Here is a 249868-nt window from a genome sequence, read left to right on the forward strand (position 1 = left end):
CCTCATAACTCAAGAAACAAAATTATGATTTTAAGGCCCTGTCAAAAAAAAAAGAAACTAAAATTAAATTTCGATGCTCTGGTTTGCTCTTAAACAGGTAGTTCATGCTTGAAAACTCCTTCACATCGATTTAAAAGACTCCTTGTCATTTCTCACAGTCGCCTGATGACAGTCGTTGATGAAATCAGGTATTAGGTTTGGGGGGCAAATATTTTCACATGGGGCCTGAATGTGTTTGACAGCTTTTGCCCAATTATGCATCTCTCTTCTCATTAGAGAGAAAGTTGTCAATTTTGATCAAACTAATTTGATAGTCTGAGCTGAAACATGTAAGCATGACAAAAAACATAAATCATAAATATTTAATAAGGGGCGAATAATTGTTCACAACTTTGCATATGGGACAGCTGACAGTGGATGTGTGAGAAGGAGTCTTTACGGGTCAGTACAGGTAACTTGGGACTCTAGTATTGCTTTCGAATAAATCAAGGTGGAACTTGAGTTACATCTGGATTTTAGAACAATTAATGAATTCACTTTCAGTGTGGGGACCCATGTATTTTTTTTTTTTTTTGCTGAAGTTACTTGAATTTTTGACAATGTGTTCATGCACATAAAGTGTGTTTGTGCAAACGTGCCACGGCAGGAGACAGGAGACCGGGGTGTGCGTGTGTGTGACGACGGTATACGGGGAGGAAGAGAAAGGGAGAGAGGGAGCGACGCGGATGACACGCACACACTCTCCCCGTTTCTCACATACGGAGGAGAGAAGGACACAGAGGGAGACAAGAGTGGAGAGACACGGAGCAGAGGGGAAAGCGCACGGAGAGATCAGCGGAGAAATGCCCGCTGGACGGATGGATTTTATTCTCCCTGAGCTGTACGAGCCTTTGTAAGACAACATGGGCTGCATTGGATCCCGGACGATCAGTAAGGACACCCCGCTTTCTGTTCTGCCATGTGGAGGGATGGATGGATGGGTGCGCTTAGAGAATGAAAAGACAAAGGAATTCATTGTTAAAGAAGTGAAATACACGTTTATTATATCCCCAGAGTTGGTTTGCAGTGAGTTGTTCCTACAGAAGAGGGTTTTTTTCCCCCTGTGTTCTCTGGGGTGCAGTGAATTTATAGTTTACTGTAGGAATTACTGTAGCACCTCGGTGTGCGTGTGTGTGTTTTGGGGTGTTTGTGAGGAGGGGAGAGGCTGGACAGACAGGCGGCAGGGATGTGAGCAGAATAAGATACCTCTTGACGTTTTTCCTCTCCACATGGATGACACCAGACATGCGGCCAAAGCGCGCTTCTCTGTGACAGACAAGGAGAAAGAGGGAGGGATGGAGAGAGACCTCTGCCTTGACACGCCGCTAAGGTCATTCCATGCTGGGTGTCTGAGAAAATTTCCCCTCCTTCCTCCCCTTCCTGTCTCCTCCTTCCATCTTCCACTTGTTCTCACCCCTTCTTTCCTTCCAGTCCTTCCTCCCTCCATTCTACTCTCCTTTCTCTCTACTGTGCGTCATGCAGCGACGTAATATATCTAAGATACAGGGTGCACGCTCCCCACAGACACACACACACGCACTCACTGACACTCCGGGTTATAAGAGGGAGGCTCGGTGATTGACTCTAACAGGATGACTCAGAACCTGGCTGGGTAAACTCAGGTGTGAGCCTTAAACCCTCTACGCATGTAGGTCAATTCTGCAAAGTCAAAGGTGGAAACTGCTCACACACTATTTTCTGCTACTGATTGAAGATCCTAGCTTTATACATTAACTTTATTTAACCGGCATTTGTCGGGTCATCTTTGCTGGGAAACATGGCAAACTGCAAGTTTTTTTTTTTGTCTTGGTTGTGTGTCTTTAGGTTGAGTTCTTGAGTCTTTTGAGTCACTGGTGGTTTCAGCTGCACACAGCTGATGAGGCTTGGATTTAGCATAGATTACTTGCACCTGAAACTTTCTATAAAATCAATTCAACTCACTTTACATATAGATTGCCACCTATAGCACAATGTTTCCTGGTCAGTGGTTCCATTTTCTTGTAAATGATTTTTTGATACCATTCTAAAGCAAGCTTCCATGTGCACATCCCTCTGGTGACATCACATGAGGAACCTTATTGAAGCTCTTTTGCATTTGAATGTTTTCAGTCACATTCCTCTTTAGCCTGGTAAAAACCAGTCCCTTGTTCTACGCTTAGCTTTGTACTGAAGGTCTGGATGCTCAGCTGTTCAAAAATGATTGCTTTCTGGATGCTGTTGAAGTTTTAAACAATTGGATCTAATATTATCCAATTGCTAACATTTGGCCATGATGTATTTAAGCTTGATTGTGAAGGAAGCTACACTATAATGTTCACCGGAAATTGGACCTTTGCCAAACCCCTTGGGGAGTAGGACTATGTGTCACATCTTTGCCAGCAATAAAATTTCTTAAGCATTCTTATCAATTGCTGAATATCTGGAAGTTTGTCCAATGCGGACTGAGTGTCTTCATTTACTTCCTCCTATGCTATTGCTAACTACCCACCCACCGCTTCTATCCAAATGATAAACTTGAATGGAACCCAGTGTTTAAAACTGGCTTAAAACAGTTTTAACTGTTTAAATGTTTTAACCCAACAGTTAAAACCACCATAAATGCACCTACAGTTCATCCTATTGTTCCATTATAACACCAGATGGAAAACAGATGGGAAAAGTCCCATAACCTGGCAGGTAGAAAGAGAGAAGGTGTGGGTTAAGGAAAAGCAGTGCAGGTTCAGACCTCATCCAGTGCTACTATTTAAGCTTAAATGCAACACAAATACTTTATGGTTTGTTTGTTATAAAGTTTACCAATGCCAGCTGAATACCTTATTTCTTGTGACTTTTGTAACAGCACTGACCGAAACACACACAAAGCAAACGTAGTAGTATTTGTGATCATCTCTCTCTCTCTTGAGGCCAAAGAAGTTGATGTTTGCTATTAAATAAAGTAGCCCATGTTACCTCTTAATGCACTTAAATGCTCATTGTTAAAATGGTACATAATGAGAAACTTCATGCAAGCTTTGGGAAGGGACAGTCTTCACCATGCAAGATTCTGGACGTTTTGCAGATATAAAATCTCCAGGGTTTGCAGACTGTATCCTGCAGACTTTCCCTACTTTCATATTTGCTCTGCTAAGCTGTTGGAGTCTTACACACTCATCAAGATCATAGTTTTGAGAGAGTTTCTCCTGCCAGGCTTTAAGCCATGTACTTTTATATGAGGCATAGCTGTTCGGAAGGTTCACTTGTGGCAAATGTTAATGTTGGAAAAAGAAAATAAATGATTAATTGCTCTCTCAGTTATGCGCTGTTTTCACCATCTGACTTTTTAAAAGCCAGATCAGGAAACCTTGGGACAACAGTGTGCTTTCAAGTTTTTTTGCCACACATCTACTTCTGCATAAACAATTTTTAGACCTCCCAACATAACATTTTGAATGTTGTAATAATGTGTGTCATTATGAATAAATCTGGCTGAAAAGCATACTGTCATGGCTAAACTGTATAATAGCTTCACTATTGAGCAGCATCTGCAATCTCAAGGAAATGAAAAGCTTTAAAACATTATTGAGTATACCTATTGAAAAATATGTATATATATATTTTTTAGAATCATATCCATTTGGAGCGGTTTTGAACCAAGAAAATGTCAGTCAGTTCTTCTGATCCTATCCTTATAGAGGTTTGTGCCACTGACTTTGTATATCACTAAGTACAGTATGCATTGGAACACAAACTGCTCCTGACAGTTTAGGCGCTAAAATCTGTGGAGAGAGCTAAAGATAAAGTTAAGGGAAGGAGGTCTTCTGATCTCAAAGACTTAGAGCTCATTTTAAAAGATCAGTTTTCAAAAATACTAGTGAAAACATCCAAAAAGCTATACAGATAATATAAAAACCTTAGTTGACTGAGTGTCCTTGCAAGGACAAAGCCTGAACATCAAAAAAATCTTAAGAACTGCAGAAAAATGAAAGTGTTCACATGTTTCAATTGTAAAATGTGTCCTCACAAAATATAAACTCATGATTTAGAGACCTTTTCACAACACACACCAAGATCCAACAGACTGACTTCAAACTGCTGTCAAAGTAAAGTGTGGTCGCCCCTTCAAATGTGTGTATTGTCAGTTTCCATTATGTGGAGCATGCAGCTGGAGTGTCCTGTCTTCACATGCTTATATATTCAGACACACACATTGTAGCAGTGGACGATCAACCCCCACCCAAAGCCTGCCTGTTAATGCACCATCAAAGCCTCATCAGGTTCTTTATGATAACAAATGGAGGCAGCTGGAGGATTTCAATAAATAAAAGGAAGGACAATGTGACCTTTGGTTGTCATTGAGCTGGCTGGATGGAGGACGTTGAGGATGGGGGAGGTGTATTAGTGATGACTGTTGTGGAATGACACAGAGGGCTTTTTGGGGATAGAGAGTTGAGGTGTGAAGATTCCAATACATGCTGATGTTTTTTTTTTCTTTTTTAGTTTCTAGTTTCATAAGTGGGTTTCCTCGTCTCCTCTGGCTCTCTCTCTATCTCTGCCCTGCTCTCGTCTCCCTATTTGCAGTGTTATGAGTAGATGAAATCATACTATATGAACAATGTGCTCAGTACCTTCTTTTTTTCATGTTTAAAAATTAAACTGAATGAGCAAAGAGAACGCGCTATTACAGGGTGACTTCATAGATGACATCTTTTACATCATATACCTGCCCAGAGATCTAATTGAACGTATTTAGTTTTTCATCCAAATTTTTGTTCCTGTGTATAAAATGCAAGGATTTGTTACTTTCCTGCACTGAGGGTACAAAACCTATTTTTACTGTACATTAAAAGAAATGTTTTATATGATGATTGAACTCATCACCATATATGTAAGTAATAAGTTAATTACATAAGTTATTTGATTCTGCTTTCAAACTGTTTGGAAATTGAGTAGATAAGGTTAGCTTGAACATAATATAAGAAGTTATCTAAAAGGAAAATGTAACAGAGAGCTGATGGAGATCATTTTGATGTTTTGCTATTTTGTACTTTTGTTATTTTGATCGTTTCATATCCAGATAGTTGTCTGCCTAAAGATGCAAATTTGTACTGCTCTGATCTAGAGTTTTCATGATAGTCAAAGTGTGAACTGGTTTGTAAAATATTACAGCTGGTAAACATTGGTATTGGCTACCAATGTATGTGTCTGATGGAAACATAAGCTTTTTACACAGATCACAAATTTTTAAATGAATGGTAAATGTTTGCATTTGTCCCTGTCCCTTTATGTGCATATTATCTATATTGGATTCAGGATAAGGTCAGAAACCATATTTAAAAAAATAAAAATATAAAAGTCAGATTTCTGTTTTTACATGACATTCCAGTTGATTTTTTAAAAATTTAACATAAAATGTCAGACTTCAAAATTCTAAGTGAACACACTGTTGTACAGATACCAGATTTCAAGAAATGAGAAATGATGTAAGGCATCATACTCTTCTAATTTGAATGATATACTGTATTCATATGCAAGAAGGTTCTATTGGGGAATAAAAAATTCTACTGGAAAGTTTTCTACCTTGTGCCAACAACTAAAAAACATATCAGTTTAGTGTGATTAAAGCTTTTTTCTTCATCTGTATTTTTTGTTGTAATATCTTAATATCTCTGATGCTGAGATATTACCAAAAATTAATGTCTGGTTGGTCCAATGTGAACAAATTAACTTAAAAGAATGTTCTGTATCTTCTATTGTTCATTTGAGGTATTCAGAATAAAATTTTAATGCATAACATATTTAGAGATGATTATTAAAACTATAATGAGATGCTGTTGTTTTGATACTCAAAATACGGCTGCAGCCATTTTGAAGAATGGAGACTCAGAATTTCTTATTGAGCACCGACACCCTCAACAAAACTGAAGATACTAGACTGTCTTCAGTCTTCAGTTACCTTCTTATGTTCAAACACCACAATATGGCAAAAGCCACAGATAGCATAAAAGTACTATTGAATAGAAGAAGAAATGTTGCAAGCCTCAGAGGTAACCAGCATGACAAAGCTTGTTAAAACAGTCCAAGTGACTAGACACCACCCCTTTCCTCCAGCTTACTGCCTGCAGAATAGCTCCTGCTGTGTTTCTTCTGAGCCACATCTATTCTAATATTATCCCTGAGAGCGAGCATCTGCCGCTAAAAATAGATCAGGGGTAAAAGAGGGAGGTCACTGAGAGACGGAGGGAGAAACATTACAGTAAATACTGGTCAACAGTTGACCCGACATTATTTGTGTCACTTTCACTTCCCAGACTCGCTTTGTCATGCGTCTCTTCCTCCTGGTACTCTGCAGAGAAGAATACAAGCGATTAGAAAAGCAAAGCCAATTGTGCTCTATCACAGTCTTTCCTGTTCTAGGTCTTTCCATTATCTCGTCAATGCTGCAATATCATTGTGGTTTGGTATTTTGGTACTCTATTGTTTCCCTCAGTTGTGTTTCCCGCAGAGTGCCAGTTAACTGAACTATCACTGCCTCTTATTACACTCGATTATCTTCCAGTTACAGTAAGGCTGATGTCTAGCTGTCATCACTCAGACAGCAAGACTTTCACTCAGAAAGGCTGTCAGGCAGAGAGTCACATTTCTGTCTCAGCACCTTCAGGTTGGGGTCTAACAGGCACTAATAGAAAGCATCACACAAAAGAGGGGGATTAAACCTCCTGATATGCTGAAAGACTCTGAACTATAACAGCATCCCAGCAGATATTAGACCAAAATTCCCCAAATTTGAAGTTCAAAAATAAGCCTCTTTTAATATCTTGTTTTCTCTACGTCAAAAGGTACGACCAGATCAGACATTCGAGGTCCCAAAAATCTCAAAATGTTTAGGCGCATAGTATTAACTTAGTTTTTTTTTGTCATTATACCCCAAGTAAGTAAAACACTTTGATGACTTTATCAAATACCTGCAACAAATCTCAAATACTCTGGAAGATGTGTCATTGTCCTTCCACCATCTATCCTGTGAACATGTAAATAAATTCACTGAGGTTTGTGATTGTAATATGAAAAAAAATGTTAACAGTTAAATATGAATACTTTAGCAAGGTGTTCTATGGAAACATCTATACATGATGCATACATTTGCTCTGTATAGTGTAGATCTAGCTGGCAGCATAAAGAAAGAGACAGAGATGCTTTGACCAAGTGAAAAAAACCCAAACATAAGAACTCACTGTTTGGCAGGCAGCAGCTTGAGTTCCACATAAATAAACAGAGGTTGGATAATTCAAGTCGCATCTGATGTGACACTCGGCCTGTGCGGTCATCTGCAAATGCAACAGGATCAGGGTCCTGCTGGTTTTATTTTTAGCTGTATTGATTCAGGTCAGTAATGGAAAATGAAGGTGACGCCTCCTTCGGGCTCTCCTTTTATTCTGAGTCTCTCCTCTCCTATTTTCTCCTCTGAACTTTTACTGCTGGGGCTCCAGCTACTCAGCAGGGAAACCTGAAGCCGCCTGATTAATTTTAAGATGCAAAGCAGTTTGAAACGAGACTAAAATGAGAAATTCTGAATGGTGTAAGAGCCTATGGAAAATTAGATCTTGGATTTATATCCTATGATTTAACATGAGAAGTCAGGTGATGATCACAGTAAATATTTAGACTTGCTCAACAAAGTCATTTTAACTTGCAACGGAAATATATTGCATTTCTAAATAGAAAAAATAGATATGTTACACATGAAAAACAGGACTCTGTTCAAGCTTCAGCAGCCAAACTGACCTTGGGCATTTACTGTTTCCACCCACTTCCCCTCTCCAAGGTTACAGAGAGGCTGGAGTCTGTCTCAGCGCATACTCTCCTCTCATAAAGGCAGCCATCAAAACAAATGCTAAAGCTTATCTATTGGCTCTCAACATACTTTGATAGTGAGGGCTGTCTAGCATTGTTATACAGTCTGGTGGGTTTATCACTCATTAACTCGGTTCAGCGTTGTTTTGAACTGACAATGAAGAATTCTGCGAGGTTTCCATTGATTTAATAAGCAAACACAGCTGTGGAAGGACCACATGTAGCATGCTCTGAAGCACAACACATGACATTCTGCCAGTGTGAAGCTGGCCTTTGTGCAGCCTTTGTATAGGTTGGATGAGAGACAATTTGAAGGGGCAACATTGTTTGCCTCAGGGCCCATGGCACCTTAATGGAGCCTTGCTTTGGGTCACTGCCAATGTCTGTCTCCTCTAAGCGGATCATTTTTCTTCTGGTAATTTTAGAAATGAATGGTGGAGCAGTCGCATTGTTGAATTGCAGCAAGTAAGTCTTGGGTTCAAATCCCAGCCTGGAGTCTTTCTGCATGTATGGGTTCTTATCAGGTGCGTAGGGTTCCTCCCACAGTCACATCAACCTCAGCATTGTCTAGCTTTACTGCGTGCTCTACATTGTCCGCATGTGTGAATGGTTGTTTGTTTTATGGGTCTCTAAGCCTGTAACAATAACACATTTTACTGGATGATAAATTGTCCCAGAAATTATTGTGATAAATAATTAATAATAATTTAAGTTCATCCTCTCAAAGACTGATTAACTTTAATTTAGTAAAGAACACTTAACACTGGAACTGAAAGATATTTTAAATATCGAAATTAAAACAACAACCAAAAGCAAGAAATAACAATAAAACAAAAACTAAAAACAAATTGATTATGAAGCCTTTTAATTTTGTAAGTGTTTAAAATATATAGCTTTTTGGTGATAACCTGCTTAGGAAATTCAGATTTATTGTTTTTTCCTGTTGTCATTTATTAATGGTGCAATTTTCAAAAAACAAATGCACCCTCGGTTAATTCAAAAAATGAATAAAATGAAATGAAAATGAAATACATGTACATGTATTTCCAAACTGAAAAAAGTGGAAGTATTTAGTTTTGATGCATTTCATTAAAATAATTTAAAGTGCAAGTAACCAATGTGTGCTAATCAAGGGCTAAATTGATCAATGACCAAATATTTCCATAATACTTAGAATTGCTTACTTTACAGTAGCTCACTGTTCATAAAGCCTGTTTAGTGTGAACTTAGTGAATTGTGACTTTGCTGGTTTCAAGAGTTATAAGCACTTTGTTCAGTTTTAGTCCCACTAAATATATTTTTCTTTGTGTCAAAGTCTTGATTCTTACTCAACCTGTGTTTCAGTAGCTGCTGCTCAAAGTTTACACCAAAAGCTAAGATCATTCTGCTCTCCATGGCTGTTAGCTTAATACTATCATTTGTCCATTCACTTATTGGATTTTCCATCTTATTGCTAATTCTAAATATCAGCCTGAACAGCACGTGATGCTTGATAAACAGCACCACATGCACATCCATTATCTAATTCTAGTCATTGAGTGAGAGGCAGGGTAGACCCTGGACAGGGTGCCAATCCATCATACGGAAACACAGAGACACACAACAATGCAACCACACACACACCTCAGGACAATTTAGAGAGAGCAATTAACTTATTAGTCTGGACTGTGAGAGGAAGCCATAGCATCAAAAAAGAACCCACATATGCAAACTCCATGTAGAAACACTACTGACTTGACCTTCTTGCTACAAGGTGACAGTGCTACTAACCGTGCCACAGTGCAGCCTGTGTGGAAGCAGAAAAGAGAAAACCTGTTTAAAAAGGCCATAAAATCCTTTCTTCTACTTGTCTTTATTATGAATTATTTTTGTGTGGTAGACATTCATGCTATTAAAAATCAACCTCATTATTGTCAGAATTCATGCTTAAAAAGTTATAAGCTAACATGTATTTAGACATTAGCCACAATAACAGACCTGCAAGAACTGTGCCCTTTGTTAGTACCATATTACCATATTCACATTTTCTTTCATCTTAAAATATAAGATGTTTTAAAGAATAGATAGTTTGTTGTTTTCATTTCTGACATTTTCTGACATCTGGTCACTTTACCCCACAACTATTTCTATTTCTGAACAACGTAACCAAGATGACATGCCATAAGTCACTCACTTTTTTACATCTGCCCATTCTCCCTCCATCAACAATGGTGACTACAAGAACTGACAGTTCACTGGCTGATTTGAACATCACAGGACTTGACATGCACCCATTGCTTCAAGGTAACATTTTCACTTCATTTTTTGAGGGAGTCTAAAATCTAACATATTCTGGAGGTATCCTCATCACATTTTGCACAACAAAATCATAATGAACCAATCAGAGCGTGAACATAAAGTCAAAAGAGGTGATAATTTGCATATCTGCATGAAATTGCGCTGATCTCAGCTGCTATTAAAGAGCAGAAGCTGTTTAACATCTGTTTTAGGTTTGCCCAGTCAGGTGTGGCATCAGCTCTCCCAGGGAAGCCTTTATGTCCTCGAGCCAAACTTAAATATTGACTTTGGTGCCTTTGGTGGGTGATGCAAAGAAGAATGCTCAGTGATCAACAACATTTCTTAATTGAAAGGTTTTGAAAACAATGATTAAAAAAAATCTTGACACAACTTTAATTAAGCAGGTTGGCAGCTGAAATCCTCCAATGTCAGCCCTGTTGTTCACTAGCTAAATGTATGCTAGTGACATTTTCCTGAACTCATGTCACACTGTTTTCCTCTGCTGTGTGTGGTGGGATGTTTAAAATGTATTTATATTGGCTTAAACTTAAAGAAAAGCACAATTTGTGAAACAAATCACACCTTTTTGTGTTGTGTACTGTATATTTTTGTGCAGTACACTGTTACATCATACCTAAAGATCTCCTGACAATCTCAAATTGAAAGTTATCTTCAGTGTCTTAAATTAACACAATCATTTTTAATAGAAGTAAAAGGAATCAGATTGTCCTGCTGTTGGAGCCACTTCAAGCCTTAGGCATTGAGAGGCAAGTGAATTTTCATCAGTGCAGACAAAGCATCTGCATAATGAAGGACAAGGATAGTTAATGGTACTTATTAAAGATGCTGTCTGAAACCTGCACATGTTTCTGCTAAAAAAAATTAATGACCATTTTATCCTATGCTTTTGTCTGAGTATTGTTTTTATTGTTTTCTCCATGATCACCACAAGCAGCCTGGCTGAGTTGTAGTTTATACTGCATATGATAAAGAAAAGATGTGTAAAATGGCACTGCTAAAGCATTTCTTTACTTTATTTACTCAAAGCAGAATATTTTCTCTCAAGATTAAAACACAACTATATAATTTGTATATATTGTAGTTAGTGCTGAGAATGATCTTTACGAACATTTTGTTTAATCCTGGAAATTGTTTTTGTGTGGAACCTGGGACTTCACTTCACTTGCTCTGTTGTTGTTGTTTATGTGAATGTTTAACATTATCTGTCTGGCTTACAGATAAAGGGCTCCTAACAGAGTCAGTCTGACACACCACTTAAATGTATCATCTGGTGTTTAATGTGCCCTGCTTAACACAAGCAGTGAAGACAGTTTATTTTCACATCTTAACCATATGGCTCATGTAAATACACACAGCTGTGTCATTCTAAATTGATGGCTAATGTCAACCTTATCAGGTATTTAAACCTTAAAACCTACTTAGAAAGAGTTCAAAGACAGCATATTATACCAAGGCTGAGAATATCCATTGTTTTTGGAGTAATGGCAGGATACTGTAGGCTTGCACCATCTTATAGAGGAGGTTAGATTGGAGGATACAAATACAAAATCATAGGAACATCCTTTGATCTCTGGTTCAAAAAGTTTAGTTGTGTTTCTAATCGGTGGATGTGAACATCTCAGTATTTTAGACTGCAGCTCTGATGGCTCCAACAATAGGCACAGCTCACTTCTTTAGTCATCATACACTTACTACACAAATTGAATAATATGCATTGTCTGAAAGTGATGGAAGGATGAAGTCCTGAACAAGCTCTAATTTCACAGTGTGTAGGGGTGATTCATGCAGGTCGGTGAAAAATGATATTTTTCTCAGTCAGTGTCATCAGAATTGACATCTATAATGTCATTAATCCTGTGGCAACTGCTTAGTGGAAATCATTGTTTCTGGATTTAATTAAAATTCTCTGAATAATTACAGAAAACTCCACTTTATTGTCAATCCTATTAAACATGTTCAAATACCTTAAAATACATTCATAATTAGTTTAGTTTTATATATATATATATATATATATATATATATATATATATATGTATATATATATATATATATATATATATATACATAGAAAATTGCCATGTTCATCATAATGTTTCAGTGAAATGTATTTTTAATGTAATCTTAAGCTTTTTAAAGTAGATCAGGGGCATTCATTTTCAGTAATTGTCCCTATTGCAAAAGGGACAATTTCATTGTCAAAAGGTAGCATTTCATCTTAGCTACCTTTTTTAATGTAGCTAACTGCTGTTCAAATTTAGCTCAAACATAAACAAAGAAAATATGGCTTGATTTACTCATCTGATTCTATTTAAATTACCTCTTGGTCAGATTCAGATATCAGCATCTTTGTCTAAAATCTATTCACCGTTTACTTTCAGCAACACTGACATGCTGGTAAGAAACAAGACAAAATCAAATTTGTAACTTTTTTTTAGCAAAATTTTACTTGGCAAGGTTTTCTTTGAACATTGAAGAAGGTAAGGTAAGGTTGTCTTGGTGAATTTAGATTACAACCCACAGACATAGAGAGATGCACTGAACAGGAAAGGAATGGCTGGATGAAGGTATTGCCCCATTGAGGCGTAGTGAGCAGGACTCCCCCAGTGTTTGGTGTCGGCTCAGAGCGTCCTCCACTGAAGCGGAGGTGAGTCAGACTTCACTTCGCTTTGGATCATTGTCACAAGCTGTGTGCGTCGCTTCACACACACAGGAGCACATGTGCGAAGACAGAAACATACACTGAGCTCCCACAGGGATGGCAGCCGACAGGCGAGGGTGTGCCACAGTGAGCTGTCAGGACCTATTGTTGCTGCATCCCACAATTCCACCCTTCCTCAGACATGCACTCAGCTGTTCCCTGTGTGTATACATCAGGCTACATGTACAGGTTCATGCATCAAGGGCCACACACTGCCTTCTCTGCACGCTCTACATTACCTCCATTCTTTTGATAATTTTTCCTAAGCTATTAATTCCTTTCCCTCCCAAATCTCCTATATTCTCTCATTCATTAATTCACCACCTAAATTCTGTTTCATCTTGCTTTTCCTTCCCTCTCCCACTGTTCCTGTGGACTAGACATTTAGCTGTATAGCTCCTCAGAGAGTGACTAAACTGAGCTGCACATTAAATGTTACAAGTTTTAACACAACATTGTCATTATTTTATTGCTCCAATCCTCTACTGTGCACTGAGTTCATAAAAATTATTTTAAAAAAGGAAATTTATATTTTCGCTTGTCACCTGTGTTGGTTTTGATTTTATTATTTGACTCATTGTTGAATAGTGATAATTCACCGTTTTTTACTTTGGTATATTGAACATTGTGTGACTTTACCAAAGTAAACTTGTACATTTGAAAAAAAAATTGCAATAATTATCACAGTTATATAAAATCACTTGAACAGAAATACAATTTACTATGACAGTAATGTCTCCTAAACCTGTTCAAGATGTATAGACTGCATGAATTCTGAATTTTTTTCTTAAATTTAATCATTTCAATATCTGATCGTCTTAATATTACCTTTTGTTAGACACAGTTTTATCATCATGGTAACTTCCAGTTAAAAATATATCCCAAAAACGAAAATGAGCATAATGCTTTATTAATGGTTGTTACAGTTTCTTAGACTTCTGGAGCACTAATACCTCGTTAAGACTTGGTACACTCTCAGATGACATTAAAATGAGTCTGCAGAAAGTATTCATACATGAGGTCTGTTTGAACTTAAATGTTGTTTTTGGAGAAGGATAAAGACAATAGTAAAGATTTTCAATGTGTTATGTTTCGAAATTAAGTGTTAGATGAAATGTAAAAAAAAAATAAAAAAAATTAGAAGTATCTGTCCAGTAGGGTGACTGAGGTAAAAAAAAAAAGAAAGAAAATATTTAGCTTTATGTAGGATTGAGATGTAAAGGGTCTTTTTGGCAGATTTTAACAGTTGTAGGATTTCTCTTTTGTCTTTGGTAAAAGACTACAAGTTATATCTCCCACTTGGGCTAGACTCGCATGTTTGGCTTGGTTGTATTTACCCGGAATGCCCTGCACTATAAATCACTTCCTGTTTTGGGAGCGGTCTTCAGTCCACTTGCATATGCATTTGAACCACACCAGAGTTCACTTTAACAAACCGAGACCTATAGGTTTTTAACCTATTAAAAATCAGTTTTTCAAAAATGAAAAATAGATTTCATTTTTTGGCCCACATTGGATTACATATTCACTCCTCCCCAAATGAACTGGATATTCTAGGCAAATGAGTTTGTGAGTTAAAGTGGACTAAACAGGGCTGGTGTGAATGCGCCAAGTCAAGGGAGTTCTTGAGGACCAGGTTGGGGGACCACCAGTTTATCGCAGCTGATTAGTAATTAACAATAAAAGAACAATCACAGTAACAAAAACCATGAACTTTTTGATATGAAAGGAAAACAACTGCCTGGAGGATTTATCAGTGGAAACATGTTTTCATAGATGTCCATAAATTAGATCTGAGGTCATACAGAAGGCACTCCGTTTCATATCAGCTGGGCTTTTGTTTTGGTGCAACTCCACTGCAGAGTGTCTGAATTTTTGCACAAACACTGCTGACCTTTCCCTCAAAGGTTAAAAGCCTCACACATAGTGTACCAAACCTCAGAAGCTCCAAGCTGCATGTTTACACACTAACAAGCAAAAATTACTCTGCAGTCCCAGAAAAAAACAAACTGTAATCACAATCAGACTGTGATTAATTACCAAGTTTTTGGTAAGTCTATAAAAAGAATTAGCATCAGTAACGCAGAAATTATTCCAACACTAAAAAATACAACACCTTTCTTGTATACATACATTTTAACTGTATGGACAACTGGAGTTAGAATATGATTTTATATATTAATAAAATACTAATATTTCCAAACTATGCCCTGCCCCAATGTCTAGAAAATGTCATTTTCTTACCCTTTTCCTTACTTTCTCACTGTTGCATTATTCCTTCCTTGTGTCTTTCCTTTCTCATAATGTTGAACAAAAATCCTTTTTTGTGCAAGAATGTTACAGTTGAATGACCCAACTTGCAACTTCTGTAAAGACAGAGGGAAGAAACTTTACTTAAAAACACAGGACACTTCAAAAGTATTTAGTCTGGAAAGACACATCTGACAGGGCAAGTGGCAGATGAGTTTAGACATGAAATGCAGGGTAAAACACATCTGAAGAGAGAAAAGCAACAGCAGAGATCTGAAAGTGAACAAAGGAATGCAAGAAGTCTACATGCACTGAGAAAATGAAACACAGAAGAGGTGAGATCAGGCCTAAAAAAGAGGTTGAAAAGAAGACTGAAGAAGGAGCAGCTTTACAAATTAACATTGAGCAATTTTTTAACACCCAGTGTAAGTAGATTTGATCTAAATATGAAACAAACACAATTTGAATGAAAAAAAATCAAAACAGAAAAGATAATTTGTTTTAGAGAATATCATTTGTATTCTCTAAATACAAATATTTATTTATTCTCTTTATTTATTCTGTTTTGCCTCTAACTTGTCTGCTGCAGTGCGTTCTGCTTGCCCTGTCAGTATCCCCAGCAGAGCTATACCTTTTGCCCTGCCATGAGTCTGGGTCAGCATTTCTACCCCAGGTTGCTTCCACACTATTCCCTGTTCTCTGTTTGTTGTTTGAAGACTTTCCCATTTTATCCACCCCACCTGCTCTTTCCCTCTCATCTCTCCTGTGGCTTTGGGAGGAAGCTCCACCATCTCAAGAGGGCCAGAGGTGCATGCATGGTGGAGTTACAGTATGTGTGTGTTTGTGTCTGTTTGAAAGTGGCTGAGTGCATGAGGGTATGTTGTGTGAAGTAAATGGCTTCAGGGATCCCCTGGGTTAGATATCAAATGTGCTCACAGAGAGCAGAGTCATGACTAAGACTGCATGCCTTTCATTAACACAGAGAGAGGCAGAGATGGAAAGATTCTGCGAATGGAGCTTGCAAAGTTGAACAAGTCAACCTAACTCATTGTTGTGACAGAAATGATATCCTTAAATGTTGCTATATTTTTAAGTTCTTCAGTCACTTCCCATGAACTGACGTTTGTGAAAGTCTGTGTTTATTGCTTGTCCCTTTTCATTGCTTCCAATTCAGTATCTGTTCTGCTCTGTTTTAAACAGCTGTTTGGATTTCTGTATAACTAGACACCTTTTGAGCTGCAACCCATCCTGTCCTTTGAATAATACAACTTTGTGTCCTGCAGTTTCTTTTTCAACTTCACCGTAAACTGTGCCAGCAACAAACCTGATGTTTTCTCTTGTAGAAAGCATTTTTAGGTTATAAAATCCTCAGTGTGTCTACATCCATTAAGATAACTGCATATTAGAGCGGAACAGCTGCTGCCTTCCATCTTAGTTTTGACAGCAGCTTCAGCTTCACAAATTTATTGAAAGTTTTTGCAAGCCAGGGTTTCTGCTGCCCGAAGTTGGCCCTGAAAAGATCTAACGCCATCCGACTGAGACGTGAAGAGACCGAATTGACACCTGGATTAAGGTGGTTACATGTCAGAAGATGCTGCTGCCGTTGTTGCCACTTTGCTAGGCCTGGTTGAAGTAGAGCATTTTTGTAATTTAGAATTATCGCTGGCCATTGTGCTGAAAAAACAAACAATTGTTTGTTAAGAAACAATCATTCTGCTGGTATGATGCTTAATAGGAGTGTGCAAATCTGGTTTTAAAGTTAGTTAAAGAAAGTTGGTTGGGAACCAAACCAGAGGTCTGTCTTAGTCGACAGGAAGTATGTGTCATCCTGCTTTCAATGCAATGTCAATTATCAACAAGAAGATGGTAGAATTTTAGAGTCTTCATATGACTTATAAGTTGCTGAATACTGAAGGCATTCCTGTGCTTTGGGGACTCTCATCTTAACATTTGGATATTGTCCAGGATTAATTCATGACTGCCCACCTCCCACCGCCTACAGTCTTCACCATGAATCGTTCTCCTGATACCTATTTGGATTGAAACGTTGTCCTCCAGTGCAGGAGGTATAAACCCTGGAGTATTTTAGGTGCCATCAACTGAATACACTCCCCTTCAGTGGGGTGGGACCTGGCAGAAAGCGTCAAATCAATGTAGACTGCATTGATGTAGATGTTCAGCCATTTGTTAGGGATACTATACCTATGATTTATTGGACCTTTGCGCAAGGTAGACTGGTAAGTGAGTCCAAGCTGCAGTATTGATTTTGACTCTTAAATCCACTTCACTAAGGATTTCATCAAAGGGTAGAGGCAAGAAGTTCAAAGGTTATTCTTAAATTTGTGTCAATTAAGTGTTTTAATGACAGGAGCTTGGAGCTCAGGGTTACTCCAACTTGAAACTGTCTGAGATTCATATTATACAACTTAAGCAATTTTGTACTTAAGCACCTTCCAACTGACCTCATCTGTTTTTATCAGACAGAACTTAATTTTGTAGCAAATGAAATTCAGTTCTTCAGCAGGGACCCAGTTATCACTGTAGGAGCAATTTCTTTCTCAGCTCTTTCCACCACTAGATATTATAGGTGTAGGTTATAATTTGTGTTAACAAGGGGGAAGCCTCTCCTTTCATTGCCACTTAAGTCTAATATCCTTCACCATCACGGGCATCAGTGACTCATGCAGGTTGAGGCCCCCTATGCCAAGGAATGGCATGGATAATTAATCTAATTTTAGAGCTGGCTCTAAGTGTTCGGCTGGCCAGATATTTCATTTTCACTCATCTTAATGCTGCAATAAAAAACAGCTCTTCCAAGAAAAAACATAATACTGAGATGACTGATTCACATGATCCACAGAATTCTGGGTAAATTTACATGTAATTCACCTTTGTACCTATGAATTACAGCCTGTTTTGGTGTTCATCCAGGATTTGATGAATTCATGTAAACACTTCAGCTGTAATATACTGTCAGAGATAGAGACTATGAGCTACCAAACATAAAATATATTCAACAATTCAGTCACATATAAAACCTGGACATGCATGTGTTCTAACAAAATGTCCTCAGTTTTGGAAACCGGGACCAAAGTGCGACTACTGTATGTCATAATAAATCACAGTCTAGAAGGTTGATGAGTCTTAACATAAATAAGAACTTGGAAAATGATAAAAAACGATTTCAGTATGATAAAACATTTGATAATTTTATTTGTTGTTTTGAGATTCAATAATGTTTAATGCTATTTGATTACAGTTTTCAATAAAAATCTTGAAAATGTATGTTAAAAATCAAGACAGTTAACTTTAGTAATTGTTTAATTTAAGTTATGTAAATACAGTACTTTCCTCCACATAGAACACAAAGAAACTAATACATTTCACTCATTTTTTGGTAAATCCAAGATGTCTGTCTGTCTGTCTGTGTCTATTTATCAACAGCAGGGTTGCAGCTTTGTTGGTTCTCTCTCCACGTACTCGAGATTTACTGTTACGTTAGCTGGTCACTCTAATACGCCTGTATTTATGAGTGTGTGGATGCACAGATCTTTGTCCTGTCTGTCTGTGTTTTACTGGGTGATGGATAGTCAGTCTTTCCTGAGTGTATCCTGCCTTTCTCCCAATAACTCCTGGAGACAGCCCCACCTGCAACCCTGCTAGGATGAGCTGGTGTAGACAAATAATGAATAGATTTAGTTTGCTGTGTATACATGAGACAGCTTTATGTTTTTATGGCTAACTTCTCATTCTCATCTTCACGGTGTAATGTGGGTAACATGTTGAATATAATCTCATGGCAATCTTTGGGCTCTGCCATAATACAGCAGTTAATGCTTTTATAAGAGGACTCCTAAATTATTAAAGTGGTTTTTCATTACTTTTTGTGAGATTCTTGGGAATAGCTCATCATCCTCATATATTTCTCGATCAACTCTAACCTTCATGATTCGCACTGGTTGTGCCCTCTGTGAGCTAAAGCTCAGCATGGATAATTAATCTAATTTTAGCCCGGTTTTGTGTGTGTGTGTGTGTGTGTGTGTGCGTGCCTAAGAGAGAAATACTGGACAATGTTGTCACTTTCCCTACTGATGATGCCAGAGGGTACATTGGTTCAACACGCTGTTATCTTCCTCGCTGCCGTTATTTCTGCCTTTCCCTCCCTCATCTGTCGCTATTGTGTCCAACTTACACAAAGTAATTCTGGGCTTATCTTGTCTGTTTTCTTGCATCTGTGTTTTCTACTCAGGACCTGACACCAGTAATGCTCCTGATAATGAATTATTCTTACATTCAATTTATTTTCTCTGTTTCTTTCTCTTCTTGTCTCTCCAGCAGCAGACGCGGTGCCGGTACGGAAAGATGGGGATCAGGTAAAATGCTTCTACCTTTACTTTCATGCCTCTGTTCTGCACAAATAAGTCTTCATTAAAATGTTTTGCTTTGTTTTTCAAAGCAGCTTTGACAAAATACAAAATAAATGGTTGTTGGTGTATTCATCTGTGGGAAAGTTGTTTATTCTCTGCTAGGGGTGAAAGAGAAGCATTTTTATCCACCCACAACTGTATCATAATGTTAAATTAAAGGTCCCTGCCTTGAAATGGTTGCCTGTATTTACGCTTTGAAAACAGCAACAATACCAGCAAGAAAGAACTACCTTGATAGAATGAAGTGTGTGTTTATTTTCTATGTCAGTATGTGTCATCCCTGAATCTTTTGTGCACCAGAGGGTTGAGGACAAAGCTTACAACAAGCCTCCCGTGATAAAACACAAAACTCACCTGACACATTCATTGTCTGCCCAACCTTCTTTTATATCTGACATTTTACATGAATACAGCTCACAGAACAAAATCATCCACTTCTGCTTAACTGTTTTGGTTACTAGATATCTGCTTAGACAGAAAAAAAATGAGTAATGCCAATTTCTACACCTTTTTGTACTCATGCATTACCATCTCATTCCAACCTACTTATGTTTCGTAACCATAGCAATCCATTTCATACTCTCCCATCACAAATCTGTGTATATTACTTGATGGTTAAGTATTTTGATTTTAGAGATAGATAATCATAAAAGTTATGTAATTGTAAATTATTTTCTGAAGATTTTCTTATTGCTCCTTCCTTCTGTTTTTTTGTTGTCATTTCTCATTATTGTAAAATATAACAGATTATGATCTGTGATCTGAGAATCACTATGACTGATCTTCTTATGATGGATATGCTTTATTTGTCACCAAAGTGACCAAATTTCCTTACTTTCCTTAGATTATAAGTTAAATTTTGAAAATCACTTTAAGTCATCTATTGTCAACGTGAAATAAAACTCCCTAATCAATGGATGAACTGACTCATTATCACATTCTGTTCCACTTTGCTAATAAGTATTAAAAAAACCCAGAGTGGGATTTGAACTGACAACCCACCAGTTACAGGGTGAATCCCTCCTGAACCGCTTTTGCCCCCCAGCCTTTGTCAGTTACCCTTTCTAACCTGTTAACCCTGTCCAGTTTTACACTATGGACAATTCTGAAGGAATAATTCCTCCAACTCTGAACAGACTACCTATTAACCCTCTCCAACAGCAGGAACTTGGAGTTAACATGTTGGAAATGATGACATTCTGCATTATCTAATACATAGTCATCCATTTTTAGGTCAGTGCACGCAAACATGAGTCTAACTTACAAGCAGCCAACATGTTTTTTGCCCTATCAGTGAAATGTTCTCAGCAGGCTGAGCCAGTTTCCTGACCTCAATTCAAATGATTATTCATATTACTAGTGATGAATAGGCTGAAGGCAGAGTAGCCTGGAAGTGTGTCTGCTGTGTGAATCTGGCGCTGTCACTAGGGATGTCTGTAAGGCACAGCAAACTTCAGAAAGTCAGTAAAACATTAAATATATTGGAATGTCCTGGCATACAACAGGTTAAAGGCACGTGCAGTAAAGCCACAGTGGCCCCATTTCAGTCTGTTGCATGAGATTTCCCTTATTTCAATGTCAGTCTTCATATTGTTGACTTCCTAGGAAAGGAAACTCCAAAATATGATGAAATAGCAGAAATTCTGAAGATGATGGCATTTATTGCCTATGATTTTCTCCAGAAAGTTTATTTATTTATTTTTAGCTTGAAACCTTCTACTGACGATTCCTGCTAAGTCAGAGCCTTTTTTTGGCTAGAGTTTGCATTTTATGTATCGTTTTAAGTTGTTGTGCTGTATATATTAAGTTTTGTTTTTACAAAATTAAAGTTTATTGGTCTTTGAGAGGGTAACTTTGCATTGTTATGCCATTATTAATATATCACTTGAAAATGGTCTCAAAACAACTATATCCATCCATCCATCCATCCATCCATCTTCTTCCGCTTATCCGAGGTTGGGTCGCGGGGGTAGCAGCTTCAGAAGGGAGGCCCAGACTTCCCTCTCCCCGGCCACTTCTTCCAGCTCTTCCGGGGGAATCCCGAGGCGTTCCCAGGCCAGCCGAGAGACATAGTCCCTCCAGCGTGTCCTGGGTCTTCCCCGGGGCCTCCTCCCGGTGGGACGTGCCCGGAACACCTCACCAGGGAGGCGTCCAGGAGGCATCCTGACCAGATGCCCGAGCCACCTCAACTGGCTCCTCTCGATGTGAAGGAGCAGCGGCTCTACTCTGAGTCCCTCCGGGATGACTGAGCTTCTCACCCTATCTCTAAGGGAGAGCCCAGCCACCCTACGGAGAAAACCCATTTCGGCCGCTTGTATCCGCGATCTCGTTCTTTCAGTCATGACCCAAAGCTCATGACCATAGATGAGGGTGGGAACGTAGATCGACCGGTAAATTGAGAGCTTCGCTTTTTGGCTCAGCTCTCTCTTCACCACGACGGACCGGTACAACGCCCGCTTAACGGCAGACGCTGCACCAATCCGCCTGTCGATCTCCCGCTCCCTTCTTCCCCCATTCGTGAACAAGATCCCGAGATACTTAAACTCCTCCACTTGGGGCAGGACACCCCCCCTGACCTGGAGAAGGCACTCTACCCTTTTCCGGCTCAAGACCATGGCCTCGGATTTGGAGGCACTGATCCCCATCCCGGCCGCTTCACACTCGGCTGTGAACCGCTCCAGCAAGAGCTGCAGATCACGATCTGATGAAGCCAAAAGGACCACATCGTCTGCAAAAAGCAGAGACGAGATCCTAAGGCCACCAAATTTATCGCAATAAGTACGTGAACAATATATCGTTTAGCAAAGTTTTTTTTATTGTGAGAGATCTAATTGTGATTTGCATTGATATCCTGAATGACAGATTTCTTTTTATGTGATGATCAACTTCTATGCTTCAACTAAAACCTTGCAGAATATTTTGGCTTCTCAGTGAAATAGATTCAAATTGTCAATAGATATGATCTGTTTCTCTTATTTAATCTTGTTGTTTTCCTCTGGTGCCTCACTGAAATGAAACAGGCTTCATATTATAATGTAGTACAGACATTTAGTGCAACAGTAATATAACTGTCCTGATGAAACACTGTTACAACTAAACAGCTCCCTTTCAAAAAGATAAAATGACAAAATCAAAGATTTTATGTCAGTGTTTTATTTCTAATAAGATTAGTTGTTAAAGGGCCTAAATGTTTGCTGTGTTTACACTTTCTTAAATATTAAATTAAAGCTTTAGAGCAGCATTAGGACTTAGCTTAATACTGCTGAGTCTCTGAATGTGTCTGCGTGAGGAAATGTGAAAAAAGGAGAAGAGTAAGGCTTGATAACACTTGCCTCACCCTGCAGACACCCGTATTAATCAAACCTGCGTGCTCTCCTGAGTGCATGACTGCTTTCTCGTGACTGGCTGTGCATGACTCATTGAGAAGGTGTGTCTTTGTTGATAGCCTCTTACCAAAGCCACAGAGCTGCTCTCCCTTGGGCCCAGACTATTACTGGGCCATGTATCACTTCTCAGCTGTGCACTCTGGAGAGAGACGGAGGACTAGGAAGAGTAAGACACTGGGAGGGGAGCAAACAGAAACATTTATATCAGTGCTTTTCATGAATGACTGCTGCTTTTTCTGACAAATTGCTTTCAGAGTAAGGGATTCAATTCTAAAATGCATTCAGAGCTTTACAATGCCTTACAAGGTATTTCGACTCTGTACACTTTTACAACTTTTGTTACCTTACAACCACAAACTTTCCTTATTTTGGGGGGATGTTTTAGGTAGACCAGCACAAAGTAATGCATAATTGCAAAGTCAAAGGAGAAAGATGCATTTATTTTTACAGCTGCAAGTCTTTCGGAGTTTTTCTCCATCCTCTTTGTACATAAAGACAGAAAGTCTTGTGGTTCTTCTTTGCAGAATGGCTCAAGCTCAGTTGGGCTCTCAACAAGATTTAGGATTTTAACTGGACTACTACTCATTTTGGCAATTAATATGTTGTGTAAATGTAAAATGTAAAATTTTGATCTTGGCAGAGAACTTTGCACTGGATTTTATTTAGGGGTATCATATTGAAATTGATATACATGATCCTTTTTAAATTGATACATGAAAAAAAGTATTTTATTTTTGTTTTACACAATCATTTTGATTGTGAAAATATACAATATTGTATAAAAATATAGTACTGGCTGTTAGACGGCAAAATGTGAAAGAAAATAAAAAGATACAAATATGTTTACAAGTCACTGCGTGACTAATATTTTTAAACTTCTGAAATTACCTTTGATCAATGACTGAATGGTGGTTTCTGTCTCCTTCCTTCCATTTAAACCTCCTGAAATAATAGAACCGCTGAAACACTATACATGTTTAAACTGTTGCTTCACTGTTGGCATTCTAGTGGCTTCAGGAGCAGGAAAATAAAACCATTTGATCGAGTGCCATTTGTCTCGAGGACTGATCTGAAAGCAGCCTTCAAGTCGTTTACTTCCACAAACATTTCTCCTGTGTGTAATTTATAGAACTGCAGAGAGAAAAAGGCCAGCAGGTGTTGTAGGGATTTGACAGAGTGAAACGCAGGCGATCAGAGACACAATTCAGACCCTGACAAGGCTGAGGATCAAGTGTGGGCAAACAAAACACTAGAGACTGACTGATAACATAAATTTAGTGCAAACAGGCTCAAAGACATTATTATGTGAAAAATAGCAACATGATACAAATTGGAAACATAAAAAATAACAATTCAAGATCACCCTCCTTACTGCCACCACTGTCGTTTTGTGTGTGCTTTGTTAGTAAAATAAAAGGATTAACCACTTCATTTTCTCTTTTACCTTGAAATGGATCATATTTTACATAATCCTATATTGATGATGACTTGTAACTTGAGTTTTATCCATTAGAATAATAAAGTACATATCTTAAAATATAAATCTGGATCAAATATTACATACATTTGATCCAGATTTAAGATCAAATTTTTAATATTTAAGAAATAATGTCTTAAATATTTAATTATGGTTTTGCAACCATAGCTATTTTCCATTAGAATAAACCTTTTCACACATTTGTCTGGTCTGGATGGCCAAGATATTTGCATTAGATACTATTAAAAATCTGTTTATCACAATAAGGAGATTTGCTCACAAAAGCTTCACATATCCTCATCACCTGTGCAAGGGCCTAAGCTTAACTTATTTTAATTTAGATGCCTTGTAAGTCATGAGTTAAAGCATGATAATGCCCTACTGGAGTCACATTGGCTTTTAAATGCTAAGAGGAAACTTGAAAGGAAACATCAGATGGTGGTTCATGTGATTCTTCTGAAAATCCAATTAATTGTGAATGTTTATGACTAAGAATAAATTCACAATAAAATGACACAAAGCTGAGTGGAGACTTACATTTTTTTCTGAATGTTGCTTTAGTTCATCAGAAAATTCTAAGATCTTCTTCATCGGTTTAGTGTGTTTACATTTCTTTTTTGAACTAGATCTAAAAATAAAAAGTTTAATACTTAAACCTTTTTAAATGCCCAGTATGCATAAGTAGACAGCTACCATACTTTGGCATCCCACTGGCAACCTTCATGAGGTGCAAGAAAGTCAGAAACGACCAAATACCCAGAGCTGAACAATAAGAGCATATTCTGTGCCAACGACACCTGTGCCAGCATTTAGTCTACAGCAGGGGTGTCAAACTCATTTTCATTTTGGACCATATCAAGATCATCAAGGTCATATCAGTCTCTTTGGGCACAAATACCACAACATCCACATTGAATTTAAGCATGTCATTCAGAGATGTACTGGCTGGTGTGTTTTGTCTTTCTTGCATAATCCAAGTGTGGGCACAAGGTCACAGGCTGAAGGCTGGACAGTCTCCTCTCAGATTTTCTGATAGAAAGCAGAATTCAGCCTCCACCATTTATAGAAAGTTGCCCAGGTCTTTTAACTGCAAAACAGCCTCACATCTTTCAAAACGGTTCATTTGTTGTTTCATCAGTCTACAGTAAATGTTCCCAAAAGACTTGGGTATTAGGAAGCTATTTTTCTGGAGAATGTTTTCCTGGATATTCTAGTTGTTCTTTTGGTCAGCAGTTTTTGCCCGTCTTATTTTTATTGTTGTATGATGGAAACAGGGACAAGTGAGTACTGCAGTGCTCTTACTGTGGTTAACCGGAGTCCCAAATGAACAGTGTAATGTTGTGATTACATGGTGAGCTGAAAAAATAATTTACTGGGAGGCTGGAAATGTTGTTGAATTTGAATGAAAGCAAGTTTTACCCACAGAGGCTTCTTTTTCCCTCATTGACTTAAGAAAAAACACTGTTAGCACTGCTGCAAGGTGAAGTTCGACTGTTATTTACTTGAGGGAGTCTGTGTGAAGAATGTACTTACACACATTTACAAAGCAGTCATGACACAGGACTTACTCTAATAGCTTAACACTGTGTTGAGTCAGATGTCCTTGTTGTGGGTAAAGACTACTGGATTCAGATATTATGATTAGAAATCATGGTTGAAACCTTTCCCTCTCTCTCACATACTTGTTAATTTCTTCAACCACAAAAACAGCACACTGACCTTGAACTGTGTGGGATTTGAATTATCAGAATAATTTCAAGGCTTATGGCTGCAGTTTTCTGTTCCATAGCCTGGAAAGGCAATAATTTATCGTCAGACGTTAACAGGGTAATTGATTATCACCAAGGACACTTTGACTACTAGACCAACATCAGAGATTTTAGGAATTCAAGGCTCATTCTGCTGCCTGTGGGACTTTTAATATTAAAGTCTAATATAAAGCAGACTTCTAGTGGGGATGTGATGACTCTAGTTCAGACAGAAGTTACTGGATGGATTGCCACAAAATGTGCTTCTGACATTTATGGATCTCAGACAATGAACTGCACTGACAGTTTTGATTTTTTGAGAGGATAACAGAATTGATAATTGATGAATTTCTGCCTGGATTGTCTAACAGATTAATGATCCTTTGGAAGAAGCATAAAAACCTTCTCTTAATTATTAAATCAGTCAGTTTTTAACAGTGTATCTTTATTTTAATGCCACAGTGTAACACAACCATCATAAAAAATGACTTTAATGTTTACTGTGTTTATAGTGATAAACTATTCCCCACATCTTTCCGAGATCCCATTAGTACACATGTGATTGTGAGGAACAAACCCCCACAGAGGTGACTTATGGCAGCTATTAGGCTTTGTTAAATCTCTTTCCATCTCAGGGGATGCTTTTTGTTAGAGATGGATTAATTCTTTTTCCTCATTGACTCACTATGAAAAACAAACATCTCTGACATGAATTTTACATTGAAGCGTCACGGAAAGCAAAGGGAACCTGCAGAAAGACAATTAATTCTGGGTTCCTCATTTCACTTGTCCTTGGATTCATTTTTGCCAAACATGCCCAGACTATGAGACCAGATAAAAATGTTAATCAGGGGAGCATGGCCTTAAAACAAGTTGAACCCAGTTTGACAATTATGCATGGCGGATATGAGGAGCTAGGGTGTCTTTGCCAAGCAGCTGCTGAGGAAAATCTTAAGATTTACAGAAACAAAAATGAGTTTCTCGATGGAGTTTAATCACTACAAGACAAAGTGGTCTCCAGAGGAAGGGGTCTAGTCCAAAACTTTAACTTTAGTTGCAGGTAAGGGATTGCTTTGGAAAGTAAAAACAACTAAAATCGAAATTTTTATATCAATGTGGTAAAAAGCTGTGTTAGCACCTTTGACCTGAAGTCATAAATAGTTTGAAATAAAGTTAAGGATATTTTACATTCTATTTGTCATATAGTTGATGATTTGCAGCCCTGAATGGACAAAATCTGTTAGTGAACCGGCCGTACCATTGGAGAAGCTCCTCAGTGCAAAATAAAAGGATCAGAAGATTAAGACCAACAGTATAAAAACACATCAGTTTTTGCTGCATCTGCTGAAATCCTCTAGTTTTTAATGTTCACAGGTTAAGGTGTTAGTCCTCTGTGCTTGTGCTGAATGCAAAGTGCTATAAAGTGATGACAGCTTGTGGATTTCTGTAAGTGTGTGTGTGTGTGTGTGTGTGTGTTCTTACTTTACATGTACCTGTGTGTAAATGTGGACAGAAAACAAATGGTTTCCATGTCGGGCCACACATCACATTTGCTGTTGCCCCTGGTGATGCAGTTACCAATCAGTGGTCTCCATTGGTTACCTTAACATTGTGGCCAGTGTGGAGAAAAAGAGAGACGGAGCGACATGGAAACACAGCACCTTACATCATTACACATTTTTCTGTCACTCCTGCTATTCTGCAAGATGCTTTTCCAACTATTGGGCTGTGACAAAGCATTTCTTCTGTTCTTGCCTTTTGTTACACTAATAAGTGTGAGCTCATTAGATTTTAATGTGACAAAAAATCTAAATAAATACAAAATGCAATTTTGATAGATTGATATATTTATAACCGGGAAAAGCTATCCAAACCAATCATTCCCTGAGTGAAAAAGTTATGTCACCCAAACCTATTCCTAGCCTTTTGCAGGCCATACCGCAACATTTCAATTGGATTAAGATCCAATTTTCATTTTGTTCTCATTCTTTTGCAACTATTCAGTGGTGCACCATTGCTGCACCTTTGAGCTTAAGGTCACAAGCCAATTACCAGCCATTCTCCTTCAGGATTTTCTGGTTGACAGCAGAATTCATGATTCCATCAACTAAGCCCTGAAGCAGCAAAACAGGCATTGACTATCACTATCACTATAATAGTTTACTGCTGACATATTTTCCTTTTTCATTGAAATTCTGTTAGTTTTTAGAAACTGGACTCATATTTTCCAAAAAGGTAAATAGTTTGTTTTATCAATCCACAGGATACTTTCTCTAAAGTCTTTGTGGTGCCCAAAAATGTTTGCTATTTTTTGGTTGACGTTAAACGAGGCTTTTTATGTTTCTGATGAGAGGAGGTTTTTGCCTTGGAACTCTTCCATTGATGTAATTTTTTGTCCAGTGTATTTCTTATTGCTGAATAATGAACATTAGTTGAAGTGAGCTCTTTGTTGATTCCGATGCTGTTTTTGGTTCTTTTACGGTCTTATGGAAGAGGCGCTGATTCACTCTTGGAGTAATTTTCTTACACTGTTCCACATTTTTTCCATTTGCTGATAATGGACTTTCAATAAATTTGAAATGGCTTTGTAAACCATTCTAGGCTAATGGATGTTGATGACTTAACTTCCAGTCAGTTTTTTATTGTTTTTTTTTTTTTAACATGAGCATGCTTATTGAGCTCCATTAAATGACTTCATGCAGGTTCTGTTTAGATATGTTTTTTAATTCTACAGGCTTGGCAGTATTCAAGCTTGTTCAATGAGCAGCATAACTTGTTAAACAAGTTTGCTAAACCAGTTTATTCATGGACTAACAAAGGGGGTGATTCGTTTTTTAAATCCTTGACAATAATTGAACCAAAGATGTATGTGACTATTGAAGATGGCCGTGTGTTTGGATCCAACAGAGAAACTACTTTTACTTTAATTGATGAAAAGGTTTCTGCTAATACTGATTGAGAGGCCACAGAAGAAACAATTCATAATGTGGTGCATGTGGTGAGATGTCATAAAATTAATCTGCATATTGCTTTATAATTTAAAACCCTGGCATAATTTCAAAAACATTCCATATTCAAGGTTCTTCAAGCATTATTCAAGCTTAGCATGTGAAAAATAGTTTTTTTCCATTAATGCATTTGTTGCAAAGCACAATAATAAAATGCCAATTTAATATTTTAAAAATACCTTCATATTCTATTCAGACTGCTGTAATTCCAAACAAAATTAATTTGTAAAATTCACTTTCCCTCTTTTAAAATCTTTGTCTTCCCTCCTTTGCTCATTGCACTTACGTTCTCCTTGTACTTTTCTCCTTCCTGTCCTTCATCCCCTCTTTCCTAGCATGGCCGTACCGAGTTTTCCTGGGAAGGAATCAATGTAAGTCTCCTAGTATAAATCTTCCCCCCCTTTTTTTTTAAAATCTCCTGTCATTTTGCCCTCCACCTCTCACCAACTACCTGGGTTTGAGCTGTACGAACATAAGTCGACAGCCTGCTTGTTTATCCGTCCACTCCTTCTTTGAGTTTGATGGATGAGTGATTGATGACTAATAGATTTTGATTTCCGGTCACAGGATGCCCCTCCCCCACCTTTCCCACCCCTCCCCCACCTTTCCAACCCCTCCCCCACCTTTCCCACCCCTCCCCCACCTTTCCCACCCCTCCCCCACACAGATCCGTTATTCCCACGCCTTCAGACCTGTATGATTTGTAAGAATAATACAAGTAAAGTATGGAAATTATGAGTTTTAAGAATAATACAATTAAAGTATGAAAAACAATGAAAGTGATAGATAATTGAGAATAATATAAAATATAGTATATTTAAATAGGATGTTGTAGTTACCTCTGGTTTTAAACGGAATATCCTCCTGAGACACTGCGGGAAACGGGGAAGGGCTCTGCGAGGCAGGTTAAAAAAAATCCTAGTTGGGTGATTCTCATGACCTTTGGGGTCAAAACACATGTTGTGCAAGGAAACTCTATGTCACCGACATCCTCTGGCAAAGAATCGATAACAATGATGGTCAGTCTCTGGTTTTAAAACGGAATATCTTCCTGATCGGGTCTGCTATCAGCTCTTGGAATCTGTATATGTCCCCACCCAGACCCCCCCTGCCATGGGTGCTTGTCTGTCTGTGTGTGTGTGTGTGTGTGTGTGTGTGTGTGCGTGTGTGCGCGCACCCATAAGACTGAACACATACCTCTACAGAAAGCCTAGAGTTTTAACTGTTTTACTGCTTTATTTTATGGTAGCACGAATAGCCAGTGCTGACTATGAGTTTGTGATTTCCTTCATCACTTAAATTTTAAACTCTTATAGATTTTTTGCTGTAACACTTGCTAGTGTGATACGTTTCAGTAAATGTTCCTCATTTGTACACGTACTTCTGAAGAACATGTGACAGACAGTAAACAGGCCTACGTGAGGCTGCTCAAATTTAACTTTTATCTTTCCGCAGTTAAAGAATTTGTCCAGACTTTTCCAGAATTTGGCCCGGTATCATTGTGAATGATTTTGTTCAGTTTTTTTTCTTGCTGTTGAATCAACACTGATCTTCCCACTACTTCATGTTTTCTCCAAAATAGTAAATCTTGGTTTAAATACATTTGAAACTCATAGATTTTTTTTTCTGTAACACTTGCTAGAGTAATACATTTCAGGAAATGTTCCTCATTTGTACTCGTACTTCTGAACAATATCTGTCAGGGACTAAACAGGCCTCGGTGAGGTTGCTCATATGTATCTTTCAGCTTTCCCTCCACCCATTATCTTACACACTTTAGTGTTCACTAACAAAATATAATACACCTCTATCTTTTTTTAATTTTTCACTATTAAAACTTTTAAATGATCAATGTGAACCATCAGTCTGTATTAAAATAATTAATATAATTCATATTATTTATTTAGATTTGATGTTTTAATGTGTGCCCTTGGATTTATATTGATTTATTGAATGTGTAAATATTTATCAAACTGAATAGCCATTCCGTTTTTTATATAGTATTTTTTTTCTTTTGGTGTTTTGTTGCACAAATTTAAATATATGCTGGCTATCAGCCAAAAATTCAATCAGTGAATTTGTGTTTTTTTTCTTAAATACTCCCTCTCACCGAGACTTACTTACATCTTCTGACAACTAGCCCCACTTATAATAACATTGACTAAGTCTGCTATTGGTACACTTTACCTAAAAATAAAAATTAAACATACTCACTACACAATCATGCTCCAAGAGTTGCTCATAACATGGTGAATTGTTTTGTTACCTTTAAAATGATCTGCAGCTTTTGTTCGTTGGTCCTAATGATGCTGTTCACTAATGTTCTCTAACAGACAGTACAACACCTCTTGTAATTGATAAGCTTATAAATGATCAATGCGAAACATCAGTATGCGCTAAAGAAGATCATATCAGTCAGATTAAGTAAAATATCATTATACTCAAAGCAATCAAAATTATATTTCTCTGAAAGGTCTTTTTTTTCAGGGAGTTTAGACTGTATGAAAGGAATCAGTGAAATATACTATGAAATATTTTATCTGCTGCATCCCCATAATAAAACTTCAATTGTGAATTGAATGATTACGTTGCATCTAGATACAAAAGAATCAACCGTTAATTAGTAATCATACTGACTAACAAGATCTGATCAAACAACAAACCTGACTACCTCAAGGGATTTCTCACATTGGAGAATAAACCGTCTGACTTTCTTTAGCCACTAAATTTAACCTTACCAAAGTTTTGCCTCGGAGCAAACAGGTACTGAGTTTGAAGCGGATCAGACGCCTTCAGCCATCTGCTAAAACTAGACTCCGGCCTTCCTCACTGTAAAATAAAACATTAGACTTAAACAAAAAGTTCAAGCGAACATCACTTAATTATCATCGACTTGTTGTTTGTACTCATCTTAAACAAGTGGCAGGAACGTTTGGATATATATATAAAAAAAAGCTTTATAAGTTAATCTATTTAAGTTGAGTCCGTGCAACAAGTAAAATAAAATAAAAAGCGAACTATTTGAAAGTAATGAGGATTTTGGCTGGTAAAAGTTGAACATTTTAACATGCCCAGACGCTACACCATTTCTGCTCAAGCAAACCAAAAGGTTTTGAACAGAACAACCATGTCAAATAATGAGACCGTGAATCTTTAATCTATGTAGCAAATATATTGCTGCTGCTGCTGTAAGCAGAAAATAAAAGAAGTTTTACGGAGAATAATATTTTGGATGAGTTGAAGAATATTGTTTGCCAAAATCACACGGTGTAACTACACTTGTCTTTTATATGTAGCAGTAATTGAATCTTTTTGAGGCAATTGGTTTGCATAAATTAAAGTAAATACGGTCTATTTTCCTGCTCCACATACTTAGTTAGCAATTTGTCAGTTAGCTTCCCAGTCTGAACTTCTGGGCAATGTCTTGATTCAGTCAAATTTTCTATCTTGTATCTCCTGAACTCTGATATTTTGCTTGCTGGTCTTCATCGTGCTCTGAATGCAGTATCGGGTTTCTCTTACTTTAACCCGCCCAACTTACACCTGATTGGCATGTTAGCGTTTTGATTCCCTCCCAGTGAGGCGATGCTTTACAAAGCAAACTGTTTGTCAAACTGTTGATCTGCCTGATGGCTGTTTTAGAAGATATGGTGACTGAGGTTTAGAGAGTACTAGCCAGCTCATGCAGCTTGTTTTTATTAGATGCCAGTCCTAAAAGTACATATCTTTAAAATTTGAATAAATACGTACAATTCCATAATTATTCGATCCAACCCTTATAGAAGTTTTGTAATAATGCAATTCAGGTATTTTACATTTTCTGGACTAAAGGAGGATTTCAGTTCAACACCTGTGGTTTCTTAATGTAAGTGTTTCTGCTACTGGACAAGAAACAGGGTTAAAAGAGGATTTAGAAAGCAAAATACAAAGATGATAGTTGTTTTTACCGAGAGCAAGGCTGTGACTAGTTATCAGGACAGAACGAGACCTGTAAAACTGTTGGGCATATATGACCAAGGAGGGAACCAGTCATCTGCTCCAATAATTTATTAATCTTTAGGAAATATTTTTGGACACAGCCATCCGCAGGAGCAAGATGAAGCAAGAACATCACAACATCAGATGTATTTTTTCATCCTTATATCCGTGATTTAAAACTATTTTTAATTTTGTGTCATCATTGTTCCCCTTTTCAAAGAGTCAATTATCTTTTTACCCATGGAAAAGTGTCATGTGTTTATTATGAGTAGGATTAACCAAGCTGAAGGAAAATAAAGAAAAAGGATAAATAAATATTCATTGATACAGAACCGAATCAGCAAATATGAACTTTTGAAACTATTGAAACCTTCAAGAATTTTATGTTGTGTAAGATATTTAAGAAACTAATATTGAATCTGCGCTCATGAATTTCTTTATTTGGTTGTTATCTCTAAAATACGTTTACCTTTTGTTTTGTTGAACACCAGACATCTCATCTCTTTTCCACAGTTTTTTTTCACTTAGTTCCACTACTGCAGTGGATTTTATAGTCAATGTTTAAAGCCAGCACAGAGTCTGAAGCGATGGAGGAAATGTACGTCAATATGGAACCTGTTGGAAAAACCGCATCTAATCACACAGGTAAGAACAAAGTTACAGAGAAATTTAGTATGTATTGAATTCAATTTTGCTAAGGTTGAGATTTTTGTTAAGGTTGGAGCAGCTCCAAAGGGAGGCTCTGCCTCCGTGCGGCTGTATGTTTGGGAATCCTGAATGTTTTACTTTTGGCTGAACTCATCGCCCTCAGCATACACAGTGAGTCTTGTTCTAGTCATCTTAAAGATGTAAAAAGACTAGATTTTATGTTTCTGTTATATTAAAAAGGCATTGAAATCAAACTGATCAAATAGCAAGGGTTTAAATAACAGAATAAAGCTTAGTGACTCAAAGTTTTGCAGAGAGGTGAAACATTACACTAAGACAAAACATTACACATGAGTTTGATTCATTTTCAACAATGGATGCATTTGCTGCCATTTAGGTTAGCGTGTCTTTAATATCTTTTCTTTTTTCAAACTATTTACCCAACGATTCGTTGTTCAGTGTTACCTCAGTTTAAATTCTACAGGCATAACCAAAATCATGAAACTATGTTATAAGTCTTAAGTGAAAATACGGTCTTGCCACTTCTTTTTGCAAACATGGTTGTTAATTTTTTTTTTTTCAGCTCATGACATGACAGCAGATTTTTCTGACATCAGCAACATTCTGACCGAGCAGAACAGCAGCAGCAAGTTTCCCTCCATGATCGCTAACTTCACTGAAACGGCTCCACGAGCTGAAGACACTTTAAGGTTGGTCAAAACTTTAAAAAAATTTGGATCTCGTTAAAAATTGAATTCTACTCTGAAATGTAGAGTATAACTAATAACTTTCCTTTTTGGTCTAAATGAATATAATGTAAATGAACAATCTTTATTTTAATTTATTAAGTGCTCTATCATTTGCGTGTGCTAAAAAACAACAGTGTAAAACAAACTATACTTTGATTTTTTTTCTCCTTAAAGGGAAATTGTGTCCTACAGAACGAACAAACATCAATTGTTCCTGTTCATCCAGGGGCTGCAGAAGAAGAGAAGAACAGATCCACTGGTGATGGATGATTAGGATCTGTGTTCACTGTGATATTATTCACCAACAATAATGTAGCTTACGGTGTTACATAAAATCCTAAAGATAAAATGTACACTCCCAACTGTTGTGACCTGCATCTAATAACACAACTATTTTACCGCTTGTACTCTGTGTTTTTCTTTCTTGTTAAAATTCTGACGTGATAAACAAACGTTAGAGGATGGTTTTGTGCGGAGGATCGGTTTAGCATGATGCTCTCTGAATGTGTCTTAATGTGACTTTTACTACGAGACTTTATGGAGTTCCAGTTGTGTCCGGTAATAGAGGATTAAATTCTATCTTGGTAGAATTATATTTCTACATTTCCAATTATTTACTATCATTTGTAATAAAGTGATGCCAACACCACGGATTCAACAGTGAGGAGTTTGTTCTAGTCATCTTAAAGATGGAAAGAGTCAATGTTGTGCTGATTCTGAGTAACTGAAGGATTAACTGAATGACTTTTTATTCATTTCAGAGTTCAATCAGCGAGGTTATTCATTTTGTGGTGATCCTAGTCTATGAAAGAAAGAAACAAAGAAGGAAAACAGTAAATGTACATGTTGGTTCCACCGGCTTCCCCCTGAAAATACGGATAAATTCAGTCATTGTAGGGTTAAAGTAATTTGAAGAAGGAGAAGCGTATAAACAAGTCAAGTCAATGACATGATGCATTCTGCATTTTTAACTCGGTTAACTTAACTTTTTTTTTTTTTTTCTTTTTACTGACTTTAATACATTTAAATTGCTGCGTTGTTTTATAAGTAGAATGGAAATGACTTTTTTGTAAACGGTCTTGTAAATTAGCATTTTATAAATCAACTGAATTGAATTAAGAAATTTGACCTTCGGATTGGACTGAAGAGAAATGATGAGCAATGTTTTATGGGTTTGGGTTTTATAAAGCAAAGATTGGTATTTTTAATTTTTAATTTTTTTTTTTTTTTGTAACATCAAAAGTTCATTTTATGGTAAACAGAAAATCCAGCTTATTATAGTTTACTGGGACTAACAACCCCTGGACAAATTTGGAAAAGAAATTCTGCAAAGTGGGTGGTGCTTTAAGGAACAATGAGACACAGCCTAGTGTGGGGCCACATGTAGAGGGGATAAGCAAGGCTGTAGTAAGCGCCGTTACCAACTTGGTACTTTGTGGTTATAGTTTTCTCCAAGTTGCGCTTAAGAAAGTATGAACATGGGCAAAACTGAGGAACTCTATCAATCAACCAACTGGATATTAAAGTATGTCACCGGAGATTTGTTCTCCTGTCCACGCGATGAATCCTTGGCCCACTGCATCAGTGAAGACTGTCGCATGGGAGCAGGCATAGCGGTGATGTTCAAGAAGTTTGGTCGAGTCTCAGAGTTAAAGGAGCAGAGTGAGTCAGACTAGTTACTAAAATCTTTGTTTTGGAAAAAATGTTTTATGTTTTTCCAGTTCATTCAAATGTATGATTTCAACAGCAAGTGCTAAATCATATCCTGTTTTGTATTTTTTTATGTATGTCCTAATAGAGAAGCTTCCAGGGCAGTGTGCTGTCCTGGCACATAATCAACGTTTCATCTACTATCTGGTAAACATACCACAATTATACTGCATAGGACCAAAACCTGTTTCATTATTCGATCTGGTAACTGTATCTTTCCTATTATGTGTCTCAGATCACAAAGAAAAAAGCCAGCCAGAAACCCACGTATGTCAACCTAAGACAGAGTCTGGAAGACATGAAATCTCACTGCTTAGAAAATGGTGTCAATAGGATATCAATACCTCGGTTTGTAGGAACTACTGTGAATAAATGACTATAATAAATACCCTTAAATCTTCTTCTTTATTGGGAATAATTAATCAATTTGATTGTCTCGTATCTCCCCCCTCAGAATTGGCTGTGGCCTGGACCAGCTGCAGTGGTCAAAGGTGTCAAAGATCCTGGAACAGATCTTTAAAGAGACAAATATCTCCATCACAGTGTACAGCCTGCCCTGCGTTGGGTCAAAGCTTCAAATGCATGACGTGTAGTACATTTTCATTGGGGGTTTTTTAGCTTTAAATCCTTTATAATCCCTTAAAATTTTGGATGAAATCAACACTCCTTAAACGGTTTTAAGGAAATAATAAATAAGGAAACAATAAAAACCTCCCCATAAGATGTTTAGATACAAGACTTTTAACATCCCGCTGATGTAAAAATGATGTTTCTTGCCATTAAAGATACAAAACTTATTCCAAACACTGATGTTGCACTCTGTCACTATCACACTACATGATGCTACTACTAAATCATGCTACACAAAATGATCCAACAAATCACCTGAGGCAGGTAAAATACAATAGTTATGCCTAAAATTTGTTTTTTTGTTTTTCTAAATCTATATAGTTGTTGAAAATGTAGCTTTTCCTGTGAATCTGTAAATCTAAATTGTGAAAGAGTTTGCTTCTCTAGCTTTATTTTCCTGACCCAAATTCAGGAGCAAGATTGTTGTCATAAGTTTTTTTTTGTCATGAGTTTATAATGATTTTGATGCTTGTTTCAGACTTTTTAGTATTTGTAACCTGTGAATGGTGTTGTACACGATATTATGACTTTCTTTGAAAATTGCTTTGTAAATAAAATTTAAGATCATGGTTTTTGACAACCTTTACCTGCTAAAACACCAGGCAACGGTATGTAGGAAAATGCAATTTGAAATTTTTAGAAATTTCTTAGTTTTGCCTCAAAAATGAACTTTTGATGTTACAAAAAAAAAAAAAAAATTAAAAATTAAAAATACCAATCTTTGCTTTATAAAACCCAAACCCATAAAACATTGCTCATCATTTCTCTTCAGTCCAATCCGAAGGTCAAATTTCTTAATTCAATTCAGTTGATTTATAAAACGCTAATTTACAAGACCGTTTACAAAAAAGTCATTTCCATTCTATTTATCAAACAACGCAGCAATTTAAATGTATTAAAGTCAGTAAAAAGAAAAAAAAAAAAAAAAGTTAAGTTAAGTTAACCGAGTTAAAAATGCAGAATGCATCATGTCATTGACTTGACTTGTTTATACGCTTCTCCTTCTTCAAATTACTTTAACCCTACAATGACTGAATTTATCCGTATTTTCAGGGGGAAGCCGGTGGAACCAACATGTACATTTACTGTTTTCCTTCTTTGTTTCTTTCTTTCATAGACTAGGATCACCACAAAATGAATAACCTCGCTGATTGAACTCTGAAATGAATAAAAAGTCATTCAGTTAATCCTTCAGTTACTCAGAATCAGCACAACATTGACTCTTTCCATCTTTAAGATGACTAGAACAAACTCCTCACTGTTGAATCCGTGGTGTTGGCATCACTTTATTACAAATGATAGTAAATAATTGGAAATGTAGAAATATAATTCTACCAAGATAGAATTTAATCCTCTATTACCGGACACAACTGGAACTCCATAAAGTCTCGTAGTAAAAGTCACATTAAGACACATTCAGAGAGCATCATGCTAAACCGATCCTCCGCACAAAACCATCCTCTAACGTTTGTTTATCACGTCAGAGTTTTAACAAGAAAGAAAAACACAGAGTACAAGCGGTAAAATAGTTATGTTATTAGATGCAGGTCACAACAGTTGGGAGTGTACATTTTATCTTTAGGATTTTATGTAACACCGTAAGCTACATTATTGTTGGTGAATAATATCACAGTGAACACAGATCCTAATCATCCATCACCAGTGGATCTGTTCTTCTCTTCTTCTGCAGCCCCTGGATGAACAGGAACAATTGATGTTTGTTCGTTCTGTAGGACACAATTTCCCTTTAAGGAGAAAAAAAATCAAAGTATAGTTTGTTTTACACTGTTGTTTTTTAGCACACGCAAATGATAGAGCACTTAATAAATTAAAATAAAGATTGTTCATTTACATTATATTCATTTAGACCAAAAAGGAAAGTTATTAGTTATACTCTACATTTCAGAGTAGAATTCAATTTTTAACGAGATCCAAATTTTTTTAAAGTTTTGACCAACCTTAAAGTGTCTTCAGCTCGTGGAGCCGTTTCAGTGAAGTTAGCGATCATGGAGGGAAACTTGCTGCTGCTGTTCTGCTCGGTCAGAATGTTGCTGATGTCAGAAAAATCTGCTGTCATGTCATGAGCTGAAAAAAAAAAAAATTAACAACCATGTTTGCAAAAAGAAGTGGCAAGACCGTATTTTCACTTAAGACTTATAACATAGTTTCATGATTTTGGTTATGCCTGTAGAATTTAAACTGAGGTAACACTGAACAACGAATCGTTGGGTAAATAGTTTGAAAAAAGAAAAGATATTAAAGACACGCTAACCTAAATGGCTGTAAATGCATCCATTGTTGAAAATGAATCAAACTCATGTGTAATGTTTTGTCTTAGTGTAATGTTTCACCTCTCTGCAAAACTTTGAGTCACTAAGCTTTATTCTGTTATTTAAGCCCTTGCTATTTGATCAGTTTGATTTCAATGCCTTTTTAATATAACAGAAACATAAAATCTAGTCTTTTTACATCTTTAAGATGACTAGAACAAGACTCACTGTGAACACTGAGGGCGATGAGTTCAGCCAAAAGTAAAACATTCAGGATTCCCAACCATACAGCCGCACGGAGGCAGAGCCTCCCTTTGGAGCTGCTCCAACCTTAACAAAAATCTCAGCCTTAGCAAAATTGAATTCAATACATACTAAATTTCTCTGTAACTTTGTTCTTACCTGTGTGATTAGATGCGGTTTTTCCAACAGGTTCCATATTGACGTACATTTCCTCCATCGCTTCAGACTCTGTGCTGGCTTTAAACATTGACTATAAAATCCACTGCAGTAGTGGAACTAAGTGAAAAAAAACTGTGGAAAAGAGATGAGATGTCTGGTGTTCAACAAAACAAAAGGTAAACGTATTTTAGAGATAACAACCAAATAAAGAAATTCATGAGCGCAGATTCAATATTAGTTTCTTAAATATCTTACACAACATAAAATTCTTGAAGGTTTCAATAGTTTCAAAAGTTCATATTTGCTGATTCGGTTCTGTATCAATGAATATTTATTTATCCTTTTTCTTTATTTTCCTTCAGCTTGGTTAATCCTACTCATAATAAACACATGACACTTTTCCATGGGTAAAAAGATAATTGACTCTTTGAAAAGGGGAACAATGATGACACAAAATTAAAAATAGTTTTAAATCACGGATATAAGGATGAAAAAATACATCTGATGTTGTGATGTTCTTGCTTCATCTTGCTCCTGCGGATGGCTGTGTCCAAAAATATTTTCTAAAGATTAATAAATTATTGGAGCAGATGACTGGTTCCCTCCTTGGTCATGTATGCCCAACAGTTTTACAGGTCTCGTTCTGTCCTGATAACTAGTCACAGCCTTGCTCTCGGTAAAAACAACTATCATCTTTGTATTTTGCTTTCTAAATCCTCTTTTAACCCTGTTTCTTGTCCAGTAGCAGAAACACTTACATTAAGAAACCACAGGTGTTGAACTGAAATCCTCCTTTAGTCCAGAAAATGTAAAATACCTGAATTGCATTATTACAAAACTTCTATAAGGGTTGGATCGAATAATTATGGAATTGTACGTATTTATTCAAATTTTAAAGATATGTACTTTTAGGACTGGCATCTAATAAAAACAAGCTGCATGAGCTGGCTAGTACTCTCTAAACCTCAGTCACCATATCTTCTAAAACAGCCATCAGGCAGATCAACAGTTTGACAAACAGTTTGCTTTGTAAAGCATCGCCTCACTGGGAGGGAATCAAAACGCTAACATGCCAATCAGGTGTAAGTTAGGCGGGTTAAAGTAAGAGAAACCCGATACTGCATTCAGAGCACGATGAAGACCAGCAAGCAAAATATCAGAGTTCAGGAGATACAAGATAGAAAATTTGACTGAATCAAGACATTGCCCAGAAGTTCAGACTGGGAAGCTAACTGACAAATTGCTAACTAAGTATGTGGAGCAGGAAAATAGACCGTATTTACTTTAATTTATGCAAACCAATTGCCTCAAAAAGATTCAATTACTGCTACATATAAAAGACAAGTGTAGTTACACCGTGTGATTTTGGCAAACAATATTCTTCAACTCATCCAAAATATTATTCTCCGTAAAACTTCTTTTATTTTCTGCTTACAGCAGCAGCAGCAATATATTTGCTACATAGATTAAAGATTCACGGTCTCATTATTTGACATGGTTGTTCTGTTCAAAACCTTTTGGTTTGCTTGAGCAGAAATGGTGTAGCGTCTGGGCATGTTAAAATGTTCAACTTTTACCAGCCAAAATCCTCATTACTTTCAAATAGTTCGCTTTTTATTTTATTTTACTTGTTGCACGGACTCAACTTAAATAGATTAACTTATAAAGCTTTTTTTTATATATATATCCAAACGTTCCTGCCACTTGTTTAAGATGAGTACAAACAACAAGTCGATGATAATTAAGTGATGTTCGCTTGAACTTTTTGTTTAAGTCTAATGTTTTATTTTACAGTGAGGAAGGCCGGAGTCTAGTTTTAGCAGATGGCTGAAGGCGTCTGATCCGCTTCAAACTCAGTACCTGTTTGCTCCGAGGCAAAACTTTGGTAAGGTTAAATTTAGTGGCTAAAGAAAGTCAGACGGTTTATTCTCCAATGTGAGAAATCCCTTGAGGTAGTCAGGTTTGTTGTTTGATCAGATCTTGTTAGTCAGTATGATTACTAATTAACGGTTGATTCTTTTGTATCTAGATGCAACGTAATCATTCAATTCACAATTGAAGTTTTATTATGGGGATGCAGCAGATAAAATATTTCATAGTATATTTCACTGATTCCTTTCATACAGTCTAAACTCCCTGAAAAAAAAGACCTTTCAGAGAAATATAATTTTGATTGCTTTGAGTATAATGATATTTTACTTAATCTGACTGATATGATCTTCTTTAGCGCATACTGATGTTTCGCATTGATCATTTATAAGCTTATCAATTACAAGAGGTGTTGTACTGTCTGTTAGAGAACATTAGTGAACAGCATCATTAGGACCAACGAACAAAAGCTGCAGATCATTTTAAAGGTAACAAAACAATTCACCATGTTATGAGCAACTCTTGGAGCATGATTGTGTAGTGAGTATGTTTAATTTTTATTTTTAGGTAAAGTGTACCAATAGCAGACTTAGTCAATGTTATTATAAGTGGGGCTAGTTGTCAGAAGATGTAAGTAAGTCTCGGTGAGAGGGAGTATTTAAGAAAAAAAACACAAATTCACTGATTGAATTTTTGGCTGATAGCCAGCATATATTTAAATTTGTGCAACAAAACACCAAAAGAAAAAAAATACTATATAAAAAACGGAATGGCTATTCAGTTTGATAAATATTTACACATTCAATAAATCAATATAAATCCAAGGGCACACATTAAAACATCAAATCTAAATAAATAATATGAATTATATTAATTATTTTAATACAGACTGATGGTTCACATTGATCATTTAAAAGTTTTAATAGTGAAAAATTAAAAAAAGATAGAGGTGTATTATATTTTGTTAGTGAACACTAAAGTGTGTAAGATAATGGGTGGAGGGAAAGCTGAAAGATACATATGAGCAACCTCACCGAGGCCTGTTTAGTCCCTGACAGATATTGTTCAGAAGTACGAGTACAAATGAGGAACATTTCCTGAAATGTATTACTCTAGCAAGTGTTACAGAAAAAAAAATCTATGAGTTTCAAATGTATTTAAACCAAGATTTACTATTTTGGAGAAAACATGAAGTAGTGGGAAGATCAGTGTTGATTCAACAGCAAGAAAAAAAACTGAACAAAATCATTCACAATGATACCGGGCCAAATTCTGGAAAAGTCTGGACAAATTCTTTAACTGCGGAAAGATAAAAGTTAAATTTGAGCAGCCTCACGTAGGCCTGTTTACTGTCTGTCACATGTTCTTCAGAAGTACGTGTACAAATGAGGAACATTTACTGAAACGTATCACACTAGCAAGTGTTACAGCAAAAAATCTATAAGAGTTTAAAATTTAAGTGATGAAGGAAATCACAAACTCATAGTCAGCACTGGCTATTCGTGCTACCATAAAATAAAGCAGTAAAACAGTTAAAACTCTAGGCTTTCTGTAGAGGTATGTGTTCAGTCTTATGGGTGCGCGCACACACGCACACACACACACACACACACAGACAGACAAGCACCCATGGCAGGGGGGGTCTGGGTGGGGACATATACAGATTCCAAGAGCTGATAGCAGACCCGATCAGGAAGATATTCCGTTTTAAAACCAGAGACTGACCATCATTGTTATCGATTCTTTGCCAGAGGATGTCGGTGACATAGAGTTTCCTTGCACAACATGTGTTTTGACCCCAAAGGTCATGAGAATCACCCAACTAGGATTTTTTTTAACCTGCCTCGCAGAGCCCTTCCCCGTTTCCCGCAGTGTCTCAGGAGGATATTCCGTTTAAAACCAGAGGTAACTACAACATCCTATTTAAATATACTATATTTTATATTATTCTCAATTATCTATCACTTTCATTGTTTTTCATACTTTAATTGTATTATTCTTAAAACTCATAATTTCCATACTTTACTTGTATTATTCTTACAAATCATACAGGTCTGAAGGCGTGGGAATAACGGATCTGTGTGGGGGAGGGGTGGGAAAGGTGGGGGAGGGGTGGGAAAGGTGGGGGAGGGGTGGGAAAGGTGGGGGAGGGGTGGGAAAGGTGGGGGAGGGGCATCCTGTGACCGGAAATCAAAATCTATTAGTCATCAATCACTCATCCATCAAACTCCGATTAAAATTTGACAGAAGGTGTCCCATATAGTCTCTCTGAGTTGAATGTCAGATTATCCATGTAGTAAAGAGATGATCAAATGAGATGTTACATACATAACAACATGCACCAGATATTTACAGTACATACGCTTTATCAAAGGACTTTTTCTTCTAAATGTCTGATATTAAATAAATTAAAAAAAAGAGAGTTCTTTTTCAAATTCAGGAGTTTGCTTATATTTACTTAATATTTGATAGATTTACCTTTTGATTTGTATGACCTGGGTCAAATGTTTTGGGTCATCTTAAAGCTTTCAATTGGACTGAGATCGGAGCTTTGTTATGGATGACCACTCCAGTTTGTAGCTAATTCAGTGGTATGCTTTGTGCCGTTGTCCACTTGGAGGACACAGTGGAGATGATCTTTTCTGTTGCCTGCCTTTTCCCTTCAAATGTAAGCATGGTCTCTATAATCAAACATTTTAACCTTAGAAATGGCAAAATGTTGTATTCTTTTCATTATTTTTGTGAAACAATTATTTATTCAGGCTCAATTTTTAAAGCATGTTACCAAACAGTTGGCAGCCCAGTCCTGTTGGCCAGAACCGCGATAAATGGGAACTATAGTAAATGGCCAGTACATTGATGGTTAATAAAAGCTTCAAGATAAACACAAAAAGAGCACTAAACTATGAATGAAAAGTAGCTAAAAATTGTAGCCATACCAAATGAATGCAGTATCTCAAGTCTTGCAGTTAAGTAAGTCGATTAGATCAGAAGATAATGTCTTTCGTCTGATTCTTCTTTTATTCAGTCATCCTGCTGTAGATTTGCTGCTGTGTTGTGAAAGATCAAGAGGCTGGCTCACTGTGCAGATGCAAAGCTGAATCTCAGACTAAGTTAGTCAGTCAGGTGATGTAAAACATGTGATTGAAGAATATAGCAGTATACATATACAGTAAGTCAATGCTAGATTTAAAGACTACAGGGTTGCAAGGTGACTGCCGAACAAACCCAATCATCAGTTCTTTTTCACAGTCCTTAACAGTTGAAAATGTTTACGGTAAATAAGATACTTTTTTCTTGTGATATTTACAGATAAGCAAAAGTTGGCAATTTCTTTCATAGCCGTTATCTTTTAATGTTCTGACAATAATACAAGCATTTCTTTTTTAATTTATGCAAGCAAAACATTTATTGGGATTTTTTCTTCTGGAAACACTGGCTTACACTAGTTACTGGGAAGCAGTCATCAAACCAAAAACCCTTTCTGGTATGATAAACTGTTGCAGATTCTTTTCAGAAATCAGTATTGACATTTTGTTAGTATGCTCATCCTCAGGGGTAGTAAAGTATCAAAATATGTGTTTTTATAGAAATGTTTAAAGAAAAAATATGTCACTACATTATGTTTAAAGATTACATCTTTTAGCAGCTAGGAAGAAAACAGTGACTTTGGCTTTCAGAAATAATGAACGAGATTAATCAATCTACCATAGCCAGAATTGTAATCGTTTACTTCTCTAATTTCTGTTTTTTAGTAAGTTTAGTTACAATTAACAGGTAGAATGTGTCATGTTTTATTAGTCACATTGACTTTTTTAATATTTTTATCTCATATTTTATCAACAATCTCCACATTTTTCTTCCAAAACGACATTTTTATTTGAGTTAAGTAACATTCAGTTTCATAGGCAACTTAACAGGTTTTGTTTTACTCTGAAATTGCAGTTGGTTACAATATCTGGTTCTACCCCGAAGAAGATCCATGGAAAAACAAGATCTAATGATACAAGATTTTATTATAAGTAAAGATGCAATGATCAGAATTTTGTGGTTAATTCTGGTCTAGTTTTGTATGCCGTTAGTTTACCTGAAGAATTTTTCCAACATTTCCAAATCTAGTATGTGTCATGAAAGAGAAGGCTTGAAAACTCGAAGGGCAAAGTAAAACAACTTTGCTGTGTTACCTTTGGCCTTCCTGTTATCTAGTTTAGATCCTACTCTCTTTTCCTGTCTGACAAGCTGATTGAAATAAAGTTGTTGATAAGAAAATATATTTGTTTTCTTTTTAAAATCTTCTTACTTCTTTGTGCATTTGCTGACTTTATTTTTAAATACCTCACTGAAAACTATACCTGATGATGCTGATGTATTTAATAATAATAATTTTTTTTTTTTTTTAAAAACATGAGATTTTTGAGTTTCCAAGCATTCAGGCTTAAAACTGGCTGGATCCAATCACCAGTCAATTCAGTCAATGATGCTGTGAATTTCTCCGTATTGTCCAAACATTTCCCACTAAACTGTTATTTCCCTATTTAGCATCTTTTAACAACTACTACCACCTCTTTAATAATATTCTATGCAGATAATTCTTCTTCAATTGGGGTTGTTGTACTTTAAATACAAAGTGTGTTCACTCAAACCTTTGCTGTATCACTTTTACATCGTTAGTGCTCCTTTAGCTATCATATGATTTTCTTCTTAAATCAAAGATGATAGTATTCAACTTACAATGTGCTAAAATAATTAACCCTCCTTTCTTATTCTTTTTCCAGTAACCTCTCTCCTCTGTTATTTCATCTCCTTCAAACAGTTCTCTGAATCTTCAATCACCTGGTCTTTTCATTTTTTTTTAAATCCTCTCTCTTATTCATCTTCCCTGTCTATTCTTATTCTGTCATTTTCCATGTCACATTGATTTTCCATCTCCTTATTTTATCACTGACATCTTTCACTACTCCTCACACTTTATCCCCCATTTTCACATCTTTGCTCACTAACATTTGAATTCAACCATACTTTACTCCTCCCTTCTTTCTTTAGTTGTCTATGGAGGATACTACTTCTATTCTGCCTCGACTCAAGAGGAAGTCCGCCGACGCCTACGGGATTGGTGCCCTGGCTAAGTCCTCTCTGACAGGTGTGTCAGGTGTGTGTCTGTGCTAGTAGGTGGTAAAACAGCCCCCATGTTGCCTCCACATGCTCCACAGTGGGTCAAGGGTGAAGTTGTTGTTGACTGATAAGGTCTGAGCTTTCATTTGTGTAAAAGATTATTCTTGTTTCTTGGTGTGTTACTCAAATGGTTATTGGTTTCTACCGTTAAATAATCATCTTACGATTGGATTTAACTGTAATCATTGATCAACATCACTGTGCTACTAGTTAGAATATGTATTATTCAAATTATTTAATGTTTATTTAGCACAATCTTACAATAAATCTTTGTTGTAGTTAGACTGTAATAAACTGTAATTAAATGTGTCAGTAAATTTATTCCAAACAAATAAACCTCATCTAATCTCAATTTAATTTTAATTATTTGTTTGCAATTACACCTTTGTGGAATGCTGATCGATGCATTGTCTTGGTTAATTAATAAAGTTACGTTTGGCTAAAAAGGTAATGAGAAAAATTTATACCATCACAAAAGAGGGAGAATGAGAAAAGCAAAAAAAGAGAGAAAAAGACAAAGCATAGAGGATATGGAAATTTAGCTGTAAATCTAGACCATAATTATGTTTCAACAATTAAATCCAGCACTTTGTTTCTTATGGCTTCATCAACATTTTTCGATTCTTGACTTGATGAAGATCTAAGTATGATTAAAATGTTGTTAAAAATATAACAATCAAGCCAGTGCCTTCCATTAACATATTTTTGGAAACATTTGCAGTCCTGCATCTTCAAATGCATGATGTCACTACTTTCCCTTTATGCCAAAAACAGCACCAAGACCACTGAACATAAGTTGTGTCTTTTTAGCTATAAGACTGCCCACCATTTGCAACATAATGCTGTAAAGAGTTAATGCAATACCACAGGTAATGATGCAAAACATAATTTCACAGAAAGTGTTTGCTTTTCTTCATGTTTCTTTCTTTGGCAGTAATAATTAACTGGTTTTGAATTAAGTTATTATTTTATTGGGAATTTGGGAATTCACAGTCCCTATTTTACATAATTCTCATTGTGTTATGTTTATTTGAAAGAACTTTGTGGGAGGCTAACGCTAAAACTTTGCTACTTAATGGGACATATCAAGAAAACATTTTCAACAAGTCTGCTCAATTTTAAATTTGTTAAGTAATATTTTGGAGGGTTTGAGACATTTTATGTTTTACTGAACTAAAAACAAAGTGTTTTACAAAAGAAAAACATATAAGGGACACATATAAGCTGTAATCAGTTCATATAGGTTTATCATACTGATGCCCAAAATTAACCTTAATGTAAAAAAGTATTTTTTTAGAGTGCTTGGTAGACCAAATAACCATCTGACACACACAAAGAAAGCACATAAATGATCTCTTAACCTTAGCAACAAATGTCAGATTTTGTAAATCCAGCCTTGCTTCAACAGACGACTTCATTCTTGACCAGGAGGAGGAAAAGGAGCTTGGAACCAACATGACCGCCCCTGTGGGTGCCCCTTCCTATATCACTTCCTACTTTTCTCCTCTCTCTCATTGATATCAACAGCTGACGTCAATGACACATGTCAGAGTCATTGACGGAAATCCAATCAGGTCTTTGATTTCAAAGAAACTAAAGTAAGTGATATAACTTACTTTAACTGCCTACTGAAGCATCACCACAGGCGTGTTGGGGAATGTAGTGTACTGTAATGTGGCAGTGCTGGTGCTGGTGTTAAATATATGTGAAGTCGCTGCAATGTTGTGACTACCAGTGGTTGGTTCTTCTTCTGTCACGTCTCTTGTGCTCTTTGCTTCCGACTGTAGTGCTCTGTGCTTGGCATTGTGTAGCATCTTAAAGTGTTTGTAACAAAAGAAAAGTGTTATGTCTAGTGTATTTAAAAGAAATGTGTTGGATTTGCTTAACAGTACATAGAATCATTTGAATTGCCAAGACCCCAACACCCTCCCTCATCCTTCATCCCCATTTACTCCACTCCTATTTCCATCCCCAATTAGGCTCCGCAGTAAGAGTTTGATTTTCAAATGAGATTGGCTCTTTTTGTCTTTGGGGACAATTGTGCCTATTTATAGCTCAGCCTGAAACTTGCCCCGTGGACCTGGGGAGTCATTTCCAAAGCTCTGTCTCTGTTTATTCATGCCTGCTTGATTTTAAATTACTTTTTTCTATCAATCAGCCATTCTGTACCCATTTGACTTAAAGAATATGCCGCTAGTTTGAATCCAGTATTTGCATCTTAATTGGACAAAGATTTAAGAAGGAACCATTATTCTCCTTAAGAAAGCAAAATATGGACCTAAAATTTAATAACAATATTTTCTGGGGGTTTGTTGGAATGATGAATTTATCACTACATTCAGAAATGTTGGAGCTGCACCAGGATTATTAAATAGGTCAAGTTACATTAAGGATAGTTACTATTCAGGTTATACATGGTTATATTTTATGTCAATCAGTGAACAGTGCACAATTTTTAAAAAACTGAAAGTCTATTTCATGGTAAAATGTTAGTAATTTTTGGGTTTCCACTGACAAAAGAAAGCACATGAATTCAGCAAATGCAATTGGTGTTCATCTTAATGCAGAAAAACGGATTTTAAACAAGTTCAACTCAGTTAAATTTATTTTGATTAAATTTATCTAAATGTAACTAAATTAATTTAGCTTAATTTAGTTTGACTGACTCAAATGAGTCTACATTAAAACTTCAAACTTTATTAAAAAAAACTAAACAAATGCAGAAAGCTTAATATCAGTTGTCCAATTTATTAACATTTTAATCATTTTGTTAAAAAAGTGAGATTCATAAAGAAATCCCGTAAAAAGAATCTTAGATCATGTGTATCCATTTCATCCTGAGAAAGCACAAGATGGCAGAGGACAGGAATGGCTCTCTTTAAAAAAGGAGAAGCCTCCACAACATCCAAGCTTTTATAAGCGGCCATATGCATTGGCAGAATTGAGTTTGCTAGTATGTTGTTAGTCAAGTTGCAGTATTACTCAAGCAATTCTCCATGTGACAGTCGCAGTGGCAGTGCATTTGAACAGGGCATTCAAGTCACAGTTGCTCCTGCCTTTTACTGAGCAGTTTTAACTTTTGTTGGCATTAAAAGGAAATTAATTAAGATAATTTACTTTTTTTAAAAACGAGGTGACTTACTGGTGCAGAGTGAGCGTATTTTTATTCTAAGCAAAGTAAGTGCTGGGTTTTACTGATCATCTCACACCTTGTCACTTGAGTTCATGCATTACAGTACATTTAATGCCTCACTGACATCTTCTGTCATAGTCTCTAGGATTAAAAAGATCCACTACATTATTGTTTCTCATCCTCATTCTACCTCCTCCCCGTGCCTCAGTTGGAGGTGTAGTTTTTGTTTTAGAGGGCCAGAAGATGTTTTGACAGTTTGTGTATGTGTGTGTGTGTGTGTCTGGTGTGTGTGTCTCTGTCTACGTGTGTCTGTTGCTGGCCTGCGACTCCTGCCACCCTCAAACTTGCTGTAGGTGTGACACGGTCAATGAAGGACAAAGTGACCAAGCCCACTGCCATGGCCCAGGGTCGGGTTGCCCACATGATCGAGTGGCAGAGCTGGGGCAAACCGTCGGCGGGGCCGTGCGGGGTCACAGGGCGTGCCAACCTGCAGCGGGAAAAGGAGAGGAGGATGGAAAACGATGCTTACAGCGACCTCAGTGATGGCGAGAAGGAGGCTCGCTTTGCAGCAGGTAAGGACCTTGACTTTTATTTATACAATACAATGTCTAGAAACAAGTGATTGTGTTATATTGACTATATTCAAGACCAGCTGTCTATATGTTACACAAATATACTGGTGAAATAAGTTATTCTGGTTGATTAAGCTTACATTTACTTGTTTTCAACAAATCTTGATTTCCCATTTGGAGTAAACACTCCCCTCTATATTCTCCGTCACTGCTCTAAAAGCTGACTGGTTCTCCATGTTAATGACTGTTGTTACCTCTGTTGCTTTAATTACAAATTAACACCTGTATGCACTAGCAAAGTAGGGTCTGAGATTCTCATTACGCACTGCAGCCCTAAGATAAGGCATCATACTGTTGCATGTTACACTTTTTAACATCAGCCCTAGTGCCTCTCAGCTTGTACTGATGGCTCTCTGTCCCCTCCTCAGGTATTATGCAGCAGTTTGCAATCTCTGAGGCGACTCTGTTTGGCTGGAACTCGATGGATGGAGACAGCATGGGAGCTGGCTCGAACCAGGGCAGCGTCGCTCACCTGAGCGAGGTCAACCAGGAGAGTATTACCAGCAGAGGTAAATGAGCTATAAAGCTCTGCGTGTTTCTTCTACCTAAGTGGTAATACCCAGTGATTTTTTTGGCAATAAGTTCATGATGTTTGCAAAATGTGCCATTTCAAAAACCTCTTGAATGTAATGCCACAAAGCCCCTCACCTAGCAACCCTAGCAGATCTGCAGGTTTGGTCTGCTGGTTTCTCCACTGTATGCACTGTACAATGGCTGCTGGAAAAGAAAAGTGTTTTGTAGTTGGCTAATCATCCAGAAATCACTTGCTGCATTCTTGTTGGTTGTACAAGAGGCTCCACTTCTGCTTTTTAAAGATGTGTGGTTGTGTAATTGCTCATCTGTTTATAGTACTTTTCACATGTGAGTGTAATGTTGACAAATTGTTTCTTCATGCAAAACGTTAAATATAATAATCAGACAATATCTTTAACATCAGTAGTTTTAGACTTAATAGAAGCTATTGGAAATACTAATGTGTGAAGAGAGAGTGTATTTAGTCAACAGGAGGATTCTTGGTCTAAAATGACAACAGGCTCATCAGTTGCTTTTAGTTTCCAAAGGCAGTCAGTTTGGAACTGTGTTCAAATGCAGCTGGTCTTAGAGTATAACATGATGAAGAGTCATTTGCTGCCTCTACCCATACAGCTGCTGACTGCATTGGAGCTCTTGGCCACAGGAACATTTCAGATGAAGTTCACAGGCAGTTTAAATCTTTGGCATTTAAGCCAGAGGCGAGCCATACCCGCTGTGTGGAAGGGAATTAACCATAGGCATGCCTTTGTTAAGTTTTCATCTTGGCAGTTTAACAGATCAAGATTAAGGTTTAAATTGTAGCAGGAGTCGATTTGCCCTATTTAATTACAGCTGTGTACTGTGCACTGCTACAAAGGCACCATCACAGTATGAATTTATTTAAGTTAACAGAAAAACCTGATGAGGTAATATATGATGTGTAACTTTTTGTAAAGAGTTCTTGATTCATCACAATTTGCTTATTCCAGTGAACAACATTTTTGGAAACAGAAACAGGTACTTTGTAAGATAGGCCATTTCCTGATAAGCAAATACATTTAATTATCCTAATACTATTATTACTGTTGAACATCAAGTCTGTGCTCCCCCAGATGCCTTATGTCTTTGTGATATTATTGCTACTAGCTTGACTTTTTGCTCATAATAATGCTTAAAATATGTTTGATACTGTTATAAGTAAGTGAGAAAGAACTATGTACTTTGTTGCTGTCAAAAAATGCCAACATAAAGGTTTGATTGGGTCCATCTTTTTTCATTTCTACTATTTGCATATTTAGATGAAATTATGTCAAATTTCTCAATTAAAGTCTACATTTAGAAAATCCCTGCAAGTCTTTATACTTAAGGCTGCTAGAATCTAAGCATCAACATAACAGATTTTATGCTCCTACACCGAGGAAAACAAAATGGTTTTAAATATCTCTTATTTAGTCATATGTCTTTGGTGTCATATTAAATTTCTGAATGTGAGTGTTAAAAACTAAAAAGTCAGTCACAGTTTTAGCCAAAAGTCAAGTACTTTTGGAGGTCAGCCACATTGCTGCACATTTCAGGTTTTGACTCCTGCAGGGCACTTAGTCAGGAACTTCCAAATGACAAATCCAGATGACAGCCTGTCATTTCTGAAACATCAGATGGGGTTTAACATGTGCTGTGTGAGAGAACTGACTTACAAATATAAAGGACAATGAGAATGACATAAATAATTGAAGAGCATTCTTTATACGCGTTTTTGAAACTAAAAACTGATGGGCTTAAGTTAAAAGGCACTGCTGTGATTTAGCTCCATCCTAAGGCATTAATAAAGTAGAAAAAAGTAGATGGTTTAGAAAACCCTGCATAATATCAAAGAAACTACTGTTCCATAACTGCAATAAAGGAGTTCTATGACAACTACCGCTGGTTCTAGCTATTCCAAAATAATCTGTAATGAATTTGCAACTCTAACCAGGACTTTTATGCCAAGTGCCACTGTGAAAGGAATACATTTCTTTTCTCACTGGTGTTTAGCAGTGTAGAACTTTGTCTAAGCCCTGCGGGACCTTGTAGGTTAGCACAAGGACTTAGCTCTGCAGCTTTGCTTTCATTAACGGCACCATATGGGGCTCTGCGAGGCTTCATTTAGCATAAAACAACAACACACGTGTACGGCACATAAACACAGCAACAATTACAACTTTATTGGACAGAGGAGATGGTTTTCCACAATGTCCACTTGTTTAATGTATAACAAACATGTTTATAGGTCAATAACACTCCTATTAAAGTCAATGTGAGTAAATCTCTTCAATAAATGAAATTGCTTCTCCCCTTCTGAACAATCTTTTTGTTTATACCTCACATCTCCATGTTTCTGTGCATATTTGAACAGACCAGGTGCTCCATCACTCCTCTGCAGATGTCTGGCCTCACACCTACGTCTCACAGGGCCTGTACTGCCTGTCTTCCTCTGATGCTTGGGACCCAATCACCAGCCAGCCCTCAGGCGTGGTTTCACCTGCCGCAGGCTCCTACATCATGGCTGCCGGTAAGGATTAATTACCCTCTTAAAACCTTTTGTACTAAATTAGTCTCCAAGCGCATGTATGATTGTGTGAGCACAAGATATTAGGCATTTTGTGGGTGTTGCAGGTGGTGGTAGTGGAGCAGGAGGTACCCCTGGAGATGGGTATGGGGGCACGGTTGGCAGTTACCTTCAGCAGCACCAGGCTCAACTTTCACTGCAGCAACAAAGTCAACTTCAGCATCTACAACAGCTTCATCACTACCAGCAGCAACAGTTCCTGCAGTACCAACAACAACAGGTATGCAGTGCACACTTTAATAAGATGACTAACATTTCTTTAAAATGCAAGGAACCACAAAAGCAAATTTGTACACATAAGAAAAATCCTGGAGTTATGGGTCAATTCAAACAAAACTTAATAGCATGATTTTATTGCTTTTATTTCTAACAGAAACAGCAAGTATTATTCTGATTATTCTTTTAGTTGTAGCCTGTTCTGCATCTCCAAAATCAGAACCAAACATGGGGTAGCAGAATTCAGCATAAAAATAACTGGAACAGTGATGATAAACTTGTTATATATTTGCGTGATGATTTTGATGAATGTCTACAGCTTGTTTCATAACTGGTCACTCTATTATGTTTTTATGAGGTAAATCACTTTGAACTACCTTATTGTGGAAATGTGCTATAGAAATAAAGTTAACTTGACTTTTGGTGTCTTCTGCTAGTCCCTTTACCTTTCGTTCGTTTCTCCAGTCTTTGGAGCACAGGCTACACAGTGGTTCCCCTTCCCTCCAAGCCACTCCTAACAGCACCATCCACAGCCTCGGTCCTCCCACTCACCCCCGGCTAGCGGACCTGTGGGGGGCTGCACAGGTAGAGGCCCATCAGGTATGTGTTTGCCTGCTGATTCAAAATGAACCGATTATATTTGCAAAATAGATTATGGTTTAATAAGGTTTGACAGAGAACAAGGACACACTGCATCAAAGGTAAAGAGAGTATGTATATAGTAAATTTTTTTTGTCTTATTGGTTTGGGTTTTTTATATCAGCAGGCCTATTTAGCAGACAACTGTAGTGCAGTGAGTGATGAACTGCCAGAGATGTCTTCCAGGTAGGAGACAGGATGAAGGTCTGCATGGCAAACTCCCAAAGATCTGCATGGCAACTTGAAGTGGATTTGATGAATTTTGTGGGACAGTCCTGGGTAAATCATCCTGGCTTCCATGATGGCATGTCTGAAAGTCTGCAAGGTTACGACTTGAGGCATTTGGATTCAGCATCTGCACCTCTTGCATCATCCACTAAAGTCTTGTTTATCCCTGATGCCCTGCATAGGAAATTCAAGCTGGGTTGTGACAGGAAACTGCTTGCCCCTCTTCCCTACTTACTCTGTTGCATATTCTTGCCTTTCTTTGGGGTTTTAAATTGAAGCATATACATACCTGTTAAACATGACAACTAAATTGTTACCACTTTGAAACAAAAAGTTGAAATTCAATGGAATCAGTAATCTCATCTGGTTTCAGGTGGAGATCGTTGGTCAGCTGAGTGGACAGATGCTTGACATGGTTGGAGGGGTTGTAGAGACGGTCGGGGAGGAACCAGAACCTGAATCTGAAGGGTTCCTGGAGCAACATGAAGAGGAAGAAGAACTGACAAGGGTTCGTTGAAACTTTTTCTTTCCTTAAAATCTTTAGTCAAAGGTTTTAGTGTCACAAGAGGAGCTAAAATGTTAATAAATTTAATTACATGGCATTATAAATTACCTTGATTACATTTTACAGGTAGAGGAGATAACGCTGACCTTAGAGCCAGAGCCATGCTCTTTAACACCATCCCCGCTGAGGGAGGAAGCCCCAACGACAAGAGGTTCAAGCCCAGGAACACCAGCGCAGCCTGCAGAGCCCATTCCAGAGAGGATACCTTTCGATGTCACCCCTTGCGTCGTCCAATCGCTCGAAGAGAAAGACGAGGAAGTGGAGGAGGGCTCCATTGTCGTCGTTGCAACAAACTGAGTCACACGGCCACAAAAAGACTAAGACTTCAATAATTAATCAAGCTACTACCCCATCTCTTCCTTCCTTCTCCCAAATATTTACCTTTCTAAACCTGAGTAAACGCTACTTCAGCTGGAAATGTTGGATGTAATGTATACAAACTAGATGCCATCAACCCCCAGCCTCCCAAGTTTAGCATCAAAAAAGTGGACCTTAACAAGACTATGAACAAGTAATATTAAAGGTCGGGAGGGACAAGAAATCTTACACTGCTGGAACACAAGAACTGAAGATATAATGAATTACTAATGTTTGGACCAACCGGACTGACGAGCCAGGACAGAAAACCAAATAGGGGATAAAAGGATGGATGCAAAACTCCCCAAAACAGAGAGACAAAACTGAGAGATGGATAAAAGGGCAAATAAAAATAAAAAAAAACCAAACATCTGTGCAATACAATAATTATGGATACAAAAATGGGTTGTTAAATAATTCAGAGTGCTTGGTTCCTGTTTCTTGGAGCAACAGAAGTCTCAGAGAGACTGTTGGAGAGCTGTTTGGTTTGCTAATTGATGCATTTGGGTTGGACTGCATTCCTGCTTAATGCAAAGTGGAGACTCAAACCTCAGAGCAATTTGGGGCGTGCACTTTGAGTTATTTGCAAACACACCATCTGACCACAACCAAAAAATGCATGCTTTTTAACAGTGACCTAGCCCTAACAGTATAACGCAGTATAAAAGTAATAATATAACAAATTGTTTTTTTACAATAAAAGGGAAAAAAAACAATAAACTGATATGTATCTGTATGAATGTAAGACTGTATGTATGTGTGTATGAATGTAGCTGCTTTGTGTGTAAAATATATATTCTGGGAAACAAACTCATATCAGCGCTGGTTATTTTAAGCATTTCAATGTATTTTAGATTTATATAATCTAATATTTCAGTTAGGTTATATGGTATCTAAGCTTCAGAGTAAAGCGGTAATAACAGCTTCATATCAGACTAAGGAAAAACAACAGGGATTTGTTTGTATCAGTAAAGTATTTCTTAACAGCCAACTACTTTTACTATAAAATAATCGCACACTGAAAAGTGACAAAATTTTAATAGTAATGCTAGTGCTGAATATTATGATGTAAATATTGATCACAACCTTTCTCTGGACTGGTTACTTTCATTATGACATCCTCTCCATTCCTTTGGGGCATAGCATCTTGGCTACTAAAAGTGCACACATGTGTCATATTCACATTGCAAGGATAACTGCAATATGATAAACTGCAACTCTAAAATCTATCAAACCTTATAGTATTCAGTAGTGATACTGTAAACAAAAGGATCATTTATTTTCTGACCAATTACATATTTTACCATCTTCACCAATCATCTCTGTTTGTAGAGATAATGCAAAATCTATGTTTTTTTTTTTGGTTTTGTCTGCTTTCTGATTAATTTCTGAGGAGTAAAATTAATAATAAAGCAGATCCATATTAGCGCCACAGAAAAAATCTGAAACTGTCCCACTCAGCACATTTGCCTCATTTATTAACCTAAATATTTTCTTGCTTTGTGAAAGCAGTAAAATCCTTGTCTGGTTGATAATTTTGAATGCTTTAGCTTTGCAAAATCCATATAGGTTCAGGCTAGAATATTTACTTAAAAATGGTTCCTGGATTTCTTTACATATGACAGAATTTACTTTAAAAGTATGGATCCATGAACTTTAACATATAGTGAAGAAAAAGCCAGAGCAACATGTGGCTTTCATTTTATCCTTACTCTCCAGTGATCAAGACCTTGAAGCCCCTAATTGCTCTTATAATCATCCACCGTCTTCTTGTCCTCATGTTTCTCTGAGATCTTATCCTGTGAGCTGCTCTAAAGCTCAAATACAGAAGTGACACTTAGATAATGATATGGAAATAGGGAATATAAAATGGTAAAATTCACCAACTCATTTCCAATAAAGTGAAAAATAAAAAGACTTGTAATAAGGAGAGATCTGGTATGTGGCACTTATAGTGACTCAGTCATAAATTGAAGAGCCTAGACAACCATTAGAAGCGTCCACAGAAAGAAATATATATTTTAAAATGTCATTAAAAAGGCCACTTAATGAATATGGGAGGAAATCCATTAATTCACATTGTGCTTATATAATTTTACTTTAGACTTTGTGGGGATTATGGTGATGCAGTAACTTGTCTAACATTTATTTTTGTTTTTCTGCAATAAACATTTTGAACTTGAACATTCACCTGCAGATTGCTACAAAGCAAATGGTATTTATAAAGGATACTAAAAAGGCACCAAATTTTCAACATACATTCTTCAACACTACTTCTTATTTATTTATTTGTCAAATTGATTCCAACAGTGAAGCTGCACAACTTCAACTGTTAAAAATCGTTTTTGTTGAAGTATGTAGTTCTTTACACTGGAGTCAGGGATAGCATGGAGTTGATAGTCCTCTGTATGAAACAAATATGTGGAAAGATTTTATGCGGTAAAAAGTGGTTACAGAGTTACTATGACAAGATATGCTGAGCTACAATATTAAAAATTAAATGCAATTGTGATGGTGGCTTCTATAATAACATTTGTGTTCACTTTTACATATTTGAGACTGGAGTTGTTTGAGGATATCAAAAACCTGACTTGGCCCCACTTTGATTAGCTGTTAGCTTAAGCATATGGGAGCTAACTAATCTCAAATCATACAAAATTAAGATACTAAATCAGTTATTATCTGTTCCTGGTTTTAAAATCGAACATCACTTCAAACAGCTGCAAAGAGCACTCACTTTCTGTTATAAGCAGTAACTCAAGGTGGCAAGAACAAGAAAAAAAATTTTTAAGTCAGGATATTTTATACATACAAGAACTTAGGTGCAGGCAATTAAAATTTAACATTCAGTGAGGGCAAAATAAATTCCAAATCTACTTTTAAATAAAGCTTTATTATTCTACCATTTTGCAGTTATATGAACATCTGGAAAACATTTGAATCTACAGAAACACCAAAAAATAAATAAGTTAGTAAATAAATATTATTACCCCAGATAAACAGATGATACAAGACTTATAGAGACTCACCACCTGTTTAAGATACAGATACATGTTTTATTTGAACATAAAAAGCTATTTTAAAAAAAACTGATAAATTTAAAGACTTAAAACAGCATCCGAGGACTAACTTTGGGTTAAGAGAACTTATTAGTGCAAGTGTACAAGATGAAATCTGGAAATGGTGCATCATAAGGACAGATGCATTTCTGTACTGAAATGCATGTATTTCAGTAAAAATTGCATTAGTTAGCAATTTTACTTAAGCTGCAGTGTGGTTTGATGTGTAAGTTTTCTCATGCTTTTTATAACATTATCTATGAATGAAATGACTTTACTCTATTAAGGAGTCCTCTAAGGCGCTAACTTGAGTTAGAACATGCACCCAGCTTCTAATTTCCAGATCAACAGTCTTTCAGTAACAGAAAACTGCAGATTTCAAATACATATCAGCATTTGAGAGGAGACATGCAATAAAACCTTCTATTCCTGATGCAAGACACATTTCTGTGCGACCCTTAACTTCCAGCCCCTGAATTAAGTCATACTGACTGTTCCTCCTTTAAATATTTTAATTAAATTTAAATACTAATTTATAAGATTCCCATCTGTCAGCCTTTGTCTGAATCTCTATCATGTGTAGAGGTTATACAACAAACTGTCAGCTGTCATAGATGCTAACCATCACTTTGCAAAAGGATGCCGTAGATTGGTATTTGTTCTGTCCGATTTGATTCTCATAAATATTCTCCGGTAAATTATTCAAAGAAGCTGTGAGTCATTCTGGGACGTGGCTTTGTAAAAAAAACCAAAAGGAATCTTTGTTAGAGAGGGTTTGGTGTTGTCAGTCGCCTTTAGCTGCTTCATTTGTCAACTTAGCCATGGAGAAATGAGCTCTGAGGCTGCTTCCACAAGGTCAGCACAGAGGTCGTTGTGGGGCTTTGGCCAGTCTTCCATGGTGGACTGAGCAGCTTCATTACTGCGCTGCTATCCAAAAGGTTTGTGCCAAATTAGCTTCACCTGTTCTGATATCATTTTAAAAAGTAAGACATGAACAATCAGGTAATATGGCACCTACAGGAACCTTTCTCTGGAGCCCCGGCAGATATTGCCAGGCAATATTTTGCTTATTTTTCAACAGAGTTGGTAAAAATAAATAGATAAAAAATGCAGACTGAGTTTGGTTGGGAAACAGTTATTAAACAGAAATAATCAAATTAACTAATAAAAATCGGAAAGCAGCATGGGATGCATTTACTTATTGTTTCTTGTTTTCTATGGAATTCTTGATGAAAATCTAAACATTTCCAACAAGCAGATTATTGTGAAAGTTATGTCAAAATACTCTATGCTGCTTTGGCTCTAAAACAATCATAAACAAAATTTTAAGTTTCATTTCCTATTTTCAACCAATGCAATATTCTACAGGTTCTGGTTAAGCTTGTGTAAAGGAGGTATGTAAATTGAAAGTAAAAGGGGGAAAGGATTGATCCCTGAGGTACAACACCACTGCATTGTGTTTAGAAGTGATGGCGAAGGTTTTGCTGGAGAATTAGATGACTAACGAAAATTACATCTCTAAACTACAAAGAATTTGTAGCGGTGTGATAAAGAGAGGTACATAAAGTGCCCAAATACCAGAACGATAAGTTAAGAATGGAAAAGAAAATATCTTTAAATACAAATTTCCGGTATAAAAAAATATTCTTTGTTTGTAAGCTAAACCATTGGCTCATCATCACTGTCTTCTACCACCTGAAGGAGTCTCTGTGAAGGTCTCAGGGTGGAGAGAGAGATGGAGGAAGAAGGAGATGAAGGAGGGGTTGTGGAAGGAGGAGCAGGAGGAGGAGTGGAAGGTGGAGGGAGGGTGAAGTTGCTGTTGTAGCTGCAACTTCTACTTGTTGAAGTACTGCTGCAGCGGATGCTATTGCTACAGTCCTCTACTTCCCTCGATACACCCTCAATCCATACCTCTGTTTCATGCTCGTGGTGATTATGATGATTATTATTATGGTGTTGGTTGTGGTCAGCGGTTAAAGAGAGGGGAGGCTCTGGGATAATTTCAGACAACGGTGGAGAGGTTGAAATGGGAGATGAAGAAGGACTAGAAGAAGAGGGTGGAGGTTTAGGGACAGATTTGTGTTTGCTGATGTCACGAAAGCTGGCCAAAGGGGGCCGGAGCCGGACACCGGAGCGCGTGGAGCCTTCGATGGCCTTCTGGAGCTGAGGAAGCAAAGAAAGGGAAACATAATTGGAAATAAAGAAAAAGACTTAGGTCAAAGAATGAAGAAAATAGGATTTATAAGACGATACAAAAGAAAAGATGACATTTCAGTACAAGTTTCTCAGACTCTTAGAAAATTATGGAGATCAAAGCCAGCCATTAACAAACACAATACTATTAAAGCCAATAATTTTAGACAATTTCAGAGACTTTTAAATCTAAAGCAATCAGAAAAACCATTTGCATTTTGGCTTCATAGTCGAAGAGATGCAACAGAACAACTTAAAGCTAGTCTAAAAGGTATCAGCTTGAACACTTTGTCAACATTTAAACACATAGCAAAAATATAAATATTGTAGCATGAAAGAGTACAGGCTTTATACACAGTCCAGGTTCACATGCAAATGATGTACTGTGCATATACTGATTTAATCAAAAATATAAATTTAAATCACGGGCCAAAAAACTGTCATTAGACAATGCATGAGTTCTTTCTTTTCTGACCATCTCCACTGCCACCCATACCTCCCAGTAACACTCTTACCTGCTTCTAATAATAATTTACCATGACAGAAATGCTAGGAAAGATGTTTTTATGCTTTTACAAATTACAATAGGATACAGTTGGTATCAAAATGATTGGCCAAATTGGAAATTGACCACAAATGTGTTCAGCATCTATACTCATTGTTTTGTTTATCTATCAAAGTGTCAGTTATATGAACAAAATCCTGAGATTTGATGTCATATGTAGCGTAATGGCAGGACAGAGAAGCAGAAACAGTGACTTTTCTAGTTATTTAAGGGAAAAAGTAACTTTTCTAACTTAAGTTTCTTACCTCTTTTAAAGCCACCACCCCCACAAGTTTTCCAATGCTGGTCACATAAGCATGACTTAGTCCAAGCAGGGAGAATAATGTGTGAGTCTGCAGAGACAAGGTGAAAAGGTAACTCAGCCAACTGTCAGAAAATACTGCTTCTAAAAGGACATTTCTTTTTATCTGTCTGTGACTTCAGACGATTTACAAGCCCAGTGCTTTTCTGTCTGCTCCGTCTAGACACAAAGAGAACAAAGTGGCTTCAGACTCAACACAAAGGGAAAGTCTTTGAGCATACTTTGAATACACAAACTATATTTTTCATACAGCAGCTGAGCTCCCACTGTGGGGAGCTCTTTGTATGCATCAGTACATCTCAATCACAAGGACTCTTTTGCACATGAATGAGCACGGTATTCTGTGTATTACCATGGAAATGAAATCACAAAAAAGAATAAGGCTTAGATGGTGTTTATTCGCTTCTGCCTCCTGAAAATGACAGTAAATCCTGGATCCACTAAGATTTATAACAATGGGAATTCAATCCCGTGGTACCAACTGCTGAATACATGAAAAAAGCAGAAGTCTAATGAGTGTGTGAAAGCATTACCAAAAAGCAGATTTACATAATGTTACAAAATTTGCCAGCAAAAGAGATTTCTGGAATGTTTATATCTTCTTTCACACTGCTATTTAAATGCAAACTGAAAAGATTGATAGTCATCTTAAGCAACGAAGTAGTAAAATAATTTGTTTTGAAATCATAATGACTAACAAATAAAAAAATGAAACAATTTAACAAAAAATTGCGTTTGAAGTTCTAAGAGAAGTCTCAAAATGTATCAATTAGCAAAGAGTCAGCACACCTGGGAAATTCTACACAGCAAGGTTTTCTGCAACAGGGGATGGCCGTTTTTGTCAAAATTAGCTGCTTGCTCGTAGAAAAACAAAACTACCAGCAACCAACAATTAAACAATATCTGTGCAAACACTTATGCTTTGGATTATCAAATTTATTTTATAAAATACTTGCATTGTTGTCTCACAACAAGATGAATTAATACGTGTTTTATAATGTCTTTATTTTACTTAATAATAAGGATGATGAATAATCACCTTGGTCATGTAGGGAATAGTATTGGTTTTATAGAGAAAAAAAGTTTCATAGAAAGTCCTCTTTTTTACACCTTGCATAGGTCACCAGTCTTTTACACACAGCTATGAATATGCAAGTACAATTTAGTATGATGAAGGGTCAGTAGGTATCTCATTGATTTTTATCGGCTTGACCAACCGGAATTAATCAACCATGTTTTTGACTGTCTGGCGTATCCAAGTAATACTCATGAATGCATAAGAGGACATGGAAACTACAAACTAAAACTTAGATTCAAACTCTGCCCTTATTGCTGTGTAATAACTGCCTTTCTAAACATGAATGCCAATGCATTAGATTTTTTTTGCATATTTTATTTTAGCATAAATATGAAAATCAGTGCTTTATTTTTATTCCCGATCCACCGTCAACATGCCTGCAGCTCTCTTTGCAGGTACAGATGTGAGAAATCATGGTTTGAATATAAGACACTGATTAATGCATGAACATTTCTTATTTCAGAGAGGGGAGAAATCTGGTCCATATGTGGACAACGAGGTCACATAACAATAATTGAAATAAGATTAGAAAATCAACAGATGGGTTATTTAGATTAGATTATACATTTCCAATTATGCGCAACATTTCTGAAGGATGTCCAGGGTGTTAAGATTCGACATACTGCTTTTGGGGGAATGAAATTAGAGCAGAACAGCTGTTTAACAAGGATTCAGTGAGAAGTCTTCCTCCACCAACCTTGTGCAATGAAGTTCTCTCCACCAGCTGGAAAGGTGAAGGGTCAATTCGTATCTCATCGATTTCCATCGGCTTATCCATCTCTGCCTCTTCCCACGCTTTGATCTGCAGCAGCAAATAAACATCAAGGTCACAGGGATGAATCAGCCGACTGAGATTCAGACCAGGGGGAAACAAAGTTATTTTATTCAGAAGTATGACTTTAGCCAGAGGGAAGCATCAAGATTTGTTTTTCTGAGGAGTCATAAAACATATGAACAAATTTTTCAGGCAATAAAAATAGCCGTTATATAATTTATAAACAGTGAGATGTCAGAATGGGTAAAAAATATTTATGTCTGTAAACAGTATTTTTAGCTACAGAGAGGAGAATGCCGTTCTTTAACGATAAGAAGGGCGTTGAAAAACCTGGAAACCTTGTGTTTTGTCCTTGCATGTCCTGCTTTTACCCTGAGATTTAGAGGGTGTGACACCTTTTAGCCTCTTTTTGGATTTTACCGATGAGACTTGGCCTCTTGTGACAGGATGTTTTTTTTTACAGGATGGTGTTGTGGAGAATTTTGGGAAGGCGTCAGGAAGAGTAGAAGCAGGTTGGCAGATAGAAAAACACCAGAGGGAACAATGGTGTTTTGGTGCATTAGCACAGAAATACTTCTGTACTTTGAATCTCCAATGCAGCAAATGTGCAACACTATTAAGTCACATTTCATTGGTGATATTTCTATGATTAAACAACTTTTAAGCAGCGTTCTGTATCAGAATGTGGACTCCTTGAATATGTCTCTTTGAGATAGAATTTTAAAAAAATTAACATTGGAGAAAAATGATTTCATGTTGCATGCAGTAACAGTATTTTCCAAGGACACAGATATGTTTCCTTGCTTTAAAATTACTTCAAGGTCATCACAGTGCACATGTTCAGCTTTTCTGTGGTCAAATTGCAGCAGATTTTGCTGTTTGTTGCTCATCAATGTTCAGATGACACACTTTGTTCAAATGAAAATAGTATTTGTATCGGTGGGATTCTCTCATCAACAATTAGCAGAATAGGATGGAAAATGACGGCTTTAAAAAAAATCAAGGACTCAAAACCGCTTTGATACTTTATTGTGAAAATAAATAGATTTAAGACTGTGGTAAATTAACCATAGTGTTTAGAAAAGAAATACAAAAGAACCTGAAAACAATCTAGAAAATATTTTTGATATTCCTCATTTGTCATTGACCTACCTCGTCTGAAGTCATAGTGTCTGATAGAGGAGGAGGACAGGGCTCCTTGAGATAAAACAATAAAAGACAAAATAAAATGAGATTAGTTTCTGAATCGGAAGTTTGTCTAATAAGTTAATAAAACAATCTTATTTGGGGTGACTGCAAGTGAAATGAAAATGTTACTTTAACAGTAATGGTAAGCATTTGCCTTGGCTCTAAAAATTACATCTAAAAGCTGGAATTTTTGTTTAATGAGGCTGTATTTTATATGGATTATTTTATTTTTGGCCTGTAGTTTCTCTGCAATTTGCACAGCACATCCAGCAGAAGAGGCCTGAATGGATGCAGCCATTGAAACTCAGGGCAACACCTGCTGTGACTTATTTTGTAGCAGTATGGCCTGTCCTGCATGCATTGACTTCATGCCTTGCTAAGTTTGTCCTCCAAGTGACAGTAACAACATAATCTTACTCCAATGAAATGCTGTGTCTGTTTATTTAAATAAGAAGAAAACAAGGGGAGTGGTTTTTTATACTTTCAGCCAATATCGCTAAAGCTTTTATATTCCCGTACTTACAAAATGGCTTAGATTGTGGGTAAAAATAGTGGTGTAAACAGTAAATTACTACCTCCAACAACATTTTGGAAGTATGCTGGTGGAAAATGTCCCCTGTCTGCTTGATATTCTGCGTAATAGATGTTTGTTTGATGTGAAAACATTCCCCTTGGAGGGAATTTATAATCAGCTCGACAATACAAAAACCTGAGTAGTGGGCAGAACAGAAATCACTTTCTGAACCCTCCAGCTTGCAACCACACACTTCTGTATGGTGTGATTTTCCAACCTGCAGGTGACGAGCTTTGTTTCCCTCTGTGAGTCAGACTGCAGAGCTGAATATAAGAACTTCCCAGATGAGAGAAGATTGGAAAGAAACGCCTGATTTTGGAGAGGTTTTTCTGAAGCAGGTTGTTATTCTAAAATCTCTGTCGATCAATGAATAGAGGTCAAATGCTAACAAATTCACCTACCAGTACCCGTGCATGAATGTGGTTCTGGCATTAGGCTATGTCTAAGGGATGAAGAGCTATTTGCATTTCAACAGTTCATAACATTTCATTACTGAGTCACATTTAAATTGAAGGAAAAAGGAACAAATTACCAACCAAAAAATAACATGCAGAGCAGCAAAAAACAGAGGAACTATATTGTTAATGGAGCACATTCAGAAATTGAGTGATGCTCAACAAAAGCTGCATTCACAGACACACCTGCAGTTCCTTCTCTGACTGTCTGCTTTTAGAGGTGAAGAGATTTCTGAGCGTTCTCCTCACCGACTGCAGGGGACCTTTTTCTGAAAGAAGAGAGGCGGAAACAAGACGAGAGTCAATGAATTATACAAACACACCTTCAAAGAAAGTAACTCAACTGCAAATGGAATGTCAAGATTCTGCAGGAACCAAAGAAACCTTTTTATTGTGGTTGCCTAGATACCTCTTTACTTGGAGGCTGCAAATTGTTGAGTTTGATAAGCTACTGTGCAACAACTCACACACACATCCACACACACCATCTGCCTCCTCCCTGCAAACATTCAGCCAAGTCATTGCTGTTCGCAATACAAAGCTACAGTACACTGTCTGGTTGTTTGACATCTGTTGAGTGCAGAGGAACAAACGTGTGAATCTGTTTAATGAAAAGCTGACGTTAATGAAATGAATCTTCTTAAGTTTGACACATTGGGCTTTTGTGAAGCCACAATATCCAGGTGATGCATTGTTCTTGCATGTTGCTTGTTTTTTTTTTTTTTATTGGAATTTTGTTTGATAGATCAATAAAAATAATGCATAACTGTGAAGTGGGAAAAAAAGGTTTACTCAATTTTCTGTTTTTAAAAACCTGTTTGTTTGGGTATGTATGTCAGCTTTTCATTTCAGGAAAGGAAGGAAGTATAGTCACACCAAGCAGATATTAATTTACATCAGTGTAGTGATTGAACTTGTATAAAGGAATCAATATTTCTCTGAAAGGCTCTCAGAATGTAGTGGAATATTATACATTGACTTTGTCTCCTCCACAAACTGGTTATTTATGTAGTAATTAACTTCCAACAGAAGCTTTATCTTTGGGCTACAAGGTAGGAAATTGCAAATTCTTTTTGTTCAACTGCAGTGAAATTATGTTTCATACGTTTTCAGAGGTGAATAAATGATGCAAAAATGTGTTGACCTTTGAACTCACCAGTTGCAGGTGCAGTGTGGTTGGAGGAGGGGTCCTGCGGTTTCGGAGGGGGTACAGGACCATTTCTTTCCTCCTGAAGAGGGCTGCCCTGAAAACAACAAGACACAGCTCTGGAAGTCTAAGCTGATGCTCCAAATCGGACAGCATATGTACTTTATCATTCATATTGGCTATTATAATGGGATTGTTGTCTTTCATTTGCAACACTATACCACTGTTAGCTTTAATTGACAGTTATGGGGATGCTCTATTTAGCTAATTATGCTCTTAGGGAATAGAATTATATTCTACTTTTAGGGTTTTCTTTTAATTGCTTGGTGTAAATTATGCAGGTAAAATTGTTAAAACACAAGCAACTATTATGGTTTGAAACATAATGATACATCGTTTTAATAAACAGATGTAATCAGGAATAAAAAATAAAGCAAATTGTTGGCTCACCTTGTCTCTTTCTTCATCTTCTTCATCATCTACAAAGGCGAATGACTCCCAACTGCTTTTTGGACACGGATTCTTCTCCTGTAGGCTCGGACCCTGAGCTCACAATCAGAGAAACATTTTAAAGCAAATCGATATTTTGTATGAATAAATAAACATCTATATTTTCACATTTGACATGGTATATAATCCACATAGATAGATAGAATGTGATGGTCAGGTCATTAGGAAATAGTAAAGGGTTACATACTTTAGCTCAGGGGTGGCCAAGTCCAGTCCTCAAGAGCAACTATCCTGCTAATTTTAATCGCATTCCTTCTCCTACAAACCTGAATCACATGGCTGAATTCTCTTATCAGAATGTCGTCTAGCTATGCAGAGTCCTGGTAGGGAGCCAATTATTTGATTCAGGTGTCTTGGAGAAGGAATGCATGTAAAAGCTGAAGGATAGAAGCTTCTCAGAGCTGGACTTGGGCATCCCTGAAATCTTCTTTTAATTCGGTGTTATACATAGGAAGGCTGCTGACTTAAATTTGTCCAGGAGACGGTCAATAAGACCCTAAACAAGAGGGTTAAGCCACAAAAGTAAATTACTAAAGAAACTGGCCTCTAACATAGTCTGTGTCTAAGTACATTAATAAAAAAGTCTGGTAGCAAAACATGCACCAGTAAAGTTATACTGTAACTGCGATAAGAAACATTTTTATATAAAAAAAAAAAAAATCTTTGGAGAGATGTCTGTCCAATTTCTATCAGGAACAAATTTCTTGCTTAAATGAGAATAATTTGCATCTAAATCTGGTGGATGTATGAACAATTTTGGGCTTAATCAAATGAATCTACTGCACAATACATGAAAATATTTCAAAATGCCAATAAGTATGGATCAAGGTTCTGAAGTAATATTCTGTTTCTATACAAAATTAATTATTGAGTGTTTAATTTTGTTTCCTCAGATGAACTTTCCTTGATTGAACCTCTCTAAAAAACTCAGCTGAAATAATTTTTTCATATCACCACATGGTTATAAAACCTTCACAAAGGGTAAGGTTAGCCTGGCTTATCCAATGTTGGTAAAGCCATTAATGTTTTCACACCAAAAATATTAAAAACAGAGCAAATACAACCTAAACATAAACATTTTCTAACCATCTACTTCTGCTTCATTTTAACAATTGCTTTTTTGGGTCACTCAATGGATAGAGACACAAACTGATAATAAAATTACTTTACCTTACAAAAACAGACTCGACTAAGTAGATGAAACAGACAAATAGTTTCAATGACTGACAGTCATGATTTAAATTAGACATAACCTCTTCTGCAATTTAGACCAATCATTAGGCCAATTACTGCATATGCAATTATGCTTCAGCACATGTTTTATGATGCCTATTACATATCTGTTTTACGAAGCAAACATTTCCCATCCAATTTCATGTAACCTGAAGGGCACTTTAGACTGCACACATAATGATAGGCTTTGTGAAACATCAAAGTGAACACATGAAAAGCATATTGGGATTTTCAAAGATTATGTGGACCATTATCAAAAGTTGTGAACAGCAAAACTTGTAATATTACACATTAATGCAGCAACAATGAAAAATATTCTAAGCAATCAAAATAAATGATCCGGTTACATCTAATTTACCTCCATCAGAAGTCTTCTTTCTGGGGACAACCACCAATCACAGAGCGCTAGAAGCTCCACACGGTCAATGCTGCCCAAGAGGATCATAGAATCTAAATTAACAAAAAATAATAGTTACTTGGACTTCAACAAATAATGCAATGTTACTTAACTGCCTTAGGATTTTGAGGCTGGCAAATGTAATCTAACACAAACTCATTTATAATACATTAGAAGGTTTTCCTCGTCTGCATTAGAACTTAGTTGAACTGTACCTCACTTTTATGTTTTTCTTCAGTTCAATTTAAGTTCTAAATTAAATACATAATAAGCATACCTTTAGAGTCAACCAAAGGGATAGTTTTCAATGAGAAGGAGTCCAACAGGTGTTTGACTTCTCTGTATGTAGACTGGGAGGATATGAACTTCACCTTTCTAACCATAATGTCCTCTACAAAGATGTTGTATTGGCTGCAGGAGTAAATAAAAAATATATTCAAGATAAGAAATATATTTTAAAAAGATAATGTAAGCATTACATGGAAATAAAGAAAAAAGAAATTTAAACACATATTGCTAAGACATGGTGAAAGTTAACTGATAATAATTGTTTGCCATTATGAAGAAGTAGCAGTATGCCATGATGTTTTTAGTCAAACAGTTTTTGCACATCTCAGATTTTCAGGGTGTTAGTTCCAGATTTATGGAGCAAATAAACTAACCCCCTGTTGAGGTTTGGTCCTGGGATCTTATGAACATAGTTCTCACCTGACAAACAATCCTGAAATGCATTTAAGCATTTCATTAGAAATGCTTAAATTTCATTGAATTGAAATCTATCTATCTATAGATCTATCTATCTATCTATCTATTGACATTGCATGTCAAATTGACATTCAATGTCAATTCAATGACAAGTAATGTCATCAGCGTACGTATAGTAAAAAGTGTTGTATAATTCCACAAGATAACATAAAGATAAAATAAAACTGGCCCCAGATGTGGTGCTCATTTCCTCAGATTTATAAGTAGCAAATTGCAAGAAATTGTCCCGGTTCACAAAGTAAAAGCTAAGCTAATTTACCAAACAGATTTTCTAGTCTTTCCAACACATCTTTGAGAATATATAAAACCATGATAGAAGTTTTGGTTAAATCGCTTTGCAAATAACACAAACCTCATGTGTCCAAAGCCAAGCTCTGGCAGGTATGGTAGCTTCTTGACCTGGATGATAGAATCATACAGGGAAGGTTGCAGGCCCTGGGCCACCATGTTGGCTAAGATTACAGCCACCATCATGGGGAGTATGTGGGAAATCTGTCCTGTCAGCTCAAAGCAGATAACGGCCGTAGACACAGTATGAGTCACAGCTCCGGTCAATGCTGCTGCACCTGTCAGAGACATAGGATGGAAAAATAACAGAAGTATGGGACACAGAGCAAAGGAACAGTAATGGAAAGAAGACAAGTGACACAAAATGCAGAGTGGAGATATAATTAAAAGTAAATTAGGGGACTTAAACAAGTCAGGACACAGAAAAATAAAGATATTAAGGTAGTGGTGACTGTATTAAAATACTGATTTTCACAAACACAGCATGGAAATGAAAAAAAGAGATCAGAAGAAGACTGGTTAGAGAGATCGGTGAACAAAGAGGAGAGATGGCCTTTCCAGGCAGCAGGATAGAGACTGAAGGGAGGCCACATTTCTGAGTCAGCTGCTGAGGTGAGCACTGCAGAGCAAACCTACTGTGACATTTAACTGTCAAAGCAAAGCAACCAGAGGTTCTAAAAGAAAGGATGAGGGGAGCAAAGGGGGGAGAGACAACAAACGGTGAAAGTTGGGGGAGCGGGGGGGATTAGGTGCGCAGGAGGGCAGGAAGATGAGTTGACAGCAAGTGACGACTGGAGGACCAGCAAGTTTGACAAGAAGTGGAAGAGAAGTTGACAAGAAAGACATACTTGACACTTTTTCAAATCATTGGATGCATGAAGTTGGCAGGATGCAGTGAAAAAGAAATCCATAAAGAGATACTGCATGACGACATCAGAAATGGACAGTTTGGTAGCAAAACTTAATGAATATGGATTTTAGTGATGCAAAACCAATAACCACTGCAGATACTGATGTTTTTGAAATATCACCAAGCATGACAAAAGCAATAACACAAAACAGAGCAAGAATAGATGAGAAAAGAAACTACATACTAACCGATGACTGCGTAACCCCCTGGAATGATGCGGTACAGAATGCCATCAAACACAATCCCATGAGGAAACAGGGTTGCCATGATTTCCCCAACCAGCCTGCCAAATGCAGCTCCTAAAGAAAGGAGCATTTGGTGAAAGTGAATACATATTCAACAGAAGACACTCAAATAAGAAACATCTAGAGCTTTTCTACAGTATGTCTATGAATTAAACATTCATCTACTTCGTATGTGCACTTAATTCTGTTCAGTGTTGTTGAACTGGGAGGCTGGAGCTCATCTCCAGTGGTCATTGGGTGAAAGCCAGGGTAAACCCAGGAGAGAGTACAAGTCCATTACAGGGCCAACATAGACACATAAAACTTTTCCTTTACACACACTGAAGAGTAATTAGTTGAAAAGTGTTTGCTCATTTTTATAAAAAAAAAAAAACAGTTGGTAGAGGAAGCATGAGAGAGGACAAATACAATTTCTTCAACTAGGTCACACAGCCACATCAAGTTCCAGTAATACAGTGAGACAGTGCAGTAAGTTTAATGTAGAGGCAGTGCTTAGAAATTACCACTTCAAAGTTCTTCACTTCAGGCTCTGTGACCAAATAATGTATTTCTGCCCAGAGGCAATCTTTAAAAACAGCTTTTGATCTATTTGAAATTTATGTCCAATTTTAATGTGAAGGGAGCAAATAGGGCATCCATCTGCATGTTTTAAAGAGGTACTGAGCTAGATTTAAGGATGCATAAAACAACAAGGAAGAACATGAAGTTGTTTTGCTTAACTTATCTTTAGTTCTCCTTCAGAAGTGCATTGCACACTGAACTATCTTTTCAATTGTAGGAATTTGGTGAATATGATGTTGAAGCCAGTACAATGGAGAGAATCCAGCTTTTGAAATTTCAAATGTGCTTTTAATTAGTAAAAATGTAAAACTATTAATATTTTAGAACACAGTGGGATGAAAATGTATCAGTTTAATCCACAGAAAAGCCGCACTGGGCAATAAGCCGAATGGTTCAAAGTGTAGGAAAAATGTAGTGACCTATAGCCCGAAAAATACGATACTCCTACAGTTGATGGCATCAAAAATAGAAAACAATGTGATATGATCTTAAATTGTTAACAGGTGGGTCTTTATGAACAGTTATTTGCTATGACTATCTCTGTGTTGCCCTTTCATGAGCTGGGAACCAGACCAGAGTTGACCCAGTCTCTCCCCTATTGGCAGCTGAAGATAGTCACTGTAAAGGACTGATGGTTGAGGAATGAAAAAAGAATTTCCACTCATTAATAATCTCTTGTTGTTTCTTTCCCACCGAGTATGAAGACAGGCATGAAGGCCCCAGATGGAATGGGCATGGTGGTGGCCACTGCAGACATCCAGAACTGCATGTAAGAAAGAGATACAATACTGATAATCTGCCAACAAAAAAGTTTGAAGAACATCTTAAAATGACTGAATACAAATTTGACAACCGTTTTGAATAAATTGTTTGTATATGTAGTGCAGCATTCATTCACAAGGTTTTGGCAAGCTGAATAGCTAATTTTGAGACATTATGAGACAAGAAAAATGTATTATATTTTCTTTTAATAACTGCTCTTTTACTCCCATTATGTTACCCACCTTACATTCAGACTGCAGCCAAGGTGTCACGTTGCATAGCAACAAGTGTGTATAGTACCATACAGTTTGAGCTTCTTATTAACTTTTTTTCCCACTTGAGTTGAGGAAAAAATCTTCCTATTCAGCCACAGCTTGATGAGTTCCAGTGATGGCGTTTGTGCAGTGGTGTTTTGTATGTAAGGTCGGGGAGGAGAATCAATCATCCCTCGGTATGCTTGAGCATGGCACTTAATGAACATCTGCCCCAGAGAAGCTACAGATGCTGGTGCTGCAGCCGTGCCAGCTTAATGTGGACTGCTTACCAGTGAAAGGGTGAAAAGAGGAATGAAGAATGAACAAACTCCTCTAGACGTGTGCTTTCAAATGCCAATTGCATTGTTTTCAAAACAATATTCTCTTAATTTGAATATAATTTCAAATATGCTTTTATAATAATATGCTTTGTTCTCATCCCCATCAGAGATAATAACAACCTTAGTGGTGGTTTTTTTTTTTTTTTTTTTGGCATTTAGCTGAAAACATCTGTGGTTTACCAGAACACCTCCAAAACACCTGCTGTGGACCGCCACTCTCATTTGAAAAGAGTTTTTGGAAACATAATATTACCCTTTCACCAGTCCAGAATACTATTCTATGTGTCATCTCTCATCAGTGTTTGAGAAGTAAATTACTATGGAAGACGATAAAAACTCATTAGCATGTCTCTCACAGGGCAGCTCCTATGCTGATGACAGAGAAGAATGTGTCCAGTTTTTTTCCTCTCTTTTAATCTCAACAGCCAAAATCAATCAGGCAGAAAGACACACAACTCACAAAAGCAGTTTCACACACAGAAAGACAATTCAGTCAGCACACACTCTTTCGTTGATGTCACAAATCCTTTGACAGATGGTACTAGCAACATGCTATGAAATTAGTGCAGAAGTCCAAGTGTGTTTCAAAGTAAAATAAAATATAGGACACCAATAAAGAAAGATGCTATGGAAGTTTAAACAAGGGATGTCCTGATTTCATTGGCATCATTATATAAACATACAGGCTGTACAATTATACTGTTGATCTAACTAAACGGATCAAAGTATTTTTCATTCTTTACAATGAAATTTACTGCAAAACTTAGATCGGATTGGCTGCTGCTGCTGTGTATCTGCACAAGTTTACCTGTCACCGCAATCAAATTATGAGCAGAATTATCAATGAGCCAATTAAATACAGAGATTATACATTCTAGTTTTAGCATTAGCTAAGCACTTTATGTCAGAAATAATAAAACATATTTTTAGAAACTAAAGTGGAAACTGTAGCACACAGATTGCCTTTGTGAACAATGTAATACACAATGAAATGAAGAGCATTAGTTTGCTGCACCCTAAATGTAAAACGAAAAAAGTTTTTTGGCACTTACATGGCGCCAAGTTGTCCTAGTATCACATTGTACTTGCAAATGATTCTTTCAAGATAATTTGTGTTTTTTGAAATGGTGATTTCTAAAAATGCTGTCAATAGTCTACTAACCCACAAATAGACACTCCCATTGAATCAGTTTTAAGAAACAACTTTAAAGGAAGATAAGATTCATGGGATACAATTAAGATTTGGCAAGGATGCTTCCCAGACCTGTTGCAGACGTGTTAATTATTAAGGAAACCTCAGTGTAGAAATATCAAGTCTAACAGTGGGCTGAGAAACGTCTCAGAGATACCTAAGGCTGGAGACATCTGGAGATTTCTGCTCAGACTTTGGTATCATAAACCAAACACAAATAGAGGGAAAGGAAGATGTTAAATCTGAATCTGAGTCATCAGATGGGTACCTTTATACACATACTACTAAGAAAAACTTTAAACTAGGGGATCAAGTCGACAGTTAAAATAAAACAATATGTCAGGTAATGACTTAAATATGAGGCAAAGGCTCTTAACCAAAAAGAAAAAAAGTGGATTTCTCCTTCCAGGTTGGGATCACATCCCTGAAGCGCATTTTGGGAAGACCAAGGATACACATCAGGGAAAATAACTTCTGTCCTTCATGGCTCACTGCTATCTACGCACCTTGTTCAGGTTACAAAGAGTAAATCTCTTTGCTTATTAGAATCGTAATCACACAGGAAGTGTGTGTGAGTGTGTACAAGCTTCTAGGAAATCATAAAGCAGAAAGAGTTGCTGGAAGGTTGCCAGCATTGCTGACCTTGGACAAAAATAAAATGTGGAAGATGAACACATTCTAGGACACACATACACAGATGTCCCAATCACAGGCACAAGTGACCTGCAACAATTACCCTCGACAAAGAGGAGGATGATGAAAATGCTGACGTCAAGTGGCACCGGCGCCACACACAAACAATCCCAGTCACATCCGAGGACGTAGATGCAACGCAAGCAGAAATTTGTGTCCAGACACCAAACAATAAAACACCTAAATATCTAACACAGCAAATACCATACTCAAACACACACACACTTTCCCAGGAGGCAGGCAAGTACCTTCATGATGAAGAAGAGCAGCAGAATAATAAAGACGCTAACGTCAGGGTGCAGCCAAGCAGCAGACCGGCCCAGACCAGCTGGAGAGGGAGATCCCGAAATCTTCGTCCATGTAAAGTTATCAAACAAAGAGTTGATGCACTCCCTGGGCATTAGCTGGAGACGTGGGAGGAAGGGTGAGAAACAGAGGGGAAGAAAGACAAAGCAGAATGATGGAAATGGGACGGAAGAGGGTTGAGAACAGAAATACATCAGTCAGTGGGAAAAATGGAAAACAAAATGGTTAAATGAGGCAAACAAGAGGAAACAGATGGGAGGTAAGATTATGCACAAAGAGGCAAAAAATTAAAGTGTGGAAAAAATACAGGAAAATCATTAAGAAGAGTGAAGCAGAGGAAAGAGACAGAAGAAGAGATTAAGATAAAAAGAAGAAATACTCTTTGGACTCAATGAGAGAAAGAAGGAAAACAGTTTGAGACAGAGTGAAGCTTAACAAAAGGAGGATGAGAAATAAAAGATTTTAGATTAGATAAAAGTGAAAAGAAGTCAGATATAATAAACATGCAGGAAGTCATTCAGCAAGCGGGATGTAGACTGGTAAGGGTGGCCGTGTCCAAATGAGTCATTCCCTTTGGATGACTCATGAATGACTAATTCACTTCAACCATTTTGCTACACATTTGCATAGATGTCTCTGAATTTGCTAAGAGCCAGAAAACCATAGTGCTGCATCTGCATAATGCCTCTGCAGGGAAAAAAGCAACGCCAGTGTCATTTTTGATTTTCCACTCTTGCACTTCCTACTTGTGTTGGGGTTAAATTGAGGTCCACCATCGAAGATGTAAGATGAATCTGGAACGTCAACAGAAAAGTCTGAATGCAAGAGTCTTTAATTTTATGTTTTGACATTTTGGGTCTAATCCTACTTTAAATCTTTCTTAGCATTCACTTTCCTCTTGTTGTTGCTTTTGTAACTTTACACTACTCTCATTGGACAGTAAGGATTTTATTCACAAAAACAAGAAATGTAGTGATAGATAAGTAAAAGTAAAAGGTTAGATGATCCATTCTGCAGCTATATTTTCTATAATCAACTTAATTTCAGGTATCACTTTTCTTGTTTAATTAATACTATTTGCTAAATGTGAGTGGTTACTCAGTGACATAAACAGAGATGGATGCGAACACACCTGCTGCTCACTAAGTGATCTATTCTGAGCATCTGTGAACCACATGATCAGGCTTAATTCTGGCTCACAGCTGCTAATACATTTAGCTTCACAATTTTTGAATTTATGGTTTATTTTACATTTTTAGGTGTTCAGACATGCTTCTCAGAGTTTTCCAATTTAACATTTGATTGGTATTTTAATGAGTACACAACGCAGATTTCTGCTCACTATTAACATCCCTTTAACTTTCTTCTATCTCGTCACCACTACAAACTTCAGGTTTATGTGATAAACCAACACAAATTAGTGCATTACTAAGTAGCACAAGGGAAATAAGACAAGATTATGTATATTTTTAGAAAATAAATCTGAAAGGTGTGCATTTATATTCAGCCCCTGTGAGTCAGCTTTTTACATAACTACTTTTCACTGCAACTGCAGCAGAAAGTTTTAAAAGATGTCTCTTAAAGCTTTGAACTTTGGAAGCTGACTGAAATGTTTACCCATTTATATTCGCAAGACAGCTTAAGCTAACTGTGTTTCTGCGTAGACACCAATCAAAATGATTCCATTGCAACTTTGGTTGTCAAAGCATTTTGCAAATAGTTGCAAAATAGCTTTTGTCTCATCTGGCTTGAGCACCTTCTTCCACATGTTTACTTGTGGCAAATTGCTGCTTTTCTGAATCATGCTTTCCTTGCCAGGGATTTATTTGTGAACAGCTCTATTAACTGACTGTGTGGTTCCAATGTGACAAATTGTAGAATAGTTTAGGGGTGTGAATACCTTAGCAAGAGTCTTTATTTTGCAACTTTTGAAGTTGGAAATCCTCAAGTTATTTTCTTTTTTTCCATCAATGCATTATATTATTTTAAATATTTTGTTCAAATAATTAACTTATTGCATTGCTTTTTTCTGTGCCACCACTGTTTATTATTTTTCTCTTGTTCCCTGTTTCACAAAATTTGAATAAAACAAATTTTTAAAAAATAAAATAAAGATCTATGTTTGAACTTCAGGAAAAACCATGTGATGTTAAACCAGCTAAGAGTAGAAAACAGGCACATAGTTATCATCGTACCTATTTATAGAAACTACTGGTTGTTGTAGCTATGGAACAAAACAAAACAGAATTGTTTTTTGTTTTGTTATGTTTTGCTTTAAGACAGGCTAAAATGATCAAATTTGCACTCTGACCTCTCCAGCCATAAACTGTCCAAACCCTGGGGGGAAGGTCAAGGTGGCAATGACCAGTGTAACAGTAGCTGGAAAGATGAGTCGACTTGAAGTGTTAAAACACACACGCACACACACACACACACACACACACAAAGAAACAGAGGAAGAGAAGAAAAAAAGCTGTTATTAATTACATAAAAACACAAGTAACTATTTGAATATGTCTGTGAAGAATGTTATGACCTGCAAATAAAATTCATAAATTTGTGTTCAGTTAAGCATATACGACAAACAAATTCTTCACACTTTAACATACAAGGACTCACTGTTTAATCAGGAAGCTGGTCATTGCATTTGGTCGTCTCATGAACAGCACCACCTGTCTGTTCAGATAGACAAAAAACGCCCCAAGAAATCCACAGGCAATTCTGCAAAGACAGAGGAACGTGAAGTTACAGCATTCACTATTAAAGCGAAACGGTTTACTAAAAATATATTCCTTCATACTAAAATAGCTGGAATATTGGTAAGCTAATAAGTAAAAGCTCAAAAGTCTGTGATAATCATTCTACACACGTTTATTTTCTGAGAAGAAACCTCTTGTTTTTTACTGCTGAACAAATTGGGCATAAAAATTACATTAGTGATGTATCTTGATTTCTGAGATAAATTTTGAGTTTACTTTATATCCTCAAACGTTTTATTAATTTCTAAAAAAAAATAAAAACATCTGAGGCAACCAACATTTATTTGAAATAATAAATTTTGGTTGAAATGTGGATACATTCAAAATGGGGCCCCACATGTTTTTCTGTGTTTTTCAATTACTCACCCAATGATTGCGAATGCAGGAAGTTCCTGAAGATCAAAGGGGAAATCCATACGGAAGTTTGTCCTGAACAGAGCAGTGATGGTCACTAGAAAACAACAAAAAAAGACTCAACCTTTAAAAATCTAGAGAAAAAGAGGAAAACATTAATGAATCCTTTTGCAACTCAGTCCAAAAATAAAAGTAGATCAATGAACGTCTGGATCTGAAGTACGTTGTAGCCCATAAACACAAAGTCGAATTTGTTTAATAACGGAAAGTAGAAAAATGTCGCCCCCTTGTGGAAGAGACATAAATGATCCTATTCAGACGATACATGCAAATCTTTCTCTCCAACCCATACCTGCATCCTTGTTAAACACAGATAGCACTCTAAAGATGAAGGCACTAAATGTAGCAGCAAAGTATCCTCTCCAGTAGTTTCTCACAGCAAAGTATGTGGATGTTACCTCAATGCTAAAGAGCACACCTGTTGGAGAAAAAGAACAACGGCACAAACATGCAGAAGATGCCAAATGATGCAGCTTTATCATTCAACATTTAAAAATTTCAAATATATATTTCAGACTAAATTAAACATTTGTCATTAAAAAAAGTTTTGCAGATTTTTCATTCAGATCCTGAACTGTCTTTAAAAAAATACTTTTCTAGGCATCATTACTGTGTAAGACTGTTTTATTGCAAGTAAAGTTGGCTATAAACAAACAGACAAACAAGGAAACAAACAAAAAATACAAGTAAAATGGAAATGGTTGACTACCTCCAAGTGGAGTACCAAAGCAGCAGCCCACCCCAACAGCACAGCCCACTGTCAGGATGTCTGTATAGCAGTAGGGATTCTACTGATCCAAAGAGCAAGGAGAGGTCATTGAAATAAGGAAAAACTGCAAGATATTTCTATCATATACATTATTTATAGTTACAGAGGAAATCTACATGGAAAACCTTGCGTTTCCTGACTTTAGCTTACCTGATACACTCCTGAAAAGAAGGACATGAAGCGACTGAGAACTGCTGCACAGATGCTTGCGATGTGTACAAAAGGACCCTGGGTGAAGGAGAACAAGAACATTTATATCAAATAGTAAAAACTGACCATCACACTCACAAAAAAAAAGAAAAGCAAGGGGGCTAGGGTTATTTCTTTGCCTACCTCTTTTCCTACGGGCATCCCACTGCCCAGAGCTGCAGTCAGGCCGATGACTTTTGCAATAAAAGCCTTCAGAGTCAAATATTCCTTAAGAACAACCCCTCTCAGAATGGTCTTCAACTCAGGGATACCAGAACCTTACGATAAAAGGCAAGACTGAGTTTGTAGGACAGTCTTCTCTGTAAATAAAACAATTTGTTTTTCATCTTTAAGCTCGCACTGTAGCGGAAAAATGTTTGGATAAAGTTCTTCAGAAAAGGTCAACAGAGGTTATTAGTTATTTCTGTTTCTGGAATGGTATCTCTAAGTTGTGATACCATGAAATGTTTTGAAAAGAAAATTAGTACTTTTAGACTTAGTAAAATCTTTGCCAGCTTGGCTCAGATTTTCATCACATTATGGAAGGCAATGTTGGAGAACCATTTACTGAAATCTGTATACCTCTTTATATATTTTAAAAGTAGGGCAAGTAACAAAATATTATTTTGAGGTATAAGACAGAGGACAATATTACGAAATATGGGAATTTCAACTTCATTTTCAAACAATCAGCTTAAACATTCAAACTTGATGCAGAGCAAATTAACATAGTTAAACTAAACATCATGGAATAGAATAATATTGGTTAGCCAGTATAAGTTAAAGTAAGAGCCAACAAATATTCTCCTGGACATGCAGGTGTTCACAGAGAAGCGTGAAGGTAAACATGAGGGTGGAGTTGGTACAGACCAATAGCTTGAGGAGAAACCAGGTGACAGAAAAGGGAGGAGAAGAGGATAAACATCAGGGGATAGGAAACCCAGGCCAGGTACTGCAGGGGGATGTTTCCCTTCAGTTCCCTATAAATCCATTTATACGCTAAAGAAAGAGGAATTTGGACAAGGAGAAAAAACTGTGAAACAGCAGAAACTGAAGGGAGTAAAGACAAAAATTATGACCAAAAATGTGATGAAACTGTTATGCTAGAAAATGGAAACAAAGGACTTAAAGTGTAATGGGAAACAAAGGGAAAAGATGAAGGGAGAGATTCCATTTTGTGCAACCACTTAACCATGCATTCTTGACTGCCAATGTGTCCCTCTGTCTTTAATTATACCTTGCAGGCTTTTTGCACTAGCATAGTCCATGGTCCAGCTGACCAGAGCCATCGTGATTCCCAGTAGGACCAGGAAGATCCAGTCTTCTCCCAGCCTCGTCACAAGAAACCACTGCACCCGTGCTATACAGTCTGTGAAAACCAAGCAACAGAAGATTAGAAAATGGGCCACATCTTGAATATTTTTATTTGATGATGCTAACCTCCGCATTTAGAGTAGGGTCGCATTTTCCTCATGGAGTTAAATTCGTTATCAGCCATTTGCTCATCTGTAGTCTCACTTTCCATGTTGGGCTGAAACCTTGTTTTTTGCCTGCTGTGATTGCCATGTTGGTAGCCGTGACTATGGCGACCATGTGTTGTGTGTTGTGTCCTCTCAAGGCTGTGATGATGATGATTTCCATGTTTCTTGATCTGCCTCTCCGTCAGCAGGCGTGTGGCCTCCCGTCTGCCCGAGCCACCCTGGTTCTCCTGGTACTCTCCATAGAGCTGTAGCGTCAGGAGACCATTCCATTAGAACAAAGCATAGCACATCACATCAGAACGGCATTCATCATTGAAACCCATCAACATGCACTGGTAGAATGTGGAGCGTAATAGTACTCTGGCTGAGAGGGGTCCATTTTAAAAATAGACAGAACCATGTGTTGACCCTCAAAGGCTCTAATGGAGGCGGAAACATGGGCTCGGCATCTAGATTTATCACCTCTGGACGGGCTCCATAAAAACTACCCAGGACATCTGGGGAAGAGATTAATTCTCTGGATCGCAAGTAAACATGTCTATAACTGAAAGATGCCCTCATCTTGTCTCTCATGTGTCCAGCCTTAGCCTAGCACTTAGCACAGTCTTCCTGTTCTCTAAACTTTACATCAATGAAAGCTGACGTAGTTGACTTTTTAATACAGCAGCTGATACAGTTGTGCTCATTAGTTTACATACAGTGGCAGAATTTCTGATATTTTGACAATTTCTCAGAGTTTGAATGTTGGAAAAAAAAGCATTTCTTTCACTCATGGCTAGTGGTTTCACTGAAACATTTATCAAACAACCGTTTGAATTTTAAAATTATAATGACCACAAAAAATTGGCCCAAAATTTACATAAGGAAGTTCTGTGTATTGCCTCTTTATTATCAATGGATGCTTGAAGTCTTTTTGATAATAGCACATGCTGCACTTTTACTTTCCTGGATGGTAAAGCTGCTCTTTTTTCCCTGACAAAACTCAGTAAATTCATTCATTGCCTTCTATTAGCATGTTTGAGACTTTGACAAAGTGGTTCAAGTGGAAATTTTGTGATCTTTGTCTGATATTCATATTTTGAGTACATTACAATAATGACATTGTATTGGTTTTCATATCCAACATGTGTATAATATTTGCCTTTTGTGTACATCACTTCCTGTGACCTTCTACTTGTTGCTGTTTTAATGATTGCATACAGATCAGGGAGGGGGAACTGTGATTGGCTGAATGTGGTAGATTGAGCAGAAAATGTTTCTGTTTTGTAAAATTTATGGGAGGAAGGGTTATTTATTGTTGCAATTTCTGTGGAACTTTTAATCTGCCACACTTTCTTGGCAGATTGGTTGGTTCCTGGGTTGTTCCAAGATCATAATTAATTCTTTATCATTTGAAGGGAAAAGTTCGGATTGTCTTCCAGATCTTGTGATGAAACCAGATATTTTGTACTTACATACATTATTAAACTGTTCATTTTGAAATATTTATTCATTTAGTTATATATATTTTTTTTTTAAATCAGCCAGCTCTCCTTCTTAGAACTTTGTTTTTAGCCCTTTAAATTTTTTATTTGTTATTTTTGGTCCATCCAATGACTGCCGGTCAGCACATAATTTTTGTACTGCAAAGTACAACCTGCTACACTCAATATTTATCAATGAGAAGCCTTGGAGTTGTGAGGTAAAAAGACTTTCAAGGCTTGTCAGCACTCCTTGTTAAGAGACTTAAGTGAATACCAATAACCTTAGCACTTTTCTACATCTTGTCACATTACAGCCAGAAACTTTCATGTGTTTTATCGGTTGTTTGCATAATAGACCAGTACTAAATTTTCCAAAATTTCATAGTGGAAGACAAATGATGCATGGACTTTAATTGGCTGATTTGTAGAGTTCTCAACTAACCGTTGTCCTGTCAACATTACTTTCCACCTAAGCTGTGGACCTCTGCAGCTTCTCAGTGTTACCATGAGCATCTTGGTGGCTACTCTGATAAACACTCTCATTGACAGGCTGGTCCGTTTACTGTTACCTAACTCTGCTTTAGATTTCACAGGACACCATCCCTGATCTGTCTTCTGTGCTGTTTGGTTGTCATGATGCTGTTTTTTAACTAATGTTTAACATTAAACATTTTTTAACTAATGTTAAAAAACAAACTTCTTAAGTTATGTTTATCGTGTGCTAAAATAACCAATAAGTTTACTTATTATTAGGTGACTTCTGAAGATTGATATTTATGCAAGATTTTATTTAAGGTTGTCAAAGTAAAAGGCTGAAAATAATTGCATATCACAATTATCAAGTTTTTATTTTGCATAACTTTTTGAGTATTCATGTTATGGATTTATTGGCTATAATTGGATGCACAAGATCTTAATAGATTATCATTATCAACAAATAATCAAGCAACAGTACTCATACAGCATAGACAGCTATAGGCAAATAAGTGTTCAAGGTTCTCCAACAGATGTAGACAATAGCTCTTCAGGAATATAAGTGGCAAGCTGGTAAGTTGGGTGTGCTGCTGATACTTATGACTTCCATGCAGCAGCCTTTCAACAGCTTCTAATTTAACGGGTTCATGGACAGGTTGGTAAAAGGTGGATTTAGATGCACATGTACATAAAGCACTGGAGATACCATGCGTGTGAGCAGAAATGCCAGTCGATGCACACTGAAACTTGAGGAGTGCAACACACAATTAACTGTGACTAAATGCCAGACGCAAACAATAGCATGCACAGTTGTCTTGACTTAGTAGGATGTGCTAATTGGTTTGATATTAAATGTAATGTATAACTAGTCTTTTGTTGTTTTTAATGGCTGTTTATATTGACTGAAGACTGTAGCAAAGCAACTTCAAATATTTTGAGCATCTAAATTTCTTTACAAAGAAAGAAACTAGGAATGTTTACATTGGCAGATTGATAGACCTAAAAAGCGAGAAACGGTTTATCTAAAAGAAAAAAAAAATCTTAAGGAAATTGTGTGTTCTCATTCTATTTTATTTACCAACAAGGGTGCATATTATTGCAGTGCCTCATATTTTAAGGAGTACATGAAAAAGTCCAAATAGAAGCAGGTTAAAGATGGATTTAGATGCACATGTACATAAAGCACTGGAGATACCGTGCGTGTGAGCACTTGGAAAACCATATACATTACATTTAATATCAAACCATTTTTTCAAGATGGCGGCGCACGCAGTTGCAGCGGCTCATTGCTCTCTCGGTCGGTGCTATGTTTGGCTGCTTGTGTACGTGTTGATTTGTGTTCCGTCATGTCGGACAAACAAAATATACAGTCGGGACGATCTCCTGACGATCGGTGCCCGCTACGAACGAGATGTTACAGCTGATTTTCAACGCTTGTTCAACATTCCGGGGGACATAGCGAGGAGCCCCGGCGCGCCGTGGATTACCATCGCAGCAGGGAGGAAGCGACGGCGGCGTAGAGAGAGAAGGCAGAAGCGGGGCTGCAGGGCCGGCCTGCTAGCTAGGCTACGGAGGCAACCACACAAACCGTGTGTACGTGAACAACACCTGGTGTACTAACACAGCGACTGTCATCAGCCATTGCTCCCCAGACCTGGAGTATGTGACTGTTAGATGTAGACCAATATACCTCCCCAGAGAGTTCACCGTAGTCATGGTAACCGCTGTTTACATCCCACAGGATGCTAATGCTAAAACAGCTATTGGACTTTTGCATGGCAGCATTAGCCATCTGCAGAGCATCTATCCAGATGCTGTGCACATCATAGCGGGGGACTTCAACCATGCAGACTTGAAGACAGCGCTCCCCAAATTCCACCAGCATGTAAAGTGTGCTACAAGAGAGGCTAACACTCTGGACAAAGTCTACTCCAACATCAAGCTAGGCTACCGGGCTAGACCACTTCCACACCTGGGTCAGTCCGATCACCTGTCCCTGCATTTAATTCCTGCTTATGCCCCCCTCAGGAAAACTGCTCCAACCATCACCAAAACCATCAAATCCTGACCCCAAGATGCGACACAGCAGCTGCAGGACTGTTTCGACAGGACAAACTGGGATGTTTTTGAACATCAGGACCTGGAGGTTTTTACGGACAGTGTACTGTGCTATATCAAGAACTGTATTGACACTGTAGCTGTGGATAAACGCATCCGGGTCACAACGAGGATTAACTCATGCTACATGATTATTGTGATCCACTATAAGAACATTTATTAAAATAATGTATATCTAAGCAAGTCAGAAAGCAATTTACATTCCAGTATTTGCTTCTTTCAGTTTCTAAATACACAACTTCACAGTTTATTCAAAACTGTTCAAATGTCCTGTAGGGTTTGCCACAATTTCCATGTTTTTCATGTAAAAAAAAAGTCATTATTGCTAAATATTACCATGCACCAATACAGCCTAAAAGTTATCTGGCATGAAATCTCCTTCTCCAGATGTTCACGCTGCATTCCTCACACCTACATGAATGGGGTCAGACTCTACTCCAAGATCAGGTTTCTCCTCATTGGAAAACACATCAAGGACACATGCACAAACACACGCTAAGGTTCAAACATATAAAAACAGCAGCACAGAAACATGAACACCCGCACACTGCTACATAGATTTACATGTATGGCAACTGTGTGTAAAATAGACACACGGATCAAGCACAGGAGTTGTTCTGACATGTGTTAAGTCCAGGCAGGGCTTTAAAAAATGAGGTGCAGAGAGGCTAGAAAACAGGTGGAGGAATCAACGATGGGAAGCAGCAAGATTTACAGAACGTGTTACGTGAGCAAGTGTGTACGCACATGCCAAGATCAAGGGGTGCACAGTGTCTCAGCACCTTATATTCTACCATGTGTAGAACCCTGTCTTAGGTAAATGCTCTCCACAGAAGCTGAAAGCCTCTTTTGATGTCTTGACACTTCAAATGCGGAGACCCAACTTTGATTTGCCCGTACAGGTGCGTCATGACTAGAGAGCAATTCAGGAAAAGGCCCTTGACGCGTTGCAAATGAACCAAAACGGGATTTAATGATGTTTGACAGATACAAATGGACTAAGACAGAGTGAGGAAAAGTGACAGGAAAGAGGAAATAAAGTGGAGGACACTGACCAGCGTTTGCTTGTACCTCAGAGCCTTCCTGTCCGACGCATCTGCAGCCATTGACACACTGTCACTAACCCAAAAATAAACCCAGCCGCTCACGGGGAGTCTCAGCATTACCAAGAGTGCTCTGGACGTTCCCTCGCACACATGCACACATCCTCTCATCAGCATGTGCACCCCCACACACGCACTCTGTTACACACTTGCATTTGAACATGGTGTAAATTATCTCCGGCTGCAGTTACAGTAGCATTGGCTTTCCACAACGATATGGAATAGCCAGTGGTAGGAGGACGGACTGGGGGTGCAGAATGTCTCAGTTCAAATATTTCCCTGATAATTACCAGAGTATTTTGTTTAACCTCATCAACCAGTGGACATTGCTTTCATCCAAGTTTCTTTAAAATAGAGCAGAAGAAAACTCTCCACTTTGACAGCCAAATGTCAATTACAAATACAATTACAATTACAAATGTCAATGTTATTGCTTAGTAATAACTAAGAAATAAACAAAGACATTTTTTAAACATTTATCATTTTTTAAAATAAGATTCGGATTGCGGCTGCCATTTTGTGAATTTGTGCCATTACAGAAACAGACAGTCCGAGTTGAAGTCAGTCACACTGAAAGTACTCAATGTTCTTCCTGTACCAGTTATAGACACTCGAAATCAGAGTGTAAGGCTTCGTCATGGTGACTGTGTTGCTTGTCAGGATTCCTGAGTTCAAACTAGAAAGCATAACATGGTAGCAATCGCCCAACAGCATTCCTAGATGGGTTTTGGTTCACAGTTAAACATGCTTCTGATTTCCTTTTCATGAAAAATGCAAATGTTTTACATACTTATCTATTCTTTGAATTCCGAGATCAATTACATGTGTGCTTTTTATTAATCTATTTGCTTAGAATAATTGTTTTAGCCTTAAAGAAATTTTAATAATGTAAATAAACCATGTGTATTTAGGAGTTTAGTAAATTGCTGGTCATTAGAAACAACATAAGCAATTGTAGTTCAAAAACTTGGCAGTATTAAGAAACAAGGTAAACAAATTCCAATTAAATTCCATTAAATAAAGAAGAACTTTTACCATCCACAGAGTCTGGTAAAAAGCTAGATGACTCCACTAAATGATATTAACACAGAGTCAGTGATTATAACCCATATAGTGGGTTATGGTCATGTGGTAAGACAGATTTAAAGTTGTGTGTCAACAGCATATTTGGATTTGAAAAATACGCTCTTGAACAATGTCCTTTGGACAGATGAGACCAAAAAGTAATGCTTGACCATCATTCACAGCATCATAATGAAGCATCAGCACAAAAACACAACACCCGCTGTCACAAACAACGGTGGAAGGATCACGATTTAGGCTCGTTTCTGCCTTGGCATTTCACAGACAATGAGATGACCATGAACCTTTCCATATACCAAAATATTCTAGAGTCAAATTTCTGTGTGACAGACAAAACCTGACCACAACTATAATGATCTGAACCATTTGACAAAATGTAGCGTTTATTGCTTGTTTCATAATTGCTTATTATACTGTAGTATTGTGTTTTTAGCGTGTAAAGCACTTTGCACTGCCTTGTTGCTGAAATTTGCTAGGCAAATAAACATGACTTGACTTGTGTATGAGCAAAAACCTGCAACTTTATTTAACCTGAGCCAAGAAAAAAAAAAAAAAAGTATCTCGTTGCAGCCAATGGCTGGTTGTACAACCTATTGAAGCATAGGTACATTGAGTTTTTTCCGCATTAGCAACCGCTCTTTAAAAGCCATGTTAAACAGAGAATGAATCAAGATTTTTTTCATTACATCAAGCAAAATATGTTTGCAGTTGTAACCTGACCACATTTTTCTTCCATTAAAGTTTTGTTCAATCATTAACTGGTAAAACTCAGCTTTTGACTGAAGTGTTATATACTGTATATATATATATATATATATATATAAAGAACTAAGCTACTAAGCTATTTCTTTAGCAAAGATTATTTATCATGTAATCATTTCTCAAGACTGATGCAAATCAACATGGCAGGAACATGACAGGTGAGCAAAATGCTATTTTGTTAGTGGGTGTGTGAGTGTACCAACTTGATTTTGGAACAAAGAAATGGAAGTGACCCAGTAAGTAAGTGAAAAGTTCATTTAGGTGTGGTCACGCCTTCAGCTTTAACAAAATTAATTAACTTCTGTCAGTCTCTCTTATTTGTGCTTGGTAAGTCCAAATTAAATAATCTAGATGATAACTAATTTTAATAATATTGTAATATTTATTTTGGTGTAGAAATTATAAATAATGCTTCTGTACATCACAGTGACAAATGTAAAGATATGTTGCCAATACTATCTATTTTTGAAGTGCAGAATGAAACGAGAGTCTATACCCAGGTTAATAAATTAAAACTTGCAAACACTTTCTGGTTTAAGCAAGGAAGAGTAGAGTACCCTAAAATGTTTGGCTCGTCTTAATATTTTTCACATCTTGTTAAATTAAAACAAGTCAGATTATGTCATTGTTATTTTATGTGAGAGGCCAACACAAACCCATAGTTGTCATTAGGTGGGGATAATTATTTACTTTGTGTTTAGCTGCATGTGTACTGTGACTACATTCAAATTTTTAATCACTAACTAGGGATCAAAATTATAAACCACTTTGGATTATTAAATGAGATTTCAAAATACATTTCAGTTTGGAGAAAAAAAAGTCAAAAAGCTAGATGAATGAGAATCACTGCAACACACCTGAGCTTCATTCTAAATATTTTAACATTCTACTAATGCCCATAATTCAGGTTTTAGTTTAAAACAACAGATTAAAACAGCAGACATAATGTGACATTAACACAAACAAGCCAGGTCTTAGTAATGTATTCAAAATGCTGATTTCAACCTTTAATACTCTTGATTTGAATTTTTCCTAGAGCCCACATGCAATGGATGACTTACAGAAAATACAACACAGCCTAACGACGCACGCATTCAGGCGGTGAGGGTGCTGGACGGGATGTGGGTGTGGAAAACCTGAGAGAGAAACTGAAGTGGAAGGACGAGTGAGAGAATAGCACTATGCAGGTGACAACACAACAGAAACTACACTTTAAAAAACTTCTACCTCTAATGGAAATGTGTCTGCTTGTGGTTTTATCTGCCGAAAACAATGACGACTGAGAGGAAGGACTGGAATTTACTCTACAGCTCTAAACAAATACGGAAAGCTAAAGAGGAAACTATACGTTTGTAGTTCCTACAACACTTAGTTTGACACCTCAGCGGTCTCACATAGGTGGCCAGGTAAGATGTAAATACGGTTGCTTTGAGAATACTTTTCTTTGTTCTGCTTTTGAATTTTATACAGCAATGTGTCTCTTAATTGATTAAAATCTAACCCACATTCTGCTCCCATAAACAGATACAATCTTAACATTATCGAGTGCACTGTGTCATGTTTGTCTTAGCCCACAAATTTGAACCATTTCCATATGACTGAATGTTTTTACAATACTACTTTTATTTACATTTCCAACTGTGAAATGACATTTTCACTCTGATTGTTAGTACAGTAAGAGCTCATTGCAGTTGCTACAAGACATGATTGTCATCGAACAATGCTGTCAAACTGGTTTAGTGACATATATCTAAGTCAGAAGGCAAACAACAGCTGTGTGACTTTGTGTTTTGTTACTGTACTTTTTTTTTTCCCCCACATACTGTGTTTCACTTTTTAACTCATGCAAATATTCCATAGTAGATTTATAAGTAGATTTTATCTGATGAACATATATTCCATTTGAAAGAGAAATGTAAAATGTAAATGTCTTACTTAAAATAACCTCAGGTCTCAAAAAACCAAACATTCAATCCCTTTAAAGATTATAACCCACTAGATGATGGTTATCTACTTGAGTCTTTATTATGTATTAAAAAACAATGAATGAATGAATAAATAACATTATTTTGTGTTTAAATAGATAATAGGGGATGGGTCTTGTACAGACACATTCAATAAATTTCAATATTATTGAAAACCCCATTTGTTTTAAGGATGTCATCACTAAGGAAAACATGTAGAGATTCATATAAAAACTATGTATATATATATTTCTATAAAGACTGTTTGAATACCTTTACTTCTGTCAATTATGATGAAAATTAGAATAATTCATCAGACCAATAAAAAACTTATTATACTTTTAATCTGACAAATGAGACTCATTGGGCATAAATTCTAATGTATTGAATATGATTGTATGTCAGGCAAAAAAAAGCAACAAAACTGATTTGATTTAATATGTGTATTTTTATATGGTGCCACACAACCCTCTGAACAAATTCAGTGCCAAAATAGCCCCATTAATCTCAATTTAAATCAAACAATTATATTAATATCTCTCTGCATTCTCTGATGGCAGCTTTTTATTTTGAAGACCATAGAGGTTTCTTATTGTAACCTGATGAATGAACTTGTTGTCTTTCAATATATAAACACATTCCGGTGGAAGGAAAGGAGTGTTACATCTAAATATTACACAAAGGGAACTCCCTTTCTGAGTGTGTTTCTACTTATTCTTTAACGTCATGTTTTATCTTTTAAATGGGTTTTAGTTTTGTTCTCTTGATCCGTACTGTTACTAAAGTGAACGTTGGAAATGTTTTACAGAACTTTGAAAGGTTGCGACATAAAGTGGTGGAGGTCATCTTGTTTGCATCTCTGTCAACTTAGGCTGAAGATATTGCTATATCAACGTATTATTTCAGATATTGAAGGAGTGTGTCATGTATTCATTTTTCTGAATGCAATAATTTATATATTCTCGTGAGACTTCAGATTTACAAAACATAACTTTATTTACAGGTTTATTAATTGATTGTGCAAGTTGCGTTATGTAACAAACTACATCATTAGGCTGACATATAAAGGCATTGGTCTTTTGCTGCTGGACACTGGAAATGTTTCTGCCTGATCTCTAGCATGGCTGAAATGTCTGTTTTATAATCTTCCTGTTTTCCACAGGATGACGACAAACTACACGGACATTAGTCCCTGTAATCCAGATGACAGGCTCTGTAGTAAGTAATAAAAACTGCTAATGTTAAATACTTAACATTTTCAAAGCTTTATCTCATATATGTTATTTCCACTCTGATTGTTTAAAATCTGTACTTATCTTCCTGTACGAGGTAGAAAAAAATGCCAAAATATAATATTTTTTAAACTTCATTTAAGATTTTCATTCTGGTTATGACCTTTTTAAACACGATTGTTGCACATTATGCTGAAGCTAACCTAAACTGCTGAATAAAACATAAGCTCAATTTGGCTGTAAATGAAGTACTTGCATTGCAAGTGACATCATTATGCTTTCACGTGTTTATAGAGATTTCTTTGATTACTGACTTCCAAATATGAATTATGTAAATTTTGACTAGATAATTTCTGAGATGAAAATAGATTAAAACTATTCACAACTATGGAAAAATGACAAAAATATGTCAGAATCTTCAAAGGCTGTCAATGCAGCCACTGCCTGAAAACCCAAGTACATTAATTTTCTTTTAATTTTTTTTAAAGCCTACATGTTTGAACGAACAATAACACCTAAAGTTTTTATAAGCAATGACTGTGGGTCCTAAATACAGGCATCAAGTGAGACATAGAAGAATGGGGAAAAAAAAGTCTAAAGTCTCAAATTCTAAAAATCCCAAACAAAGTCCAGGAAATGAAACATGAAAATTCACAAACAGAGAGCAGACAATGGAGTAGAGCAGATAAACCAGCAGTGGCTGAAAAAAACTAAAGGAGATGATTCATAAAGGTGAGCAAGAGACAGGTGGAGAATAATTAACCACAGTAAGTTTAGATAAAGAAAAAGTAGATACGTTATTGTGCTATTAAATAAATTTAGCTCCAAACCAGAAAACAGTGAAGCGGGGAGGAGAAGGGATGAAATGGAATCAGGAAACAATGTATTTGTTTCTCCATGTCTACATCTTATAAATGTCTAGGAAGCATCCACAGATAAAATGTATGTGGTATGAAAGTCTCAGGTTTGCCTTTCCATGTAATTCTAGTTAGTTAGAAACTGGTTTTACCCCTTTGTCCTATAAAACATCAATTTAAGAAAAAATATTCATGGATTCAAGGTGAGCAGAAGGAGAATGCTGGAAATCCTTGGTGAGCAAAGCTGTGCTCTTGAAAGTTCAAGCCACGCCTTTAATGAGAATGTCACAGAATCTTTTATATCATTCCACAAAGTTCACACCACTCCTTAAAATGTGTCCGAACCAGAATGGGATCTGTTTAACTTGAACAGTAGCTTTAACATTAAGAAGGCAGCTGAGCTTTGTGGTTAAACAGCAGAGGGTGTGTAAATCCATGGATTTGAGAGCCAATACTAGAATTGACATAGAATCAGCTTCATTTGAATAAACACTAAACGGTTAAAGCGTGGAGAAAGGAATCAATATGGAGGTCAGGGAGCAATTCAAGGGACAGAAACAGGGGCAAAAACAAAGAAATAATCAACAAAAAAGATACACATCTAAAGACTTTCAGGGTTGTTATGAAGTTTGCTGGAAAATCTATAAAATCTACAGTTTTTGTATATATTTTAAGTGATTACCATTTCATTTTCTATCAGAATTAAATATCTCACTTAAATATATTTTTAATCAGTCTTTCAGAGATATTAAGAGTTTGAGGCTTTACTCTTGAGGCTTGATAAAGAGGCTTGATAAAGTCTCAAGAGACTCAAGAGTTTGAGGATTTGATTTATAAATTAAATCATAATTTATAAATTAGGATTTAATCCTAATCCTAAAATTATTTGCTTATTTGTTGGTAAATAATGCAAAAAATTGGGAGAATGTTGTAAACAAAAATATCATTAATATTCTTAACAGCTGATCTAATCTTGATTTGTATTTTGTATTTATATGTATATAACCAGACATCTATGATGCTCTAAGTTCTGTTCAATACCTTCTCCAGTAGTCCTGATCACCATGGCTGGTCTTTCAATGTATGACATTTAGATTCACTGCACAATGACTCTTAAAGGAAATATGCAATTAAAATAAAAACAATAAGGATCCCTCTGTATTTAAAATAATATTTATAGTTGATTACATAAATTAGACTTTACAGTAGGACTACATGTTTTAAACCACAGACTACTGCCATGTGTAGCTCCACACAGTGTGAACCTTATAATTTTTTTGTGGGAAAAGAAGATAACAATGTCAAGACAAAAATTCCTGTCAGCATAAGAAAACACAACAGAACAGAATAAAACAATAGGACAAAAAATTTTAAAAGCTTTGCATTTTCTTGGACTTCATGCTAACACACGTTCCTTTGTCTTTCTTCTCACAGTAACACGAGAATATCAGCTTGGAGTGATTGTCGTCCCTGCGTTGTTGGTCTCGCTCACCGTGCTCATATTATTCATAATTTTTATATTACTGTGCTGTAATCAGAGAGAGCGGACACGAGTCAGAACTCCTACTCAATACCACACTCACCAGCACACCACAAACGAGACACACACACAGCGAAACCATAACCACAACAACAACCGTCACCCCCACCACAGACATCACCTACAGGGAATAGATGGTGCGCTCATTTTGGTCTACTCTTTATGTGAAATATTTCTTTCAGCCTAATCAGACAGATGATTTATTCTGTATTTTTTCTCAAAAAGCACCCCCAGGGATTGACCCTCTTGAACACGAAGAAGTGCCAATGAGAGTTCAAAACACACATCACCATCTGAAGCCACAACATGAATCCCCGGAGAGGCATGGGACTGCAGCACCACATAGAACTAGAGACAGACATGCAACTGCAACAAGACATCGCTCTCCAGAGAGACATGCGACAAGACATCGCTCTCCAGAGAGACATGCGACAAGACATCGCTCTCCAGAGAGACATGCGACAAGACATCGCTCTCCAGAGAGACATGCGACAAGACATCGCTCTCCAGAGAGACATGCGACAAGACATCGCTCTCCAGAGAGACATGCGACAAGACATCGCTCTCCAGAAAGACATGCGACAAGACGTCGCTCTCCAGAGAGACATTCGGATGCAGAACCACAATCACCCACAAGGAGGCCTCTTGGAAACTTTAGTCATGTCACTGCATTGACGCCATCTTTCTATACCAAACCCAGTGACACAGTAAGCCTCTACAGAGCTCGCATGGACAACAAGGATGTCATCTTGAGAGCACTAAAAGGTGAACATAGTTTTTTTCCCCCTAGAACTGACAAAGAATCAAAGATTAATTTAAAATTTCTTAGAAAATGAAAGCTCCAAAGCTGCAAGTTTTTAGCACTTGCTGCTAAAAACTTTCAGGTTAAAATATCATTTTTAAAAAAAAATCACTTCTCTTATCCACATTTTTCTTCAGAAAATGCGAGTACCCGTGAGAAACAACACTTTCTGGGGTTTGCATCCTTCCTGGGAGGACTGGGCCCTCACCCTTTTATTCCTGCTCTACTGGGCGTGGTTTCTGTACGGTCGCCGTTAGTGATAGTGGTGGAGGAGCTGAGGCACAGAGACCTACTGGGGTTCCTGTGGAAGTGCAGAGAGGTAGAGTACCATCGTTCTTTTCAGAAAGATTGATAATAGTGTCACGTGGGTTTAGACTCGTGTTTAAATAAAAACGGCATCACTTGTGATTTGTTTGAGAAGGTGTAATAATATCTGTAACTAAATCAACCATCAGCTACAAAACACAATCAATAAAAAAGTTAGTTTTTTCTGTTTTGGTCAAGATTTCTTTTAACTATTTAGAAATTTACTTATTAACACAAAGCAGATATTTTTCCAGTTTTAGTCTTTTCACTGTATTAAGCTCTGAGTTTATTTGTTTAGTTGTGTTCGTGTCTGACTATTTCCTTAAAAGGGATAAATAGCAGAGGTTCATTTAAATTATCTTTAAATTATGAATGTGTTAACATAACTTTTGAACTATGAAAGCTTTTCTTAGTATTGTGCAATTTTTGAGTTGGTCAACATGCCCTTACGTAACCATCATCGAGTGCCCAATAATCTTAATTTTGCCCCTAATGTTGCACCATATTAAATGTATATGGGGCCCTCTGGAGACTTTCAGTTTGCTTAGACCTCAAAACATGCATTGAAACATGGAAGCCCCTAACTTCCCTCATTTTTCTCTCACTAAAGGATAATGCAAGTCATGAAATGACAGAAAAGAGGATCTTCACCATGGCAGGACAAGTGGCCTCTGCCCTGGTTAGTTGAACTGCTGTCCTTCTAATTATACCCACATTTCTGAAATTTCCTACTTCTCTACCATATACTTTTCACTTATATTCTAACATATGTTGTCTTTCTCATCCTAGGATTACCTGCACAGTCAGGGATCTATCCACGGGAACATCAGAGCTCGCAGTGTTCTGGTTGGTGGTGACATGACGGCCAAGCTGTGGGGATTGGGCTCAGCTTACCACAGAACAAAGATCGACACTGCTGGGCTGGTGGAGGAAATGGAGCTGAAGAAATGGCAGGCACCTGAAGTTCTGGCCAGGAGAACGGCCAGTAACAGCAGCGACGTGTAAGTGTTTAAGTTCCCTATAAGAAACATAACAATAGTAACATGTTAGTAACTGGAGAGACTGGATGTCAGGATTTGGCATTACGAAATATGTCAGAATGATTCACTTCACTGTTAATCTGCTGCTTTAAGACATTTTTGTTGCACAAGTGGACTTTGCAAATGCTGTAGTTTAACCTGGTAAAAACTTAAGTGACCTAAAGTTATCTTTCAAATATTTTCACAGATGGTCCTTTGGTATCCTCCTTTATGAAATGGTCACATTAGGTGAGTATTCTACAAGCGCTATTGAGAAAAATTGTCAAAATATCCTCAATTGTTACTGCTTTAGATTAACTTTTTTAATATTATGGATTTTGTGTCAACTTGTCATCTCTTCCACTTTCTTAAGTCACATAGCTATAAAGTTTAGATTTGAACAACAAAGAGGAGGAAACTGCACAGGTTAAGGAAAAGAGAAGTGGCAAATTTAAAAAAACGAGTAAAACTCAAAGATATGCTTCAGATGTCCATTAGTTTTAGCTAAAACCTGATTAAAATTGTTGCTGTGAAAGACTATGTTGAAAATGATAAATTTACACACTAACTGAAAATAAAAACTCTGGGGATGTAGAGACTATAAAGGTTCTGTCCCTGTTTCAGCTGTGCTTCAGCCTCTAGTGTTAGGAGTTGGGAGTATGAAGAGGAATGTAATGAGATTGTTGGACATCATTTGCATTTCTTTAAGATTCACTTTTTTCATGCTTTTGAAAGAAAAAGAAAAATCACTAAATCTTGAAGGAAGTATTGTAAACTTAGAGTATATATCCTGCTTTCAAATATTTTAGAATGGTAGAAGTATTAGTTTTCACTTCTGGATTGTACACAATTTCCTTACAAAAAATAAAAAAAAAATTTCAATTTTATTGTGAATGATATACATTCCAGCACATATCTTCCATATACAAATTATAAGAAAGTTGCACCTACTACATGTTTCTTTTTTTTTAAAAAAAAACAGCAGTAAAAATATCTAAAATTGATACAATTATTCATCTCCTTAGCAAGTTAACAAATGTAGTAACATTTTAACATCAGTCATGCAAATGCTTTAAGTAAACTATTACAAACAAGATAGCCAGGAAGTCATAAAATAATAAAGTAATGAAAACTTCTCTGCTTTTAGGGGACCCACCTTTTGCTCACATCATGTCGACTGAACTTCTGCAGTATCTCCAAAGAAGAAAAACTGTGAAACGGCCAACCAACTGCTCCAACACACTGTAAGAACGGCTGCAGAAACACATTACCATGATCCCATATCTACACATGAAGGGTAAAAAGGGCAGTAGCTGGTCAGAAAATCTTTTAATAAACTTATGTTGATAGAGAAAAATGAGTGAACTATTTCAGTTTAAATTTAAAACTGTATTTCTTAGTTGACATTTTTTGTGTTTCTGTGGTTATTCTGTTTCTGAAAACATTTGGAGTATATTAGGTACTTTATCACCTGATTTACAGAAAAAAGAAATTTCAAAATCTTGATCATATCAGTTTTATGTCAAAATAGCCAAAGACTTCATTAAATTACAGGATATCAAACTGAAAAACAACAGATCATATGTGGAAAATATTTGTTCATACAAATAAGCATACAGAAATTACTTTAAGGTAATTCATATTAATTACCAAACATCTTATTAGTAACATATTTACAGTGCCCTGCTCCCATACAACATGTAGGTTGTCCCTTCTGTTTCATTCAAAACTCTGAGGACGCACACTCATGTTTTTCTGCAGCTGCTTAAGTAAATTGCAAATATACATGTTTGCATTTTTCACTCTTTAATTGTGTTTGTAGGTACTCCATGATGAAATCATGCTGCAGCTGGAGCCCCCAAGGGCGTCCCTCGGTTGCCAGACTGATTAGGATGCTTCATGAAGGAGAGCAATCGGCAAATGGGAGCACAGCTCTGAGGGTGCCTGAGCCACTGAACATGGAAAGATACATGAGGGAGGCAGGATACGGAGAGGCGTTCAACTACGCCGTGTTCTGATTGGCTGGGACTGCTGTGACAAAGGACTCTGTTGGAGCCATTATTCACAGTCCAGCGAAACAAATTCCTTAAAGTACCAAGTACTGCTGCAGGAGTACAAAAAGCGAGGGGAATTAAATATGCCAATTACATCATTTGTTTAGAAAACATGTTTTTATATTTATAAGTAGTTTTGGAATACAAAATATAAAGCACAACCATGAAGTATGTCTTAGGTAACTTATTCTTTTGTAAATGTGTATACATTTTGGTAAATAATACCTTGGTTGTCTTGGACTTAATAAACAAAACACTTAAAACATATTTAACTTATGATCATTTTAAAGTCAGTCCTGTCTTCTTTTTAAAGACATACCAAAAAGTATTGCTTATATTTTATTAATTTGATCCATATCGCCACAATGAAATGATTTAATTCAGGGCTTATGTGCAGTGCTCAAACAAATAAATTATGTCTTCATGAACATACAGTAGTATTTAATAGATTTTTTCTTGTCTGGAGAATATTGATAAAACCTAGTTGCTAGGTGTCAAGTCCTGCTGGGAAATGAATTTATCAACAATGTAAGAAGAAAAATGAACAATGTTTATCTAAAAAAATAATAGATTTTGTAGAATTGTGAATGATAGCACAATGTTTGCATTGTTGTTATGTCACTTGACCCACACAAGTCGTAGAAAAGATAAAATAAAATTGATGTCCATCCCAGGGAAACGTACTTCATAAATGCCACACAAAATTCAAGACCTCCCTGCAGTCCAATATGGAATTATGAACTCTAAGATAGTGGATGGAGAGGTGGAGCTATATTATAAAACTGTCTGGATAAAAATCAAGACTCTGAAAACAAAGTTCTACAACAGTTTCTTGATTATTTATTTGCATTATAGCATCAACCATTCCTCGTCAAACACACTCCTTCACGATTTTGCAGTTTTTCTGATTATTGCAAATGAAAGATTTGCAGAATCTTTAGTAACTTAGGGATGAAAGGTGCTGCTTGTTTTGGGCAAATGCAGATCAAGTGAACAAATCTGCATGGATCCACCTAATAAAAACATTACACAGGAACTAACAGGCTCACAACACATTCAATGAGTCCTTTTAATCCACCTTTACACATGGAAGGACCTGTAAATTTAAATACTTCAGAATCCTGGGAAAACTGAAAAAACACACATCAAGGATTTTCCCTTCTTGAAAGAAAGCAGCCACAACCAGTCACAATGAAGCCAAAAATAGCTAGCTACAAAGGTAAATATTGGTGGTAAGTACACAATATATGACAAAGCTATGAGGAAGACAAAGAAAGAAGTTTCCTTGATCAAGGTAGCTACTATTTCAGTCACGCTTTGGGAAAAAGCAATGGATGTCATTGCTTGAAAGAAGAAGTTTTTAAAAATTAAGGGTGTTCGTAGAAAAGAAGGAATGATATGAAAAGTCCTCGTCTAAATCTACTGTAGAGACTAGTAAGAAAGGCCACAATAGAACATGAGAAAACTTAGACATAAAAAAGGCTCAAACTAAAAAGTCGAGCAAACAAATGTGCAATTAAATATAAAGGCAATTTTTTACACTTACTACAGTATAGCTTAAGGTTTTCTTATTCACACAGTCATTCAGTCTGATGTAATGGTTTGCTAGTCCGTGACAAATGTAGGTCCACATTTCCCATTTCCTCAAGACGGTTCACAACAACTCAGCTTAAAGATAACTTACCAGCTGGCATTTAGCGTTGTTTGCTGCTCATTTTTATTTCACATTTCAGACAGAATTTCCTACAAGCTTCTGTTTGCACAGTTTAAATAATAATAATAAAAAAAACAGCAGGTCTCCTTAAATAAAGCTTAATGAGACGAAGTGAAAAATTCAGGTTTCCTGCATGTTTTTCATTTCAGACTTCAATGCTTTTCCAAACTCAAATCTTAGAGATTTTTCTGGACTTTTGAGTTTAAAAAAAATGACTAGTTGGGTTTTATTTTCTGTATTTAAAAAAAAAAATAGAATCGTGTACCAAGATTATATTATTGTTGGTTTCTGATCTAGAGTTGTGGCAAAGAGTAATCATTCATATATTTTTTTTATTTTTAGGAAGTTAAATCAACTCTGACATTTTAACACTTTGTTTTGGTAAATCTGTACTGGTTTATCCTTCTGCAAATACAGTCCATTTAAAGTAGAGTTTGTAAAGTTGAAACGTCTGTTGTGTGAGAGGTTTCATTGTTCTGTTTGACTCCCTAACAAGACTCGGTGTTAAGAACACACAGGTCCAGATGCAAAAAATAATAATTGAAATGGCCCTTTTGAATTTGTGTGTTATGTCAGCTAGTAACTCTAAACCAAACCAAACTAAGTTTGTCAAAAAGAAATCACTTTAAGGTGTAGAAATTCTAAGATTAAAAATATTTTAATTTAAATAGAAATGAACGTAAGCATTCACTGTTTAGAGAAAAGGATTGTTATATCTTATGTCTTGAAATTCATACATTTTTCCATATTGGAAAATGATCAAAGCAAATTCAACTATTTCTCAGGCTGCAAAGAAATCCTAAAGCTTTGCTGCTGTCGTGTTTGTCTACTTTACATCATGTAAAATGAACCACTGGGCTGTTCAAGTCTTCTCTACATGTGATATACTCCCAGAACTGTGAGCGTTTTGGGTTTCATTTGGAGTCTTGTCTGGTATTTCAGCTTTTCGTACCCTGTTCTCTGTCTGTACCCTGTTAGCTAGAGGGAACCCATCAAAAAAGGCCAGCATTTATACATGATGATGGTCATTCCTTCTGAGTAACAGCTCAGCATATAAACACTTTTCAGCTTGATAACAACTTTTCCTCAAAAGAAATTGTTCCAAATAAACATTTTTCCACACAAAAATCCACAAGGAGCCATTTTAGAGTTCAGAGCTTCTTTCCAAATTAACAATAGCTGTCTCTGCAACCATTATTAATTTGACAGATAAATCAACATGATCTAGAAAAACTCAATTTCACAAATACATGAAAAATGACAGCCCCACCTTTCAAAAAGAGGAATTATTTCCCTACATGTTGGGGAAAAAAATGTTTCAACCATTTGTTTTTGAAGTGCAAAACAATAAGAAAATAAAATCTTCATTTATGTGTTGCATGGAGCGAATTTTGGGCAGCAATTGGTACCTTCACCAAAAATCTTCATCCAACACAGTTTTTAGATAAATTACCTAGCAGAAATTCCTTTCAATCTTCACAAATATGAGAGAAATCCGACAACAAGCTTCAATTCTGAAGCACTCAGTTCAAGTGGAGAGTCTGTTTTGAATCTTAATGAACCTCGTTTACATTCACCTGGAGGTCCTCCCTTCCCCTTTTCAACAGCTCCGCGTCTGATCCTGGTCCAGGATCTCGACCGTTAGTCCCTCAGATTGTTGATGTGAGCACAGATCTTCAGGGCTGGGCCCAATTTGATGTTCATGGTGGACATGAGATGCTCCTCCTTCAGCAGGAGCAAAGCCTGTCCATCAATTTCCTGCGACAAGAACTGGGAAGCGAGCTCCTCGCAGCCTGAGAGCAACAGCAACACAAGCAAAGTAGGAAGAAAAGATGGAAAACAGAGATTTAACAGAACTCATTCAAACTGTAGAAACACCAACACAAAAAAGTAAACTGCTTAATTACTGTTGTGAGGTTAGTTTCTATTGTGCATCTGGAGTCACGGTAGTTTGGTTTCATGACCTCTGGGGGAGCTCTAGGAAACTATACATAAAAACCAGTTTGAATAAGAAGCAGTTTATGTTGTTACCTTATGCTGTAGCTAAATAAAATAAGTACAGTTTTCCACTCGTTTATTCACATCATGACAATTACCATCCAGTTTGACACAGTTAATGACTCCAAATTTAGAAGCAACTGATATCAATTTTAAAAGTAGGTAACTATTAACTCAAATAACAAAGATGATTCAATTCAAGTGAGGTGGATGAGTAAAGAGAAGGTAAAAAGGTGGAAGACAGAAGTCGGATCTTCCAACCTTGTAGTGAAGAAATGAACTGCGACACTTCCTCCACTGTCCACTGGGCGGGGCTAGTAGGCAGGCAGTTGGGTGCTGAGTTCTCGTTTGCAGCTGGCGGAGGCGGCGGCTGGTGGCAGGAAGCCGAAGAAGCAGGTGACAGAGACATGGCGTCTTCTTCATCCTCCTGTCCACTGGACTCCTCGTCTGAATGGCTGGACTCTGAGCGGCACTGTGGGTGGAAGAGGCGGGCGGCGAGGGTTACTGGACAATTCATAATGTAGAAACTGTAGAATTACTGAACAAAATCTTAAATGAGATCCACTAATTGGTGCCACATTCAGCTAAAAATGTTTGGTGTAAACATGTTTGAAAGCCTCATGCTTTATTACAGAGCCAATGTTGACCTAAAATAAGCCTGATTTTTTTTATATTCTACGTGCTTCCCAACAGGCCCTTATTGTTATTTATAGGAGACACTAGAAGTGAATTTAAAAATAATTCACTTCTAATTGAAAGTGATTGAAATTGAAATTAATAATTTCAATTTCAGTGTTTAACATATCAGGAAATTTTTGAATGTGATCTAAAGGATACAAAAGCATACAACAGATTCAAAAACTGTAGTTAATTTTTTAAAAATGAATCTGAAGCTGGAAAAGTTCTGCGTGTAATATTAAGTACACTGCAATCATTTAATAACTTGAAAAAACAGCTGGTAGCAAAATCTTAAGTAGTAATTTTCACAAATTAATCCTTCGTGTTTTGCCTTAATTGCGTTGTCGCCAATCAGTGAATGACTTGCAATCTGCAACTTCACTGTCTCATTTCTTTTACTATGATTAAAGAAATAAATGTTCATTGTGTTTGTTTTTCCATATAATCTTGTGCAAAATCCACTTTTAATACCTAGAGCAGGTTTATGAAAGTATCTAGCTTCTCACTGTGCTACCTATCTTTCTTCATTTTTCATATTTATAGAAAAAGTTCATTTCATTCTAAGATAATCCCTCCTGTAACAGAGGAATAATTTTGTTCTAAAATCTGAAATTATAAATACATTTTGGTTTAATTTTGTTAGCTTTCATACTAAAACATTTTATATAGTACAAATTTAGAAAACAGTTTTATTTTGTTGCAGTCAGGACAAAAGTGGCTCTTTGAATGGAAAAGGTCGCTGACCCCTGCTGCAAATGAACATAGAGCAATAATTGATTATCACTGCTGATGCCTTCCCATCCTGGCATTGCCACAACACAACCCTGTACGTTCTGCAGCAACAAACTAACAAAACTGCTGCTTTTACAGAGGTTGTCATACCCATGATTATCCTAAAACATTAAAATAATAGCACCTTGCTCACAGATCTAATCAGAATTTGCATACATTCACTTCACTTTGTCCTGTAACTGTATGTAACAAGTCCACAACAGCAGAACACCAATCACAATCTGGAGCAAATGTGGTTTTAGATTAATCCCCAAAAATAGCAGTAAAGCTATAAAACCACTCTAACCAGTTGAATGCAGCCTATCTACCAGAAAATGTTGCACAAATAAAGACGAAAGTGGCACAATTTAAGAAAAGAGATATCTATAATACACTTTAAAGAAGGTCTCATGTCAATAAAAGTAAAGGATCACAAAAACAACTGCAATTTGGTGGTTTTGTTGTGGCCACTAGATGGCACCAAACCTCAACCAACTCAAACCCTAAGTTCCTCCAGTGTCACGTGTCAGATGGTGCAAAATTGAGTTTGATGGTTAATTTCTCAAAAGTTTCATTGTTACAGAAAACACTTTGATTAAATTTACCCTTAAAATCATTTGTTATTCCATTTCGCATAGAAAGAACTGACAAAAACTTATTAATACCTATTTTGATTATTTAAAAGAGTTTTAGACAGAACTTTTCTCTCACCTTTGCAGGTACCGGTCTTCCTGCAATCTTTGCACTGGCTATTTCTGAGCTAGTCCTACGAGGAACCCTCCGCCTTGCAATCCCTCCTTCCTCATCCGAGTTAGAGAAGTGACCTTGGCCCTGGCCCTGGTCCTGGTCCCGGTCCGAAGAGTGGTCCTGATCCTGACGCTGGCTGTGACTGTGTCGCATCCCAAAGTTCTGCCTGAAGCTGACGTTGTACCTGGGGAACCAATACATACTGTATCGTAGACAAAGAGTGACATATACGGTACTGAAGCCGGGACGAGCAACACACAGTTTTTGTCTCTTTGGACCATGCGTGGTACAGAAGTTATAAACACGCATCGGACAAAGAGACAAATGCAAAGCAGAAGCAAAATAATTTCAAACTCATATGCTGACAAAATACTGTTCCAAACAATGCGAAATGTGCGTTGTTTACATTGTGAAACATAATGTAATAAATACAATATAAAAATCACAAAATGATGCCAGTTCAATAGAAAATCCAGAAGACAAACATTTCCAAGCAAGATAGGAATTGCTACATATTGCTGTAGCAATATTTAAACATAAAAAAACAAATTTAAGAAGCACAGAAAACACACATGCTGTGAACATACAGCTGAAGCCACATTATAATTCACAGGACAACCAAATTTCTCCGTGGATTCATGCTGATTATGATTAATCTCTACGTTATGTAAGGCGTGTTGCTAAAAAATGTACACCCCTTGAACTTTTTCACATTTTTCAACTGACATTTTTGGATATTTTTCATCAGGTTTTTATGTAATAGACCAACACAAACAAGTGCATAATATGTCAGGTGAAAGGGAAGTTACATACATGGTTTTCAACAACTTTTGTAAATAAAATTCTGAAAAATGTAGCATGTGTTTGTCTCAGTCAGTACTTTGTAGAACATTTTTGGAATTTTGGATCATTTTCTTTGGAGTAATGAGTTAGATCTAATGGACAGCACGCATCAAAATGATGCTTGAAGTCTTGCCTCAGATTATTGAAAGGATCTAGGGCTGGAGATCGACTAGGCTAATCTAAAACATGAATATACTTGCTCTAAACCAGCCTACTGTAGTTCTGGTTGCATGTGCAGGTTTTTTATCCTTTCAAAAATTAAATCTACATCTTGGCCTCAACTCTATTGCAATGAGTGTATGGTGCTGTGTTTTGAATGTGTTTTATCTGCTATCGACAGGCCAAAGGCAAAGTCTGGCCAATTCCTATGTTAGAAAATCTGACCCATCTTAGCATGCAATTGAGTTGCCCTGGTCAATAGGATAAAACCTCAACAGAACACATTGATGTTTGTGGTTGTAACATGAGTGCAAAAGTTCAAGGGGATAAACACTTTTAAAATGGAATGTGTGAATAAAAGCAAATGATTTATTTTGCTGCAATTTAAATTAGATTTGCTTAAATTCTAGAGACATTGATATATCAATGGGAAAAACAGCTGAAAGGATTCAAAGAACCATGAAATATGAGTGGCTACAGCAGCTTGAAATGAAGTGAGTTTATAAAATGATGTGTATCATCTTATGTCTACTGTATATATTGTGTCACATGTTTCATGCATGTAAAGTACCTCTTGGCGCAAGACATGGAGCAGAACCTTTTGGTGCCTCTGAACTGGTTGGCAGGAGCAAAGTTTTTGCAGTACTCACACTTCAGCACTGAGGTTTCAAAAGAGAAGACAGAAGTTACTTAATATAGCTACCAAATTTTCATAAATATGTGACAATATGAATTAAGGAGACTAATTATTTCAAGGTTTTGTTCTTAATGTACATAATCACAGGGTTGAGAGAAGGCAAGGGTTATACTTTGCTGAGATTATATTTATATTTTTCCATTCACAGCTCACTTGCAATTAAACTCAGAAGTGGAAATTCCCAGTTTGGAAGCTGTAATTAAAGCTGTGCTGTTATAACGAAGTCGCAAAGTCAAACAGGGTCCAAACTGTTGAACAATGTAAGACGGACTAAGAGTCTGAGAGCAGAACAGGCCGAATACCAGCTTGATTTCTGGTGACTGTCTGGTTGTAAACACTAAAACAGCAAGCTAGCAAGGGTTTGTTGGCAGCTAGTTAGCAGTGGGACAAAAAAAGTCCCACTAGCAAAAGAAACTACGTAGAATATGCAAGATAAAATAGTCCTGCCACCAAAAAAATTAAGGCCTGTGATTATGTTTTTTTTAAAAAAAAAAACGAATTTAAGACTTTTTAACAATGCAGAGACACCCTGTGAATGTGCGATAAATACGTAAGCGCCCCAAAGTCATAATAACAACAACAATCAGTCTGGGAAATGATGCTGAGAAAAAACAACTGAGTTAGATATCTTCAGTATGGGTTCAATCCCCATACTGGCCAATTGAAACATAAAGGCTTTCAGAAAATCAACACTTCAAAATAGTAGAAGGCTTTAAATTAAACCATTATGCATATTGATTTTGAAAAATATTAGAATCTGAGCACTTTCGTCAAGATCATGTAATTTTTTCTTAAATCGACGAAAACTCAACATTATAAATGGCCGGTTAGCTCAGCTAGTCAGAGCGTGGTGCTAATAATGCTGAGGTCATTGGCAGTGATGTCAGTAACGTGTTACTTAGTAACACTACTGTTACTGTTTATAGTTTTCCAGACAATACTGGAACACACAAATTACAAAAGGTTTTTTTTGTACTGTTGTAACCATTAAACAATCTCCCCTTCAGTTCAACCATATGAGTGGAGACACTTTGTTGATGTTATCATTATAAAATAACTTGCAATTAAGTATTGGCAAAGATCAATGTAATATTCACAGGTGGCGGAGCGTTGTTGTTAGCAGCCGCTGAAAGTAACTAAAAGAGTTACTTTTAATGTAACTTAGTTACTTTACAAATCAAATAATCAGTAATCTAACCAAGCTACTTTTTCAAGGAGGACTCAGTAACGCGATTAAAGATACTTTTTCATCAGTGATATTTGAAAAAAAAAATGAAGGGGAAGCTCTAAGGGAAATTATTTTCTACTACATGTTGAAACATCTGCTGAGCTCAGTAAAGTTGCTCCGCTTTACCTTTTTGAGGTTTCAAATTCGGTCTTTCAACAGGCTAAATTCAGACGCCTCTTGGAAATCTCAGCCAAGTTAAGGATCTACTTTCTTGAGGAATACGTAAATTGACTGCTGTTATAAGGAAGTAGTCGTTTCAAGTCAGCTCAGGTGATACCTGTTGCCGTAGTGACCGTTTCTGATTGGTTAGTGTCTGGACTATCGTCCGTTAGATCCTCTCCAGCCGAGTCCTTTGCTGGACCACAAATCTGTTGGTGAAGGAGAAAAACAAAAATCGGTAATAACACAGGACTGCGTACATGGGAAGGAATTAATGAATCAAAAAATGTATTGTACACACTGGGAACGGTTCTGCTCCCTCCTGGATAACAAAGCCTTCGATCAGATGAGTGAGAACTTGTGGTTTAACTACAGCCTGAGGCGGGGACGCCCGCTCCACCTGACTGCAAGCCCCCCGAGACACAGACAGGATCGGGGTGGGAGAGGAGGAGTTGGGAGGAGGAGAAGCAGAACCTGAGGAGGTAGAAAAGTGTAAAGATTTTTCCATTACCTGTTCAGGATGATTTAAAGAAGCAAGTGTTTGTGAATGAGGTGTGGACCAATATTTATCATTATAGCAAAAAAAAAGAAAAAACAAACATCATCAAATGAATTGTGATTTACTTTGTTAATGTTTGCAACCCCCAAATCCGAATATGGTGGGAATTGTAACTTTTGCTGTTTGAAATACTTATTTGCCATTTGAGAACAACGATAACTACATTTAGGCCAAATGTATTTAATTTTTGTTAATCCTTCTTGCAGATTTAAAATAAAACTTTGATTAAAAAAATGCTGTATTTCATTTAATCAAGAAGTTTGTTAGAGATAGGAAATGAGACTGCATTTCTCAGAAGACCGTAAGGAAAGTAAAATGTGTATAAATTAAAATATATATTTCGCTGTTTTTATTTTCATTTAAAAAATGGCAAGTCAAAAGATATTTAGTAATTAGTCTTCCAAATCAGTGGAAAAATCTTTACTGGTACTAAAAAACCCTTAAATCCTTTCTTGTAATTGTTAACCAGTTTATTGCATGTTTCCACTGGTATTTTGTTATTTTACGTATGATTTACTGTTGGTGATTTGGTCGAAGATTATGAGTTTTTGAGATCCATGAGATGCAAATTGAGGAAACTTGTCAACAGAATGAAAAGACTACATTGAGACATAAATCTGCCAGGAGCATTAATAAGTTTGGGTTTAACTGCACCAGAATATTTGACGCAGTTGCATCACACAATGTCATGCAACCAGTGTGCTACAATAGGCTAGCTGATAATAGGAGAGTTTTATTGTCTTAGCAATAAAAAAATGTCATGCTCCAATTGTTTACTGTGAAGTTACCTGCACTGATAGGGTTGCCTGGGGGTGCAGAAGTGTGGTCTCTGACTGGCTGGAGCCGTGGAGGAGACGGACCGTCTTCATCATTTGCTGAGCCAGAGTCTGATTTTCTTTTTAGGGAGACGTTCACCTGCTTTCCCTTAAAACAAAACAAGCAGAAAGAAAAGATGAAGCTGGGAACAGATTTCAGATTTTTCAAACTGTGAGGAATCATTTCAATTGGAAACAAAAAAAGGTACCACAATCTGAAAAAGACTTCATGAACGGGAATACCCAGGCAACAATGCAAGATGCAAACTACTAAGTAGCAACATACTACAAACAAAAGAGGCAAAGATTAATGTCTAAGAAACATAATGTATAATATGTCATTTTGAAGAAATGGGGGAGCAGCTGTAAACATTGTATAGGGCATATCATGGTGTTGAGCACCATCATCTGTCAGGTATCTTAATCCCGATCTAACTGGCAAAAGACAGTAATCATCTGACCTGTGGAGTCTGGCCGCCTGATGAGTTTCCATTGGTTGTCACTCCAGCTCTTCTCTGCTCTTCAGTCACCTGTGGGAGGGAGTGCGTGGAGCGAGACTGCGATGGAGGAGGAGCTGTAACGGTTGGTGACTGAGAGGAGGTGGAGCTCTGAGATGCAGGCCCATTCTGACTCTGTGCAGAGCTTTGATTGGTCTGGGGATGAAGTTGAGGAGCCTGGGCTGGTGGAGCAGCCTCCTGGGGAGTCTGGAGAGTCTTAAGCCCCACACCTCTGCCCACAACCCCGCCTTCCCTGGAGGCGATGGAGGCCACCATGGTGAGCAGGCTGGACGAGCTGCTGAGCACAGCCGCTCCTTCCTGGCTGCAGCTGCCACGGGCCAGGGCGAGAGCCTGGGTGCCCCCCAGCGTGCTCTGCCTCGCCCCCACGATTTGGACCGGGATGTGAGGAGGCTGGGACGAATGGTTGGAACTGCTAGCAGGTGGGGGGGCAGGCAAGATGGGAGGGGGGTTTCTGGAGGGAAGCTGAAGGGGAACGCGGAGACCCTGAAAAGTCTTCGGTTGGATGGGAATGGGTCCGTTAGAGTGGCCCGATTTCTCCGTACCGAGTGCCGTTTTCTGCAAAGGCTGCACTACCAGAGTCTGAGCGTTGACCGCAGGTTTGATGGTCGCCGTGCCAACCGGGTAGCAATGGGCCTGTGATGTAGCATTGGATGTCAGGACCAGTGCGTGTGCCGCAGTGGGAGCTGTGGTCCCTGTGGTCAGTGTTCGAGTTCCATGAAGCAGGAGCTGGGAGAGAGGGATGGAGGAGGTGGAGGATGAGGAAGAGGAGGAGGCACCGGACGAAGAGACAGGGTGTGCTTTAAGGTTCGTAGGCTGGGGGTAGGTAGGGATCTTGATGTGAGGTGGCTGTGGGTTGGGTTTAGTTGGGGACTGGGGGGTTGATGGGTGGGACGGCTGGACCAGCGAGTAGGAAGCTGAACAAAGAAAAACAATGTTAATACGGGTCACAATCAAACAGAACATCTACAGTCTATTAGAGGAGGCTGGAGGAAAATATAAAACCATCTGTCAAAATAAAAGCTGAAACCAAACTAGACCCTGCCACATGACAAACACCATAAATACAGCTAAGGACTGGTTGAAATAAAAGGTCCTGGACTAAAAGCCCAGAACTTTAGACTTTTCAGATAATGTAAATGGGCTGTACATGCAAGAAATATCTCTAATATATCACAGCTGAAAGGGAGGAATGAGGCAAGTTTTCCTCAGACCGACGTTAGAGGCTGGTAAAAAAGCCTCTTACTGAACTTATTTCCACCAGGTGAGAAGACTAGCTGTGACGGGTAGGGTGTTCTAACTTTTTAAACAGCTAGAAAATACAAGTTAGTTCAAATAGTTAATTTAATAGTTAAAAGAAGGATATTTTCATTGTTAACGTGGAACTAAATAACTTATTTGTCACTTTGCAGAGACAAATAAGACAAAATATGAAACAATTATAATAGACATCAAAATGAAAACCTTTATAAATCAAACCTGTAAACTCTAGACAGAGGAATGGAGTCCTACATTTTTTAATTACTGTAAAAGGATCTGCTGTAAAACTAGTAAATGAGGCGAGTCAAAACCATTTTCTTTCTCCCCACCTGAGTCAGTCCTGTCTGGGGCTTCGGTTTTAACACCCACACCTTTGGGGCTCGACACACCTCTGATGGCAAGGTTCTGCGCCTGAAGAGACACAAGAAATGTTTCAGTGACATTAGCACTTCTGCGACACAGCCTGACAAAAACGCAACTTGAAATCATTGGCTCAGTTACTCCACAAACCTGGTCATTATCCGACTGGCCGCTGGAGGAGGAGGAGGCTGGAGTTACTTCCTGTTGCTGATGACTCTGAGACTGCTGGGCGACGGTCGCCACAGCAGCGGTTGCTGTGCTACCGGGCATGAAGATGAGCTGGGGGGACATGGGGGGTCTCAGGGAGCGGTTGACCTGCAGGACAAATGGCAAGTCATGACTGACGCTGATATGATCAGAGAATACGGCTGTCTGAGGGAGACTCACCCTCAGGTACATTTGTCCCTGACCGCCTGTCGCTCCGCTGAGCAGCACGGACTGACTGATGGTGGACATCGCCGAGGCACCTAAAGGACGGCTGCTGGTTGTGGAACCTGCTCCAGATGTTACACTGGCCTGAAGAGCAACAGTGTGAGACCTTAATATGTAGAACTCTTTCTTTTCCTAATGAATTTTCTTAAAGTGCATTCTCTGTTTAGAGAATGCTTGATGGCTCTGGCTAGAATCAAACCGCAACATCTTGACTGAATTAAGAACTGAAATGGATCTGGATTAGGACAGTTTATTTTAAATGTAACCCAGCTAAGGAATTAATAATCAAGGTGGGTTATTACACATATAATTTATCTGTGCTGGGGGTTTATTCATCTAACCAGAAAGTGTACTCTGGATTTTCCACTTAAACACCACTGATAGATTATGCTATTGAATCAGACTAGAAATTTAGGTTTTTAAATTATTTCACACCTTGCTTGAAATCATTTAAGAAACAAGACATAAATAAATATCAGAAATCTGGATATCTGTAAACCATTATTCCTCTCAGTTTTTGGTAGACCTCATGAATACCTGCTTTAATCTTATGGGAGCCTGTGAGAGTCATGTTGACATTCATAGGAGTTTTCTGGATTAATGTTTTTTTTATTTACCTGATTTTTTCATCCTTGCATCAATTTATTTGAATGCAGCTTTGGTTGGTTTACATCTGACTTTTTTCAACAAAGAAAAAAGTGGAGACATTTTTAATCAAGCTTGCGTCCAGTTATACCCGCTTTGACAACGGATGACTGGAAGTGTTTCCCATCATCTACTCATAACCTACTGTGAGGTTTTTATGTTTTTCCATGAAATAGTTTTATCAAATAAGTTCACAGCTCTTTTTGAACAGAAAATTCTAACCTAGTACAGTTTTCAGGGAAATATCAAAGACTTTTACAAACAAAAAAAGACTTGGAATCGGCCCTAAAAAGCTGAGATCAGTATATCTTTAGCTAATTAATGTCCATAAAATTGAAGTTTTGTCATTAAAAGGTTTTTTAATATTATTCCTTTTTTTGCTTTAAGCCAGCAACAAAAAACAAAGCATACTACTGTAGTGCTGGTGGTCTGAGAAGAGCTGCTGGACGGACTTGACTGACGACTGGCAGCCAGAGTTGCCTGTAAGAGACCAGACAAAGAGAAGAAAAACAGAAGAAGAGGACATGTTTGAGGCTTCACTTGAATCCAAACAAACGTGGTTACAGAGGCTGTCGTGTGGTTGACGGTGGACGTGGCTCAGTGTTTCTGGTCGTATGTCTGCCAATATAACACAACAGCTGTCCAGGACACTGCCTGCATGTTAAACTTCTGTCACTAGATTTTATTACTGCACCCTGGCTTATTTTGCAATCCATTCTTTAGACATGCATTATTTGATCAATTTAAAACAAGCCTTTGCAATAAACAGAGTGGATTTTGTAATGAGCTTCATCATATTTACCTTGACTTGTTGCACAGCAGCCAGATTCTGCAACTGGGCACTGTTGATTTGTTGCTGCAGCATCAATTGCTGAAAGTACTGAGCTGCATTAGGCTGTCTCTGCAATGCCTGCAGGGCCTAGAGGTAATGACAAAAATATTAAAATTGAGAATTATGACAAGCAGTTTCAGGGAGAGAACTGGGAGCAGCAAATATAACGGAGAAAAGACAAGAAGTAACTGAAGTGATTTAGGTGGAGGTCTGTTAAAAGGAAACTAATCTAAAACGAGGGTATACAAGAAAAGGAAGAAAGAGGTTAGATGAGAGAAGAAAACTAAAAGTGAGATAAACAAGAACAGGAGGGAGAGATGCTGCTGCAGCTTCCTGCCAGCTGCCTGATGTATGAGCTGAGCCTCATACAGTAATAAGTTGAGAGGATGAATGCGAGCGCGGTGGCTTGGATTAGTATGTGCAGGGTGACAAAGACAGATGGTGGTGGAGGGTGACAAAGGCCTGAGAAAATAACACCCAGCCTCCACCAAGTCTCACTCTTTCCTTACCTACCCGATTCTCTCACTAATTATCAGTGTAAGACATAAATTAGAAAGATTACCACCCAAAGACACAATTTGGGAAAACAAATGCATACAATTACCTTTTTTCTTTTTCAAAGAACATTCATGGTCCTCCTTTTATAGTTAAATAACCAGAGTTCCTCCACAGTTTCAATTTCACATTTCATACTTTTCCAGACTCACTTTTCTGTAAGATTATGGCTAATTTTATAAGCATAAATATAAAAGTTCTTTAAAAGACTTTTAAATACAGGCAGCAAAAACACATAATGAAATCCAGTCAGAAAGGAAGATAAAAGGAAAAAAAGAAAGAAGGGAAAAAGAAACAGGAAAGTAAGACAAGAAATATGTCAGGAAGAACAGAAAGGAGAAAGAAAAAAGATGTAAAGAAGAAAGTAAGAAATGGCAAAAAACAGAAAAAAGAAGAAATAAAAATGGTAGAAAATAAGCAAGACAATAAAAAATTACCAAAAACAGGATAAAGTCTGGAAATACATAAAACGTTCATACTTGTCTTTCTTTATCCCCCGTACGTATGTGGATTTGGAAAAACCCCACAAAATCTGATTCTGTACTTATTTAATCTGCATATTAACAGTGAATAAAAAGTATTTTTTGCCACCAAAAAAAAAACAACAAAAAGCCAGTTACTTTAAGTTATTTTAGGTTTACCACATATTATATCTAACAGATTTCTAGAGTCAAGATAATGTAATTTAAAATGTGTAATCCTCAGGGATGCAGAGTTGTTTTTGTCCAACATGAGCCTGACCATCCTACCTGGGTCACTTAGGTGAAACTTTACACGCATAAAAAAATGTGGGACATGAAACACTCCAAGAGAGGAAAAATTTCTGCTCTTTTCCATGGCAACAGCAGTGATTGTAACCTGCCTTTGTAAAACGGATCCAACTGCTTCACTCACAATTCTGACAATGATGAGGCAAAAATCTTTCACCATTAAATATAAAACCTAAAGCCATAATACAGGAAGGTGATAAACTCTATAAACAGACAGAACCTTTAGAACAGTCAGGATTTGAATTCAGTTCTTTAGTTTGGCTTCTTGACTAAACTTGGGCTTGGCACGTCAGATTATTTCTAAATGTTTGTGGCGACATTACCTCTTTGAAGTCGACTTTGTGGCCTTAAATTGCTACAACAAAAACAGCTATTGAGGTAAGCTGACGGCATATTACTCACACAAACTGAGACCTACCTGAACCGCCTGCCTTTCATACGCAGACATGGAATTCATTGGTGAGGGGCGGGAGCTTGCCCCAGATGCTGCACTCCCATTGGTCGAGGCTCCCTGCTGGTTCTGCTCTCCATCAGCCTCCATGGCTGCAGATGAGCACAGGAGACTATTCAGACAACCTTAAGTAAAATACAGAAGAAAAACAAAACAAAACTGAATTTCCTCACTATAAGACTAAGCCAAAAAGAAAAACCCTGTCTCACCTCAGGACAAATATCACCCCTCTGTGTTGTCACACTGTTGGCTATTAAATGTTACTGAATGTGCTCTGTCAACAAAAACATATCATTTTGGTTTTGCAGAAATAATTGATGGATAAGACTTTTAATATGCTATTAATTTTTAGGGGATATTAGAAATCAAACAATGGCAAAAATAATATAAAATACTGCAATGATGTTGTCAGTTGTGATTGGTTAATATTTTCCTCACTGGTTTTCTGTTCATTTGTCATCATGATGCTTCAACTCTCTCAGTGACCTTTAACCTCTGGGTACTATCATCTGTGGCCGGTGGGGGCAACTGCTGCGATGAGACTCCATCCAGCAGATTAAACATATTATTTAAATGCAAAACAGGAATTTCTGACAGGAAACACGTATCTTATTTCAAATTGTCCTTTATGACATTGCAAGGATGATTTTTATAGGTCCAATTTCTGAGAAATCCACTAATCAGTTATCAAAATCAGCCAATTTTTCATTGATCAGCTCTTATCAGTGACCAAAAGGTCAAATTCTGAAAATATGTTTTTTTCTTCTGCACATTAAATGCATCAAAGCTGTAAACTAACACAACTTGCTGATTTATTAATTAAACAAAAACAAACCAAATATAATGAGTCTTGTAATCTCTTAATTTTTTGTTGGATTACCTCCCCAAGGAGTCTTCACTGCAGTTTTTGTTTTTTGTTATGGTCAATGTTTAACAACATTTAAATGGTAAAGAATACAAGGTTTACACTAATGAGTTTGCATGTACTGTAGTTCTTGGGAAGAAAAGCTGAATCTTAAAAAAATGGGAGTTCAGACCTTAAAAATGAACAGATACTATCAGTCGGTGAAAATCTGTTGGGTGCATCTCTGATTTATTCTCAGCATCTCAGTAGCAGATGTAACAAATGATACCAACTCACAGTTGCAATGCTGTTGCTGTGTTGAAATTTTGCAGTTTCAAAACATAAACTGCTTCACTGATGTACTGACCTACAAACACAAAGCTTTCAAATTTTGACTAAACCTGATTTTAAAAAAAATGCATTTTATCTTTTTTTTTTTTTCAAACTATGTATCACCTTGCAGGTGAGCTGGATGTTCTGTAGGACCCATTTAAATCAGGTGTCCCCAACCCATTTTCTTATTGCATGATTGCAATCACTCTTCCACATCCTGTAAATATTCCTCCCGCACACCATTCAGTCCCAGCAGCCAGCTCAGTCTGCAGCCTCCACAACCCCATAAAGCCTCCTTTAGCTGCAGCAATCAGCTGGGAAGCAAACACAGAGCTAACGCTTGCTAACTGCCCTCCATGCTTCAGACCAGTTGATACCAGATCCGCTGGAGGCTACTCCTGCTAGTATCCCGCTAGCCGCCGCCGCTGCTGTCTGGCTCGTTAACGGGGCAGCTCGGTCCGTCCTTACCGTCACCGCTCCGGGTTCCTCGCTCCTGCTCCGGCTCCCCGCAGCGGACTCAGCGGCCTCCCGGGCGGTTGGTATGCGCGGTGCCCGGTGGTGCTGCCTCTTTTCCCCCCTTGCTCTTCTTTTGCAGGACAACAGCAGTAGCAGGAGCAGCAGCACAGATTTCACTGCTCTGCATAAATTTGCAGCTGATTGTGCAGTGTTGTTTAGATGGAAACGCCTCCTTTTTTCCCGATGCTCTGCCTTTTCCGGCGCGACAGGATGACGGAGATTAATGAGGGAACACCTTAGACACAGGTCGACTTTGATCTTTTTAATAATTGTATGCAAATAAATAAATGAGGAAAAAAAACAATCGGACATTTTCATTGTATTACTTACTATAACATTTGCTTGTTACTTAGGGTAAAAACAAAAACATAAATTAAAGTGCAAGTTAGAAATTTTGGTTTGGTGTGCAGATATGCAAAATTGGGTATTTTCCAACGTCATTATAGAAATATTTTTTTCCCTGTATTTCTTAACCTACTTGTGGTTAACAGCATAGGTTAATTTAATGGTTGTCAGAATTTGTAATACTTTATTTTGTATATAGAGAGAAACTGAAGAAGAATGTATAACTTTTTGTAAAAACAAATGACACAACTGCGCTTTTTACTTTTACTTTAGTAATATTATTAAATATTACTACTCTTCTTACTTGAGTAAAATTTCTGAACACTCTACCAACTGTGAGTAAGTGCACTGAATGAAGAACAAGCTTTACCAAAGACTGTATGAGACACAGATACACAAAACACACACAATGTTAAAGTGTGTGACTGCTGACTGTGAAACTCTCTGTGATTTCACATTTTTTGCAAAGAGGGCTGAATGGTTAATAAAACTGAAAATATGAAAATTTTCATAAGGAGTCCAGTTTATATATTTTTCCACATATGCTAACAAATTAACCCCAAAGTTGTATGAATCAAAATTATAAATAATTTCACAATATTCCTCAATACAAGATGGCAACTTTATTTAACAACAATATTTGTGGTAAGTACAGGGCAAATGAAACAGTCAAGAGTGCATCACTGCTGCTGCACACAGAAAAGAGAGAAAGCTACACACCATGTAATCATCCAGTAGCCACTAAAACACAAAAGTAACACAGATAGGACAGTTCCACATCAAATATTTCTCCAATCACAGCACTAAAGCCCAAAATGAATGTAGTCTGCTGTTCTTTATGTGGGGACAAAAATTCTGCATCATCAAGAATGAAAGAGTGATTCAAAACATAAGCAAATGTGAGTATTCTCAGAAAAACACAATGAAAAGCAATTTAAACAAAGGTGAGGTAAGAAATCACAAAATGTAGACAAAAAAAACTCAATCACAAACAGCGCAACATCACAGTGAAGAACAAACGCATAAATAATATGCAGCAGCCACAGTTTATTGTTGAGTTAATGTGTTTGCCACTTTGCTGCTCTTTTTGCCAACATGTTAAAGAGTTGTGGTGCAAACACGTAGCAGCCCAAACTAAGAATGTAATCTGATGAGGCATGGCTGCAACCAAGTGATGAAACAAACACAAGATGAAAATAAGATGATAACCAGCAGCAGTCGTCAATCAGACCTTTAAAAATAGACTTTTAAATCTGCACATAGATTAACCAAAGTGAAGAGCAGTGTATGAAATCTAGACAATATGCACTCTAAAACAAAATAAAACAATGCAACAGATGCATCAATGTTCTTTAAAATATACAGATTTACAAAATAATGAAAGCTTATATTTTTCTCTGTACAGTGTGAAAGGGTTTGAGTTTGTACATCCAGTTGCTTGCTATAATTATCAGCAGTCTGCACTTTGGTCCTTTCTTTTAAACCCGTTCCAATACTTTATTGCAACACCGCAGTCACATACCATGGCAGTGGTTTGCAAATTTCATTAGCAGTAGCATATCTTCACCATAAATTATACACAAGATAAAGACAATAGTGAGTAATGGATAAAAGAGATAAAACTTTAAAACAACTGTCCCAGTCTACAGAGAACATACATGAACTATAGTCATGCTAAGTTGTTTTCTCATCTCTGTATTTTTCATGTAATCCTTAAATTCATGAATTTGCACAATAAAATTGGATTGTTGGCAACAATATATATGTATTTTTTATCAGTTTCTATTACATATTGTTTTACAAACTTTATTAAATGGTTGTGAATAATTTTTAATAAATGTAATACCTTAAAAAAATCGTGATTATAAGTGCAACTGTACCAAACAATATGGCTTAGTATTGGACTATGATGAATCTTTCAAAATGAGAAGCTGGGTTGGGATTGATTAACCAAACTAAACAATTTCCCCCACTTTTTTCTTTACTTGAAAGTCTGATACTTCAATTTCAACCTTAACACATGAGAAGCACCAATCTGAGAGGCACAAGTGGGAAAACAGAGGCTGCTGGTTCCACAGGTACTACTGTAGTGACTAAATAAAACAGCAGCTTCACTGAATAATAGGCGAAGGTAGTAGAAAAGCAAGAGCAGTCATTGCTTAAAAAGTTATGAGTTTAATGTGAGTAGTTTAGTGTGTTGTCTTTAGGCAGATAAAACTTGTAGTTATTGTATTAGTAGCCAATTCGTTATTGCAGAAGTTTATGTTTTAGTATTGCCAATTCAATGAATAGCCACCGTAATAAAAACGGCTCCATCCATGAGTCATATGCTGCCAAGTTTGAAACACTAACACAACACAACTTTGCTTTTGAAAAATTGGTAAAAAAAAATTAAAATAATATAAATGAAATATTTTAATAACATGTCCATATTCCCTTATTATAAACATATTCTTCCATTTGCCTGCTTAGAATTTTCTGAGTTTGTGACATCGCAAAAGGCAACAGCAACATGTGGAACAACAAGCATTTTGAATTTAGAAGTGAAATCCTTGTTAGTGTTAAAAAAGGAGCAGTGTGCAAATATCCAAAGACAGAAGCAGCACCTCAACAGGAAACACTGAATATAACATTAATCTCGACTAGACACGAATGCACAACAATCCTCCCTCAGTGCAAACACAATATCACCATCCTCAATTACAGGAAAATACACCAATATCACAGACTTATATTCTCCATTTCCAGTGAAAAAAAGAATCCACTTAACAAGCCTTCTGACATCCATTCAAAATTAAATATCAGCAAAGTTACAAAGTTATGTCCTAAAATTATACATGTGGCTTAAATCTTAAATCCCTCTATAGATACTTTATCTCTTTATAAATACTTTATCAAGGTACACCTCTTTAAGTGTAAATTCTATTGTAAATATACAGACATAAATAAATAAATAAATAAATGGTCTGCAAGGGTGAGAATAGAGTTCAAGTAGCAACAGCAATCCACACAGTAACAGAGTAAAGAAAATATACTTTGTGTTACTCACATACACACGTCACATATACGCTATTAGATATACATTTCATAAATCTGTTGAGACTAAACAATGCAGACAAAGTGTCACAGCGCAGACAGGATCAGGACCCCACACACAAAGCTTAAAATACATTTTTGACTTACAATAAATAATTCTACTCTTCATAGTAATTTAAATATATTTGAAATATAATGGTCTCTGAAAGCTGCTGTTAATTTCTTAACGGAGATTTGGATTTCATTGGTGAGCAGCAGCTGGTCCAAGATAATGACTTAAGTATTTCCTGGCTATCCAGAAACTTTGTAACACATGTTTGAAACTGTGTTAAGTGCATTTGTGCTGTCAAAAATTAAACTAACGGACACAGATGTAATTAGGCCAAAGTTTAAGATTACTATACGTTGTTTTTTTGTGTTGAGATATAAAGTCTCTTTTTTTGGTTGTATTAGCAGGGTATTTTTTGTTGTTGTCACTACATTTATATTAATGTTTACTCGATAAAAAGTTAGATTAGATTAGGTTTCATACAACAGTGCAGATTTTTTTGGTAGAGATAATTAAATTGTGTGAAACGTATAACAAACAAGCATTGTTTGCCTGAAATATGCAGGTTATGATGAGTAGACATTAGCTAAAATTCTTGTGAAATAATAAAATTATTACTGATCTGAGAAAAAATGATTTCAGAGCCTTACATTCTCAGCTTGTAGACTTTTGAAGATGATCTTTTTTTGGATCCTATTAGTAGGTCATGTTAGAAATCTGATATATTTTTGAAATATGTTAACAGATGGAGTCTAGAAACATAAGATTGCTAAAAATAATTCCTACAACTGACCAAACAACCTTTGGACTGTAATAGACAACAGTCTGCCAACACCTACTTTGCTTTTCAAACAAATATAAACTAATTGCTTGAAAACTCTCCCATTAGGCCTTTCCTGGTTGTTATATTCAAATTTATATCATCTAATTAAAACTCCACCTTTAAAAAATATATATACTATTTTAATAATAAAAAGTGCTCTAGTGATTAAAAATGCAGTATGTATAATTTTAAATTGACATTCTTTTATTTTGGTTATACACAAAATAATCCTGACAGATCTGTTTTCTTTGATTTTAAGCATTAGTCTCTTGCTTTGCAAAACAATAAGGTAATATCAGACATAATTATCTATTAAACTACTAATGTTAGTTGCATATTTCACTGAAAGCTATAATGTCAGGATTAATAAGAGTATTAGCACTTCCCCATTAGTTGCCTCTATCTGCTACAAGTTATTTTCAATAGTGATTGCACACTTCATACAGTCTTTATCTGTTCTACTGACAGCTTGCTTAGATATATGGTTATTATTATTATTATTAATGTAAATGCAGATCATTAGCACTGTGTTAGTCTGATGGAAAGAATGGCGGTGCTCATTACTTCTACTGCTTATAGTATGACTAGTGACTCTAAAGCTTGCCTGACTACACCTTAAAAAACTCTCTAATTTACAGTAAAATACAGGCAGAATTGTAACGTAGAAATACAAACTCTACCATATTTATACGGTAAAATTCTGGTTACCACAGCTGAAGATATTTTACCATAAATTAGAGACCTTTTTATTTTACAGTGTACTAAAGTGTACAGACACTGATCTAAAATTTCCCCTCAAGTAATTCAATTACTCCTCAACTGAAACCAAAGTTCAAGACTCGCTTTTCATCTCTTGAAGCCAGGAAATCACTTACATTTCTTTATATAATCTAAAATAATTAATAAAAAAATTAGATCTTACACAATCATATAAATAATCTTTCTTTCAGCAAATATATTTTGTCTGTTACCCTATTGTTACATTACAAGTATTTGTCACAAAATAACTAAATCAGACTGTCTAGGAACTTTTAATGACTAATTTATATAATCTAAATTAAAGCAGATGTGTGTTGATCGACATGAGTGCCCATAACTGTGAAGGGTGTTGTATATATTTATTTTTCTAGGCTACGTATATGAATCTGAATGAAGTTGTATTTGTGTTTGTACACATGTATATGACTATGTGAAAGTTCTTTGAGGAAACTGTTATGTATATTTTCTCAATTTCTTGGCTATGGTTACATTTTGGCTGCATTCAGTACTTAAATAGGCTGACAACATGTCAACACACAATCAGGTGAGTCAGTAATTAAACCCCTACTAAATGATGAATGATTGTAGATGTTAAAATTTGAACAACAATGATGCATTTTAGTACCTTTAGCTGCTGCAGACTACATTATGAGGTTAGATGTGTTCATCAGGTGGTTATTCACTTTGGTAATGCAAACAATCCCAGTGAAAGGTAAAGCACACAATTTAGATATATCAGACCTGCAGTCGAAGGGGGGAACAAGTAGCTGGCCAAAGAACCTACTGTAAGGAGAAAATACACATCAAGTCATCTGACACAAAAAAATACACAAATAATTTTGTTTAAATGTGGATCTTTGTTTATCATGTCACCTAATTCATATGACATGGAACCGACCTCTGTGTTTTATGTTTAAATCTGCTCAACTCACCTTAAGTCACCCTGCTTATAAACTGCATTATTGAACAAATTAGCTGCACATTTTTGACCCATGTTTTAGTTTCAAGTAACCAGATCTGAGTGTCATCGTGACTTCAGACACACTGACCTTGACTCACCCTTTGAATGGATGCAGCTGATTTCAGGAATGTACCATAAAGTTGAAGAGAAATATTGAAACTGATTCCTCTGTTTCAGCATGTTTGTATTCTGTGATTCTTCCGTTACTTGTAATTTCTCTCACCAATCTAAAGCCTGTCTACACCTGCTCCCCTTGTGCGCCGGATTTATCTTTAAGGGGTGTGGTTTCGGTTGCCGGAGTGGCGGCGGCAGGAGCGGCTGCAGGAGCGGGTGCAGGAGCGGGTGCAGCCGCTGCTGCCGGTGCCTCCACCAGCGGGACCTTCTCTTTCTCAGGAGAAGAGGCTTGAAGAGTTATGGCCGTGCTGGAAGTGGCACCAGGATCCTCAGCGGAAGAGGTGGCAGGAGGCAGAGCGCCGCCAAATTCACGGGCGATCTCATCAAATGTCTTTCCCTTCGTTTCTGGGACTTTGATAAATGTGAAGATGAAAAAGATGATGAGGAAGGCAGTGAAGATGAGGAACACCCATGGTCCACACCACTCCTGTGGAGAAACAGGAGGGAAATCAGAATAACTGCACTGCAAAATCTTACCAAGCAATTTTCACTAACTTCTAGCGCAAATGTCTTTGTACACATGAAATTAGGCAAAACTAACTTACAAGTAACTTTTCAGCAAGATATGGTAGCTTGTTTTCAGTAAATAATTCCTAAATATGGATAAAAAGTGATACTTCCACTGGGAAAATGTCTTGTCATAAGTGAAAAAAATCAGCTTTTTAAAATCAATATTAAGGAATTATTTACTGCAGTGCAAACAAGCTCCTGTATCAAACATCCAACCTAACTTGTAAGTTAGTTTAGTCTTAAATTCAAGTGAACTAAGAAATTTGCATTAGAAACTAGACAAAAAAATACAAAGATTTTGTGGTTTTGCATTGTGATTATCCCTCCACCCCCCAGAGTAAATAAAACAAAACAAAACTCATATAATCTTGCATGAAATAAAGATTTTAGTGTTCAAAATCAAGTCTGAAACAGAAAAATGGAAACTCTAGAAGTGTAAACTAAATGTAACCAATCAGGGCAGCCTTGTCTTTTCTTACCACTAGTTTCGGAAAGCTCATTCCAACAAGGAAATTGGCTGTCCAGTTGCAGCATCCTGCTACAGCCATGGCCGCAGGACGGGGCCCTTGGGAGAAAAGCTCAGCCACAATGAACCATGGAATGGGACCAGGGCCCAGCTCAAACATAGCCACAAAAAGCATGACAGCCAGGATTGCCACGTAGCTCATAGCTGTAATGTGCGTCTGCTCAGAAAGTGGGAAGAAAGAGGAAATGATCAGACAAAAACACACATGAGCAATTCACTGGCAGAAAAGTTGATTAGAAGCTAATGATAATGAGAGCATCTGCTGCAGAATACACAACTCTAATTGTCTCTCATGACTCTTTGTAACTGTGTTATTTATCATTGCAGGAACCATCTTTAGTGTTCTGTCAATCTAAACCAAACATTATGACAAAAAGATATTAAACTATGGCAGAAGTTCATTATTTTATGAGCTGAAACTGCAACTAAATTATGTGAAAGCAAAAAAAAATAAAGTCCATTCGAACTACCTACACTTTTAAGTCACTAATTCTTGAATATCAATAAAGAGCATTAGTTCCACATATAAGATGAAAAATGTCTTGTTATAAGTAAAATAATATGCCAGTGGAACTAGTGCTTTTTTATCAACAGTAAGGAAATAATTACTTAAACCAAGCTTTAATATCTTGGTGAAGTTATGTCTAAGTTTTGTCTTATTTCAAGTGAACTAAGATAGTTACACTGTAAACTATACCAAAATACTTGGTAAAATTTTGTATTTTTACTGTCTGTCTGTCTATGTATATAAATATTTGATAATATCTGTGCATCCACCCACCAACAGGAGGGAGACTGTCATGACCAGGGCACTGACGGCCATTCCTCCCAATCCCAGGAGATGTAAAGTCCTTCGTCCAGCCTTTTCCACCAGAAAGAGCTGAAGGACAGAGAAGGAGACTGTGATCCTCTGTAGAATGGATCTAAATGCAGGCAGGAAATAAAGCATTTGCTGAGTCACTTACAGAAACAACAGTGAAGATAGTATTGACAATTCCAGCTCCTATTGTGGCATAGATGGGTTGCTTCACTCCAGCTGAGCTAAAGATCCCTGTGGAGTAGTAAAACACCTGAGAGATACATACAGGAAAGAAAAAAGAAAAGAAAATTGTGGTTAAAATGCAACTTATAAATTTTAGAAACAGGCTTTTAATGTTGTTTTTTATTCATAAACCGTAATCCCTGGCAGAAAACTAAAATAAAAATAATAAATATAAATAATAAAATAAAAAATTATCTTCATAAAAACGTTGAACTCACGTTATGGGAAATTTTTCAGATATTCCTATGTTTTCCTATTCTGATTTATTCTTGATTTTCTCATGTTGTCCTATGATGTAATGTCACGTCTGTACTTCTTGCATTTATGGTTAAATAAACGGCAACTGTAATATTTTTTGGTTATAATGTCAATAGTTGAATATCAAGTACAATAGAGCAGAGCTGTACAAAGTGTGATCATGTGAGAATGTTTCTCCGCACTCACAGCATTGATTCCTGATAGCTGCTGGGAGAGCTGCAGCATGACGGCGATGAGGAGGGGCTGCCTGTAGGCCGCTGAGCGAAACAGCTCAGCGATGGTCACCGTCTTCTCCATCGCCATCTTGGCGCTCTCCTCCTTCATCTCCTGGATGTCTTTGTTCACGTCCTCCGTGCCACGTAGACGAACCAGAGCTGTCAACAGAATTATATAGCAAGATGAGTCACTTCTGATGGTGATGGACTGATTTTGAAAGAGAGAGTTATATAAAACAAGTTTTGACAGAAATAGAAGGAGAAGTGAACTTCTGAGTAGCAAAGTGTGTTTTAAAATGATGGGGGGAAAAACAGCTTCCTGACTTATCTAACCTCCTGTGTTTCTAGCAGCATTTGCTAAGTCTCCTTCCAACCTCTGATTGTTTCTATTTTGAACAGATTCACAAAGCTCAACTACTTTCTCCATTTATTGCTCACTTTTTGTATGCTATTCATTTCAATTCTGCTCCAGATTCTTTAAATAGGTTGCTCCAAATACAAGTAGACATAAACATCAAGTCCAGCTTGTGCAAGCAATCTGCAATAGTAGTGAGAGATCCAGCTTTTTTCTAAGATTTACTACTTTTGGCTTGGTTCCCTCAGCAGAGCTCTCACAGCTCTCAAATGACTCTTCATTCATCAGGTCCCAGTTATTCTCTCTTCAGCCACAAGCACACCAGTGGCAGAAAATCACTGCCACTGAATCTGAAGCTGTGGTTAAACCTTCATTCAGCAGCTGTATTTAAAGAAAAAAAAGGCAATTTCATGATCCACAGTTCTTACTTCAAACAGTAGATGGCACTGCAGATAAAATCTACCTGTATTTAACAACTGGTTGCAGAAAAACTGTAAATGTGAACAGTGGATCTCCAACAATGCAAAGTGATGCTATTTAGTTAAATACACAATTGTAGAAGATTTTCCATTATTTGCAGATTTGGAGTAAAATGAAATTGCAATTTCAGATATGCATGCAAACATTTGTGAGAGGCAAACTTACAGCTTTGTGAGTTTGCCCCTCTGCCTTTCTTAATGACTCTCCTCTTATTTAATAATGACCCGTCCTCCATTAATACTGCATCTAGAAGCAGTAAAAGCAGTAATCTATTAGCATCTACCTTTGCGTGCTTGTTCCTCCAGCTTAAGGTTGATCAGAAGGAAGCGGGGACTCTCAGGACAGAAGGGCAGCAAGATGCACTGCAGCACAGCAGGGGCCACGGTGAGGGCCAGCAGCAGGGGCCACAGCTTGTCAGAACCCAACAGAACCTCCAGACCAAAGATCTAAAAGGAAAAGACACATCAGCAGAACTAATTTGATTCTATGCGGTTAAGCTGAATGCAACCCAATTCACATGATTCATTGATGAGTATTTTCTTGAAAGATTATTTATTTATGTCACTAAATTGTTAAATTACCTGCCAAAAGTCATTACTGATCTGTTTTTTAAGTAAATTTAAAATACATTTGATTTTGCATCTGCTCTGGTTCATTTCATTATTGCTTTTGATATTTGTTGCTGCCTTGTATAATTGTGTCTATATGGTATTTATGTATGGGCTCTAATCTAATTATTTTAAAAATAAATAGAGGAAAGTCATTAATTATAAGAACCTGAGTATTTGGAAGTGAGTAAAGTTTCGAACCTGAGCAATCAGGATGCCCACTACCACTCCGAGCTGATGCAGAGTGCCAAATGCTCCACGAAGAGGTGTGGGTGACACCTCCCCCACGTACATGGGAGTCAGTCCGGTGAAGAGACCGCAGAACAGGCCAATGACCAGACGACCCGCAATCACCATCTCATAGGAGGAGCAGATGGTGGAGAACCCCATGAGGAGGCCTCCAATCACAGCCAGGATGTTCACCAGGAACATGGAGCGCCGTCTGAGGAGAGGAAGAGTAAAGAAACATTAAATGGACAAAAACATGAACTAGTGTTACGAAAAATAATTTCTCAAATCTTTAAATGCTAACATGAAATTTCATCCCCTACCTGCCAAATCTATTGGCCATGATGCCCACACTGAAGGAGCCCACCATGCCGCCCACACTAAAGATGGCTACAGCAACGCTCCAGACGATGGTACAAACCCCTGAACTGATGGGCTCGTTGTAACGCTGCAACCAGGTTTGGTTGAAGAACGACCGCAGTTTCTAAATAAAAAGTTTATGGTTTATGGTTAAGATGAGTATTTCTCTCTCTCTTTTTCTCGATTTAGTGGTTTCACAACCGAAACTAATTGGTTTTGGACATATCAGTTTCAATTAAACATAAAAAACCATATTTAAAATTTTTTTCTTAAAAAGAACTAGTTATTGGCTAATTTAAGTTTAATAGTACTGTTAAAATGTGATTATGTTTGGGCTAATTATAAAAGAGAAAAACTCTTTAGATGTGTTTACAGCATGAATATTTCAAAATTACAAAATTTTCAGCTGGATGTTTTAAGAGAGAAACTTTAGGACTTAAATATATAAACTTTACTGAATCTATTTTGTCTTACACGTCATATAAATAGAATTTGTAATGACTAAGCCATAAAGTGTGATCTCTATGAAAGGATAACAGGAAACAAGAAAAAACCTGCCACAATAATTAAAACTCTTAGGGTAAAAGTTCAAAGGATAAAACTCCCAGTTGAAATGCACTTCATGCTGATTTATCTCCTGCAAAATAAAAGCACAAGACCTGAGAATTATGACTCTTGTTCTATTCTGACTTTCTCCATCTATTACAAGAACTATTAATGATTGGTGCTTGCTTCCTCTACAAAAACACAGACTAGATCAGTCAGTTAATACGTTTTGACAAACAGCCTTCATGTTGTGACCCTTTCTTGTTTTATGTTCTGGTAAATGTGACCTCAGCATGAGACGGACATACTTACGTCTTTTATTACTGCAGAGCAGAACAGGCAGTAGCTACACTGTTAGTTAGCATGTAACTGGCCTGAAGATTTAAATGTTTAGATCCATGAGGTGGGTGACCACCTTTTGTTTATAGCATTTGTGAAGCAGTAGAAAGATAATTACAGTAAATTCAAGGGCACAGTGTACCTATCTTTCTATAAAGATTTTAAAAATAATCATTAAACTGACAATATTTACATAATAGTATTTTTTTTCTTTTGGCAATGAGAAAATGTATTGCCTGATTTGCTTTCTTTTTCATCTGAATATGCAAAACAGCAAGATTTCTGTTAGTATTTTGGTAGTAAACTTCACCAACCTCTTCCGGAGCATTGATGACTCCTGTGTTGTAACCAAACTGCAGAGAGCCGATGACAGCCGTGCCCAGCGAGAACAAGAGATAACCCGTTACTTGCTTTCCCTGAGGGGCAGAGTGGTGGAAAGAACGGGAACAAGAAGGATAATTGAGGTTGATGGGGTTGATGCAAAATAAATAAATAAATATGAAATCTGAGATCTTAATGGCATTGAAAATACAGAGGTAATTTAGATGCAATAAACTGGAATGCTGGCAGCAAACAAGTCAGTGATTCAGCAGTATAGCATTGAACTCACACTCTACTGCTTGGCATCCCCACATCTACTTGCTAATACATACAAGATCTTTCACAAAATACAAGTAATATGCAAAATAAGTCAAATTGCAAAAACAAATGTTTAATTTTTCTTCTACAGCCTTGCAAAAAAAGATGGAAGATGTTCAAGCTAATTCAGTGTCTATGTGATCCACAGCATTCATGACTCAGTTTGTCTTTTTCCTGAACATAATTGGATAAATTCAGATGAAATTTGTTTCCATGGCCATTTGCCTGCAATTGTGGCGCAGCCTGGCCCCTTTAATATTATTGATTTATCTGCGTAATTAAAGAAAACCACATCAACCTTCATGACAACAAAATGTTGGAATGCTTACTGGGCTTTGGCAGAGCTGGATGGGTGTGCCCATGATTCAGCACACCTGTTGTTCATCTTGTAATCATCCTGAAGCTTAAGAGGAGCGGACTGCCTGCACTTCAGCGCCTGAGTGTTTGCCAGTGATGGTACCTCAAGCCTCTCTACGTTGACTCTCTGTGATTTTGTTCTCTGAGAAATACCTAGAGTAATTTCTCCTTGTCCTTTCCTCTCTCAGGTGTTTTCCTCGTGACACTGAGCATTCTCCTTGTGAAGACCTAGCTCTGGCCTTTTGAATTTCCATTCCTCGTGACGCCGTGGAATTTACTCACTGGTTGCCCGAGCTCAACAGTCAGCTCCTCAACCAGGTCACAAGCAGTTATTGGAGTTTTTCCCCAGCTGGCAGTCAGGTCGCTCCTCTTTCTTCCTCCACGCTCAAAACTTACCTGTCCGCCCTCCAACGCAGCCTCCGCTACCCTGCCCAGGAATAACCCAACTGTGTTGCCCTTGGAAACCTGGACCGCCTCACAGCCGCAACCAAGGTGGACCAAGACCCGAACCGGCAGTTACCCTCTCCCAGACTGAATCTACCATCTAACGAAGTAAGACCAGTCTAACTCTGTCCACCACTCACTTTTCCCATTACCACAAACTCATCATCTCCCTGTTAGTGAGCAGACGACCCCGTGAGCCCGTTTCTGGATTCATTCTCTCTCAAATCATTTTGTGCAAATAAAATCTCATTTAACTGATCACTATTCTCCTGTGCTTGTTCTGCATGTGGGCTAAGAACTTAAAACCCATTATGATATTACCTCTGCATGTTATAACATTTAATATATGAAGAAAATACAATACTACATTAACACAAATAATACTTCCATATCAATAAATAGAAAAAAAAGCAAGGTAAAAAACAAGTAATTAAAAGATGGAATTGCATTCCAGTGCAACTGAGGTTTTATTAAGTTGTAAAATTTGTAGTTAAAACTGAAAAGTTTGTAAGGATGTAGCTAATCTTACAGGTAATTTATTCTCAACATAATAGAAAATGTATTACTTCCACATCTATAATTTTGAACAATTCATGATTAGACCTCAATAAACAATGCAAAATAAAACAATGAAAAAAATAAATTTTCTGTTAAATCCATGGGGATCCATGAAAATCCATGAAGAAGTCCATGGATAAACAGCCTTCTTGGGGTCAAGTACACATTTCTGAGAAAAGCAAAAGCCATTCTGTTATCCAGACCATGAAAGGTTTATTAAATGACTCTTAACACATAGCATTAATAAGTAATGCACCTCATGTGATTTAGTGGCAGGGCCAGACTGAACGACGTTTCAGCAAAAAGTCTGTAGCTGAGACACAGAGAAGCTGACAGGGCAGAACTGGCTGCTGCAATATGAAACGACAGAGATGTGGGTCGACCTCAGGTGATTATCTGCCTCTGCTTTAGCAATATCAGAATAAGGTCAAACAATATTAGCAGAGTGAATACGTTGCAGTTGTTTTAGTTAAAGAGTATTGGCCAAACTGAATCAGTTTGGGGAGGAAAGAACAGAGGCGTTGATGAAAACCTCAATATATAATCAGTCAGGTTGGATTTTTTTAGGTCCGATCTAAACTAATCAAGTAGCAGCTAAACAAAAAGCACTAGTAGACTGGTTGGACGTTGGATTTGATGATTTGGTGCTAGCTAGTAGAACCTTTAGCAATTTCATAATTTGAAGCAACAAATGTGTGACAGCCATGTGAGATATTGAACTTGGGGCTACTAGGAGGCCCCTGAATTTTCATAACTTCAGGGGGGTGTTTTTGTAAAGTTCAATTGGAACACAAAAGCTCTCTTCCCCCTTTCAGGTTGCTTGAAGGCAGAAATGACAATAAATTTCAGACAGAAGCTGCAGCAGAAGAAAAGGACTGCTGAAGACACGGAAGATTGTCTGGCTGAGAGCTGTGAACCTCAGGCTTGAAGGCATGTGGATATTAAAAATGCACTTTGCATCTTTAATATCAGACTCTCTTAAGATCAGAGAGTCTGACCTTAATAGTGAGGCTGAGATTGCAGTTTGATGTGAGTGAACAATACCCTGAGATGAAAGTATAATATTCAATACTTCTATAAAACATATGCAGTGGAAATTCAGTGTGAATTTATAGTCTGAAAGAATTCCTTTATTTAATTTAGACTGAAAAACAAAATTGGTTTCCCTATATCACTTTTATTGATGGGTGAAGCTTTTATTTATTTATATAGGTTTAAATAAATTTTTGTTTTACTGTATTTTATTTCCCTTTTGCTGAAAACATTGCTTTCATTTTCATATTTACCATACACATCACAATATCTACAATAATTTTAAAATAACCTGCTGACTTGATATTCAATAGTAGTCGTTCAAAACTTTAAAAATAGACAATTTAATTCATTTAAATTACTAACATAAAATGTAAGATCATCATTACTGGTCATTTAGATAATTTTTTCCTCCAAAAACATTTGAACAGTCTGCTACAGAAGGAAGCAGATTTCTCAACATTGTGTGTCTAATTTTTTAGAAAAGACATTAATTGATTTTATGAGCAGTAAAATGCCATTTTATTTATTCATACAGTTGCAATAAGCCATTGATTATTATTTACAGTGATTGAATGTTTCTGTGAATATATATATGGATGTTTAGTGGGAGACTTCCATATAGTAATTATACATACGTAATGCTGTACCCCTGTAGCAGGGGTCTTTATCACCCCCAAGATACTTCTGGAACATTGGGAAATAGAAGAAAAAAAAAACACTAAGCAATGAAAAAATTCAGCAATTAAAAACGTTTAGTAGGTTTAACTGCTTTATTTAAAGTTATCTGACAAGAACAAATCTCAACTATCCAACTTTATAAAAGCCAGTGGCTTAGCATGGCTCTGAAGAGGTTGTCTGGCAGTCAAAGTTGTGAGCTATGCAGCAGAATTTTTTGTTTCAATACACTCCAGTTTGCTCAGGTATAATCACATATCCATGAATTCAAAAGAATAGTGTATGCGATTTACTGTCTTTGTTGGTTTGTCTGCATTAAAAGTGAGGTACAAACTTTTGGCCAATAACAGCGATTTCTTCATTTTTTATGTTAATGGGTTTTTTTGTTAAATTTGTTCTGTTGACAAATCGATTTTTCTTACTTAGCATGTTTATTTAACATGATTGAAACAACTAGGATTTGTTACCTGGAATAAGCCCATAACACTAGAGTTTTGGGTCTTGGGTAATAGAAATCCTACTGCAAGAAAATCTAAAAATTGAGATTGAATTTTTCTCTTTTGTAGAAAAAAAGATCGATGGTATTTTGATTACAGTCCCTCAACATAGATTGCTTCAAGGCACCATGGTCATGTGATAAAGGGGCCAGACTCCAGCTTTCATTTTAGGTAAGGATCATTAATAAATCTGCTGTCCTCATAAATATCTTTCATGTTTTCTCCTGGAAATCAAGTTTCCCAGCATTTGTACTTTGCAGGAAAAACATTTTCCAGATTCTTTTTTGATCCCAAGTTAAATAAAATATTTTTTTGTCTGTGTTTTTACTTTTAACATTATTCAACTCTTTCCTCTTCTTGTTTGTTTATTTGTTTGCTAGAAAGTTCCCTGGGGAATTAGAAGACATTTGAAAGTGATCAATACTCCTGTCCTCAAGCTTTGGGTGTGTCCACTGCAGATAGATGGTTCTGCAGATAGATGGCTCATTGCCATCTAAATAAGAAGACTTTTATTCAGATATTCTCTTGTTTGATTGAATTATATATTTAAATCAGTAAGAATTTGCAAATTCAATTAATTAAAGGTCACTTTAACCATTTTTCACTAAAAATAAATAAGCCTAATATGACAAATACATCCTATGCAACTCATGCTTGTGTGTTGTGGAAAGTTGACCATAATATAAAAATGACATTTGTTGTTTACAATTGTTTGTAATAAGTGGCATCTAAAACACAAAGTGCATATGCAGAGTTATCTAAATATATACAGTTAGCCACAATTCTGAAAATAATTACTTTTTTGGTATCAAAACCACCATTAGTGGTAAGTTAGCAGCTGTTTGAAAGAGTTTGCAAAACTTCTATTTTTGTTGAAAGTAATTATTTTCTACCAGGGGAGATTTTAACTCACTCAATAAACACATAAATGAAAGACTGAATAAAAAATAAATAAGTTCTGCACCATAAATAAAAACAGTCTAATATTTGTTGCTGCATATAAATACAACTGCATGGACTTTGTTTTGGACATAAATGAATTTTCTACATTATTATTAAGCCACCCTTTGGCAAAGGAACCAATCATTCATCATCTGTCTGAAGCCCTCAACATCACTGTATATTTAATGAACAGATGCATGAGGAGACAGCCGCCAGCACAGTAGGAAACACATAAAACTTAATCCAGTGAAAACTCAACCCACTCAGAATGAGGAAGATCTTGGCCTTTATTCTCTCTATTTCTTCTTGATTGACTGCATTTATCTCAGTTTTTTTTTGTCGTGTAACAGTGACTCAGTAAGATTTACAAGTCACATGACTGTACTCAAATATCACTACCAAAAATCAATAGGAAGTCTGTAGGTCAAATGTCCAAATTACTGCTCCTTTGCTAATTTTAATCTAAAATGTTTCACACAAATTTCAGGGTTTGAATAGTTTCTTTTCTATCTGTAAAACTCAGTTGAAATTCAACCATTTCGTACTCACTGGAAATAAGAATATATTCCCACTACGTTCAAACTGCCAACAGGAAAAAGAAATAAAAATTTTAGAATCTGTAATGCTTCTTTTATATTCAGTAACTTTCAGCAGCAGCACTCTGTTGCAGCAGGGAGATTAGCTGAACAGACATTGCGTTACTAAAGAAACCATGTTATTACACATCTTGTCTTGCAGTGCTAACATACAGATCAATGAGTCATCTAAATTTATTCAGATTTAACTACAACAGATTAAAATGACACTAGTTGCCCTGAAACACATACATTAAAAACTATTTAAACCAGGTAACTGCCCTTTAATAAATTAAATCTGTTTGTTTGTCATTAGTTTCCCAACCTTCCCCCCAACACATTCTTGCCCAAAGCTGGAAACTGCCACTTTATTGACGCAGGATAATTGACGGCTAGCTGCAACTGGGTAATATGCACACAGGTCTCATAAAATAAAACCATGTAAGACTCCTTAAACAACAGAGCAGCTTTATGTGACAGCTTTGGTGCGAGGACACGTACACACACAGAATTAATAAGGCGAGACGCATTAAATCCAGAAATCAGAGACCTTACTCACATTAAGGAAATCATAAAGAAGTACAAAAAGAAGGCTGATGCTGATGATCTTACTGCCACACCAATAAAACATAAGTACATCTAAATATTTACAGCTGTTTGTTTTACTTAATGAAAGTGCTGCAGGTGGCGCCTCCCTTTAAATCTTGTTTATCCAAGAAAGAAAAAAGGCACAAAACTACAAAATGTGTTCTAAATAAGAACACACAGACTATTAATCAGTCAGATAACCATTTACATCAATAATATTTTCTTTGTTACTTTTGGTAATAAAACAGTGATTTCCCATATTCAGTTTCTAAAGTTTTGATAATCTGTGTGTGCCTTAAACATTAACAAGCTTAAATGTTTGCTCCAGTTTATTTACATTGTCCATTAGTCATCTGTCCCCGAAGGCAGGCCCATGCCCCTCCCAACCCTATTCTCTGACACACACCTTCTGGTAACATTTGGTTTGTAATGCCAGATATTGACCAGCATGTCAATGCATTGACACATTTTCTCAAGGACAGGCAAGCTGCATGTAATACTGTTAAAATCACAAAAGCAAACCGCTTTACATGAGATAATGTATCAACAAGAAATCACCAATTGAACCACAATGCTAGTGTATATGAGGGTTATGTTTTCTGTGGTTAGAAATAATGGAACTAGCATCAGACAAGTAAATACATAGGACATGGAATATAGAATTTTATAATCAGAAGCAAATCAAGGACAACATGGATGCTGCAAACATGCAAGATGAAAAAATAATGCTATTATTTCAACTCCTAATAAATCCATTTTATTTAGATGTAGATGATTGTGATTTAGAAGTATTGTTCCTTTCTGTATCAAAATAAATGTTTTCAATGCAAAGTGCAAGTTTTTTTTTATAGAAAACCCTACAGAAAATCTTTTTAGCAGTAAAACAGTATGAATAAAACCTTTTTTTAAAGCAGCAAAATATACTCGGTTTCTTCATATTTTCTAACATTACAATTAGTTGATCAAAAACAGTGCAAAACAGTAAAGCAAAAAAAAACATTTTTTGCAAAACTAATTTCCAAAAAATGTTTTTGATACCCCTAAAATAAAATTCAAAGCAACTATATTGTGGCATGCTGGCGACATAGAAAACATGTGGAACATTGAGATGTCAGATGAATCCAAAGCTGAACATTTTGACCTACATGTAAAACTGCACATAATCTGAAACACACCCTTCCCCTCAGTGAAACATGGCTGCATCATGCTGTGGGCTTCAGCAGGGCCAAGGGAGCTCATAAGAGTTATAGAGAAGATGGATGGATTGAAATACAGAAACATATTGCAGTCCTGGAAGACAACCTGCTAGAGGTCGGATTCCATGTCTGAGGAACGGTCAAGTCAAAGTCCAGACCTATATCAAACTGATACTGTGAATTGATCTGTTGCAAAATTTGCAAAATTGTGTTTAGGCATAGACAAAATCCTTTGTGATTTAGATGGTAAAGAAGAATGGTGCAGAATGGACATGCAGCTGTAAAGAAGCAAAAAGGTACTTCTACAAAATATTCCTTGAGGGTCACTGCACTTTTATTATGTATGCGTCACAGTATAGTATTTATATCAGCCACAGTTTGCATGTAGTTTGTTTGTTTCTGTGATTTATTTCAAATAATCTTGTACCCTTATTCACAGAGAACACTGTAATCTATGTATTGCATATTTAAACTACTGAATCTGGCTTTCTCTATTTCCCATGTGTCATTTCCATAAATCCCAAAGGATAGATCTGATTAAGTCATGCTGATGCTGAATTCACATGTGCATGCAGAAACACAAGCACAAAGTTAATAGTGAGGGGAAAAAGATCCTGTAGTTATGTGATTAAAGAAGAAGTTAAATATTTCAGAGATAAAGTGGATGTGGTATGGTAGCAGTGAATTATATCTCAAAACTCTCCCTGTTTTATTCATTGTATGGCAACTTATAGAATCAAGAATATTTCACAAATATCATCACTAAATTCATCAGCAAAATCAGACTTTCGCATTATTATTATTATTATCCACTCATAAACTCTTATTTCATGGAAACATACCTGATATTCCACTCACAACATCCACAGCATGTGCAGTAATGAGTGACTCATGGAAGCATTATGGCACACATTACCACCCACACAAATCTGCTTAGAGACTGAACTTATTTAGAAAGACACGTATTACTAAGATATGACATCAACGAGCTCCTTGAGTTTAACTCAGTTTTATTTTACATTATACTAATCAAAGGCCTGAAATCCTTCATTTAAATAAGGATCACAAAATAAGTTTTTAAAAAAATCACTTGCCTGGCCTTCCATCTTCCCAAAGATGTTATAGATGTTCTCACGGTTGTCAAGGGTGATTTCTAAGATTTGGAATCTGCAGGATGCAGAGAGGAGGAGGAGGAACGGAGGGAGGAAGAGTCAGGTGGTGCTTCTGCCTTACCGTCAGCTGCAAAACATGAAAAAAAACTCGTTAGTCGCTGTCCGTGGTACCAAAAACATCTCCGCCTTCTTCTCCCTTAAAAGAAACCGTAATAAATCCTGGTAAAGTCTTCTAGGAAAGGTAGGTTTTAGGTAAAGAAACATATGGTTGATGTTAACGCCTACTTCTGCAGTCAAATAGAGGCAAAGCAACAGAGTTTTCCCCAGCTGAGGCTTTCCAAGATCCCAAATATTATCCCAGATATTATCCCAGACTGCTCAGTCAGAGGAGCCTCACCTGTCGTGACTGCTGGAAACCCTCTACGGGCTGCAGCAGGTCTCTTTTTGGTAGCACTGCCTCACACAATTCTTCCCTTGCAGGGGGCTGCGAGGAACAAGGCACGTAACCACACGCTATGATTTCTCCCGTTTCGGCTCGGCCTATGAGAGCCGACAACGCCAGCGTGTCGTGATGTGGTCCCGCCCCTCTTTTTTGCGAGAAAAAAATCATGACTCCAGCGCAGCATCGCCGTATCCTGTGAGGCCTCAGCGTCCAATCATGGCTGAAGGCCTTACTCGGTTAGTTGGTCACAGCAGGCGCTAGCGCATCCCGTGGGGGGATGGGGTGTGTCACAGTGGGTCGTGAGGATGTATTTGTATACCCTCTCTCTCTCTGCGTTTCTGTCTCTCTCTCTCACACTCTCTCTTTCCGGTGTCCTCCATGATGCTTCCAGAAGTTGACCTTGGCGCTGCTGCTGCAACTCGCCCCTTTATGGGACATCTTGTCATGTGATGCAGCTCAGAGGATGCTTCAGCTATAAAATGATTCCTTAAAGCATTTTTGGTTTATAGCTACGATTATTTTTTTTAAATTGATATAGAAATTTAGTTACTAAAGTCAAGCCAAGTTAGGCTTGTAAAACATATTCTGACACATTGATTACGCATTTTTAGTCAGTATTTAAAAACATCGTCCCTTTAGAAAGAGTAAGTCATCATCTTAGCATTTCTAACAAAATATGCTATAATCAGTTGAAAATCCTTCTAGAACTACTTATTTCTTGTCTCATATTTTTATTTTTGTTTCAAAGGAAAATTAAACCAAAAAAAAATTTGTATTAATTAAAGTAAACAAAAGAAAACGTTTGCATTCAGTCCCCCTAAATCAATATATTGCACAAAATAGCTTCCAGTATTTTGGAATAAGAGTCTTCCAACCTTTCACACTTGAGACCAGTTTTGATCCAAGTCAGTTGGGTTGAAACATCTACATACTTTTAGGTTTTTCCACAGAATTTCAGTTGGACAAAACATTTTGCTTTTAAGTTGGCTTTTACGAGACATGGCAATGCTTGTAACTAGAATCGTTCCATTGTAGGTCTGACTGCATATTTAGGGTTGTTAGTCTAGTGGAAGGTAAATTTCCTTACTACTTCCCAGTTTGTTGCAGAAACTATCATGTTTTCTTATAGGACTGGGCTGCTTTTAACTGTTTTTCTTTAGATCAACTGTGCCCACGCTTCCTTACTGTTAAAGAACTCCCTCCAATTTCCTTTCTTTAAAGCATGCATCACTTTTTTCATTTCATATTTATGTGCTCCTTTGTATTGTAGAATATAAAATCCCAGTAAATTTAAGGTTGTGGTTTTAATGTGAAAAAATATATATACATATATATCAATCAAGAGGTGCAAATTCCTTTGCAAGGCTGTGGATTTAAGACTCTAACCAAACAAAGATTATGCATGTTGTAGTAGCATAACCAGGATTTTATTTCCAGCTCGAGTTAAACTTTTTCTCATTTTGGAAACATAAAGCATTTTGGAAACTTGGTCCTCATCTCTAAAGCTTTCAGAACCTTTTCATGTCACAAATTGAACATATTTGAGTTCATTCCAGTACCTGTTACCTTATTTTTTTAAATAACTTACTTTTCTGGACCCTCACATATGTTGACTACAAGTGATTAGTTTTTCTTCTCCGCTTATTTTGCTGCAAATAAAAGCACAAAACCTGAAATAACACGGAATAAAAAATGGATAAAAAATCAACTGTCCTAATAGTTTTCTAATCTGAATATAAAGCAGATCTAAGCACCTGCAGGTAAAAAAATAAATACACAAAGAAAGAAAACACATATTCACAGTAACAGTATTTTATTTAGCTGCTTTGCATTCAAAAATACGGGAATGCTTCATATTAAGCTTATAGGATGAGAAAAGAAACAATGAACGATTTGCCTTCAAATTCGTCCAGCAAAAGTCCCTGATTGCAGCTGCTCGTCCCATTTCTGAACCTGTAAAACAAGTAAAGGAAACCAGATGAGGTAATCAAAACACCAACAGATGACAATATCACATTGAAAGGAGAAAAAAGTCCAAAAATATTTACTTTTGAAATCATGAATTTGGATTCATTAATTTTATTTAAAGTACATCTACATCATATACCAGATTGTTTTGACTTGGTAGGTTCAAGTGGTAAAAGAGAACAAAGTGCCTGGGATATGCAACTCTGCAAAAGATGTCTCTTGTAACAAAAAACATTCAGGCAGTTAATTTTATGAAGATGAAATAAAATCCTGTGATTCCTGTTGGATCAGTAATATAACTTAAAGTTGGTTGCTGCAAATGTTTAACACTGACAACTATTTGTATTTTCTTCTGCTAATCCATATGATGGCACACATACCCATGCCATAGGGCAGAGACTCTTGTATACCCTGCGGTACCACTCGCAAGGAGTCGTCTTCTGATTTTTAGCAGACAGAACTTTGTTGCATCTGTGGTAATCTGTTCAGGGAATATGAAAGCAGTAAAAAAAAAAAAACAACAACTTTTAGTTAAGAAGCAGAAGGTAAACAGTAATAGTAAGTAATATTTTGCGTGATTGAGTACCTCTTAAATTTTAATTACAGTGCATGCTAAAAGTCCTACGCTAAAACTACAATATATGAATATATGACTCAATACATTTTGCACAATCTGAAACATTTTTGATCTGAAAAAACTGCTTTAGCATGGATACACAAACGATGTCCTCCATATATTTAAAATTTTGCACAAAAGATGTCACAAAACCCAAAAAAGCTTCAAAAAATTTCAGAAAAATGTATGAAATTGTAGTATGCCATTTGTTCTGCAGAGAGAAGATTATTTATTTCTTATCAGTTCTGTTATGGGTAGTTATTAAACAGAAATGCTAAAGTTTTATTATTGGTATTATTTGTAAAAAAAAAAGTATCATTGGTAAAATTTTCTGTGACTGAAAGTCCAGAATGCAAACTACAGGTCATACATGTGTTGAAAGTGACAGTAAAACAGCACCAGGTCTCATCAGGGAGCATTTAGCTGCTTTCAAAGGTTTCAATGAAGAAGCTTTACTATCAGTCTAAAATGGAGCCAGCATTTTATTCATGCTCCAACAGCTCCTTCTCTCCTCTCCTTTGTAGAGCATCTCTGCCCCAGAAATATAACAGATTATGTAACCTTCATTTCTGTGAGCTGTATCTTGACTTGAGGCAGGATTTCCCTCCAATATTATAAGAAGTGACACATTTTTTTCTTTTTAACATCAAAAAATTACATTTTTATCTTGTGTGTGTGTGTTTTTTTTTTTTATCAAATACTTTGTATGCGCTAAAATGACTAAATTATAATACAAATAGTGGCTGCTTATACTACACCTGGGATATCTAGTTTTATATACTGTTACCCAACAGTGTAAATTCCAAGTGTAAACCGGAAGAGACATCAACACATTGAACTAAAGCTTGTTTTTTTCCATTCTTTAAAAAAATTTAATCCTATCACAAAATAAAACCAGAAATTACCTGAGAAAACATGCTAGTCATCCTAAATGGATCTAATAAAACAAAGCACGCTGTCTTGTTTACCCAAGTAGTTCTGGTAGCAGTTCCGGGTCTGGTTGGTGTTGGGGAACCGGGCATCGAAAGGAGCTGTCCTGTATTTCTTAATCTTCTCTTCAAAATTGACAGACATTTTCAGCTTCTGGATATCAACACAAGTTCAACAGCATGATAATAAGAACAATAATGTATCTGGATTACATGGCAGGCAAAATGCAATCAATGCAAATTAGGAAGAGAATTTCTGGCATATGGGGTAAGCTCTTAATGTCAAACAATAATTACGTAAACCTACTTATTTTTCAGATTGAAATCAAATCAAACCAATTTTGACCTAAAATGAATGAATGAAATCAACGTAGGTGTTTTTGTGCCGTCTTCGCAACACGTGACCTTATCAGGGAACAACTACCACGCTTTTCTTAACTGAAGGTCTTTTAGTTAAGATTTTTGTGGACAAATGGATTTAGCTACATTAGAAATTAATACAATCTTTATACTACACTCAAAACGTTTTTGTAACTGTACTGTAACAGAAGCAAAAATACGTCACTAGCTAATACACTCATTTTAGTGATGCACTCAAACTGTTTTTTAACTGAAATATAACAGAAAAACTACATTACTAGCAAGTATACATATCGCATCGCTACACTCAACAATGATGTACACTGTTCTATATTTTATCAACCAAAGAAAAAACATTACAAGCCCACGTGTCTTTCAAACACATAAATACTTACAAAAGCGAAAGTTTTCTAATGTACAAAGCGTATAAAGTGCACTCTGGGTGTTCACTAGCCGTTTACTTTCCCTTCCCCACCTAAATTCTTGTTGCCAAGGTTACCGGAGAAATTCAGTTTGCTGCTAAGAGCGCTCACTCGGTCACGTATCTGCAAAAATGACAAAGATAGTTTGTAATACAGATATTCCACTCTGTTTAAATTTTAAATCCCACATATCCCACATTTTAATAACCATTCTTATCATGAATTTAATTTAGTCATACAATTTTCTACCTATGAACTTATTTGCCAGATTATTAATGCATCTTATTTCCACTATGAACTAATTTACAGTATTTGACCGAATGACATCACACTATTGGCCAATGTGCACTCTACTTTGGAGGACACAGGATAGCACAGAAGACAATGATTTTCAGAAATAACTTTCCATAGCTCGAATGTTAAGATAAAGTCAACATTCGAGGTTAAAGTTCTGAGTAACGGAGTGTATTAAATACTTTTATTGTGAATCAATTTAAAAATGTGTCAACATTTAAAAAGATAGGTTTACCACAATTCTCAGTTTTTCAATTTAGTATAGACAAAAAACAAAGCAAACAAAACACTAATGGAGAAAGAGAAATAATCGAAAAAAAATACAGATTAAGCTATGTTTAAAATTGTATTATATGCATTTGAGTGTTATAAATTGTATAATCTGATCTTTAAATGCTGTACGTACAAGAAACTGAGATTTATATTGCCCTCTGAAAGTAATACAGGTATGTATGCACCGTTCTTTGCAGAGAAATTGACACATTTTGTAATTTATATAAAACTGTGTTATTATTTAAGTGACATTTTAAAAAACAGTGGAACAAAATTGCTAAAAACAGTCCACCGGATTCTAAACCTGTCCATTACTTTTGGTCTACGAGATAAATTTAGTAAATTATGGTTAAACCTGGTCACCAGCGGTCACTAATCTCTTCAAACAAGTAAATTCTACTATTTCACGATCTTAATAGCATTTACACGAAAAACACATTTTTATATAGTTAAATTCATTCGCTGGTGGTATTTCTAAATAACAAAGTTAATTCTAAATTGTTTTTCTTTAGAAAAAATACATTCACAATACCTTCTCAAATAATCTCAGCTCTAATCCGCGCTTGTTCTTTCTGCTCAGCAACCGTAGTCACTCATAAAGCATGCTGGGAAACGGAGTCTGTAAGAAGTACTTCTCAGTGCAGCAGTGCCATCTACTGGACAAACAGAGAATGTACACATAGACATATTTGTACACATACAAATAAAATAAATGTTTGACAGAGTATTGAAGATAGCCAGTTTAAGTTAAAAAATGTATTTACCAATTTATTAACACTTATTTTAATCATATAGAAACTAATAGTTTCACAAACACGCCATAATTTCAAACAACAAATCAAAAAGAATCCATTTTATTTGTTTAGATTACAATGTAGTTAATGTCAATTTAAATTTAAAAGAGCCTTTGATATTCTATGGCAGTAATATTTTTAAAATTTTATTTGCAATATTTTCTTCAGCCAAAAAATACAATTCAGAGATACAAAATGAAGAATGAAATTACTAAACTATGAAAATCATAAAGATAGAAAAATAAAACTTTGAGGACCAATTACAAATAAAATCCACCATTAAAAAAAATAAAAGTAGAAAGCATAAGTAGGGTTTAAACAAGTGCTCAAAATGAGTGAGTAACAAAAAACATCTTTGAAAAAAAGTCACTGTTCTCTAATTAGTCCTGTAAACATGATCCTAATATTTGCTTCTAGCTTCTAGGGATTTTCTACGTCTTTATACAGTGACAGAAAATGTGGGACAATACGACTGATCCCTAATATATTGTTTTCTATGTTAAACCACCTTAATATACAAGAGAAAAGATTTAGGAGGTAAATTAAAAAATATATAATAATAATAATAAAAGAAAGCCGTTGACTCTGGTCATTGTAGGGAAGCTTCTCTGCGCTCGCAGATTCTCCTCAGCTGACCAGAACAGCTGGAGGTGAACCAGCTCTTCCTGTAATTGTTTCCTGGTGTGAGTCGACCGCAGAGCTCCTTCCTCTCTCCTGTGACGTCTGGCTCATGTTCCCAAAACCTGCAGAGACAAGATAAAAATAATATAAATCCTAATACACCATTATCCATCTCTACTTCAACATATTTCACTCATATTTCACGCTAAGGTAGTTTGCTAGTATCTACTATCACCCAAGATGTTAGTTATGTTTACTGAGATGAAAGTATAATTAGGCTTTTTCTGGATGAAACAGATGTTTGAATTTTGTTCATATTGCACATGCAGATTATGACTATGAATAATTCATATTTTTTTGTGTATGGGCTAGAACACAATCAATTAAAAAGAATGTGCTGCAGGTAGTCATATTTAAATCCACCAGAAGACAAACAAATCATAATATTTACTTCAATAATGTAACAAAAAATGTGCCCCCCAAATCCTTCTAATTTTTTTAAGTTCCTGGGAGGTCAAATAAATAATCTATCCTGGACTCCAGAACATTACATCTCTGATGAAATGAGCTCAACAGAGTCTTCACTTCCTGCAATGAATCAAGAAGATTCACCTGCCAACCAACAACCTCAGCACATTCTATCGATGCCCCATAGAGAGCATATCGAAGGGGGATTTCTGTATGGTCTGTCAGCAGCACAGCTGCAGACTGGAAGGCTCCTGAGAGAGTGGGGAGGACAGAAGAGGAAATTACAGAGACTCCTCCTCCTTCTATTAAGGACTTGCAGGGCTGGAACTGCTTGTTGCATGTGGTTAAAAGTGTCAGAGATTGTACACATCTACTTCAGGATCAGTCCTTGGTGTTGCAGCATGAAATGCAGAATAGCCAGCAGATGCAACATCTCCATACCTCAAACCAAAAGACTTCTTTACTGTAAAAGTTTATAGTTTTGTTGTTAGGATGTCGACAACCAAGGTTAATAATTTCTGTGTAATAATTCAATGCAACAATCCAGTTGCAATCTGCAATGCCTGCTGTATTGCCATTGTATGTACACCATTACTTTTCTCTCTGCTATCCTATGTTCAGCTTAGTTTTTATATATTTTAAGTGTTGTGCTTTAATGGAATTTTGTTCATGTATGCACCTATAGTGAATATTCTAAGTGACAGTAAAATATCTAGAATCTGATGAAACCTAGAACTTTCAACTGTTTCAACATTTTTAAGTTAAATGATAAACTAAACTACCATCCTTTATCTCTATAGTTGTGTAATCTGACAGGTTGTCCTTAAACATGTGCTCAAATTATCACAAGCTTAAAAAGAGCTGCTGGCTTGTAACCTCTTATGCCCTTCTTCCACTCCTCCGCCTCTTCAGCCCTGTCTTTACACTCACTGTGGTCCGTTTTCCAGCGGGGTGCCGTCACTCCACTGCCAGGTCCCGTCCACAGCGCTGCTCCTCAGACCGAGCCAGTATGAGTCTCCCTGGCTCCTGCTCTGGGCCATTTTAAATAGAAACTCCTGAGAAAAACGTTGATAACATCAGGGTCAAATTAATCTTCTTCAGTAGTTCTGCTTTAACTTGGCTTATGATAATAAATTCCAGATGTAATCTGTGTTACATGAGCTGTAAATTTAATGAAAGACTAAACCTCCAATGACCTTAAGCTTCCTCCGCTCCTTTTAGTTGTCGTAAAGCTATTCTTAACCAAACTCACTGCTGCTGCTATGCATGTATATGTGCACGGCTATATATGCACATGCAGAGCCTGTGCATATATAAACTCTGGAACACCTTATTGCCCAGTAACCCCAAATATGTGCAGAAGATGCATAAAATGCCAACAGAGCGCCAATAACCCACTTATAAAGAGATAGATAGATAGATAGATAGATAGATAGATAGATAGATAGATAGATAGATAGATAGATAGATAGATAGATAGATAGATAGATAGAAACGCACAATAATAAATGAAAATGAAAATGTATGTAATATGAATGTAATATGTATAATGTAATATGAAAATATGTTTAAGCTGTGAGACCCGAGATGTTTTCCACTGAATTTGTGACTGAATGCAACTAAATCTTTTTTTGAGAGAGAGAGATGTCTATGATCACCTGCTCCTCCTCTGTCTTGATTGTAGCCACAGCGCCTCCCAGTGACATGCAGAGGTACTGGCTACTGATCCAGTCAGCTCTATCCTCACTGAAGTAGAAACATTTCTCTCCTTGAAGTGTCCAGTCAATCAAACATGGTCTGCACTTTCTCTCTGTTTGAAAGGTAAAAATCCCAGAGAGAAAAAAAGCTTTAGAAATTGTTATAAGCTGCTTTAAACCTTTTTGTCAGACGTTTTCCATGGATTTCTAATACTGCTGTTGTGAAATCATTTCATTTTGACCCCTGCTCCATCTAGAATGCCCTTTAAATTCCCCTTTTCAAAACATAGCATTGCACTATTTGTTATTTGGCATAATTATTGACCATTTATGCTTATATTTGGCATTTTATATTAAGAATTAAAGTTCACATCAAAGTTAGGTAGACACGCCTTTCAGTTTCTCACTGAAATTTTCTTTTAAAACTATTAATTCTTCAAAATGTGAAAAACTCTTCAAAGAAAATCATTAAAATTTTTATTATTAATGGACAAATAAGTAATTTACAGTGTTATATTTGTAGTCTGCTCAAATGTAATCTATATTGTGTACAAGTAAGCCCGGAATTATTCATATTTCTCATAAACAAATGTGAATAATGAGTAAAGTAATCTTTAAAATTTACCAACATGTGTCTTTTGACTGAAAGTAATACTCTTTAAAATGTAATTCTTGTTCTGTCTGTTGGCTATCCTGCCATGACTATACAAATTATGACTTGATAAAACAGTTTGTGCAAAAACATAATCTGGGTTGGTTAATCTGCAGTGGAACAGGGAGTACTACGCTTTACCAAAATATGAAAATCACAATTGACGTTGGTGATGTCAACATCAGCCACTGTTACCATTTGTTTTAACTCCCAATACCTGGACATTTTTTAATGAAAATCAGAAAAGAGCTTGAAGAATTTGCAAGGACATCTAAGAAAACACACTTTGTCCAACTTTACAGTTTGGCAGTTTTATTAATTTAGCCTAAGACAGTCTGTTAGGCCCTCATGAAGTTAATTCTTAATTCTGAACTTCAGCTTAAAATCACCTCTCATTCATTATCAGCAGTTTTCTTTTTTCAACAAAGTGAATATTCAAGAATTTTGAAGCTTGAACACAAACTCACCACCAGTGGAAGAGTTGTTGATGGGACAGTACTGGTTCAGAGCAGGATACTGGGTGAACAGGAGGTGATGGGACTGGTTCAGCGTCTCCAGCCTGTTTGTCATTTCTTGCAGTTTGTTTTCTTGTAGAGATGACTGAGACTGAGAGGTCAACATAATCTGAACCACTGTGGGATCACACAGAATTTTTTTCATGTTTTTATACAGCGAGTTTTTTGAATTTACATTGTTGTTAGTAGATTGTTAGAAGGAATGCATTTATGTGATAAAAAGATTACATTTCTTTTAATGTTTCATCACAACATGTCCTTCACTTCTCAATTTTATACTCCAGTGTACTGTTAACGGTTTCTTGCACATTTTATTAACATCTGTTTAACTTAAAATTTAAGTATCTTGAATGCCATTTGAAACTTTTATTTATAAAACATTTTGAGAACAATGGATTCCTATTTCTACTTTGCACTGCCTTCCATTTTTCTAATATGTGTAGCCGGGTGGTAAAGTTTGGTTGAATGAGTGTACTGTTTCAAAGTGTTGGTTTTCTTTTATATTACAGTAACAATGCTATTGAATTATTTTGGTTCAGTTATGTAATTTTATTTGTTCTTTATATTTAAATATGTGCAGGTAGTTGGTCTCGGGTGCTGCACATTTTGACCACCAGAGAGCAGTGTTTCAATGTGATTGCTGTTTCCCAAGACGGGACAGGAAATGCATCTTGTTGTCTTCCTGTGTTGCTAAGCTACGTGCCGAACGTGGATGTGAACTGTAAGTGTTTCATCTGCGGGAGACAGATTTGGCAGAAAATCGGTAAATATATACATCACTTGTTGAAACATGTCGGTACATTCTCATTTATGCGATAAGCAGTCAGTAGTTTAATGTGATTAAGATTAAGATGATGTGTTTGTGAAACGGATGGTTCAGGGAACCGGTATGCGGTGCAGGGCGGCCATTTCCTGCACGTCATGATAAGATGTCTGATCATCGATGAGCTCCAGTATTAAGAGTAAACTGAGACGTTACTGTGGAATGTAAGTGTTAATAAAATGAGTCATATCACAATCACGTGCTCTAAATCAGTGTAATGTAATGCAGCTCTCTGTATTTTGTTTGTGCAGCCAGAGGCCACTACCGTATTTCTTTTCTTGTTTTTTTATACGTTGTATTTTCTGTTTTGTGCATTTACTCTGTTATTTTAGAGATTGCCACATTTCAGCAGTAGCTACCTAATGTTTGGTACGCATATGTTCTGATTTCTGAACAAAAGTAAGAAAATAAGACAGCTTTGTTTAATCTGTCTCAACTGGAAATAAAATGTACTGCACATTAAGGACCCCAGTTATTGTGTCCTGTGAGGCTAAGTAATTCCCGGGCTACATATGTAAAATCCTAACAAAATAATTTACTGGGTAACCTCTTTGACTAATAGAAAGCTGATGTAAACAAAACGGCATAGCTGTCACACTTAGCTGAACATCAGAACAGTCTCTCAAAATGCTTTGCAACCACATCAGTTGAACACGAAAACAAAACTTGTCTTCCAGAGTAATGTTTTCATTAATATTGTACTCCAGAGAGGTTTTAGAGACTTGCATGATCAACATTGATGATCTCATACGCTCTTCTGTTTGTATTTCTATATTACAGTCACTGTTGCAGATGAAAGATGGCATACTCACAGCAGAGAGTCTGCAACAGAACCACGATGGTGAGCAGAAAGCAGAGCAGAGATAAGTAATGAGCCAACTGTCTGTGGTCACTGAATGAAGCTAAAAGACAAAAGCCCGAACAAAAGTATGAGCAAATTTCCCAGCATCAGCTCAGCAGTGCAGAAATATATTTTATATTTTTAGCCTACAATCAAGCTATCTTCATAGTTTTAACTTGAATTTTGAGAAATATTGAAGTGAAATGGAGATCAAGATACACATAGAACAAGATACAGACTACAATAAGAACATGTGTCATTGTCTCTAAGAAATATCATCATAGACCTTCTCACTTTAACTTTGAAAAGAAAATCATTTTAAAATGTGTACTAAAACTGAAACTATAAGCATGGCCGCACACTAATGTTTTCCTTCCATATAATTTACTAAAAAAACCCCACAGCTTTCATGATTACTTAAAAACAACCCTTAACTTCAAAGCAGGAAAAGCTCAGAAATCAAATTATTAGAAAAAATAACTAAATGAACAATGAGTTCACAGTGAGGTTTTAAAAACCACTTGACACAGTTAATACATTTTGATGCAAAATAACTGACTTTTCAAGTACAGGAACAATCCACTTGAAGCACTTGATCTGTTCTGAATGTGAAAAGTCGTTAGTGTCTTGGAAAAAAAAACTATTAAAGGGCTATCATGCAATCACACCATTTAGAGAAAGAAAAAAAAAACTGAATTACTTTTTCCTTGGGCGGCTTTAGTCACTTCTCCTTCCAGCAAAGTTAATCCATTGCTTACTCCCATTTTGATCTCAGCATATGCACGTTAGATTTCACTCTTTTGCTCCATTAAAACATAACTTTTCTATTTAAGCTAGGTTTCCAAAGTTTGTACACCTCTGAAAAGCTCAAAAGCTCCTACTACCAACAAGCACAGAAGAGAGGATCAAGAGTCTGACGCAGTGTCACATATTATTACCAAATTAATGGCTCTCCAACTGTATGTAAAGTAGACGTGAGTGTGATAGTCAAATAAGTCTGGCAGGACTGAAGCCACCATTTTCCCCTTCCTTCAGAGAATATCAAGGAATGTGCAGCCTCTGGTGGCTGTGATAGGAATTGAAAATGGATATTCTTTAACGATACTAAGAAATTTTTAGTTAAAATACCTTGTTAATTTATTAACATTTTCTTCATGTGTCTCCACAACACCCCTTAAACTGGCAACAAACATGGCCTTAAAAGAAACATACGTAGATCTAACACTGAACAACATGTTAGTATTGCCCTTGGTTTTCTGTCATTTTATTGCCTAAATGTTTCAATAATCGGTATGCATTAACTACCTTGTGTTTTGTTCCTGGATTGTTCCTGTACTTGTGTTATTGTGGGCTGACATGTTCTTACTGGTGCTCGTGTTGAAATTGCTGCATCAAAACACGGTGCACAGTGGAGTAGTTGTTTGCACTGTTGCCTCACAGCAAGAACACGTGGACCTTGAATGTTCTCTCTCTGCATGCATGTTTTCCTGGGTACTCCAGCTTCCTCCCACCATCCAAAACACTGATGTTAAGTGAAGTTGGTTTCCCTAAATTGCATTTTTTTAATAGTGTGTATGCACTGGTGTTTTACCTATATGTCTGTGTGTTGCCCTGTGGTTGGCTTTTATGACTTCTACAGGGTGAAAAATGTCAATTTATCATTGATTGTTCAAGATTTACTCCAGTCCCCCTTAAACTAAGACCAATCACAGAAAATTAATAGAAGGATAGATGCATCCAAGTATTAGATCCCATTTATTTGTAGTTTTAAACTCCAATCCATTAGGGTGAGATGTTGAAATGCTTTGTGGAAAGTGTTTTATTTCTTTTCAAGAATAAACTTGTCATTTTCCTCCAGAATTGATGCAAGGTATATTTTTTGTCCTTTTGGTGGCTGAGAAATAGTTTAAATAACAGCTCATCTCACCACATACTATGACTTTAAAACGTGTACACCTTTTTCTGTTTTCTGTTTTTGAACTTGGCCTTCAATATGGTGAGTGCACACTGTCTACGTCAGGCGTGTCCAAAGTCGGTCCTCAAGGGCCGGCATCCTGCATGTTTTTGTTCTCTCCCTGGTTGTAGTAACAACCTTCTCAGCTTGTCAATGTTCTCCTAAGGCCTCTAATGAGCCATCATTGGATCCAGGTGCGTTAAACCAGGGAGAGAACTAAAACACACAGGATGGCGGCCCTCCAGGACCGACTTTGGACACCCCTGGTCTACGTGATAAGAAAATTACTCATTTTACATGGTCTTAGACTTAGACTTATTGGTGCAACCCATGATATAACCAAAATGTTCATGTTGTTTTTGGTATGGTGAATTTTTGACCATACCACCTGAGTGCCACAGCTGAAATCTAAGCTCATTAGACTAGGCATTAATTTCTTCCTATTGTTTACTGTTCAACTTTGGTGAGCCTTTGCAAATTATAGCTTCACTGACCTGTTCTTAGGTGGTACGAGTGAAATTTAGTCTTCAACTACTGCAGACCATCTTCTTCAAAATCTGAAAGGTTGCTGTTTTTCTATCATCTCAAACCAATCTGTCCATTCTCCCTTGACATTCTTCACACAGTTGCAACTCACTGGGTATTTGATCAATTTTAAACAATTCTCAATAAATCACAGGAATGTTTGTGTGTAATAACTAAAAAGCAGTCAGCAGTCTCTAAAATAATCAAACCAACATAAAAGGGACTATGTTCGAAGTCTTACCCCTATCTGTGTTCAGCTTTAACTACAGCAAGTTGTGTTTGCTGTGTCTTGATGCATAAATGCATTAAATTTCTGCTAACACAACTGCTAACAAACATTTCTGGGCAATTAATCTAACTTCAACTACACCAGACATAATATTGATCTATTTTGAAATTGTACACTGTCAATGTCTGCAAAGTGTTGTGGCCAATGCATATGACCATTATTGTTGGTTTTAATAGTTTAATCTGCTGAAGCCAGCTAAAACAGACAGTGTGTCTAACTAGCAGCCAACTTCCATTATCCCACAATTTTATTTTATTTTTTATTTATATTTATTCATCACAGATAGTAACTTCGCAGTAGCTCACTTCAGTTTGAACTAACTCTTCAAACACCAAATAAAATTTTGTACTTTTGTAAAAGAGTACAAAACTGCCTGGGTACACTCTAAATCTGTTCTCTACAAGACATTACAGAAATGTTATTTTAAATTGTTTTATTCAAAATTGGTGTATATTTACAAACATTTTCCAGCATTTATTATTCATAATATTCCTCCTTCAAGTTTTACAAATCTGTATGTATTTTTGGCTCACACTTAAGGGAGGGACTGTTTTGAACTATAACATGTTATATACATACAAATACTAAACAAAACAAATGCTATCAAAATGCTGGAATATACAGCAAAGGCGAAAATAAGCAGATCTTGTGTTAATAAAGATGATGCTACCATTGTTCTACATATTGAGTTAAGAGCTTGCAAACATTTCTCTGCAGCACATGTATATAGTCTAAATGACAAAAATAAAGGAAAAGTTTGAAATAGGTGTAACACACATTTGGCCCACTATTTATCACAGAAAAAAACAGGAAAAACATTTCAAAGTGCTTCATACTTTGGCATACAATAAAGATTTAGCAGATGTTTAAAGCTAATTTTTTTTTTTCAAATGCTGTAATTAATATCCCTTTTTAACACAAAGACAGGTCAAAGCAAGAATGCCTGACTGAAAGCCGAACTTGGACTGATTTCAACAATTTGTTACTGACTATCCGCTCAAAAGCAAAAAGAGATAAGTAAAGATTAGGAAAGTACTATGTTTTTGTTTTTTACTTATTTACAATATAACAAATACAGTTATAAAGTATTTTTGATCAATGGAAAGAGACCATATAATACTATGTACATGTACAAAAAGGAAAAAAAAAAACTGAAAGTACAAGCTGCTACCATGGGATCAGCAATACTCTTTCACTTCTTTAGCTTTTCTGAGCATGTGCAACTGCATATGTGTTGGCATGTCTGCCTTTGCCTTAAGGTTTGAGCTGGTTGGAAATAGGCAGGATGAGGTCAGATGTCACAGGTAAATCCTAACATAAGCCACCAGTTGATCAGGAGACGTTGGTTTCACAGCGCTAACACGTTGTAGGCCGGTTTACCTGTTTTGATGCTGTTAGGTGGCTTGAAGCCATAGCATGTCATATCTGACATCGAACCATCTCACTATTACGCAACAACTCTTCGACAGCGGTCAATTGAAAAGCATTTTCAGTTCTGTGTTGACAACATGCATAATTTGGTACAACACATAACCCATCCATTTAATTCTTTTTAATTGTATTTATTTTCAAAAAGCCTGCATTATTTTCAATATGAAATACTAATATAATGTATACAAGTTAACATTATCAAGTAATGCTATAAAAATGCCAGGTTTGATCTGTAAAAGAAACATATCCTGTGACAACATCAATCCTGCTGATGAGGCATTTTTCCTGTCCCTTTTACTCTCTTTTTCACCCTTTTTTAATGTTTGTGATGATTGCAGCAAGCTCGTCAATAGCATCCAGCAACTTCTGTCGCTGTTCTGCTGAAAGGAAATCCAATTATGTGTGTTGAATCCATCAGAGGAGCCGCAGTCGTGACCATACAGGCAGTAAATCCAAAGCGCTGCGCTCTTGGGAGCTTTCAAAGCAGTCCTGCTGAGAACATGGAAGTGAGCGCGTAGGTGGAGAAGGCAGAAAGATTATATTTCTCCACTCCCCATCCATTTTTGACACATGCATTTAATCATATAATCCTACTGCTTTGCCTGTGAGAATTCAATGTTTCTCTTTAGTGACAAGGCTCAAAAGGAAGCTCAGTCAGCCCTCCATGAAGTTCCACTTGCTCTTCAGACCACGACATGACGTCACCAACGAGGTGGCCTCCACATGTTGCTTGGGTGTGAATCTCATTGGCTGTCAAGACTCTGGACCAGAACTGGAGATCTGACAACTCTCCCAAGAAAGACTGAGTGATGTCAAAGCGACCTCCCATTGTGTCCTGTGGTGTGGAGGCGAAGGCACATAAATAAATAAAACTCCAAAGAGGAGGTACTGACTAACAGTTCTATAATACTTAAAACAAATGGCTCACCTGTTCCTGACCCAACATAAATATCCCTCCTGGTTTTATGGGACTCCAGGCTGACAGGTTCTGTCCAGAACCTTTCTTCACTCCATCCTGGTAAGCCTCCCAAACGCCGTCACGTGTTGACCATGTCACGCACACATGATGCCACTTTCCATCTGTCAAAGTTATTGGTACTGTCACCGCCTATAAACCAGAAAAGAAGGAAGGGGTAAAAAAAAATACACAAAAAAACTGTTATTTAACTAAAACTGAAGACTTTGTCTCATGTTACTTAAACTGCTGTCTTCACAAATGCCTGCTACGTCCTGTCAATAACTCTGATCCAAACAGTTTACCAGTTTCATTCATGCTTACTAGTGTGGTGGACATCTTGAAATGCAACATGATAAAATAAATGAATAAAATAGGTCAATTTGTGGACACTATGACACCATGCGCAACAGCAATACAGCTGGTGGGCATGGTGAACTGTTTTTGAGAAATTATTTTATTATGTTGATTTTCCAGTAGGCACAAGCTGGTTACAGATATCAAGTTATGCCACATTTTTAAAGTTGTAGTTTCAAAGCAGATTAACATTTTCAGCCAATTCCTGTGATTTAAAGCCATTTTAATGAAAGGGCAGAGGGAGTACCGGACTGACTAGAGTTTTCTCCAGCTGTATGTAGCAGCAAGTCATGCCCCTCAACCCCCACACCTTCAACTACCCAAATGAAGCTTGTTCACTTATTTTCCCTAGCCAATAAAAAACAGAAATTTGGTTATTTGGATTTTCTTTTTCTCTTAAGAAAACCATGGATCACCAGAGTGCCACCTATTTCTTTTAGCAGCAATAGAGGAAAAAATAACTTTTCTGTTTAGAACTAGAAATAGGTAATGTTTACAATAGTGTTTTAAATTTCTGCATAAATACCATAATATGAAGATGAAACAGATCAGCAAGCGATGGACCTCAGCATGTGTTGCTGTGCACTGAAGATAAACTAAATGAAAAAGGGTATCACACACACAGTATGTGCATAAAAAAAGTTTTCAAGTGTTTGAAAATATATATCTGATCTGAAAGTAAAATTGTTAAAATTAAAGGTGCACTGCTCATTAGTCTTTTTATTTTAATTTTGTTTTATTACTCCCTTTAGAAGGCTATGAGCAGCATTTGTAATGAAGCCAAGAACAGACTGAGTATTTAAACAGATACCCTGGTTAATTAGCCTGTCAATGTCCGCTTACTGTACTCTCAGCAATATCCTATAAAGAACAGACTGGGAAAAATGGTTAATATTCTGGACAAAGCCTTTCATGTGAACACTGAAAAAGATCACCTCAACTCGAGAAATTATTTTAAACCTTGCTAACTGAATTCATGGACTTAAGTGGGTCATTAATTGTTTTGGTCATGACTTTGTATGTGACTCACAGACAACAAACATGATAGTTTTATCTTCCTGGTCTCTCCTACAGACAATTAGGTCAGTCAGTACAAGACTATAACAGGATTAATTGCTTTGCTTATTTGTTTGTTGTGATCACCCAGTACTGGGGCAAGGAAAGGACATAGTCAACCAATACTTTCCATTCAAAAGGGAAAAAACCGTAAAGGCTTTTCAGAGAAAAAAGATTAGGGGATTAGTAGTATAATGAAATCTTAGTTGGTCATTCATTTGTATGGGGGTTAGTGTCAGGCAAACCTAGACATCCACAACCAATTTCCTGGAGAAACAAAATAGATTTACAAACCTCTCTTCCTAGGTAAATCCAAAAGAGCCTATGCATTTTTTAAAATACAGCATAAAGAATACCTGAAGTAAATAAGTTGATGTTATTGTTTAGATCAATATTGAAGAATTCTATGAGGAATGGGAAACATTTCGGTAAATCAATTAAACATGTTTGACTGTCGGGAAAAGTAGTACAGGAATGTTTCTTTGAGAAGTTGACCTTGTTGTCCACTTTCTTCAACTGGCAATTTATTTTATAATAAGATATATTGTAAAAATATATATTTTTGTACATTTACTATAATTTTTTAAAATTATTCATGGACACGTCTATAAGAAAGCATGACTTCATATAAGCTTTCAGTTAAATGCTTATGTGTGCTTAAACCACATTCAGTTTCTGCCATATCTGATGGTAGATGTTTTTGTACATGTGACCATGTTACAACACCTTGTCATTAATGAGCAGCTCCATTGGGTTACTGCCCCATTCCATTAGCACCAGCTCATTGGCTTGCCCAGGCACGGCATAGGAAATGGGTGTTCCGAGGCCAGAACCTTCCCCTGGCTTCAGCCACAGACAGATGGTCAGGGCAAAGATCTCATTGATCACTGATCGCTTCATCCTGGCATACATGTAATTGGTCCTCATGGGAAACTCAAGCAGGAAAGCACTTGGACTCTTAAGCTTCTTTTGGTTTCCTGGTAAGATTGGGAGAAAAGACTGGATTAATTCCAATAAAACTAAAGATCAAACATAGCTCTGCACTTTTCTCACATAAAAAAACCCTTTGGCCATTAGCAGGCTAGAGATTTGTAGTGGAACTCTTTTTCAAGCCAACACTTTTAACTTAGTTCTCACTGTTGTTTTTTGTTAACTACAAAAGTTGAATACTTGTTTTAGTAAACTGTACACTAAACATGAACTGAGACAACTTAGGAGGCACATTAAACATAGTCATAAGTAGAAATAGATTATGTCTATCTCTTCTTATGTATAATTTAATCCAAGTCATGACTGGTGACAATTTATAAAATGTAAACAAATAAAATTAGGAATAAAATATCCATATAAAACGACAAAAGTAGCTGGAGCTAATTGACAAAAGCAGGGCTACTAGCTTAAAGTGTAAGGTTTAAGAAGTAAACCAGAATTTAAGGTGTTATACCAGTGTTTCTCAACTCTGGTCCTTAAGGCACTTTGTTAGCATGTTTTACATGTTTCCCTTAAAACACACAATTCAGATGATTGCAGTTCACAAAGCCTGTTAATCAGCCATCAATTAAAATCAGGTTTCATGAAGCAGCAAAACATCTAAAACATGTACGGCAGTGTGTGCTGTGGGGACGAGGGTTAGGATACCTGTCAACACTGACTAATAGTACCCAGTGCTTACTTGTGTAACTCCCACATGCTAATATAATTTGCTGACAACTCCACAAGGGACTGAGGAAACATAGGAATAAATATACAGGTATTGGTGAATGCCAATCCCTGTAAGAGGGCAGTTTAGGATGGGAGGCATGTCAGAAGTTGGAGATGAAGGCAGTCATTTCAACCGTTTCATACTTTTTCACTACTTCAAAGACTTCACTGAATAATACCTATTACCACAAGGTCTCGTAAAGTTATTTCGTTTTATTGGGAGTTCTAATCTGTCACATTTCAACACAAATGAGTGGCTCAAACGGAAACCAGAACAGTAACAAATGGAAACATTATGTATTATACAATTTTTGTTAAATATAGAGTTAAAGGTAACCTGCATGATATTTGAGTATTTATGTGAAGATGTAATCTTGATGAATAATCTAAAATACCTAAATACCAATAGAAACTGATGCATATAAATGTTTAGTTCAGAACTGTGCTTACCATGGTCATTGTGATGTAGTTGGCTGAGAACTGTTTCCAGCTTGCTGTGTCCAGAGCCCCGCAGACTTGTTTCCTTGCTAGTGTAAGGAAGGCGCCTGGGTGGGTGTTCCCCTTCATGATTGTGCTCATGGTCCTCAGTGCCATGGTGGTCATCATGGTGGTCATCATGGTGGTCATCATGATGTCCAGGTCCATGGAGAGAATCATGGCCATGATGGCCATGATGGCTATGATGGTCATCATGGTGGTCATTATGATGGTCATTGTGGTGGCTGCTGTGATGGCTTTCATGGTGACCATAGTGATGACCATGATGCCAGCCATAGTGGGGGTCATGATGGCGACTATGATGGTGGCTGTGATGATTGTATCTATGGCTACCATGGGGGCTGCTGTGATGGTCTTCATGGTGACCACTGCTATGGTGGCTATCATGGTGGCTATCATCAGGATGGCCACCATGGTGAGTAGAATGGTGGTCATCATGGTGGCTGCCGCTGTGGTTATCATTATGTGAGTCATCATGGTGATCAGCATTGTGGTCATTATGGTGATCTCTGTAGTAACTGTGTAGCTGTTCTTCTAGAGCATTGATCTTTCGCTGGAGGAGTTCTCTCAGGGAGCTTGAGTAGGAACTGGAGGAGTTTCTTGCCTGGAGATAAAAATATAAATAGTATGATAAACTGCTCTAGCAGTTTAAATATCATCTAATACCTCAGTATTAATCTTAATCTAAACAATAAAATCAAGTTTTAAATAGCATTTTTATTTCTATTGCAATAATATCTTAATGGAGTAGTATTAAAAATAAGGTTTAGGAAGATATATTTTTATATTTCAAAGCACTTTCAACCCACGCCTTTATTAGCTTTCATTCCCTCTTCCCCTTGCTTGTTCTCATCTTCCTCACCGGCAAATCCGGCTTTGTTTCCTGCCAACACACGCCACAGTTTAGTAGCCTTATCAAGAGGGATGAAGGTAATTGAAGGTGAGGCAGGCTAGCGCCCTTCGGTGCATGACCAGGGGCCAGTGGTGTAGACATCTTGTTAGAGGAGGGAGTGACACAGGATAAATCCTGGCAGTGATTATGTTTTGACTAGCACCTTTAAGGGAGATTGAATGAGATTTATCTGAGCATAGTCTGGGACCAACTGCACACTAAATGAGGCTTTTCACATACATGTAAACAGGCACAATTACTGTATGTGGATGAGTTGTGTGAATGACTAAGATGAAGTTAAAGGTAAAAAGTTCCCCATATCATCATGCTCTACTTTCATAAGCCGTCCTGCCCAACAACGCCAGTAGATCGGAGCAACTGGGACCTATTTCTGTGTCAGGTGGCAGGTCTCTAAAAGACAGATTTGCTTTGACTAGGAGCAAATATGTCTTTGTGCCTATTTTCTGAATTGGGAAGATAACATTTACTCACATTTTGATTGTTTTCTAAAGAAAAAAGATAATATATATTCTATCAAATTACCTTTATAACTCATTCACTTGAAGTATGCTTAAAATAAAAATGTTACCAAATAAACTGAGGAGAGACTGGTTAACACTTAAAGATCTACTTTAAAAAACTGCAATAATTGTAAAACTGCTTTTAAAATCTGTGCAGTTGTATATTGTTTCATCTGCACAATTGTTGTTCCTGATTTATGTTGTTCTGATTCATCATTACCTGTAGGCTATCCCAACTTTCACAAAATCACAAGACACCCCAGAAAGGCTCCCAGTCCATCACAGGTTGTTGACATTTTAAATGTATTTTTCCTTTACTCTGATTGGAATGCAGGTAGCAAGAAATACCCCATTGACACTTCTGATGTTTTTATACCTTAAGTGTTTGGTCCATTTAAAATGGTGGTGTCCAATGTTTGTCCTCAAGAGTGAGTATGCTGCATGTTTTAGTTCTTTTGTTTGATTCAACACACGTGAATCAAATAATGGTTCATTAGCAGGCCTCTGCACAACTTTGGAACATGCTCAGGTACAACTGATCCATTCTCATCAGTTGTGTTGGAATAGAGACATCTAAAAATGGGAGGCCACAAGTGCTTGAGGACTGGAGTTGGTGCCTCATTAAAACAAACTTTGGTTCATTCCCCCCTTTGGTTTTGTTTGTTTACTTGGATATGAACACAGCAATTGCACTAGGGTGTGTAATGTATCAAGACTGTTGGGAGGGTATAGTCTCAGTACGATTACAAATGAAATCCAGAGAGATTTGTTTACAGTGTGCTATCCAACCTCAATGCAACTCAGGTACCAGAGGCATGTTACAAACTCAATTCAAATGCCTTCCTGTATCCAGGTATGCATTGCATTGTTGGATGTGGTAGGGTGAACAAACAAAGGCCGCAAGTCTTTTCTGCTAATACCAAATCCCTTTGCAACTTTCAAGATTTCAAGAAATCAAACCACAAGAAAGAGGTGAAAGTTAAAATAAATTGATTTGGACCAATGTAAACAAAACACAGGTGTCAAAACGCCCCCACAGAACTCAAGATGAGAAACAATGTGCATGTTTGTTGATACTACACAGTTGGAAAGATTAGTAGCATTGTTGGATTCCCACAAGAAGGCCTCTGGTTTGACTCCCAGTGAGGTTCTTTTCTGTAAACAATTTATGTTTACAGTATCCTTGTGCATGCATGATAAACTTAAGCACTTTGCATAGCAAGGCTAACATAAATATCCCCAAAAAACAAGCAAAAGTTTCAGTTTCTGACACTTCAAAACCATGACATGGCAACCTATTAGCAACATTTTGGTAACAGTTTAGAATTAAGGTCAATGTGAACATTGAAAATGTCTGAAATTCATTTTGCTTCACTCACCTGCAAGTTCTCCAGCCTCTCTTTTAATGTCTGTAGCGTCTTTCCAGTCTGTTCTGGAGAAAAAGAGCTGTGTATGCTATATGACGATCCTTTTTGGTGGTGGAGGTCTGACCTGTGGCTGCCATGGGAGGAGTGATGATCACTGCCATGATGTGCTGAGGGCCCATGGTGCAGTGATGATGGCCCATGATGGCTGCCATGATGTCCTTGGTGCTCACCATGGTGGCTGTTATGATTGTCCTGATGGCTGCTATGGTGAGTGTCATGATGATTGTCATTGTAACCATGGTGGCTTTCGTGATGACCAATGCTGTGATGACCGCCAAACCCTTCACACAATGTGAGTTTGGCAGTCAGTTCTCTGATGGTCTCCCTCTGGTCCAGGATTGTTTCCTTCTGCCTTACAAGGCTCTCACGAAGGTGCAAAATGGTAGCTTTTGCCTCATCTGACATTGTGCCCCGATGATTGCCAGTGCTGTGGTCATTCCCATGACTGCTACTACTTGGTCCATGGGGCACAGAAGGTGGTGAATAACAGCTGGGATCTGCTTCTGGGGGAACGGGAGTACAGACAAATTTGGGACTAATTCCATAGTCATATTCTATGGTGCCCACAGCAGCAGCACATGACAAAAAGTAAAAAAAAATCAGAGAATGTAGGGGAGAAAGAGGCAGGATTAAACCCAGGGGTGGTCCACACCTTTGCCCATACCTCACAGGTGAAGGCATGAGGCTCAGAAGGCTGTTGTCTCTGGCCATGTTTTGTTGGAATGAATGTAGTCCCTTGATAAATGACCGTTTCCCCAAGAATTAGCTTTACTTTGAAGAACACCATGAATGAATGTCATTTGTGTTGAATGTAAGTGTTTTGTAGCATATCATTTCAACAAATTCACTTGAGACATAATTTCCTCTTGGATGACAAAAAAAAGATAAGTAACACAAATGCCAAGAGAGCAAGGAAGTAATCCAGAAATAAACAAAGGTCGCTGCCAAACTGTTTATCTTTTTGCCCTTAAGCTAACCTGTTCAAATCAGACAAAGTTTCTTGGCTTCATGGCAAATCAACAGGCTGTGAGAACTTGGCTGATGTATCGTGAAAGGTTCTTCCACCCACTCGAGGACGTGGTGTTGGGCCAGTGCCAGGGAAGTGATCAGTCTTGGCTCCTATGACTTCCTGTGCTTGGCAGCTCAGTGTAATCCATTTAACTTCAGCTTCTAAACATCCATCAGATCCTGGAGTAACATTTCCTGTTGCACAGACAGAGAACGCAGTAAGAAAAAAAAACACTCTGGGCAAATGGAAGCATATTGAAACAAAATCATTAATTGATGCAAACTGCTAAACTTTGTTAGATCCTTTGTTGAAATATGTTCTTCATTTCATAAATGATGACTTTACCTTATTATCAACAGAGATCCCACTAAACAATCATAACATCTGTCGAGTCTTAAAGAAACAGTATAAACCAAATTTATATCCACTGAGAATCTACAATCACAATTCCAATTTATTGTCTCTTCTAAATGTCATGTACAAATTTACAACCATTATAGTGCTGTATTCAATTTCTGTTGAAATTTGTGTTAACATCTAGTTTGAGCTCCATAGAAATATAAATTTTTGACTAATAGATTTCTTCTAAACCTTGAGACTTACCTATTTTCCACAAATAGTGTTTTTGAAATATATATTTTGCTTAACTTAGAGGGGAAAGAAAACTTGAAGTGACAAACACCAAAAGTAAAATATTTAAATTTCTTAAACAGTTTTGCAAATGGGACTGTTTTATGCCTAATTTAAGAAGAAAATAACTTTAAGGTATTAAAAGCACAATTTGAATGAGTTCTACTAAATTTACAGAAGTGGAACAAAAGTGAATGTTTTCATTTCTAAAACAACTTAAGGATGTTTGTGAGGCTTGCCAAAGAGTGTGATGCAAAGCCAAGAAAAAAGGTTTCAGAACACATAAGCTGTTGTTCCTTTTAAGCTCCTTAACCTTATAGCCAATCACCAGTTTAAACACCCACTGAGACCATGGACATTTGAGTCTCCTGTAGTGCCCTTTCTGTGACTTTGAAAAAAAAGGCTTTGAAATATAAACAGACTAACTAATTCCAGTTATTTTGCTACGCTACTGTGTTAATTTACGTTTGAACAGATGTTAGCTTAAAGTTTTGGTAGTAGTATATGAGCAGTAAAAAAGTATTTTTTCTGTGACATTAAATAGTTATCAAAATACTTAAAAATAAATGAATAAACTTTCAATAACATAACACTCAAGAAAAGCCGGGGCCACTATTGCTTCAGCTAAAGCTTAAATGTTGAACAAAGCTGTTAGTCATATAGTGCTTAGAACTGACCTGCATAGAAATATTACAACATGGCTTTTTATTGATCATCCTTTGGATAACAGGGTAGATAATTTGTCTCTGCAAGTATACATGTGTCATGTGCATATACATCCCTAAGTAAGAGATTGCTGCATCTTCCTTTTCGACTGGCTGCATAGCAAAATCTGAAATTATGTTGCAGTGGAACTAGCAGCCAACATCCTTTCATAGAGGCAACAAAATGGTAGACCTGGTGCCTGGGCTGTCTGTCCTGAATTTGAGGTACAACTCTGAGCCAAAATCTGAGATGGCAATAGCATCACCAGACAATATTGCAATAGGTTACCATGGATACGCAAGCTGGTGAGGGAAATTGCAGTCCAAAGAGTCACATGGATTTCTTATTGAACTCCTGCTGCTTTTATGTACTTTGATGCATATGAAATCACAATAAGCAACTTCTAGTTTGACCCAGAAAGATATGACATCTTTTTTTTTTCCTCTTCAGACAGTAGATTGGCTACCTTTGAGTGAGTGATAAAAAGATTTAGCAACAACATGAGGAACTTAACCTGACAACAAGCCATACTTAAAGACAACATTAGAGGAGCTTTAAAGACATGATACTTCTCAATGACACGTGGCAGCACATGGATGCCCTACAAGCAAAGATCTGTTTCTTTTTCTTCCCAAAAATACAATAAAACACAATGCTACTGCAAAAAAAAAAAAAAAATACAATTACAAAAAAACAAACTCATCAAATTTCAAAACAAATACCCCTTCAGTGTCAAAGAGGTAAAATTATCAATAATAGTATGACAAGCTAGAACAGTGTTTGGTTTAAGTGCAGAAAACAAAGTATATTTGTGACAAAACACTAGAAATATTTCTTTCAGAAAACATTCCATGACTTTCATAAAAGTCATGTTTTAAATATCTGGTGATTTGAATGCAACCCACATTTCCCTCAATAACAGCTGGAGGAAAACAATAGATTGCCTCCCAGGCCCAACTGTCATTTTTTTGTGATAATATCCAAAAAGACACATAAAAAACAAACAGACTAGTGTTCTGTCTTGTGAACACTAGGTATATCTTTTCTGCATGTCTCTTCATAAGTGATCACAAAGCTCCTAACATGTTTCTTTTGAGATTTTCAAATGATGGTCAACTTTGAAAGTGTTATTTCATTATCACACTTGTATGTATGAAACATGTTTAGAACTTATGATTAACCAGACTCAGGAATAGATTGAAATATGCATTTTATTGTAAAGTTAAAGAAAGTTCTTTACACAGCTTTAGGAAAGATTTCTTAGACGTTGTTGACATACTGTGTCATTCTGTGTGCCAGTTTAGCTTTTCAAGACATCTCTAGACTACCCAGTCGCTTTATAAATGTACATGTACACAGGGTTCTGACCTGTCTGAGGCTTAAAGATGCTTTGCCTCTTCTGGTCAGGCTTTGACCTCGTGCTTTGCACGATTCAACCCTCCCCATTACGTTCCCTGGCTGCATGGTTAATTTTAACAGGAACATAAGTTACACCTCCTCTTGATAGGCAACAGCAAATATAACCACTACTGGTGGTGCTCAAAACTTTTTTGTTCTTTCAACTTCATTTGTAAATTTCTTTTTTCTGAAATTAGCTATTTCAGTTTAAACATTTTTCTAGTTTTTTACCTAAATAAAAATAACTATTGACATTTTTTGCCATTACGTTTGTAAAAGATTTTCTTCTAATTTAGAGTAACTTGAAAGCTAATTCATACGGTAATGAAATGTTGTCATATATAATATTCTACCAATGCAAATGTTTTCTCTTTATATATAAAAAGAAAACAGATGGTTTGGTATGTGAAAATATACCTGCTCTTAAAGTTGGAATCTAGTAAAAAAAGTTGAAATTATCCGTTTAAAATAAAACCCTACTTTATTTTTCTGAGCAACATATGACGACTCTTCAGAGGCTGATACCTCAATAACCCTCACTTTAAAAATAAGAAAGAATTTTATAACATCCAAATTTTTGAAGCCTCAACAACATAGAATGGTAATCTTTTCACAATGTGTGTTTTCATTTGCCCAAACAGAACCACGATCCATATATTTGCATATGTTCAATAAATTGTTAGGTTTGTAACTTGTGTCCTAACTGCATGATCAGCATTTTTGAGTCGTTTTTCTGCGACTATTTGCCCAGTAAAGTTATCAAAGTAGAACCGGGCATTTAGGTAAGCTTTCACAAAGGCTGAAAGTTTTATCTATAGTCAAGACAATCTTTGTACCATACTGAAGGAATCAGAGGTTATGAAATTAATAGAGTTGACATTTAGGCAGTGTTGACCTTCAAAAACTAGGTCTTACTTGGTGGAAAAAGTGAAAACTGGTAAAAGCAACACTTTTTTCAGTAATCGTGGATTGAAATACTTTGTGACAAATGTAGCACATCACCAAAACAGTGGACTCACACTATTCATAGGCATGTGAATTGCTAAAATCCTCAAATACTAGAAACTCCTTCTAAAATGCTTACTTACTTCTGTGGTTGGGGGTACCACCAATCAGCGACAAGGGAACTGTATTGGATGTGTCACAAAAATGTCAGCCAATTGTGTGTCAAGTAGGATTGTGTCTAAGTATTTTAGCTTCCCACGCTTCCATTTGTTTTGAGAATTTTCAATGTGCCCCATAAAATAATCCACAAATCTTCAAATACTAAACCGTGAAAGGGCTTGGGCCCACTCAATAGAAAATGGTATGCAAGGTTTCTAGCAACAGAGTACAAATATTTCTCTTTCAGGTTTTTTTCAGAAGTCTGAAAAAGAATCTAAAGAACCATTAATAATTAAGTTTGTAATAAAGATATTTTGTGTTTCAACATCATTTCCAACAAATCAGAAATTTCCATTTGTTGCAAAACTATATTTATATATTAATTGTTGTCACATTTGACATCACCGTGAACTGTGCTTTGATTTTTGATCTTGTTAATTTGTGAACAATCTTGGATTTAAGGCAAATGACATGAAAAATGGTTAACAGTGATTAAGTGTTGAGGAGAAATGACTCAATTCAATTGATGATGTTTTCTCTGTTATTTGCCTATTTGATTTTACAAGAGCTGGCTTCTTACGCGAGTCAACAGGTGCACTTCACACCTGAAAAGGGACTGGATCATCCTTACAATTTGCTTGGCTTTTTTAATCTGTCTCCACCCCGTGAAAAAGAGTCAAGCTAAAGTCCCAGTGCTGCACGTGGCTTCAACCTCATCAGCGATGCACTGACCCAAGAACTCAAGGGCTCTAATTAGATCAAACTTAAAAAATTAAATACATAAAGTCTCGTTGGCTCTGCTTTATGTATTGATATTTAAAATAAATACATGGTAAAAATTTAATTAATTTGATGTCTTTTTACTGTAATTTTACACCAAGTGTCCCTTTTGGCATTGTGCTTCCCTTGCAAGAATTGTGAATTATGTTTTAAGCATATCTTGTCATTGTTTATTTAAAACTAGCAAAAACATCACTTTTCTTGAGTAACCCAACACATTAAACACTCAAGATTAACATCACAAATCAAATACATCAATTAAAATCACAGTCATATTCTGAAAGAATAATAAATACATCAAAATCTTGATTATCTTAACTTTTCTGTGCATCATTTTTTATTTTTAACATAAGCAAATCCATTTTACATAAGAAAAAATAAGCCAGCAAAAAAGGGATTGCAGGTACTGCATTATTTTGTGTGAAAAAAATCCAGTACCAATAAAATTTACAATTGTCAATTTATTAACTGTATATTGGGAGATTTAAGGCCGTAAACAAAAAAATCACAAGTTTATATAATTCTATATTTATCCAGTTATTTGAGGTCATGAGCAATTTGCAGCACATGACCTCAAACTAATCAAACTATTACAAAGCGAAGGATAGAGGTATTCTTTCAAGAAAATCATAGAATTTAATAACGTACCAAAATGTTGTCTATTATCAATTTCCTATAATTTATTAGCATATCAGCAGATGTTGGTCAAAAAAATTTGTAAGAAATAATTTAAAAAAATTCAGAATGACCAAATTACTAAATATTGTTGCAATTAAAAGGAATACTGATATGAATTAATTCAACACGTTGGTGAGACATTCAGAAATTTCTTTTTTTAGCTCATTTAAAGGAAACACCTTTAAAGGAAACACCTTTAAATGAGCAACTCTTTTCACCACGGTGAAAAGAGTTACTTTTACTAATCATCACTGTATATATACACATTTATAGCTTAGATATCCTAGTTTGTTAACATGATTGAAATAATACATATTGTGTTTGGATTGCAAGACTAACAGAAAAAAATATGCCATTTGTTCCTCCAAACTGGCTGGATTCCTTTTCCTTCAAAAAACTAGGATTGCCAGTCCTACAGAGTTCAATACATGAAAACTATGAACTTGAGGATCAAGTCTAGTTATTCTGACCTAGGATTCTTTGTAAACCATTAAATCACAAGAAAACTATTGGATAACTACTATATACGTTTCCTTTAAACTTCAGATAATCTAAACAAATGGAAATGATCTCAGAGTGTGGCAGCATTATTTCCAGATTTTTTCTTTGGGATGACAACCTTTTGCTGTGGGTAATATTTTGATTCAATCAAGTATTTTTTTTGTACATAAAACAGCAACTAAGTTCTTCAAGAAAGAAACAAAGTTTTCTTACCTGCCTGTAATTTTGAAGTCCCTGAGCTTGTTAGTCCATTCAGCTCAGTGATCAGCTTGAGGAGGATTGGCTTTAGGTGGATAATTTTAACTCGCTCTCCCTCTCTCTCTTTCTCTCTCTCTCTCCTTGATTGATGCAGGGTAACCTGAGGATATGGCTCTCAGTTATGAGAAGGGCAGTCATAGTGTTCAATGGAAGATCTCTGGATGCACCATATCTCTTTTCCTTTCTGAAATAGCACAATCTGTGTGTCAGTGCATTTTATTTATTTATTTTGGATTACCATGTTGTTAATATAACAGGATAGAAAACAATAGAATAGACTATATAAATTGGGTAATTGGGTAAAGATGCATCAAAGCACACTTGGATTTATTTGCAGGTCACTTATGCCATTGTTTCACTTAGTTTTGGACAACTGTAATGTGTTTGATTTCTGTTTTATTTTGTCTGCTCATTTTCATCGCCTTCTTTGCTGTCAGTTTGTGTAGCTTCACTTTATGCAAATTATGTTTGATATGATAGGAGGAAACAAACAATCTGTCTTGAAAAACTTTTTCAATACAGATGTTCTGATTTGAAATAGTAAGTTTGGCTATATCAAGTTATCCATAGATTATGACCAAAAACCCAATAATGCAGTAATTGTTTTTTGAACCAAATATTTCACTTGAAACAAATGTAAATCAAGCTAAGATTACCTGGGTAAACACACAAATAATTGTTTCAGTCATATTTTCAATCAGTCTGATATAAAATTAGCACAGCACATAATAAAAAAGAATATCACACAGAGTCAAACGAGTTGATGGGAGTGAGGGAGTCTGGGCAGAGCTGGGTACTATTACAGTACATTGACATTTTGAATTACAATTGAGGTAAAACTAAGGAGGTTTTGTATGGCTTTTTGAATGTGTATCATCAAAGCTACAAAGGCTGGGAAACATTGCACCTACAAAGGCAAAGCATAGAATGAATTCAAGTATTTTTTTGTAAATTATTTGTAATACACATTACCATCTCTACTTTAATAAAACATAATCATATCCTTAGAATAGAATAGAATAGAATTCAACTTTATTGTCATTGCACTGTCACAAGTACAAGCAACGAGATGTAGTTTGCATCTATCCAGAAGTGCTCTACGAGATATAAATATTTATTTACAGATGTACAAGACTATGTACTGTATGTATGGACTATAAGGGGTTATAGCAAGAGATATAGATATTGTGTATAAATATAAATCCAGGTACCACGCCCAAGTAGAGATCACTCCAATCTCTCAGCTTTCTAAAGTCTAATTGATGACAAAAAGCTAGACCTATTAGCTTTGTTCAGTCTGTTGCTGTATTAAATAAGCTCACTTAATTGCAGCATTGTGCGTCACCGGATGTGCCTGCATGGGCACAAGATTTGCAGTGGAAAGTCCCACTTAAGTGATTTGCTCGTGTCTGGAACACTGATGGCACTAATTAGTGTGCACAACAACAAAGAACTGTTGAAGTAACAATGTGCTATGCATGGAGCAGACTGGCTAGAAAAAGCCTGGGATATATAATTTGTTAAAAATTTTAAAACAGCTTGTTAGTTGAGATAATCTTGTTGTTCTATAGTGATTTTTTAATTTGCAGTGTATTTATTAAAATACAGAAGGTTTTCCAGTTTTGGCATCTAATAGCATCTCATATCATAATTCACATATTAAAGTCAGGTTTTACAGCTGAAATCATTTTTGTTGATGAATTAAGTCCCTGCCTGTGCAAGCTTGAGTTGTTTCTGGGTACTTCTGCTTCCTTTCATAGCAAAAAAAAATCACTTTTAGTGAGTGTGTGTCTGTGTTTCCCGGTACTGGGTGTACCTTGCTGCTCACCCTCATACTGAGCATGTATGTGACGACAGTGAAAAGGAGAACTCCGCTTTAACAGAAGAAATATTCCAGTGATACTTTCAATATTAAAGACATTAGCAGCAGCAGCTCCTTTTGAGGCTTCATTTAGGACAAAAACACTTTGAGCCAGCAGTAAAATCAATGGGATGAAAAATACATAACAGAAAGAGTAGCAGTAATACAATATTGTACAAGATTATTAAAAGAATCAGAGGACTGCAAAGACAGCAGATAGAAACTGAAAGAGCAAAACAACAAACAACACAATGCCACCTTTGTTCACCCAATGCCTGTAAATCACACGCAGCAGGTTTTAGACACAAACAGAATGTGTTAACAGGGGAACACAGGTTAGAGTTAGTTAGATCATGTTGTTCCACCACTGGGATCTCTCGTGCCTTGCTGGCTTGCACACTTGAGCATGTAGGTGGAGAGAGGCAGTGGTAGTAGAAATACATGTGTGAATGTAGAAAAAAAGTGAGAATAAACTGAAGCAGGATATTCTGAGAGCATTGGGTTATTTTTCTATTTATTGAACCTGCATGTGGGTGAATAGTAACTTTTGTGTTCATGTATCTTTGAAGGTCTTCTGACCGCAAATGTTTAACACTGTTGGCCTTGCAAAATGTTTTTTTTTCTGTTGGTTTTGGAAAATTACCAAGACACCAGTTCATTTCATTACTTGGAAATAATAACAACACTAATTCGCACACTCCAGTGGTGTGAGATAAAAATTAATAATGTAGAAGGATCTGATTTTGACTGTAATGGAAATAATCACCTAACAAACTGAAGGCTAAAAATAGTCCTATTTTTTGCCTCTAGAGTTTCAATGGAAGTATTAATAAAATGTTTCATTTCTTTTTGTTCAGTTTTAAATGAGTCTTGGTCACATCCTAGTCCCAGAAAACTTTAGAGAATCTATACTGGTTTGGGCTGTGCAGTAAGCATGTTTTATAATCCTGTTAGGTTGAACTCATAACCCTCAGCCAGCCTAAATCCAGGTCTTTTCCCTGCTCTGACCTGTGCTGAGCCAGCCAACCAGTTAACCAGTTTTATTATAACTTTTTGGTGAAGTAATAGTACTAATACTCAGCATTATGCTTAAATCATTAAAGCTGTTTGGTGGTGCCAAATAATCACTTTGATTTAAAAGTGACTTTTTTTAATCAATATTAATTTAGAATAATCAGGTACAGTGCAAAAGCTACTACGCCACTTGATCATTTTAACCACAAGCTTTGATGGACTAACACAAGGTAGCATATAATAGAATGACAATAAATGGATACAATGGAAAGTGCGAATTAAATTTGAATTTAGCACCCATTGCTCTTACACCTCTAAATAAAATCTGGTGCCACCAACTGCTTTCATAGCTAATGTGATCACTTATTTTTGTCCATCTTGTGTTATTTTAGAATGGTGTCTGTCACAGCTAGCTGCCTATCTAGCTGCTTTTTACAACAAGTTTTTTTCTTCTTCTAATTTAGCTCTAATTTAGCTCTATTTGGCAAAGACTCCTTAGTTTTTATCATGGCAAAATATCAAAAGTAGGTTCATATAATAATTTAACAAATCTGCCAGTGGATCTATAGAACATTCTGGATTACTTGCGACTTGGCAATGCCCCATCCTACTTCAGGCTAACCTGAGGCTAAATTTTCAGGTTAACCTTGGAAGGCTTTTTCCATCTTTGTGCTGGCTGTCTCCTGAAGAACTCAGTATGACCATATTTTAATATGTGGAGATTTTGCCGTGTGCTCTCATGGGGATTTTATGAAACTTATTGGCTCATTTCATTTCATACACTCTCAAATCTGACCATTTTTATATGTTTGTCTATACTGTGGTTTGGTTTTTGACAGCAATGAACACTGTGGGTCGTACAATGAAACCACAATACAACCATCTCCAACTCTGTGTTGAGTAAATCACAGCTTTTCTCCCTTTTCAAATTGGAAGTTCACAAATCTCTCTTACATGCAGTGGCATTTTGAAAGCCCAAACTGAGCTGAATAGAAATTTGTCCCTGGAAAAGTATTTAGAGGAAAAGACACAAGCTTTGACAATTTGGACATTTTACATAACAGCTCATTGAAAACCAACAAGCTGTTAGGTCTTCTAACATTGCTTATTAATCAAATACTGCTTGACATGATAGTCATAGAATCCATATAATGCTGATCATGTTAGTTAATCTCTTGGCCTGTGTGAAAACTCTGACGGCCTCTTCAGCCCTGTGTGTCTCAGAATCCCCTGTATCTACTTCAGTCTCAGCCACCATTTAAAAAGATGGTGACTTCAGTTATGAAGGACAGGACTCAACCTTCCACATTTCTTTCATCTATTTAGAGACATGTAAGGATGGCTTGGACTCATGAGTCTTAAATTGTTGACTCATTAGTGTTCTTTGGAGTTTAACTTCAGCAGAGTCTGACATCCTGTTGGATCAGATCGTTTTCCGTTAACTTTGCTAGAGTAACTTCTTTAAATATCTGTATTGCAACATTCATATGTAACCTCAGTAAATAAAGTTGTCCTGTGAAGATTTCACAGTCTTGATGGAGAACATCCTCCTCTGCAGGAGCAGCAGAGGTACAATGCTCAGGTAGAGGAATCTATTAATGGGGCAACTACTAGTTGTGAACTTCAGAAATCTGACCTACATTGAAGGGAAACACGAATATATATATTAAAAGTTCCCCTACTGAACTGTCAATCTTAGTTACTAAGCAGAGATCTGTGATTTTCACCCAAAAGACATTTTATTAATTCTTGAAAGAATGAGAACAGCAAACAGACATGCTAATGTTTGTTCAGTCTGATCTGTTCTAACTGGACAGGGTCGCTGCCTTCTACACTTGGCTTATCAGAAGGTTTCTCACTGTGAGTCTGGGAAACAATATTTCTGACTCAGCATTGTAACTCTTAATTGGGATGACCTAACCATGAACAACACAGAGCACTCCATCCTTGTCTTATGGAGGACAAGATGCGGTACCTCCTGGCATCTGTAGGGTGAAGATAAAATAAACTTCACAAGAATGAAACTGCTGCTGCTAGAGGTATTTAATAATATGCAAATTATTAAAATAAGTTATTTTCTAAAATTTCACTAATAATGGCAATGGATGGACATGTATAGTGCCTGACAGCCCATCAGATCTTGAGGCCTCAGTTTGGGCTTAGAGCATACTTCTACACTATAATGGGAGTGATCAAGAAAGATAAGGTATGAAAACTTGAACTGCTTACAGACAGTAGAAGCTATAGACTGACGGATTCCAAATATGGAGAGATGGCTGTGAGATTCAACATTTGGTGTAAGAAACTTCCAGAAACACAAGCTGACTGAAATAAAATCCCCTTTTGTTCAATTTAATCAATGTCAGCAGAGCCCTTCTTGGAGAAGTCTCACAAAGGCACTTTGAAGTGGAAAAACATCATCTACACAACACATGAAAAGAACTAATACAACCAAAACATCTCAAATAAACAGAAGCTGCAAGACTTCTGATTAAACACTCATCTTTATTCTGTTTGTTAAAAGGTTTGTAAATGCCATTGCAATGTTGTGCTCTGTTTCTGTAATGGTGTAAATACAGTATGCTGTTTTTGGTCTGCATCTTTGATTGACAACATTGAATAAACTCCTGCCAAATATTGCTGCAGGAGAAAGCATGAAGTTGCAAAAAATAGGTTATACACAGAACTTTGCTGAAACTGCCAGCAGCACTCTTTACAAGATTAACAAGAAGTCCAGTTGTCAATTTTTGCTCTACAGTAATGAACATGTACTTGTGCACCAAATTGGCAGCTCCCACTTTCAGATGCCCCATTGTGTCAGTGTAATCCCATCACCTCCTGCAGCACACAACGTGAGTGTTCTAACTCCCTGCATTCCTGAGGGATCAGGGCAGCTTAGTTTTACACCCTTCACTCCTCCCTACTTGTATGCCTCCTTTTCACATGGTGCCTTCAATTGGTCATGGTCACTATTGCACGAGAGACTGTAGAAAAGCGGCTGCACTTAAAATTAAAAGGCTTATTTTAAAATGCATTTTTGACAAACAATTTTTTTGCTACAGTTAGTGCAATGAAGTCTAAAGAGATGCAATTTTTTGTCCCAGTTTGAAAAAAGACAGAGAACAAGATTGCAGGTGGAAAATGGTAAATTATTTTACTGTATATTCATGAGTGATTGAGTGTAATATTTAAATTATTCATGCTGCTAGGGTTTTAACAATCCAACAATACACCTAAAAATAATCAGGGATTAAATAAACATAACCTGGGGGTGTTCTGCTAAGTCATTGGGAAGCAAGATCATGTTCTTTAGAAATGTATTCTCTAATTTTTAATCTAATTCTTATAATTACTGAAATAACACTACGTGTTGGAACTTGGCTTTAATTAACTTTTTCTACTGTATCAAATCTATTTATAATGCCTATAGAAACTACTCCTGAAGAGAAAAGGTATAACCTGATATAGACAGATTTTCATATTTGCTACATTCCTTCCATTTCTTGATTAATTTAGCTGAACTCCAAGGATGTACTGGGCTTTAAAGATTTTCTGTATCCATCCCCTGACTTATACTTTTCAATAACTTTTTTTCTGACTTGCTTGGAGTATTCTTTTGTCTCTATACAGTAGTGTTAGGCAGGAAAACTGATTAACTTGTGAATGGACTTTCCAGATACATTAAACTACAATCACTTCAGACACTCACTGCACTCAACTGATCTTCATTCTATTCATTGTGAGACTATTAGCACCAATCAGCTGGACCTGTACTGAAATAGGCCAGTCAGTTTAGATATCAATACGCAATCACATAATTAAAGTTATCTTTAATCAATTGTAATTAATTTGTAGAAATCATTTTTCACCATGGCATTAAGGTGTTTTTTTTGTCATTTTATTTTGTTCAAAAAGCTACATTTTACTGATTATATTTGATTTGTGGAAACAATAAAAAAGTGTAACATCCAAGGAGGTGAGTAATTTTTATAGGCACTATAACTGTGTCTTCTGTGCACCATCACACACATACTATTGCATATGTAATAGGATAATAGCTGCAGTGATTAGAAATAATCTAACCAAAGACATTAATGTTAAGTGATGAGTCAAATAATAATAATAATCTGTTCATACCAAAAGGATATAAAATTTGTAAGAGATCTATTTTACAGTGTAGGCATTCCACAGTTCTGTATGAGCACAGAATAAACAAAATGTCTGAATAATCTGAGTCATGCAAGAGGATTTATGCAACACTAAACGTTTCAAACATACATATTCAAAACTTTTCACAAACTTGTGTTTATCAGCTTTACAGTGTGATTTGCATTTTCTGTCCTGTCCACTAAAATAACACAACTGTAAAGTTTACAGATGGCACTACTTATCCCTGGGGAACAGGGATGAGTCCTGGTGGAGCAGCTGGCCAGGTGGAGCAGAGACAACAATCTGGCCCTTAACACACAAAAATCTAAGCAACTGGTTGTGGATTGCAGGAGGAACAAAACTAGCTATTCATTCACTCATCACAGATGTGGATTGTGTGAAGAAGTTCTCAACCTTTCGGTTTGTGGATGTTCAGGAAAAGGACGATCTGACCTTGGGTGTCAACAACACACATTTTACAAAAAAGGCCCTGGAGGAGACCTCACTTTCTGAGACTCCACAGATTTTTATGTTGCATGTAGTAGAATATATACTTTAATCTCACTGTTATTAAAATAAGTATGACAATGATGTATTCCACTGGCATCCCAGTCCCTATCCATCATTAGTACCAAACGGAAGGTAGAAGTTATTTTTCACAAAATGTCATGACAGTAATAAACAAGCTAATATATTTTCCAATTAATTGTGGACTGAGCACTCAGAATAACTAAAACCCACTCATTTAATAACTTTCCTGCTGCATTTAATTTGTCTGCTCAGGCTTAGAGGGAAGGGAGGCAACTCTTTCTGCATGACTTGTCTCTCTGCCCTTCATTTTTGAGTTATCCTCTTTTCTCACACTTTTCCTTTTTTATCCTTATTTTCTACCCCTCACATTGAGTCCTCCATCTTTGTGTGCCTGACCTTCTTGCATGCACTTGCACCACCTAATCACAATGCCAGGCATATCTGACTGCAGTGTTTTCTTTTCTTCTCAGACAACAGGAGGACAAGACACTCAGATGCACCCTAAAAAGATGGAAGACTTAGTAAATCTTCAAACCAAAAAGCAAAGCAAGACAGTTAATGATTTTTTTTCCTATAAATGATCAGTTAACATCTGTTATAGGCAAAATTTGGGGATTTTGGTTATTCGCATATGCAATGTAAAATGACAATGACAGAATCCTTTTTTGCTGACAATTTTGTTCAAGAAATGTCAGCATGCTAGTTCGCAGTAACCAGTCTTGCTCCAGGAAAATGTTAAACAAATATGTTTGAAAGTGTTTGATTTGAAAAATTATAGAATTTCAATAGGATTAGATCTTTCTTTTGAAGGTCCAAGTAAGCTACAAGAGTAAACATTCTTCATTTTTTCCATTGCAAGAGAAATGTGGTGTTGAAATAATGAGTTTATATAATTGTGTCTGACATTTCTTACGGGCAAAAATGATCTAGAAAAGATTCGTACCTGGCTATGGGCAGAAATCCGGTATAAAGCAACCCTAAATCTGATCATTCTCCAAGTGTATACTTTACAGATCAGCATTTACACATCTTGGTGCCCCTTGTAGCAAGCTTGACAGAGTGCTTGTGCCTGTGTCAGCAGGCAGAGGAGTATCAGGTTTTCACTGTCTGGTGAAACTGATTTCTTCACCCCGACACCGGACCATGTGAGCCCACCAACATCCCACCGGCTGTGATACTTGTCTTCGAGGTGTTGACTCTACTATTGCCTCTTCAATCACCAGGACGGTGGTGGGAGCTGCAGACATGAGACCATCAGCCAGGGTTGAGCTGACACAACCCCCCTGCTGCAGGCCTTTTTCCCTCAGCTCGGCTTTATAGTCATTAACAGGTGGGGGGCAAAAATAGCTATGGAGGAGTCACATGCACACACATACACGCCGTTACAGAGCCGGGGTTTGAGTGGGTGCAATCTGATACAATTTCAAGTGTATTTCAAATGGAAAAAATGGAAAAATCATTCTGCACAACTGTTGTAGTGAGAATAAACAAACGGATTGACTTACAAAAGCTTCAGAGTGGCTGTGTACCTCACACACACAAACACATTTTAGGCATTTAGTTTGGCATTTAGTTAGTCTTTTAGCTAAAAAGAGAGGAATGTGCATACACTTCCACAAACAAACATATATTTTCTCCTTGAGACTCTACATGCAAATGTTTACCAGAAAATACACTCACGCAACATGGAAATTGCCACAGAGCGTGCTTTTTTCAGTGTATACGCACACAGTGGCATTTAACTTGTATTATTTTTCAACCCCCTCCAGCCCACCAACCTATCCTGCTTCAGACATAACACCAAGCTACTTTGACCTCCACCCCTTTCCCACCCTCTGTCACTCCCTCTCCTCGCCTCACCTCGCCCCACCTCGCCCTCCGTCACTCCGAGCAGAACCACACACACAAAAAGCAGGTCAGCAAACAGGTCAGCTACCTCGTTAATGTCATTGTTGTAATATTTGTGAAGTGACGGCGAATATTGTGAGGCACGCTTGCAGCAAGTGTTAAAGTGTGACAAAATAAAAGTTATGGGTCTAACTTTGGCATGGTGGTGGTTTTTTTAGCTTCTCAAATGTGTTATGTGGAGGGCAGGGCTTGGAGCGAAAAAAGCCGCTGATCATCATTTTCAAATGCTGCGTGCAAGTAGTGTTCACAGAGTTTGTAGTCTATGAGATGTGATTCAAAAACCCCACAGAGCTTTTTATGATTTTGAGACCGTCAGATGGATTTGTTAATGGAGTTTTTCAGGTTGTTTAAACCAACAGAGAGCTTTTTCTTGGTTTTCCAATTTGTTCTACTGGATGCTTTATAAGGAGCACGATTACCAGCTTTAAGAAGAATGGAGAGAATATTTTATATCATGCTTAGCCGGTACAAATACTCTTTTCAACACTCTCTAATGCTGTAAACCACCTGCATCAGTCTATAATAAGCTGCAATGAAAGGTGTGAATACTTTTTGGTGTTGTTGATGAGTACTGCTGTGCATTTGTAAACCCAGGGGATGCGTATTTAACACTGTCATTATGACAAAGGAATGCTAGGTGCATTTTTAGCGCTAATTAAGAAGGTATGCAATGGTAAATAACTATTGCGAAAATAGAACCACTCATTTTTGTTTTACATTTGGGAAAAATTACCAGGTTGATTTGAACTCAAATACCCAGTAAAATGTTTTAAAGAAAGACAGACTGATTTAATGCAGAGTTTTAAATACTTATCTGTCTTGATAGCATAATTTGATCTTATGCTTGTCTTTAGGCTTCACATTTAAAGTATTGTTGAGGTAAAAAAAAACAGGATTATTTTTTTTTTTTAGATTTTCAAACATAGTTGTTTTGGTTGCAGTTTAGTAGTTTGGTGGAACTGCTTCCTAGATATTCTTTCTTACATATTAACTATTGTGCCTGGCAACACTTCACCTTGAGGTGAAGTAACCAGGAGCAAGACTTTGATTCTTGACAGTGATATGACAATAGTTTTGCTTTGTTAAATTATTGTACCGTAGTGTAATGAAACCAGTGTCATGTTTCACTTTGCTAATGTTGGTGTGACGCTAGACATTGAGAAGCTGTAAACAAAAGTGAAACAACACTGTTGTAGTACAAGACAGATAAAGTATTGTGTAAAACTTTTCAAGCCCCTTCAACTTTTCATATTATGTCCTGGTGCAACCAAATATGTTGATGTTTTTACTGTAATCTTTGTCTTTAGAAGTAACCTTATTGGTAATCACAGTGTCAGTTAGTCTCAATATAAATAAAGCTGCTCTTTGAGGGTTTTTTTTTCAGTGAACAAACATCATGAAGGCCAGTCAATAAAACTGTGCATAAATATGCAGGATTAGTTTCAATCTCATTTTACAGAACTATGTTCAAATCAAAAATGAGAAGTGGCACAACTGTGAATTTAGGTCAGGGTAAGATAACATTTATCAAACAGAGCCAAGAAAACAACTCTTGTAGTTTTTATTATATTATTGCAAATCACAGATAGTTTTAGTTTCATTTTACAATCCTTTGCTACTGAGTTGATCTTTCACATAAACCAAATAAAACACCCTGAAATATGAGGTTGTGATGTGAAAAACAATTGACACAAGCAGTGTGATTATTATTTCTGTGATGATTATTTTTGCAAGGTACAAGACACACCTGATAAGAATAGCAGACTGGATTGTTTGTCAAATTCTTCAGGAATGTTACACATTGTGAAAAATGTGCAGTTAAAATAATGTGTTGCTTTTGGTCTTGTCACACTTACATTGACCTTTCAGAGCACCTCTGAAAACGTCTGCTGTACAGCTCTTTGTCTTGTTAACAAGACAGATTGTGGTCTCCCTGGGGGACGTGTTTCGGTCTTCCAAACAACAAAAAGGATTGCATGTCAACCCTGTTGTCACTACATCCATTTGGAATGCAGCAGCACAGCTGCTGCATTTACAGAAGACAGCAAGAAGTGTTCCAGACTCAGCGTATCCATGCAGCAGTTACTCAGAAAAACAATGTAAAAGCCTTTGACTTGACAATGATTTCTATTTTACAAATAGTCTCAGAATATATATTGAAGGTTATAACCTGAGAAGCTTTTTTTAAAGATTGTTTTATCTACTGTTTTAAATTTACCTCCTAGCACATTGAATCAAGCTACATTTATAGGAATTTGCAACCAAAATTATAATAAAATTAGTATAATATAAACTACACACCCATAAAACTATTTTTTAACATCAACTTGATGCATTTGAAATATTTTTTAACATTTTATTGTGTCTACTTCACACATTTACAAGCAATGTTTTCTTTTTATGTCAGTCTCATTGTAATGTATATTATAGTAGCCTAACTTTCACTTTAACTTAACATTGAATGTAATCACAGTGTAATTTAATCTCAGTATGCTATATTTGTCTTGGGGGCAGGGGCAGTGAAACAAGAGTTAAGAATGAGCTAACATTGTTAATATTGATGTTTCTTTTTCTATATTACCATAATCTCTAACTCTATTTTTACTTTTTTCCTCGCTCTTTGTCCAATCCCGTTTCCAGCAGCCTTTCTGCCTTTTGCACTCCACCGGTATTCAAGTACCAGAAACACTCCTAAAAACTCCTTTGTAGTCTGTTTTTGGATTTTATTTGTTATCATGAAATACCTCAAACTCATCTTTTCTGAACCTTTTGTATTCTAAGACTCAATGTTATGTGTCAGATACACCTGTAGAGAGGGATTCTTACCCCCAATTTTTTCATTTCCTGGACAATCACAAATTGAGAGTAAACAATCCATTTCTATTTTTATCCCTCAAAAACTACAAATCAATTCAACCACCCAACGGACTGAGATTTATAGCTGGGGCTGCGCTCTGTTTTAAACAAGATGTGGTCAACTTTTTTTCTGACTGACGAGGAGGGCCGCACCGTGGTCCCGGGAACAGCAGGAGCAGGTGGAATGGCTGCACCAGGAGGACCAGCACAGGGAGCAGGGGGCCTGGCCAGTTTAATGGGTGGACGCAGCACCTTTGGTGGGAACAAAAGACGCAGGACAACTTCAGCTGGACATGCCATGAGTGAAGCCCAGGAGGGAAAGGTGAAAGGCTTTGGATAGTGTTCATGTATTTTTCCAGTTTGAGATTTTCTTAAATTAAAACAATAATGTTGTTTGAAACGCCAGCTTTAAACTGTAATAGTAGTGCTTGTAGTATCATATAAGGCCACTGACTGATATGTGCCAATACTGTTTGTGTGTTATTGGTTGACTCTTTGCAGTGTCTCAGTAATAAGTTTGAATGGTTTTTCCCCCAACCTATGTTAACCACTAGTGACAACTTCACCTCAGGTTTTACTTGGCCATAGCAAAATATATATATAAATATATATAAAAAATAGAATAAGTTAACAAGTGGATGACCAAAGTAATCAGGCCTAATAAACTAAATTATTTACCGCAGAAAAAGTAATATGGGTGCAATGTTAGCAAAGTTATCTTTCTTGGACCTGATAGTAAATTTTCTTTTAATTTTTGTCAATGAAGCTATTGTTTTCTGTTTTGTGTAGACAATCAATCATGAAATCAAGCATGTCACCAAACCAAAAAAATACTTTGAAAGTGATTATGTTCTGCACTTAAATTAATTGCAGCTCCTATCAAGACTGCCATGAGGCTTAAAGAAATGAGAATGAAGCCATCATCAAATTCAGACATCAGAATGACGTAAAAAGTCAGATTTGTTTAGTCCAGCTGACCAACCCTAATAGGTTTTCAATCAAATTTTTGCATTCAAAGAAGGCAGTGTGGCCATTTTGGTTATTCAATTTGCATACTATGAATCACAATCAGGAATATCAATGATTGTCAGAGAGCTGAACCGTTCAGGCACTAGAAAGGGAGCCATGATTTGGCTACAGTAAGCACCAAGCTGATGCTGTGTTGTGATATTTTTAGGAGTGATGAACATGAGGCCTTTTATAATGTTATTTTCAGTGTAAAAGCAATAGAAATTGCAATGTTTTTTGCCATTTCTATTCTGGAATGAAAGAGAATGCACAAGTTTTATTCAACAACTGAAAACTATATATAGTCCTGACTGAGTATATAAATACATACACCAAAATTGAATTTGTCAAGCATTATTAAATACCCAGAATTAATGAATTTGAAGACAGTGCAATGCTTAAAGTAATGCAAAACAGGTAGCTCACATGGTTGGAAAAATTCAATTGTAGCTTGGGTTAGGACTTTGTAGGTAATGAATGAGTCAGTTAAAACTATTTAATGGTTGTCAAGTTAAATATAAAATAATACTGAAGTGACTGTCATTGTTACAAGTCCCAAGTGTTAGGACTGCTATAACAGTGATAAGCACAATCTGAAGGATAATAAAATAGAAGTCAGCAATGACGACCGAAGCACTGCCTTTAGCATCCAGATTGCATTTTTTCTTTATTTGTTCAACGAACCTTTTTCAGTGTACAGTATTAATGTTTTACATAACCATTGTCTTACAAACCTGGTTTTCTTTTCTCACAGGTAATAATTAATTTCACACATTACCCTTTTCACATTTTCATCCTTCACGTAGATGAAGACAACCGCAGTATAGTGCGTCAAACAGGATAAATGAACTGTTTTAAAGCTTTACTGCATGTAGCTCTATATTAACTGGCGTAATTATCAAAGTGTACACTGATTTTAACTAAATATCGATCAAAAATAACATTACAAGACTTACAAAACAAATACAGAATTTAACTTAGCATTGTTTCAACTTTAACCTCAATTCCCACACTTCATGAACAACGAATAGTTTCTCTAACTTTACCTTTGGCTGGACTCACTTTACTCTCCTGCTCTGAGCTACTTTATGAGCCAAGAAGCAACTTGCACTGAACATTATTCAAACAAAAGCAAAATAAAACCCAGTTAGTAAAGTATCATGGCCTTCTCATGACCTCCATCCCAGCCCGGGCTGGCATACTGCCAAATTTACCCTCACCTGATAAAACTGGCAAAACGGTGCACAAAAACCGTAACACAGTGCTACATTCTGGTCAAATAAGAGGCAAAGTAGTTTTAGCGTGTTTTCATCGCGTACTGACCTAATGGATAATAAAATAGAGGTCACCAATAATCACTGAAGCCCTGTCTTTAGCATCCAGATTGCGTTTGAGGCAAACCGGAAGTCCGCCCCAAAACCAACCTGGAAGCAACGCCCCCCAAGCAAAGGTTCCGCTTCGCCACTGCTGCTCCCATCCCTGCCGATCAGGAAAGCACTATAAATGCAGGCAGATTAACATGCCAAACTGCAAACAAAATATAATTCGTTCATTAAAAAAAAAAGAATAAAGTATACATTAAGATGTTTAAAAATTATAACCAAAATAATGTGGTGGCATTTTTAGGTGCACCACCTCATAAACATGTTGTAACTAAGATAGGCTAACGCTTGAAAGATGTCTACAAGAGACGTAAAAAAAGAGAGAAAGAATTTCAAGCCATTTACTAATGCATAAATTCTGATTTATTGTGTTTTTCTCATAAGATCAAGCTGGCATTTTTTGTGGCCATAGTTGGTGTCGTCCTGACAGTCCTTGGAGTCGGGACAGAGTTCTGGGTGGAACTGGCGCCCCCAAAGAATTTTTATAACAATCAGGTAAAACATCAAACAGCACTTCCATGACATTTGATTTAAAAGTAAAATATAAAGCATATAACAATAGGTCAGCATCAGGAAGAAGAAAAAAACCCAAACTGAAACCTATTTTTTTTCAAAACAGAGACTGAACCTTGCTTTATGTCTTGTGCTGTCTGGTTTTTATTTTACAGACATGCCTGACAGCTCACTATGGTCTGTGGAAGTGCTGCACTAAGACCCTGTGGGTGTCTGATATCGACCCAGAACGTGAGAGCTGTGGACCTGCGGAGCTGCCTGGAGGTGACTTAAAGATATCTGACTACATGGATGGGTTCATGGGGATAGTTTTGATGGCTACATGTTCTGTTTGAGGAAGTGAGGTTCAGGCAGATGACTGGCAGGCCAACTGGCTGACTGTGAAGCCCAATAGACAGCTCAGTTTGAGGGAGTGAGTAAGCTTGTCTGAGAGGTTCACCTGACTTTCTGGCCTAGACAAATCATGTCCGGCTCATAGTGTGACAGCGATTTGTCTGAATAGTTTGGCTGACTAACTGGATGAGTCACTGTAACCATGTCAGGTTGAAATGATCCTCTCTTTTTTCATAACAGGTATAAAAATACTTGAGCTTCTAACTAGGTTCTCTTTACAGTCAACAATTCAGAACTTAACTCTCTTGTCCCATAAAAATTATGTTTAAGGGGAGAACATACGTATATATATTACTATAACATATTATAATACATTATATTATTACGTCAGACCAATAAAAAACTTGAGAAGTATCTTTTTTCAACTTTTTAATGAAGCAAACTAACTCTATGTGTCTAACTCTGGTGTCACATTTTGGTAGAAAACAGATTTTTTAATTATTGTTGTTCCAAAAGCATAATAAGTATGACCATAGGTAAAAGATGTAATTATCATGTTTAGTGCAAGTTGTAGCTTCATCTTATTTGATGTCAGGGTTTGAATTTTCCTAACCGGGGAGCAGACACTGGAACTCTGATGGCTGATGAGATATGAAAACACACAGCAGAACACTTTGAGGACGAGGCTTTCATCAGAGTAATTAAGAGTGATGTGTGTGTGTTTGCTTAGTTGTGTTTGCAAATGTGCGAGGGAGCAGATAGAGGTGTCAGAATCAATTTGACTGCCAAACACTAATTGCTGTAACACATCATCTGAACAGCAGAATACAAATTGTACAGGAAGCTTTAGGTTGTCACCTTGAGCTCGTCATTGACGCTCATGGCTGATTATGGTTGATGGAGAACAATTAAAATCAAATTGTACAGGGGTGGGATGTGAGAGAAGATGTGAGATGTGGCTCCTTGAATTTCAATAAGATGTTGATCAAGATTGCTTGCTGCCAACGCATGTTACCTGGCAGAGTTTGTGTTCATGTCAGTTACAGTAAGCTGTTCTTCCTTTTTCTGCTGCAGAATCCAACTGCACCTACTTCAAATTTTTTACCACGGGGGAAAATACTGTCATGTTTCAGAAGACAACACACAAGAGTGAGTCACATAATGTCCCACCTCATTTACCCACATCTTTCTTTTTCATTGTTATTTTCCACATACCTCTAAATACCTGCCTCTTTTAGCTTTGGCCCTCCTCTTTTGATACTATTGTCTTCTTTTCCATAATCTCTGTTCCCCTCTTTATCGCTGTGTTTTCTATGTGCCTTCCTTCACCTCTTTGCCTCACTCTTTCAGGTTGGCTATTGTCTGCACTCTGAGTGCTTAATATGTATTCCACCCACACTGTTTGAGTGTCTCTGCGCTGCTGTCTAACCTCTCATTTTCTCTGGCAGTTTCATAATGTATTAAGATTACACAGTGCCATAGACTGAATAAAGAAAGACAGACGTACATATAAATCACATTGGTGCCTCATCCCTCTCGCTCTGTTGGCCTCCATGTAGTAATTTTGATAAATGTAGTAGGGATAGCTGATTTGTTACGCTTTTATGATGTATTCCTCTTCCTGTGATCAGATTTGAATGTGGCTACAGCAATGTTGGCCCTTTTCAGCCTTTTCCTGATGGTGATGGGGGCCATCTGCATCACTATGGCTCTGAGTAAGGAGATTATCTTCTTTCTGAAGCCAGCATCCATATGTTTTATCCTGTCAGGTCAGTAAAGGTAGCCACAGACTGGTCAAGTTTATATGGATTATTAAACTAAATGTTATTTTTTAGAAAACACAGTTTTTTCCTCATATCTTGTTCTGCTCTTTGCCTCCTACAGGTGTTCTGGTGCTCATGTCTCTCTTGGCTTTCCACCAGTCTGTCCTATCTTTTTTGGCCAGTGACCACACGGTTCCTCTCCATCATGAGCTCTCCTGGTCCGTGTCGTGTATCGGCTGTGCAGGCGCTGTTCTCATTGTGGGTGGAATCCTCTTCCTGCTGCTGGCGCTGCCCTGTAGCCCGTGGAAGAGGTGTCTCCCTCATAAAGAAGGCAGCAGTTAGTGGCTTTTAGGTGAAGATTTCTGCACTTTACCTGCTGAAAGGAAGGAGGAGTGGAAAGGTGAGGATGTTTCCCTCACACATCCAATCAAAAATATCACTTTCTCTGTTTACTACAGAATTGAAACAGTAGAGATGTTTTAGATATTTAGTATTTAGGAAAAAATAGCAGGGACTATTTTCATTTTAAAAGATGAATTTATGGGGTTTTGAGTTAAGGTCACAAATATCTAGTGGATGCATCAAACACCAACTGAATATCAGTATACTAGCTGACATTGATATTCAATTTCCTTCGAGGTCTGACCTGCTGATTCAAACATTCTTCCTAATACAAACTAATTTGTGTAAACTCTGTTTCATAAGTTAACTTACTAGTGAGACTTTTAGGTCAATCAAATTCATTTTAAATATTGTTTACAAACTACCATGGTAATATTTTGTTGCTTAATAGATGATTAATACCTTTACAATCCCAAATTCTGTGTACATTATTTTGAGACATCACAGAGGTCCTCTAAATACAGAACAGAGTATTGCTAAGTCTGACTAATGCAAACAAAGTATAACTACTTGCGCATTTTGTTTCTATTATCTATGGCTGCAGCAAAACCCTTGATAGGTTGCCACATAAGTTGGGGGCAAAAAAACCATTGGAAAATAATTTGTGATGAGAATCAGAATAGACTGGAATGACATGCAAAACTGCCGCATCATTGCGACAGCTGTCAACAATGACACAATGGCTCCAGTCAAACAAGTTATCCCCGCCATGCCTGCGCATGAAACATGATCCCAGGGATAATACAACAACAAACGAAACAAACATTTAAAGGGCAACTAACAATTAATTTCTGCACAAATCACTAAATTGGGCCTTACACACTCTTTACTGTGTAGAGTACTTACTGTATTGCTTCATGTCTGTTGCATAACTAGTTGAGGTAATAGCCTCACAATATGGCATATATGAGTAGCAAACATGTTGACAAAACAATCAAATAACTAACTTTATGTAAGAATATAAATAGTTTTGCACCAGGTTGAGTTGTCAAGATGACTGTTTAATTGTAAAGTTATTGGAAAGGAATTTTATCTCTAAAATAACTTAGAGTGGTAATCAGAGGCAAATTAATTGTTGTATTCCACATCATTAAATTTATATTCATAACTACATCATTTGGAATAAGATTCTATCAGTAAAGCAGATAATTTGCTATTTGGATAAAGAGCATATTAATTTGCACTAGAGGATAGAATATGAATATAGTGACCTTTCTGACTAGATTTGTGTGGGAAACATTTGAATATTGTCTTATAAACCTACAAAGTTTGGAGGAAATGCACTGTTGCATTTGTTACTTACCAATAAATGGCATCTGGAAATTTGACAATCTCTTAGACTTCATGTTTCTGATTATATATTTAAATACAAAACATATAATAAGGCACATTTAAATTCACAGTAATATCAGTCACTGGTTTTAAAGTTTTAAAATTCCTCAAAGTTTTACATAAGTTGTATTCAACTACAATGTTTTTTCTTCTAAATGTGCCAATATTGAAAATGCATTCTATGAAAATATTTGGCTTTGCCAGCTATGTTGATTTGAGTGCATTCATTTGAACTTTTCTGTTTTTCTTCTTGTTTCTGGTTTTGTCACTTGACAAATCCTGATAAATGACAGCATCAATATGAACAAAAGCTTTCTTTATGAAACAAACAGTACATTAACCTCCAAACTGTGAACCTCAGTTAGAAAACTTTTTTTTTTCAGATGATGTGAGAAAAAAATGTTTTGTTTGTACTTCCTAACTTTTGCTGTGTTACCTTTTGTTTTTGTATATTTGATGTTTGGTTGATGATTAGAAGAGCAAAGATCATCAATAACTAATAAAACTACTGATAGGTGACTTCAACATTGATCATCCATAAGGTTGATACTCTTCTTACATGTCTTACTTAAAAAAGCTGTTATATATTAAAAAATTACAGTGCCTGCCTATCAAAACAAATAAATTAATTTCTAGGAATCTAATAAACACAATGCATTCAGCACAACGTCCACATCTTGTACCATAACAAACATTTTATTTAGACAATGCTTTGAAAAATATTTTAATGTTTTGGCATTTATAACACCCTTATGCTTAATATAATTACATTGTTCACATTTGTATGCCTTGAATACCTGTCTAGTTTGCAGTCTTTAGATTTTTTTGTCATAGAGTCCTGTTGTCGCAGTGCAGTGGATATAATCAAAGCAAAGAAAATATGAGTGAAAATGTTAGCCCTCTTTCTCATTCAAAGGAGGATCCAAATTTGTTCTTTTATTGCTTTATGTGACTAACCAAAACAGATATTGAGCCCATGAAGATACTTCCAAAGTAATATCACTGTCGGTTCTCAATAATGTTGTACAATGGATACTATTAAATGCTACACCAGGTTCAGGATTTCCTTTTAATTTGCATGAGGCCTTAGTAAAAATCATTTATACCTATATTTTCTTCTTTTATAATTTCAAGATATAAACTTTTTAGTTTTTGACTTAGATGTAGACACTGTTTGAACTTTTTCATTTTGAAGTAATGAACTAGCAAAGAACGCTCTCTTTGGTGTACATGTAATCCTAAGCCTTATCTGTAAATACAAAAACAGAAAACAAGAATCCAACATTTGTGTGTTTCTGGCTGTTGTACCAAACCCATACACAGCCCTGGCATCAAAACCAAGGAATATACCAGACTAACTGTGTTCTATTTAGTTTTTAGGATATTTGGTTTCCTATTTGATTTACTCCATTGTGTCCTGCTGTTGTTCCACCTTTTGACATTTTCTTAGTTTGCAACTACTTAGCTGTTTGAGTTATCCCAGTTGTATTTTCATAAACCAGAGTTTAACAATTTGTACTGTTATAGTGACGCTTGATATCTGTCTTATAGCTTTCTATTAGTCAAATTATGCATTTTTGTTAACCAAAAGAACAAGTGCACCCCTTTTAAAATGAAAAGTTGGATTATTACAATAGAAAACATTGTTAGATGGTGAAAATGTGGAAGTTGTGAGATGTTACCATGTTTTTTTTTATTAAGCTTTTTCGTTTTCTGATGATTTATGTTAGCACTCATAATTCTCAATGCCTGGATGGAGCGAGCAAAATCTCTGCACCTTTTTTGATGTGAATCAATTGAGTATGAATGAGTTCATTTTATTATTAAACATGACATGAATAATTAATATCGTCCTTTCTCAAGTTCCATTTCTCTCCTATTTTGCACTCGCCACACATTCTCCTCTTACAGTTCCTGCCTCCTCTGTCCCTGCTTTCATGACCAATCTTACTTTACACCTCATAATATAAACGCCTGAGGTAACAACTGCATACTGTGCTTTTGATGTCTTGTTTTGGGCATCTGTTGCTTGTGCATTTTATGTAACAAAGGACTATTTAATTCTGGGGGACTTCAACGCTCACGTGGGCAACGACAGTGAGACCTGGAGGGGCGTGGTTGGGAGGAACGGCCCACCCGACCTGAACTCGAGCGGTGTTCTGTTGCTGGACTTCTGTGCTCGCCATGGATTGTCCATAACGAACACCATGTTCAAGCATAAGGGTGTCCATATGTGCACTTGGCACCAGGACACCCTAGGCCGCAGTTCGATGATCGACTTTGTCATCGTTTCATCGGATCTGCGGCCGTATGTCTTGGACACTCGGGTGAAGAGAGGTGCGGAGCTGTCCACTGACCACTACCTGGTGGTGAGTTGGCTCCGGTGGCGGGGGCGAAAGCCGGTCAGACCTGGCAGGCCCAAACGTGTTGTGAGGGTCTGCTGGGAACGTCTGGCGGAATCCCCTGTGAGACGGAGCTTTAACTCCCATCTCCGGCAAAACTTCGAACACGTCCCGGGGGAGGTGGGGGACATGGAGTCTGAGTGGACCGTGTTCCGTGCCTCCATTGTCGAGGCGGCCGATCGGAGCTGTGGCCGCAAGGTTGTCGGTGCCTGTCGCGGCGGCAACCCTCGAACCCGTTGGTGGACACCTTCGGTGAGGGATGCCGTCAGGCTGAAGAAGGAGTCCTATCGAGCCTTTTTGGCCTGTGGGACTCCGGAAGCAGCTGATGGGTACCGGCGGGCGACGCGGCATGCGGCTCGGGCGGTTGCTGAGGCAAAAACTCGGGTGTGGGAGGAGTTTGGAGAGGCCATGGAGAAAGACTTCCGCACGGCTTCGAGGCGATTCTGGTCCACCATCCGGCGTCTCAGGGGGGGGAAGCGGTGCAGCACCAACACTGTTTATAGTGGGGATGGTGTGCTGCTGACCTCTACTCGGGACGTTGTGGGCCGGTGGGCAGAGTACTTCGAAGACCTCCTCAATCCCACCAACATGCCTTCCACTGAGGAAGCGGAGCCTGGGGACTCTGGGTTGGGCTCTCCAATCTCTGGGGGCGAGGTCGCCGAGGTGGTTAAAAAGCTCCTCGGTGGCAGGGCCCCGGGGGTGGATGAGATCCGCCCGGAGTTCCTTAAGGCTCTGGATGTTGTAGGGTTGTGTTGGTTGACGCGACTCTGCAATATCGCATGGACATCGGGGGCAGTTCCCCTGGATTGGCAGACTGGGGTGGTGGTCCCCCTGTTCAAAAAGGGGGACCGGAGGGTGTGCTCCAATTATAGAGGGGTCACACTCTTAAGCCTTCCTGGCAAGGTCTATTCAGGGGTCCTGGAGAGGAGGGTCCGTCGGATAGTCGAACCTCGGATTCAGGAAGAGCAGTGTGGTTTTCGTCCTGGTCGTGGAACACTGGACCAGCTCTACACCCTCAGCAGGGTCCTGGAGGGTGCATGGGAGTTCGCCCAACCAGTCTACATGTGTTTTGTGGACTTGGAGAAGGCGTTCGACCGTGTCCCTCGGGGAGCCCTGTGGGGGGTTCTCCGGGAGTATGGGGTACCGGGCCTTTTGATACGGGCTGTCAGGTCCCTGTATGACCGGTGTCAGAGTCTGGTCCGCATTGCCGGCAGTAAGTCGGGCTCGTTTCCGGTGAGAGTTGGACTCCGCCAGGGCTGCCCTTTGTCACCGATTCTGTTCATCACTTTCATGGACAGAATTTCTAGGCGCAGCCAAGGTGTTGAGGGGATCCGATTTGGTGGCCTCAGGATCTCATCTCTGCTTTTCGCAGACGATGTGGTCCTTTTGGCTTCATCAGATCGTGATCTGCAGCTCTCGCTGGATCGGTTCGCAGCCGAGTGTGAAGCGGCCGGGATGGGGATCAGTGCCTCCAAATCCGAGGCCATGGTCTTGAGCCGGAAAAGGGTAGAGTGCCTTCTCCGGGTCAGGGGGGGTGTCCTGCCCCAAGTGGAGGAGTTTAAGTATCTTGGGATCTTGTTCACGAATGGGGGAAGAAGGGAGCGGGAGATCGACAGGCGGATTGGCGCAGCGTCTGCTGTCAAGCGGGCGCTGTACCGGTCCGTCGTGGTGAAGAGAGAGCTGAGCCAAAAAGCGAAGCTCTCGATTTACCGGTCGATCTACGTTCCCACCCTCATCTATGGTCATGAGCTTTGGGTCATGACCGAAAGAACGAGATCGCGGATACAAGCGGCCGAAATGGGTTTTCTCCGTAGGGTGGCTGGGCTCTCCCTTAGAGATAGGGTGAGAAGCTCAGTCATCCGGGAGGGACTCAGAGTAGAGCCGCTGCTCCTTCACATCGAGAGGAGCCAGTTGAGGTGGCTTGGGCATCTGGTCAGGATGCCTCCTGGACGCCTCCCTGGTGAGGTGTTCCGGGCACGTCCCACCGGGAGGAGGCCCCGGGGAAGACCCAGGACACGCTGGAGGGACTATGTCTCTCGGCTGGCCTGGGAACGCCTCGGGATTCCCCCGGAGGAGCTGGAAGAAGTGGCTGGGGAGAGGGAAGTCTGGGCCTCCCTTCTGAAGCTGCTACCCCCGCGACCCGACCTCGGATAAGCGGAAGAAGATGGATGGATGGATGGATGGATGGACTATTTAATTGTATTTAGCATAATATTTGTTGCCAAATAATTTTGTAGACATAGGAACTCAAACTCAAAACCCTTTGACAGAAAGAATAAAAATACAGATTTTAGTTATAAATGTAGGCTTATATATATAAAGCTTATAAATGCAATATAAGCTCTTAAAGTGTTTGATTATAGCTTCAGTTGAATTCTTTGGATGCACATAAGAAATTAAAAGGTATTTAAAGATTATCACAGTTTTGGTGAGAGTTATGGACCATGAGTGAATGCAAAAAGCTAAAATACATGAGCCCACTCCTCCAAAAATACTAGAAACGTCATATTTTAATAATTCAAACTCCAAATATACCTTAATATGCATTATTAGATATTATTAGAGAATATATTCTAATAAGATTCATAAAAATCCAGCACATTATTACTTTTGTTTTGAACTGCCTAAAGTTGCTGGTTAATAATTATTATATTAACTTTATTTATAAAGAGCTTTCAAACACAGTGATGAACATATAACATAAAACAATAGCCAAGAAAATAATACAGTTTAAAAGCAGATAAAACCAATGAGAACACTAATAAAACCAGTTAAATAAAACTTAAAACAGAATGAAACATTGAATTGAGTTAGTAAGTGGGTCTTCAACATATCTTAAAAACCTGTCAAAAGATGGTAAGTTGAAGTATATATTCAACAACCTGGTGGACCCGGACCTATTTGTTGTAAACAACCAATTTCTCTCTGCACTATGTTACAAATGCCAGCAGCAAATAAGAGAGGTGAAATGACACACAACAAAGGTTCCAGGCTAAATTTGAACTCGGATGTTTCAGTAGCATACTGCAATATGATACCTGCATGTTTGGGCGGGCCTGGACCTTTACTGTGTTATTTATTTCCTTATATGCATTGTAGTTTTAATGAAGAAAACATCAGAGAATACTTATTTTGTATTTCTAACAAATAGTTATAATTGGGAAATTTTGAGACATCATTATTAGTTTCTAAATGGGGTAATTGTTATCTGGTTAGACCTAATATGATTTATTGATTATTAAAATATAGAATTGAATAGAATAGAAAAGAATAGAATATTATTATTATTATTTGGCTCAGATTGGTGTTTTGTTGATCACTTGTTGATCATTTGGCTCTTCTTTTACTGCTCACAGTAATCTTTGTCACCATGTTGACCTCTTTCCAGGCTCACATCTCTCAAAACTCTCTCCCACGCTGTTTGGCTAAGAACTCCTGCTAAATATAGACCATAGCTAATAGGACTGACGTAACAAGAGAAGCACAAAACTGGAGAAAAGCTGAGCGTACAAACATACTCAAATTTACTTGCTGAAACACGCTTACGTTGCCCTCGTGCTTTTGCTTCCATACTATTTTATCAGCTTATGTGCATCACAAGAAACAAATATAAAGATGCAAGCCTGAACCTGCACAGAGCTGAATGCCTTATATCATGCAGCCCAATCGTCACCAGATCTGCTTTACTACCCTACAAAGAATCAAATTATGCACCTTCAGGATAAAAGAAGAAGTCATGAACTTAATTGAGCCTATATCCATTGCAGTAAAAATGTAAGTGTATTGGAGTCAGCAGTCTATCATAGGCCCTGCTCTTTCTCATACTCACCCAACCCTAGCAGCGCGGTTTTCCTTCTGGCACATGTTCCTTTGGAATAACAAGACACTGTTAACTTGTTAATTACAAAAATGACAACCAAACTCTGAAGCACAACCTATTTAATGATGCTTTGCATGTTGGCACCTAATATTTTATAATCACACACTGGAAAAACTGAAACAATGCCAATGTTAATAGTAAAATAAACATAATCAGCATTCCTGTTGGGAAGAGTAAAGACCCCTAAGTCTTTACACTTCTATGTCTCACTTTTAAGTCTCACACTGTTTTATATGCATGATTGTATAGATGTTATCAACATTATGTTGTGCTATTTAAAATGACTATTACTTCAATTTTTAATAGTTTTAAGATGTACTGTTTAAAAGCCCATCTAGAGACAGGTGCTGCAAATTAGCTGTTGCTATAAGCACTATGACGCAAGCATGGGACTGCTGTTCTGTTCAGTTTGTCTGTGTCAATGTGTGTCTGTCCCTATCAAATAAACTTTAATAAATAACTCAGTTAGTCGTGGGGGTTAGCTTTCAGTCTATGCTTAGCTTGTTCCTGGTTGTAAATGTATTATTGTCAAGGTTACACAAAAGAGTTAGATTTAAGCTGCAATACTTTGAGACAGTTATAAAAATTCTTCCCATTATTTCTGGAGTGAACACTGAAGAAAAAATAATGAGACTCAGACATCATAAATAAGTAATAACTAAGCAAAGTCTTTATGATCAAGGTTGAGAAAGGAGACACTGAAAACATTTTTTATTTAATTTATTGTATTTTTACACTCTTACCAGCAAGTTTCTATGAATGCTTTACATATTCTATTCTCAGCATGTGTTTTATGAAGATTATAAAGCTCCACCTCCTTTATTTGTTGAACATCACTGGTTTCTATTTTATTTAATTTATTAAGGACTCAATGAAAATGTGATGATAGGAAACTAAATGAGGATAGAAAGGTTTTCTGCTGATAGTAAGATAATAATCACTTCCAACTTTTGAACAGAATCTTACTTTAAAAGTCCCAAACTATACTGCTAAAAATCACATTAGAAATGGTAAATGGAGTGAATTCTTTTCAGCACTTTCCCAGTCATAATGATCGCTTCACCTTAGAACAGCATTCACCCAATTACACTTATAACTTTGTACACTAATACACAGTTCAGTAATGAATATCAGATCAACAGGCCGGCCAGAGGAATACCAACATGTTACAGGAGCATAAAGGTATCAAGCTCACAACTAGATTTAAGACGACTATTCTTTACATTCCTTCTACTAAGCCACATTTAGCTCCATGTAATTCTACAGTGTAGAATGCAAACCTTACAAGACAAATACTGTGAATGGTTAGGTTGCCATTGGAATTCCGTAATTCACCTGGGTTTCCACTAGTGGATATAACTCATTGCAAGTAAAGAAGAATTTGAGGTCAAATGTAAAACAGACATGAAATGTTCAGTGACAAACTAAATGAAATGCTTTTCCTGTCAGCCCCATATCAATGTCTGCATGGGCCAAAAGCTGTTATCAATAACTGCAGGCATGAGCTCCTCACCACCACAGACCTATAAAAAGGCAAGACATGCAGACTGCAGGCCTCAAACAGCATGACGTGAGGAAATTAAAATGTGAAGTGTCTTCTCAGGTGGCAGACTCCTAACTCATATAGGCTGACACAAGGCCATATCTAAAATTGACTCTTACTGTATGCATAACAACATTGTTGCAGGGTGCCACATGGGAGAGCTTAAGTGTAGACAGACTAAGTCTTTAGCATGTATTGGGCTTTGTTTAATATGGGATACAGACTACAGAATTTAAGCTCTTATCCAGCCAAGAAATGTTGGAAACAGACTCTAGGAAACACAAATTTTATGTTCTTAAAATCACATTCATAAAAACTAATCTTTTATGTTGTCCAGAAGCCTCTTCCACCCTTAAACTCCAGGCCAGCACACTGAGCTGCCCAACCTTCTCCAGGTGATGTCTTGTGCTAAAAGTCTCATAAATACAGAATAAAAAGAAATTGTGAAAGCATAGCACTCTGTGGTGATCCTTTGCTGTTGATCATCTAGTTTGACGCACAATCCTTCATCTTCTAAATCTGTGGTCTGTCTGTCAGGCAATCTTTGATGCAGGCAATTGTTGAGACCTCCACTTGTGTCTTCTGGAGTTTCTGACTAAGCAAATCAGACTGAATTGGGTTAAATCCACTGGAGAAATCCAAGAACATTCTCTTCACAGTGCTGTCTGCTTTGTCTAGATCAGGGGTCTCAAACTCCAGTCCTCGAGGGCTGCAGTCCTGCAACTTTTAGATGTGTCTCTGCTGCACCACACCTGAATAGAATAATTAGGTCATTAGCAAGGCTCGGAGAACTGATATACACAAGGAGGAGGTAATTAAACCATTTCATTCCAGTGTTTTGTACCTGTGGCACATCTAAAAACTTTAGCTCTGCTGCCCTCGAGGACTGGAGTTTGAGACCCCTGGTCTAGATCATGAGTTTGTTGAAGCAGGTGTATTGTTTCTTCAACTCCAAATCCACAGAGATAAGCAACCTGCATGGAATCCGTTACTTGTTTGCTTACTTTGGGCGAATAGGAGTTTCTGCAGAAACTTCATGATGTAAGATGTCAGGGCAACATGTCTATAGTCATTGATGACTGATGCTTGAGTCATGACATGTTGATGGCCAATGGTTCTAAACTTTCCAGTTCTTGGCAGATTGAATCATCCATCACTGATTTGCATGTGAACCAAATCATATCCAAATTGAACCATTCATTCTGGGTGGTTTTCTCCAATTAGTTTGATAAAAGCAATGAAATAACTCTTTGGTTGAAGACGTGTGTTGAAATGGTCTGAAGAGGTGTACCTTCTCACACTATATTAGAATTTGCAAATGCAAGATGAATAAATGTGGCACCCGAGTGGAGTACCCAGTATGAACTAGCAGGGATTGTGAACAGAGTTCCAACAACCAATAAAAGTTCCAATAATTTATTTTAAAAACAGGAAATCAAAAGAAAGAGGAGGCGCAGGCAGTCCTTGTCAAACAAGTCAAAACGAGTCTATAAAATAGATGCTTAGCTCCAGCCTCTGATGAACCTCAGCCGCACCCTGGTCCCGACGGCTCCGCCAGCCGGCCACACGCTTCTCAACGGCGACCAGTCGAGTAACCCGCGGCCTCCAACAGCAACCCGACGGATGGCGCTTCCTGGCAACCCGTCCTCTCGTCGCTAGTTCCTGAGCCTGCTCGTGCCGTCCTCCACAAAAAACAGCCCAAGTCCGTCCGCCTCTTCTCTCTAGATGTCTCACCATTGATGATTTTATCCCAGTCCCAGTCTGCACGCTGCTTAATCAGAATGCGGAACACCTGTGCTGATGCAGTGGGCGTCTCCGGGTGCGCGTGGCACGTGACCTCAAAAACATGCAACACAACAATAAACACTTCAAAACATAACAACAATCCTAAGCAACAAATATAGAAAACATCACTTGAACTCAAAAGGAAAAACGAGGCCACATTACCACATAAACATAAAGTTGGCAATGCTTTTAGTTCTATAGTATTATTACACATTACTGTACACAACAAAAGCTCCATGAAAGAGTAGATGTAATCAGATTCTCAGTCCCAAATATTGCTGTTTGTGGTAGTCAGATGCAAGTTAGAAAAATGAAAGTGTGTTGAATCAGTGTTTAGCTGTTGCATACTGGGGGGTTGAGTAATAGGAGTTTAATAAAGCAAAGAAAAAAAATAATAAAGTTGTGCTTGTTCCTACTGCACAAAGAGAAAGATGATAATGGAAACCAGCCAATTAAAACCTTTAACATCAATATCTATTGCTATTCAGCTAATCACACACCTGTGTCCACTGTTCATGTCTGCAGATACATTGTAGGGATTAAAATATATATTTGGGTTGAATTATTCTCTCACAGATAAACAGAGGGGTTACCGTCTTAACATTGTTCTTAAATTATATAATTTCAGTTGTTGTATTTGTTTCCATGCTTTCCTATGTTTATTTTTCAACCTGGACAGCTGAACATTACTAGAACTATTTACTGTAAATAATCCACCAGACATAAGAAATTATACATAGAGAACTTTATTGAATATATCTATATATTTATATTTTGTATATACTTGTACTTTTTTTTTGTCTTTTCCAGAGAGAATCTGTATATTGTATTGCTTCCCTTTATCATTAGTGTTCCTTTCTTGAATCCATCTCAGTTTTCTCTCTGAAGAGTTTCAAGTTGAGCTTGTGTCAGTAGCCAAAGTGCTGGAAAAGGAACTTGGTTTTCACATTGGCCTCAGAATGGCTTTAACATTGGTACATAACCATAAAACAAAATAAAAAAAATGTCTAGCAGACAAAGTTATTACAAACACTTCACAAAACATATGTAAGCCCAGGACACATGTCAGTAGGCACAGGGTGGGTACCAGGTATCAAGGAATACCAAAGTTTAAAATGTTAGTTTCAAAAAAATTGTCATTACTCTCTATAATTTGAAATTTGCCAGAGAAAGTGCCAGAATGACAAGCAATTTCTCTTGTGTGCAGCAAAAAGCAATACCTGTTGCTGCCAATCAACTGCTGTTGGTGTCTTCTTGGTTGAAAGAAGACACCCATATTTTTTCCTTTCTGACAACAGATGAAGAAACGAAAACTATAGGAGCACCACATATGGTACTATTGTGGCAGGAACAGTGATAACTGGTGCTTATCTGCTTCACATAGAAGATATTGGATCATGTTATACAAATTTATTTCATCTTTACTTTTTGCAAATGCCACAGTACTAAGAAACAGTGATAAGTTTACCAGCCCATGCCTACATTTCAGTATTTACACAAATTTGTGCCTTAGAAATAACAGATGTAGCTTGTTGTACTTAATGTTTACTGTGTGAACACATTTAGCATTACCAACACAGACCACAGGCAGCTCACTTTGTCAGCACTAAGGTTACCAACTATCTATCGCAGGGACCATTGTCACCTTTTTAGTCCCAAGATAAAAGAGTTGGAACTCTGAAACAATATAACATTAAGAATATTGATCCATACCACCAGCAAAATAAATATATTAATATAAACTCTATCACCTACAGGCATACACTAGTTAGAACAATAAAAAACACAGATTTTAGGCTACGTTGGTTATGTTTCAAAAGTAAAACATCTATGCATTTCCTACAAGGAAATGATGACAAAAAAGTGGAAGAAAGACACAAAAGATAAAAAAACAGATAGGAACCAAAGTTAGATAAAATAGACATTTAACAGGAATAAGTGAAGACAAATTATAAATAGAGAACAAAACCAATCCTAATATTTGATAAAAAATAATCCAATAAAATTTTAAAAAGTCAAACCCATAGCATAAAACATAGAAGTGAAACAAAGTGTTACACTTTCAGTAAAATAATACGTGTTAAAAAAGCATAATAGTTTTGAAAAAATGTGCACTAAAATTTGTCCATTTATTATCATGGATTTATTAGAGCAATAGATGTTTTGAAGAAAATAATAAGTAAACACTTTTCTAAAACAAGATACAGATGTGCTCTTGAGTACGGCACATAACCTCGAGTTGATCCAGGTTAGCTGTTAACCAGTCAGCCACAGAGGCTGTAACTGGGCAGTTTCCAGTCCGAGCGCATTAGGTCATAGCAGAACATTGCAGATGTGGAGCATAAATGCTCATTTACCTCTCCCAGCACAAACAAATAAAGACAACAATAAAGATATTTAATAAAAACAGAATATGTAGACTCACTACCCTTCCTCTTTTTATGCACCGGTTTTGATGTGACACTACAACTTTTGATTACAACAGCAGCAGAAAAGAATTTAAGATGATTGTGAAAATAAAATACAAACAATGCCATCTAAATGTACAAATACCCTGCAACAACAAGTATGATCATAAAAACACCAAGAACATGATAGCAACACTCAAAGAGTTACAATCTCCTGTAACCTAGAGATGGTCATCGCTCCTCATGTCCATGAATGATGTCAAAACTCAAAGTTTACCATTTACATACTTTGTGTGTTTTTGTATATGTGGATTTTTTTCTCCTATTTTAAAATACATTTATTATTCTATTTTGTTAAACAGTATATAGTTATAGCTATAGAAAGACAGAGGGAAGAGGAATTGGAGTAGAGGCTCTTAATAGCAAGGGTTGGGCTAATTTGTTCAGTCAAAACTGCATTCAGATTTCTGTACATCAATCTGGAACTTACAACAATCTAAGAGTCTAGTGCTGAGTGTCTGGAAAATCAAATCAGAAATTTATTTTTCAGATATTAACTATTTAGTAAACCATCTCAAAAATACCCTGTAGAATGTGTTTCACCTGAAACTTGACTAACTTCTTGAAATTCTCTTATTTAATGATGTGCTAGATACTATTGTTACACAGATAGTTTGAATAAGTCATATTTTGTACAGAGCAACAGATGACTGTAATTTTTAACCTTTGACTCTAAATAACATTTCACCCCCTGAGTGTAAATTGATCCCAACCCCAGTCTGTTGCTTGCTTTTTCAGCCCTTAGCAAGAACATTCAACAGATGCTGCCTTTGAGCCTCCAGTATCTAATTATTGTCATAAGCAGTCATAAAATGCCCTAAAATATTTAAACCAATTAAATATCATATAATGTATACAACATTCTCTTTATGAAAATAAAACTTCCTTTGACATTAAGGCTTCCTGATGACACACCGTGACCATAATTTATGAGCAGAGTCAAAAGTGCAGCTGCTCACTCGTGATCTGCAATTGATTTTCGTTGCACTTATAGCTGCAATTATGATCATTCCCTAACTGAGAAACCTAGCTGAACATTTCAAAAAATATACTTTGCTACAGACGATCCTATCCCTAACTTTACCTATACAATATCTTGGATATCCTGATGTTTCACAAGAAAAGATGAAATACTTGAAAGAAAGGGAAAAAATAGTAATCTAAGTTCAGTCTCAGTTTGGGCATAAATGCACTTTTAACAGTCTCTTGTTTAAACAATAAATAAATGAGTATTAGGTTACCTTGGTTGTCAGGAGTCCTCATACCTCTTGAACTTGTTTTACATTTTGTCACATCCAGTCACAAACTCTAATGTATTTTACTCAGATTTTGATAAATTGATAAATACATGGCTTTGCATAATTCTGAAATTAAAATGGTTTAATTTGGGCTTTCAAACCCAAATCTGAAAAGTATGGCTAGATTTGGTATTGAAAAGAATTGAAAAGAATTCCCATAGCATGATCCCGATACCACAATGTTTATGTGGGCAGTGTTTAAAGGATGCTGTGACATAGTGATTTGTAGCTATAGTGTTTTGGATTTAAGTCATTTTTGGTCTCACCTAACCACAACCTTCCTTCAAATTTGCCAAAAACATGTCCTATGAAAGCTTTGATTTAAACTTTTTTTTCTTGCGCCTTTTCAATAAAAGTCAACTTTGTGCTATTCCAGAGTTACAATGGGTCATGGCTGCTTTTCCATGTCGTGACAACTTTGCAGTTGTTCTGTTTCTATTTCAGATCATGGATTGAAAAGGGAACTGAAATGCTCAACATGATCCCTGACCTGTCTGGTGTTGAAACTGGGGGTCATAATAGCAGTTGCTCAGCAATATCTCCCTATACGTACGTGAAGCCTGCATAGAAAAGGTGTATCGACAGTGACATTAAGCTTCAAAAATTATTCAGTAATTAGGTGAATTCTGAAGGAAGTTAATATCGCTGGATTTCATTTAGTAGCGTAAGAATAATTTTTTGATTTTTATCAGCGTAACACTCTTTAAAAACATGCATATGGGGGAATTCCCCCACAGATGCATAATTTGGCTTCACTTCACGTTTATATATTACTTTGTGTTAGCTGCACATATAATTCCAATAAAATGCATTAAAGTTTGTGTCTATAAACAAAGAAATTGTAAAAAAACTCAAAGGGTAGGAAAGCTTTAGCAAGGCAGATGCAGTGTGATAGAGTGTACAGAACTATTCAAAGCGAAGCTTGAAGTCTGTCCTGGACACACTTATTTCTCTAACATGTCATTAAAAATAAATGGTCTTGCAGTGAGTCACACTGCTCCCTTGTGTGACATTAACATTAGGCCAGATGTGAGTGAGGTGTTACTCTGTGGACCAGAGGTCAAGCAGCTACTTAGGATCTAGAATTGGTCCCTGAAAAGCTCTTCACGTGGCAATAATTTGTGACATTCTGTTCCTTTGAACAGACATGTGACAAAACTATGGCTTGTATCATCTTGGCACGTCTTATTATTGGTCATCTCTGAGTGTTTTTGGACTCTTACGGACATTATAAAAGCCAGATGGGACGTTACAAGAGTAAACTCTACAGATTCATACCAGGGCAATTAAAGGTATGAACTGTTCTATTCTGTCCCTGGGGTTATTTGATCAGATTTGTACAATTGGTTTAGTAAAAGAGAAAACAAAAGTAAACAGAATAAAACACTGACTTGAATGTTTCGATGGTTTTAAGGCAGGCAGTTGTCATCAATGTCCACAGAGTATTAGGTGTTTTATGACTGTTTATGATATTATATCTATGGCAGCTAGATACTCCCAGACTCAAGGACAAAAACCCTTACTGTTGAAATGTTGCCCACCCATTTTAAGCCCTAGCTTTTTATACTTTTTGAGGCCCTTCTAGCCCTTCTCTGTGAGGTTCCACTTTAAACAGGTGTTGTTTTCCTGTTAAGTGTATCGGAGTTGCTATCCCTGTCCCTTTTGGCTGTCAGCCGGTCCAGGGTTCCAACGTTGCCCCTGTCTCGCTCCATTGTAGCTGTTGAGATTGGGGCTGACGGGGCCGGCGCAGCAGCTGCGGTGGAGGTATTCAGTGGGGCAGCATTAGCAGCAGCTGCTGCAGCCGCCAAGTTGGACTTGGAGTGAGATGGGAGCGTACCACCGCTTATCACCGGCCCTCCTCCTGCGCCTCCACTGCTGCTGCTGGAATCTTTCGGGAAGTAATTGTGAAGCTGATAAAGCGTGGCCCGGTCCACTGTGCCGTAGAGAGGCGGGGCGCCTCCTCCCAGGCTCCCCAGCTTGGAGTCCCTTGACAGGGTGTACATGGAGATGTCACCACCACCTCCACCACTCCCGCCACTGCTGCTGTGGTGTGGGTTGGGCAGAGTGGCAACGGAGAAAGGAGGAGCAGACGGAGGAAGAGTGAAGGTCTTGGAAGCTCCAACGGGGGAAGTCTCCTGTGAACGAGGTGGGTCGGTGGAGCGGGAGCTGGAGCGGGAGCGCCGCCTAAAGCGGTAGCTGGGCAGACGCAGCATGGCATGGGTGGTGCTCTTGAAAAGGTCAGTGCGAGAGCGACAGCGCAGCTCCTTGTTCTTTTCAATGTAGATGTTGACTGCCAGGACTCCAACCATCTCAGCCAGGATGAAGGACAGACCGCCAAAGTAAAATGACCAGCCATAAGAGTAGTGCCACTTCTTATCCTCATCTTTCTTTGGAGAAATGTCGCTGAGAGCTGCAGAGATGTATACTATCACGCCAATGATGTTGCTAAGCCCTAGAGAGATAGACAAAAAGTTGATGTGTTCCTGTCACATTAAACAAGCTCAGCTTTATGGGACTATGAAAGTTGACACATTGGACACCTTTTTCAGTTGGAAAAAGGCAGTAAGAATGTCAATATGGATTTTGTTTATAAATTTATTGATCTCACTAACATCTCACAGTACAAAAATACCCGCAGTAAAGCTCCAGTCTTACCTGCTGCTACAAAAAGAATTCCTCCTCCGAGAATAATGTTCCTTTTGCTTTTGTAGAAGCCGCTGGAAGCAACACACACGCCGCCCAACAGGAGCAATATGGCACTGAGGATTGGAAAGATACTGGAAGCTCTAACCACACCTGCAGATGGCAATGGAAACATTATTGTTTCAGACTGTCTTTGCCAGGATCCACAATTGTTGCTACTTTTTCTCCCAAAAGTTCAATACTACATTGTTTTTAATTATAAAACACAATTCTAGTGTGGTGAAAAAGCTCTCCCTTTGAAACTTGAAACATTAACAGAGTTTTTCCTGTTTTACTGTCAAACAAAAAGCCTCAAAATCCAGCTCTCAGTCGGTTTAACAGCTCTGGAAACTGAGCATTGCATTATCTCATCATTTACAATGTTAATTATCAGGAGATATTAGAGAGAATTAAATGCTAAATGGTTCCATTTCAGGTTTAATCCTGATATAAAGCAGAATTCGTCATTTTAAACTTATGTAACTTGAGATGAAATTGTAAATGGACTTAACTTGCATACTCTAGCATAAATCTTACATATTTTCTTTAAAATTAACTGACAGTCACACAATGTTCACGAATGACACCCAGTTTAGAGGGGAAATTAAGGTGAAGTGTCTTGACCAGGTCTAGATAAACATAGGTGAAATAAATTTGTAATCAAACTCACAACCTTCCATTTGCCATACTGATACTAATTGCCTTCTGACACCCTGTTGATTTTGCACATTTTTCATTTACTATTTCTTATGTTTATTATGGTTTCATTTCAGTTCCTGAAACCCCTAACTTTAATTGATTGCATAAAAGTAAAAGATTGATTGTCTGAATGAAAGCACCATGGGCCTTTCTAAATGTTATCAATGAACATTCTATGTATTCAGAGAAGATTTGGGAGAAGGACCAAAAACAAGATTTCTGGGATTATTTGATCCGCTGTGTTTGGAAAAAAAGAAATGCTGAATGTAATTCAAAGAAACCAGTTCATAGCTGTCAGAGGTTCAAGCGTCAACATTTCATACTTTTTTTTCTACTAAAAGGATAAGATAACTCGATGTTGAGTGGCCAGTGGATAAGACCACACATCATTACATTTTGGACAGGTACCTTCTGCTCTTAATGGTCACTGAAGAAAATTCTCATTTTTGTTGAAGAGAAAAAAGAGAGAAAAAATCAAGAAAATTGTAATTCTGGTTTGTTTTCATTTATTCATTTTTGTTGTTTTTCTTTATTTAAAACATTGTAAACATAATACTGCAGCCTTAAATAAGTTAGTTTGGGCCAAATGTAGCAGATGTTCAGTTCAGCATATAAAGAAAAGTTTAAGGAGCTCATACAATTAAAAAAATGCAATCTACAAGCTTTCCTGGCTTCAGATTGATGTTTACAAGAATAAAAACAACATGATTATATGCTCCTCTTGAATATTACTTAAATTATAAATATTTTACTTGTACCTTACTTTTGCTTTTTTGATTGTAAGAAGTTAAAAAGGCATTTTTTTCATGACATAATTAAGCAAATCAAAATAATTATGCAACAATGAGACAGGTGCACATAACATAATAGTTTATTCAGTTTAGTAAACTGAAACACACTAGCCTCCCAGCTTCCTTCCCAGAAATATAAATTTTTATGTAACGTAAATGCAATACATACCTTGCAAAGTAAAAGGTTAATGGTGGTGTAAAAAGGATTTGCTTTTACAATAGAGAAATGGATGTTGAAATGCAATAAATCCTGGTTAAAAATAATCTATCAGTGAAGACTGTTCTTTCAATCCATCTGTGAAAACCACAGCCTTGCGTACACCCCCAGACTCAAAGCCCCATGCACGTGCATCCATAAACCCTGCAGACACACACACCTTCAGCAACACTTTGCTTGAGTCTGACATCCGTGCATTGGTATCCGCCCACCACCCCCATTCTGGTCCTTTTTGTATCGTTGCTCAATTGAAACATTTATGTGTGTGTGCGGGTGTACGTGCTGTTCGCGGTGCTGTGTGGGTATGCCACTGAACTGTTATTTATGTCTCTATGCATTTTTTTTTGTGTGAATTTGTGATGCATTTTGTAAGCGTTACTCACGAAGCAGATACTCTGCAGCATCTTGGTCATAGTCTGCGTCGTCGGGAAAATGATTGATCTGGGAACACACACCTCTCTTCAAGCCTGAGCACAATACAGAGGGGAGGATGAGGAAGAGGCGATGATGAAGGATATGGAAGTACACTTTGTACAAAGCTGTATTTTTGAGGATTAATTTTTGTTATAAAATATCTACTCATAAATGCCTATAATCAATCCAAGATCTCCATAAGTTGTAGTGCAATATGTAGTTGCATATTTAAGTAAGCAGAAGTGAGGTTTTTGCTTTTTGTGGGAGAACAGCTATATCACTGTTGATTATTGGACAATCAACATTGTGCAAAATGATTATGCAACTGGAAGAAAAACGGAAATATTTTCATCTCACTTGTTGACTTGAATATTTTAAAAGGAAAATAATGGACAAACAAACAACTGAAAGTATACAAATAAACTTTTCTGACATAAAAACAAAACCAGTCACCAATTTAACTATCCATATTTTCAACAACAGAAGGGTTCCATTTATAGAGTCTGTCAGTTTCTTTGCTTCTAATGTTTAAGGAGGGACCACAGTGATTTATGTCAGGTGAGAAGGCAACAATATCATTTTTCTTTCATCTTAGAAGCCTTTTTCTGAGAAGCCACACAGTTTATTCAATGCAGCATTTTTCTGCCTAATCAAAGTTGTCTATTTATAAGATTCTGATTATTTTGAGTCCACCTTCTGCCCAAAATCTTCCAACTACTTCCTCTTCAGTTACAACACTTTCATCCATCTGGCCTGTCAAGAGTCACTCCATTCTCATTTGAAAAAATGCTTCTTTAGAAATTTCCTGACCAGTCTTCAATTATTTCAACATATAGTTTGGTCAGTGGTGGTTGAGTTTCAGCCTTCCATACTATGCCCCTGTCTCTGACTACTGAACACATTGTACATCTGGGTACTTCAGGTAGAATGACAGCACTTTAGGAGAATGGGTTTCTGGTATCTTCACTTTTTATTCGTCTCAAATTCATTGGCAGTTCATTTTGTGTCATTTTTTCTTACCACATTTCTTTGGGTGCTGTTGACTTTTTGAAACAATTTTTAATGGTTTTGTACTCACACACAATATTTTGGTTATTTCAAGATCATTGGTCTCTCTGAAGGACGTTTTACAATTTTTGACTTTTTAGAGCCAGTTAAATCTTACTTGGTCAGCTTTAACTGACAAATATATCTGGCTTAGTAATTAGGGATATTTTGACATATGATGTTGATCATAGGCCACACCAACCTAATTACACAAACAGACATCACCTAATTGCTGAAATCCATTTGCATCCTAATGGATGCGATTTTGAACCATTGCATTCAAAATTGCCCAGGTTGGAGTCAAAACCTTATATGATCAAAATACGAATTTACCTAACAGTGCAGTTAAAGAGTCGAAAACATCCCCTGTTTCCAAAGGCTAAGGTTTGGGCAGTTTCTATTAAAAATCTAACAAGAAAAAAACATTTTGACACTACAACAGGATATTTTTAGGAGCGATCACAGATTATAGACACAATTTACTTTAAAATTGTTGACTAAAATATCAAATTAACCCAAAAGGGAATCCACTTTTTGAGGGCAATGTAATATCCTTCAGCATTTTAAAAAAATCACCAGGTAACTGTTTTGTCAAATCTGGCAAGACAAGCACTGAATGAATTTAAATTCTTATTACTTTTATTGGCAGATTATGACTCAATAGGTGTAGAAGCAGAAAGAACATAATTCCATATAAAGCAGTTTGCTTGTTCAGCACCATGGACAGCGTAAGGAAGGCTTACAATGTTAAAGCAGAGGATACATAGCAATAGTTCCTAATTTATGCAAACATTCCTACCGTCCACTCTTTGTTCTGCTAAACACATTAGAGGGATTGTGTTTCTGGCTGTGAGGTTTTGCAGTACTTTCTCAAAATTACTGTTTTTAGGGTCCAAAGCCCACAGAGTGAACAAAGGCCATGAAGACGTGGCCATTAATTAGTAATCAAAGTCTAAGGATTTTCATATGTTATGTCAAGAAACAGTTTCTCTAGAAATATTTAGTGAATTTAACAATTTTTCATTTTTCTTTTACATTTCCTCCAACATTAGGAAACACAAACATTTTAGCAGCACTTAGCACTCATAGTGTCAAAAAGCATGGAGGCTATGACTGTAAGGCCTGAGTGCTTCTGCAAGGATGATCTAATTTGCTGCTATGAAAAATGTGGTAATATTAAATAGTCAATGCATGGTAGGTTGGCATAATTGCTTGCAGTTCTATTTTTGTTGTATTTTTAAATTGATCACAGCTCAGATTTTTCTCCAGCCATGAAAAGTGGCAGCGACAAAATGATCACGATTTAATGAATCCTTTACCATGACTAAAACATTAGTAGTAGATGACAAAATGTCAGGGAGACTATATGTCACATGGTTACTGCTTGTAGTATGTGTCTGTGATTGTACACCTATTTATGTCATGTCTGATTACTCTGATGATCACACTCATCTCAAAAAGTCCCTCATCCTTCCCACCAAGCAACTAAATACATAAGAATACATACTTATCACACCAGACAGTTATTTTACAGTCTTAAACATTGAAACCAGCTGTACCTTCAAGGCAGCAAATCCTCCAGAGGCCAGAGTGGGTGAGAGCCCCGGGGTCTTTCTTGTCCTTGTTGCTGGAGGAATCCTCCTGGGAGGAGTTGGCTGTGCTGTTGCAGATGAATGCGCGGGCATACAGCCAGTAATCTGTGCCGATGGCCACCGTCATGAGAGCAAATGCCGCAAAGGCCCCCATGGTGGTCAACAGCACCTGGATGCCTCGTTCCCACCAAACCATCGCAGGGCGTGGAAGGAAACTGACGTCTAATACAAATAAAGAAAAAGGATCAGAAGGTATTTTAAATTTTTTTGTTTGATTCCCAAAATGCAATAAACAGAGATGACTATTTCTATTGATTTACATTCAGTTATTTTTCTCTCCCCCACCTTTAGCTAAATATTCAGTGCTGAATGTTAATAAATACCACCTGCTGATAAAACGTCAAGTGGAGGAGAATAAGTTGTTTAGAAGAGCATTAGGTAACTTTTGACCTTTAATTAGAACCAGAAGAGGCTTGTCTGTCTTGCAAATTCATTTAACAACCCACTCCATTGTCTATTCTGATCTTTTTTCTTATGATGCTTTAGATTCAATGTTGTCATTAATTTATTCAGCATTACATTTTAAGTAAATGTTTTAATTGCCCTTGTCGAAAAATCATCAAGTTTGGTGTAATGAGCAAAGTTACATTTACTTTAAGCCATTAAAAGCTTGTATTTTATTTTTCTCCAGAAAGGATGGGAAACCTTAAAAAGCCTTACAAAAATACCCATTAGCTGTCAGTTGTTTGCCTCTATTTGTAAATTAAACTATTAACTTTTGATGCATGAACAGATCTACTGTCCCTGATGGGCCCACTGTAGGTGACTGGTGGGACCTGCTGATGGCGTTGACTCTGTCGCTACATTCTATGTAAGCACACTTGAGTAGTTTTTAATCAAAACACAGCGTATGTAGCCCAAAGCTGTGAAGAAATGTTGGCAGTGTGCAGCCAGCTGGAAACAAAATGTCCACATCGCTGGAGCAAGATGTGAAAATTGTAAATGTGGATGCAGGACAGTTACAAATGTTAGTAGTTGTTTGTAATTTATTACATGGACTGTTGAAATTTTTTTTATAACAGACATATTAAGTGTGCAGATGAGTAATTATGTCTTGGCTCGAACCTTTTCATGAATCATTTGTATTTTCAAGAATCCTGTTTACCAGTTAAATTATGGTTATGATGTTTGCTCATCATAACCAGTCAATCAGTCGTTGATCAATATTGGTGCATTATACAGTAATTGATTTTGGAGAGGAAAGGGAAACATAGATGCATTTTTTCTAACTATTGTGCAGGAAGTCAAAAGTGAAAGTCAAAAGCTGGGTTTCACCTCCTATACACATTATGTTCCATTCAATTATTCATTCATGCTTATAAAAAACCCAAATAATTTCTGTCCCAGATTTAAGTTTTCAAAAACTTAGGAAATAAAATGCAGAAAATAAATATGCAACCTTTAGGTACCTCTATAACTGTGACAGACTACTCAAGATACATTAAGAACGACAAGATAATATTTCAGAGCACTGGGGTTTATTACTGCAGCAAAATGAAAGGAGAATTAAGGTGAAGAAGTTCAATCAGTTGTTCATTAGAAGTTGTTTGTTCTTCTAAACACTTAACATTTTCATCTTGAAATCAAGAGCTTTTATTGTTTGCATTTTAAAAGTCCATCCATCCATCCATCCATTATGCTTCTACACAATAAATAACTTCTGTATTGTTGCTTTAAACACAGAAAACTTGTTTTGTTGTTTTTTCTTTCTCTGACCAACCTGCTGCCATGTTGGCCCCGACAAGTAAATGTGGCAGCAACAGGCTTCCTATACGTCTATTCACATTTAAACTGGTTATTTAAAACCTCTTTAAAACTGATGATGTTACATCTCACCTAACTAAAAAGTAACTGTTTTGAAATGCAGGTTTCTTAAATGGTGGATATATGTTCTAATTTGTCTAATTCAAATATGTAGGAGTAAAAACAGACTATCAAAGGATCAAAGCAAAACAAAAAAAATTAAATACATATTTTTTAAGGTGTTTGATATTGCATGATGCTGTATTAAAACACTTTTTTTCATGTGGAAAAATTAAATGTCTACAATTAACTGTGTGCTACAAGAGATCACAGCAGAGCTATGTATCCTTCCTAACTGCACTTGATTCTAATTGGGTCAAATTAGAAATAATTTAGGGGATTTAACCAACCAAAGCGGTGACAGGTTGAGAACATGCATCTAAAGACAACTCAAATAGGAATTCAACTAAAAGAACAATCACTTATGTAACTGTAATTGCTCTCTGTGTTAAACTGTATTGCTTAACCAATATCCGTCACTTGAGCCATTTCTGACCCAGACATGACCAAATCCTCAGCTTCTTATACCAGATCATACCTACATGTACCAAAGCTGAACCCAGACCTCAGGACACATCTGCACCTTAAGGTGAGAGCCGGTGTGAATGTGGATATGCGGGTTGTTTCCTGAATAGCAGTAAGTCATGTGCGTCTATTTATCTGTTTAAATACAGATGCATGAGTCATATGTGTACCTACACAAATCCAGATGTGTGCAGGTTGTATGCAAAAGCACATGCGTATGCAAGTGTATTACCTGGGGGCATGCTTCTTCCTTTCGTCTCCATCTCCTGTCCCCCCTGCTGCTGTTGCTGCTGCTGTTCTTCTTCTTCGTCAGTGAAGAGAGCTTCGTAACCCCGGTCCGAACCGCCTCCATCCACCGTTTATCCTTTGCTTTCTCTCCCCTTTCTCCTTCTCTCTTTTCACTGCCACTTCCTCAAATCTGAACCTTTCCTACTTCTTTGCGGTCTCTTTTCTTTTTAGTTTTTTCTGTTTTTCTTTTTCTTTTTAAAATTTTGGCCACTCCTTCGCTTGTTCTTAGCAAGTGGTGGGTGCTTCACTCGCTGTCCGCTCCTCTTATTGAATTGCCGTGGCAGTCATCTTCTGCAACTGAGAGAGGCTAGAAGGAGGTGGCGTTGGGAAGGTGGGGTGAGGAGGGAGCAAATGAGAGAGACTGCCAGAAAAGACAAAAGAGAGAGAGAGATGAACAGAATCAAAGGACTGGGAATATAAAGTGAAGAAACCAAACACTGAAAGAAGAAGACGAGATGAGGTGGGCGGTGAATTCGACTAACAGATGAGAAATGAGTATGAAAACCAGGGGATGCTTCTGTGCAAAAGCATTCCCTGTGAATACAAGCCTTTTTCAATCTAAAATGATTTCTTTGTCAGTTAAAAAAAAGCAAATATCCAAAACCTGTAACCTGTAGCCAACAGCAAAAGCAAGCCCCCTTGTAAATAAGAGAAGCTGGTTTGCCTCCACAAAGAGAGAGAGAAAGCAAAAAAAGAACAAGCGATGCGAGAGAGCGTGCTCTAGTCCATTGCCATGGCAACAGTGAATTCCAAAGTCTATGGTGAAGCTGGCAAGTGTGCGTGTGTGTGTATGTATGTGTGTGTGTGTGTTTGTTAGCGTGCAGAGCTGAGATGGGGAAATAAAGCGATGAATGTAACAACTGAGAGGATTTTGTTGAGATTAAAGAAAAATTACAGTGTAAATTGTGTTCACACACAGAGAAGCTTAGATGTTGACACTGGCTGCCCAAACACAGGGATTTCTGTCGTGGACATGTTTGATTCCTCACTGAAGATGAGGAATGAACATTCACAGAAGAGATGACAGACTTGTGAGTCATTTGTGTAGCGGTCACAGCATCTTGGCATGCCTCATCCATCCAACTTTCTTCCTGTTGGTGCGATAGTTTAATCACAAGGACTTAGCCCTGGATTGCACTTTGAACCTCACAATGTGAATTTTCAAAGCCAAGGCATCAAGCAGAGATTTGACAGCTTTCCCAAGGGCATTCCAGCAGAACAGCTGCTTTTCACCCTGAACTTCCATCCTGCATTTCAACATTTTTCCTGGAGCGAAAACCCCCGTCAGCTCTGGCAGGAGGTCAAGTTTTACTGCTTCTTTTTGTTTTCATTTTCTTCTTACAAGCTGTTGCCAAATCTACAGGGCATCTTAAATCCACATGAGAGGTAGCTGCACCACCACAGCATGGGATGTTAAGTTGTTTGATGTGAACAACAGACGTAGAGTTACTTCACAGCACAAATCCTTGTTCTGAAATTACCAAGAAAGCAACCTCGTATGAGCTGAGTGGAAAGCAGACATTTTGTGTCTTACAAAGACAATCACGCTTCTTTGACCGTTTCACATTTTGTCACATAACATAAAAAACTCAATGGATGTGGTTGGGGTTTACATGATGTATGTATGCTTCAGAGGTGTTTCCTTGCTTGATTGAAATTATACATTATAGCTTTGACTGGATGTTTCTGATTGTTGTCCTTCTGAAATGTGGTCCTCAAGTTATTTTCAGCTTCTGTTTATCTGTATCAATCTCCCAATCAACTCTGACTAGTTTTCCCACCTATTTATAAGGAAAGTATGTCACCGTTATTATTCATTCATTCACTATTTGGGTGGTGTTTTTAGGTTTATTAGGTTATTTAAAACAGGGACAACATGCAAAAAAGGAAACATTAATAAAAATGCTTGCACCAGACTTTGCTTAAGGTAGTTTCCATCTATAGTTCCTGAGCAGGGGAGTTAATAAAACAGTCTAACATCATGAAGCATACATTGTAAGACTCCATATTTTCTCAAGGTAGCAGTTATCTTTGCTGCTGGTACACATTTCCCTTCCACTCAACGTCCTATGACTATTCTTGGATACAGCAGACTGTGGACAACCAGATTCTTTAACAATAGCCTTTAATAGCTAACTCTGCTTGTGGAGCCAGTCAATGACTGTTTCCAGGCAACTCTCCAGTCAGCAGACTTCCACATGATGATGTAAGCCATGATATGACCACTGTATAACATTTACACATTAAAAATATATAAATCTACAAACTGATTGCTGTTATGCAGTTTATTTTTTGAGACACTAAATAGGTTTTCATTATCAGTAAGCCATAATCACCAAAATAAGTATAAATAAATAAATAAATAAATAAGGCTTTGAATGTTTTATGAAGGTTTAATGAATGAGGAATTTTACTAGATGAAATAAGTGAAAAAATGTTGAAGTATTCTGCAATATTCAGTTTTTGAGATGTATATGCCAGAGCATTTTTATAGATCAAGGGTAAAATGGTGGGACAGTTGGTAGCACTGTTGCCTCATAGCAAGAAGGTCTTGGGTTCAAATCTCAGGCTGGGATATTTTTATTCCTTAATGTAGAAATTTGGATTTAATAAAAAACTTATTCAAAACCTACTCATATGTTATTTTAAAAGATACTTTTTCTCTGGCAAAATAGCCTCAACAGAATGTAGATTTTATTAAATATGAATGTATTTGTTGAGGAAAACTAAATTACATACTTTGTTTTAATCATATATTTCCACATACAGTATTTCTGTTTTAATTTTTCTGTGTAATTGGCCCTTCATAATTACGTTACCAGTTGCCTTAACAAGCGAAATTAGGAAAGCCCCAGAGAACTTGTTATAGACCCACTTAAGTAAATAAGTAGGAGTCTCGCTGGACTCAGAGCCGTTTGTATACGGCCCTTAATTTGGAACTAAAGATGCAATCATCCTCTCTCTTAAGCAGGTTTGTACTAATCTGAACAAAACACTGATGGGGTCATTTTTATTTCTTTTGTGATTTAACAGTTAAAACTGACACTAAAATGCATGAATTTATAGGAAATACATATGCATCACTTGGATTGTGAAACTGGGCTTAGTGTTGTGAAAGACTCATTGCAGTTTATTCCAAACGCTTTATGGGAGTTTCTCCTGTCAAATGTGCACAGAGGGCACAACTAATTATTAGGTTCAAAGTGTTAAATACATTTCACATGCAGCTTTTTGTTTTCATTCAGATTTTTTTTTATTCAGTAAAACAAAAAAAACAAGGACTTGTTGGTGGGAAATTAGGTTTCCACAGCAGATATGAAAAACAGAAAAGGTACAAACAATTGATCAAAGTGTGCAGGTGCTCAAGGACCCATAACAAAAACTAACTTATTATTTTTCCATGCAGGCAGCATTACCAGAGAGGGTCAGGTTTAATTGGCTAAGACTAAAACTGTCATAGAAAATAGATTTTTATTACTCAAGATCAACAAACTTTCCTTGAACACAAAGAAAATGTTTACTTGTAGCAATATAGGAATAAAACAACAAATGTTATTGTTTATATTTTTACAAAGTGAGCTTGTCGGTTCCTTAAAATCTTAAATTTTAAATTTAAACTATTTAATTTTTTTGTTATCTATGCCAAAACCAAATAAAATGTAATGCTACTCTTGTTCGATTCTTTGCAAAAGAAAAAAAACAAAAGCTAAGATGTTTTAAGAGCTATGGTATGATGCAAGATTTATAGGAGTGCAGCTGATAGTTTGAGTCTTAGTTTGACAGTACCTCAGCTACATCCTCTTCTTTGGATTATTTTTGAAATCCATGGTTAAGACAAGCCCAGCAAGGTGATTCTAGGCAAGCCTTAGATGTTCTCTGTAGTGGATAAACATAACCTGCTCACCCATAAGTTTGTCTTTCTGATTACTTCATATTACTGTGATGGCATCTTGAATTATTTAAATCCACCGTTCTCATTGCAGCTAAGTTTGTTTTAAATAACTTGCACAAATTAGGACAGACCAGCTGCCCAAATCTGTCTCCCCCAAAATGCCTGCAACCTTCCCTCCTTAGATGAGAACAGTCTGTTCCTGCTGCTCAAATTAAAAGTGCAGCTGTGAGCTCAATGGCACAGACAGCATTAAATCAGTTGCAGTGACAAGCGACCTCAACTTCTAAGAGGACGTTTCAAACTTTATAATTATTGTCAGGTGAGTTAAAATCTATCAATGATAATAATAATAATGATGATAAAGTTGTTCAAAAGAAGCCCGGAGCAGAGATTTTTAGCAGTACTAGGAACACATGCTATGGGACCGATAAGTCATTTTATCAGAAAAGTATTTAAGACCACAACCAACTGACATCTTCCATCATCAGCACTGTTTATGCCAGGAAGGTCAAGCTATTGTTCTGACTCAAGCTAATCTTCAGGAAAGTTGAAACCCTGGTTCAAATGGACGTTGTCATGGAAAGGATGAAAAACTGCAATGGATATTAAATGGCTATGTATGTATTTCAACATATACCAAATAGGCATTAACAATAGATAAATGAAAGTCTGGAGCTAGGCATATACTGTATGTTGAAACATATCACTATGGGCAAAAAATGTATACATTTTGAGAAAAATATTATTTTGTGCTGTTTATGTCTTCCTTGTATAAAACGAGAATAAGGCAGCACAATTCTCATGATGCACTCTGGCAATGTGAAACACACCACAGAAAAAAATAACGGGTTTCATTATCACTTAATAATCTGCAAACAAATCATCAAAAAAAAAAATGTAGTAAGCAAATGTGTTTTGCAAAGACTGAGTCATACTTTAACAATGATACACCATAGTGAATATAATTTTAGGGCTCTGAATGATGGTATCAAAAATGCTATTTTTATTAACATGTTCTGTTACATTTCTTGCCCACAGAATTGTGTCAAATGTTTGTCAGTACTGGATTAATTACAAGATACATTCTCAGCTAGCTTGAGAGAGCAAATGGCTGAATAGCCCTTGAGTTAGATAAAACAAAGAGAATGATAGATTATTCCTTAGATTCAGATATCTAAGACGTTATGAATTATTTATTAAACTGTAGAAAGAAAAGCATTTCTTTTCCAACAATTAATCAAAAAAAATATTTTTTTTTTGCAACACAAAGTTACCCTTTTGTGGCAGCTTGTTCATTTTTAACCCCCTCTTTCCTAGAGGGCCCAAATTTGTGGGCAATAGCATTGGTTCCAATAGACTCCTGGAAACAAAGTTGTTTTTCTCTTGACGCTATGTGAATGTTATAAGTTGTTTTAGATTTTATTTTTAAGTGATTTTCCATCTTTTTTTGTTTACTAACATATAAACCATCACAATGCATAATAAAAAAATGACTAATAAAAATATAATAGAAGGATTTTATTAATAAACAACTTTTTTCATTTTCTTCAACAGCTGTTTTTGCCTTACAATAAAAAGCGAGACATAATTTTTTCATATGTTATCGCTGGACAAATAATTCTTAGTTAAGCACAACAATGATGCTTCACAACTATTCTGATGCTTCACAACTATTTTTAATAAAAATAGTTGTTTATTTTTAATAAAAATAGTCATTAAAAATCTGCATAATTAACAAATAGGCAAATAGAAGTCTAGAGCCAGGCAAAAGTTTATTGAGTTCAAAGTTAACAAAACACTGCAAATGGTACACTTTCAGGCATGACAAAAATAAAGTTATGCAATAAAGCAGCTCATTTAAATAAATATTGTTTTCACTAGGTATCAATTGAGTCTAATATAACTGACTCAAGATGTCCACCAACTCTTACATAATTCAACCTGCGCTGATTGCATACTTATGATGCAGAGTGAATTTTTAGACCAAATCACAGCTTGGGAAAAAAAAATAAAATAAAGCTTTAAACAAACGAGGTAAAAATAAAATAAATATTTTTTTTAAAGCTTCATTTCTCCGCTGCAGTTTTTAAAAAAAACAAAAAAAAAACACTTTGTTGGTATTTTTGCAGAGATTTTTACAGTCAGCTTAATAGACATGTTTATGTGTGCATGTGAGTATTCATAAGCATGGATGTTCAACTCTTAGCAGTTCAAAATAAAAAATACATCTGCAAAATATATTCAAAAATTCTTATCAGCAGCTAAATCATTTCTTATCTAATAGCTACATAACAAAGAATAATAAAATATTCTTAACTGCATTGGCTACATGTTTCTTTTTTATCATAGTATCACAGCTTGTAAGCATATAGTTTTTCCGCCATAAATCTAAAAATGCTAAAAACAATGGCTTATTTTAAGCATGATTGCTACTCAGCTACAAAAACAAGCAATCACTGCAGTTACTGTGAAACAAGATAAATTCAGATCGGAGACAAATTAAGATGTGGGATTTGAATTGTAAAGTAGCACATATTTGCACTTCTTTAACCAGCAAAACTTTGTTTTCACTCATTTTGAATTGCTTTTCAGCATTGAACTTATGACTATAGTAGTTGTCACATTAGTAAAACAACACCACAAGAAGTAAACACAAGTTTCCAGTTGGCTCCCCAACAAGTTTGAGTTACTCAAAGTGCACTTTGAGTAATTCTATTTATTTCTTCTATAAATTTTCTGCTTCTTGTCAAACCTGGGTGAGTGAGATTTCATTTAAATCTACCAATCTGAGAAGTACAATGTCACTCAAATGGATTCAAATGCAATTTATCATAATATGTTCTTAAAACAGTTAGCTTAACTGTTTGCGTTGGGTCATGATTGTTAAATGTCCTTTATCTCGATTTTACCATTAGTGATTTGAACATTTCATGCAAATCACTGAAACCTTTGATTCTACAGAGGTTCCTCAACTATCCAGAATCAGATCCATAGAAAGTCTCTGAGTTACATATTTAGCTTCATTCCAGAAATTGCAGCACATTCATTCCCAAAACATTTTTTTCTTTAAATACAAAAAATGTCCATTAATGCTACCTCCCAACAAGTTTTGATTGGGATTAGATTTTCTTGTTTTGGCAAAAATTTAGAAGAAGAATCTATACAAGAAACTATCAGGCGTAAAACTCTCTATGCATATACAGTTAACCCCTACATAATGAGCTGTATTGGTAGGTCATGACACAAAGGCAAAAGGTGAAAGCAATGCAGATCCTGTTTACTTTCTTCTTTTATGTTATCAAGATGCTGGGAACGCAGTATTGTCAACATTTAGCAAAACAGAAAAGAAATTATACCTCTTCTCATATTTTCAAATGACAATTTTATTGTTGATATGTAAATATGTTTTTCACTACAAACATTTTTATTAAAAAGGTTATGGATATATTGATCCTATTTCAGATAATCATGGCTCTGATCAAGGGTGTCTAAATTAACCAAGAAGAAACTCATCTTAACATAAATGTTGTAGGTCTAATCTCTGTGACTTTATGTCAGTTACATTTCTCACAAAAATTGAGTTAGGCCATTGATGCTGTTCTGAGTGAGTTATTACAGAGTGTATACTGAAAAATAAATGTTGATAAAATGGGTTATTTATTTAAAACTAATGAGTTTTGAATATGAAAGAATCAGTTCAGGGCTGATGAATGATCGAGTCCCAAATAACTGAGATTAATACCGGGGATGAAAATGTTAAACAATATTCACCAGCATTTATTATGAAATATACAGGTCAGAAAACTATCCCACCATGTTCATGAAAAGATAAAATTTTGCAAATAAGGAAATATATCGAGTCTTATCTGGTTAATCAGATAATAAAATGCTTAAATTACACATTTTATGTTGCTCAATTGTTGTTTCCACAATACACAGCGTTGTAATTTTTTTTTCTTTCCTAAATTGTTCTTCATGCTGTTGCCTTTGTATCAAGTTCATGATGATGAATGTATTCATCAGAAAACCCCATGAGTGTCTTGTTGCTACTAATCATCATATTCCTCACTCCTCCCATCGCGTGTTCCCTCCCAGCATGTTAAAGTTTTGTTAAGCGTCTGTCTTCATCTCGGGCTCAGCATTACAGTGACTCATCCTTTCGCCCACCTGCTTTTCTTCCACCCTTCCCTCCTTTCTTTTCCTCCTCTCCCCCTTTTCTTTTCTGCTCCTCTAACCTCCTTCGTTCAGTTGCTGTGCTGTATCCCTCCTCCCACACACTTTAAGGGAGCAGGATTAGCGTTTGTGTGCATCTGGTGAGTGCCTTCGGAGCTATAACATAGGCATGTCCCCCCCCATCTGGTGTATCAACCCCAGCTGTATCCCACCCCCCACCCCACTCCATGCTCACTCAGCCTAGCATGGTGAGGCACTCATTCGTGTGTGTGTGTGATAGTGAGGAGGAGGCACGGCAGAGGGAGGTGCTACCATCGGCAGGGACTGAGGTGGGGGCCCGCTCGAATGGGGATGTGATTGCGAGTGGGCGAGAACATGTGGCATCCTAGTCAGGGTAGAGGTGGCACCTGGGTGAAGGGGGTGTGGATATGAGGAGGAGGTGGAGGAGGAAGACGCAGGATGGAGCTGGTAGCTGGCAGCTGATGAAGGCCCGGAAGAAGAAGGCGTTGCCTGGGAGCTACTGCCGCCCTTTAGGGTTTGCTGAGGCGGCGGGGTCTGGTTGAGCTGGATGGAGATGTCAGAGGAGACATCAGAGGGACTTCGGCCCCGCTGTGGTGGAGCCCAGGAGTCTGGATGAAGAAACTGGCCACTGTAGTCGCTGCAGTCAGACATACGGGGGCGGTAGAGTGCTGGATGGGGGCGGTAGAGCTCCTCCTCTGCATAACGCTTCATAAAGAGGTAGACAGACATCACTCCTGCACCCTGAGATGACACAGATAGAGTTACATAAATAGGTTTATTTTATCTTCTGTGAATGTAGACTAAAATGGACAGGTAGTCATTTTCTTTTAAATTAACTATAAATGCTGCCTATTTCCCCACCCCCGAAATTGACATTTCAGACATATCATAGGTAGCCTTCTAACTGCAGAGTTTGATGTAAAACTGGTTTGGACATTTAAATCTAAATAGTCGTCTGCTATTTAAACATAGAGAAACCTAAATGGAGAAGCATAGTTCAAAACCCCAGATATTTTTAGAATATATTAATCCATCCATCCATTTTCTAACACCCTTGTCCCTAGTGGGGCCTGGTTGGGGTTTTTCAGTTTGCGCAAGAAAGGATAAGGCTCCAGTTAAGGAAAAGATATGAATCCAACATTTAGGTTCTATTTATTTGTGTTCTCGCTGAATTTCAACTAGTGATTCAGTTGTTGACAGGAACTGCTCTGGCCCAAGAGGGGAAGAGCAGTCAGCTGGCAATTAGAAAGTTAGATTCACGCTTTCCCCCACCACATAAGATTAGCCACAGAACATCAAGTTGTGTAGCAATATTCTGCATTAAGAAGTGAATTTTATTAGTTTGAATTAGTGTTACTCAAGTCTTAAATGAGCGTGAGTGGCTCAAAGACTAGAAAAGTGCTGCATAAGTGCAGTTCATATACTACTTAAATAGAGTACAAACAATAAAACAAATATGATGAAAAACCTGATGAATCCCTTCAAAACACCAACTCAAATGTAACTGTTTATAGAAGTGTTTAGTAGCCAACATGTATTGTTTAATGTTACATCCATTCTGTTGGGACATGTCGTTTCCTACATACCGTTGTTTGATATTATTTTTTGATTCTTTGCAACAAAAATAAAACAAAGCTTAGCAGGCACTTATCTAACTAAACTAAAAAGCAATAATTACAGATAATCTGGGAGGCTACAAACTGTTACCCAAGAAACCAGAACACATATTTATTACATCTGCAAAGTGAGTCTTTCATATTAAAATGGCTTTCCATTTAGCATTCTCCAGCAGTAGTCCAAACACAATCATGTATTAATGGTGTCAGTCTAATAACAGACAGTAATAGCAGGACTATCTTCGCTGAGTCCAGAGGGATTTTATGCTGTCGGGAAATTGTTTCGGAAAACCGAAATTGACAAAGGGAAAAAGCAGACGTTACCTTTTATTTCATAATAACATCTGTATTACCACAGGTAGTAGAAAATGAAAAATAATACTCAGCCAATTTTTGAGCTAACAGAACCTGCAGCATCCTTATTCGTAAATTGCAAGATTTCAAACAACCATCAGGAGAGGAAAAGATGAATAAATCAGGCATAATTTTGCAAGGAGTTGACAAAAAGGCCTCAGAGCTGCAGGGTGGAATGAGCAATTACCCAAAAATGTATGCATGTTTTCACTTGGGCTTTCACTGAGCTTCCTCAGCTCATTCACTATTCATACACAACATCATGACTACAAAAAACATGTACAAACTTGAATGCTGATTAAAGTGAGAAAGTATGTGTTAGAGAAACAGATTGTGTGTGAAAAACTGCTATGGAATTCTACAGAAATAAGTACAAAAAGGATGAAAAAAACAAAGATAAAGGAAATGTGGATGATTATATGAGACGGGCAAAGAAAAGAAAAGAAACTTAAAAAAATTAAATGACAACAGGCAATTATCAAAAAGACTGAAAACGTTAAAAAAAATTGCACTTTTTTTTAAACAAAATAAAAAAATTTGAAAATTAACCAAAAGGGTAGAAATAAATACTGAAAAAATGCCTTAGAAAAAAGAGGGAGGTTGGAAATCAGGAAGAAGTGCTAATGTAAAAACAATGAAATTTGGTGGAAGAAAATGACAAAAGGAACTAATGTGAAATAATACATTTAAAAAATATGTCACAGTGACAAGGAGGGGATGCAGCAAAAGCAGTGAAGGAAAGAGGATAAAGTGGAGAAAAGAAAAACAGAAGAGGGTTGAGACAAAAGAAGATTAAAACAATGAAGATTAAATAAGACAGAAGAGGCAAGATAAAAGTAAAGGACATCCAAAGACAAGACCAGACTGAAAAGAAAGGCCGACAGGCAAGATGAAAAAGAAATGATGGAGAAGGAGGAGGAGGAAAGATCTAAAAATGAAAAGATTGAAGGATGAAAGAGTGAGTGTAGCAGAGAACCCCCGCCTCCACCAGCGAGGAATTTTCTGATGCAAAGTGCTGCTGCAACAGAGCTGCTGCCCTCAAGTATTCCAGCTATTAACATTTATGAATATTGATGTGAGTGGAATGACGAGATCCTACGCAGGCACTTTTAAGCGTGTGTTTGGCTCAATACATCTGGTGAGTGTACGTGCATTTATGTCTGTGTTGTTTTAAATGAGTGTGTTAATCTGAACTGTGTTTAACAGCCAGATCCTATGCAATCTATGTATGTGTGTGTCTGGCCTATGCATACTGACTCTATAAATCCTAAACATCAGCATATATTTGAGTAACTTAACTGGCTAAAAGAGTCTTATGTGTCCCGTTGAATTTTCCAGCAACGTATGTGTGCTGCAGCTGCAGTGTTTGAAGACAAAATAGTAACACAGCTCCTAAATGCTTCTGCCATGTGTTTATCTACATGCAGGATTAGCAACTAAGTAACTTTGCAACTGCCTGTGATTGAAATATGTGTGTGCATACATGAGTGTTTCTTGAATTACCTCTTTGAGCAGGAAGGAGGAGGCAGCAAAGGCAAAGGACCAGCCGTAGTGGTAGTGAAAAAACTGCTCTGGCTCTCTGGGTCGATTCATCACTTCGTCATTAATACTGGAAATGTATAAAACCAAACCCACCACCAGACTGAGACCTGAGGAGGCAAAAAACCAACAGACACATACAGTACAACTGAAACCACATATCATTGTTCACTTTATAACAAGACACATTTTATATTAACTTGACAAACACCAGAATAAAGACAGAGACAATGTCTTGAGAATGTATATCTTTTTCTTCCCTTATCTCCAGGAGTTGACATATATGGAAGAGATTTAGGACCACTGATTAAATTTCAGAATTCTGACTTTAATCTTCTGAGATCAAAAGTCAGAATTCTGCTATTTTTTTCTTGTAGAATTTTGAGAAAAAAGTCAGAATTCTGAAATTAGAGTCAAAATTATTATTTTTTTCTTTTGTATGGAATCCTCTTCCTTATAATAATTTCTTTACGACTTCAGTTCAACTGGAACAACAGTTCTTCTGTCATCCTTTAAAATAAGTTCTGTTTATTGTTCATAATTTTTTGAAAGATGAAAGTGCTTCCTAGTAACATACCAAATCTTGAAAATTGTTGATGCACTCCATAACATAAAAATTTTCTGTAATGCTAATAAAGAAAGAGTTTAACTTTAATAGTGCACGTTGAACTTAAATGATTTAAACTTTTGAACGATCAGTCTTTGACATAAGGGTTTTAAAACATTTCATAGCCAAAAAAAAAAAACAAAACAAAGAAAATGGTCAGACATTCTAGACAATGTTGTAGAAAATGACTGATTTAACCACGCAATTAGAAATATGCATTTCTCCTGATTTACTGCAATGCTCTTCTCATCTGAATATGATTTTATTTTATTTTTTTACTTGCTCTGTGGAAGAAAAAAAAAAGCCTGGAAAGCCTAATGATTATGTGTCCTGACGGTGCTGCACATAGGCTAAGAAAACCTTAACAAGTGGCAGAGCTGTGGCAAAGAGATAAAAAGAGAACAAAGTCTTGCACACACAGAGAGACCAGCATGTCTGTTTGTGGTTTAAAGAAATGTTTGTGCACAAAGCACACTTATACTCAAATATGGACTCCCATTGCTTACACAAACACACATTAAAACAAAGACAATGAAGCCTCAGTAGAAGTGTGTCAGAACCTCTTCTGTCAACAGATTTACTGCAGCCGACCTGTAAAGCCCGGCGCAGGAAAAACCTGGCATAATATGCACAGGAAGGAAGAAATCACCAGAAAAGCCCCTACACCACACTATGTTAGAAAGACAACAGAACCCACTGCGCTTATAGAAAGCAATAAAAATAAAGAACAACATTTAAGTAAATTTTGTTTTACTCAATTACTGATCCATACTGAGCATGGCCCAAATCAAAGATATAAATACATTTTAATAAAGATTCAAATGTATAAAAAGAAGTCTCCAATTACCATATCACAATTAAATGTTTTTAATGTATTTAATTGCTAATTTCAGGGTTTTCCTTTCTGTAGTGCTAAATTTTAGGATTTAAATTGTTTCATAGAAAATAAAGTTGTAATGTCTCGTCTTGACCATTAGAGGGTAGTGTTGTAGCCTAATGCGTTTAGTCTTGGTTATTGTATCCCACAGGAAATTAGACCTGAGAAAATTATGTGCAAATTGAAAACTTTGAAAAAGAAAACAAACAAACAAAAAAACAACATCGATCACTTGGATAATCACCACACAGTCTGCAACAAACCACCCAATTAATAAAGTTTTCTCTTTTTTTAACAGTCAGTTTAATAGATTTATGGGAGTATTTGTTCTTGGTGTTTCTTCTTTCTTTATCAGTAGAATATTTTAGAAATGTCTTTCAATTGCATGGCTTTACAAAAGTCTTTCATGACTGCTCACTTGTAGATTAACAACATCACTGTTCTTAAAATGAGAACCTGCAAGAAAAAAACATATATTTGATATTTACTGTTTATCTACAAAGTTAACATATCTTCAAATTGTTGTAAATACCCCACATTATTCACTGCAGTCCAGTGTACGTAAAACTTACATGTTTTCCTGCAACATTTTTAAAAATGGATTGTGTCTGCAATATAGATTTCAGGGGCAAAAATGCATGACAAATTGTGCTGAACAGTTTGGTATGATAAGATGATCCTCTCCATGCTGGCTCGCCAACATTAGTATGACATCATGTGTCCAGTCAGCAGTCCACCATGCTAAGATAGCATCTGTGAGGTTAACACCCATGCACATAAAAGGTGCAACAATGAGGATTTTTGCCCAATAAGCATGAGAGCCAAAAAGTTGCAGTAATCTATTTATCAGATGAACAGTCAGAACAAAAAACATTAGAGAGAGCTGTCCTGCAGTGATGTAAGGAGGTGATGTCATCCTGCTGGTTGCAGTGATTTCTGTCTCCAACAGGAGTCTGATCCAAATGACACACCGCTCAAAGTCCAGTAATGAGACAAAAACTGTTAATATGTGCTTCTAGGCATTGCTGTGCCTATAGGCATTATTTTAGCTCAAAAATGTGTGTTGTATTTTACAAGTCATTCTTCGTCATCTGAATTTATAACATGAGTATTTTGTCTAAGAATACAACAAAACAAGTGCATTACTTAGTTGATTATCTTACTTTTAGCATACTAAAAAAATGCACCAATGACAGGCTGTTGCCATATAGACAAGCTGAAAGTTTTGACACACATCCTATATCTTTTTGTGAATAGTGGTATCTAAAAATCTTCATAATCTAAAGTCAACCAAATCTAAAAACATGTGATTGAACAATGAAGATTAAAATATTAGGATTGTTTGCAGATGCTTGTCTGAAATCCATTTGGAATATATTCATACTAAATGCAGTCTATCTACTGAAGTAAGGACGCTTGAGCCATTTGGCTACAGTTAGCAACAGACCTTCATATAGAAAAATAAAAATCAAAGTACTGACTTTCTGTTTTAAAAGGAAACAAAAACATGCACTGAAACATAAACACACTACTCCTGTATAGTTTCCTTGACAGGAAGCTATTATTTGGGATTAAATCACCTCCACGGTACTGCCTGCTGCAAGAATAAGGTGCAGCTTGACAGGATGTCAGCTAAGAAAGATGTATAGGAAAAGCAAAAGTGACTCTTAAGTCTGCAGAGTTGTCTTTTTTACCATTTGTCCCTACAAATGTTGTCAAGCACATCTCAACCCGTCTCTGTTGCCATTTAACATCTCATTTTAGCCAATAGCTAAAAGGAGTTTGACACTTTCAATCTTTACTGCAAAAATTCTTACATTCTGGTTGAATTAACTAAATAACATCAAGTCTTTCTGTTCAAATATAACTTATCATGAAAATCTTTGCCCATGTCTCCCATTCTTAAAGCTATTGTAACAAACATCCATTTGAAATAACTCAGCTTTCGTAACATTAAATGAAATGCCTTCTATCTGCTGTTTCACTGAGGTATTCTCTGCTCTCCTCAAGAGTTTGCTTCAGGGTTTGTGCTGTAGCAGGAAAAAAACAAGATTCCTTTTGCAATAAAAGAGCTGTTAAAGTTGAGCACAGTAAGGTGACTATGCCTCTATAAAGACTGAGTTCAACCTCAGCACCCCTTTAATCACAAGGCTTTTTATCTTTAATGCAAAGATAAGCTTTAAATCCTCAGTAGCGTGGCTTTTGAAGACCTTTATTGCAAGTTTGGCGAGATGAGAATAACCGAAAAGCAGCAGGAGAGATTTAAAACATTTATTATAATACCTTCAAAAAGTGTCAGAAAATGTCACAGATCATTTAAAGTTCAGCATAAACACAATGAGGAAAACATATTCAGATATAGAATAGTTTTAACATCACACAGACCCTTTCGGCATGGGATGTGGTAACTTGATTTCCTATAATTACAATAAAAAGTAATTGCAAAATCGAGGAGAAAACTGAAAAAATTCTTGGATTTATTCCACAAAATTACAAGCTGCTTGATAATCATCCCAGTAGTTGAAATGACATCAAGTGGAATAACATTTCAATTTTATTCTGTTCCATTTGCAATAGAAATATGATTTTGTTGCATTTTGCAACAGGGCCAACCTAACAGAGACAACAGTATTTTTCTCTGCATTCTGTAAAACACAGATCAAATAAATTAAATAATAGAGATTGTAAAAGTCTGTCTATAGGACTCAAAATCACAAAAGAACAAATATAATGACATTTATTATCTTGTCTCATGAATGAGTCAGCCATATTGGATTCTGAAGTTGCAGTCAATGAGGGAGAAACCACCTTTTAAGCTGAAAATCCATTTTATATAGGAGATTAAGCATTTGGAAAAAACAGAAATTAAATAATTCAACATCTCCAGTCTGAGGTCTGAGGGAAATTGCAATGAGTACTTATTATGGCTCATAATAATAATAATAATAATAATAATAATAATAATAATAATAATAATAATAATAATAAACACCATTCCAAAATCACTGTTTTGGGAGGTTTAGATCTCTAAAGCCATATTTGTTTTCCCCACAAGTTCACAAAATATCTGCCACAAATGTTTGGACTGTGAGGTGCTTGCTCTGTCTGCGTTTCTCGTGTAAGCATTACCTGATAGTATAAAGAATATCCCAGAAACGAAGGCCAGTATGGTGCGTTGTGGCCGGATGTGACCAATATTGCTAATGACAAAGGCGGTGAAGACGAAGAGCAGGGAGACCATGGGAAACGGTGTGGCTGTCCGGACCATTTCTGAAAAACAGCAAAAGAAGACAAAAGAAGAAATGTTAATGAAACGAACATGGATGATTAAAAAAGAGGATTTCATTTTCTCACTGTTGGACTTCAAATTATACTCAAATGTTCTTGTTTTAGGTTCATAAGGATTACCATAATTATATCTACAGCCTTTGTGAAATTCCATCACCATGACTGCACATTTTTTGTCTTTCATGTTGGTACATGACTTGTTTCATAGTTAATAAAGATTTTAAATTAGCAGCTAAGATGATGACATTAATATCTGGCCTTCTCAAATTGTTAAAACAAGACAGTTTTAGTTCTGCTCATGTCTGCTTGTCCAGTGTATTCAGATAATCTAAACCTCTGTTACGATGCTTATTTTTCTAAATATATCATGTATATTCACATCACACTTATTTTTGAGTGTGAGGCTTTCATTTCCAAAGCATACATTGAATACAACCCATGTCTGAATACACACATTGGCTGAAACTAACACATCCCACCTAGGAAAGATCTTATTCATTCTGCAATATCAAGAAATGTTTATATTGCTTTGAACAAGAACAATTACACAGAAAATTTAAACACTGTGTAAAATAATAAAGAATAAGCAGAATGTGTTTCATTTAAATTACTCTACTTATCTATTCCCTATAAATGCTGATCTGCCACAGCTCATTCAGGGCTAAGTTGAGTAAGGTTATGATTTATTCATCCACAGATGCAGTGCGGTGTTATAACTTGTGCATCTACCTAAGAATATCTGTCCACCATTAACCAGACCACAGATTTTCCCTAAGGTACCTCCAACAAGGTGTGATTTACATCTCAGTGGAAGAATAAACTGCAGAGAGTAAAACATGTTTCAGGCTGGTTCTTAGTGTCAATATTTTAAATTATTGAAATAGCTTAGGGATAAAGAAAGTCCACTGGGGGCGCTGTCAGGCTCTCAGAATTCACTTATCTCTCCTTCGTAATGTTTTAGGATACACATATTTTGTTAAAAATAGATAAAGTCCTCCACAGGCTTTTTATTTGCAGCAGTAGAAACCATGTATTTTAAAATCTTTGATTATATTTCATTTATCCTTGAGAATTCCCCTGATTTTTTACATGTTAAATAACTTACAAGTTTCATGTACCTCTATGTAACTGATGTTTCTCAGAAAATACAATGGAGTAATACCAGAATTTGATTTGTTTTGTTCAAGAGTTCATTCATTATCTAGAATTATACTCAAATATCAGTAACTTTGCAAAACAACTTCATTAAAAGTATAAGCAAAACAAGTAAAAAAAGAAAATAATCACAAAATTATCTGTCGGGTTCTTTTTTTGTTTGTTAAATACAAATAGTACAATCAATTGTGTGGGGAAATATTGGTGTACCAGAAACAAGTTCAACATGAACTGAAGCAGAAAGGTAAAAATAAAAATAAGAATAAGAGACTGTACTGTGACAACAAATGAGCAACATATTAAAAGTTATTCTATGTCAATGTAAGATGTTTCATTATTAACATTAAAAGGAGAAAAAAATCTGTGCTTGAGGGTTTAATTAAAACCAGCATGATAAAAACCTTCCTACTGTGAGCAATTGTTCATTATTTGCTTCTGGAGTATGTCCCCCCCCCAAGATGTCAGTTTTAGTAAAACAGAGGCTGATTATTAGTTTAATAACTTCCACATCAAAGAGTGGAAGGTACAGTGCATTCACTGGTCGTACATTTTGATTGGGATTTTAAATTGATTAGAAAATGAACAAACAGCCCTGCTTTTGTAGTATATCTCCCCCCCCCCCCGAAACACACATTACCTCTGGAAAATTAACTGAAAATAACCAGCAAACAGTATGTACTGAAACATTTTACTAAAGAATTTCACAGACATTGGAAAGGAAGTCATGTAGTTTCCTACTTGACACAGAAATCTGAAAATGATAAGCGAACATTTTAATGAGTGTGTTAGATTTTTTATTTAATCAAAGCATGAAATTCTCCATCTTATATTGATTTTTGCACCAAATAGAGCTGATCCAGTGTATATATGTTTACTTACTTAGTATGTTGGCTGTGTTTTCTGTTGTGATCTCTATCTCTGGTTCAGTGAAATACTCCGATGCAACACATCTGCCCTTCTCAGGTCCTAAGAGAGGAAGAAATGAGGGGTGGGATATAATATTTGCATATGGAAATGAAAAAACTAGTCCAAAACAAACAAAACAGAAACTACAGCTGAAAAACACAGTCAAAGGTCAGACAGGGAGGGCCAGACTGAGCAGCAGAGGAGCCGAACAAAATAGTAATTTTGAAAACATACCATCGAACAGATGAATTTAAAAACAACGTAAATAAACTGACACAGAGCTGCAGAGAATAAAATTACAGACACAGACAGATGGAGGTCAGAAGGTTTCTGAGAAAAACAAGACCTGAGCAGAGAGAGAGGAGAGCTGAACAACAATTAACCTCAAACTGTGGTCACACTGTGAAAAAACACACACATACACAAAAACGTGTCTGTGCAAAAATATGCCAGATAAGTGATGCGTGCATGTCAAGACAAATGTGATACGGCTCCTCCCTCTCTCACCCACGCACCAACACACGACTGGCCCTTCAAAATGCCATCAGCGTTTTCATCCTCTGACCTTTTGTACCAAGCATCAGAAACATGGCTTCCTCCCCAGAGCGACACCATCATGACCAAAAACACAGCGACAGCTACTGCAGAAAAAGGACAGTCATTTGTGACCGCCTGGCTTTTGTGTGTGTGTCTCGAGGAAAACACTTGTGTCCAGTGACAATACATCTCATAAAAAAGAGTGAACTCTTCACTGACTCTTAGTTTCATACTGATCTTGTTATCAAGTTATTAATGTATTTTAAGGTTAAATCTCAGGTTTGTAAATGCTGTCTAAATAATCTCTCCTTGCAGTGTGTGTTCTTAAAATTAGAAGTTCCAAACATGACATTGCCTTCAGACATCTTAACCACGTCTAGGTGTCAGTAGTTAAAATAGTATGAGAAGTTAGATTTAAACTGCAGCATTGCCTGCATGCAGTCATAAAACAAAAACTTAGAAATGTGAAGATTTATAGCCTTATAAAATATGGTTTTAGTTCTACTCCATAGTACAATCTCACAGGAAATTTTGAATTATGTTGTTTTCTAGTGCAACACTTTGCAACTTGACAAAAAAGGATAAAACCAGCTACAATACTTAGCCCTAACTTCTCCGCTGTTCTGTTAATACTACATTTATTGGTAACATCAGCATACATGATTAGAATACTGTGGTAAAGTTTCCTATCCATTAAGGGGATTGACTACCATCTCATAACTTCTATCCATAGATTTTGACCCAGTTTTGTTCTGGAATGTGGACCAGATTTTCTTTCATGATCCGATGTAATTAGCTGTTCACTGTTGCCATGTGCTTACTGGGCTTCCTTAGCCTCTGGTTCACATTGTGTAATTATTTTCTGTCTGGGCCAAAATCTTGTCGTGAAAGAAAATTTCTGATGTGACAGATGCACCAACTGCTTCTTTAGGTCTCTATCAACCAAAAAACAAAAACCCTGGGGCAAATTTTAAGCGGTGTCACATATTTTCTGGGAAAACCATACAGTATGACTATTGCAGAGGCCAATATCTGATTATTTTTCCCTATTTTGCCCAAATATAAGTATTTCTCCCACCATCTCCCAATCCAACACTAAATGGATGCACATAAACCCCTTTTATTTGGTGTCCGTTCATTGTTGGACCAATGTCTGTCGGATCTGTCTGGCACTATTCACCTGCAGCAAGTCATACTGTCTGGAATCTCCATTCATACAGAATGAATGAAATTACTCAAATAGATCCTGACAAAACCTTGGATGATTCTTATATATAGCTGAAGTTGGACTGATTTGGATTTTTTTTATACAGTGGTTTTGGATCAAACTTGTTTGTTCAGTAAAGTGCTTTAAGACGACGATGGTTGTAATTTGCAGTCACACAGACGACCCCAGGAGTTTGCCACTCCTCAGAAAAAGCTGTAAAGTCCTTGAACCAGTTCTTCCTAATCATGATCCTCATAGCACGCAGCTCTGCATGTTTCAAATCAAACTTGATTTAAAATGATGGCTCATTAACAGGGTTGAGGAGAATTTAATGACCTGCTGTGAAGGTAATTAATGCACTTAAATTAGAGGCATTGGTGCAAACACACCTCAAAAACATGCAGGACAGCATGCTGCAAACACGACTTTTAGACTAGTCATTTGCTTTGCAGTGAACCATTTAAAATCAAGCTAATAAGTACATAATAGTAATCTCAGAAAAACTATGAAGAAACTCTAATTAAAATGTTAAAAAAATTTAAAAAGAACTCCCTGATCTGTCTTTTCTCCTTTTCTCAAAAAAGGTTTGTAGTTTTGGGTAAAATTGAACTAAATACTTCATATGTTTCTTTGTCTCTGTTTTTTGAGAAGAAAACATTCTTCTTCTAAGAATACAAATCGCATCCAGTCTTTTGACCATATATTGTCTAATGTTTACTGATTCTGGTTGCAGACCTGCAACAAAACAGACTCTCCAGAGCCCGGAGTGGAGCGCCATCTTGACCTCCATGGTTTGGTTCTGCTGCAGAACGATTCCCTCCTCCATCAGCAGCCAGTAGTCCGTTGATACAGCAACGCCCACCAGCAGCAACCCACAAGCTCCAAACACCGACGAGAGCAGTGTGAGCGCTCTCGTGCTGAACGAACTCATCTGAGGAGCAAAGAGGAAAGAATTGGTGATAATTAGTGTGAATCCTTGGTTATCGTTGGAGGTGTAACAAAAAAAGAATAAAATTTGAATAGTGAGAAGATGTGTGTTTTTTGTGGCAGCTTGAATAATTCATAGATTTCTGCAAGGTGACTTGAATCATGTTATAAAGTCTAAACAACAGAAAGACTGCAACTTAATACTGCACCATATTCAACATTCTACCTTCTTTAAAAGCAGACAATGCTTTTAATATTTGGTATATCTTCAGGTTACTATGTTGTGAAAAATTAAATTCATCCTCTGCATCACCAAATGAGGCCTGTTTATGGTTTCCAGGTAGCATGCAGTGTAGCTTGTCGCTCACTAGGTGGCAGAAAAGTTGCCTCTGTCATGCTTCACCATAGCTGTTGACACTGTGAGACATATCCTCTTCTCATACACACACAAACACTCAAAATGGAGGTCTCATTCATCATACGGTGAACTCTCCTGATGTAACAGATGTGATGCCTTCAATGATCCAAAAACAAAACACTGAGCCAGAACACTGATCTACTCTGATGGAAGAAACTGTTCTCCCTAACCTTCATTTTAGAAATTATTGTTTTAAATTTGTTCATGATGCAGTATGTGAAAATGAAGCAGCCTTTAAGCTAGCAGGCAGCTTGTTCTTATTCTTATTAAAACCATGTTAAATACTATGCCACCTGCAGCTCTCATCACCTGCAGGTGTAGCATAAATTATTAAAAACTGGAAATTGAATTCCGTTGATATGGTTTAAAGGAACATGCTACAGGCTTAATGTGCACTTATAAAATGCATGAGAAGCAGCTTTTAAATTAGATGTATTCATACTCATGGTCACTAAGCAATTAGCCCTTTCCCTGTGGCAAGAAAATAAGTGTGAGATGAATTCCTTTGCTGTTTCCTTGTCAGTCTCTGCCTTCAGTATTTCACATCATTTAAATATTGAGTGTGTGGCATTAGGTCTATAATATTCCCAACAGCATAATCTTGTGGTTTAAAGTTATTGCTGACAGTTTAGATGTTTTATATCAAGATGTTGTGCTTAAATCTGGGATTCAATGAGAGCAGGTCCCAAGATCATGTTTCTATAACACATGTACCAACTGTTCCTTTCACTACCATGTTTGATAATTTCATGCTGATTTATGTGCTTGTTTTTCTCCAAACATGAATATATGTATTATGGTCAAAATTCTCTACTTTGCTCTCATCTGTCCAAAGTGCATTATCCCAAAAGTCTTGTGGTTTACTTGGTGTAACTTAGCAAAGGGTAAAAGTTATGCAGCCAATATCTGTTTTGAAATAATAAGCATTTCTATTCAACCCCATGTCAAAGACCTATTATTTAAAAAGATAAAATTAGTTTTTAATGCTATCAACACCTTTTAAACTTAGTTCGTGGTAGAATAATCTTGCATAATGTCAGTAATTATAGTTTAATTATATTATAAAATTTCAACAATGCAGCCTAAAAGCATAATACCGCCTATACTGCTATATTATGTTTAAGCAATATAATATTAAGTTTGCAAAATGTAATTGTTGTGTTACTGATGAGATATTGATAGTATTTAAAAATTAAAATTCTTTTGTAATAGCATTATATTTCATACATCTGGAATAACATGGTTCCTTCTTTCTTTTTTATCATATCTCATTTTTTTTTCCAATTAAATACCATTATTGACTATTGAAATAACAGCTTTCACAAATAAATCTTCTCTGAGCACCAGAAATGACCAAGAGTATTAAATGAAAGACGTGTTTGTTTGCTTTATTTATTGTTTTCTGCTTTTTCTAGCCTGAAACATAAACATATTTGCTTTAAAACTACTATTATAGGCTGAAACAAGGGTTGAAGGATGCTCTTCAATCTTCAAAAGTTTAGAGTTGAAAGCTGATAAGAGGGCAGTCTAGCAGAAAATGAGCTCAGCAGACAACAACAGGACAGATGAGATGCACAAAGAAACCTCCTGTCAGGCAGAAGAAGAATGAAGTGTGGCCTGTCACTCAAGTTTGATGCTACGTTTAGATAATGCTACTGATTAGCGTGTTAACATGCTAAGACATTCTTTTGTGTACATCAGGGGTATTCAACTTCAGTCTTGAGGGACAGTGTCATCCAGTTTCGACAAACCCAAGTCAAATAATCAGGTCATTAGCGGGCCCTTGAGGAACTTGACTAATTTGTCTATTTGATTCTGTTGGACCAGGAATCTAAAAGCTTCAGGTCACTGCCCCTGAAGGACAGGAGTTATGTACTGCTGCTGTACTACTACAGATTGGTACAAACAACTTTCTTACAAGTCTCAAGTGAATTATTTAAAATAATTCTGCCATTCTTGATTGCAACTGTGACTCTCCAGGTATTCCAGGTAAACAACAACTTTTCAATATATTATCTCCATTCTAAATGCAAAATTAAATACAGACACCTTCTGGTGTGGAACTACAGGTATGACATGAAGATTTAATGTCTCGCTGCACATTTTCTTTTAGCTAATTTGAACAGACAAGTGTGTGGACTCAGCACTGTGGAGCAGCTTTTAGCCCACTGCTGCAGTTAAGTGTAGCTAATAAAATATCTCCTCTTTCTCTGCTTGTTATGCTTTATGGGTCCTATAGTTTTCTGTATTTAGGCACACAGTGATGAATATGTAAATCTGTAAGGGTGTTGGTTCCTCAGATCGGGTTGTAACTCAGTGAAAATTTACTTAAGTAATGAACAGAAGTGTTATCCTGGAAGTAAAAAGGTAAAGAGATACAGAATCTTGATGAGAAGTGCCTTTACAGGCCTGTTGATTGGAGTTTCATTTAATTATCCACACACTCGCCATCAGGGTCCTGTCACTCCAAAGGACGCAATAATCTGATTTAAAGTCATTCCTGGGAGGCTCAACCTACCCTGTCCTTTAATCATTGCATACCTGATTTCAGGTTTTACACCCCCTTATTACACACAAAATGTCCCCATATTTTTAACTTTCACAGTTGTAATGACTGGCTTTAGGGGCTAGTAATGCATGTTTCCCAAAGGGCGGTGAATCCTAGCAAAACACTATTGTGAACAGATATCTGCCCTTCAAATGTGATTAACACAGGTTCCCATACCAGCTACAGCCGGCCAGTGTTTGCTGAGATAGCAGACAACATTTGGGTTGGATTGAGCTTCTTTGTGGTGTAAGCATTGAGAATATGGCAACAATTCCCAAGATGTACCAGCTGCTTATTAACTCAGCGAATGGAGAGACAATTAGACATGCTGTAATGTTGAGAGATACTTTGGAAAAAGTGACGTAATGCCAGAGATAAGGAAGGCTGAAATGAAATTAGAAACTGGATGGAAGGACAAGATTAAGATTTGTTTGGATAGGATAAATCACAATAAGATGAATAACATGGGAAATAGGGATAAAATTGTCATAGTAAGCATATAAAAACAACAGAACAGGTTTGAGGAGGTATCTGCCTTGAAGTAAATATATGCAGCTGTGCAGTCTCTCATATTAAATCTAGTTCTGTCGCAAAGTTTGTCCTCATATGGTTTTCACATTTACATCACCCTGTAGATTTTCAGATTTTATTGGCACAAAACTTTTTCAACAGACCATGAATTATTTTCCTTTCACTAGAAAGAATTTGATCAAAATCTGCACACAGCAGATTTTGGTCACTTTTTGGTGTTATCAAAAAGTGACCAAACTTTCAACCCAAAGGTAAATTTGGGTTGAAAATGTAAATGTTAGTATGTGAAAGAAGGGAAGATATCAGAAGTAAAAAAAAAAAGTCTGACTACTTTATTAGCATTCAGTTAGCTGCAATAAGCTCTTGACTTTCCTGAAATCACTGTGAAGTAGGTCATGCAGCTGATTTCAGATATTTTGCCAAGTACTTCCTTCAAGCCTGTTCAAATAACACACTTATGTGTGAAAATATGTCCTTCGATCTGTACACCACAGACCAGCTTGTTATTCTTTGTATAATAAATATGGTAATAGAAACTAGAATATTAAAAGTCAGATTTAAAACAAAGAAAAGTGGGGAACATAAACAACGTTTGACTGAAATGTAACCCAGTCCAAAATAAGGGCATTTTGTATTGAGTTAAGTTCGTGGAAGGAATAATAAGGGCATTTTGTATTGAGTTAAGTTCGTGGAAGGAATAATAAGTTAGAATGTGTTAAGCATGTTTGCTTAAATATGTTAAAATTGTTATAAATAAGTGTTAACAAAAAGAAATGCATTTAAAACCGTTTTATAGGAAAGTAAGCTTCACCATCTTTTATTTTGAAGGGCTTATGTTTGTAAGAGGAAGTTGCTATGTTCAATATATGTTCAAAATCTCATACAGGTGTGTGTTTGATTTCTTGTAGAATAGTATTTGGAGAATAGTATTCTTGCTCAAAGCTATATTATTGGGTGAAAAGAATAGAAAAGTACTGGTGTATTATTACTCTAAAGTGAAACTTAACAAAGGGTTAAACACGAGAGTGTTATTATTTGTAATTTAATGGGTTTAACGAACTCAGGGGCCGTACCTACCTCAGACCAGTATAATTGGGCTACAGAAACATGGACCCTAAATTTGATGTACACTAGGATTGTCTTTCTCTCATTTTTTATTTCTTTAAATGAATAAACTAAACATTTTACATCCTTTATGATGTAAAATCCCCAGGGATGGCCTTGTGTATATATATATATATATATATATATATATATATATATATATATATTATTTTTGTTTGTTTGTTTCACTACAAAGCAAAAGATATAAATGACAGCTTGAAAATGCCAGAACCAAATTGTGAATTAAAATTTATGAAGAAAGATGCATTAAATTAATTAGATATTATGGACTTGATTTATGCAGCATTTTATCAGTATGTACAGTTCTTTGCAAAAATATTCATCTCCATTGCTTTACAAAGAATAAAACAAGTTGATTTATGCACAGTTCAAAGAACAAATTCGGAAACATAAATGTGTCATTTGAAAAGGCTTTAAGAAAATGCCTTTACAATCACAAACGTTTTTGTTAGGATTTTTTGACATATAGAAACACAAAATAGAGTAGCCGTAAAGTGAAAGGGATATGATTTTCAAAATTATTTACAGATAAAAATGTGAAATGTGTGGAAAGCATATAAATTTAGTCTCCAAACTATAGAAAAAAATTCTACTACAACCAGCTGTGTTCAGAACCTCCCTATTTAGTAATGGAATTGCACCATTGTGTACTTTAATCTCAGTACAAAAACTATTTTCTGTATGCCTTCAAGGTGGCCTGGTTCTCCCTCAGGGGAGTCCCACCAAGTGCCTTAAGAGAGCTGTGGGGGGTCCTTAGCCACGGTTGACATTGTGCAGGCAGGGCATGCAGAGGCCCATTAGGCCTACAGGGGGAGCCACCTCCTTTGGTGTGGCATGGGATGGTCTGCGGCTCCCAGGGGTGTGTCAGACACGCTGTGGGCTGCAGGAGCTAAGCTGGGTTGTGGTGGGCATCTCTTCTTCTTTAATCTCCCTGGGGCTAACTCACCTAGCAGGTTGATAAAGTGCCCTCCCACTCCTCATTCTTTTGTGTAGAAGCATGTTGGGGGTTCTCACCTGGTTAATACTGGGCTGTCTTGATCTGGGAATTTATGCAGGAACTTGCCTGCCATGGGCACTGGGGTTGGCCTGAGAGATGTCCGCATGGGTTGGGGGACCTGTGCTTCAATGACCACCTACCCCTATGTGGAACATATAGCTGCTCTGTGGTGGTGCGTTGTGTCTTTCCGCCTGGAGTGGCTGTCACTTTCCAAAGTCATGTCCACTTCTTTGCTGCTCCTTGGTGCTATGAGTTGCATGCTGTACTGTTGTCACAGGTTTACCACTTGTGTACCTCAAAACAAACTCAGCACAAGCAAACATAATTCCCCCACACACGAATGCACACGCAACCAAACGCATAAATATAAAATGGCTAGACATCCTACAAACGCACTATTACAATGGCAATGTGGCTTTCTACTTTTATGTTGAATCCAGTCTTGATTTAATAAAGTCAGTCAGACAATCAATATCTCATTATGGAATATTGGCACATGTAGGCAACCTGCCAAATGGTATGCCTGAAATGCCAATATAGGACACACAAAAAAACCAAGAAGGACATCAGGAGAGATAACAACCAAAAAAATAGCTACATGTGGTAGCAAATTAACATCACAACACCTTGGACATACACATGTAAAAAGATGACTGTGATAGCATCATTCTATAGACAAGCATTTCTTTGGAAAGGTTGATTGGAAAATGTGTGGACCTGAAAACAGGTCAATACTGACAACACTGAAAAAAAATTAATTAAACAGGCGACTAAAGTATCAATCCTGGAGTGGAATTTTACCTTCCAGTAGAACATAGACCCGTAGGTACAACATTATGTTTCTTTGTTGAGTTGGAATTTAACATGATGAATGTGAATTTCTTTTACCATCACTTCTCCAGAACAAAGTTTTAAGAAAGGGATATTTATATGCTATAAAGAGAAATCCTTTCTGTCACAACAAAGTTGTCAGAAACCCAGAGAGACTTCCAATTTGGCATCTATGACAAAAAACAAAAATAAAAACAAAGCAAAAAAAGACAGAGATAAAAGACTTGGCATCAACTTTGGGTCAACGATGCACAGGATAAAGCAACTGCTGAGCACTACACAACTACACATCCCATGGTTCCAGGCGGGGATCCACAGATGGCGTTCCTAGGTTTGTTTTGCTAGCATTTGGGGTGAAGTGGGCGGGGGTGTTTTTCCGTGGAGGAGGCAATATGTCCCTCTATCAGCTCAGAGTAGCTTGTGCCAGTTGGCAGGAGAAGAGGTGATATTTAAAGATTAGAGAATGGGAAACAATATGAAGAGGGCAAAAGGAGTCACGGAGGACAGGAATGATGGCAAGAAAAGGAAATAAAATAATAGAGAAAAGAGGAATGGAATAGGGTAACTTTGAACTCAAAAGTAATTGGGTAAAAATGAAGAAAGAAAAAAAAATAAAAGACTGAAGGACCAGCCAGAGGAATTATGGAGACCAATTAAGAAGGAGAAATGAAATCAACAATGAGGAAATTAAATTAGGAAGGAATTAAAAAAGAGAGGTAGAAACATGATAAAAAATGTTAGTGAGAAGGGGAAATGTAAATATGAAAAGGACATTTGCCCTCATGCTGCCAGAAAGAACAAATCTCTTAAAAAAAGCTCAAATTTTCTCCAAAACATTTCTGCAATATTTTACTTCTGCACTTTTCACACTTTCAGAGACATAGAAGCTGCTTTGTTCTTATAGCAGTACTTAAGACAAGGAAAGCTTTGAGAAACAAACACTCATCCTATAGAACGACTGCCTGGCTGATAACAATAATGAGCTTATGTTGCTGAATAAAGGACATGCACACATAAACACTGAGGAGGTTGGGCCTGTGAAAGGCATGGGAATGTGCTGTGGAAAGGTGTCGACAAAGGAGGAAGAATAAAATGACACACCCTGGCCCAAAGACGGAGGAAAGACCCTGTAACACACACAGTACGTCACACACATACATGATGGGTTCTTCATCTATGTAACAAACATGTGAAGTACATAAAAAATGTATATATTTCTATATTTTTTAAGACAACGAATTAAGCAATATTCTCCCTTAGTATCCTTATCAAATAAATAAAAATAATGTTTAATACACAAATGTGAAAATATTTGTTTAAAATTTGACTTTTTCAGCTGTTTTTTCCTCAAGATTTTTCAATCCTCTTTCAATAATCTGCACAACACTGATTAAACCTATACGATGCCTGCTTAGAAAACTAAGGGTGCTTTGCATAGCATTTGATAGACAAACTATATTTGTGGATGATCTTACATTAAAAAGCACAATCTTTGACCAATAAGTGTATTTTTCTTAAACATTTGTTCTCATGGCATCAATGGTTAAACATCCACATCATTGAATATGTACTGTAGATATGCATTATGTTGTATAGGTAATATTACCTCCTTCTTTGTTTGATAAAGCATTTCTGAATTTGATTCTAGTATTTCATAATATTGGGTACAGTTAACCTAAAAAAAGTAATATCAGCAAGCTTATACAACTAATGGACCAACCCTCTTTTTCATGCGTGGAATAAATTAATTTAATCAGGATTAACAAACAAATGTTAGTATAGTCCACTGAGCATTACATAACGTGTTAGGCTTTGGTGAATTCACAAAGCATTATATAGTCAGACAATGCAAATGAGCATCATGCAAAAGACTGCTTAGGGTTTATTGGTCCTTTTGTTTTCATTTGTTCTGATCTTGTAAGAATTATAGTCACATAACTATAATTCAGCCAACATCTGTTATCCTCACTTTTGTTAAAAATAAATCAATTTCATATGGAATGATGTTGGAGCTCAAAGTCCATCTAGTTCTAACATATATTCTCTTATCAGTTAGAGGTGCAAACAACCATATTTTAAAATTGCAGGTATTTATGTTATAATTTTCACTCTGACTTATTTGTATCCAATGCTACTCATGGGTTAAGTTATTCAACATTGTTACGTAACTTCATTTTATAATATACATATTTCCCCATCAGTTGATATGCAAGCTTAAGAACGTCAAACACGGAAAAAAAGAAGACAGATAAAACTCCAATTAAGAGCTTATGTTGAACAACAAAGACACATGGCAATCCTGACCCTGCAGCATAGTTTCATAATTAGCATAGGAAAATTGGCAGTGAATAATCAAGGAAACTAAATAATGGGAGCCGTGATTAGTAAGTGAGAACAGGTGAGCTGATTAAAAATATGGAACAGGTGCTAAAATGTGGAGGCTAGAAAATAGACAAGCAGTGATATCTGGAAACTGGAAAGAATTAAAGAATTTAAATTCTAAACTTACATAAATAGATAAAAAACAATACTAAAACAGAAGCATGAAACCAATTCAAAAGCTAAACAATTAAAAGCCTCAGAGTCTGAAGGTGACTTCTTCGGTTACTTTGGACAAAAAATATTTAAATCATATTTAAACTATAACATGCATTTTCAGATATTAAAATGAATCCAACTTAAAGATTAAAATACTTCTTAGCTTAGCGAGGTATGATGCTGTCCTTTGTGACTGTTTAAACATTTATTAGGACACCCTTGATGCTTAATATTTACCTGAGCTTAGTATAGAATAGCTTGTCATACAACAACAGAGGTGATGTGTTCTTGTCTCTCTGTTGGATCTGAAAACTTCACAGCTCATTGAGTTCCTGTAGTGAAACTGACCCTGCCAATGTGAATGACTCACATCATCAGTCAGCTGTTTAAACAACTCAAGTTAGTGACTGATTCATTCCCCCTCACCTCAGAGGGCAGTTGATAGTGATGTTACCTCACGCCTTATACAAGCATTTAACAGACCTGAAAACATCTTTTTAATGAAACAGGCAGATGTTTATTAAATCTGCCCTTTGGTGTCCAGGACATCTGGCAGCATCAAATCATTAAATCCGGAGCTTCTAATTCCTACTTAGGAGAAGCACAATAACATGTCTCTGTGCATGTAGTTCATACATTCCTACTATGAGGATCTAATATTTGGCTTAGATGGTTTTAATATTTTGGTTGTTATAAAAACTGGATTGAAGGCCTGGTTTTACTATATAATTTTGTGAGACTTAATGATAGCTGATGTGAAGTAACTTTGTAGCATAAGATTATTTTCTACTAAATTCTGAGTAAATTAATTATCCCCTATATTTTTGGTATTTCCTGCTCTTCATTTTTTTCCAGCATAAAGCAAACCTCTGGCTTTGACCCCATTGGATACTGCTCCCGCCCATGTATGTTAGTGGGTTAGTATTTTCTTTTCTCTTGTGCATTAGCGTGATATATATTGTGTGTCCAATCTCTGTATTCAACTGAAGTAAGAAACTTTTGTAAATTTAGAAAGCAAAAAGGCAAAAGTTCTGAAGTATGTATGATTCGATGACATCTAGTGGTGAAGCCAGCAAAAATATGATTTTGCACCAATCAAACAAGTTGTGTTAAATGAAGAATGCAAGGAGAATCATGTGTTAATGGATGGTAAAAGAGTTGGATTGCTTGTGGATGATGATCTTAACTGGAAGCCAGACACCTAAATACATTCTCCTTTGGTTTTCTTTAACAGTAGGTCAGTTTTGCCCTTTAGCAAACCTTTCTTACTTGCAAATACTTGCAATACTTTTTACTTGCATCCTGGTTGTTGGTAAAAGGAGGATCTCAGTAGGGAATGGTGATATCGTCTATCAGGAGTTTTTTTGTGATATTATTCATAGTGACAATAAAACATGTTAAAAAACTATAAACATGCACACTTTTTGAAAATAAATTGTCACTGCATAATGTCATAATCTGACAAACATAAGTACAGCTCTAAAAACCAAACTCGTCTAATATCAAAAAGGCAACTTTCTTTACATGCAGTAGACTGTGCTCCTCTTTCCATGACTCCCAGTGGACATTTGTGTCTCACTTCCAGATGGTAGTCATAGTTCCTTCATGGAAACATTTTTTCTATAATAAGAGATACCTAGAAATTACTTCTAATCCAGCTGTCTGACCTATGACTGAACTCCTGCAGTGTGGACACAAACAGTGAAGCATCCTGCAATAGCTGTGAATTATGAAACACTGCTTGCAGCTCAAAACATTTGACTGCCAGAGTGTATCCAAGGTAATTTGCAAAATTTCCATGTGCACAGTGCAATAGCCTGACATGAAAACATTGAGACAGAAACCTTCTTTATCAAATCTTTGAGGGGATTCCTCTGTTGTATTTACACGTTTGTTTCAATCTCAGATCCATCTCAGATCTCAGATCCAATTATTTGTCCTCTTAATCACTGCTTGGCTATTACAAAAAAAAATTAAAAAGAGGAAGTGAACATTTTCAACTCTCCAATTCCTCCAATATAAAACAAAGAAACCCAGGATTACTGCAATTTGATTCAACTGTAAACAGAAAGGATTCCCCAAGAAGAACCCGAGAGTTATTCATCATGTTTACTGAGCTCCTGATTTTCCCTAAAATTCAGCTTTTTACCTCTCAGATGTGTGGCACAATCACATCATCCTCAAACACTTTACCTCATCCCTCCTCCTTCTCACCTCCCTCTGTCTTCTCTCCTCAACGCACAACTGGGAGCAAAGCAGCTTTACTCTGCTGTTCTCCAGACTCTGTTGAGACTGTACAACATAATGCTAAAGCGAGTTGCTTCCAGATGCACTGCATTAATCTCAGCGCAGCACATTCTTCCACTAACGGGCGAGGGACCGCCGGTCGTCAGCAAGGCAGCGCACATCTGTCCTCAACCCAGAAACACTCTTCTCTCATGCAAACGCGCTGCATTATGAGAGGAAGGTTTTCACAAGAAATGTATGCAAACACACAGTTCCATGCATGAGCATCATTTCTCCCTGAAGGTGAAGAAGTCTTAACAAGCCAGAGCTGCCGATAGGGATAGCTTTGGAAACCAAAAAGTGTGTGTGATTTTAAAACAAACATATTTCTGCAATTAAGAGCTGACCGGAAGTAGAGGACAGTAAGATAATGAATACTCACCCTGCAGAGCAAAGAACTGAACAGTGCAGCTGAGATGATGTGCTTGCTGAGAAGCCAAACACCAAATTTGCAGTTTCTTCCCCTCCTATCTCTCCCTTACCCTAGTGTATCTCCTGCTCTCGCCACACACCCACTCTGCCTCTGACTCGTGTTTCCCCAAATCTCCCCTCTTTCTCCTCTCTTTTGCTCCTCCTCTCTCACTCCTCTTCCTTCTCCTTTACTTCGCTGCTCTTTCAGCACTGCGGAGAATCGCTTGGATTGGCTTCACTAGTTTGGTTACAGGGAGGTGGGACTGGTGTGTTTCTTTGTGTGTGTTGGGGTGTGTATGTGTGAAGTAAAGGGGTGGGATGGTGGCGGTGGGGTTGCAGCGATGTAGGCTAGAGGGAGAAGGAGGTTCACGAGTACACGCACTGAAAAAGCAGCGTGGCACAAGAGAGCGGTGCCTGGAATTGAGGACACATCATGCACTCTGACAGCGTGACGGATTCAGACATGCAGCGGCTATTAACATTGTTTAACTCATTAATGAACACACCAACATTTCTCTCTAATATGACTGGGAGAAAAGATCAAATAACAGGAAAATGTTTGGAAGGGCACTTAATTCAACTTGAATTAAAAAGCGAAATGGGGTAACATGGCATATGTCTTGTCCCACTGTAGAACATGGTGATGGCAGTATTCTACTGAGGGGATGCTTGTCTTCATCAATTTAGATGTAGAAAAACCCTAAAAGAAACCTGTCACAAGTTGCCAAGCTAGCGGTACAATGCAATCCTTTAGATCAAACTCTATATATGTCTTAGGATGGCCCAGTCAGAGTCCAGGGGTATCCATGTGATTCATGTCAAGACTTGAATCACCTGATGTTTAACGTTATGTTTCTGTTTTTATCATTTGACTCTGACATACATAATGTGGGCAATATTATACAAGGGTTTTTTTAACAGCAAGTTATTTATTCATATTTCTGTTTATGAATTGTTTATGACAATATACTATCCAATACAGGTTATAGACATTGTTATCATATCAATTTATTAAGGCAGTACAGTATGTGCTTGCATCAAAATAACAATACAGATATTTGTAGATGACTTCTAGATAGAATTTATGCACATTGACCTGTTCTAGTTTGTGTATTTACATTGGGGGAAATCATTATTTGATAACACTCTGATTTTTTTAAGCTTACTCGGTTATACAAATCTTTCAGTTCTATGGTAGTTTTATTTTAATATGAGACCTAACATCTGAAAATGTGAGAAACACTTTGTTTAATGGTAGAAATGAATTTGCATGTCATTTAGTGGATAAACCTCTGTTGGCAAGCACAGCTGTGTGACATTTTCTCATGCTGCATTCCAATTACCTCAGAAGTCAGAATTCGGAACTTTGAAGAAGTCAGAACTGAGGGTGATTGGAGTTGCTCCCAGTGGGAAATCTGGTGGCACTTGAGTTGATTTTTCCAATTGGGAATTCAGAATTCCTGAATTCTGATAAAAAATGTAGCACACAGTTACAATAGGTCACCAGTTTGCACACTTGTGAGAGATTTTGGACCACAATTATTTATAGAACCTCTTTAAATTCTTAGTGTATCTTTGCTGTTATTTTCCAACTCAAAGTGTTATCTTCTCTAACAAATCTCCTACAGAACTGAAATTGGGAAACAAGTTAGGCCACTCCATGACATGAGCGGGATTCTTCTTTAGCCACTAGCTAAATAAGGCACAAGTTATGTTTTCGAAGCTTCTGTCATACTGGAAGATCCTTTTACAACTTGTCAACATTTAAAGGTGTATGACCCTTTTCCTTATCCCATCAGTGTAGTGAAAGTCTCTTTATGGCCCATAAAGAGAACACAGCTCCAAATGATAATATTTTCAATATTTAGTGTCAAAACACTTTTCATGAGATTTAATAATGTGTCATGAATGTCTTTATGAGCTTTTCAGGACTTTCTTGGTGGTTGTACAGTAAATTAAAGACATAGATTTTTAAGGATTCTTGAAGAAATGTTAGCTACCAATTGAAGTTTATGTAACTTCAGCAGATGTTCAAGCAAACAGTGCAGCTGACAAGTTTATCTTGGAGCTCTTTGTGCATTTCTCCCAGTACCGTTGCATGTGACGTGTGTGTTTATCTGTGCTTGTTCTGCTTGCATAGACTCCGTCATGGTTGAGTGGCCCCATCAGCTCCTGGCGACCCACAGACTGATACAGTGGGCTGTGACTCATTTTGTGCACGGATTCCTGTTTGTACTTTATTTGTGAGGACCATAAAGAAATTGCTCCAGCTAGCTAACACAGGTAAAGTAAGACAATGACATGCATTGTTTAAAAAGACGCAGGTTTTTTGTCTGACTATCTGACATTAAAGCAGACAGGATAACTTTATCTCATTTTAGGTTAACTAGGATTAACACCTTTATTTATGTTAAAAATCATACCAAATAAAATAGATCATTATTCCAAGATTTGTTTTGTTACTTACTTCAAAGTGTACAAGGTCTTGTACAATTAAGGCATGGAAGCTTCTGACATGTTAATTCACAATACTTGAGACATACCTGTGAATTTCTATTAAGATCAAACCTTAAAAATATTTCACTCCCATCATGGAAAAATTTTAAGCAATCAGCCAATGTCTCTGGAAAAGCATTGTGGCCGCCCACAATTCTGGTTCATTATTGGTTGCAAGGTTTTTTTTTTAATGTAATTTTGCACAGGCATAAGCACCATGGAAATGTGATGACTGGTTTATCACACTCAAGAGATGAAAAAAGTCCACATAACACAAAATACAAAAACAGAATCATTTGTGAAGATGTTGGGTAAAACTTTTATCGACGTCAGCAAGTCTTTTGCTGACCTGGGCTGAATATAACAAAGAAGCCGTTAATCCTAAACCTCCTAATACTTTTGGAATTGTCTCAACAGCATCTTAATTTTTTTGGAGACGTATCCTGATCATACATATAGTTCTGATGAAACTAAAGTGAAAGTGTTTGACAAAAGAAGGGGGTTGAGGGTGTAGATATCTTTCAGAAAATGCAGAGGCAGCAGCATCATGTGGCGTTGGTATTTGCTGCAGAATGGCAAGAAGACTTCAGCAAATACAGGTAAAAGCCAGTAAATTAGAATATTTTGAAAAACTTGATTTATTACAGTAATTGCATTCAAAAGGTGTAACTTGTACATTATATTTATTCATTGCACACAGACTGATGCATTCAAATGTTTATTTCATTTAATTTTGATGATTTGAAGTGGCAACAAATGAAAATCCAAAATTCCGTGTGCCACAAAATTAGAATATTACTTAAGGCTAATACAAAAAAGGGATTTTTTAGAAATGTTGGCCAACTGAAAAGTATGAAAATGAAAAATATGAGCATGTACAATACTCAATACTTGGTTGGAGCTCCTTTTGCCTCAATTACTGCATTAATGCGGCGTGGCATGGAGTCGATGAGTTTCTGGCACTGCTCAGGTGTTATGAGAGCCCAGGTTGCTCTGATAGTGGCCTTCAACTCTTCTGCGTTTTTGGGTCTGGCATTCTGCATCTTCCTTTTCACAATACCCCACAGATTTTCTATGGGGCTAAGGTCAGGGGAGTTGGCTGGCCAATTTAGAACAGAAATACCATGGTCTGTAAACCAGGCACGGGTAGATTTTGCGCTGTGTGCAGACGCCAAGTCCTGTTGGAACCTGAAATCTCCATCTCCATAGAGCAGGTCAGCAGCAGGAAGCATGAAGTGCTCTAAAACTTGCTGGTAGACGGCTGCGTTGACCCTGGATCTCAGGAAACAGAGTGGACCGACACCAGCAGATGACATGGCACCCCAAACCATCACTGATGGTGGAAACTTTACACTAGACTTCAGGCAACGTGGATCCTGTGCCTCTCCTGTCTTCCTCCAGACTCTGGGACCTCGATTTCCAAAGGAAATGCAAAATTTGCTTTCGTCAGAAAACATGACTTTGGACCACTCAGCAGCAGTCCAGCTCTTTTTTTCCTTAGCCCAGGTGAGACGCTTTTCGCGCTGTTTCTTGGTCAACAGTGGCTTGACACGAGGTATGCGGCAGTTGAAACCCATGTCTTTCAAGCGTCTCTTGGTGGTGGATCTTGAAGCACTGACTCCAGCAGCTGTCCACTCCTTGTGAATCTCCCCCACATTTTTGAATGGTTTTTTTTTCACAATCTTGACTAGGGCGCGGTGATCCCTATCGCTTGTACACTTTTTCTGACCACAGTTTTTCCTTCCCTTTGCCTCTCTATTAATGTGTTTGGACACAGAGCTCTGAGAACAGCCAGCCTCTTCAGCAATAACATTTTGTGTCTTTCCCTCCTTGTGCAATGTGTCGATGGTTGCCTTTTGGACAGCTGTCAAATCTGAAGTCTTCCCCATGTTTGTGTAGGCTTCAGAACTGGACTGAGAGACCATTTAAAGCCCTTAGCAGGTGTTTTGAGTTAATCAGCTGATTAGTTTGTGGCACCAGGTGTCTTCAAAATTTAACCCTTACACAATATTCTAATTTTGTGACATACGGAATTTTGGATTTTCATTTGTTGCCACTTCAAATCATCAAAATTAAATGAAATAAACATTTGAATGCATCAGTCTGTGTGCAATGAATAAATATGATGTACAAGTTACACCTTTTGAATGCAATTACTGAAATAAATCAAGTTTTTCAAAACATTCTAATTTACTGGCTTTTACCTGTAGATGGTATCACAGGAAAAGAAAATGATAGTCATGATTCATGGGTCAAGTTATGTTCAAGCTGTGTTGTGCCACCATTATTCAGTTTACCTGTGCCTTGCCTGATTGGCTACCTGCTTCACCTGAGTCTCACTCTACTTAAGCGCCTCTCAGTCTCTGTCTCTTCACCAGATTATCGACCGCCCCATGCCACTGGTGATTCAACATACCCTTCCAAAGCTTCCAGGATTTGACAGACTCTCCTTATGCTCACATATTTCTTCTGTCCGCCAAGCCCTTGATGGATTTCTCCTGCTCTTCCAATAACTGGACCACGACTCACACTCTGCATCACGACCTCCGAGTCTCGCCTTCGCCTGTTTGACAAGTACCACTCTGTCTGTCTTCTTGTCTTCCTGCGTTTGTCCTCTGCCTGATTATTGACTACATCCTTAAGATGCTGGATCTGTATGTAGTGCCCTTTTTAGTTTATTAAAACAAAGTGTAACTTTGACTTAAAATATGCAATGTTTATGATTTTACACACTGCAAGAAAAGAGGGATTTTCGACAGCTATTGACACCTAGCGCTGCAGTGCGCTTAGAAATTGAGGGCTATTGGCAATGTGATTTTGTTATTTATTTATAATGCACAAAAATGTTTTCCAGCTGCGTCAAGGACCTACTGCCAGTCATCCAGATGTTGGTCAAGAAAGAGGCATGTAAGATTTATTACTAATCTAGGGATGTCACAATTCCTTGAATGATTCAAGTACTGTGATTTATTAAAATTTATTGAGGCAAATTATCTGCCTCAAAGCTCCATTGAATTATGTTTTTACTATTTATTGCACTATGTTTCAGATGGGTGATTATTTATTTTGCATAATGTTCTCAATTCCATCTATGAGTTGATGACAAATGCTAAGATTAGCAGCATAACCTCCAATTTTCAAGTTCGGTCCTTGAAGATTTCATTGCTTGATGTCTGGGTTTTTATTATTTTTCGGGTTGCCAAATGCAAATTCTTATATGTCTGGTGCGATGCCTGGAATACAACAGCCTTTCTTCTGCTGGAGCTGCTGCCTTGTGGCTGGTTCAGACAGAACACAGTGGGCTGTGGGTTGGTGTAGCTAGACAAACTAGAAATAAATTTCCTATCATTCTTGTCACAATAAACAGGTGGTGTTGCTCATCCTGGCAGTACATATGTTTTTCTGTGTGACGAAGGAACCACATCCTGTCGCTGACTTGGACACAAAAGCTGTAGATGGCTGAACAAAGTGAGAGTCTATCTATTAAAGTGACTGAAGATGAATACATAAACTAAAACAGGAGCTACACCTATAAAACATTTTTATAGGTGTCTTTGTGGACCTACTGCTTTATTATTAAATGGAATATAATTTCAGATTTTTGTATAATTTTTTTCCAGGTTGATGTAAAAAGTGAGCAATTATTGTTACTGGTTAGTAACAAGTACGGAAAAGTAAAGTTGTGCACAAATTAGAAAATTTGGGCCGATATTGATATATAGTATTTAAACTGCTGTATTAACCAATATTTTGTCAATTTAATAAAGCAAGACACTTATAAAAAAAATCCATAGTCCTGTTTTTATTTTATATTGTCATATTCAGTTAACGTAACAGATCAACTCTCACTTTGCACTTTTCAGGATGGACTGTGGTGAGGTAGAGACCCCAAGTTCCCCCAGCCAAGGGCTCAGTGACCTCAGGTCTACACTACAGGAGAGACATTGGACCTTTCCTGAAAGCAGCGCAATGTTGGATAATGTTTGGACAAAAAAACACTGCCAAATGGTCCAGAAGTGAACAAGCATTTATGTCTTATTTTGTGTGGAAACTTTGAAAAATAAAATGAAATAAAGAAAAAAAAGTTATGTGCCTCATTAATGTTCCTCATATATGAACATGTTGCATAAAAGCAATATCATATGAATATATTTTAATGCAGCATGTAATTTTATATAGAATTTTTTTAATACATCATTCAAAATATTAATTATTGGGGCGGGGTTTATTTATAAAGACGTGTGTTGTCCAATGGGACACATCAACCAACCTCTCACATGTCAGGTGATGAATTGTGATGTCATTGTTTTTCATCCAATGACTGAGAATCCCCGTTGGTCTGCTGAAGTGGCTTTGCATATGCTAGGCTATTTGTATGCTCTCTCGCCAGCCCGCACCTCCAGCCCCCGCTTATGGGATATCGACAGCATTCGCTGTCCTGCTCACTGTCGGTTCCTGTCGATAGCTGTCGCTCACGAGCCGCGCTCGCGTCAGTCTACAGAGTCAAAAACGCCACTTTTCATGCAGTGACTGTGCCACTTAAACAAAACACAAAAATACAGAAGCAGGATTCTTGTGACAACATCAAACCAGTTTGACATGAACTGCAGATGAGAAGAGATATGTATCATCTAAAGAGTTTGGATTTGTTTGTGTTTGCAGCTGTTTGTCATCGGGCGTTCAAATGTAACAACCCAGCAGCAATCTGGCAAGTGTGGTGTGTTCTCTGTGGGATACAAGCTCACCGGTAATCCCATCCTACATACATGTCAAAGTTTGCCTTTGGCCTACATCTTTATCCATTCAAATCAATCAGTGTAATGAAAAGTACAGCTGTAAAATGGGTCACAACCACCTTAGGTGGGCTTTCGCTGTATCTCTCATCTCTTCAGGTTAAGTCAGCTTCACTAAGTACCATTGCAGGGGAAATCTGTAAACCTTTCCTCAGAAACTAAGATGTTAGGGAACATTCCATACAAATTATTTTAGGCATTAAACTGAATGTTATAGTCGTTTGCACATTATAACAGAGTAAAAGTTTTTAATAATATAGTGTTGTATATATCTGTGTCACACATCCTTGGCTGATCACCATTAGATATTTTTGATAACAGATGGCTAAGGCTGTTCAGGCTGGGGTAGACTGGGAAATCATAAATATTAGAATATAGACAACTTTTCAAATGAAATTTAAAGCCAAGAATTAGGAACCCTCCTGCCATTTATGGTGTAATGTGTGACTCATAATCACAAACATAGTAATAGCGAGGGAGCACATGGCCTAGTTAATGGGTTATTCCCGAGTCAGGCCAACTGGTCCTGAGTCAAAATGCCTTCTGATGCTGCAGAGATCAGGGGACACAAAACATCTGCAAGTTCAGCCATCGTTCTTTCATTTGCTTTTGTTTCTCGCCATCTGCTTAAAATCCAAAGCAGCAAATGTGAAACTTAAAGTCGTTGTGACTTTTACGTATTAAGCAAATAGAATTTGTGTTAACTAAAAGACAATACCCATTAGTGGTGAATTATTTCAAAGAGACTTTCTTAATTATACTTTAAGGCAATTTGATTGTTATTTATAACTGTTTGAAATCAAATAAAATTTTACTTGTATAGCACATTTCAGAAGCAAGGCATTTCAAAGTGCTTTACGTCATAACAAACAAAAACAAAGTCATGCAACATAGAATCAACAATCAAAACATTACATTAAGTCAAGTTCCATCAATAAATTTGCAATTGATTATGTTTCAAAAGCAACTCTAAACAGGTGGGTTTTTAGTCAAGATTTAAAAGAAGTCAGTGTTTCAGCTGTTTTGCAGTTTTCTGAAAGTTTCTTCCAGATTTGTGGTGCATAGATGCTGAAAGCTGCTTCTCCTCTTTT

The 249868-nt window shown here is 37.0% G+C and overlaps 12 protein-coding genes and 4 long non-coding RNA genes across 37 annotated transcripts; 7 read left to right on the forward strand and 9 right to left on the reverse strand.

Annotated features, from left to right (window-relative positions):
- Window positions 1-725: 725 nt before the first annotated feature.
- Window positions 726-57664, forward strand: LOC114155950 (uncharacterized). Of its 8 annotated transcripts, none has more exons than XM_028036101.1 (11): window positions 726-930; window positions 19454-19491; window positions 29500-29535; window positions 46464-46569; window positions 50079-50297; window positions 50726-50866; window positions 53263-53418; window positions 53523-53689; window positions 54154-54291; window positions 54932-55066; window positions 55190-57664. In XM_028036101.1, the coding sequence occupies exons 1-11, from the start codon at window positions 903-905 to the stop codon at window positions 55418-55420; spliced, it is 1395 nt and encodes a 464-aa protein (XP_027891902.1). In that variant the 5' UTR covers window positions 726-902; the 3' UTR covers window positions 55421-57664. The 8 variants fall into 8 exon arrangements, with proteins under 8 accessions (XP_027891902.1, XP_027891910.1, XP_027891901.1 ...); XM_028036100.1 differs by having other exon boundaries at window positions 727-930; window positions 53523-53695; window positions 54157-54291; XM_028036105.1 differs by having other exon boundaries at window positions 727-930; window positions 46464-46560; window positions 53523-53695; window positions 54157-54291.
- LOC114155956 (uncharacterized) lies at window positions 33640-34992 on the forward strand. Its single transcript, XR_003597872.1, has 3 exons — window positions 33640-33961; window positions 34374-34500; window positions 34714-34992. It is a non-coding gene; the product is annotated as an uncharacterized LOC114155956 (long non-coding RNA).
- Window positions 35647-37048, forward strand: LOC114155953 (ADP-ribose glycohydrolase OARD1-like). The gene is made up of 4 exons (XM_028036112.1): window positions 35647-36201; window positions 36338-36396; window positions 36485-36597; window positions 36704-37048. Exons 1-4 carry the CDS (start codon window positions 36012-36014, stop codon window positions 36840-36842), a joined length of 501 nt encoding a protein of 166 aa, XP_027891913.1. The 5' UTR covers window positions 35647-36011; the 3' UTR covers window positions 36843-37048.
- Window positions 38346-39699, reverse strand: LOC114155955 (uncharacterized). The gene is made up of 3 exons (XR_003597871.1): window positions 39378-39699; window positions 38838-38964; window positions 38346-38624 (listed from the first exon to the last, which is right to left on the reverse strand). It is a non-coding gene; the product is annotated as an uncharacterized LOC114155955 (long non-coding RNA).
- Window positions 57665-58352: 688 nt separating the features above from the next.
- On the reverse strand, window positions 58353-87651 carry LOC114155945 (chloride channel protein 1-like). Its single transcript, XM_028036091.1, has 24 exons — window positions 85995-87651; window positions 80844-81129; window positions 80641-80772; window positions 80274-80402; window positions 79548-79681; window positions 79365-79442; window positions 79155-79233; window positions 78738-78863; window positions 78398-78482; window positions 77892-77993; window positions 77584-77668; window positions 75215-75370; window positions 72418-72487; window positions 71107-71217; window positions 70073-70286; window positions 69233-69366; window positions 68917-69008; window positions 67266-67358; window positions 66825-66912; window positions 65855-65937; window positions 64604-64648; window positions 63374-63478; window positions 61543-61629; window positions 58353-60702 (listed from the first exon to the last, which is right to left on the reverse strand). The coding sequence occupies exons 1-24, from the start codon at window positions 86157-86159 to the stop codon at window positions 60199-60201; spliced, it is 3183 nt and encodes a 1060-aa protein (XP_027891892.1). The 5' UTR covers window positions 86160-87651; the 3' UTR covers window positions 58353-60198.
- Window positions 87652-88920: 1269 nt separating this feature from the next.
- Window positions 88921-97938, forward strand: LOC114155948 (tyrosine-protein kinase STYK1-like). 4 transcript variants are annotated; one of them, XM_028036098.1, is made up of 11 exons: window positions 88921-89293; window positions 91014-91069; window positions 93375-93617; window positions 93706-94026; window positions 94087-94245; window positions 94420-94601; window positions 95199-95267; window positions 95378-95589; window positions 95816-95856; window positions 96755-96851; window positions 97430-97625. In XM_028036098.1, exons 2-11 carry the CDS (start codon window positions 91015-91017, stop codon window positions 97623-97625), a joined length of 1575 nt encoding a protein of 524 aa, XP_027891899.1. In that variant the 5' UTR covers window positions 88921-89293; window position 91014. The 4 variants fall into 4 exon arrangements, with proteins under 4 accessions (XP_027891899.1, XP_027891898.1, XP_027891900.1 ...); XM_028036097.1 differs by having other exon boundaries at window positions 93706-93858; window positions 93889-94245; XM_028036099.1 differs by having other exon boundaries at window positions 93706-93858; window positions 93919-94245.
- A 540-nt stretch (window positions 97939-98478) lies between these two features.
- Window positions 98479-115772, reverse strand: LOC114155946 (polyhomeotic-like protein 1). Of its 3 annotated transcripts, none has more exons than XM_028036093.1 (15): window positions 115495-115772; window positions 113817-113941; window positions 112044-112160; window positions 111653-111721; window positions 110552-110680; window positions 110315-110479; window positions 110134-110215; window positions 108491-109461; window positions 108003-108138; window positions 106957-107129; window positions 106774-106864; window positions 105143-105230; window positions 103534-103771; window positions 101635-101845; window positions 98479-101168 (listed from the first exon to the last, which is right to left on the reverse strand). In XM_028036093.1, exons 2-15 carry the CDS (start codon window positions 113937-113939, stop codon window positions 101017-101019), a joined length of 2745 nt encoding a protein of 914 aa, XP_027891894.1. In that variant the 5' UTR covers window positions 113940-113941; window positions 115495-115772; the 3' UTR covers window positions 98479-101016. The 3 variants fall into 3 exon arrangements, with proteins under 3 accessions (XP_027891894.1, XP_027891893.1, XP_027891895.1); XM_028036092.1 differs by having other exon boundaries at window positions 113817-113974; window positions 115495-115771; XM_028036094.1 differs by having other exon boundaries at window positions 103534-103753; window positions 113817-113974; window positions 115495-115768.
- Window positions 115773-116491: 719 nt separating this feature from the next.
- Window positions 116492-136368, reverse strand: LOC114156328 (solute carrier family 2, facilitated glucose transporter member 1-like). Its single transcript, XM_028036704.1, has 11 exons — window positions 136172-136368; window positions 135757-135901; window positions 127471-127572; window positions 126235-126395; window positions 125885-126125; window positions 125359-125521; window positions 124212-124399; window positions 123691-123795; window positions 123507-123605; window positions 122679-122882; window positions 116492-122116 (listed from the first exon to the last, which is right to left on the reverse strand). The coding sequence occupies exons 2-11, from the start codon at window positions 135766-135768 to the stop codon at window positions 121754-121756; spliced, it is 1638 nt and encodes a 545-aa protein (XP_027892505.1). The 5' UTR covers window positions 135769-135901; window positions 136172-136368; the 3' UTR covers window positions 116492-121753.
- Window positions 136369-138012: 1644 nt separating this feature from the next.
- LOC114155485 (cytochrome c oxidase subunit 6B1-like) lies at window positions 138013-141771 on the reverse strand. Of its 2 annotated transcripts, none has more exons than XM_028035397.1 (4): window positions 141611-141771; window positions 139769-139883; window positions 138565-138665; window positions 138013-138169 (listed from the first exon to the last, which is right to left on the reverse strand). In XM_028035397.1, the coding sequence occupies exons 2-4, from the start codon at window positions 139872-139874 to the stop codon at window positions 138116-138118; spliced, it is 261 nt and encodes an 86-aa protein (XP_027891198.1). In that variant the 5' UTR covers window positions 139875-139883; window positions 141611-141771; the 3' UTR covers window positions 138013-138115. The 2 variants fall into 2 exon arrangements, with proteins under 2 accessions (XP_027891198.1, XP_027891197.1); XM_028035396.1 differs by lacking the exon at window positions 141611-141771 and adding an exon at window positions 140485-140634.
- Window positions 141772-142062: 291 nt separating this feature from the next.
- LOC114156568 (C-type lectin domain family 4 member E-like) lies at window positions 142063-144157 on the reverse strand. The gene is made up of 2 exons (XM_028037072.1): window positions 143892-144157; window positions 142063-142615 (listed from the first exon to the last, which is right to left on the reverse strand). The coding sequence occupies exons 1-2, from the start codon at window positions 143999-144001 to the stop codon at window positions 142462-142464; spliced, it is 264 nt and encodes an 87-aa protein (XP_027892873.1). The 5' UTR covers window positions 144002-144157; the 3' UTR covers window positions 142063-142461.
- A 2088-nt stretch (window positions 144158-146245) lies between these two features.
- On the forward strand, window positions 146246-148303 carry LOC114155472 (uncharacterized). 2 transcript variants are annotated; one of them, XR_003597751.1, is made up of 3 exons: window positions 146246-146588; window positions 146706-146812; window positions 147429-148303. It is a non-coding gene; the product is annotated as an uncharacterized LOC114155472 (long non-coding RNA). The 2 variants fall into 2 exon arrangements; XR_003597750.1 differs by having other exon boundaries at window positions 146247-146588; window positions 146726-146812.
- A 2408-nt stretch (window positions 148304-150711) lies between these two features.
- LOC114155375 (neuronal pentraxin-1-like) lies at window positions 150712-167148 on the reverse strand. Of its 2 annotated transcripts, XM_028035237.1 has the most exons (6): window positions 166114-167148; window positions 159048-160298; window positions 156208-156859; window positions 154783-155033; window positions 152617-152796; window positions 150712-152523 (listed from the first exon to the last, which is right to left on the reverse strand). In XM_028035237.1, exons 2-6 carry the CDS (start codon window positions 159804-159806, stop codon window positions 152314-152316), a joined length of 2052 nt encoding a protein of 683 aa, XP_027891038.1. In that variant the 5' UTR covers window positions 159807-160298; window positions 166114-167148; the 3' UTR covers window positions 150712-152313. The 2 variants fall into 2 exon arrangements, with proteins under 2 accessions (XP_027891038.1, XP_027891040.1); XM_028035239.1 differs by lacking the exon at window positions 166114-167148 and having other exon boundaries at window positions 159048-160627.
- A 5830-nt stretch (window positions 167149-172978) lies between these two features.
- Window positions 172979-187056, forward strand: LOC114156593 (voltage-dependent calcium channel gamma-6 subunit-like). 6 transcript variants are annotated; one of them, XM_028037117.1, is made up of 8 exons: window positions 172979-175043; window positions 175483-175640; window positions 178590-178799; window positions 181252-181362; window positions 181536-181644; window positions 182788-182862; window positions 183345-183482; window positions 183598-187056. In XM_028037117.1, exons 3-8 carry the CDS (start codon window positions 178590-178592, stop codon window positions 183816-183818), a joined length of 864 nt encoding a protein of 287 aa, XP_027892918.1. In that variant the 5' UTR covers window positions 172979-175043; window positions 175483-175640; the 3' UTR covers window positions 183819-187056. The 6 variants fall into 6 exon arrangements, with proteins under 6 accessions (XP_027892918.1, XP_027892919.1, XP_027892914.1 ...); XM_028037118.1 differs by having other exon boundaries at window positions 175483-175628; XM_028037113.1 differs by having other exon boundaries at window positions 172980-175043; window positions 178262-178799.
- An 8490-nt stretch (window positions 187057-195546) lies between these two features.
- LOC114155961 (voltage-dependent calcium channel gamma-4 subunit-like) lies at window positions 195547-209408 on the reverse strand. Its single transcript, XM_028036116.1, has 6 exons — window positions 209309-209408; window positions 208649-209065; window positions 205996-206250; window positions 203359-203442; window positions 201242-201382; window positions 195547-201038 (listed from the first exon to the last, which is right to left on the reverse strand). Exons 2-6 carry the CDS (start codon window positions 208677-208679, stop codon window positions 200194-200196), a joined length of 1356 nt encoding a protein of 451 aa, XP_027891917.1. The 5' UTR covers window positions 208680-209065; window positions 209309-209408; the 3' UTR covers window positions 195547-200193.
- Window positions 209409-214349: 4941 nt separating this feature from the next.
- On the reverse strand, window positions 214350-241754 carry cacng7a (calcium channel, voltage-dependent, gamma subunit 7a). The gene is made up of 6 exons (XM_028036117.1): window positions 241460-241754; window positions 229612-229807; window positions 227106-227192; window positions 224913-225053; window positions 220264-220409; window positions 214350-217531 (listed from the first exon to the last, which is right to left on the reverse strand). Exons 2-6 carry the CDS (start codon window positions 229805-229807, stop codon window positions 217010-217012), a joined length of 1092 nt encoding a protein of 363 aa, XP_027891918.1. The 5' UTR covers window positions 241460-241754; the 3' UTR covers window positions 214350-217009.
- Window positions 241755-243507: 1753 nt separating this feature from the next.
- Window positions 243508-248168, forward strand: LOC114155963 (uncharacterized). Of its 2 annotated transcripts, XR_003597875.1 has the most exons (5): window positions 243517-243771; window positions 246363-246558; window positions 246839-246891; window positions 247352-247452; window positions 247848-248168. It is a non-coding gene; the product is annotated as an uncharacterized LOC114155963 (long non-coding RNA). The 2 variants fall into 2 exon arrangements; XR_003597874.1 differs by having other exon boundaries at window positions 243508-243771; window positions 246363-246891.
- The last annotated feature ends 1700 nt before the right edge of the window (window positions 248169-249868 follow it).

The sequence above is a fragment of the Xiphophorus couchianus genome, chromosome 13 (genome assembly GCF_001444195.1).
Source record: "Xiphophorus couchianus chromosome 13, X_couchianus-1.0, whole genome shotgun sequence".
Lineage (NCBI taxonomy): Eukaryota > Metazoa > Chordata > Actinopteri > Cyprinodontiformes > Poeciliidae > Xiphophorus > Xiphophorus couchianus.

Excerpts from the sequence above, each read along its gene's own strand:
- LOC114155950 (XM_028036100.1), top strand. The coding sequence starts at position 903 with ATGGGCTGCATTGGATCCCGGACGATCA. Across the intron at positions 50,298-50,725 it reads GGAGGCTCGCTTTGCAGCAG|GTATTATGCAGCAGTTTGCA; the intron begins GTAAGGACCTTG and ends TCCCCTCCTCAG. Across the intron at positions 53,419-53,522 it reads CTCCTACATCATGGCTGCCG|GTGGTGGTAGTGGAGCAGGA; the intron begins GTAAGGATTAAT and ends TGGGTGTTGCAG.
- LOC114155953 (XM_028036112.1), top strand. The coding sequence starts at position 36,012 with ATGAACATGGGCAAAACTGAGGAACTCTATCAATCAACCAACTGGATA. Across the intron at positions 36,397-36,484 it reads AACGTTTCATCTACTATCTG|ATCACAAAGAAAAAAGCCAG; the intron begins GTAAACATACCA and ends TATGTGTCTCAG. Across the intron at positions 36,598-36,703 it reads AATAGGATATCAATACCTCG|AATTGGCTGTGGCCTGGACC; the intron begins GTTTGTAGGAAC and ends CTCCCCCCTCAG.
- LOC114155945 (XM_028036091.1), bottom strand. The coding sequence starts at position 86,159 with ATGCTGATGAGAGGATGTGTGCATGTGTGCGAGGGAACGTCCAGAGCA. Across the intron at positions 77,669-77,891 it reads ACCAGCTTCCTGATTAAACA|TCGACTCATCTTTCCAGCTA; the intron begins GTGAGTCCTTGT and ends TAACACTTCAAG. Across the intron at positions 70,287-71,106 it reads AGGGGGTTACGCAGTCATCG|GTGCAGCAGCATTGACCGGA; the intron begins GTTAGTATGTAG and ends TGTCTCTGACAG.
- LOC114155948 (XM_028036096.1), top strand. The coding sequence starts at position 91,015 with ATGACGACAAACTACACGGACATTAGTCCCTGTAATCCAGATGACAGG. Across the intron at positions 91,070-93,374 it reads TCCAGATGACAGGCTCTGTA|TAACACGAGAATATCAGCTT; the intron begins GTAAGTAATAAA and ends TTCTTCTCACAG. Across the intron at positions 94,246-94,419 it reads CATCTTGAGAGCACTAAAAG|AAAATGCGAGTACCCGTGAG; the intron begins GTGAACATAGTT and ends ATTTTTCTTCAG.
- LOC114155946 (XM_028036093.1), bottom strand. The coding sequence starts at position 113,939 with ATGGAGGCTGATGGAGAGCAGAACCAGCAGGGAGCCTCGACCAATGGG. Across the intron at positions 110,480-110,551 it reads AGGGACAAATGTACCTGAGG|GTCAACCGCTCCCTGAGACC; the intron begins GTGAGTCTCCCT and ends TTTGTCCTGCAG. Across the intron at positions 108,139-108,490 it reads CAGGCGGCCAGACTCCACAG|GGAAAGCAGGTGAACGTCTC; the intron begins GTCAGATGATTA and ends TTTTGTTTTAAG.
- LOC114156328 (XM_028036704.1), bottom strand. Across the intron at positions 122,883-123,506 it reads TGACAGTCTCCCTCCTGTTG|ACGCACATTACAGCTATGAG; the intron begins GTGGGTGGATGC and ends CTTTCTGAGCAG. Across the intron at positions 122,117-122,678 it reads TGAGCTTTCCGAAACTAGTG|GAGTGGTGTGGACCATGGGT; the intron begins GTAAGAAAAGAC and ends GTTTCTCCACAG.
- LOC114155485 (XM_028035397.1), bottom strand. The coding sequence starts at position 139,874 with ATGTCTGTCAATTTTGAAGAGAAGATTAAGAAATACAGGACAGCTCCT. Across the intron at positions 138,666-139,768 it reads CTGCTACCAGAACTACTTGG|ATTACCACAGATGCAACAAA; the intron begins GTAAACAAGACA and ends TTCCCTGAACAG. Across the intron at positions 138,170-138,564 it reads GTCTCTGCCCTATGGCATGG|GTTCAGAAATGGGACGAGCA; the intron begins GTATGTGTGCCA and ends CTTGTTTTACAG.
- LOC114156568 (XM_028037072.1), bottom strand. The coding sequence starts at position 144,001 with ATGGCCCAGAGCAGGAGCCAGGGAGACTCATACTGGCTCGGTCTGAGG. Across the intron at positions 142,616-143,891 it reads CCGCTGGAAAACGGACCACA|GTTTTGGGAACATGAGCCAG; the intron begins GTGAGTGTAAAG and ends TTGTCTCTGCAG.
- LOC114155375 (XM_028035237.1), bottom strand. The coding sequence starts at position 159,806 with ATGGCCAGAGACAACAGCCTTCTGAGCCTCATGCCTTCACCTGTGAGG. Across the intron at positions 155,034-156,207 it reads ACTACATCACAATGACCATG|GAAACCAAAAGAAGCTTAAG; the intron begins GTAAGCACAGTT and ends CAATCTTACCAG. Across the intron at positions 152,797-154,782 it reads AGCTGCTCATTAATGACAAG|GCGGTGACAGTACCAATAAC; the intron begins GTGTTGTAACAT and ends TCTGGTTTATAG.
- LOC114156593 (XM_028037117.1), top strand. The coding sequence starts at position 178,590 with ATGTGGTCAACTTTTTTTCTGACTGACGAGGAGGGCCGCACCGTGGTC. Across the intron at positions 178,800-181,251 it reads GTGAAGCCCAGGAGGGAAAG|ATCAAGCTGGCATTTTTTGT; the intron begins GTGAAAGGCTTT and ends TTTTCTCATAAG. Across the intron at positions 181,363-181,535 it reads AGAATTTTTATAACAATCAG|ACATGCCTGACAGCTCACTA; the intron begins GTAAAACATCAA and ends TTTATTTTACAG.
- LOC114155961 (XM_028036116.1), bottom strand. The coding sequence starts at position 208,679 with ATGGAGACGAAAGGAAGAAGCATGCCCCCAG. Across the intron at positions 206,251-208,648 it reads AGGAAGAAGCATGCCCCCAG|ACGTCAGTTTCCTTCCACGC; the intron begins GTAATACACTTG and ends TATTTGTATTAG. Across the intron at positions 203,443-205,995 it reads GAGGATTTGCTGCCTTGAAG|GCTTGAAGAGAGGTGTGTGT; the intron begins GTACAGCTGGTT and ends TATTGTGCTCAG.
- cacng7a (XM_028036117.1), bottom strand. The coding sequence starts at position 229,807 with ATGAGTTCGTTCAGCACGAGAGCGCTCACACTGCTCTCGTCGGTGTTT. Across the intron at positions 225,054-227,105 it reads AAACACAGCCAACATACTAA|AAATGGTCCGGACAGCCACA; the intron begins GTAAGTAAACAT and ends GCTGTTTTTCAG. Across the intron at positions 217,532-220,263 it reads CCTCCTTCCTGCTCAAAGAG|GGTGCAGGAGTGATGTCTGT; the intron begins GTAATTCAAGAA and ends GTGTCATCTCAG.